Source organism: Balaenoptera physalus, assembly GCF_965194825.1.
Source record: "Balaenoptera physalus genome assembly, chromosome: 12".
Classification (NCBI taxonomy): Eukaryota; Metazoa; Chordata; class Mammalia; order Artiodactyla; family Balaenopteridae; genus Balaenoptera; species Balaenoptera physalus.
In genome coordinates, this window is record NC_138897.1 from 76,061,082 (window position 1) to 76,344,834 (window position 283,753).

General features: G+C 47.3%; 5 protein-coding genes, 1 long non-coding RNA gene and 1 pseudogene across 21 annotated transcripts; 4 read left to right on the forward strand and 3 right to left on the reverse strand.

Annotated features, from left to right (window-relative positions):
* Positions 1–6,143: 6,143 nt before the first annotated feature.
* On the reverse strand, positions 6,144–15,040 carry DUSP18 (dual specificity phosphatase 18). The gene is made up of 2 exons (XM_082417315.1): positions 14,689–15,040; positions 6,144–12,821 (listed from the first exon to the last, which is right to left on the reverse strand). Exon 2 carries the CDS (start codon positions 12,749–12,751, stop codon positions 12,185–12,187), a length of 567 nt encoding a protein of 188 aa, XP_082273441.1. The 5' UTR covers positions 12,752–12,821; positions 14,689–15,040; the 3' UTR covers positions 6,144–12,184.
* Positions 14,645–27,495, forward strand: LOC309639620 (uncharacterized protein C5orf52 homolog; the record flags this gene model as incomplete). Its single annotated transcript, XM_082417027.1, has 5 exons — positions 14,645–14,713; positions 14,818–15,512; positions 17,617–17,725; positions 20,500–20,687; positions 27,069–27,495. 4 exons carry the CDS (start codon positions 14,645–14,647, stop codon positions 20,680–20,682), a joined length of 1,056 nt encoding a protein of 351 aa, XP_082273153.1. The 3' UTR covers positions 20,683–20,687; positions 27,069–27,495.
* Positions 20,573–182,650, forward strand: OSBP2 (oxysterol binding protein 2). 9 transcript variants are annotated; one of them, XM_082417255.1, is made up of 14 exons: positions 29,037–29,713; positions 59,383–59,591; positions 149,711–149,967; positions 163,422–163,614; positions 164,163–164,280; positions 167,257–167,305; positions 167,554–167,700; positions 168,582–168,827; positions 171,215–171,335; positions 171,584–171,687; positions 171,760–171,855; positions 171,941–172,125; positions 180,589–180,815; positions 181,079–182,650. In XM_082417255.1, the coding sequence occupies exons 1-14, from the start codon at positions 29,058–29,060 to the stop codon at positions 181,222–181,224; spliced, it is 2,754 nt and encodes a 917-aa protein (XP_082273381.1). In that variant the 5' UTR covers positions 29,037–29,057; the 3' UTR covers positions 181,225–182,650. The 9 variants fall into 9 exon arrangements, with proteins under 9 accessions (XP_082273385.1, XP_082273383.1, XP_082273380.1 ...); XM_082417256.1 differs by having other exon boundaries at positions 181,082–182,650; XM_082417259.1 differs by lacking the exon at positions 29,037–29,713 and adding an exon at positions 20,573–20,687 and having other exon boundaries at positions 180,589–182,650.
* LOC309639731 lies at positions 172,482–180,576 on the reverse strand. Its single transcript, XR_014251822.1, has 2 exons — positions 178,252–180,576; positions 172,482–172,774 (listed from the first exon to the last, which is right to left on the reverse strand). It is a non-coding gene; the product is annotated as an uncharacterized lncRNA (long non-coding RNA).
* A 13,596-nt stretch (positions 182,651–196,246) lies between the features above and the next one.
* MORC2 (MORC family CW-type zinc finger 2) lies at positions 196,247–236,177 on the reverse strand. 7 transcript variants are annotated; one of them, XM_082417263.1, is made up of 28 exons: positions 234,605–236,177; positions 226,155–226,208; positions 223,903–223,937; positions 221,266–221,436; positions 218,120–218,188; positions 217,515–217,605; positions 214,237–214,345; positions 210,724–210,883; positions 210,508–210,619; positions 209,933–210,058; positions 209,312–209,391; positions 208,617–208,699; positions 207,985–208,070; positions 206,682–206,822; positions 206,433–206,587; positions 206,211–206,339; positions 205,604–205,709; positions 205,177–205,309; positions 204,035–204,109; positions 203,569–203,949; positions 202,885–203,016; positions 202,404–202,458; positions 201,865–202,006; positions 201,533–201,760; positions 201,348–201,441; positions 197,774–197,962; positions 197,588–197,650; positions 196,247–196,492 (listed from the first exon to the last, which is right to left on the reverse strand). In XM_082417263.1, exons 1-28 carry the CDS (start codon positions 234,670–234,672, stop codon positions 196,424–196,426), a joined length of 3,336 nt encoding a protein of 1,111 aa, XP_082273389.1. In that variant the 5' UTR covers positions 234,673–236,177; the 3' UTR covers positions 196,247–196,423. The 7 variants fall into 7 exon arrangements, with proteins under 7 accessions (XP_082273389.1, XP_082273388.1, XP_082273391.1 ...); XM_082417262.1 differs by having other exon boundaries at positions 197,588–197,680; XM_082417265.1 differs by lacking the exon at positions 197,588–197,650 and having other exon boundaries at positions 197,783–197,962.
* LOC309639725 (small ribosomal subunit protein eS27 pseudogene) lies at positions 226,215–234,258 on the forward strand (annotated as a pseudogene). The gene has a single exon. The product of its transcript is annotated as a small ribosomal subunit protein eS27 pseudogene (transcript).
* Positions 235,214–245,851, forward strand: TUG1 (taurine up-regulated 1; the record flags this gene model as incomplete). The annotated part of the gene is made up of 5 exons (XM_082417028.1): positions 235,214–235,235; positions 235,452–235,737; positions 235,838–235,965; positions 236,174–238,566; positions 239,720–245,851. The coding sequence occupies 4 exons, from the start codon at positions 235,214–235,216 to the stop codon at positions 236,632–236,634; spliced, it is 897 nt and encodes a 298-aa protein (XP_082273154.1). The 3' UTR covers positions 236,635–238,566; positions 239,720–245,851.
* Positions 245,852–283,753: the final 37,902 nt, after the last annotated feature.

Consider the following 283,753-nt stretch of genomic DNA (forward strand, 5'->3'; position numbering starts at 1 on the left):
CCCCTGCCAATAGTAGGAGCCTCCTGCAGCGCCCTGTCCCTGGCTCCTGGGCCCCAGGGAATGCTTGGCTTTAGAGTGAGCCTCCCATCCGATCAGAGCCAGCCCCTGGCGGTTGTGGGGGCAGAGTGGGGGGACTTGGAGCTGTGCTTGACCTGGGGGCCACCCAGCATTGAGGTGATTCCCTCAGGGTCAGAGTTAAAGCCCTCCCTACCACCCCTGCCAGCAGTGGGCACAGTGAGCACTGGCCTGGCAGTCAGAAAGCCTGGGTTTGTGTCCTGGCCCCCTTTCTCGCCTGTCTGACCTGTCTGGTCTCTGCCGGCTTCACAGGGATACTCACAGGGAAGGGCTTATCAGGTGATTCCCATTGACAGCCCTCTGGACTCTGCTTCTCGCTTGTTCTGTTTCCTCGGGCGAGACACTTCACCTCCCCAGCCTCCCTCCTTGTACCCAGTCCCTGCTGGGAAGCCATCTCTGGATAACAGATGTCACCTTCCTTCGGGGGCGTGGGGGGGGGTCTCTTCCCTACCCTCACCCCTGCCCTGCCCCATGCCAGGCTGGGTTGAAAGCCACAAAGCTCACCCCAGCTCCCTGCACCTCTCCAGGCAGGGCCCTGAGCACATCCCACTCTCAGAACTGCCTGCTCACCGCTGTCTCCCCAGCACCAGCACAGAGCCTGGCGTGGATGGAGTAGGCGGGAGAGAATACCAGTCAAGAGCAGTGTTTGGACCCTGGTTCAAACCCCAGCCCTGGTGTGTCTGAGCTGTGTGACTTTGGGCGGGAGTCTTCCCCTCCTGTGGCTCTGTGTGTTAAGTGGGGGTAGCGGCAGAGCCTCACCCCGTCTGGCTCTGGGAGGCAGCAGGGGCTAACGTACATGCCCAGTGCTTAGCGACAGTGCCTGAAACTTGTGGATGAAAAATTAACCAGTCGATCTAAGAAAGAAACGGAAATTTTATTCGAGCCAATTTGAGGACGATAACCCAGGATGAGCATCTCAGAAAGCTCTGAGGACTGTTCCGCCCGTTAGCAGTCCAGGCACAGTTATGTAAGTTTTTTTTAAGACAGAGGGCTGTACATCAAATGACATATTATTGACAGTTTACATAATCCAGATCTAAGCATCATCGTGGTGGGTCATGTGACCCCTTACAAGATCAGGAAGGGGTGTTATCTTTTAAGGAGTTGCCTGGATGCTGGAAGAATGTTGCTCTTTATGGTTGAGCGGGTATTCCTGCCGATGGGGGAGGTTTGGTCGATGCATAAATGCAGATACACAATGCACAGTGTGGGGAGAGAGGAGGCCAAAAGGCAGAGAAGAATTTTATATGTTTAGGTTTATCCTGTCTTGCCATTAGACATGAATTTTATTTCACGAACCTAACAGGTCCTCGAGACATGTTAGCGGACTGGCTCACTACAAACGCCTCCCAGTTCCTCTCCCAAGACTTCCCCTGCTGCCCCCACCCCCAGGCTTCCCCTGCACATCGAGGGCCCCAGGGCATGCTCTTGCCCCAGCTCCCACCCCCTCACCCTGCCTTGGAGGAAGCTGGGTCTGTGCTGGGCATCCTGCCATTGTGGATTCAGAACAAAGCTTCTGCCTTGTCTCAGCCCCAGCTGCCTGGGGGCCCCTCCCACCCTCCCCAGGGGAGCCTTGAATTGTCATTCCAGGGGGCCAGGGTAAACAAGGACTCTTGCTCCCAAATCAGCTCAGGGATGCCAGGGACTCCACCATCACACCGTTCCTGCTCAGTTGTAAATACTTCTGAGAAATAACGCAAAATACAGTGGAGAGCCATGGAAGGTTTTGAGCAGACAAGGACCGTGATGGAACAACAAACGTTTTTTGATAACGGCCCTTCAGTTTAGTCTGGATCCTACGTGGAGGAGAAATTGAAGGGGCTTGGGACAAGAGGCAGGGAGACAAGGGAAGAACTATTGTTGTGGTCCATTGAGCAGATGACAGTGGGGCCCGTGTCTTGGGCGTGGTGCAGAGTAGCATCACTTGTACTGATTTGGGGTAACAAGTTATCCCCAAACATTATGGCTGAGAGCAATGAATATAAATTATCTCAGCTTCTGTGGATCAGGCATTTGGGAGTGGTTGAGTGGAATAGTTCTGACTCAGGGTCTCTCATGAGGTTGCAGTCAAATGTCAGCCAGGGCTGCAGTCATATAAAGGCTTGACTGTGGCTGGCAGGTCCACTTCTAAGATGAATCATTCACATGGCTGTCGGCAGGAGACCTCAGTTCCTTGCCATGTGGGCCCTTCCACAGGGCTCCTTGAGTGTACTCATGACACGGTAGTTGGTTTCCACCAGAGTGAGTGATTCAAGAGAGCAAGAAGCCACAATGTCCTTTTTGATCCAATTTCAAAAGTCACACTCATTTCTCTAATATCTTCATTTATTAATTCAAATTATTGTCATTTCTCTGATGTCTTATTGGTTACAAGTCAACCCTATTCAATATGGGCCCTCCCACCTTGACTACATAAGGGCATGCACCAGGAGGAGGGGATCATTGAGGTCAGTTGAGATCATTGAGGTCACCTCTGAGGCTGGCTACCACATCAGCTTGTTGAGTGAGTGAGTGAGGACACAGCCTGGGGCCATGCGGAATGAGTCTGGGAGCTTCCTGCTCCAGGTGGGATCTCATCAGCTACACTTCTGAATCCTTCCTGACACAGTACTATACAATCCTGGCCCACAGCAGGCGCTTGGCAAATGCTTGTCTCTGTGACGGCTGGAGGCTTCTTCCTCTGCTCCCCACTGCAGACAAGGAGAAGGCCTGGGCTCCTGGGTCTGGTAGGTAAAGCTCTGGTTCTCTGATGTTTCCAAGCCCACTCCCCGTGACCTCTCCAGCTATATGAGGCCACCCCTGCTCCCTGTTCCTGATGGAGCCTTCCAGTACCTAGGCCTCCTTCTGCCCCCTCCTGACTGCCACAACCCTCATGTGCCCCCTCCCTCCTTCTCCGAATACTGCCAGCATCCCAGTGGGTAGATTCTGGCTCAGCAGTACCTGCTGCCTGGGCTGGGCACTTCTCTTTATATGTTTAAACTTTCTTTGGTGGAAGAACCCTTGTCCATGCTTCTTATGCTGGAGCCCGATATCAAATAAGCCAAAGCAGAGTTGCCCTAGATGAACCAGGAAACCCGCACACCTCTGCCAAGTTTCCCAGGTGAAAACCACAGATCTTGTTCAACCCTTATACACATAGAAAACTGAAGCCCAAAGAGATGGCCTTGGTCCACTGGGCTGCTACAACAAAATGCCACAGACTGGGTGGCTTATAAACAATGGAAATTTATTGCTCACAGTTTTGGAGGCTGGAAGTCTGAGATCAGGGTGCCAGCATGGTCGGGTGAGGGCCCTCTTCTGGGTCACAGGCTTCATTTATAAGGGCTTCATTTATAAGGGCACTAATCCCATTCTTGAGGGCTCCACTCTCATGACCTCATCACCTAATTACCTCCCAAAGGCCCCACCTCCCAATACTATCACCTTGGGCATTAGGTCTCAACATGTGAATTTTAGGGAGACACCAGCTTTCGGACCATAACAGCGATCTTGCACAAAGAGGGAGCAGCAGGGCGAGGTCGTCATCTCCTGATTCTTGGGATTCTGCCGTTCCTTGCTCCCCACTCTGTTGTGAAGAACAGAGCCAGGGTGTGAGGTTATAGGGGTGTGTGGGGTCTGGCCGAGGTTCACAGGGGGTGTCTGCCGGATATTCCCCAGCTCAGTCAGCAAAACATTTTTTTTCTTCAGGGGAAAGGCATTACAGATATTTTGCCAAGGGAAGTCTAGAAAGATCTGTGGTAAGAGGCTTTTATGTGTATTTAAATCTTTCTGCTTTTGAGTGTCTCTTGGCACCTGTGAGAGGGGGAGTAGGATGGTGTATTAGTCCAGGTCCTCTGAGAAGTAAGCACCAAGATGGGATTAAAAGTGCAAGGATTTTATGAGGGCAAACATTTGTGAGAGAAAATGGTAAGGGGGCTGGGAAGGCTAGGAGAGCCCATCAGACTGTGATGCAAGTGGAGGAGAGAGGGAAGGAAGTTTGGCGGGAAGCGTTCTTGACCACACAGCTGACAGCAAGGAAGCCAGTCAGAAGAATCCATGTCTCCCAGGACCGGGCCTGCCTTAGTATCTCTGCTATACTGGGGCATTGGCTAGAGGGAGCCTGAGGGAAGTCTAGTCTCAGCATAAACATGGCGATGGATTTCAGAGTGTCATGGCGGGGCCCTTGTTCGGTATTGCATCCTGTAATCGGAGCCCTGTGGGACACGTTCTTATGGCCACCCCAGATGGCATGGTGACTCCCATTTTACAGGCAGAATTCCAGAAAAATTCCAGGGTCTGCCTGAAGTCACAAAGCAGAATGAGAATCCTCACCTCTCGACTCTCATCCCAAGCTCCTTCCTGTGTGACGTAAGTCCTCAGTCCAGAGGTGGTTGATGGATTCTTAGTGCATCTGGACTTAGCATCCCAGGTAGGTAAGCAGGGCTGTGTGCTTCAGGGTCAAGAGCTACCTGTCCCTAGATTTGTAATGAGATCACCACCTCAACAGAGGCTGTTCAGGAAAATCCTCAGGGCCACCGTTTATCTGGCGGGGTATTATGAACTTCACAGAAACGTCTCACACCAAATTTAATTGACTTTAATTCATCATAAAGAAAGAAAGTGATTCTGTACTTTTGGAGTAGGAAAGTTAAAAGTTCATGAAATCAGAGGCTTGGAATCTCTGCTCCAAGCCAGGCTGTTGGGCTGTGAGGGACATTTCATTCTCCCCTCTTACAGGATTGCGTTAAAACTCCAACATGACAGGAATTCCAATGGTCAGGACTCCGTGCTCCCACTGCAGGGGGGCACAGGTTTGATCCCTGGTCGGGTAACTAAGATCCAGCCTCTCTACTCTGAATCCAGAGGAACAGAGTAGACTGTTTGCAAAAAAGGACTTGGACCCTCTCAAGAGCTTTCAACCTCAACTTCTTCCACTTGGGATGTGAAATGCTGGTCCTGCCATATCCAAATCTGAATATTGAAAGAATAATTTAAAAAAGAGGATCCAAAATTATATTTTCTCAACTATGAACAAAAAAAAATGCATAGAAAGAAGGAAATATATCACAATACCTAAGTGTTGACTTGGTTACTGCTTGAGGATAGTATTGTAGATGGACCGTATTTATTTTCCTTTTTCCACAAATGAGTATGTAGTTTTAAAAATACATTTATTAGGGTTCCAGTTCTGACTAAGATGGAGTAAACATAGTCTGTCCTTCCACTGAATGCAAATAAAAACCCTGGACAGAATGCAGGAAGCAGCTCTCTGAGGACTCTGAAAAAGAAATGGTAGCAGGTGGACTGGGAAAGGGAACCAGAACTTGGAGTATAAACAATCTGGTGGCGGTCTCCTGTTTTGCTTTTTGCTCCTGTATCTGCTGGCCTGGTCTCAGAGGCAGAGTGAATCCTGGAACTGTGCAGTAGACATGGAAAGAAAGAATTCCAAGAGCAGCCCTGTCTTTCTGGTCTGAGGAGTAGGAAGGAAGGCCTCTTCAGGACATAAAGAGTGAGGGAAATCTCTTTTTTTGTTGTTCTTTTCTCATATAGTCCTGTCCCCGGGCAAGCCTCATATTGAAGTTGAAACTGGGCAGCAGAAGTAGCAGTAACAGTGGAAGCCGGGAAAGCACCTAAAACTCGGAGGGGAATCCTTTTGTCTGACCGAAAGAACTGTGGCTTGAAAGGTGTGTGTCCTGGGGAGGAATCCCCTTGCTTTTTTCTCTCTGTTCGTCCTGTCACCTGTCCCAGAGCAGAACCGGTCACAGAATGTATGCAGGAGAGCAGGGAGACTAAAAGCCCTGATTTCTAGCTGGAGGACCAGGGAAAGGGTGGTCTTGAAACCTGGGGAGTGTGGGAGAAACTGTGGAGAGGAGGAAGCTTGAGAAATGGATCCCATAGGCTCACATGTATGGATCTGACCCTAAACAGTATTCCAATGACTTTGAGAATGAAACTACTATGCAGACCACCCAGGTTTCAGACTGGGCCCTGGGTGGCACAAGCTTAGGGCAGATCTGACTTACGTTGCAAAAGTTTTGAAAACTGATAATTGAACTATGGCCCTGTTAAAAAAACAAAATTCAACTGCGTAAATTTTAAAAATCTTATTGGCTTTATTCAGTGATTCATGAATTGGGAAGTATCCAATCTAGCAAACAGAAAGAGCTCTGAGGAGCCGTACAAAATGAAAGACTTTTATAGGCAAAAGGGAGCAGAAACGAGGACGTTATTCTAGGCAGAAAATCGCATTGGTTATTGCAAAGTTACTTTCCTTTAGGGGATGGCAGGGGTCTATCAGGCAGATTACCTAACTAGTGCTGATCAGGTGATTCCTGTTTGACTGGTTTAATATTCCATTTCTGGGATAGCTGAAACTGTAGTTAAGTCTCAGTTTGGTGATGTGGGGCTTAGCATAAGTGACTCCATTTGGGGCCTGTTGTCTTGTTTTTAACAGACCACAGGAGGCAGACCAGAACTGATCCTAAATGGATCAAATGCCTCCTAAAACAAAGACTCAACATTTTCCATAGGATTTAACCAAGACCTAGAGTCTTACAATATAATATTCAAAATGACCAGGATACAATCCAAAATTACTCTGCATACAAAGAACCAAGAAAGTCTAAACACTGAGATGACCCAAATGTTGGACTTATCAGAAAAAGACCTTAGAAATGAAAATATAGAAAGTCTCAACAGAGAAATAGAAGATATAGAAAATAACCAAATAAAAAATTTTAAACTAAGAAAATACATTAATCAAAATCTGAAAATATATCAGATGGCCTTAGTAGCAGAATGGCAGAGGAAATTCAGCAAACTTGAAGTCAGATCCATAGAAATTATCTGTAATAAGCAGAACATCCACCTCTGCCAAATGCCCTGGTCCCTGGAACATGTGAACGTTACTTTACATGATAAAAGAGAGTTTGCAGATGTAACTGAGGTTATGGACTTTAAAATCCAGACTATCTAGATTATTGGGTGGGCCTAGTCTAATCACATGAATCCTTAAGAGCAGAGATTTTTCTCTGGCTGGATTCGGAGGTGCAGCAGAAGGAAAAGTCAGAGGTATTCAAAGCATGAGAGGGACTCAACCCACTATTTTTGGAGGGGCCACATGGAAAGCATTAAAAGGACTGTGGGCAGCTTCTAGGAGAACAGAGCAGCCCCCAGCTGATAGTTAGTAAGGAAGTGAGGTCTTTTTCAACTACAAGGAACTGAATTCAGTCAACAATCTCAATAAGCTTGGAAGCAGAATCTTCCCCAGAGCCTCCAGTAAAAAACACACATGATTTCAGCCTTAGGAAATGCCTTGATTTTGGCCTTGTGAGACCCTAAGCAGAAGACTCAGTCAAGCCCAGCCAGACTTCTGACCTATAGAAATTGTGAAGTAATAAAAAGGTGCTGTTTTAAGCCACTAAGTTTGTGGTAATTTGTCATAGCAGCAAGAGAAAACTAATACATTTCCCAATATGACTAGCAGTGAGAAGTAGTAAGATATTAATTTAAGTGGATTATGAAAAGTTATATGTATATTATAATCTCTAGTGCAACCTTTAAAAAAAACTATACAAAATTAAAGTGGAATACTTAAAAATATTAATAATTCAAAAGAAGGCAGGAAAAGGGAAATAAAGGGATGAAAAACAGAAAGGACAAATAGAAAACAATAAAATGGTAGACTTAAATCCAAATATCAATATTTTGGGCATAAACACACCAATTAAGAGACAAATTGGATATATTAAAAAAGACCCATCTACATGCTGTCTACAGGAAACACACTTTAGGTTAAAAGTAAATGGATATAAAAAGACGTATCACTCAAACACTACTTAAAACAAAACTGGAGTGGTTATGTTAATGTCAGACAAAATAGACTTCAAAAAATTAAGAAGGATAAAGAGGCAGTGCATATTGATAAAAGGGTCAATTCACCATGAAGACATAACAATCCTAGGTACGTATGCACCTAAAAACAAAGCTTCAAAATACATGAAACAAAAATTAATAGAATTGCAAGGAGATGTACACAAATCCACAATTTTAGTTGGATACCTCAACATTCCTCTCTTAGTAATCAATAGAACAAGTAAAAAGAAAACCAGGAAGAGTGTAAAAGAATTGAAACCACCATCAATCAACTGGTCCTAACTGACATTTATTGAACACTCTATCCACAATAATCTTTTTTCCCCCAAGTGCGTATGAAACATTCACTAAGACAGACCATATCCTACATCATTAAGTAAACATCAACAAATTTAGAAGAAATGAAATCATACAACATATGTTCTCTGACGTTGATGGAATTAAACTAGAAACCAATAACAAAGAGATGGTTGTAAAATTTCCAAATACTTAGAAGTTAAATTACACATTTCTAAATAATACATGGGTTAAGGAGGATATTACAAGGCAAATTAGAAAATGTTTTGAAATGGACAAAAATGAAAATGCAGTATACAAAACTTTGTGGGATGCAGGTATCAAATCAATAATCTAAGTTTCCACCTTAGGAAATTAGAAAAAAGAGCAAAATAAACTCAAAGCAAGCAGAACTATGGAAATAGTAAAGAGCAGAAATCAATGAAATAGAAAAGGGAAGAACAATAGAGAAAATTAAAGACACAAGGTAGGTAATTTTTTAAAAAGATTTTTTAAATTGATAAACCTCTAGCCAGACTAACAAAGAAATAGAGAAGACAAATAATCAGTGTGGAGAATGGAAATGTGATGTCACTATAGACCCTGCAGTTAATAAGGATATTAAGGGAATACTATAAACAATTCCACATGCATAAATTTGACAATTAGATGAAATGGACCTATTCCTTGAAAATCACAAACTACCAAAACTCACCAAAGATGAAATAGATAATTTGATTAATCCTTTAACTATTAATGGAATTGAATTCTTTGTTAAATCCTTCTGAAAAAGAAATCTACAGACCCAAATAGTTTCACTGCTGAAGTCTACCAAACATTCAAAGAAGAAATAACACCAATTCACATATCTCTTCCAGAAAATAGAATAGAAAATACTTTCCAACTCTTCCTTAACCTAATAAAGGGCAACTACAAAAAGACCTATAGCTAACATCATAGTTAATGGTAAAAGACTGAACACCTTCTAAGATTAGGTATACGGTAAGACTTACTATAAAAGCTACAGTAATCAAGATAGTGTGGTATCGGTAAAGAGAAAGACACGTATCAAACAGAATGAAGAGTATGCAAAGGTGCAAAGGCAGCTCAATGCACAAAGGACAGCCTTCAACGAACGGAGTTGAAACTATTAGACATCCACATGAAAAAATATGAACCTCAAACTAAACCTCACACCTTACACAAAAGGATCATGGAAATAAGTGAAAATTTTAAACTCTCAAACATTAGAGAAAATCTTTGTGATATTAGGTTAGGCAAAGTGTTCTCAGACGTGACATCAAAACAACGATCCATAAAAGGAAAAACGGGTAAGTAGCACTTCATCAAAATTTAAAACTTTTGCTCTGCAAAATACACTTTTAAGAGAAATGAAAAGACAAGCTAGACTGAGGAAAAATATTTACAAATCCATATCTGATAAAGGACTTGTATCCAGAATATACAAAGAATTCTCAATATTCAATAGTGAGAAAACAACTCAATTTAAAAACAGGTAAAAAAGTTGAATAGACACTTCACCAAAGAGGGAATGTGGAAGGCAATTAAACACACAAAAAAATGCTTAACATCATTAGGGAAATGCAAATTAAAACCACAATACGCTAATACCACACACCTATCAGAATGGCTGAAATAAAAAATATTGGCAGTTCCAAATACTGGTGAGAAATTGGATCTCTCATAGTGGAAGGCAAAATGGTATTGCCACTCGGGAAATCTGGTAGTTTCTAAAAGTTAAACATAACCTTTACCATACAACTGAGCAATCCCACTCATAAACTTATGTTCACATAAAAACCTATACACAAATATTTGTAGCAGTTTTATTCAAAATCGCCCCAAACTGGAAACAATCCAAATATCCTTCAACGGGTAAAGGTAAAACAAACTGTAGCGCATCCAACAATGGAATACCACTTAGCCATAAAAAGCAACATGTGTGAATCTCAAAGACAGACAGAAAGTAGCCAGTCTCTAGGTGTGACATTCTCTATGATTCTATGTATGTGACAATGTGGAAAAGACAAATCTATAGGGAATGGAGAACAGATAGGTGTTTGCCAGAGGTTGGTGTGGGGCAAAGGTGTGACTGCCAAGGGGCAGTGTAGGGAATTCTTTGGTTGATGGAACTGCCCTGTGTCCTGATTGTGGAGGTAGTTACACGAATGTGTTAAAAAACAGAGAACTTTACACAGGAGAAAGTTAATTTTATGGTGTGTTAATTAAAAATTTTAAAAAACTGAAACAAAAGATATTCAAATAAATTTCTCTTTAAAAATGTTTTCAAAGACATTTTCCACCTGGGTTTCTTCCTGATGGGTTTCTTCAGCTTTGGGGGGGCTCTGCCACACCAGCCCTGGTGTTTGTGGTTCTGTTTATTCATCTGTAAAATGAGATCAGTCTCGAGTAGCGATTTTCCTTCTCCCCCGACCATAAAATTACACCCCTGGGCAGGCCCTTTGCGGAAGTGAGGGTGGGGCAGGTTTGGAGAGAAGGAGCATTTGGCCTCCAGTGGGCTCTGACCCACAGAGCGGTTGTGCTCTTGACTGGCCCATGTACTGTTTGTCTGAAAATCTCTGGATTAGAATTGCTGCTCCTGACCCAGATCCACACACACCTGGGGGGTTTGAACAATCCTGGATTTTAGGGCCCACTCATTTATCCCTTTGGCACATACCCCACTGGACCCCAGCGGTCAGCCAGACCAGGGCACTGGCTCTAATGATCAGCAATCTAAACAAGGCCCTTTGGGGGAAGCTGGAAGTGTGCTCCTCGTTCTAGGAGTCCCAGATTGCGCATGGATTAAACATTGTGCTTAATCCAACAGGAAGTCTGAAAAGGCTTCGAGGTCTAGGCCTCCTTAAAGGCAGGGTCTGAAAGGACTGAAACCATTTTTCTCCCACACAGGATGACTTTTTGGAAGAGCACTTTCTAAGCAATAAAGGGCTGTGCGCAGATCGGGGAGCTGCTGTTGTGAAGACGACTTGCTGGCCCGGGGCCAGCAGGGCCAGAGTATCATTCTTGATGAGAGCTGCTGGTTACACCGAGCACCAAGCACCTACCATGTGCCAGACACCGTGCTAAGGAAGCACTGAATCTTCACGACAACCCTGTGAGGAAAGGGCTGTCATCGCCTGGACGAGGAAACTGAGGCTCCAAGAGGCCCCAGATCACACAGGCAGGAGGTGACAAGGCTGGGTTCTGGTCCCCAGCTCCAGCCTTCTGAGCCGAGGCCTGTGAGAGGAACCTCTGAGCCTGATGTCAGGCCTGCTCTCCACACGTGCCCCGAGATGGAGACCAATACCACCTTTCATCAAAGGCTGGTAGGGGATCTTGCCACGTACAACAGCGCTCAAAAAGAAATGTTTTTAAAGAAATTTTATACAATGGAATGCTTCCTTTGAAAACTATCTTATGCGTAAATCCAGTCTAGAAAACCAGAGTTGAAGGTGGAAGCAGGGTTGGCTTGGGGCCCCCAGGGCTCCTGGAGTACCGCTTGAAGGCTACTTATCCAGTAGGTTGGCACTTACTGTGAGAAGCATGGGAGGTGCCATGATGCTTAAGGCTGGCTTCGTGTTCAAAAGAATGAGGCGGGATTGTGGCAGACTCATTCCTGGGTTGGTCGGTCGCGGGGAGGGCTGCAGAATACCAAGCTTGCCATATGCATTGGGTGCTGGTCCATTTGGTTCACTCTCCCCTCTGGTCAGCAGCTATGAGTTGTCACTCGCAGGGTAGGAAACTTATCTTCACCATCTTACATTTAATAAGCTGAATCTTTAAAGATATGAGTTATAAGATTAAGAGCTGCAGTACCCTTCCTTTTTTCTTGCCCTTAAAAAAGGCATCATCTGGTTTTTCTGTATCAGTGAAAGTAGAATGTTTTAAGTACAGATCTTGGTGTAGGATCAATGGCAGATCTGTACCTCTGACCTGGGGCAGGGGCTGGTGGAATGGCTCACAGGGGAATCATCAGACGGACCTCCTTCTCATAGATGTCGGGGATCACTCCCATGGGGGAGCTGACCATGTGCACAGTGTTCTTGCCAAACAGCTGGAACTCATAGTGGATGAGCTGCTCCCAAAAGCCACTGTTGGGCCGGATGATGGGCCGGCATGACTTGGTCCATGTGTGGGCATCCAGCAGGGACATGGCGTGGTACTTCATGAGATAGGCAAGGCAGAGGGCGGCCGAGCGGCTCACGCCGGCGGCACAGTGCAACAGGGTGCGGCCCTGCTTCACCTCCACGCTGTGGATGTGGTCTGCAATGGGGTCGAAGAAGTCACAGAGACGCGACATGGGTGTGTCAGCCACAGGCACCTGCACGTAGTGGATGTCCTCGTATAAGGTGTTCACCACCTCCACTGAGACGTTGATGACCGTGGTGATGTGGTTGCTGGAGAGCATGAGCTTGTTGTTGGCGGCTACCCCGTTGCTGATATACAGGCTGCTGGTGATCTGTGAGAGGCCGCTGACCGAGGGCTGCCGGAACTGAACTGGGAAGGCACACGGAGATGCTGTCATTGGGCCGGTGGGTCAGCGGCCAGTGAGACATGGACACTGCACCTTCCTGCTAGGCTGTGTCCGTAGAAAACTGCAAGGAGGGAGAAGGGACAAATGAGGAGCCAAAGTTCTGTCCCCCCACTTAACATAATTCAGTGGCTGCCCACTGTCACGATGAGATGGAGCCCCTAAGCTTGGCTGTCAAGGCCATTTGTGGCCCAGCTCCTGCCCATCTCTTCAGCCTCCTGTTAACCTTTCCCGCGTCCTGAAGGGCTCGGCTGGGCTGAGCCACTTACAGTTCCGTATGGACACTGGTCCTTTCTGGCCCAGGGCCTTTCCTGCTCTCATCCTAGAACCCCCTTTCCTTACAAGCCTGTCAGGTCCTAATCTGTTCCATTCAGCAGAGGACTGTTGAGCATTGGGATCTTAGCCAAGGGTCACTTCCTGAGGGAAACCTTCCAGAACTACACCCCTCACCCATATATGATCAAGTCCCAGCTCCAGGCAGGCCCTATGTGCCCTGCTTCCTAACATTTCCTGAAGAAGTGCTTTTGCCGTGATCTATCTGTGAGTTCTCTTGGGATATCACTGTGTCTATCTTCACTCCTACTATATCACCAGTGCCCAGTTGCGTGTCCCCACAAGTAGGTGCTTAAAAATATTTGCTGAATGAAGAAATGACTCCAACAACCACAACTCTGCCTCCTGAGAGGTTTTCTGGAAAAGATGAGGTCTCTGGCCATGTTTCTCTAGAATTTTGGGGAGGAGCTGGGTGGAGGTGAGGGTGGTTCTTAGGCTGCTGGAGAGGAAGGCCAAAGGCTGCATAGACAAATCCTACCTGCCAGTACCCCAGAGTCCAATGCAATAGGCTTACCCCAGGTAGGGCAGATGGGGCTCGTTTGTTCTAAAAGTCTTGTGAGGGTAGGGGAAAAGCCCCACCCCCAACCTCACCCAGTTGGAAGCCTAAATGCTAAGGAATGTTCCGGATCCTCATCATCTGAAAACCTAGAGAGAAATGGACTGAGGGCCCCCAAAACTAGTACCCAGTGGGCAACAGGAATAGAGGAGACTGCTGTTCATCACAGGGACAAAAAGTGTGCAGAGGAGATACTGCTCTGCAAGGTGAGGGTAGTAATGAGAGGAAAGTCATTTTCATGCTAGTCAAGAAATATTTATCAGGCACTGTAGTAGGTACTGGGGATACTGAAATGTACAAGTCAGCCATGCCCCCCCCCCCCCAGAACTCAAAGTCTAGTGGGAGAGACAGACATTAAGTAGGCAATTATGGGCGCAACAGAGTTGGAAAATAGGGATAACAGTGCCTACCTTGTAAGAATCTTCTGAGGATTACATGAGGTAACCCGGGTAAAGTGTTTAACAACAGGGCCTGGCACATTTATCTACAAATGATAACTACTGTTGCTGTTGTTAGGGAAGTTAAAATGCAGGGCATTATGGGAATGAAGAATAATGGTATTTATTTCAGGCTGGGGCTACGGAGTTGCGAAGATCGCCTGAAGAAATGACACAAAGATCTGAAGAACGTTTAGCGTGAGGGGGAGGGAGAGGGAGAAAGAGCGACTCGGCAGCATCTCAGTTTCACCATTTTATAGCGTACAAAGCCTTTGGTTCGATCTCCAAAACAGCATAACGAGCCGGTGTCTGGAGTTAATATCTCCATTTTACACACGGGGAAGGTGAGGCAGAGTGGGGAAAAGGACCTGTCTAGGGTCACAAAGCAAGGTTCAAAAGCCGGTCTTTCTGGCCTCATTATGTGTGGGAAAAGTGGGCAAACACCTCGGAGTTTTCGTTAATACTGGGTTATAAACGTGGAACAAAGTCCAAGGGTTGACGGGAGAAAGGGGCCGCTTCCAGGGCTGAGTCAGGTAGGTTTCCTGGGGAGTTGGCGTTGGAATGGGCTTCTTCGCCCGCTCAGTGTCAAGACCTCGGTGTCTTACCTCTCTCTCGCGGGCGGGAGGGCAGGTTAGTTCAGGAAACAACCTTGGGCGAGGGTCTCCAGGTGAGAGAAGACCGGTCACGACCCAGGAGCCACAATCCCCGCCGGCCCGGTGCTCCGGTTTCCATAGCAATGGTCCCTCGTCGCGGGGAGGAATGGGCCGTGCTGGGTCTCCGGAGAAACCCAGGCCTCGTCTCCCCGTCCCGGAGCTGCCCCGCCCGGATTCACCCGGTTACCCGCCCTGCGATCACGCGGGGACCACAGCAGTCCTAGTCAAGAAGTAGGGTCTGCTCTGCGCGCTGCAACCAGCAGCTTGTCACCCAGCCAGTCTCCATGGCAACACGCCGGGCCGCACCACGGCAGCCGCCGAGGGACAATCCTGCCGCGTCCGCAGCCTTCCGGGCTTTGCGCACAAGGCCCGCCCACCCCACCCCCCAATCCTCCACCCTGGTCCCGCCTTCCTCTCGCGTCTCCCGGGCAACGCGCGGTGTATGGCGCCTCGCGTCTGCGCAGAGGCTCGCTCCGCGTCTGCGCCAGCCTACAGAGCTTGGGTACCGACCTGGCTCCCGTTCTCCAGTCGCTCCCAAAGGTGGAAGAAGAGAATCCTGCAGTTAGCCAGCAGCCCAGGCCCTCCGTCACATGGAACCTAGGCTCGCCCATTGCCTGTGCGGTGGCCCCCCAGGCGACCACCAGTTCTGGCACCAGCCCGGCCTCGGCCTTCTTCCGGCGCAGTAGGCTTGGCAGCCTCCCCGACATTCACGTACGGACCAAGCCGCAGATCTGCTTCCTGCGGCCGCGGACCGCTCAGCCGCCGGTGCTCTTCAGGTGCGGCCCGGGGGCCCAGAGCGTTCATCAGAGCCCGGGCCGCCCGGGGGAGCCGAACTCCCTCAGACCCCTGCTCCCTAAGCCGGCCGCGGGGACCTTGGCCCTGGCTCTCCAGAGCCTCGGGCCCTTCAGAGCCCGGCCCTTTCTTAGACCCCAGGAGAGTCTGAATTTCCCAGCCCAGCGCCTCGCCCGCCGTGGAGCCCGAACGCCCTCAGTCCAGACTCCAGGGGAGTCTGGAATTCCCACCTCCAACCCACATATCCTCCGAATCGCCGCGGGCCCGGCCCTCTAGTCTACCAGGTTTGACGTCGTGTATCCCGAGGGTCCCTAGCGCCCTCTGGGCCGAGCCTTGAACTTCCTTAGAGCCTGATGAGGCGCAGGTCCCCTCAGGCCTGACACTCCCCTCCTCAGCCTCTAGTTTCCGCAGTGGCCCAGGGAAAGCCCCCAGTTCCCTCAGCCGGGCCCCAATCCCCACAGACCCCAGTTTCCCCTCCCCTCCTCCATTTCACAGCCCCCTCACAGCATCCTCCAGCCTCCCACAGAGGCCTTGCTTTGGAAAGCAATTTGGTTCAAAATGATCATTATTTATTACTTGAAAGGGAATATTTCCATAAAACTGCCTTTTTCCCCCCTTCCCAGGAAGTAATGGTAAATTTGGTGCACCACTGAGTGGGTGAAGACTGTTTCATGTGTCTTTAAGTATTTTAGGTCTTTTTTTTGTTTTTCTAATGGAATTTGGGAGACTTGTTTTGTGAGCATCTTGATCTCTAAACTAGCCTTTTCCAACCCCTCATGTCTTTGCTGTCAGAAAAAGCATAAATGGGAGATAACGGGTGTTTGTTTCTACTAGTTTTTAAATGTAAAAACATTCATAAAACCACAGTTCCAAACTGGCTGAAAATGAATTAGGAAAAACAAATTTTAATCCTTCAAAATGTTTTATCCTTTAAAAATTGTCCTAGTTTTTGTCCTATCAAAATAATATACACTTATCATAGAAAAATCAGGCAAGGAAAATGAATGGCTAGAGACAATCACTGTTACCATTTTGGTGTATATTATTCCAGATCTATTCATATATATGTACTGCAACATGCTTACACATTTTTTTTGTGGGGGGGTGGGGGGGGTATATGTCACAAAAAAGTTTACTATTTTGTAATCTTTTTTCCCCCACCCAATACACTTTGGATGTCTGTTTTATTCATAACTGCATAATATTTTATTGTATGACCTAACCACAATTTATTCATTTGCTTCCCTATCGTATATTTAGGTAGTTTCCACATTTTAGAAAGAAAATATTATGAGTAATTATTTTTAAGTGGGCAAAAATATGTATGTAGTTGCAAAACCACTTCACGGTGTCACCAAATTATCAAAAAGTGAAAACTCAAGGCCTGGTATTATCCATTTTTGACCAATTCCTCATTTTGACCAAATTGTTATCTCTAGTTTGTCCTGGAGCACCTGGCTCCATTCCATCACCCCCATCCCAACTTCTGCCTCTCCCTCTCCAGAGTCTCCTCAAGTCCTTGTCCACCCCAAACTTCCTTCACTTTTCTAGACTTTTCCCAAACCCTTTTCCCTTAGAATTCCCCCATCAACCAACCTAACCTCTGTCCAAACACTTTATTCTCTTTTTTCCTGTTTCCTCTGACCTCCCCCACCCAGATCCCCCTTAGACCTAGGCTTGAGCAGTGCCCCCCCATCTCAACCCCCCTCAGATTCATCCCTCTGACTTTGCTTCTTTCATCTAAGACCCTCGCCTCCCATTTCAAACTGCGTTTTCTTAAGATGACTGCTCCTGTGGACAGTTCTGAATCCCTGTTGACACTTCTCTTGTGGATTACTTTGACCTTTCTACATCCTTCTCAGGATGGTTTTCCCTCTCAGCATCCAAGAAACACCCATTTAGCGCACATTTCCTACAAGAAGAAACCTAGGCCTACTCCCTTGCTCCTCTGACAACTATGACAGGGTGATGCCTCTCCCAAGAAACTTGGGGAAGCCTCAGCCACTACCCCAGGATCCCATCAGATCAGGTCCTGTCCTAGCCCTGGCCTAGCCATCAAGCCTGTACCACCTTCTCCTCCCTCTCCAGCTTAATGAATTCCAGTGAAGCAGCAGTGAAAAAATTTTTACCCAAGAGCCACTTATCTCGGGTGATTATTCGTGACAACCTCAGTGCACAACGAATCTATGAGATGGAGGTAAAGTTGTCACAAGCTTTTGCATTAGAGGGTGTTAGTGGCTTGATCCATGTTCATTTCATTCTCCCCAAAACCTTGCGGGGAGATCACAGATCTTAGAGGTGATAGGAAGCCATCAAAATACTCTAATACAAGCCCATTTTACAGAGGAGGCAGTTGAGACTCAGGGTTACTGATTTGCCCAAGGCGTCACAGCTGTTCCTGGGCTGAGGGAACCAAGGAGGACTCCATGTCTCTTGGCTCCGGTGGCATTTTTTTCCCTCAAAGTACATTAGCTTTCTATTTAGGGACTCCCTGAATGGATTCCTACTATCTCCCATAAAAAGAAGTCTTGGCACTTGAAGTGGCATTGACACCATTTGGTCATTTTTTTCCTTCAGGGATTATCCCCCACTTTCCACATGAGAACTGAGGCTCTTCTACTTTTTGTTTATGGACAAGAAGGGTTTGACCTGCTTACCCAGAAGCCCTCAGAAGAAGAGGGAAACCGCAGCATCATCATCCCACAGACCCTGATTAATTCATTAAATACATCTTTGGGGCCTGCTTGGGACAGGCACTGTTTTGGGCACTAGGAAGAGGCTAGTGAACACGATGGACTCTGAGAATGTACTTGTTTCTTCCAGCAGAGCAGGCAGCCCAGAGTTGAGCTGCTGTCCCCTTCTTGACTCTGTTGAACCTCCCTCCATGTTCCAGGACCAAATCTGGATGGGCGCATGGGATTCTGACATTGAAAACAGTGGGAAAGATGTAAGAGATGGTGTCAGATCCTCTTAAGGGTCACAGAGACCAAAAGAAGACTGGAGGCCTGGATGTTTCTCCCTCTGCTAAACTTCCAGTGGCGTGGTGTAGTGGAAATAGGGTGGACTTGGACATGGGCAGGCCAGCTTTGTGTGAACTTGGGGAGTCACTTTTCCTCCAGGACTCTTTTCTCATTTGTAAAATAGGATCTGTTGGGATCCTCTCAGTTGCAGGTGACACAAACTGAACTTGAACTCGTTCAAGCAAAATAGAGAATGATGAATTTACATAATCGAGGGTAGATAGGGCAGGGTCACCAATGTTTGGGATGAGAGATGGCAGGGGCTCCAATGCCATTGGATGTGTCTTCCACTCTCCCTATCAGCTCCCCTTCTGCTTCTTTCTGCATGTTGGCATCGTCATCAGGCTGGCTGTCCCTGGGGAGCATGGCCACAGGAAACCCTGGCTTGTAGCCCAGAAAGGAAATGGAGTGCTTCCACTGTTGGTCAAGTTAGACAAATCCTGGAGAAGGACTCCAGTTGGCCCAAGTTGGGTCACGGGCCCATCCATGCCCCAGTCACTGTGGTAAGGTAGTGTAGGCTACTCTGACTGGCCCAGGATGGGTTGGGGGCCAACCCCTATAACCAGTGGATTTGGAGATATTGCACCTCTGGTAGGTGGGGTGAGGATCTGTGAGATATAACTGGAAACTCTCTTGAGTTGGCTTTATATGTGCCATCCTCCAGCCATCCAGAAGGTCTCCTTTTGAAGCCGTATTGAGCCCTTACATGTTTTGGGTACACAATGTCCATTATGTATTATTATCCCATTTAATAGTTCAGCAAACTGAGGCTCAGAGATGGAGTAACTTCACTAAGGGCTGTCATTGTGGACTTGCAAACCCAGGTCTGACTGACCATGGTGCAGGATGTTCTCCCTAAGGACAGGGACTGTCTTCTCTGTAGACCCAGTGACTTGCTGAGGGCCCAGCTTGTAGGAACTCAGTAGATTTGAGAGGCTTGAGTGGCAGCGTGGCAGTCTTTCTCTCTCTGCTGCAAAGTGCTCCCAGCTTTGGCTAGCCACTGGCTTCTCAGGGCCTCCAGGAGGGCAGCTAAGAGCTAGTGTCTTGGGAATCCTCTGAGCAACGCTCTGAGAACAGTGGATGATGGCTGGTATCCCTTTATCTATGGCCACAGTTCTCAACCAGGACAGCTTTGCTCCTCAGGGACTCTGGCGCTGTCTGGAGGCCTTTTTGGTAGCACAAGTGAGAGTGGGATGGTGCTACTGGCATTTAGTAGGTGGAGGCCAGGGATGCTAATGCTGCTGAATATCTTACAATGCACAGGCCAGCCCCCCGCCACAAAGAATTGCCTGGCCCCGTGTCAGTAGTACCAAGGTCAAGAGACCCTGATCCATAGTAAAAGTGCAATCACTCTGTGCCTTGCTTAGAAATATCTGGGCATGTGTCCCACCTTCCTGACTACGTTGTAGTTGCTGTGAAGACCTGCAGCTGATTTTTCATAGTATCCTCTCCACAGCTACCTCATTGGAATAAGTAAATGAATAAGACAAAGGATATGCCTTCCCAAAGCTAGCAGTCTTGTTAGGGACAGGGTAGAAATGGTAGAATAGAATAAATAAGTAGAGTTCAGTGTGACATAGGGGGTGTCACCAACAATATATGGGGGGCATCAAGTGAGTAATAGGGACTGGGTGATAGGAGTTAAGGAAGGGGGTTTACAAGATGCACCCTTTCTCCTCCTCCCCTCCCCTCTCTTTCTCACCACTCTTCAAATAGAGATGTTAGGTCAAAATCAGGCTCTGAGGCTGCAGACTGTCAGAAGGTACCATAGGAGTTACCTAGCTCAATGCCCTCACTTTAAAATAGGGAAACTGAGGCTCCCTGTGAGCCAAGTTGTTGATGAAATATTGGGTCCAGCTGGCTCCTTTTCCACCCTCATATCCGGAGCACAGATACCTCTCTTACTGTGAAGTAGCTTCTTCATCCTAACCTCATCTCTGTTTTTTGTAAGACAAGAGCTTCAGACAAGACCAAGAAAAAGATGGGCCACTTGTATGACCACCTGAAAAAAAAATTCATGACAGACCAGCTCAGAAAGCTGGGGCGCTGGCGACGGGAATCCATGAATGTCCGGCAGTACCTGGATAGCATCCGAGTGTACAAGGAGCCTAAGAAGAAAGACCAGCCACCCTAGTCAAGGTAGAGTGATCTGCCCTGGGGCCATGACGACACTAGGTGGACGGGAGAAGAGCTGGAAGGGAGCCAGTCTACACCGTTGTAGAACAACAATAAATGAGACCAGTGGACAATGGAGCACAAAACCCCTTAGCAATTCTAATATTTCTTGCCCTGTCCTATCCCCTCTTTTCTGGTGAAGGTGATTCTGATAGTCCTGTAGCTGCCCAAGTGGAAACGGCTGAATCGAACCGGCTTCCAAGGTTAAGGCATGACCTTTGGTACCCACATATCTGTTACAATGCCAGGCCAGGTGCGCTGGGACAGTGGTACCTTGGATGGGAAGGGCTGGGTAATGCTGCTGCCTGGCATTCCAGTGGTAAGGAGTCAGGGTGGGGCATCAGGCAGACCTGGGTTAAGGTCTATTTCTGCCATCCATCAGCTGTGTGACTTTGTAACCTCTCTGAGCTTCTGTTTCCTTATCCTAAAGAATGGGGAAGTAGTGCGGAACCTACCTCCAAGAACTGGCATGAGGATGTGGAGCGCTTGGCCCGGGGCCTGTCATTCTCAGTGGCTCTCATCACGATGCCTGCAGTTAGCTTCCAGCCTTGTCAGTCCCCACCTCCTGGCCTGCCTGCTATCCTAGCTACGCCCTGACTGCCCATGACATGCCTTTACTTGCTCAGGCTCCTCATCTAGAATGCCTCTTCAGCTCCCCAGGGCTCTCAGGAAGCTCTCTGCATCCTTCAAGCCTTATCTCAATGCTATACCCCCCACCCCACAAGCTTCTCTGACCGTCTTCTGCCTCCTGCCTGCCCCTCCCCCACCCTGCCCAAGCCACATGGGTTCCCCTCCACTCTGAACTTGGCTTACCTGGGGTGGCTTCACTCTGCCTTCCGTGGTGGATGTTTGGGTATTTGTCCCAGCCCTTGATTAGACTGTACAGTCTTTGACAGCGGGGGCCAAGGATCCCCCAAGATTTAGTTCAGGCCTCTTCCGTGCCATTTCCCCCGCCCAGCCCCACCAGAAAAGGCTGCTTCTTCCTGTGCCAACACATCTGTCTGCACTGAGCATGCGGTTGGCCATTTCTTGTTGCTCCCTGTCTCCCTGACCACGTTGTGAATGTCTTGATGGCCAGGATGCTGACTCGTTCATCTCTGCAGCCACAATGCCCAGTAACATTGAGTAGTCACTCTATGTTTTTTGAATAAATGATCATTCCTTTGTTTAATTACAGCTTCAGCACAGTGCACAGAGTAAGGGCCTAGTACATATTTTTTTAAGTTAACTGAGTCCTCTCACTTTACAGATGAGGAAACTGAGGCCCAGAGAGGTGACCTGACTTGCCTAAGGTCATGCAGCAAGTTAGTGGCAGAAAACTAGAAGCAGGTTTCCCGACTGCTGTGGAGTGGTCATTCTGCATCACCACAGTTGCTAGGTAAGGACCTCAGTCCTCTTGGTGGCTTTCAGAAGCCTTCTTCATTCACCCTCGTCCTCATCCTCATCCAGTTGTGGGGAACCAGATGTCCATGATGCTTTTACTTTCCCTTTTTTTTTTTTTTTTGGCCACACTGCGCGGCATGTGGGATCTTATTAGTTCCCCAACCAGGGATCAAACCCACACCCCCCTGCAGTGGAAGTGCCAGATTCTTAACCACTGGACCGCCGGGGAAGTCCCCAATTTTCTCTTTTAATGGTCTTCTTTTGAAAACATGCTACTTTTCAGTGGGAGCCCAAACAGATTTTTCTAGGTTTTTGTCTGTTTTCTTGGCTGAGCACAACTGATTAGAATAATTGACTTTAAATATTAAAATTTTATTATGCAAGCAATATGACCACATTTGCCCAAAACAAAAATTCTTCTATTAGATCAACCACTGCTAGCATTTTGATTTGTTTCTTATATTTTGTATATTCATTTCATTTCAACAACAGTCTTTTTCCTTGGCACTGTACCTAGAGAAGGGGAAAGCGAGGCTTTGGGGATCCTGGTGTCTTCAGAGGGCCCACAGAGCAGCCCCAGCCCCTCTTTTCTCCAGAGTATCCCCAGGAATTCTCCACCTACTAGATCTTCCCTAATGCAGCCTCTCTGAGCTGCACCCCAGTCTAGCCCCTGGCCACATGCACCCTTCTTCCCTAGACGGCTGGCCTTGGCAGAGGGTCTTTGCATCCTCATGCTGTGGCCCAACGGACTGGGGGACCCCTGGGGGTGGGGCGGGTGGGGGAGTTGGGATGTGAACCTAATAAGTCAATTTATAAGCCACTAACTCATCTCAGACTGTGTGGACTTAGTCTTCCCATTTTTGCATGAAAAAACCAGAGGATGTTGCATTTAAGTAAGGAACAAGAAGTGATGAAATTCTGGAGAAGCCGCCTAATTGTTGAGAGAAAAAAAAAATAAAAGGGAAGGAAAATCAGTGAAGGAAGAATGGAGGAGTGTTGAATGGGAAGATATTATTTGAGAAAAAGAATCTTGAAGCTAAGGAGGGCCTTAGGGATTCTTTAGTCCAGAGGACACACACACACACGGAACTCTTTTTTTTTTTTTTTTTAACATCTTTATTGAAGTATAATTGCCTTACAATGGTGTGTTAGCTTCTGCTTTATAACAAAGTGAATCAGTTATACATATACAATATGTTCCCATTTCTCTTCCCTCTTGCATCTCCCTCCCTCCCACCCTCCCCATCCCATCCCTCTAGGTGGTCACAAAGCACCGAGCTGATCTCCCACACACGGAACTCTTAGTTCAAATGAAGTCTCACCTGGAAGCCCATTCCAGTAAAACCACTGACATATTCACATTTATTGAGCACTCATATTCCAGGCACAAGGCTCAGCTCTTTTCAAACATGAGTCATTGATTCCTCCCAACAACAAAGTAAGTAATTTTCTTAGCCCTGTTTTATAGATGAGAAACTGAGGCTCAGAGAGCAAGAATCCCGCCTAAGATTGGGCAGCTAGTAAGTGACAAAGCCCACCTCAAGCCTGTCTCATCCAAAGACCATCTCCTAAGTGCCATGTGATAAGCTCCCAATCTTTATCACTCTAGTTGGAAGTAGAGGCTGGGGACCCTGAGCCCTCGGGAGCATGAGTTCACAGACGGTGATGTGGCGCCTCAGCTGTGTCGTCAGCTACCTGAGGTTGGCTGTTTCACAGACAGCTGGACTAAACTCCAGGTCCCCCTTCTACCAGGTAGCTAAGGGGAACTTGTCACCCATTCCGGGATGGACAGACTGTTAGGGAGAGTTAGGCTACGTTAGCTGTGGACGAGGCACATGCCCACCCAGGAAGTGGAAGAACAGAGCACAGGAGTCCTGACCATTGCCCATTAGCTATGTAAAGATGTTTTCAGTTTTGTCCTCAGGAAACCTTTGTGGAATATCCTTTGTGTCTGAAGAACCATGCTGATGGCAAGGGGCAGATGAATGATACTCTTTTAATGGGATTGAGTGTTTTGGATGTACCTTTAGTTCTTGCTGAAGACACATTTCCTTCCCTCCTCCCCTTTCACCACATGCACGTCACTCCTTTAGGGTACTTGAAAAGCCTTCCCAGTTTAAAAATCTTGCTAGGTGCACAGTGAACCTAGTTCCTTCTCCAGAGTTTCTCCATAACCTGGAACAAAAGGAGGGAACTTCTGTTTACCAAGCACCTGTTACACGCAAGGCATTTTATATCCTACCTCACTGAGTCCTCACAACTGTACTCTTCAGGTATCACGCCCACTTTTAAGGTGAGGAAACCAAGGCACAGAGAGGCTAAGGAACTTGCTTGGAGTCGCTAGGTTTGAACCAGGGTGTGAGACGCATAAGGCGTGCTCTTTCCACGCCACCCGGCCGCCCCAGTGATGCTCGGCTTCATTGCATGCACCGCCCTCAATTTCAGCCATTGTCAGCTGCAGGAACTGCTCTGTGAGGGATGCCCATTCATGGCCCTGGACCCTGACTTTCCTCCTAGGCTACCACTGTTGGCCATGTGGTCAGTGACACGGCAGGGAGGAATTCTTGGGTGAGGACTTGTTCTCTTCATGGCATGTCCCAGCTCCAGGCTGTCAGGCAGGGGCAGTGGCTTCAGATCCCAGCAGGTGGATGTGGAGCAGCCTACCAAGGGGCTAGGCAGCTAGAATTATAGGGGCAGTTAGGGAGCAGGGGAGGCAGTTGCAGCTAAGAGTGATCCCAAATTTCTTACATATCCACCCCATCCATCTATCCACATACCCATCCACCCATCCACTCACTTATCCATCTGTCCATGTGGCACTTCACCCCACAATCAGAACACAAAGGTGGAGAAACTGATTTTCTTGTTTGCTGTGACACCTCTCACTTCTCCCAATCATTGTGGGGAAGCGGGGTGACCTGCCAACTGGTAGTGCCTCTGCCCTGATTCACTCCAACCTTGGGCAAGTCACATCTCCGCGCTGAGAGTTTGGGGAGCTGGAAAAACCTCAGAGCTGCCTGATGCAGGCCATTTCTCTTATTTCATCAACGGGTGACAGAGGCAGAGAGTGGGGAACTGACTGGCCAAGGTCAGATAAGGAATTAGTGTTGGATTTGGGACTGGATGCCAGGGTGCTGCCACTCATTTGTAAAGTGGGAATGGGAATCCTGGCTCTCCTCACTTCCTGGGATTGTAGGGAGGACCCCACAAGATAAGTGGTGGGAAAGCGCTTTGAGAAGTGAGGTCACCAGGGCAGAAAGTCCCAGAGATGCAACCAAGGCCCCAACTGCTGGGCCAGCACAGATCCCACAATGACCACAAGGGGTCAGCAGACGCATGTGCACTCAGCTGGGATCTGCTGGAAGGCACATACCTGTGAGCCAGGGCCTGGGAGGGAGACCAAATCATTTAATTCCTGGCGACCCCTAGCACAAACAAGAGGATGGATGCATCCCAGCCCAGCCCATTGTTGAATTGGGAAGTGTTACTCGGGTATTACAATTCAGAGCCTCGTCCAGCCACTGACTCGGGAACTCTGCAGGGCTTTGAGGGCTGAGCCAGGAGCAGGCCTTGACTGGGACGCCCTGTCTCCCCCAGTAACCTTTCTCTGGGCTTCAGCTCTCTCACCTGCAACTGTTCCAAGGGGGGTGGTGCTGGTGGCTGATGTCTGCACTTCCTTCTGTTCTCAAGCCTGGGATGTGGCACAGAGCTTTGCACACATAATGCTCCATAAATGTCTGCTGAGTAATGTTTACTCAGGAGCAACTCCTGCCCCGAGCAAAGCCAGAAAAATCCAGGTCAGCTTGTGGCCACAGATACAAATGTAGATGCTGGTTTGTGTCTCCTTTACCTAGGAAAAGAGATGCACAAGCTAAGAGGGAGGCAGGGCTGCATGTAGCTAAGAGCACAAATTTGGAAGGAAGGCCTCAGTTCAAATCCCAGGTCAGCTGCTTTGCAGCTCTATGCCCCTGAACAAGTGCCCTGTAAAATAAGTCGGTGTAGATTTCCTCTGGTGTTATGCAATTAGATCTGGCTTACCTCTTGTCCCTTTGCCGAATGAGAATATCTGGCTGGAAGCTCTGCGTAGGGCAGAATGTGAAATAGCAGAGTCAGGAGGGTTGTGTTCTGTGGTGCCGACATCCACTCTGCCACCCCTTGCTGACCTCAGGTGTTTCATTCAGTTTCTTTAGAGAAGAGACATACTGTTTTCCGCCTGGGAGAAATGTTACCTGCACATTGCAAACTTCAATGTAGAGAGGGGTAGGGCAGTGGGTTGGAGCAGTTATCCTCCCACCAACCCCGCCCCCACCCCCCCCCGCCGTGCCTGCTCCAGGTTGTACGTGAGTCTATGTTTATTATACACTGAGCAGATATAAAAGGATATTGGAAAATATGTGTACAGCATACAAATAATACAAGAGACCCATGGGCTCACAAACCTGTTTGAGGAATAAAATCCCCCATTTTAGTTCCCTGTTCTTGCTCCTACCCTCTGTCATAACCTGTTGACTTTGAGCCCAAAGCCTCCCTGGATTCTCTCAAGCCAGCTGGCTCCTACCTCCCCTTTAGCTGGCTTAGACAGTGTTCTCAGCTGCTGCTTCCACCTGTTTTGCTCATAAGAGCTCTCATCCTCTTTCCATATTCTAAGCACTTGTTGAAATCTCTCATTCATCAGTGATCCATCTTTCTTTCTACCTTTCTTTCTTTTTTTTTTTTTGGCCATGCCACACAGCATGCGGGATCTTAGTTCCCCGATCAGGAATCAAACCCGTGCTCCCCGCAGTGGAAGCTCGGAGTCCTAACCACTGGGCTGCCAGGGAATTCCCTCAGTGATCCATCTTTATTTAAAATTGAAACACCCCCAACATGGCCTTCCCAAGCCCTCTTAACTGTTCTCTTTTTCTCCATGGCATGTCACCTTCTAAATGATTTATTTGGTATATTTCTGTCTCTTCTTACTAGAATGTAAGCTCCAGGATGGCAGGAATTTTTGTCAGATTTCTTTCACTGCTCATTCATCAGGGCCTAGAAGAAGACTTGGCATATGATATGAATTCAATGAACATTTGTTAAATAAAGTCTTCTTTCTATCTCTATTGCTGTTGAATGCTTAGTACTTCTGGAATTTTTTATACTTTTGTTTCAGTGGGGTCTCTTTGGGTCTCAAGAAAGATGGAAGGCAAACATGGGTTCTTGTTAGATACCATGAGCTAAAAGTCTCAGTGTCAGTGGTCCTTAATGTGGAGGGATCATGGACCCCTTTAAGATTATGATGAAACCTACCACAAATCGGCACTTACACTTAAAATTTACATATAATTTATGAAAACCATACACTTCATCTTAAGGACCTGTTCTCTTAGAACATTTCTGGAAAGATGTGTAGAAACTATCAATACACTAGCCCCAGAGAGGGGGAAGAGGGGAGTTCTTCTTTCATTATGTATCCTGTATACTTCAGTTTTATATAGTGCAAGCATTACAATTTCAAAGTTTTAGAAACCAGTTAAATATTTTGAAGAAACCTATGTTCTAACCCCTTGAGGTGATCACAAGCTCACATGTGTTCAGGGGCCAGGGAGGTCAGTGCACGTGGCTTTAGGACAATAGGCAGAGGTGGGAGCTGTGGCTAAATGGAGCTTGCACACCCCACCCCAAGATGCTTAAATGCAATGGCATGAAAAACATGGTGTTGATCAAACTTTTCTGGCCTGTTCTTTTTTTAAAATATATTTATTTATTTTTATTTTTGCCTGCGTTGGGTCTTCATTGCTGCCTGCGGGCTTTCTCTAGTTGTGGCGAGCGGGGGCTACTCTTTGTTGCTGTGCACGGGCTTCTCATTGAGGTGGCTTCTCTTGTTGCAGAGCACCGGCTCTAGGCGCGCGGGCTTCAGTAGTTGTGGCACACAGGCTCCAGAGTAGTTGTGGCGCACAGGCTTAGTTGCTCTGCAACATGTGGGATCTTCCCAGACCAGGGCTCTAACCCGTGTTCCCTGTATTGGCAGGTGGATTCTTAACCACTGCACCACCAGGGAAGCCCGGGATAGATTCTTTAAAATCAGTGATGTTAACCTTTCTGGGATCACAGACTCCTTTGGGAATCCCATGGAAACTAGGGACCTTCCCCCTAGGAAAATGCACAGACAGGTAAAACTCCATAGGCTACTGCAGCATCTTCACAGACCGCCAGCTAAGATTACCCAGGGATGTCCAGGAGCTCCAAGAACTTCACTTTCGGATGCGTTCCTTGTACTAAAACGCTCAGCTTACTAAACTCTTTCTCTATTCCTTTAGAGAGCCTGAACTATGTTGCCACTTGCGGCTAAGTGCCCTGGCCGAAGCAGAGGCCAGCTGGCCCAGGCGGTGGTGGGGCGGTGGCTTCGGGCCCCTGAGCCTGGTGGCAGCGGGAGGGACCCATAGACAGGTAATGGCTGCCATGGGGGGCGGTGGGCGTCCTCCTCAGCTTTTAGCATCATCCGGCTGGGCCCCTGCGCTTCGGGCGCATGTTCTGGGTTTTGGGGAGCGAACCTGCCCGGGTCAGAGGCGGGGAGCTCCGGCGTGGGGCCCGCGAACAGAGCTGCGCTGGGAGCCGGCGGGCTCCGCATTCATCATTGTTCCCACAGCGCCTGGCACGGGTTGGGGCGCAGGCAGGGATGGTGGTTCGAAGCGCGCCGTCCCTTCCGCGTCGCCCGCTCGCCAAGCTCTCGCCCCACAAGCGTTTCCTGGGCGCCTTCCAAGGGCCAGCCCCGGAGCCGGGAGCTGGCGACGCAAGGGAGGGACGAGGGTCCAAGTCCAGCCCGCTGACGAAGACGACGCGGGGCGCACGGGCAGCAGAGGGACCCGCGCGCGCCCCCGCCGCGCGCTCGTGACTGCGCCCCCGGCCCCGCCCCAGGCCTCCGCCTCTCGCTTCCCCCCTCCCCCCGGCTCGGCCGCGCTCCGGTCGGCGGGCTCCATGGGGAAAGCGGCCGCTCTGTGCCGAGGCGGTGGCTGTAGCGGCCGCTCCCGCGGGCTCTCGTCGTTCTTCACGGTTGTCCCCTGCCTGTCCTGCCACACGGCGGCGCCGAGCATGAGCGCTTCCACGCCCGGCTCCGAGCCGGAGCCCAAGCCTCGGCACCAGCCGGTGCCCCAGCCCAAACGGGATCTGGTGTCAGAACAGGAGTCGGAGCCAGTTTTTGAGACGGTGCCAGGATCGGAGCCTGAGTCCAGGAAGATGTCTGAGCCAAGGCCAGGGTTCAAACAGGAATTGGAACTGCTGCAGGGGTTGGGGACCGGGTCAGGGCCCCGGGAAGAGTTGGGCTCAAGCCTGGGGGCTGGGCCCTTCACCAAGACCCCATCCGAGCAGGTGCTGACGCTGGGGCCAGTAGTGGGGAGCGTGCCCTTGACCAAACTCGAGTCCGGGTTGTTGCCGGCATCAAAGGGCCCGCGACCAGGGCAGGTGAAGACACATCTTGGGGCTCCAGTGCCAGGGAGTGGCACACCCTCCGCTCTCCCGATGGTCTCACTTCCTCTGGACAGCTTCAAGGGCTGGCTTCTCAAGTGGACCAACTACCTGAAGGGCTACCAGCGCCGCTGGTTCGTGCTCAGCAACGGCCTCCTGTCTTACTACAGGTATGGAAGTGTCAGGGTGGGTTGGCTGAGTTGGGAGGGTGGTGATGCTGCAGCCATGGTGACAGAGGGCATCCAGAGTTGGAGGGCACTGCCATTGGCCTAGGGATGTTTGGGAACGCACACTCCAGCAGGAGAAATAATGCCTCTGGCCAACCTTCAAGGGCTGGGGCCCTGACCTCAGGCAGGGGAGCCCCTGTGGACATGACCTCTGGCAAGCTTGGGTCTAGGGAGTGAGCAGTGACGTTGGAGTGAGGGAGTGATTTGGGACCTCGGGACCCCTCTGGTCCTGTTAGTTGTGGGACCTGGGGCAGCCAGCCAGAGTCAGCCCCCAATGTCCTTGATTCAGGAGCTTTCTGGTTCAGGAGCTAAGATCACTGTATTAGGGACTGAGGGGGACAGTAACCTTGTTCAGTCCTTGGGACCCACTCACGGGAAGGGCTCCTGCTCCCTCCTCAGTTGGTCAGACTATTTCCCACTTTTCCTGGTGCCTGCTGGTTGCTGGACCTTGGCCTGGGGGCACAGCAGACTCACAGACGCATCAGACGTGGCTTCTGCCCTTCAGGAGCCCATCTTGGCATTCAGTGGAGAACCAGGAAGCGTCCCACCGTGGCCTTTCTTATTCTAGAAGCAATGTGGGATTCAACAGTGAAGTCCAGTGGTGAGATAGCTAACACTGTGTTCCACTGAAATGGATTGAAAGGGGGAAAGATCCTGAAGGCCGTCTAGGTATATTTCCTGGGGATGGTCGGTTTAAACTTTGAGATCTCTGATCACTCTATACTATCAATTCTCAAACCTGAGCGAGCACTGGAATTCCCTGAAGGGCTTATTGAAATATCAAGTGCTCAGCCCCGCTGCTGAGTTTCTGCTGCAGTGGGTGTAGGAGGGGCCTGAGATTCAGCTTTTCTAACAAGTTCCCAGGTGATGCTGCTCTGGGCCACAGTTTGAGAAGCACAGCTCCATTGTCATTGCAGACAGGAGGGCCCTGCCATTCTGTTTGCTGAAGCTCGGGTCACTTTGCTCACTTCACTCGGCTGGGCAGTATCTCTTCAGGTCAACCACCAGAGCATTTATATGGTCTTTCCTCGCCTTTTTGGAACACAGCTTCTAGAGGATAGTTGAGTCTGTGATGCCACTGAGAATTTGGGAGCTCCACTGAACTTAAGTGATGGTTCCCACTCAAAGTGGGGATCACTGTCTTTAATTCCTGGCAGGGGAGAAAGCTGACCTGTGTTTCTATAAATTTATTTATTTTATTTATTTTATTTTTGTGTTGAGTCTTCATTGCTGCACGCAGGCTTTCCCTAGTTGCGGCGAGCGGGGGCTACTCTTTGTTGCGGTGTGCGGGCTTCTCATTGCAGTGGCTTCCCTTGTTTCGGAGCACAGGCTCTAGGCGCGAGGGCTTCAGTAGTTGCAGCACGAGGGCTCAATAGTTGTGGCTCGCGGGCTCTAGAGCACAGGCTCAGTAGTTGTGGCGCACGGGCTTAGTTGCTCCGCGGCATGTGGGATCTTCCCGGACCAGGGCTCGAACCCATGTCCCCTGCATTGGCAGGTGGATTCCTAACCACTGCGCCACCAGGGAAGCCCTGACCTGTGTTTCTAATGTGTTCATCTCGTGTGGTGTCATTGGTGCCCCTCGGCCCACTTGGCTGCACCATACAGATCACAGGACAGAGTGTTCTTAGAATTTGGCAACTGAGCAAAAAGAGATCCTTTTCCAAATGGTGTTTTTATCCCACTTCCCATACTCCGTCAGGTGTGTAAACATTTTACCAAGGCATACAATGATAGGGATCATCAGTGATTTGCTATAAATGTCACTCTGTCTTCTTATAGGCAAGGGCCATAACACATAGGGCACGTCGACTGTGGACCACACTCTCTGTTTTATGTTATGTTCCATTTATTTCATCATTGAAATCACGCTGTGAGGTGGGTTCCAGGATTGTACAAATGAGGAGTTCTGAGGTTTGCCAGAGGGATGTGGCTTGTCCAAAGTCACTGGGCAGGGTAGGCAGTAGAGAGAGATTCTGACCCAGGCCCTTTGCACTCCAAAGTCTGTGCCTGTCCCAGATGTGTGTCCTAATGCCTATTCATCCTTGAGTTCAGCATTTCTGAATTATGTGCATTTTACCAGGTACTACTAGGGGTCAGTATTTGAGGTCAAGGTAATGTTTATGAGTCTAGGGTCCCACAGTGGCAGGAAGGCCTAGTTCTAGTGGAAGTAACATCTGACCTTATGTATTTTTATTTTATTTTAATTGGAAGAGCAAAAATGTCCCTCTTTTTTTCTTAAGATAACTATGTATAGACAGCATTTCAAGATTATCTCAAAAGTACAGATTCTCTGGGTAATTAAGAAAAATTCTTCTTGCTTGCTGATAAGGTTGTGGGGACAAATGCTGGTTTTGGGGTGAGAAGGGGGTGGGGACAAGTTTTCTTGTTGTGTGCTTGCACAGTCCAGCTCTGTAGTTTCATTTGTGGACACTTCTAGATTCCAAGGTGGGCAGAATTGTTGCTCGACTCACTTGGGTAGGATGAATGATCCCTGACATTTGTACAGCCCTCTCCCTCCTTTAGCCCCACGTGAGGCCGGCCACGAAGGTGCCTTCATTCCCATTTTAGAGGAAGGGAAACTGAGGCCGAAGGAGCAAACTTTAGTGGTGTATCCTGAGGCACCCAGCTTGCGGGCTGTGCCTCCAGTGCCACAGGAGATGAGTCAGTCTCCAAGTACAGAAAAGGCCCGTCCGAGGTGGAGCTGGAATCACCACTTCTCCCTGCACCCAGTTCTGCCTTCTGGAAAACGGCTTTGGTCTGCTCTTCCTCGGGCCTCGCAGCACTTCAGATGTTTGACACCACTCTCCTGTCCCTGCTTCTGGTCTGAATCCTGCCTTCCAGACCAGGCCTGGCTGTCGTGCCTGCTGGGCTCAAGGACTGAGCGCCCTTTGGGCCTGCCGCTCACAGTCCTGACAGCACAGGTTATCCAGGGCTCCATTTGCACCCAGCACCGGGCATGGGTCACCTCCTCCAACCTGCCCCAGAACCCCAGTTCTCAGTAGTTCTCCAAGTGTGTGTGCTTGGAATAGAGGCAAATTCAAGTGCTCAGAGCTGCAAACAGAATGAGAGAACTTTTATTCATGATCTCCTTTCCTTAGGGGTCAGGTAGAGTCGGCTTTAGTCCTGGGATGACAGCTGGGGAAGGAATCAGAGCTGCTTCTCTTGCTAGCTTCCCTTTTGGAAAGACCACTCTCTAATTTTTTTCTTTTAATTAAGCGAAGCCTGGTGTTTGGAGAAAATGCGGGCACGTGTCTTGTCCTCCCTCCCTGATCCCATCTTCCAGCCTTCCCCCCTCCAAGATAACCATCATCCAAATCCTGGTCACCGTCCACTTTCTTTTCTTTTTATTTAGTTTTATTTAACCTATATGCAATTTTTTTAAAAAAACACATTTTTCATTTCAACCATTTGAAACTTTATAAAAAAGCATATTGTACAGCATATGATTTTGGGGGACTAGTATTTTTTTTTTAATTTATTTATTTTATTATTATCATTATTTTTAAGCTGGTGGTTTTTTGTTTTTTTTTAAAATTTATTTATTTATTTATTTATGGCTGTGTTGGGTCTTCGTTTCTGTGCGAGGGCTTTCTCTAGTTGCGGCAAGTGGGGGCCACTCTTCATCGCGGTGCGCAGGCCTCTCACTGTCATGGCCTCTCTTGTTGCGGAGCACAAGCTCCAGACGCGCAGGCTCAGTAGTTGTGGCTCACGGGCCTAGTTGCTCCGCGGCATGTGGGATCTTCCCAGACCAGGGCTCAAACCCGTGTCCCCTGCATTGGCACGCAGATTCTCAACCACTGCGCCACCAGGGAAGCCCTGGGGGACTAATTTTGACTGCTTTATAACAGCCCAGGATGTGAGCGCACTTTTTACTTATTCATGCTCCTCTTGATGGGTGACTACAAAAATGCTTGTACACGTGCGGGCGTTCCTCTTGGGTGAAATCACTGGGTTGTGGAGAATGTGAACGCCAAACTCTTTTCCAAAGCAGTTGTGTCAATTTATAGTCCCACTGGCAAGAAATAAAGAGATTTTTGTGGATCTCTATCCTTTGCTGAACTTGGTATTGTCAGCATTGATTTTGCCAATTAAATGGTTATTGCACTGTAGTCTTGACCTGCATTTCAATCCCCATTATTTTTACTTGAAAATCAGTGGGGGTTTGGATTAGAATTTCTCCATTAAGTATCGCTTCCTCGAGTGCTTCTGCCCTAGATTTTGCTGGAAAAGCTCATTCGATTGCTTAAGTTTATTCTAAGGGAGAAAGTACATAGTGCCAACAGCTGGGCTTAGTAAATTTATATTATCAAGAATAAAAAGATGCTCTTTGTAAATAGTGTCACATATAGAAAGTATTTCTGGGAGGTCTGGGTAATTGTTGGCAGGTTTTTACTTCTTTCCAACAATGTGCTAGGAATATAAATACAGGAGACGAGGTTCTTATTCCATTGCCTGGCACTCTTAATCCCATATCTATTTGAATATTCGAATATCAATAAGGGGAATATGGTTTTGCCCTCTTTTTTTTTTTTTTCTTTTTTGGTTGTTAGTTCCCATTTAAAAAATTTCATCCCCAGTTCTCATCTCCCAGGGAACATGGAAGAATTCATAAATGATGCAGAATTTTCAAAGGTATTAGCCCCAGCAAGTCCTTACGGAAAGAGTGTTTTGAACATAAGTTTTATTCACATTAATGACAAAATTGATTTGATTAAACAAAATTCTGTTTTGTTGTATACAAGTTGCCTGTTTGGTGACATTATAAATGACATCTGTTTCCCAGGAAATGATTTCAAACAAAATATGAAACAAAAATGTTGTGTTTTAATTTATTATTGTTCAGACTGATGTATGGGTAGGAATGGCAAAGCCAGTTAGCAAGGAAGGGCTCAAAGAAATTAGTCTGGGTCTATAAGAAAGAAGGCTACAGTCAAGTGAAAGTAAGTTTTGAAAGTCCTCTGGCTGAGGAAGCCCACTGAACATATGGTGAGCTGGGCCCACTTTGGGGTGGTGGCCAAGACATCTTTGCCTCTAGGATGGATCAAGTACTCCTTCCTCCAGTGGGGCCAACTCTCAAAGGCAAACTCTCATGGAGACTATTTTTTTTTAAATAAAGTTTTATTGGAACACAGTCATGCCCATTCATTTTGTCTGTGGCTGCTTTTTTTTTTTTGGCCGCGTGGCTTGTGGGATCTTAGTTCCCTAACCAGGGATCGAACCTGGACCCCCAGCAGTGAAAGCGCAGCGTCTTAACCAGTTGACCACCAGGGTGTATTTTTAATATCAGTTTAGGTGATGCTTGAAGGATGGAGATGGAAAAGACTATCCAGTTGCAAAGTGTCCCTGAAAACATGAAGTTGAAGGTGCAAGTCTTCAGGTTAAGCCGCTGGGGTTTCCACCTCAGAAGGCGGCCTTATTATATTGGATTCAGCCTTAATTTGAAACATCATCCAGTGTTTCATACTATGAGGCCAGGTAGGAGGCTGAAAAGGAATGCCCAAGTTGATAATGTGTAAACATTGGTTTGAAGTCCGTTTCTTTAACGTTTAGCACGAGGGTGTTGCAAAGAGCCTGCGAGTGGACTGGCAGAGTGTTTTGGAGAAGCACAGTGCATTCTTAGCAAGGTCTAGTGACACGAATTATGATTTCCTCCCACAACCCGCTCCCCTTCCTGACCTTTCTCTTTCTATGAATAGCTGAAAACCTCTGAGTCACGCTTGCTGCCTCCTACCTGCCTCACCCCACATCAGATGGAACTGCTGAGCCCTACCTGTCTCCTTCCTTTCATCCATCCTTCCTCCCCATTCCTAGCACCACATCCTGGCTCAGGTCTGCCTTCTGCTGAGCTGGTGCCCCAGCCCCCAGCTGTTGCCCTGGACAGGGTCCCCGGTGTGGTGCCACCTCCCTCCCCGAGGGCCCTGGATTTGCCTGTCTTCTCCAGGCATCTCTTTCAACAGTTCCAACCCCTGGGTTAGCAGTCCCCCACTTTGGGTTTTTCCCATTTGAAATATCCATAGTAGCCCCAGACTGACCTAAGGACCACATCTTCCTCCTTTGGGAGTTTACAGAGTTTGTGTATGGGCATCTCTGCAGACAGCTTTGTGCCAAAGGAACACCGTGGCCAAGTTTGGCATCTTCTTCGTGTTCTACATGAAGCCTAGCACGGTACTTTGCCACTGATACGCCCTCAGTAGCTTGGTTAATCTGAATGGATGAGTGAGTGAATGAATGAGAATTGCCTGCAATTTTATGGGGTTTCAGAAAGCAAGTATGTTAGTGCCAAACTTGGACTTTTCTTAATTTGTTTTCAAATTTGAAAACTTGTTTGCTGAAATAAGATTGGGAAGATGAATTGGAGGTTGCCGGCTTAGCCAGGAGTGCTGGAAAAGTGATAGTTATGAACTGCAGATTATTTGGATATGTTATGTTGACAGATTTGAATGTGTTGAAATAGGCTCCTCCATGAACCAACAGCCTTGTATCTGTGGTCCTCATTTGTATTTCCATAGGGTTACAAGGGTTTGTGCATGTTGTCTCTGTGTCCCTAGGGTGATTTGTCACTTCATAAAGTGTGGCAGTGACTGGATGAGTGGCGAGTAAAGATAAAGCTTTTAAAAGGGCTTTTCACAATCCCAGAGCTCTTTAAACTAGTTTCATGTGCACCTGACGGTTTGCTTTGCATGTGTTATATGTGCAGGACCCTGTGGGAAGCAGGCTGTGTGTCAGAGGTGAGGCCTCTGCCCTAAGATGTTAGATCTAACTGGATAACAGGCCCTCACAAACATGGGGTTCTCTGTGGTGTCAGAGCGATTTCCAGTTCACGCTTGCGGTGAGGAGTGCAGCCTCTTCCTTACTGTCCTGTTAAATGGGGGAAGAAGTGGGAACTCGTGGGCAGCACCAGCCTGCTGACTCAGCCGGTGCTAAGGCGCCCACCCACCTCACATCGGGGAGACTCCTTGCTGGGGTGCCATGTTGGGGTCTCCAAGACTAACCCAGATTCAATGACCCACTGGGAGGACTCCCAGCACTCGGCTCGAGGTGTGCTCGCAGCCTGCTTTATTACAGTGAAGGGAAGCAAAGCACGAGCAGAAAGCGAAGAGGGGCATGGGATGAAATCTGGGGAAGCGAGGCACAGGCTTCCAGGGCTCCTTTCCCAGTGGAGTCATGCAGGACATGCTAATTCCTTCAGCAGCTGGTTGTGACACACATGTGAAAGGTTGCCAAGCAGGGATGTTCGGTAAAGACTCAGCGCTCAGGGATTTTATGGGGGGTCTGGTCACGTGGGTACCCTCTGCCTGGCACGGTCCCAGAGTCCAGGCTCCCAGAAGGAAAGCAGGTGTGCAGCACGGACCACACATTGTTTGCACAAGCAGTTTGGGTGTAGTCAGTCACGCTTACCAGTTAGGGGAACCCCGAGGTGTTGCAGGAGCTCGCCAAATCCAGACGCTTAGGGCCAGCTTTGGATGCAGGCCTTTCAAAGGATGAGCAGTCTCGGGCTCACCTCCTTCCTCCCTGCAGACTTCAGTGATGTCAGTCAGGTCAGGACCGGCGCTCTCTGGTTCAAGGAGAGCAAGTGCTTACACTTGGCTCTGAGTGGAGAGGGGCTTCTTGTTTCCTGCCAGGCTTGCAGGGTGTCTCACACAACTCGTGGTCCGCTGCTCTGTGTGCTGAGGGCCTTCTCTTTGGGACCTCCGCCCACGTGGTTGGCCCTTGATTGCTTCTCAGGCACTTTTCTGACCTAGACCTCCCCTGAGGCCCTTTGGTGGCTCAGGTTTGCAAGTGACAAGGGTGCACTTGCCACATGGACCTCCTTCCTCCGCAGGACCTTCCCTTTTGTGCCTTTGGTGGAGTGTCTGGTGTGAGTTCTTCAGCTCCTGCTGACCCTTTTACCTTCTTCAGGGAGGGTCTGTTATTCTAAGATTGGGGCCGGCGAGCAGTCTAGAACATTGTGACCGCAAGCGTGCAGCTTTGGTTGTATCAGTCATTGAGGGCCACAAGGCAGCGTGGGAGACAAGCACATGTACTGTCATCAACCCACTGGGTGGAGGAGGAGGAGGAGGAGGAGGAGGAGGAGGAGGAGGAGGGAGGCCTGCATGCATCTTGGCCAGTCAGTAAGAGCCAGCGGGTTCAGGCGCAGTGCCGTGGGGCCTCCCAGTGGGCTTTATATTCAAGCCTGCGGCTTTTACACCTCCTGTAATCTTCTGGGATGCAGTTGGCAAATGATGTCAATAAAGAAAGACAGGCCTGTGAAAAGGATGTGAGGTTCCTTAAACCAAGATCAATATCTCCTTATCCCAGGGGGAAAGAGATACGGAGGAAATGGGCCTGTTTCCTGGAAGACTACTCTGGATACTGACATGTGGAGAGGAGGAGATGGTAGGAAACACCCCTGAACTAAATTGAAATTGGCAGCTTCATGTGCGGTGAGTCATGTGCCAGGTGTCACCACACAGATGTGGCTTTAGGAGGCTCATCACACACATGAAGCAAACTGTCGTTGAGTTTTAGGGTCATGCTGGGTGCTGTATGCTTTTCTTCTTTTACGAGCGACTCTTTCCCGCGTCCGTTTCCGTTTTTAAGTGTTCTCGGAGGTCTGATCACTTAGCTTCACTCCTCTCAGCACCTCGTCATGTGCTTAGCCACAGCTCTGCACCTCAAATGCTGACTTAACAATCTTGACTCACACCATTTGATCTACATTGCTGGGCCGTTGCCTAAACCAAGAAGAGGGCAGGTAGCATTGCTGTGCTTGCATCGGAACCTGCCAGATTGTGTGGTCCTTTGAAGCAGCAGTAGGTGCTGTCTTCCTAAAGTATAAATTATAGTTTGTGGCTTCCCTGGGCTCACCACTCACTGCCCTTCCCAGTTGGGTCCCCCCACCCTCCTTCTTCTAGCCTTGACTCTTCATCTGCCCAACTCGCCTTATTCCCCCTCTGCAAACCACATGCCTTTCACTCTCTCCTCCAGATCCCTGCACCTGCCACCCCCTGCAGCAAGGAGAACCCTCCTCATTGCTGCAGACATCCTAGCCGAGCAGTCTGATTCCAGGTCATCTCAGCCTGGACCTGCCTGGATTCCCCTGCCGTGAGCTGGGCTGGAAGAACCATCCTTCCTCTGATCCCCCTTTGTGTGTTGTGTCATTTGGCCGTGTACCCCTGTTAGCTGAATGTTGGTCTGTCTCCTCCCCACCAGAGCATAGGGCTGTGTCTTCCCACTGTAGTGTCGCCTGGGGGGCTGGGCATAGTGCCTTGTACTTGTAGATTCTCAAATTTCAGTGAAGTTTTTTTTTTCCATGGAAGACACTTTGTAATTTTAATCTTTCTGCATGTTATAAAGACCATGAACATGCAGCCTGGACTATAGCAGTAGCTCAGGTGGTGTCACTGAATTGCCAGGAAAATGGAGTGACCACTGGGGGCTACACATGGCCCAGCTTTTCAGCTCCTTTCTGAGGTTTATCCTGATGTAATGACATTGAGAGCTCACTGTTTTCATTTACATTTAAAACTCTGTTATAAAGAATTTAAAACATATATAAGAGTAGCCAATAGTATAATGAACCCCCGTGCACCCATTATCCAGTTTCAACAATTATTAACTTCCTGGCCAATCTTGCTTCATCTCAGTGCCCCCACCCCACACCATTTTGAAGTGAACCGCAAATATCACACATCACCTGTAAATATTTCAGTATGTATCTCTAAAGGATGAGGATTTTAAAAAACATATCCACAACACCGTTGTTACAACTAAAACAAATTAGCAATAATTCCTTATTATAATCAAATATCCAGTTAGTGTTCAAAGTTTCAATGGTCTCAATTGTCATAACTTTTTAAAAAATGTTTTATTTTATATTGGAGTACAGTTGATTAACAATGTTGTGTTAGTTTCAGGTGTACAGCAAAGTGATTCAGTTATACATATACAAGTATCTATTCTTTTTCAGATTCCTTTCCCATTTAGGTTATTACAGAATATTGAGCAGAGTTCCCTGTGCTATACAGTAGGTCCTTGTTGGTTATCTATTTTAGATATAGTAGTGTGTACAGTACATGTCAATCTCAAACTCCCAGTCTATCCCTCCCTCCACCATAAATGGTTTTTTGATACATTTGTTTGTATCAGGACCTAAATAAGGTCTACCTATAGAATGTCCCACAGTCTAGGTTTTGCTGATTGCATCCTCCTGGTGTAGGTTAACGTGTTCCTGTGTCCTCTGTAGTTCCTTAATTTGGTAGATAGATCTAGAAACTTGATCAGGTGGTGATGTGTTCTTCCATCAGGAGCTCATAATGTCTGGTGACTTCTAGGTCTATGACATTAGCAGGTGGTAACAATCAGTCTTAGATTAACCTAATTCTATCATTCTTCCTCATTTATTAGAAGGAATACTTCTATAACGAGAAACTTACCCTCATCTACTACTCATTGGTTACTCAGGGATACAGTTCACACAGGAAAGGCAGGACAAATACCATTTAGCCCTTAATGATGCTCGTATCATCCTGCCTTAACTTTGCTTAGTGGGGGCGTCTTCAGTTGGCTCTGGAGTCCTCTGGAAAGGACCCTGATGGTATTGCTAGCTTCCCATGTCCCGCTTGAAAAGATGTTCTAGGCTCTTCTTGAACTTGTCTTGGCTCAGCCCTGGAGTCAGCCATTTCTGACTATAGTCTGACTGGGAGGCTGGCTGGTGCTAGGATGAAGCATATGGAAACAGGAATTGGCCTTGACACCAGCCTCCTTTGACTTGCAGGAATCTTTGAAAAGAGGGGAGACAGAGGTATGAAACCTCGCTGTTCTGTTTGCCCCATGTCCTCATGAGCTGGGCAGAGGCTGTTCTATCTGTATTTAAGGTCTTTGGTTCAACAAAGAAAAATTCAATGCATGAGATGAAAATGGTGATGGAGACCATACCCTGTATTTTTTCTCTGTTCTATCTTAGATTCTAATAATGACCACATTTGAACACTGCTTAATGGTGTATAAGGTGCTTATGCGTGTGTCATCCCACTTGATGACAACCCAGGGAGAAAGGTAGTTATTATGTCCTGATGACAACTGAGAAAGCCAGGGTTTGTCCCACTGCAGTGGCATCGCTTAGTGGGTGGCCTAACTGAGATCTGAATCCAGCACTTTCTGGAATTCCACACCACCGGAGCCTGTCCTCTTAGTGTCAGAAGCTCTGACTGTCTTCCCACCCAAACAAGCCATCCCTCCAGCTCTCCCTGGGGTAGATATGTCCCTGGTCCACTTGGAGACCTGTGAGTGGGCAGCCTCCCTCAAGAAGGGATGGTTGGGGGGGCCTTTGCCCCCTCTTGGTTCCCCACCTGTTACCTTCATTCAGGAGATACCCTGTCTGGCTCGCCTGTCTTCAGGATTGGGCCCTGCATGTGACCACACAGCAGGAGTGCTGGCTCTGGAGGCCTCATGAAAAGCTAGTCTCGTCCCATTGTGATCAGGTACTTACTAAACAGTGAAACTGTTGGCAAGGACAGCTGCGCCTGTGCACTAGGCTTATCTGTTATCTATTGCTGCATAACTTGGAGGCTTAAAACAACAACAATGGTTTTATTATCACTCACAGTTTCTCTCAGTTGGGAATTCAGAAGGGGCTTGGCTGTACCATTCTGGCTTGGGCCCTCTCATGGGGCTGCAGTCAGCTGGTGGCTGGGTTGGAATGGCAGGTTCTGGAGCATCTGGAGGCTGGCCGGGCATCTCTCTCAATCCATGGAGTCTCAGGGCTTCTCCTTGTGCTCTGTCCACATGGCTGGTTTGGGCTTCCTTACTGCATGGTGACTTCAGAGCAGCCAGACTGCTTCCCTGGAGGCTGGCTTGCCTCAGAGGGAGTGTCCCAAGAAAACGGGGCAGACATGCACGGACCAGACCTGATCCAGAGACTACATTTTCAGCAGTACCGCTTTGATCACTGGACCCAGAATTGAGGTCAAAGTGGCTTCCTAGTAATTTTTACCTTTCAAATCAATAACATGGGACATATTGAGCCTAGGAATTAAGTCTACAATTGTCTTGATTTCTTAGGCTTTTTGATTGCAAGTAGCAAAAGCTTTCCAGAGCAACTAGAGCGATGTATGTGTGTGTCTAAAAAAGGCTTTCTTGTGAGACCACAGAATGGTTTTACAAAGGCTGCCTGGCAGTTTGCACACTTTTCTCATTTCTGATGTCTGATTTACTTCTTATTTTCCTCCCTGTAGTCCAGTCTGTTTTGTTTTTTTGCTCCTTGGGCCACGTGGCAGAAGGTGGCTGCTGCCTACAGCTCCTGAGTTCATGAGTTACAGGCATAACCGTCAATACAGCAGAGGCTGTCAAACTACCTTAACCCAATTTCTATGAAGGAAAACTGGATTGGTTCCATTTTAGTCAAGTTTAATCAAGTGGAGTCTGGGAACAGGTCTGGGTCAAAAATGACTGCTCAGGCCACCTGGGAGTGGGGCTGGGGCAAAGTTCCAAGTAGGTTTGTCAGATTTAGCAAATAAAAATATAGAATACCCAGTTAAATATGAATTTCAGATAAATTTCAAATTTCAGAATAAATAAATAAAATTTCAGTATAGGTATATCTCATGCAATATTTGGGATATACTTATACTAAAAATTATTTGTTGTTTATTTAAAATTCAAATTTAACTGGGCCTCCCATGTTTTTTTAATTGTACTATGTATTTTAGCTTAGGACTTTGTTTTTTTCATCCTATATTTTATCTGGCAACCCTATTCTTTCTTTTTTTTTAAAATTAATTTATTTATTTTTGGTTATGTTGGGTCTTCCTTGCTCCGTGCGGGCTCTCTCTAGTTGCGGCGAGTGGGGGCTACTCTTCGTTGCGGTGTGCAGGCTTCTTATTGCAGTGGCGTCTCTTGCTGCAGAGCACGGACTCTAGGCGCGTGGGCTTCAGTAGTTGTGGCGCACAGGCTTAGTTGCTCCGCGGCATGTGGGATCTTCGTGGACGAGGGCTCGAACCCATGTCCACTGCATTGGCAGGTGGATTCTTACCCACTGCGCCACCAGGGAAGTCCCTGGCAACCCTATTCTAAGGAGGACAAGGGAAATGCCACATAGTGTCTGCTACAGCCCTTCCTTGCCTGTTCAGAAGCTGTCAACAGTGTAATCTTAAATATGTATCCTTAGAGGGCTTTATTTCTCATAATAACATTTGTCATATTTAATATGTGTCAGGCCCTGTGCTAAGCACTCTGCATGGATTATTTCATTTTATCCTTTGAACGAGCCTAGGGGTTGTTGGTTCTATTATTATTGTCCATGTTTTACAGATGGAGAAATGAGTCTAGAGAGGTTGAAAAGACTTGAAGATTTCACGACTAGTAAGTTGCATAGCCAGATTCAAGTCCAGGCCAAGCTAAGTCCAGAGCAATTGTTCTTAGTTACTACACTGTCCTGATCCCCTTTTTCCCCAAAAGTTTTGAAAATAGATGTGTTTGAATTAGAGGTCCATGTAGTTTACCCTTTGTCTGTTCTAAGGATCCAGTTGTCTAGCTGCTGGATAGAAAGTGAGAGGAAACACATGAAAGACCTACTAGGACTCCTCCTGGGTCCCAGGAGTTCTCTCAGTCCCAAATTGTCCAATTCTTAAGTATTGTGTTAAAATATTTCCATCAGATCATGTATGGAACCACATCTTTCATAATCAGGGTCTAGCCATTGTTAGATTTGATAATCTATAGGCTGTAAAGACAGTGGGAAATCAAGCTCATCCCCAGTCCTGCTGCCTTTTTTGGTCATTAATTAGCAGTGTAATTTTTAAAATTATGGTAAAAACACATAACATAAAATTTACTATCTTCACCAATTTTAAGTATACGGTTCAATAGTGTTAAGTATATTCACATTGTTGTGAAACAGATCATCAGAGCTTTTTCATCTTGTAAAAATGAAACTCTTTACCTGTTAAACAACTCCCCTTTTCCCCTTCTCCCTAGCCCCTTGTAACCACTATTCTACTTTCTGTTTCTATGAATTTGACTACTTTAGATTCCTCATAAAAGTGGAATAATCACAGTATTTGTTGTTTTGTGACTGGCTTAATTCACTTAGCATAATTTCCTCAAGGTTCATCTATGCTGTATTATGTGACAGGATTTCCTTGCTTTTTAAGGAAATATTCCATTGTATGTATAGACCACATTTTGCTTATCCATTCATCTGTCAATGGACATTTGGGTTGCTTCTACCTCTTGGCTATTGTGAATAGAACATGGGTGTGCATCTCTTTGAGACCCTGCTTTCAAGTCTTTTGGATATATCCCCAGAAGTGGGATTGCTGGATCATATGGCAGTTCTATTTTTAATTTTTGAGGAACCTCCATACTGTTTTCCATCGTGGTTGCACCATTTTACAGTCCTACCAACAATGCACAAAAGTTCCAATGTCTTCATATCCTTGCCAACACTTTGTGTTTTTTTTAATATTTATTTATTTTATTTATTTATTTTATTTATTTCTTGGCTGCGTTGGGTCTTTGTTGCGGTGCGCGGGCTTTTCTCTAGTTGTGGCGTGCAGGCTCCAGAGCGCGTGGGCTCTCTCGTTGAGGCACTGGAGCTCAGTAGTTGGAGCATGCGGACTTAGTTGCCCTGTGGCATGTGGGATCTTAGTTCCCCAACCAAGGATCGAACCCAGGTCCCCTGCATTAGAAGGCGGATTCTTTACCACTGGACCACCAGGGAAGTCCCTGTTTTTTGTTTTGTTTGTTTTTTTAATAATGGCCATCCTAATGGGTGTGAATTGATATCTCCTTGTAGTTTTGATTTGCATTTCTCTGATGATTAGTGATGTTGAGCGCATTTTCATGTGCTTGTTGGCCATTTGTATATTATCTTTGGAGAAATGTCTATTCAAGTCATTTGTCCATTTTTTAATCTACTTGATTTTTTTGTTGTTGAATTGTAGGAACTCTCCATATATTCTCATTATTAATCCTTTATCAAATATATGATTTGGAAATATTTTTCTCTCATTCCATAGGTTGCCTTTTTACTCTTTTGATTGTGTCATTTTATGTACAAACATTTAAAATTTGACGTAGTCCCAATTGCCAAGTCCAGGGTCATGAAGGTTTTCCCCTGTTTTCTTCTAGGAGTTGTATACTTTTAGGTCTTAACGTTGAGGTCTTTAATCTATTTTGAGTTAATTTTTGTATACAGTGTAAGTTAAGGATCTGATTTCATTCATTTGCACGCAGATATCGAGTTTTCCCAGCACCATTTGTTGAAGAGAACTGTCCTTTCCCCATTGAGTGGTCTTGGCACCCCTCTCAAAGATCATTTGACCATATATGTGAAGGTGAAAACCAAACCCTTTTGAAAAACACGGACACTCATTGAATATGACAGCGTGTCATCTTCAAGGTCCAGCTGCAACTCTGTCATCTGGGACCATGGGAAGTTAAATCTAAGAAGGCAGACCGCTAAGGTCCCTTCTCACATCTCTAGGCTTCTGTGACTAGCTACAGAGTCCTCTACTCACAGAAAGAGTGTTTGCCATAGCCTAAGAGGAGGTGGGTGGAGATCAAGAGCAGACACTTAGGTTGCCAAACAGGACTGCTGACAGCCCTCTGCGTTTCGACACTGGAGTCTCCTTTTCCACCTTCCCTTCATCCCATACCCATACAGCCCACCCACCTTCAGGACCAGCCTCATCTCTGCCTCTCCAGGATCATCTCACCTCTTCCTCCACGGTCACACTCTGATGACAGTGGGCTCTGTGACCATCCTGACAGGAGAGGGAGTTAGAACTGGGTCCTCAGCTCACTCTCCTCCTGGATCAGGCAGCTCCAAAACAAATCACCCCCAAACCCAGAGGTTTAAAGCAAGGGGGGGTTTATTCTTGCTTGCACATCCGCAGGTGGCCGGGACAGCTCTGCCTCAGGCAGTGGCACCTGGGACCCTCCTCCACTTTGAACAAGTGGGCTGAGTGATATGTCATCTGTGGGCATGTGCAGCTGCTTGAGGGCAGGACCAGTAGATCATATTTCAGTTGTTTCCTCCTAGAAGGCCCATTGCATGTTAGATCAGTGTTCAGTAACTCTTAGCTGGCCACACACTGGACAGACCTGTCATCGGTGCCTGGGAAGCTAGTGGTGGGAGAATGTCTAGGTAGGAAAGGAACTTAAAGGTCATCTGGTCCAACCATCTGTCTGTTCATTGACTTCTTCCTATAGCATTTCTGGCCCCTCAGCACGAGCCTTGGGCAAACCTCTCAGGTGACAGAGAATAAACCTTTATCTCCAAAACAAACTGGTATTCCTGAGATAATTCTGAATGTTAGAAAATTCTTCCTCTGTTGAGCTGAGGTGGGTTTCCAGGCAGCATTTGTCCTCATTGGGGTGTTCTTCTGTCCTGCACAGCTGGACTTATCCCTTCCATGTGGCCATACTCTTCATCTTCAGAGAGGCTGGCTCGGTGTCCCTGTGTATTATCTATTGCTGCATGACAAATCACCCAACATTTAGTGGCTTAAAACAATAATAACCATCTCACCGTTCCTGTGCATCAAGAATTCATGAGTGAGGGACTTCCCTGGTGGTCCAGTGGTTATGACTCCACGCTCCCAATGCAGGGGGCCCAGGTTCGTTCCCTGGTCAGGCAACTAGATCCGCATGCTGCAACTAAAGATCCCGCATGTCGCAATGAAGATCCTGTGTGCCGCAACTAGACCCAGCGCAGCCAAATAAATAAATAAATATTAATGAAAAAAAAAGAATTCTTGAGCAGGTGGAGTTGGAGGGCTTCTGGCTGGGGATGATTTCATGAGGGCGACACTCATCTGAAGGCTTGACTGGGCCTGGAGGCTCCACTTCTAAGGCAGGCAGCTCCCTCACTTGCCTGGCCAAGTGGTGCTGGCTGTTGACCGGAGGCCTCCGTTCCTAGCTCTGTGGACCTGTCCAAAGTGTCCTCACAATATGGCAGCTGGCTTTCCCCAGGGGGAGTGATCCAAGAGAGAGCAGACAGGAACCACAATGCCTTTTCTGACCTACCCTTGAAGTCACACTCTGTCATTTCCACTGTGTCCTCTTAGTTATACAAGTCAGCTCTGCCCAGTGGGGGAGGAAGGCTCCAAACCTTTGTGACCTTCACTTTCCTCATCCGTAAACGGCCCTACTTGGCTGTCTGAAATAAACCGTGAAGAAGCACTTGGTAAACTCTTTCGTAAGTGAAGGGGATGTTCTGAATGTCAGGGTTTTTCTAACAGTGAATGCATAACAAGTGAAAACCTCCTGTTGAACCCCACACTCCTGTTTAACCGGTCCAGTCAAGGAAAGCAGGGCTGTATTTGCCAGAGGATGAAGAAGACATACTTGAGGTCTCTTTCGGGGGTAGTCATGCTGGGGACTATCTTTCTAGAGTTGAGGAACCGTGTTGGGGGGAGACCCCTCTCTGCTGACAGGGCCCTTCCCTTGTTCAGTCCAAATGTTGGAGGGGAGACAGAAGGCACACTCTTGCTGGATGCTGTGAGGGCCCAGGAGATAGACTATCCCACAGAGGCCCCGACCTCATCTGTCTTGCTCACTGATCTGACCCCAGGGCCTGCCCTGCCATGTTGACTGAACGAAAGAATGAACGTGCCCCGCAGGGGTGATGGTTGTTTTAAACTCAGCCTCCGTTTGGGAGTCTGTGCCTGTGCTGTGGGGACTTTGGTTTTGCAGACTGCTGTCACGGTTTGACAGGAGCTGAGCTGCTGTTTCTGCTTCCATTGAAGCTTGGTGGGAGTCACTTTTACGTAAGATTATTTCATCTAATATTAACGTCAATGCCTATAATACCGGAGCCCATGAAGGGAAGAAGTAGAATTCCTGAATAAATTAAGTCTCACCATCAGCTCTATAAACTCATATAGTAATATGTGCATTTAAATTTGTAATTGTCCTTAGTGTGTTAAATTTCGACTTCATTGTCTCCTTAATTGACTTCTAATCCCTGGCATTTCAGTCTTTCTCTTGTCATGGTAACTGATTTTCTTTTTTAGAGCCTCCTTTGCTTGGTGTAACATTTTTAGGGGGTATGTTTTAGTGCTGCTGAACATTTAAGCTCACAGATCACTTGTAAAAGGAAGACTCTAGGTTGCTGGGACACCCTGTAGATTGTGGCTGCAGCTACAGAGATTGTGTGCTGATTTAAAAAAATCAAATCCGTTCAAGTATCCTGAATGTGTAGGCGCAGGACTGTGCTCAAAATAGATCCCGCCCTGTGCCCTAGGGACCCGTCATCGCGTTCCTTGATTCCCGAGACACTCAGCGCATAGCCTTGTGCGCTGGCTCACGGGGGCTCGTCACCAAAGTCCTTCATCGCTGCTGTTGGCCGTTGCTGTACACAGGGAAGAATTTAAAATGCGGTAGATTTTAGATGGATTTTATTTTTTACTATGGAAATTTTCAAATGCATAAAAGTAGATGATGGCCCATCACCCAGTGTTAGCAAGTCTCACTGTAAGGTCAGTCTATGGCCTCCCCACCCTCAGTTAACTTCAAGTAAGTCACAAACATCTTTTACTTAATTCTAAGAATTAAGTTAAAAAATAATTTTAATGATAATGAATATTTGTAAATATTTCATTATGTATCTCTTTAGAGATGAAAGTTTCTTTAAAAATTAACCTAAATGGCATTAACATGCCTAAAAATTTAACAATAATTCCTTAATATTATCAAATATCCAGTCAATATTAAAATTTCTCCATTGATTTCTCTTTAATTAAAAAAAATTTTGTAGGCATTCAATAGATATTTATTGAATGAAAGTTTCTTTAAATTCTATAGTGCTTCGCAATTTTCAAAATTTTTACATGCATGATTCCATATAATCCTGTAATAAAGTTTCCCCATTAGTTTAAAATTTTTTTAGAGTTTCCAGAAATCAGGATCCAAATAGAGTCCATTCATTGCAATTGTTGGTATTTCTCCTCAGATTTTAAAAAATATTTTGTTTTGAAATAATTTCAAACTTAAAGGAAAGTTATGAAAGAACTCCAATGTACCCACCCCTCAGGTCCTCCGATTGTTAATATACTACGTTTACCTTATGATTCTCTCTATATATTATATTTATACATATTATTTTTAATTCTTTTTTTTTAAGATTTTTTTTTTTTGATGTGGATCATCTTTAAAGTCTTTATTGAATTTGTTACAATATTGCTTCTGTTTTGGTTTTTTGGCTGCGAGACATGTGGTATCTTAGCTCCCCGACCAGGATGGAATCTGCACCCCCTGTATTGGAAGGCGAAGTCTTAACCACTGGACCGCCAAGGAGGTCCCTTTTAACTCTTTAAGAGTAAGTTTCAGACATGATGCCAGGGATCACTTAATATGTCAGCGTGTATTCCTAAAACAAGGACATTCTCCTATATATTCACAGTGTAAACACTGATACAAAGCTACCATCCAATCTGTGGACCCTGTTCATATTTTGCCAGTTGTCCCAATAATGTCCTTTCAAGGTAGAGGATCCACTCCAGGATCATAGATTGCATTTGGTTGTTGTGTCTTGTCACTTTAGTTTCAGTCTGGAACAGTCTTCCATCTTCCCTTGTCTTTCATGACCTAAACGTTTTTGATAAATTCAGGCCAGTTACTTTGTAGAATCTGCCTCAATTTGGGGTTGCCCGGTGTTCCCTTATGTTTAGATTCAAGTTCTGCATTTGTGGCAGAAATACCACAGGATGCATACTGTGTCCTTCACAGTGCATCATATCAGGAGGCACACGATGTTGATTTGTCCTACCGCTAGTGATCATCATTTGGTTAAGATGGTGTTTGCCAGGTTTCTCCACTGTAAAGTTAATTTTATAATTACTAATTAATGACTAATTAGAAAGTATTTTTATGGGGAGACACCTTAAGGCTATGTAAAACCCTGTTTGTCAACAAATCTCCCCACTGATTTTTTAAAAAATATTTATTTATTTATTTGCTTGCACTGGGTCTTAGTTGCTGCAGGCAGGCTCCTTAGTTGTGGCGTGCATATGGGATCTAGTTTCCTGACCAGGGATCGAACCCGGGCCCCCTGCATTGGGAGCTCGGAGTCTTATCCACTGCACCACCAGGGAAGTCCCTTCCAACTGATTTTTAACACCCTTTGGTGATTCTTGCCTGAATCCGTTATTACTTTGTTGGTTGCCAATTGGTGATGGTTGCCAATTGGTGATTTTCTAATAACATCATTCCTTCCATATTTATTAGTAGGCATTGTACTATAAAGAAGAGCTTTTAATTTATCCATTTATTTATATCAGTGTGAACCCATGGATTTCTAGATTATCCAATGGGTTGTTATCTGTAATTATCATTTATTTTGACACTCAGATTGTCCTGGTTTTGGGTAAGAGGAGTCCTTTTAAACTGGCTCCTGTGTCCTTTTGACATTCCCTATTTGAACACCTCCTTCCTTTTTTTGTACAACAGAATGATCCTGGTTCTTCTGTACTGGAATCTGCCATTTCTCCACTGAGCCCTGGTTCCTTTTAGTGGAAAATGGTATCTAGAAGCCAAACACTGGGTGCTAGGTGTGCTCATTGTCATTGGGACGTTATTGCTTCTAGGCTCTCTTTGTGGATATAGTTTTTTCTTACCTTTCTCTTCCATGTTTCCAACTTCAGACTCTGACAGTAAGAGATCTGGCTCCCATTATCCTCAATATATTTACTTATTTGCTCAGTCCCTTGTATGAAAACACCCTCCTGGTCACGCTGGCCAAATCTCCTCTGTTCCTGCTCAACCAGTCATGCTGGCTGAGTTATCTCGATGCTGGTATTGCTGATCTTGGTGGCGGTCTTGGCCAAACCCCTCTGCCATAGGGCCTGGCTGCACTGTCTGAATCCCCACAGCTTAGTTTCTCCTGGGAAAGGGGAAGGGGCTCCCCAGTCTCTCTTGATTTATGGGTTCTTCTTCTCTCTTTCTCTTTTTCCCCTTGCAATTTATTTGTTGAAGAAACGGGGTCATTTATTCTGTAGTTTCACACAAACTGGATTTTGCTGATTGCATCTCCATAATGTTATTTATCATACTCTTCATTTCCTGTAAACTGATAGCTAGGGATTCCATCAGAGTAAGATTAAATTATACTGGCAGAATGATTCATGGGTATATTGAAAAGGGGCATGTATTGGCTGGTTCTTTCTTTCTTTCCCCCTTCCTTCTTTCCTTCCTCCCTCCCTTCCTTTCTTTCCCTCCCCTTCCCTGTCTCCCTCCTTCTCTCTCTCTCTCTCTCTTTCACACACACATATGCACACAAATATCAGAGGCCATTGTTGACAATTTTCTAGACCCATTAGTTTATTACAGTTTGCAAAATGCTGATATTCTATTATTGCCTTTTTCAGTTATTAGAGGCAATAGTTCTATAAAGAGAAACTTCCCCTCATCAACCATTAGGTTACCCAATGGTTTAGTTAATATGGAAATGGTAGGAAAATGCCCCATGCTTTCTTTTATTCACCAATTATCACACAAATAAATGGGTCCCTAGCATCCCTCCAAGGTTACTGATGACTTACTTTTTCAGCTTCATTATGAACTCCTTGACTTGATGTCTTTTAATGTATTACAGCTGTTATTCTTGTTCTAATCTTTGAGAGATAATTGACATACCATGCAAATAATCCATTTAAAGTGTACAACTTAATGGCTTTTTATATATTCACAGATATGTACAACTGTCACTAAAGTCAATTTTAGAATGTCTTCATCATCTTCAAAAGAAACCCCATACCCTTTAGCTACCACTCCCGTGTGCCCCCAGCCATCTGCTCCCAGCCCTAAACAACCACTCAAATCCTTTCTGTCTCTCTGTATTTCCCTATTCTGGACTTTAATATGGATGGAATCATACAATATGTGGAATTTTGTGCCTGGCTTCTTTCACTTAGCATAATGTTCAAGGTTCAACCAAGTTGGACCCCATTGTATGAATCTTTTTTTGTCCATTCATTCATTGATGGTATTGTTTCTACCTTTTAGCTGTTATGCATAATGCTATTATAAATGTTTGTGTACAAGTTTTTGTGTGGGCATATGTTTTCATTTCTCTTGGGTGTATACCTCAGAGTGGAATTGTTGGGTCATGTGGTCACCCTATGTTTAGTCATTCTTTAGTGTTTTTGCGTATGTCTCTTTGGATAACTTTTTTAATGGTTCTTCTATTTATTACATTATATATACATGACTTATCACAGTCTACTGATGTCATTTTACCAGTTTTAGTGAAGTATAGAAACCTTACCTCCTCGTAAGTTCCTTTACACTCCCCCATTTACAGTATAATTGTCTTAAATATTTCCTCTACACACATGTAGAACCACATCAGACAGTGTTTTAATTTTTGCTTCAGCCATTAAAACATTCATCCATTTTCTACTTGACAAGACCATTTTAGTCTAAATTTGAGATCTAAAGCATTTGCGTAATATTCTGTGACAGGCTTTCCACTTAATAATCTGAAGAACCACCTTAGGTGTCACTGAGTAGTTCATGATATTCTGATATTTTGATGGAACCACAAAAAGCATCTAATGGATTTTCAGTCAGTGATGTTGACGGAGTGAGGTGGTGTTACCCCCATTACTCCACCTTTAGCATGTGAGGTCGGCAGAACTTCCGGTGTGGGCCGAGCCTGGATCATCTCCCTGGGTTTGTTCCTCTGCATGTAACATGCATGCATTAATTCACTCTGCCAGCCCAACATCTCTGAACTCCCACCATGTGTCACGTGTGTAGGGACAAGACAGGCCAGGTCTGTGGCTCGCGGAACTTAATGTTCTAGCTTGTAAGAGGCAAATACAATGACCAGGTAAAGCAGAACATTTTTTCTGGATGGAAACCCCAGTTTTCTCCTTGAGAAGAGCCCTGTGCTGGTGGCAGAGAAACTGAGTTCTGGTGCTGGCTTTGTTGTTTACCAGCTCTATGGATGGGGGCACATGATTTACCTTTTCCTGGCCTCCTCTCCTTTCTTGGATATAAAATGAGGCTAATTTCCTCCTACAGGTGCCTGCCATATAGAATATACTTGATAAATATTTGCTGAACAAATCAATGTCTGCTTTGCCCACTTTCTGGGCCCTTGCAAGGATCAAAAGACTCACGTTTGTGACAGACGCTTACAGAAAGTGAGGTACTACCTGGATATAAGTTGTCTTGATAAGTGTGCTGTCTTTTAGAAATTACTGTCATCCTCCATTTGTGTAAAAATGTAGCCTCGTGAATTTCAGCAACTGGAGGATGGATCCTGAGTCTCCTTTTTAGTTTTTATTCTAAAAATTACATTAGAAATATCCTTCCTGTAGAACTTGTAGCAGTATTTATTTAACATTTCTCAAGGGAAACTCTAAATGGCGAAGAATGAGGCCAGAAGCAAAATGAAATGGGGTCAGGTCTCGTAGTGATGGTCTCATCTCTGGAAGCAAACACGGCACTGTAGATGCTTCTGTTTGATGGGCCACGTCTGACACTTGCCATGTCGAGCATTTTCTAAATAGAGCCATCCCACCAGCTTCGGTGACTTTTGAGAGCACACATGAAGCCTGGCGGACAAGTCTGTGAGGCCCTGTGGGTAAGAGGCAGGGCTGTGGGTGGGTGGGCCTCGCTCTAGTGGCGCAGTCCCCTTTGGGAGCTCCACTGAGCTGCCCACATCTCCGAGGCTCACCCTCCGCATCTGGAACAGAGAGGTGACATTCCTGCCTTTCTTGTCACATCTTAAATGGCTAACCTGTGTGAGACACTTCTAAGTTAATCCCTCGGGATGGGGTAGTTAGAACAAACAGCTGAGCTTCATTACTTAGACCTGGAAGGGTCCTAACAGCATCCCCTTGGCCCGAGAGACAGAAGAACCGAACTCTGCTGTTTTCTCCTGCCCGCATCTCTTACAACCTTCCTCACTGCCCTCCCCACCTTCCGACATCCCTTCTGTGGCTGCTGCTCACGTGTACCAGCAGGTTCTTAGTTGAGAATAACAGTAAACCAGCTCTGGATATGTTAAACCAAAAAAAAAAAAGTATTTACTGGAAGGATCTTCAGTTGCTCACAGGATCCCTGGAAAGGCAGAACAGAGATCTCAGAGGAGAGGTGAGAAGAAGGCAGGCTGGGCAGCCGGATCCAGGCTTAAAGTCGTGTCACAGAACCATCCCGGCAAGGACATTGCCACCGGGGCCCTGCTACCTCTACTGCCGCTGAGAACCAATTGTTGCTGCTGCCACCACTGCCAGCAGAGAATTCTCCCCATTTCTGTTCTTTTTTTTTGGCCACACGACTTACGGGATCTTAGTTCCCAGACCACGGACTGAACCCGGGCCTTCGGCAGTGAGAGCACGGAGTCCTAACCACTGGACTGCCAGGGAATTCCCCCCATCCCTGTACTTTTTTTTTTTTTTTTGATTACAGTTTTATTGTAAAGAATACAAATCAGAACCAGCCAAAAGGAGAGATACATAGGGCAAAGTCTGGGAGGATCCCAAATGCAAAGCTTCCCTTTTCCTCTCTCCGTGGAGGTAGGATGTGTTCCCTGTACTTTTAAATGTAAACTTTTAATAAAGTACAATATACAGAAAGGAAAGTGGGCAAATCACAAAATGAACACACTGAATAAGCTCTGCCCCGCTGAAGAAATAAAACATGACCAGCCCTCCAGGAGTCCCCCCATGTCCCCTTCCAGTCACTGCTCCCCCAAGGGTAACTGCCATCTGGACTTCTCACCTCAGAGCTTTCTTTTGCCTGTTACTGTACTTTTTATCAGTGGAATCACACAATACGTCCTCTTGGTGTCTGACTCTGCTCAACATTATGTTTGTGAGGTTCTTGCAGGTTGTAATGTGCAGTTCTAATGCTTTTATTCTCATTGCTATATAATAATACACCACCATCGGATAAACCACCAAACAAATAAACCACCATTTGTTTATCCGGTCTAGTGTGGACAGATGTGTGTGTTGTTTTCAGTTCTCGGTTATTAGGAAGATGCTGTGGAAGTTCTGGAACATGTACACGTGTGCACATCCCGAGTGGGGAGTTCTGTAGGAGCAGAATTGCTGGATCGTGGGGCATGTGTATATTTACTGATAACTGATGACATTGAGCACTGCTTTGTACGTTCATGAGCCGTTTGGATATCCTCTTTTGGGAAGTGCCTGCTTAAATCTTTTGCCCATTTTTAAATTGGATTGCTGGCCTCTTTATTACTGATTTTAGGAGTTCTTTATATTTTCTTGACGCAAGTTCTTTGTTGGATACGTTTATTGCGAATAACTCTCCCAATCAGTGGCTTGCATTTTCCGAGTGTACGTTTTGCATCTCTAGATCCAGATTTTAAAACCTCTGCAAACACACAGGATTCGCCTGGTTGCTAGGCATCCCAGACAGCAAACATCACACCTTGTTTGCAGTCACAGGATTGCATTCCAAGATGATGTAGCCTCTGGGGAGGTGCCTGGGTCAGGACTCAGCCACGCACAGCAGACATGACTCTGGCTAGTGCGAGCAGAAGGCTGTGCGGCCAGGGGCGGGGTCACTTCCCACTCGCTGGGAGGGCTGGAGGAACGGGCTGGAAGGAGTCAGGAGCAGTCTGGGCCCCCAGACTCTCACCACCTCTGCTGTGACGGGGCGAACCGCTGACACCACTGCAGGGAGCCCTGGAATCTGGGGCTGCCAGAGCACACGCCCTCTGTCGCAGTTCCTGCCACCACGATGGATGCCTTTCCTCTTGCTCACTTCCACATTTAGGTTTTGTGTGAATGCATGTCGTTGGTGGAAACTGATTCCTTGGAATCTTTGATGCAGGTCGTTTTTGGCTGTCTAGCCACTATGGTGTCGGAAGAGGGGAAAGCTCGAGCGGGACGGGCAGCTTTGGGGCAGGGCTGCTCCAGTAAGGAGAGGAGCCGTGTGGGTGCCGTGGTGCTGAGTATTCTCGGCGGGAGCTGTGTGGAGGGCGAGGTGCAGCCCTGTGGTTGGTGTGCTCAGCTGATGAACAGGCTCAGCTGCATGTGAGGTTCCAGAAGGTCATTCCTCCACCCATCTGTTCAGCCACTGTGTTTAGTGTCCTAGGCTGCCGTGATAAAGCACGAAAAACTGGGTGGCTTAAAACAAAGGAAATGTAGAGTCTCACACTTGTGGAGGCTAGAAGTCCAAAGTGCAGGTGTCAGCAGGGCTGTGCTCTCTCTGAAGGCCCTGGAGGAGAGTCTGTCCCAGGCCCGCCTGGCCTCTGATGTTGGCTGGTGATCCTTGGCATTCCTTGGCTTGTAGATGCATCACTCCCATCTCTGCCTCCCTCCTGTTTCTGTGTCTGTTCCTCCTCTTATAAGGACACCAGTCTTATTGGACTAGGGCCCACCCTAATGACCTCATCTTAACTTGATTATATCTTCAAAAACCATATTTCCAAATAAGGCCACATTCACAGGTGCTGGGGGTTAGGACTTCAATAAATCTCCCTGGGGGACACAGTTTAGTTCACTTTTATGCCCATCATCAACTCGGGCCTTGGCTGGACCCTCTCCTTCGGCTGCTCCCGCATGCCGCTGCTCTGGGTTAGCCTGACCCTCCTCCTAGTCTGTGCTTGGGCAGAGTCCCTCACTGTTTGAGACACTGCTCCAGTGTACGCCTTGACCCCTCTAGGACAAGAAAGGGTCATTCTGTTTCCTGAGATCCAACCACCGGCAGTTTATCCTTTCATTTTTGATTTTAAAGCCAACTTTTAACTGACAACTGATATGTATGTAGCATGCAATATATTGTATGTGTGTAACAGATACATAGAAAAATAGGTAAATTACAAGAGTGTAACTCAATGAATTTTTATAAAGTGAACACCCCCTTTGTTTTGAGTTTATTTCCCTCTGCTTATTAAATAGTACCTTGCAATTTATGGGCCTGTCTCTTTCACAAAGCGGAATGTTCTTTGAGGCCAGAAAATGTGTCTTATTTACCTTTATACCTACCACCTCTCCAGTTTCTAGCACAATTCCTGTATATGGTAACCCATAGGAAGTACTTGCCAAATTAGAATTTAGAAGATCGGAGGGGAATTTACCAAGTGAATCAGAGTCAGCTTGAGCAAGCGTTAAACAGAAGTCTCATACAAGGCTGAGTGCTTTGCTCCACATTAGTAGCCTTTGTCTTTCTGTGTCTGAGTTAAAACTTGTTACCTGTCAATTTTTTTTCTTGCCTGTGGACATTTTTGTGTGTGTGTGAAGGTCCTCCAGAACACATAGCCCAAGGCAGGGATTAAAGAGTTGACACTTTCCATCGACAGATGAATGGGTAAAGAAGATGTGGCACATATATACAATGGAATATTACTCAGCCATAAAAAGAAACAAAATTGAGTTATTTGTAGTGAGGTGGTTGGACCTAGAGTCTATCATACAGAGTGAATTAAGTCAGAAAGAGAAAAACAAATACCGTATGCTAACACATACATATGGAATCTTAAAAAAAAATAAAAGTGGTTCTGAAGAACCTAGGGGCAGGACAGGAATAAGGACACAGATGTAGAGAATGGACTTGAGGACACAAGGAGGGGGAAGGGTAGGCTGGGATGAAGTGAGAGAGTGGCATGGACTTATATACACTACCAAATGTAAAATAGATAGCTCGTGGGAAGCAGCCGCATAGCACAGGGAGATCAGCTCGGTGCTTTGTGACCACCTAGGGGGTGGGATAGGGAGGGTGGGAGGGAGACGCAAGAGGGAGGAGATATGGGGATATATGTATATGTATAGCTGATTCACTTTGTTATAAAGCAGAAACTAACACACCATTGTAAAGCAATTATACTCCAATAAAGATGTTAAAAAAAAAAAAGAGTTGACACTTTGAGAGATGCAGTCGAAGGGCAGTGAAGCAGAAATGGGGAGTGGGAAGATGGAAGTGACAATGATGCATTGTGTTTCCTTTGCTGGATGTCGCTTCACAGCGAGCGGCAGAGACACAGCGGGCCTGGCCCACATACTCCTCCAGAAGACACACGAGGAGAAAACACACCACTCAGCAGTCCGCAGAGGCGCAAGTGGAGGGAGAATGTATCTGCCCCATTCACTCCCATCTCCCGTTTCCCACTGTCATTTTACGAGAGTCCAGAAGTGGAGGGACAGTTGGGCAAGGAGGAGGCACCGACTGAGAGACAGAGGAGGCGGTCGAGGGAATCTGGGGAGGTGCACAAGGTTTGTGTCCAGCACGCTCCACACCTTGCGCTACTCAGGTCCGCGCATGCCTTCATTGGTATCTGCTCTCCCACTGCAATGGGGGGACCACCACCCTCCGAGAGAACAAAGATACGTTGACCCCTTCCCTGGGAGGGGACGTGGCAAGTCCAGTCAGCGACAGGGTCCCCTTCCTGGTGGCCAGCTGGGGTCGCCTGGAAGACTGAAGCAAGAAGGTTGTGAAACAGGCTCCTTCGGTGCTGCTGTGGCTGGTCCTGATGCTGTGGTCGACATTCATCCTCTTCTTCCTCCACCACCCCTTCTGAACCCTCTTCACTCTCTGCTAGCACCATGCAGATTTTCAACTGCACAGGGGGTTGGGTGCTTCTAACCCCTGATGTTGTTCAAGGGTCAGCTGCATATCATCTTCCCTAAGGAATGTAACCAAAGCAGGAGAGAATCAGAAACAGTAGTTCAAATGAAAGATAAATGTCTTACTGAGTGTCAAGTCATCTGACTTTGGAACTGGTAGAAGAGTCAAGGAAGTAACAGATGATGAACAGCCAGGGAGTGTAAGTGAGCATTAAAGAGCAGCAGGAGTGCCACATGAGCTCCGGCACTGGCAGGGTCACGTGCTGACCAGTTGCTCTTCCTTTTCCCACATCCTCTGTGGAAAGAGCTTTGGTACGTCAGGGGGGAGGCGGGGGAAGAGTGGTGTCTGAATTTCCTTTGAGTGTCTAAAGGAGTGAGTTAAGTAGATCCAGTCATGATAGTTGGATCTCACTTTTCAGACACTGGTCACAGTTGGAAATGGCCCACACTTTAGTCACCTCCGCTTCCCCTTACTTTGGTACCATTAGCTCCATGACCTTGTAACCAGCCAAGGGTCAGTCCCTTGTCGCAAGGGGTACTGTGTCAGCCCAGCCATTGCCTTCATCTCCTGGGGCCAGAGGAGAATGGTGGCATCCTTGCTCTGCAGATCTCAGTTCCCAGGTCACTCCTGGCGGTGTGGTGCGGGGGGCCTCCAAGTCTACCCCCTGGGGTTCCGGGTCTCTAGTCTCAGTTTGAGTGGCAGGTGCCCACCCTGCTCCATCTCTGTGGTTCTGAGACTTGGTGGAAAGAGCCTGGGATGGAGTCAGGGGTCTGTGCTGCCTAGTAGGACGCTGGCAGTCACCCCTCTCCATTTCCTGGTGTCTGCAAGGGCTCAGACCACAGCAGGCATGCCCTGTATGTGGCACTGACACAGGCCCTCCTCCCTCTGCCACTCTTCCCACTGAGACCCCCCCCCACACACACACAAGCCAAATCCCTACCAGTCAATCCCGAGAGGCCTTATTTCCCATCGCCCGTGCCAGCTCCAAGGGTCTGAGATTCCAAGGATGTGCCTTGAGGCTTTTTTTCAGTCTAGGACTATTGAGTTTGGGAGCCTCACCCCATCCCTTCTCTTGCATCCCACAGAAATCAGGGTGAAATGGCCCACACCTGCCGTGGCACCATCAACCTGTTCACTGCGCACTTTGACACGGAGGACTCTTGCGGTATCGTGCTGACCAGTGGGGGCAGGACCTACCACCTCAAGGCCGGCTCAGAGGTGGAGCGGCAGCAGTGGATCGCCGCCCTGGAGCTGGCCAAGGCCAAGGCTGTCCGCTTGATGGGCAGCCAGTCAGGTAGCGAGTGCTTGGTGCGGCGGGAGTACGTGCAGTGTCGTGGGTCTGGAGAGAGTGGGAACTGAAAGTGTTTGGAGGCCAGTGGTGACCAGGCTAGTTCAGACCAACCTCGGAAGGTCAGGGTGCCTGTTTGCCCTTCCCGCTCAGCTCCGTGCGTCCTCAACAGTGGGATGTTAGGTGGTCAGGGTGGCTGGCAGTTCTCGGGATGGAAATGTTGAGGTGGGCAGGGCTGTGTGTGTCTTTCTTTGGACAAGTCTGGCTCCTGGGCTTCAGCAGAACTTTCGGATGCTGCAGTGGGTCAGTTCCAGAAGCAGAGTCGGGGTGGGAGACCAGGATGGTGCACTTGTGCCTCAGGCCAAACTTTTTTCGAGGTCCATTTTGGAGATTGAAAACCATTTAGCCAGAGACGCTGTCTTTGCCAAGATGGAGGGTCGACTCAGAAGTCCTGAGCAAGACATTTTACTTTTTACTTTAATACATTTTTAAAAATATGTATTGTCTTTATAAGATTCATAAACCAGTGGTTTCAAAGCATGTGCAGTGCAGTCTGCCCTTGACTCTTATCCCCAGCTACCCACCCTGTTCTCCCATCCAGGGGCAACCAGAGCTATCAGTATCTTATGTCTTTACATGTGTATTCAAATAAGTACTTATTTTATAGTAAATTCAGTCCCCCATCTTGCTTTTTTTCCATTTAGCAATAGTGTATCTTGGAATTTTTTCCTATAAATACATAAAAAGCTTCCTCCTTGTTTTTACAACAGTACAGTACTTCATTGTACGAATGTACCCTAGTTTATGTAACCTGTAGCCTGTTGATGAACATTTAGGTTGTTTCTTTAATTTGCTATGACCCGCCACGCTGCAGTGAGTAACCTTGCATTTCATTTCATGTGTGTACAAGAATAAATGAAACGTATGTCTCAGGAAGGGGGGTTGCTGGGTCGGTGGGACTGTGCATTTGTAATTCTGAGACACTGTCACGCTGCCTCCCACCTGGGTCGTACCAGGAGATGCCTGCAGCCCTGTGTAAGAATGCTGGCCTTAGAGCCTTGCCCGCCCAGAGCAATAGCAGGTTTCTGATGGGTGAAAACTGGGTCCACACATAGGGAGGGGAGGACTGGGAAGCTGTGATCTTTTTGAAGTTATAAGCACAAGGTGTGTGTTTATATAGACCTGTGTGGTTTTTTTTTAATATAAATTTATTTATTTTATATATTTATTTTTGGCTGTGTTAGGTCTTCATTGCACGCGGGCTTTCTCTAGTTGCGGCGAGCGGGGGCTGCTCTTCGTTGCGGTGCGCGGGCTTCTCATTGCGGTGGCTTTTTGTTGCAGAGCATGGGCTCTAGGCGCTCGGGCTTCAGTACTTGTGGCACGTGGGCTCAGTAGTTGTGGCGCGTGGGCTTAGTTGCTCCGCGGCATGTGGGATCTTCCTGGACCAGGGATTGAACCCGTGTCCCCTGCATTGTCAGGCAGACTCTTAACCACTGTGCCACCAGGGAAGTCCCATAGCAGCATTATTTTTAATAGCAAAGTACTGGAAACTTCTCAGATGTCCTTCAGTGGATTGAACAAACCCTGGTACATCCATTGAATGGAATGCTACTTGGCAGTCACAATGAATGAACTATTGATGCGTACAATAACTTGGATGGATCTCAGAGGCATTATGCTGAGTGAAAGAAGCCATTCTCAAAAAGTTGTATGATTCCATTTATATGACATTCTGGAAAAGGCAGAAACTAGAGATGTAGAGCAGGTCAGTGGTTGCCAAGGGTGAGGGGTGAAGGGAGGGAGTGATACAAAGTTGTAGTATGAGGAAGTGTTTTGGGGGTGATGGAATTGTTCTGTGTCCTATCGTGAAGCTGTGTCATGAATCTATACATGTGTTAAAATGCATAGAACTGGGGAATTCCCTGGCGGTCCAGTGGTTAGGACTCGGTGCTTTCACTGCCCTGACCTGAGTTCAATCCCTGGTCGGAAAACTAAGATCCCAAAAGACGAGAAAAAAAAAAAAAAAAAAAAAAAGCATAGAACTGTGCAGCAACAAAAAAATTGCTGTGTGTTCATTTGAAAATAAAATGCAGTTTTGACTTCTGTCTCTTCTTGGTTCTCCCCGCCCTACAGACCTGTCCAGCTTCCCCTCTCCTCATTGGCACACCGTCTTGCTGCCAGGCCGGCTTGCAAGCTGAGCCTCCTGCTTACAAACCCTCTTCGTTAGCACCCAGCCCCTTCCCACACCCTGCTTCCCCTTAGGTCTGCTTCCCCTTCAAGGAGAGGCCATTCTGGAAACCCTCCCTGAGCTGGCCCCCTGCATGGGCTAGATGCTTGCTCTCTGCCACCGGGCTCAGCCCCATGCGCATGCACAGTGGCGTGCTGGTTAGTGTGAGCATGAGTTCCCGGAGCCTCAGATTCCCTGTCGGTCGGTCAGTCCACCAGAGGCTTTGACTGGGTGCCTCCCAACGTCCTTCCAATTCAAAGATTTCTAAGTCAGTGGGAGCCACCTTTCCTGGGTTCAGACCATGGCTTAGTAACTGTGTGACCTTGGGTGAGGTGCTTGCTGTCTGTTGCCTCTTTCTGTCCTCTGTAAAGCAGGCTTAGTCATAGAACCACCCCTTAGAGGTGCTGTGAGGACTGTCTTAGACAGTGCATGAAACGAACTTAGCACATTGCTTGTCAAATGCTCAAGAAAAGTCAGCAGTATTGATAATAGTCACCTTGGCAGCTTTAAAATAATACAGGTTCCCAGGTCCCCCTGCAGGGATAAATCTGAATGAATGAGAGCATTGGGGACGGCGGGGTGGGGGGCGGGGGGCGGGCCCCGGGGCGGGCCCCTGCATTAAAAAAAACTCTTCCTGGATAGGATTGCCAGATTTAGCAAATAAAAGGTCAGGTCACCAACTTTCATTTGAACTTCAAACATACACAGATGTTTTAGTGTAAATGTGTCCCATGCAATAGTTGGGACATACTTACACTGAAATTCATTTATTGTAATTCAGTGTAAAGGGCGTCCTACATTTCATCTACCTGCATTTAGCCGCATCCTGGGGGACTTTGATGCTCAGCCCACTTGGGTGGGTGTGGCCCAAAGTGGAACTTCTCAGTCAGAAAATAGAGAGTATCCTTTCACTTGACACAGGGGGGAGCTAGAGGGTAGTTTGTTTGCTTTCCTTGCTCCTAAATCAGTGCGTAAGGAAGCACCAGAAGTTCGGCTGGCTTGCAACCTACCTCTCAGAATCATTTTCATATCTTCAGGTCCGCCTCCCAGTGGGGGCTCCAGGAGGCTGTGAGCAGTGAACCCAGAGCCGGACACCTCTCTCTCTTGGGCCTTACCTCCAGGGGAGCTAATCCAGCCCCTCAGGGGCTCTCTCTCTCTCCTGCCCTGCTCCCCCAGGCTGACCTGCCCCCACCTTGATGTCATAGCCCTATTCTGATATCAACAGCCCAGCACTTGGAATTATCCCAGGCAGCCCAGATTCTGCCCTTAGGGCAACCAGGGCGGCGTTTGAGCAGGGGGTGAGGGGGCCGTTTGTGGGTGGTGGCCCTAGGGGCTGACCCTAAAGAACATCTGGGCACCCTGCCATCCTATTGCTTCAAGATGAAAATCCTCTAAAAGTTAGGACTTGGAAGGCTTTCCTGCTGTCCCTATTGGCCATGGTCCCCCAAGGTAGAAATAAGTCCCTGGGGAGTGGTGGTGGGGGGGTAATCTGGCTCTGGATCAGCTCCTGGAAAACCTTCTGCCTTTGTGCCTCGGCAGGCAAGTGGCCTGGAGAAATGGTGGTCTCGCCTTGGTCCACTCAGCACTGTTCCCATTCGAAGGAATGGCTTCCTAAACTGGGGGTTTCTGACTTGTTGGGGAGAGCTGTTCCTTAGTGCTCAGAAAATCCCTGCAAGCATGGAGCCATGGCTTCTCCCGTGGCCACCCCCAGAGGCTGGGTGGGGACAGGGGTGTGCTTGTCTCAGGACAAAGGGAAAACATAGCCACATTCAAGCTATTAACCCTTGGACCCCTTAGTCCCAAGGAAGAGGAGCCCCATCCACTTAGCTGGGCAGAAGGTGTAATGAGGTCTCTTGTGAGCTCATTAAGTTAGTAAAATATTGAGTGGCATGGATTAAACAACACACACACACATGCACACACAAACCCTGAAAAACTTCTCTCTAACTTTGGTGGGCACAAAGGCTGCTGGGGTGAGTGCATTAAAATTCTTAGGGGAGGACCACCAAGATTCTGATGAGATGATCAGATGGTGCCCAGGAACCCCCATTTTTAATATGCATTCCATGCAGCGCTCCTGCTGGCCCCCCATGGATCTCATTTTGAGAAACACGGTCTGCTCAGACTCCTGGATGGCTTGCTGCAGCTGCCTTGCTTCCCGCATTTCCAAATTCTGTGTTTTCCATGGAGTGGGTTTTTAAAAATTTTTTTATTGAAATATAGTTTACATTTACAATGTTGTTTTAGTTGGAATGGGGGTTTAATTCTGTTTTACTACCATGTATTTTTTTGGCTGCTTTGGGTCTTCATTGCTGCACATGGGCTTTTTCTCTAGTTGTGGCAAGCGGGAGCTACTCTTTGTTACAATGCGTGAGCTTCTCATCGTGGTGGCTTCTCTTGTTGCGGAGCACGGGCTCTAGGCGCGTAGGCTTCAGTAGTTGTGGCTCGCGGGGTCTAGAGCACAGACTCAGTAGTTGTGGCGCACGGGCTTAGTTGCTCCCTGGCATGTGGGATCTTCCCGGACCAGGGCTTGAACCCGTGTCCCCTGCGTTGGCAGGCAGATTCTTAACCACTGCGCCACCAAGGAAGTCCCTACCACGTATTTTTTTTTTAATTCACTGGAACCACAGAGACAAAGGGGATGGTGTGGAGCGTTCACCAGGTGCACTTGTATCTGAATTCTTGTCCCCTTTCTTCTAGGTGTAGGTGCAGCCTTTTTCTCCACCTAAGAAGAGGGATTATGTCCGTATTGGGAGTACTATACCCTTCACTCATCAGAGACTCTCTCTTCATCGTCCTCACCTTGACTGAGAGAGTGGGACAGTGGGTGTGAACTGTTGGTCATTGAAACTGATAGTGGTGAAGGGTGTTGCTGACCAGAGGGGTTGGCTTTTGTTTCTGTGGTGGCCCCGGGATGAACATTTAACGGTACCCCAGGAGGGGAGCCATTGCTCATTGATGGGTCAGCAGCTCAAGGTGGGAATTCCCTGCTTGCTTTGGCTGTGAATTCGGGGCTCCAAGAGCATGAATGCCACACAGCCCTCTGAACAGATAAACAGATCTATGTCTAGTTTGGAGGGGAAGTCGGTTTCTGGTTTCGAGTCCTTTGGATTAGGCAGGGTCCAGCCTTCAGGTGTTCAGGCCTGGAGCCCCTTGTGATCTCAGCACTTCCCTCCAAGCTTCTGGCCCAGGTGGGAGGCATGACGTGTCCTGGCCCTTGGTCCTTGGCTCTCAGGTTGCAGGACAGAGGGGTTGACCTCACCCTACCCCTCCAAAACATGGATGGGTCAGCCTCTCTTCCCCTCAAACTCTTCTCTGCCTTGACTCACACCTGGGCCACCTCATCCAGACCAAGGGAGGAATGAGGGGCAGTTAAGATTTCCCCTCAGCGATGCCAGGAGAGGAAGCTGAGCTCACTCCATTCCACATGCCCACCCTGGTGTTTGGAGAGAGAAAAACCTGTGCCCAATTTGAGAAATGAGGCCTTGGGGATTTTGTCAAAATAGAGGACCAGCCTCTGCATCCCGAGAGCTTGTTGCAGGCAGGCCAGTGGCTTTTACTTTGCAGCTTCAGCAGCACCTTGTGTGGAGTTGTTGCTCACTAAATGTGTCAGTTGAAAGAGGTCCAGGTAAAATCCTCAGGTAGGACAGTTGGACTCAGGGATGCTGCAGAACCCCAGGGATGGGATTTTTTAAAATCCTTTTGTTGTTATGGAAAATTTATGACATAAACAGAAGCGGACAGAAGTCTCAGGAACCGGCACATACTTGTCACCAGCTATCAACTCAGTCTTGTTTCTGTGCCTCTACCCTCTTCCCTAATCCCGTGTCATTTTGAATATTTGTCAATATTTCAAGATGCATCTTTAAAAGATGATTCCTTTTTTAAACATTTAATATTTAATTCAAGGTACTGTTATCACATCTGCAAAATTAACAATGCAGTGGACTGAAGTTTGTTTAAAGGAACCTTTACTCTCCCCGGTGACTTCGAGGGTGTGAGGGAACTAGAAAAGGGGGTGCAGTGCCTGAGAAAGGGGGACACACATGTGCTTCCAGCAGAGAAGACTGGGCTTTATTCAGAGTCTGAAGGAACCCAGGGGAAAGTTAGCGTCCCTCAGCTGGGAGAGAATTCTGGCCCTTCCCGAAGAAGCGGGGCTTGGCACAGAGCAGGAGGTCCTGGAAGGATGGAGACCTCTGATGGCTTGGCCTTGCCAGGGAGCCTGCAGGGTGGGGGGGGTGGGGTATGAGTTGGAGTCAATTCTCAAGAGTCCACATTAGCAAAGGCAAGAGCCACCAGAAAGGAACTTAGCAAAAGGATGGTATTTTGTTGTGCAAGAGGTGTTGACAGTTTGGATTTAGATGTGATCCTGTGACCCATACAGATGGCAACGGCTACCCCCGAGGGACTCGTGTAAATCAGTGCTAGCTGAAGAGGCTCAGGGTAACTGGGTCACCAGCGAGTTCAAATGTATGTGCACAATTCGAGCAGACTGATGCTCAGTTCTCAGAGAAACAGAGTTGGATTTTTGCAGCGAGGGCATTGTTTGTTCTGACCTCGCCTCTTCCCACAGGGCCCTCTGCCGGCCATCCCAGAGGTGGCCCCCCTATTTCAGTAGAAAAATAGGCATTCTGAAATGTTTGTATTGGAGGTGGTCTTCATAAGAGGATTTAGTAGGTCAGAGTCATTTGACCAAAAAAGTAGACAAAAAAGTCACTTGTCTACATTTGATACATTCTTACCATTAAGATGCTTTAAGCAAGAGGGAGGAGATAGGGATATATGTATATGTATAGCTGATTCACTTTGTTATAAAGCAGAAACTAACACACCATTGTAAAGGAATTATACTCCAATAAAGATGTTAAAAAAAAAAAATGCTTGAAGCATCATTTTCCTGCCAGGGCAATTATCCTGATTACTAACTGCTTCCTTTGTAACTAACCTTTGTAACTATAGCAGTTGCCTTTGTAATTACCAGATTCAGAAGGCTTATGCTTTGTTGCCATTTAGATGTTAACCTGCTGGAGGATCTGTGGGCATGAGCGCCAAACCTCTGATGCAGGTGGGGCTGGCAGCTCATTGCGTCACTGGTTCCAAAATACAGCATGTGTCCTGAACCCAAGGTGAGCAGGGCTAGGATATCTTCCTGGGATCCTCCTGCACTTTACTTTGCTAGCTTGAGCTTTGATTTGGAGGTAAACTTTGAAAGGTCAAGGCTAGGTATTCTGGGCTATGGAACTGGAAGGCGGGGCTCTGTTCCCCTCCCCCCCACAACCCTGCTGCCCTGGGCAGTTGCTGAGTCTCATTTGCATGATGGTGTGAAGGGGCGTGGCTTAGTAAAAGCAGTGCAAAATTTGGGATCCTGGCTTTGCTTTGAGTCACTGTGTAACTTTTTAAAAAAATGTTTTTATTGAAGTATAGTTGATTTACAATGTTGTGTTAGTTTCAGGTGTACAGCAAAGTGATTCAGTTATATATATGTATCTATCTATATATATCTGTATATATATAGACGTATATGTTCTATTTCAGATTCTTTTCCATTAGATATTATTATAAGATATTGAATGTAGTTCCCTGTCTTGTACAGTAGGCCCTTATTATTTATCTATTTTATATACAGTAGTGTGTATCCGCTAATCCCAGACTCCGAATTTATCCCTCTCCCCCCCATTTGCCCTTTGGTAACCATAATATTGTTTTCTATGTCTATTTCTGTTTTGTAAATAAATTCATTTATATCTTTTTTTTAGATTACACAAATAAGTGATATCATATGATATTTGTCTTTTTCCATCTGACTTACTTCACTTAGTATGATAATCTCTAGCTAGGTCCATGCATGTTGCTGCAAATGGCATTATTTCACTTCTTCATGGCTGAGTAATATTCCATTGCATATGTATTCCACATCTTCTTTATCCATTCCTCTGTCAGTGGACACTTAGGTTGCTTCCATGTCTTGGCTATTGTAAACAGTGCTGCTGTGAACATTGGGGTGCATGCATCTTTTTGAATTAGAGTTTTTGTCTTTTCCATTGTGTGACTTCGGACGAGGCCCTCAACTGCTCTAAGCCTTAATTTCTTTGCTTCTCAAAGGGAGGAATAATGCCTATATCCTGAGATGGTGGTGAGGGTAAATAATAACAGCAACAACAACAATAATATAATAAAAAAACCCAGACCCTGTCTCCACCCCCCACCCACACCTGAAGGGACCGGGGCAGGGCTGGCTACCTGCTCCAAGCTGCTCTGGGAGAGGGACTGTGCGGCACAGCTGACCGATACCAGTCGTTATTACCACCCACCGACCCTGGCTCTTCAGCTGGCTCCTTAGTCCAGTACTGGTCAGTGGCCTGTTAGGAACCGGGCGGTGAGCGGCGGGCGGGCGAGCGAGCGAAGCTTCATCTGTATTTATAGCTGCTCCCCATCGCTCGCATTACTGCCTGAGCTCTGCCTCCTGTCAGATCAGCGGTGGCATTAGATTCTAATAGGAGCGCAAACCCTACTGTGAACTACGCATGGCGAGAGATCTAGCTTGCATGCTCCTTGCGAGAATCTAGTGCCTGATGATCTGAGGTGGAGCTGAGGCGGTGATGCTAGCGCTGGGGAGCAGCTGCAAATACAGATTATCATCAGCAGAGAGGTTTCACTGCACAGAGACCATAATAAATCAATTGCCTGCAGACTCATATCAAAACCCTATCAGTGAGTGGCAAGTGAAAACAAGCTCAGGGCTCCCACTGATTCTGCATTATGGTGAGTTGTATGATTATTTCATTATATATTACAATGTAATAATAATAGAAATAAAGTGCACAATAAATGTAATGCACTTGAATCATCCCGAAACCATCCCCCCACCCCCACCCCGGCCCGTGGAAAAATTGTTTTCCATGAAACCGGTCCCTGATGCCAAAAAGGTTGGGGACTGCTGCCTTAGTCGACAGTAGGTCTGCATGCAGTGGTATCATGCCTGTGGGGATGTCGCCTCACTGCGCTGGGAACACCTTTATAGACAGGGACCTGTTTACTAATTCTTTTCTTTTTTTCATGGTCTTCTATTCAGGGTCAGTTGGTGGCAGGGAACAAAAACCCACTCAGAGTGTCCTCAGTAAAAGTAGGGCTTATGCAGCACCCTACAGGGACTCTCCCATGTCCCCTCTGTTTCCTTTCCTTCTATGGACTGGCTTCTTTGTTCCTCTATATCTTCGTTCTCCCGGGAGCTCTGACCTGCCCTGGCCGAGCTCGGCCTCGTGGCTGCTGTCTCTGTGCCCCAGATTCAAATTCTTGGGCAAGGGAACCCGGAGCAGCTTGGAGCAGGTCCCCAGCCCTGCTCACATCAGGTGCAGCTCAGGGTGGGGGTCATGGCCACACCTGAGGGACGACCTGAACGTGTTTAATGAGGGAGTGTGAAATCCTGCCAACTCTTCTGGGTCCCCCTGAGATGTGACCTCTTCCCTGAGCACCTCCAGCCTCCGTGGAGTGGTCCCTCACTTCCACCCCCAGGAGCTGGCTCAGGAGGGAGAAGGTGAGGGCACGCAGCAGCTGGACGGGCTGTTCGTGCTCCGCGTGCTCTGTGACTGCCCTCTCCCGTGCCCAGCCCAGGCCAGGGAGCTGTGGAGAGCCAGGACCCAGCTCTGAGGGAGGTCAGGCGGGCAGGCTGGTGTAACAGCCACAGATTGTGGAAGGGAATCCTTGGGGGATAAGACACGTCCCCCGGAGGCAGGGGCAGGAAGCACAGAAGCTTCAGAGGCCCCTCACAGGTAGGCGGGGTTGCCAGGGAGGCCCTGTGAGCATAGGAAGAGCTGGGCCCAATGGAGGCTGGTGCCCCGTCCACACACAGCACACCGGGCACAGAGCACCAGCCACGCAGGGCCTCGGTGTGATGCCTGCACCTGGGGCCAGGCGAGCTGCCACCCTGCTCAGGAGAGGGTGCCGGTGGGTTGGGCTCCGGGCTGGCCTCCTCCCACCGTGTCTGCCCCGGTAGCTTCCCTTGTCCTGTGTCTGCTGGTCTCTTTCAAATAGGTTTGTAGAGAAACCTGTACAAAATGTTTGAAAACCATTGGTGCAGAGCTTTCACCTGAGATCGGGATTGGCTTTGAAATGGAGGCTGACCTGAGGGTGGCAAGGGCTCGGGCCAAGGCGAGGGTCAGGGCCTGGCCCTTTTTACGATCTCCCTGCCTCCCCCCACCCCCACCCCCCAGACACACACACAAAAGGAAGCCAGTGGGGACAGCTCCCTGGAAGGCTTCCCAGACCTCAGCCTGGGTTTGCACTTGACCGTGTTTAGCTGGCATTGCTCTCCAGGGGCCACCACATCCTGGGTCCCTTCTCCTCCCACGGAAAGGACTGAGGCTGTGCCCGTGCACAGGCCCTCTGTGCCTGGAGGCAGAAGGAATATTCCGTCCAGTCCCCACATGTTTGGTGTGCACAGAGCCACACACTTGTGAGCCACCTCAGTCCAGGTGAGAGCGGGTTAGAGCAAAGCTGGGCCAGCAGGTAGTCACATGCCGAGAGAGCTGGACCCAATGCAGCCGCCCAGGCAGGAGTCGGCCTTGGACACCGGCCTCTAGAGCAGGAGGAAATGGTTGTAATGGGTTTGTGCGGGACCAGGGCGGAGACTGCAAGCTGGGCTTCCAGTGGGCGAGTTCTGGTTTTAGGTGAAAGTGGTGGGTTTTTCTCTCCCACTGGCACCCACCTTACATTTCTCTTTTCTCTGGAAGACAGTCGGAAACACTGGGTTGCTCGGAGATGAGGTAGCCTCTCCTGAGGAATGGAATTTCCATTTTAATGAGGCCCCTGAGTCAGGGCCCTCTGCCTGCCTGGGGAGAAGTGCCACTACTGTGAGCCCATGTTTCCTCATCTCCGTTAAAACACCAGGAGTGGGGAGGTCACAGTGGCCCACGGGACGTCTTGTCACTGATGAGGCAGCTGTGTTCGCAGAGAACTCCTCTTCATAGAGGTTTTGTGAGCGCAGCCAGAAGCCAGAATCCTTACCTTCAGGACTTGGCCACAGAAACCCTCGAGCCCAGACATCCCGGAGGCAGCCCTGCCGGCTCCGGGCACACCTGTGACTGGTTAGGCCTGGCTTTGAGGCCGTTGTGAGGTCTGGCTCTCCCTGTCTTCGGCTGAGTGACATCCTCTCCGGCCTCAGGTTCCTGTCTGCAGAGGGGAAACGACAAGAGCCTCTGGGCAGGTGGACAGCGGCGTGAGCTCTGTGCACTGTGGGGTCTCCCACACTCGATGGCTGTTCTTATGTCATGAAGGCTTTTCTCCAGGACCCCCTCCTGACTCCCCAGCCCAGGTCTGCTTCCCACCCGCCGTGGGTGCCCTCCTGGCCCCTGGTGCCTCTCCTTTGAGCATTCACCATCGTGTGGGTATTATTCATGGTGCTCTCATCTGTTTAACGTCTGACTTCCCTGGTCATCCCGCTGCCCAGGCCGGGCTCATCTCAAAGTAGACGCACAGAACTGTTGGGTGGATGAAGGAAGGGATGGAGGGAGGGAGGGAGGGAGAATGAGTGAGAGAATGAGTGTGAGGAGTGGGTGCCTGGTGCTTTGGGCAGGCCTGGTGGCTCCTTTGGTCCGTATGCTCTGGGTGCAGGTAAATTGTGGGGGTCCTCGCAGAGCCAAGTTTGAAGAGCGTCCTTCCAAAGGGCATTACCAGGAGCGTGAGAGGTCAGGAGGGACTTCGTGTGACTCCAGGCAGCTCAGCCAGAGACACCACAGCGGGAGCAGCTGTGTCCTTCGCAGTGGGCTGTCCAGCAGCAGTCACTGTAGTTATCCCTCCTCCGGCTGATGTTCACGCGATCTGGGTGGGGGCTGGAGACGTTTGGCTGTGTGTGATAATGCAGGGGTCTGAGTTGCACCTGTGCAAGATCATGTGTAGTGGTCTTCATCTCCCGAGTGGAGGGCCAGCCCCAGGCCCCAGCGCCTGGGTCCTGACCCCCAACAAGGGGTGGCTCCTGGGAGAAGGAAGGGTCCCCTGGGGCTGGTCCTGCCTCGGCTGCTCAGCTGTGTGGTGTAGGCAGCCCCCCGGCTTTCACTTCCTCGTCTGTGAAGTAGGGACGGTCCCAGTCCTGGCCCAGGCGACTTCACAGGGTGGCTGAGAGAGGCTGGATGAACCTGTGCAGGAGAAAGAGTTGCAGGTGTCATTGTTGGGGTTGTCATCATTGACAGGGGTGTCCAGCTGTGAAGGTGGGCCCTCCTCAGCCCCCGCATGGGGAGATGTCCACTGCGGAGGGCGTTGCCACTGATCAAGTACCCAGGCGTCAAGCTAGCCAGGTGGCTTTTGTTAGGAATCTGCCATTTTCCAGGACCATTCTGTGAGAATGCTGGAGGTAAAAAGGGTGTTCTTAAACATTTCTGCCTTTTAAGAAAAAAATCTTTATTGTTTTGTAAAAAGACTGAATGGAAAAAGAAAAGTGCAAACCATACTGGAAAATGGACCAAAGGGAGAAAAATCTCAAATCTACTAACCTAGAAATGATCATTGTTAAACCTTTACTGAACAGCATTCCAAACATTTCTTTATGCGTATGTATGCGTTTGGATCTAGATATGTAATTTCACACCACTGGGAAAATTCCCAATATGCAGTTTTGTAACTGGCTCATTAAATTCAACATGTTGTGGACATTCCATGCTAATAAATATGCATCTGTGGCATCACTTTTTATTATGGAAACTTTCTAATGAGCTACATACATGTGTATATAACATACTTGTACACATGTAGAGTCCCATGTTCTTATCACTTGCCTGTCAACAATTATCAATTTATGGCCAATCTTATTTCATCCCACTCCGTCATCTGGTTCCCCCATTATTATTTTTTTATTGTGGTAAATACACATAACATAAATTCACCATTAGTGACATTTAGCACATTCATAATGTTGTGCAACCATCTCCTCTATCTAGTTCTAGAACATTTTCATCACCCCAAAGGAAACCCCATGCCCATTAGCAACTACTCCCTATTCCCCCCTCCCCTCTGCTCCTGGCGACCACTAATCTGCTTCCCCCCGCCATTATTTTAAACCAAACCCCATCTGCAAACATTTTATGCGTATCTCTAAAAAACAAGGACTCTTTTAAAAGCATCAATTTGAGACCACTATCACACCTGAAATAATAATTCTTTAATGTTATCACCTGTTTGAATATCTAATTATAATGTCATTTTTAATGGTGCATGACATTCCATCAAATGGATATAGCATAATTTAATGAAACATTTTTTAGCCATTCAGGTTGCTTGCAGTGTTTCCCTATTATCTAAAAAAGCACTGGACAAGCATTTCTGTGCTCATTTTTTTCTTTCTTCTTCTTCTCCTCTTCCCCCTTCTCCTCCTCCTCCTCCTCCTTCCTCTTCTTCCTTTTTTTTTTTGCCCTGGTGTGATTATTTCCTAACAGTAAATTCTTAGAGTAAGGATAACTGGGTCAAGTGCATGCTTTCCATTTTGATACTGTTGGCGAGTTATAAAGGTTGTTCCAGTTAACACTCCCTTAGCAGAAAATGCACGGCATGGTTAAGGTACGCCCACAAATACTCTCCTGTGAGCCTTCACCATAACTTATCCAGAAGTGCTGCTGCTCTTCCATTTCTGCAGAAATGCCCCCGTTGCATTGGGCTCAGGGTCTCCCAGATGCGATCACAGCTCAAGGCCATCAACTGATAACTGAATTCGGGAGAAAAACGCCGTGGCACCTACAGTGAGAGCCCACGTGGCCCTTCTGCTGAAGGAGGGCGTGGAGCTGTCGGGGAGAGTGATGACCACAGCCTCGTGAGCAGGAAGACGGAAGGCCCCGTCAGTGGAGCCAGGCTGGTTCGCAGACACACTCATCAGTCTGGAACTGGGGAAGCTGTGGGAGGAGATCCATACTGTCTCTCGGAGGAGAGGGAGGAAGAGGGAACCGGTGAGAAAAATCATCCGCCGCTCTTACTTAAACTTGACTTTCTATGCTATTAAAACATTACAGCGATAGCAAAGGCAATTTAAAAGAAGAAATGAAAACATTGCCATGATCCAGCCATTGCCATTCCTTCCCCGTTCACACCGCACACACCCACACACAGCGGAGAGCTCACCTTCCACTCGGCTTTACAGCATCAGTATTCCGGATGAATGTTCTGCAGCCTCGCTTGTCACTTTTTATGCTTGGCTTCTGTTCTGTGGAGAGCCTGTGGCCCCAGTTTTCTTACCCTGTCGTCCTTTGGCTGGACGCTCGGGCAGCTTCCAGTTGTGGCCTGTTACAAATGTAACGCCCCATGGACCATGTCATGCATGTAGCTCCCTCTCTTCTCTAGTACCTTCCTAGGAAAAGTTGCATTGGGTAGGGGTGCGATGGTGTTGTGGCTCTTGATTCCACTCTCCTCTAGCCTTGTTGTTTCCAAGAAGGGGATGAGTGCCGCCCCCTCACCCGGAGGGCACATGATCATAAAGCATAAGTCAAGTAGCAGTAGCACAGCATGTGTATAATCTAGAAATAATTATTCGTATACTGTGGGCGCATGATCAAACATTTTTTCACATGGGGTGCATGATCATAACCGCTTGGTGGTCTGGCTTGTGGGTTCTTTGAAGGCCAGCATGACCTTCTACTCACTCTCTGTGCCCACCACCAGCACATCCCACAGACGTTTGACAGATGCTTCCAAAAGGTGGTCCCAGACAGCTCTGCCACCTTCCTGCCTCAGCCGCCTGGGCCTCCCTGCGCTTCCAGGGCTGCACTTGTTGCTGTGGGAGCTGGACAAATGTGACTCCAAGTAACGGGAGCGCACATACTGCCCTTTCCTGGGAGAGCTGCGGAAAGACAGGCAGCACTTTTTTTTAAAATGCGTATCCAGTTTCCTTCCAGAATGAAGTAGCAGTAGAGCCGAGGGGACAGAGGAGGGTTCAGTCTTGTGCTTGGGCGTTGGGGGCCCTAAGGCAGAAGGACTGCGGCCCCGTTGGTGGTCGGGTGCCCTGCCCCGGCCCCCCTGCGCAGTCCTGCCCTTTGCTCCTGATCCACCTCGCATTCCCGCCCAGCTCTGTTACGCAGACACCAGCTCGTCCCCACGCTTCAGATGTGCCTCTTGCTCTTCAGTATCCCTTGGTTCATTATTTTTCCTCTTACGTGTGTATTTCACGTGTGCCAGTCAGATTCTCATTTAATACGAAGCAAAAACCCTTAATCTATGTGCAGTCTATTTAAAACCAAATGAAGGTGCCTGAACTGAATGATGGCTCAGGCTGAGCACTCAGTCCTTATGGGGCTCATGGCCACTCACGGTGAGCAGAAAGGTGCGGTTATTTAGTGTTATTTAAAAACTGCGAGTCGCCCAGTATCAGTTTTTCTGGATTCCAGTGCCACTGCTTTGGCAGTAAACATGCCTCAATGATCTGTCTCCTCTCAGAAAATGACCAAGTGATTATCCATTAACTGGTCCTGGGGACACATTCAGTCACCAGTGGGTGGCATAGCTGCTGAAACTCTCATCAGTGCGTTTTCCTCAGCTCAGCCCCTACCGCGTAACGACCCCATCACTTGTGAGATGGGGAAAAATGCCACAGGGTTGTGACTGCCATTTTCCACATTCCGCTGCAGTGCACCCAGGCCACTAAAATACCGTTAAACCCTTTTAATTTAATCCCTTTGGTATTTATGGATCTAACTTCTGTCACATCACCACGTTTCAAGCAACCGCAAAGTAAATGCCATGTACCAATTTTATTTTAATATTAAAAATGGATTTTTTTTGTCCCACTAATACATACACATAGGAAAGGAGGAGTGAAAATAGTGCTAATAATGGAAAACAGTGCCCCACTCTCCCTCACCCCCCACCCCCTGCCTTCCATGGTCCTGTGTTTAGTTAATGCCGTGGTCCCTACCACACACTGAGTCATTTGTCCTTGGGCTCAGACCCCAACTTGAGTTGTGGGTGTGGAGAGGTGGGTCCTGGGGGGTCTCTCGGCCAGGGTACCCACCGTCCACCTCCCCACTGGAGCCTGCACTTTCCAGACACATGCTAACTCTTGGTTTCTTTGTGTAAGATGACTGACTGCAAGTGGGTTGAAGCATTCTGACTGGGCCCACTTGGAGGGAAGGAGACCCATTAAGGAACAGACCCCATTTCCTTTCCCCGCACCCAGCTGCTGAGGATGACCCTGGGCGGTCTGGGTCCGGTGCAGGCATGGCTAAGGCACCGGCTCAATGAGTTGTGAACAGTCCGCTGAGAGGAAGGCACGGACACAGGGGCAACCTCGGCGCCTTGCCCGAGATCACTGTTAGGAAGTGGTGATGCTTTGATCAACATCTGTCCGTTCAACTAGACTGTCGGCTCCGAGCAGCGTGCAGAGTGCAGGGCCTGCCACACAGTAGGTGCTCAGGAAATGAATGAGTGAATGAATAGCGGAGCCGAAATTCAAATGTAGACTTTTGCAGCTTCAAAGCTGTGCCTTGCTGCATCCCCTGGATGAGAACACAGTGAAGAGCAAAAACAGGCAAGGATCGTTTTGTTTGTTATCTGGTGGGGGCATCCAGGAACAGGGAGCTTTGCTTAGAATCTGACCCTGGAGCATGAAAGATTTATTGCAGCTTCCCCAGAGCCCAGGCACGGGCCTGCCTTCTTAGAACAGCCTCGGTTTTACTGCGTTGAACCTCAGGGAGCGGGAGATAGAGCATGTGAGTGGGATTTTTATTGGCTGTAGTGCTGGTGTCTCTTTGCCTAAAAGCAGCTAAAGAAGATAATCTGCAATCACAAATTGAATTCTGTCTAAAGAACACCTCTGCCTCACGCAACGTTCAGTCCTGGCTGGTTGGGGTGGGGATTCCCTGGGGAACGTGAATGTTGGCCATGTGTGGCCGTGACCAACGTGGCTGGTACACTGGCCTTGTGTGGGCTGACGGGGGGGGCAGGGTCTGCCCAGTGAGGGAAGGTGGGGCCCAGGGGACAGCTGGGCCTTCAGCAGTGGCATGTGGGAGGTCTGACCACACGGAGGTGACAGGTCTCGTGGCCTTGGTGGCTTGCAGTAGCTGCCCCACCTGGAGGGTGTGGAGCACAGGGTTTCTCAATGGACAGCCTCTCTCTCTCTCTCTCTCTCTTTTTTTTAATATTTATTTATTTATTCATTCATTTATTTGGCTGCGCCACATCTTAGTTACGGCATGCTGGATCTTCGTTGCGGCGTGAGGGATCTTTAGCTGCAGCATGCGAACTCTTAGTTGCGTCATGTGGGATCTAGCTCCCTGACCAGGGATCGAACGCGGGCCCTCTGCATTGGGAGCGCAGGGTCTTAGCCACTGGACCACCAGGGAAGTCCCTCACTTTTTTAAAATTAGCTTTCCTTTTTAAAAATTGAGATATAATTAACATATAACATTGTGTAAGTTTAAGATGTACAATGTATTGATTTGACACATTCATTTATTTTATTTTTTCTTCTAGTTTTATTGAGATATCATTGACATACAGCACTGTATAAGTTTAAGGTGTACAGCATCACGGTTTGACCGACAACCGTTCTTTATTGTCTTCAGTGTGTGTGTGTGTGTGTTTTTTTTTTTTGAACATTGTTACTGAGCATAATTGACATGCAGTAAACTGCCTATATTTAAAGTGTACAAATTGATAAGGGTTGGCATATGTATGTACCTGTGAAACCACCACCACAGTCAAGATTAAGGACAGTATCCATCATCCCCGTGCCTTTTTGTAAATCCTCTTGAGCTCTTCCCACCTCTACCTCCCCAGGCCACACTAACCTGCTTTCAGGCACAACAGAGTTTGCATTTTCTGGAATTGTACACAAGTGGACTTGTCTAGTGTATTTCCTTTCCATTTGACTTCTTTCACCCAGTATAACTGTTTTGAAATCCCCTCATGCTGTGCACACATCACTAGTTTTTTCCTTTCATGGTATTCTATCATGGGATGTGCCACAGTTTATCCGTTGCCTGTTGATGGACATTTGGGGTGTTGCCGGGTTTTGGCTATTGCAGATAGAGCTGCTATGAACATTTACATCCAAGCGTTTGCATAGACATGTGCTTTCTTTTCTCATGGGTAAATAGCTAGGGGTGGAATGCCTGGGTCATAGGGTAGATGGATGTTTAACTTTTTAAATTAAAAAATTTTTTTAATTTATTTTATTTTTTTGGCTGCGTCAGGTCTTAGTTGAGGCATGCGGGATTTTTCACTGCGGCACAGGCTTCTCTCTAGTTGTGGCGTGCGGGTTTTTTTTCCTCTCTCCAGTCGTGGCGCAAGGGCTCCAGGGTGCGTGGACTCTGTAGTTTGTGGCATGCGGGCTCTCTGGTTGAGGCACGCGGGCTCAGTAGTTGCGGCAGGCTTAGTTGCCCTGCGGCATGTGGGATCTTAGTTCCCTGACCAGGGATCAAGCCCGCGTTCCCTGCATTGGAAGGCGAATTCTTTACCACTGGACCACCAGGGAAGTCCCAATGTTTAACTTTTTAAGCAACTGCCAAATTGTCTTCTAAAGCGATTGCACCATTTTATACCACCACAAGGAGTGTGAGAGAGTCCAGGCTCGGAGAGGCTGAGTCAGCCACCCAGGACAACCTGAGGAAGTGTTGCACACAGGTTTTCTTGGTGAACACACTCATTTTGCATTTTAAAAATGATTGCGTGTTTTCTCAGGCATTACAGCGTCTTATATGTCCTCTTTGCTTTAAAGAACAGGGGACCTGTGTACAGGTCGTATTCATCAGTACCCCTGGCATGGGGGGTGGACCACTGAAGGCAGCTCACTGTAGATACAGGTTCTGCCTCTTTTCATTCCCCCGGGGCCTGAAATACCACATCTCAGTGGCAGGGAGGCTTGTTCAGAGATCATATTTCCATCTAAAGGTAAACAAATAACTCTGCAGTACTGCTAATACTGTAGCTCCCAAAATATGACTGATCATGTAAAATCTTTGCCTTTGGGAATGTTTGGAAAAGAATGCAATTTATGGAGATTCGTTATTTTTGGAAATATATAGAAAAAACGTGGCACCTTGATGCAAAATGTGCCTTTTCTCAACCTGGTGTTCCTTGCCAACATCGCTCCTGGGGCCCAGAAGCTTCCCAGAGCCCTGCCTACTTGGGTCAGCCAGGCAGTGATAGAGCGGAAAGCTCTGTCTGAGAAATGACCACCATAATCACTCAGGACTGCATTAATTGAAAGTGATCCTCAGAGTGTGAGATCTGCAGAATGACTCTATCCTCCCATGAAGCTGCCTCAGAAGCAGGGACAGCATTTTTAGAATTTGGGTCTGTGGTTGCTTATTTAAATGCTGTAGGTGAAAAGCCTTGGTTTTCATTCTAAAAACCGGAATGCTGTCTCCAGAAATAGATTTATGTACCTATGGGAATTCACTTAGTGATAAAGGTGCCATTCGAATCACTTGGAAAAGAAGAGACTGTTAGCAAGCGTGTTTTAAATTATATCCTCTGGAATTTGTTTTTGTGCAAGGTGTGAGGTAGGCATCTAATTTTGTTTTCCAAAAGTATAGCTAATGTTCTCAATAGAATTTATTCTGTTTCTGAACACTCTGGTCTCCACTGATATCTTTGTCAATTCCTGCACCTGTATCCCACAGTTTACTCCCTGTAGCTTTATAGTCTAGTTTGACAGCTGATAGGATAAATCCTTCCTCGTTGTTCTTTAATTTCAAAAATTTATTGGGATTTTCCCCTTCTATGTAAATTTTAGAATCAGCTTAAGTTTTTTTTTTAATGTTTTATTTATTTATTTTTGTCTGCGTTGGGTCTTCGTTGCTGCACACAGGCTTTCTCTAGTTGTGGCGAGCGGGGGCTACTCTTCATTGCGGTGCGCGGGCTTCTCATTGCTGTGGCTTCTCTTGTTGCGGAGCACGGGCTCTAGGCGCACGGCTTCAGTAGTTGTGGCACGCAGGCTCAGTAGTTGTGGCTCGCGGGCTCTAGAGCGCAGGCTCAGTAGTTGTGATGCACGGGCTTGGTTGCTCCGCGGTATGTGGGATCTTCCTGGACCAGGGCTCGAACCCTTGTCCCCTGCATTGACAGGCAGATTCTTAACCACTGCACCACCAGGGAAGCCCTAGAATCAGCTTAAGTTTTATTTAAAATATTCCATTGGGATCTTGTTTGGGGTTGCATTTAATTTACAGATTAATTTTTCCTCTCTTTGTAATGTGTGGACCATGTTTGTCCTGTGAATGTTTTTTTTTTAAATTTAGTTTTGGCTGCATTGGGTCTTCATTGCTGCATGCGGGCTTTCTTTAGTTGCGGCAAGTGGGGGCTACTCTTTGTTGTGGTGCGAGGGCTTCTCATTGCGGTGGCTTCTCTTGTTGGGGAGCACAGGCTCTAGGCGCACAGGCTTCAGTACTTGTAGTACGTGGGCTCAGTAGTTGTGGCTTGCGGGCTCTAGAGTGCAGGCTCAGTAGTTGTGGCGCACGGGCTTAATTGCTCCGCGGCTTGTGGGATCTTCCCGGACCAGGGATCGAACCTGTGTCCCCTGCCTTGGCGGGCAGATTCTTAACCACTGCACCACTAGGGAAGTCCCTTTGAATAGTTTTAATCATAGATCTGGAGCAGCCAGTGCCTTCCACATATTAGTGCTTAATATTTCTGAGTTAGAAAACTTGCTTTCGTGCTAAATTTTTTGGAGGTTATTATATTTTATTATACAGTAAATCCTTACTGCACATCTCTCTGTGCCAGACAGTGTTAGGAGATAAAGATACAGTGGAGGGGCTTCCCTGGTGACGCAGTGGTTAAAAATCTGCCTGCCAACGCAGGGGACACAGGTTCCAGCCCTGGTCCAAGAAGATCCCACATGCCGCGGAGCAACTAAGCCCGTGCATCACAACTACTGAGCCTGTGCCGTAGAGCCCGTGAACCACAACTACTGAGCCACGTGCCACAACTACTGAAGCCCGCATGCCTAGAGCCCCTGCTCCGCAACAAGAGAAGCCACCGCAGTGAGAAGGCTGCACACCGCAACGAAGAGGAGCCCCCGCTCGGCGCAACGAAGACCCAACACAGCCAAAAATAAGTTTATTAAAAAAAAGAAAAAAAGATTCAGTGGAAAACAAAACGAGTCTCTGCAGCCAGGGACATCACTACCTGCTGGGGGGAGGCAGACACATCCACAGAAAATCATGGTGTATTGTGTCTGATGCTTCACCCTGGCAAAGGAAGCATGAGGAGGGGAACCTAACCCAGTCTGGATGGTCAGGGAAGACTCCCTGGAGGAGGTGATACATAAGCCGAGACCCAAAGGGCAAGGAGGAATTATCCTGGTGAAGGTGAGTGGAGTACAGTGAAAGTGAGGCCCAGAGGTGGAGGAGAGCGTGGCCGTCCTGAGCTGAAGACAGTTCTCAGGTGGCAGGAGCAGGGAGGGGTGGTGGCGGGAAGGGACATCCCAAGATGAGACTGGAGAGACCAGCAGGGACCAGATCATGGATCGTGAAAGGCCTTCCCAGCCGGAATCCCGGCTGGGTCCCAAGGGCTGCCGGCTGGAGTCTGGCACTCTGAGCTCTGTTCCTCTGGCTGCAGGGTGGAGAATGTGTCAGAGCGACGCTGGACGGTGGCAGAGGGGCCAGCGGATCCAGGTGGCAGGTGGTGCTGGCTAGAGGTGGTGGCAGTGGGGAAGGAGAGAAGTACTGGGATCTGAGAGAGCTTCAGGGGGCAGAGCCAGGCTCTGGGTCCTGTTTGTTCCTCATGGTGTCTGTAGTACTAGAACCCAACCGAGCTGGGTTCCCAGCCATGTCACTTTCTAGCCACATGACCTGGGACAAATGATCTAACCCAACCCCCCTTCCCACTCAGCCCGTTCCTTTATTTGAAGAATTGGGCTGTTGTGAGGCTGTGTACAGTGTCAGCACTGTGTGTGGCCCGTGTGGCACCAATACAGGTGACAGTGGTGATGGTGATAGTGGGGACAGTTTGATCAGCCGCAAAGTGTCCTGCGGGTTAGGAAAGGGGAGGGAAAGGAGTGACGCTGGCCCCTTCGATCCTCTGTTTCCCCAGTGCCTCGTCAATCCCTCTGAAATTGCTGCCAAGGCACAAGGTGCAGAATCCCACCCAGTTCCCAGGGAGCCTTTTCCTCCAAGGACTACCTTCAGTAGGGAGCCCCCAGCCCTCTGCAGCATGGTGAGCAGGTGGTGGATGGTGTGCTCAGAGCCGGGCCCTGGCCTCTAGGCCACATTCTGCCCCTTTCACTTGGGGGGCCCTCCGTCCGAAGGCTGAATGTGCTCTGGGGTGGCTGACAAACCAGCCAAGGCCTTTGGTATGATTGACTCTGACAGACTCAAAGGGGAGCATGAAATGACTTTGCTGTGGCTCAGACTTGCAGAGCTCCTGCAATTACACGTACCCTTTCATGTAAAATTAGATTAGCACTGCAGCTCCAGTATAATGAGTCTCTAATGCCAGGGACCATGGTAATTAATAAGTTGTAAATGTTGACTTTTGATTCGAGGCTTCTTGGGGGGTGAGTAATTAATTTTTAATGGCTTTGGATGAATCTACATGCAATATCATGAAAGGGCGAAAAAATGGCTTGGCCTCAGCCCATTTATGGGTATGGAACTGTCTGCTGGCCATCTCTGAGTCTGCACCATAAAGGAAAAGTGAATGTGAAGGGTGTGCTCCTGGTGTTGAGTGGTGACACATCAGCTTCTGATTGTTGCAGCCTCTTGAAAGAGCTGCATTGTTTTTAAACATGAAAGGAGGCTCTTGGAGGGTTTACTGTGCCATCTCTGAGATGCATCCTGGAGGTTGCAGGGAGAGGTTCTGGAAGGAAGCCCAACCCTGACCAGAGTGGGCGGGCCTGAGTCTGGCAAGCAGGTGGGGACCACATCCTCTGCAGACGCAAAAGCCTGGATTTCTGGGCAGTGAGGTCGGCCCTCTCTTAGAAATGATCTGGCCCATCCTCTTTCCAGATTGCACATCTTCCACTGTTTCCGGGGGCCAGTAGCTAACACAGGTGAATGAGGTTTCCTTTCCATTGACCCAACCAACTCAGCTTAGATAATTGCAGAGAGGAAAAAATCAGTCTACAGAGTACGCAAAAGTCAGGAAAAAATGTTGAAAGAGCCCTGGGACAACCCAGTGCCGCTCCGGGGGATTCACCACATAGAACAGGCATTTGCTTGGGCTCCTGAGTCCATTGGAGACCCTAAGGGGAGAGAAATGGTGTGAATGGAGGTGGTTTGGGTGCAGCCCTTCCGGGAGGCAGCCCCAAGGACCGGAAGGTGGGACAGACCTCAGTTCTGGCCCCAAGAGCCCAAGGCAGAGTGAAATTTTCTCTCCTTGAGATTCTTTCTCTGTAACAGCTTTGCCTCCTCCTCCAGTGGAAACTGTGTTCCCATTTTAGACTGTAGCTTAATTTGCTTTTGTGCCATGTTGCTTGGGGGTAGGAGGGGTGTGAATTTCGGTGAGAATGCGTGTTTCTTGTACACCTCTCCATACATGGCGACACTGGCTGTCATCCGAAAGAAACAGAGGTGGCGAGGGTGACTCTGTCTCCCTGTTCCCAGGCGATCGGGCCCCTGGGGTTGACAGACATGTAGTTTTGTTGTAGCCAATGTTGTTTTTGTCCATTGGCTGTGGGTTCCTTGGGCTGGAAGCAGAGGTTGGCTGGGTGACACCCAGGGCTTGTTCTCAAGTTTCAGCCTCAGCCTGCAGGCATTCCTGGATCAGGAAAGACTTTGGTTATGTAGCCCCACATGACACTGTTGTTGACCCCCGCCGCCCCCTCTTTTTAGGGAGGGAGAAAAAGAAGGGATAGAAAAGATTTGACAACTTGAAATGGTGTCACCCACTTTTTAGAGGTTTTGGCTGCTTGTCTTGTTTGCACACACACGTGATCCGTGTGGATGGATTTGGAGGGAGACAGGAAAGAACAAAGCCAGAGGCCCCCTGTTAGTCCTGAGAATTCAAGATCTCAGTTTGGGAGCTGGATTTGGAGTGTGTGTGTGTGTGTGTGTGTGTGTGTGTGTGTTTCCTTCAGTTTCCACTGCTGCTTGTTCTCATAACCTGTGTGCCTGTAGCTTTCAGGCAATATAAAATAGCAAGATTCCAGGCGAAATGCAAAAAGCAACCCTGAAGGGATGCAGCAAAGTGCATTTTTACCAAAGAGAGAATTGGGGGAAGACTTGATAGGTTAAACTTTTTGTTTGTTTGTTTTTGTTTGTTTGAGATGTGGTAATTTTCTGAGAATCCACTGGCAAATGTGGTTAAGGGTCTTTTCAAGACCGATAAACTTTTGGATAAGCCATTTAAAAATCAGTTAAGGGGTGTTTCTTCTGTTATCTCTGTGCTTGCCTTATTGCATCACATGGCTACCCTGAAACTAAAGGGAATAGGATCTGATAGTTGGTTTTTAAATTCCATTGCTTGGAAGGACTTTGACGGTCAAGGCCAGTATGATCCCTGTTCCAAATACTGCCCTTACCCGTGTTGCGAGAGCTTACATATATTGGGGGATTCTACGTACAATCAGTCCTGTGTCTTTACGATATCTGTTCCAAAGTCTTGTGAAATATGTTGTCAATTTTAATTCTACTTTGTGGATAGAGAAAAATGTATGGAATGGCAGAGGGCCTTAGCTAGCCCAGAACAGCGAGACGGAGAGGGTCACAGTCATCTCCCAGGGCTGGTTGCAGGTCAGTGGGGATTTCAGGAGCCTTTGCAGTAAATGGTTCAATTCAGAACCCAGCTAGCCTCCTACTCTGTCCCCAAGTCAATGGGTATATAGATAGATATCGCCAAAGTACAGCAAAAGAGTCAGAGGGCTGATGATTAAAAAAATCCATAAGCATTTATCAAAACAGCAAGAAATTAAGTGTTTAAGAACCATGTACAGAAGCTTCAATCACCATGGTTTGCATGATAAGAAATAGTTTATGAATACAAGTATTTTTTTCATCCACCATCTGCAGTATCGTTTACTGAAGAAACTGAGGTTATAAACCTTCCTGCAATTGCTTCCTGCCGACATCTACTTGCAAGCTCAGGGATAAAAAAGTTTGCATTTGTATTTTTTTTTTTTTTTGCATTTGTATTTTTTAATGAATAGTCTCTCTGGGATTTAATTAGTCATTGTGTCTATGCATGAATCATTCATAATCTGGGTTTGTCACTAGCACATGCAGTTAAAGTCAGATGAATAGAAACAGTATTTTCAAGCAAAATGTAAAATACTCTTTGGCCGTTTATGATTGGTTGACAACATGTTTTATAGAGATAAAAGTTGATTGGTAGCTGTTATAAGTTTTGGTTTGTCTTCTTGTCTGTTGGGGAGAAAACCAATACATAAACCTCAAGGATCTTCTTCACGGCACTTTGAGGACCCAGAGTCTCTAATGCTCCCCAGCCCACCTGACATCAGAGAGACACCCCGAGCTCGTGAGAGTAACGTTAATAATTGCTGCCATGTTCGCCTGCTGTGTGCTTGGCATTTCTACATCCTTTATGTGTAATCCTCCAAGTAACTTGCCCACACTAGTGGGCACTGAGCTAGTACGTGGCAGAGCCTGGCTTTTGGACCCAGGTCTAGCTGATTGCAGACTTTCTGCTCCATCCTGTCTACCATGTTGTCTGAAAGCTGAAGGTAAAAGAGTGATTGAGATTGTATTTCAGCTAAAAGGATGATTTAAAAAGTGATTAAAGTTGTACACCAGTATTCGCAGAAGCGTTATTCACAATCACCAAAAGGTGGAAGCAATCCTTGTGTCCATCAACGATGAGTGGATAAACAAAATGTGATATAGTCACACAGTGGAATATTATTCAGTCTTAAAAAAGAAAGAAATTCTTTTTCTTTTTTTTTGGCTGAGCCACATGGCATGCAGGATCTTAGTTCCCCAACCAGGGGTCAAACCCCTGCCCCCTGCATTGGGAGTGCAGAGTCTTTAACCACTGGACCACCAGGGAAGTCCCAAAAGGAAGGACACATGCTACAACACAGATGGTCCTTCTCTCTCATTTAAAAATTCTTAATCAAGCATTTTTTAATGATTTCATTCTTTCCTCTCATTCTTATTTGTACCTTTTTTCATTCTTTTAATAAAAGAGATTATAATATGAATCTTTGACGTATTATAGTCTACTTTATTTTTTATTTATTTATTTTTTTAAATTTATTTATTTATTTATTTTTGGCTGTGTTGGGTCTTCGTTTCTGTGCGAGGGCTTTCTCTAGTTGTGGCAAGCTGGGGCCACTCTTCATCGCGGTGTGCGGGCCTCTCACTATCGCAGCCTCTCTTGTTGCGGAGCACAGGCTCCAGACGCGCAGGCTCAGTAATTGTGGCTCACGGGCCCAGTTGCTCCGCAGCATGTGGGATCTTCCCAGACCAGGGCTCGAACCCGTGTCCCCTGCATTGGTAGGCAGATTCTCAACCACTGCGCCACCAGGGAAGCCCCTATAGTCTACTTTAAATTAGTACATTTACCACTTCCCAAACAATTTAAGAACCTCACAAGTTAAATTCCATTTATCCACTCCCACGCCTCATATTCTTGTTTTTTTTTCAATATACAGACATGTTTATTGACAAAGCAGTAATTCCTTTAAATAATTTGTCAACATAAATATGTCAAATGGGTTTTAAAATCATTTCTCTCTCTGTTCCCCAACAAGAATTACTCTACTGATATGATATTGCTGTTCACTTACTGCTAAACCTAAACTAGTGAAATGATAATGGGTAACTGTTATATGGCACATGACAACTAATTTGAGTGGTAATAATGAATGTTTAATGATCCTCCTTTCAGGCATGAACATAAAACTTTTCATGTATACCTTAACAAAATTATAACCATTAGCCTAAAAATTATAGTTGCAACTGAAATAGTAGCCAGGAATTATAGATTATAGCCAAGTCAGAATATTGCATAAATATTCCATATGAACACAGATACAGGGGGCACATAGGAAGCACCAGCGTCCTGTTTTCATTCAATCCAAATCCTTGTTTTGAAATTTATGAAAGTTGTGATTAGTAGAGAAGATATTTGAATCCAGATATTAAAAGGCTGTTATTTCTATCAAATAAGTACAATAGTCAAGGTCATTTTCACTTTTCACTAGCTCACAATTTCTAAACACAAATAACATGTATATAAAAATGTGTCCCCTATATGGGTAATATTTTTAGAATACTCTATTTAGATCAAGGAAAGAGTGAACATAAAATTTATCAGAATTGCAGAATTTTTATACCTTAAATTTCATTTTTTATATGTAGATGATTTTCCAGTTGTGTCCCTCTATCAGACTATAAATGTGACGTTGGGAAAAGGAAGAAAGATCTGAAAAATGAATAAAGTGTTTTAAAATGGTCTTTTTTCACTGACGGAAAATATCTTTGGTTACATTTCCAAGTTACATCATTCTTGGTATTCAATTAAGAGCCTCATTTCATATGCCTGCGATGTTGCAAAGAAACACCTCTGCCTCCTTTCAGGTTGGGTTTGCTTTCCTTGTTACAGGGTAGTTGAAAACCAGTGCCACTGCAGTCACAAATATGCAATTTTACATCAAATCCCAGGGCTCTCTATTATTATTATTATTTTTTTTTAATTTTATTTATTTATTTATTTATTTTTGGCTGCACTGGGTCTTTGTTGCTGCGCACAGGCTTTCTCTAGTTGCGGCGAGCGGGGGCTGCTCTTCATTGCGGTGCACGGGCTTCTCATTGCGGTGGCTTCTTTTGTTGCGGAGCACAGGCTCTAGGCCTGCGGGCTTCAGTAGTTGTGGCACGCGGGCTCAGTAGTTGTGGCTCGCGGGCTCTAGAGCACAGGCTCAGTAGTTGTGGCGCATGTGCTTAGCTGCTCCACGGCATGTGGGATCTTCCCGGACCAGGGCTCGAACCCGTGTCCCCTGCATTGGCAGGCGGATTCTTAACCACTGCGCCACCAGGGAAGTCCCTCTCTATTATTTTTTAATTGTTTTAAAAGACACATTGTGCTTATAAAATTCAAGAGAGAAAAAACCCTAATAACATAAAAAAGAGTAGCCAGTAAAATCTGCAGTTTTTCCCAGTTATGATCCTGTTTATCAGAAATTAATGTCCAGTTGAATGGTGCATCATACTGGCACCAGCTCATCAATATGATTCTGCCTCTTTAAAACTCCCGTTTACAGGCCAAGGTGGCATGTGTTGGGTCACATTCTCCAGCTGTGTACATACTCACTGAACACATTTCTAACTGAGCAGGCATTCCTGACTAAAGCCAAGGCAAGATCAAATGAGAAAAGGAATTCCAAACGTCCTTTGTAAACTATAAAGTGCTTCAGAAATATAAGATGGCAGAGTCCCTCTCATCAGGAAACTTGCACAAACCTCTTAGATAGCCTCATCCACCAGAGGGCAGACAGCAGAAGCAAGAACTACAATCCTGCAGCCTGTGGAACAAAAACCACATTCACAGAAAGATAGACAAGATGAAAAGGCAGAGGGCTATGTACCAGATGAAGGAACAAGATAAAGCCCCAGAAAAACAACTAAATGAAGTGGAGATAGGCAACCTTCCAGAAAAAGAATTCAGAATAATGATAGTGAAGATGATCCAGGACCTCGGAAAAAGAATGGAAGCAAAGATCGAGAAGATGCAAGAAATGTTTAACAGAGACCTAGAAGAATTAAAGAACAAACAAACAGAGATGAACAATACAGTAACTGAAATGAAAAATACGCTAGAAGGAATCAATAGCAGAATAACTGAGGCAGAAGAACGGATAAGTGACCTGGAAGACAGAATGGTGGAATTCACTGCTGCAGAACAGAATAAAGAAAAAAGAATGAAAAGAAATGAAGACAGCCTAAGAGACCTCTGGGACAACATTAAATGCAGCAACATTCGCATTATAGGGGTCCCAGAAGGAGAAGAGAGAGAGAAAGAACCCGAGAAAATATTTGAAGAGATTATAGTCAAAAACTTCCCTAACATGGGAAAGGAAATAGCCACTCAAGTCCAGGAAGCACAGAGAGTCCCATACAGGATAAACCCAAGGAGAAACATGCCGAGACACATAGTAATCAAATTGGCAAAAATTAAAGACAAAGAAAAACTATTGAAAGAAACAAGGGAAAAAAGACAAATAACATACAAGGGAACTCCCATGAGGTTAACAGCTGATTTCTCAGCAGAAGCTCTACAAGCCAGAAGGGAGTGGCATGACATATTTAAAGTAATGAAAGGGAAGAACCTACAACCAAGATTACTCTAGCCGGCAAGGATCTCATTCAGATTCGATGGAGAAATCAAAAGCTTTACAGACAAGCAAAAGCTAAGAGAATACAGCACCACCAAACCAGCTCTACAACAAATGCTAAAGGAACTTCTCTAAGTGGGAAACACAAGAGAAGAAAAGGACCTACAAAAACAAACCCAAAACAATTAAGAAAATGGTCATAGGAACATACATATCGATAATTACCTTAAACGAGAATGGATTAAATGCTCCAACCAAAAGACACAGGCTTGCTGAATGGATACAAAAACAAGACCCATATATATGCTGTCTACAAGAGACCTACTTCAGTCCTAGGGACACATACAGACTGAAAGTGAGGGGATGGAAAAAGATATTCCATGCAAATGGAAAACAAAAGAAAGCTGGAGTAACAATACTCATATCAGATAAAATAGACTTTAAAATAAAGAATGTTACAAGAGACAAGGAAGGACACTACATAATGATCAAGGGATCAATCCAAGAAGAAGATATAACAATTATAAATTTACATGCACCCAACATAGGAGCACCTCAATACATAAGGCAACTGCTAACAGCTATAAAAGAGGAAATCAACAGTAACACAATAATAGTGGGGGACTTTAACACCTCACTTACACCAATGGACAGATCATCCAAAATGAAAATAAATAAGGAAACAGAAGCTTTAAATGACACAATAGACCAGATAGATTTAATTGATATTTATAGGACATTCCATCCAAAAACAGCAGATTACACTTTCTTCTCAAGTGCGCACGGAACATTCTCCAGGATAGATCACATCTTGGGTCACAAATCAAGCCTCAGTAAATTTAAGAAAATTGAAATCATATCAAGCATCTTTCCTGACCACAACACTATGAGATTAGAAATGAATTACAGGGAAAAAAAATGTAAAAAACAAAAACACATGGAGGCTAAACAATACATTACTAAATAACCAAGAGATCACTGAAGAAATCAAAGAGGAAATAAAAAAATACCTAGAGACAAATGACAATGAAAACACGATGATCCAAAACCTGTAATGAAAGTTACAGTAATGAAATTGAAACGTGATTAAAAATCTTCCAACAAACAAAAGTCCAGGATCAGATGGCTTCACAGGTGAATTCTATCAAACATGTAGAGAAGAGCTAACACCCATCCTTCTCAAACTCTTCCAAAAAATTGCAGAGGAAGGAACACTCCCAAACTCATTCTGTGAGGCCACCATCACCCTGATACCAAAACCAGACAAAGATACTACAAAAAAAGAAAATTACAGACCAATATCACTGATGAATATAGATGCAAAAATCCTCAACAAAATACTAGCAGACAGAATCCAACAACACATTAAAAGGATCATACACCATGATCAAGTGGGATTTATCCCAGGGATGCAAGGATTCTTCCATATACGCAAATCAATCAATGTGATACACCCTATTAATAAATTGAAGAAGAAAAACCATATGATCATCTCAATAGATGCAGAAAAAGCTTTTGACAAAATTCAACACCCATTTATGATAAAAACTCTCTAGAAAGTGGGCATAGAGGGAACCTACCTCAACGTAATAAAGGCCATATACGACAAACCCACAGCAAACATCATTCTCAGTGGTGAAAAACTGAAAGCGTTTTCCTCTAAGATCAGGAACAAGACAAGGATGTCCACTTTCGCCACTATTATTCAACATAGTTTTGGAAGTCCTAGCCACGGCAATCAGAGAAGAAAAAGAAATAAAAGGAATACAAATTGGAAAAGAAGAAGTAAAACTGTCACTGTTTGCAGATGACATGATACTATACATAGAGAATCCTAAAGGTGCCACCAGAAAACTACTAGAGCTAATCAATGAATTTGGTAAAGTTGCAGGATACAAAATTAATGTGCAGAAATCTCTTACATTCCTATACACTAATGATGAAAGATCTGAAAGAGAAATTAAGGAAACACTCCCATTTACCACTGCAACAAAAAGAATTAAATGCCTAGGAATAAACCTACCTAGGGAGACAAAAGACCTGTATGCAGAAAACTATAAGACATTGATGAAAGAAATTAAAGATGATACAAATAGATGGAGAGATATACCATGTTCTTGGACTAGAAGAATCAATATTGTGAAAATGACTATATTACCCAAAGCAATCTACAGATTCAATGCAATCCCTATCAAATTACCAATGCCATTTTTTACAGAACTAGAACAAAAAATCTTAAACTTTGTAAGGAGACCCAAAAGACCCTGAATAGCCAAAGTGGTCTTGAGGGAAAAAAACGGAGCTGGAGGAATCAGACTCCCTGACTCCAGACTATACCACAAAGCTACAGTAATCAAGACAATATGGTACTGGCACAAAAACAGAAATATAGATCAATGGAACAGGATAGAAAGCCCAGAGATAAACCCACGCACCTATGGTCAACTAATCTATGACAAAGGAGGCAAGGATATACAATGGAGAAAAGACAGTCTCTTCAATAAGTGGTGCTGGGAAAACTGGACAGCTACATGTAAAAGAATGAAATTAGAACACTCCCTAACACCATACACAAAAGTAAACTCAAAATGGATTAGAGACCTAAATGTAAGACCAGACACTATAAACCTCTTAGAGGAAAACATAGGAAGAGCACTCTTTGACATAAATCACAGCAAGATCTTTTTTCTGATTCACCTCCTGGAGTAATGGAAATAAAAACAAAAATAAACAAATGGGACCTAATGAAACTTAAAAGCTTTTGCACAGCAAAGGAAACTACAAATAAGACGAAAAGACAACCCTCGGAATGGGAGAAAATATTTGCAAACGAATCAACGGACAAAGGATTAATCTCCAAAATATATAAACAGCTCATGCAGCTCAATATTAAAAAAACAAATAACCCAATGCAAAAATGGGCAGAAGACCTAAATAGACATTTCCCCAAAGAAGACATACAGATGGCCAAGAAGCACATGAAAACCTGCTCAACATCACTAATTATTAGAGAAATGCAAATCAAAACTACAATGAGGTATCACCTCACACCAGTTAGAATGGGCATCATCAGAAAATCTACAAACAACAAATGCTGGAGAGGGTGTGGAGAAAAGGAAACCCTCTTGCACTGTTGGTGGGAATGTAAATTGATACAGCCACTATGGAGAACAGTATGGAGGTTCCTTAAAAACCTAAAAATAGAATTACCATATGACCCAGCAATCCCACTACTGGGCATATACCCAAAGAAAACCATAATTCAAAAAGACATGCACCCCAATGTTCTTGCAGCACTATTTACAATAGCCAAGACATGGAAGCAACCTAAATGCCCATCAACAGATGAATGGATAAAGAAGATGTGGTACATATATACAGTGGAATATTACTCATCCATAAAAAGGAACGAAATTGGGTCATTTGTAGAGATGTGGATGGATCTAGAGACTGTCATACAGAGTGAAGTAAGTCAGACAGAGAAAAAAAAATATCGTATATTAACGCATATATGTGGAACCTAGAAAAACAGTTCAGATGAACCGGTTTGGAGGGCAGAAATTGAGACACAGATGTAGAGAACAAACGTATGGACACCAAGGGGGGAAGGTGGCGTGGGGGTGGGGTGGTGGTGGTGTGATGAATTGGGAGATTGGGATTGACATATATACACTAATATGTATAAAATGGATAACTAATAAACACCTGCTGTATAAAAAAATAAGTAAAAGAAAATTTAAAAATAATAATAGAAGAAATATAAGATGGCAGCATTCTTAGGTAATACTACAGAAGGATACTAAACTCCTGATGAAGCTCCGTTTGTTCACCTCATTGACCTTGCTGTTGCCCCTACACAGACATGGCATTTAGTCAATAAAGTCTTTGTCTCTCCTGGGTTATTTCTAGCCTTCCATTCTAGGTTTCTTCTGATGGAGAAGAATTCCTATTAAAGCATGTACACCAACTAATTATATTTTACCAGGCTTATTTTGCTATGCACATATACATTGACACTACATACAGTATGTTAAAGAACATGTTAAGAAATATCTGGAAGTTTATGTATCTTTTTCATTTACCCTGTGTTTTATGGCCTTGTTTATCACCTCCTTGTACCAGCTCACCAAACTTCCCTGGAGGAGCTGCAGACCAAATTCCTTAGCACCCAGTGGCTCTGAGCAGACATAGAATATAGTAGCAAGATGCAAAAGTAATGAGACAGACCAAAGGCACACATCAGAGGAACAATTTGTGAGTGGGGAAAGGGTTTTTTTTTTGTTTGTTTTGCTTTTTGTGGGACAGGGAAACACCTACTTTGGACAGTGGGAGAGAAAAAAGCTGCAATTGGTCTTTTTAACACACACAGAACAGGTTACTATTGTGCTAAAAATATGTTTATGTGTTAGGTTGGTTGAATAATGTGAAGGGTGGGCACCCAGAAGGAAGACATGGAACCTAATGGGCTCAAATATCCTCTCTTATTGTTTGAAAAGTTGTCTGGAAAGCAGTGCAAAGCCTCTTCTTCCTCTCGGGCCTGACGGGTCTGCTGCCATGCTGTCCCCAGCAACGCCATGGGGTGGTGACTAATTGCCCCTGTAAGTCACCACACCACTGTGCTACTCCGTTTATTTTTCTGACAGTAATTTAGTGTTTGCTCTTTCCCACACTTGTCATTCCATGTTTTCCCTCACATTAGAAGCCCAGGGCACTTCTGTGAGGGCAGGCAAATAGCAGGTAAGGGAAAGGAGATACAACACTGGGCCTGGCCGCACCGCTCAGGGACCTCGCCGGGAAGGACGCGTGGGCTCGCGCCGGGGAGGGAGCCCCATCAAGTAGCACCCGCCTCATATTATTGTTTATATATTTTACTCACATACGTTATAAATTCCACAGAGCATTGTAATTGTTATTATTGTTTTTTAAATTAATTTATTTTTGGCTGTGTTGGGTTTTTGTTGCTGCGCGCGGGCTCTCTCTAGTTGCGGCAAGCGGGGGCTACTCTTTGTTGCGGTGCGCAGGCTTCTCATTGCGGTGGCTTCTCTTGTTGCAGAGCACGGGCTCTAGGCACATGGGCTTCGGTAGTTGCAGCATTCAGGCTCAGTAGTTGCAGCACACAGGCCCTAGAGTGCGCGGGCTTCAGTAGTTGTGGCACACGGGCTCAGTAGTTGTGGCGCACGGGCTTAGTTACTCCGAGGCATGTGGGATCTTCCCGGACCAGAGCTCGAACCTGTGTCCCCTGCATTGGCAGGTGGATTCTTAACCACTGCGCCGCGAGGGAAGTCCTGTTATTGTTGTTTTAAACAATATTTGTTCATAAATAAGTACATTTTAAAAAACAGTTCTGATGTTCTTTATGCCTTTCTGCATTTCTTTGCTTCCATCTGGGACCATTTTCTTCAATCTAAAGAACTCCTTTAGTATTTCTTGTGATGAATGTCGGCTGGTGGAGAATTCTTTGCTTTTTGTTTTTTATTTTTCCTGAAAACATCTTTATCTCATCTTAATTTTTGAAGGATCTTTTCACTGGGCATAGAATTCTAGATTCTTTCCTTCCCTCCTTCCTTCCTTGCTTCCTTCCATCCTTCCCTCCTCCCTCCCTCCCACTTTTTTTAAGCTTTAAAGATCCTATTGTCTTCTTTCTTCTATGTTTTAGAGTAAAAAGACAACAATCAGTCTTATTGCTCCTTTGAAAATAATATATCTTTTTTCCTCTAGCTGCTTTTTTTTTTTTTTTTTTTTTTGGCGCGTTTTTTATTTTTTGGCCACACAGCACAGCACGTGGGATCTTAGTTCCATGACCAGGGATCAAACTCATGTCCCCTGCACTGGAAGCGCAGAGTCTTAACCACTGGACCACCAGGGAAGTCCCTTCTGTAGCTGCTTTTAAGGTTTTTCTCTGTATCTGATTTTCAGAACTGCCTATGATGTGCCTGGGTAAGGTTTGGTTTAGATTATTTCTCCTTCTTGGGGCTCACTGAGCTTCTTGAATCTGTGGGTCTTTCGCCAGATTTGGGAAAATTCATGGCCAGTATTTCTTCCCTGACTGCTTCTGACCTATTCTCTCTTCTCTTCCTTTTGTGGGACTTGAATTACATGTATTGGGTTGGCCAAAAAGTTCGTACAGAAAAACCCAAATGAACTTTTTGGCCAACCCAATATTTTAGACCTTTTGGCCATCTCCCACATGTCTTTTATGCTCTGTTCTGTCTTTTCCATCTTTATTCTCTCTGGATATTTTCGATTAACCAGGCTTTGGGTTCATTAATTCTACTTTCTGCTTTACCCATTCTGCTGTGGAACCTAGTCAATGAATTCTTAATTTCAGGTATTATATTTTTAAATCCTAGAATATCCATTAGATTATTTTTATAGATTTCCAATTCTGTTGAAATTCTCCATCTATGTATCTGTCTTGTCCTTTTCTCTTTTTTTGACTTATTAATCATAGTTATTTTGAAGTTAGCTTCTTTCCAGTCAAGCTGCGTATTAGGGCACAGTAGACATGCAAAGTGGCTCTTCTCACTGGCTCTTGACATTTCAGCCATTTGTATTTTTTGAAAGTCTACATTTCTCTTCTGTAGCATTTTCTTTGGTTTCCCTAACTGCCCATGGGCTTCATGCAGGGAGAACACTAAGTCTTTGAGAACTTCCCAGGGGTTGTGAGGACACAAATCCCCACATTTATGGAGGTTAGCTGCTTGGTGACGGCTGAGGGAAATGCTGGTCCCCTGGGCTTGGAGCCACCTAACTGAGAGCCCGTTGGTCAGTCAAGGCTACAAGGATGGTATTCAGGGTTGAATTTATTTGTTGTTCCTGTTTTACTCCTTGTATATCACAAGTTTTTAAACATTATAAACATATTTACAAGGGAAATAACTGATATTAAGCTCAACTACCTACCTAATGTTTTTTTAAATTCTCTTCCATTCTTTGTTAATATATATATTTCAGATAAGATATACACACACCCAAAACATATGCACACACACATATACACATATTAGGTTGGCCAAAATGTTCATTTGGTTAATGAATACATTGTTCAATAAAGTTCTTCGTGAACATGAAAAATGTCTTTAATTTTTACTTAAAACCGAACAAGCTTTTTGGCCAACCCGACATATACCCACATATATATTTGGGGGTTAAAATTGTTTATTGTGGTAAAAATATCCGTAACAAAATATACAGTCTTAACCATTTTTAAGTGTACAATTCAGGGATATGAAGTACATTCATATTGTTGTGCAACCATCAGTGCCATCCATTTTACAACTCCGTCTTGCAAAACTGAAATGCTATACCCATTAAACAATAACTCTATTCGCCCCTCGCCTCAGCCCCTGATAACCACCAAATACTTTCTATGATTTTGACTGCTCTAAGTACCTCGTATAAGTGGAATCATACAGTGTATGTCCTTTTGTGACTGGCTTAGTTCACTTAGCATATGCCCTCAAGGTTCATCCATATTGCAGCATGTGTCAGAATTTCCTTCCTTTTTAAGACTGAATAATAGTCCATTGTCTGTATAAACCACATTTAATTCTCCATTCATCTGTCAATGCACACTTGGGTTGCTTCCACCTTTGGGCTATTGTAAATAATGCTGCTATGAACATGGGTATACAAATATCTCTTTGAGACCCCACTTTACATTCTTTTAAGTGTATACCCAGAAGTGGAATTGCTGGACCATATGATAATTCTGTTTTTAATTTTTTGAAGAACTTCCATACTGTTTTCCATAGCGACTGAACCATATTACATTCCCACCAACAGTTTTTCCACATCTCCTCCAACACTTGTTATTGTCTGTTGTTTTTTCTTTAAATATTAGCCATCCTAATGGGTATGAGGCGATTTCTCACATGTTGATTTGTATTTCTCTAATGATTAGAGATATTGAGCATCTTTTTATGTTGTTATTGGCCATTTGTATATCTTCTTTGGAGAGATGTCTACTCAAGTCTATTGTCAATTTAAAAAATTTTTTTATTTTTAAAAAAAAATATTTATTTAGGCTGCGCCGGGTCTTAGTTGCAGCGCACAAGATCTTTGTTGCAGCATGTGGACTTCTTAGTTGTGACATGCATGCCAGATCTAGTTCCCTGACCAGGATTCGAGCCCGGGCCTCTTGCATTGGGAGCTCGGAGTCTTACCCACTGGGCCACCAGGGAAGTCCCTACTGTCAATTTTTAAATCAGGATTTTTTGAGTGGTCTTGGCACCCTTATCAAAATACCTTTGACTATACATGCAAGGATTTATTTCTGAAAAGCCATTGGGTTTCTAGTGCTAAAAATTGTTCTGTGGATTCTCTGGCAGCCTAGAGCCTCTTTCTCCCCTGCCTGCCATCCCAAGGTCGTCTTGACAGGATGTGGCTTGGGGGTGAAGAAGGAGGTGGCGGCGGAGTGGGGGAGAGAGGGAGGGAAAATGTATATGTATTAGCTCAACTTCTAAAGCACATGTAAAATTATGCCATTCTTGGTATTACCTGTGATGGGTTTGCTCATTCAAGAACTATTGAGCACCTCTCAAGAGTATATGAACATTGTGCTAGAAACTGACAGGCTCCCACAAAAACAGAAGACAAAGACTCTTGTAGGCTGCCTGGAGAGGAAGGATACCTGGGCTTGGAGCGGGAGGTGGCAGTGTAGGTGGTTGGAATGATTAAGTGTCTGGTGCATGGTACTGGTAGGGAGTGCTCTGGAGGCTCAAGGAGGTGGAGGCAGAGGCCACGGTGCGGAGCCATGCCCCAGGACAGTAGGCTTCTGCTTCTCATGCACCAGATCCAGCACTGGCCACTGAAGCACTTGGGAGCACTTCTGGATTAAGGGCTCTGCAGCTGCAGTGGGTGGGCAGGGAACCTGGATTCCAGGTGAGGGATAGTGGAGCAGAGGCTCAGAGTTGACAAGGGACAGTCAAGGTCATGAGGCAAAGACTTGAGATATCATGGCCAGAGAACAGAGCTATCACTAGAGGGGCCTGGGAGTTGAGATAAAGAGCGGGTATCTGCCTGGGACCTACAGGGTTAGGCTTGGAAGTTGAACCTTACTTGGTCAGAAGCAGGGCAGTGGCATTTCAGGTTCATAACAGGGGCAGTGACAGTCCGTACTGGGTGTCTTTGGAAGAGTCATGTGGCCAGAGAGGAGGCAGGGCCCGGGCAGGAGGCTGCTGTGGTGGACTGGGGACAGAGGAGGAGGGCTAGGACCGGGTCCCTAGTAGGGTCAGAAGGAAGGAATGGGCCAAGGGCTGGAGGAGCTGGGGCAGGCTGGTCGTGGGCGAGGAGGAGGGGATGAACCATGGAAGTGCTTGTGTTTTCAACGCACAACGGAGGGAGCAGAGCACAGCTGGGCTAGGAGGGCAGAGGGTGGCTCTGGTTGGGATTTAGCAGCAACATCAGTAGTAACGGTGGCATTCCAGGCAGGTCAGGGGTGGTTTACTAGTCACAAGCAACAGTGGCAGTCATAGTTTGCCCACCAGGATGAGAGTGTGTAGTGAGAAGGTCAAAGAGCGAGGCCTGAGCCATGGGGCAGAGGGAGGAAGAAGATCTGGGGCAGAAGTGTCTTCCTGCCTTTGTGGATGAGCATCAATGGAATGTGTTCCAGTTTTTAGGCTTTTCCAGAACCTGAATAGAAAGTTAAAATCTTGCTGTATGGCTTGGATTGTTTCTGTTAGTTCCAAATCCTGAATCTTTTGGGGTCTTCAGTATAAATAAATGTGGGCATGTCATGTCAGTAGAAATTCTGGGCTTTGTGCTAGTGTGTGTGTGTGTGTGTGTGTGTGTGTGTGTAGAAATGGCCTTCCCTAGGTATCCTTCACTGGCCTCCCAGAAGGTGAGGATGCAGACATGCTGGTGATTGCTGAATGTGCCATAAGTTAGACAAAGGAATTAAATGGAAGGAATCATTTGTCACAAATTGCTCAAGAAATTCCATTCCAAACAAGGAAATGTACAAAGACTTGAGACTCTCCTCATAAGTGTCAACATGTCCACTTGGCAAATGTTGGGTGTTTGGAAGGCAGCTGGGCACCCCATCCCCCTCATCTGTTGCCTGTGACCATCGCAGCAGGAAGCCCACACAACCCAGTGCTCCTGGAGCCTGACCTGTTTCTTATCTTTGGATTCTGATGGTATGCTACCTTAAGAAAACAACAAACAAAAAAAAGCTCTTGGAAGTAATTTTCAAAGGAGAAAAAAAGATGTTAAAAGACTGTATAGGTAGTGGTTTTGCTTATTTTTTTAAGGCACCACATGTGGATTGTGATTCTTCTTCCTTGATGTGAAAACGGAAGGAGCCCCTCTCCGCCCTCACCCCCTTTCCTGAATGGCGGATGTCCACTCCTGTTCCCACCGTGCCCTTTGTGAATGTGTCAGCTCCGTGCTGTCTGTGTAGCAGCCATGGTCCATGTATGTTTGAGCAAAGTCCCTCATGCCTGCTTGGACAGCATTTGTTAACCGTGACTTGAACTCATTCCATTTGGTTTTCCCCCTTTAAACTGGGGTCTCAACCAAATAGTAAAAATGAAGTTCTCTTTGGACTTGAATTAATGCGACATAAAAAGTTGTTGTTCTAAAAAGAATTAAGGGGCTTCCCTGGTGGCACAGTGGTTAAGAATCTGCCTGCCAATGCAGGGGACACGAGTTCGAGCCCTGGTCCGGGAAGATCCCACATGCCGTGGAGCAACTAAGCCCGTGCGCCACAACTACTGAGCCTGTGCTCTAGAACCTGTGAGCCACAACTACTGAGCCCGTGTGCCACAACTACTGAAGCCCGTGTGCCACAACTACTGAAGCCCACGTGCCTAGAGCCCGTGCTCCGCAACAAGAGAAGCCACCGCAGTGAGAAGCCCGCCCACCGCAATGAATAGTCCCTGCTCACCGCAACTAGAGAAAGCCCGTGCGCAACAAAAGACCTAACGCAGCTAAAATAAATAAATAATAAAATAAATAAATTTATATATTAAAAAAAAGAAACCCCTAGCAAAATAATAATAAAATAAAAAGAATTAAGGCAGGAGTTGCCAGTTTCGTCCAGTGAAGAAAAGGGTCGCCTCATCTTGGACTCCAGAAAGGCCTGAGGGAGGCCATGAAGTGGGCAGGGCCTGGGGTGACTGTCCAATCTGTGGCGTCCCCTCTGCTTGGCCAGACAGGCGCAGTTATCTCAGACTTGGAACCAGAAGGAACCCCACCCCACCCCCACGTCCCATAGGGAAGCTGAGGCTCACTGAGGGCAGAGGGGAGGGTGGCCGCATGGTGGTGATGTTTCTGGTCTGCGGCAGAGGCAAAGTCAGAACCAGGACTCCTCCATCGAAGTCTGGGACTTTCCTGGCTGGGGGCGAGGAGCAGTGGGAGGGATTTGAACAGAAATGAAAAAACGTGGAAGCGGCTCTGTGTGATGTCACCAGGCTCCAAGCAGCCCCATCTGTTGGTTGATTGACATTCTGGCACCAAGGATGTGGGGGAGGGAATTGAATTCCAGGTGGGATGGGACCCCAACAGCCCTCCCTCCCCAGGTTCTGAAACAGGCTCTAATTGGTTAACTCCTTGCAACCCCAGGGTATATGACAGTGGAGAAATGAGGGCTTGAGCCAAGGCTCCCCCGCCCCACCCCCCGGGCCCGGTGAAGGGCCAGCCTTCTTTGGCCTCGATCGGACCCAGATAGCGCCCTCAGTGCCGGCTCGGGTTCCGGGCCATGTGCTCGCGCATTTTAAGAGGCTGAGCTGCGCTTTCCGCCGCCCGCCCGCGTCCCGCCACGGAGAGCTAGCCTTTGTCTAGACTGCTGGGCTGGAGGAGAGCTAATCCCTGCTCGGGACGGGGCTGGAAGAGGCGCGTCCAGTCCTCCGGGGACTGGCGGGTGGCCTCGCGGGGCGCCCTTCGCTCTTGGAGCGGGGCCTGGGGTGGCAGAGGTGGCCTCCTAAGGCTGGTGGGGAGGAGGCTGGAGGAATGAGGACGCGCCGCGCCGCTCCCCTGCTGCGCTCAGGCTGACCGACCGGCGGGCGGAGCGGGGTCTCGGCTTGACTGCGCTCGGAACGCGCGGGCTGGCCGCTGTCCGCGGTGCTGAAGAGGCGGCCGCGACGGGGAGGTGGGCCCGGGGCCGCCGGGCAGCATACGCCCAACCCGGGGACCGCCCTCCTTCTCCCGTTCTTGGCGCGGCGGTAGAAGCCGGCACTGCACCGAGATGGACTGAGAGCGTGGCAACGGAAAAGCGGCGGCGGCGGCAGCAGCTGCAAGAGCCCCCGCAGCCTCGGGGCCAGACCCACTTCCACACCCAGGAGCCCCTCCCTGGGGTGAGTTGGGGCAGACAGAGCAGGGATGGGGCGGATGGGTCCTGGGGGCATGGGAATCTCTTGGGCTTTAAAATTTTCCTTCCCCGCTGTAAATTTCTTCCAGCCCTGATCTTGAGTAGCTACAGGGCTGAGGGCTCAGATCTCTGCCCTGGTACTCCCCCAGTCCTGGGATAGAGGGCAGGGACGTCTGCCCTCACAAGCCAGGGGACAAAGGGTTCATCCAGAAGTCTAAGGACAGTCACAAGGCATGTCCTCCTCCCAACCCTGGGTGCAGCTCACTGCATGGCACTGGGAAGGGCTGTTTGTCCAGGCTATTGTCAGAGGAACAACACCTTCCCCTCCCTCTCTGTGCAGGGGGCTGGGTCTGGGCAGCCTGGCCACTGGAATTCAGCCCAGACAGAGGCCAGCCATCTTTTAGCAGGGAAGACAGGCTTGAGCCTTCACTGGGGCTACAAGTGAGAGGTAAAGTCCTTTCCCTGCCTTCCTCCAGTCTCCTTAGGCACCTGAGCTGCCATGACCAGGGCTTCAGGGGCCAGTGTCACAGTGCACCTGGCTGTTGTGAGTGAACTGGACTCAGGCAGAGGCGCTCTGGAGTGGATACTGGGCAGCACTTCCTGCTAGAGTGTGTGTGTGTGTTTTCCCAGCACACGAAGGGGATTTTAAACTCTGGTGGTGCCTGTCACAGGAAAAGCCCTTCTCCAGCTGGCCTGTGCCTCTGAGTAAGCAGTCTGAGGTCACGCTGGGCAACTACCTAGTCAGAGGAGCCCTGGGCTTCCTCCATCGCTAAAGCTGCCCCCCTCCTGCCTCAGCCATCTGCTGAAGGGGGAGATGTGCTTAAACTTGATGGGTCACCTCTGCCTTCGATCCCACCAGCATTCGGTTCCCATCTCCATCACCTGGCAAGGTCAGACAGATAGACCTCTTGATTCCTAAAACCTGATGGGCGGGCTGTTGGGGGGCTTTATGGCCTCAACAAAGGACTTTTGGTGTGTTGGGGAGGTGAGGGGCTGGAAGGAAGGGGACCATGTAGAAGTCTAGTTGTGCTGGATTCCAAGCTGTGTGAGGTGCCTGTTCTAACCTGGTGGATGTAAATGAAGCTTCTAAATCTCGACAGACTCATGCTGGAGTACTGAGGTCTGTGTTTTGTTCCGTCCGTCTAGCCTAAGCTGTGGGCATCAGAAATGACTCTGGTGGGCAGCTTCCTTGGACCATCAGGTGCCTCACAGTGCCGATGAAATGAAAGAGAGGTGAAAAAGATGTGTGAGATGATGTGCTGATTTTAGGGTCACTGTGAGCTGCAGTGGTGCTGCAGTGCTGATGGAAATGCATGCCAAGGAGGTGCTAGCATTACTTGCGTAAGGCAGACCACCCAAGTAACATTTGTCTCTGGCCAGCGTTCTGTAGAGAGGAAAGGTCATAAGGGGGAAAGTATGGTAACTGCACATCTGACATATACTCGACTTACATTATTCTTGATCGCTTTTTTCCACCCAGAAGCATTTTTGTTTTGGGTAGCTAGGTTTTTTCCTATCATGTAAACACTTTGTATTTTGGCCAGATGAATAAACCTTGGTAGAGTGTAATTGTCTGGAAGGATGGCTGACTCATAACTGTACTTTGACATCCTTGTTGACATCCTTGTTTCATTGAAATATGAAGTACAAAACATAATGGCAGGCCAGCTAAGCAGCAGACCATTGCTTCTGTTTTGGGAAAACAGTGTATTTGAGCTTTGCATGTTGTTTGTTTTGAAAATACAGTTATAGCCCCAAAGTTTTCCGTAACTAGATCAAGTTGGGGTGTATGTATATTTTTAGCATGCTCCACACCTGTAATGCAATCAGGCTACCTATTTTTATTCATAGTTTGAACAACTTAAAACCTCTTCAATAATTAAGGTGGCCTCAAGTTCTCTGTAACTGAAGAAGATAACATTTGAGGGTTGACTGGATGATGCACAGTCCTAGATTCAGCTCACAGTCTCTGCTCAGAAGTCCTGCACTTGGTTGAACACGTGCAAGCCTGCATCTATGCACAATTGTAAAGTGGGCATGAAAAGTAGGAACCAAACCTTTCTGACTGGATTTCTCAAGGTCAAGGCAGAAAGTAAAGATATAGTGATGAATATTTAGCAATAGATCAAATTTTATTTTGTTGAAAGCAGTCGATCTCGGTTTCCAGGTAAAATGGTGTTAGGGATGGTGTAAGAGCTGTGTTGGGTAAAGAAGTGAAAAGAGTCCCAGCTTTGTAGATTAAGAGACCTGGGTTCAAATTCCCATTTTCCCTCTTATTAACTGTATGCCATGATGTGGTCTCTCTGAGCCTCAGTTCTATTATTCGTGAAATAGAGAAAGTAACAGCTCCCTGGTATGTAAACTTAGCACGGGACTATAGGTGCTCCGTGTTATCCTGAACATCTCTTGCCGTAGTCTGCCACCACCGGTTATTAGGAGAATGTGAGTGTGTTGAGACAAAATCTCCACACAGTGGTGTTCAGTCTCAAACCATGAGGGCCATGAAAGGACTCAGTAGTTTGCCTTGGGGTAGCCTGGTCCTGCTGGAGGTGGTGTTCCCAAGGTGGGGACTGTCCCTGGGTCTGCTGTCATCCAGGGACATTGGCTGGGCGGTGGTGGAGCTTGGGCAAAAGGAGTGTTCTCTCCTGGAGGAATGGAGCCTAAATGCCAAAGTCCATGAGGGCTCTCTGTTCAGAAAAACCCCTTCCAGGAAAGGGTTTGTGGTTGCTGCTGTTCCCCCCGAGGTTCTCTCTATCTGAGACGCGGTTTTCCTCCAACAACGTGTGTCTTCTCCTCCTGCGTCTGTGCCCCAGGCCCCGTGGTTATAGCAGCTAACACTGGGTGGGAGCTCACTCCAGGCCAGGCTTTCCTGTCCATCCTCCATCCTCATGACAGCCCTGTGAGGTATGAACCATTACCACGCCTGTGATACAGATGAGGAAACCGAGGCCAGGAAAGGTTAGATCACAGGTGCCCAGGGTCTGACTGTGTGGCCCCTGTCTCTCCAGCAGGAGGAGAGGGCCGCGGGTGAGCTGATGGCACAGAAAGGGCAGTCACCCTGATCTCCAGGCTCACAATCCAGTGCTCCCTCCTCACACTGTGGCGACAGCACCCATTGCTGGGCAGCAGGAGGAGGAATGATGAGCAGGGGTTAGGGTCAGCCGGACAGAGTCCCAGCAGGGAGGGGTTAGTGTCCGAGACTTCCCTTCCAGGCCTGCCAGGTTGGCTCATCCTCACACGGAGGCGGGGCTTGGGATCTGGCAACAGGGACAGCAGCAGACCTCGGCTGTGAGCAGAGCTGGAAGGTGAAGGGTCCTTGGAAATCAACAAGGCTGAGGCCGACCTGTTAGGTTATGAAGAGCCTGAGGCCCTGAGAGGGAATGACTCATCCATGGGTGTGTGTGTGTGTGTGTGTGTGTGTGTGTGTGTGTGTGTGTGTGTGTGTGTGTGTGTGTGTGTGTGTGTGTGTGTGTGTGTGTGTGTGTGTGTGTGTGTGTGTGTGTGTGTGTGTGTGTGTGTGTGTGTGTGTGTGTGTGTGTCTTTATTCCATTTCCCAGGGCAAGGGCCCCCCCTAATGGACCGCTCCAGCACTGCTTCTCTGGGGAGCCTGGGATTTGCTGGTGGCTCTGTCAGAAAGGGCATCCTAAGACCAGGGACCTCTCCGATCCCAGAGATGACCCTGAAGTGGGCAGCTCCCTTGGCCCCTGGCTCCCCTGACCGGGAAGCAGCTCCATCTGGCCTCTGCTGGCACATGGGTGCATTTGCAGACTGCACTGATTTCCATTTCCTCGGGTGATGAGGTAATTTAAAGGTTATTCAGTTGAGTTTCTAGTTCCCTTGGCTTGAGGCCTTTCTCTAAAAACACCTGCTGCTAACAGCCTGGGCACCAGGCATTGATATAAAAAGACATGCTTGTCGCCCATAAACTTGAATTATTTAACGAAGCGCGTGGGTCTCTTATAGCTGCTTTGCACACATGCCCCGTCTCAGTGGTTTCTTAATGAGTGTACCTGTGAGCTTGCTTTTTTAATTGAACGGCACTTCTTGAGGCTAAACCGATCGCAGCCCCTGCGAGCACGCTGCTCTTCCTAGGCTGCCATTTGCAGTCACTGGCCCCCAACCTCTTAAGTCTTCCACCTTGAACCTCAGCCCCCATGAGCCTTGACTCCTTCCTCTCCTTGCCGTCTCAGGCCATTCTCTGTCTGTTCTTCTACCACACTTTCTCTGGATTCTGTCCCTTCCCTCCGGCCATGCTGCCACCGCTCTGATTCAGTTCCTCATTATCCGCTGACTTTTTGCCAGGTCCTTTGACCAGCTGCTTCCCTGCTTCAGGCAGCCCCTTTTAGACTTGCCCCAGTGTGCTTCAGGCAGATTAACCTTTCAGGAACTGGTTCTGCTCTTATCATTGCTCTCCTGACAAACTTGCCCTGGCCACTTCCTGCCTCCGGCATGAGGGCAGATGCCTCAGCTCGGCCTCAGGCTGACCCAGCTCCCTGCACTGCGAGCGCAGAGCCAAGGCCTCTTGTGCAGCCCGGCCCTCCCTCCTCTCCTGGGCAGTGCTCCTCCCAACGCCTGGACATGTCCCTTCACTCTCCCACCTCCTCCAGGCCCAGCTTCAGAGCTGCCCTCCTCCAAGATGCCCTCCCGCTCAGACTTTTCCTCCCCTGCCTGGACCCAGAGCACACTGGCTCAGTCATCCATTCACAGGGGTCGGCAGAGCCTTGCCGCAGGTGAGGTTCAGCACTGGGCACCAGGAATGCCAAAGTGAGTGGGCTGTGGGTTGTATTGTGTCCCCCCGCCCCAAAAGATATGTTGAAGTCCTAACCCCCAATACCTGTGAATGTGACTTTATTTGGAAATAGGGTCTTTGCAGATGTCATCAAGATGAGGTCAAGAGGGTGGTCCCTAATCCAATGTGACTAGTGTCCTTACAAAAAGAGGAAAATGTGGACACACACACACACACACACACACACACACAGAGAAGGTCATGTGAAGGCAGACACACAGGGAAAGGCCATGTAAATATGGAGTTATGCTGCCACAAGCCAAAGAACACCCGAAGAGACAAGGGGCTCCCAGAAGCCAGAAGAGACAAGGAAGGAACCTTCCCTACAGCCTTCGGAGGGGCATGGCTCTACCAACACCTTGGTTGTGGACTTCTAGCCTCCAGAATTGTGAGACAATACATTTCTGTTGTTTGAAGCCTCCCAGTAGAAAAATAATACAGTGAGAATAAGCCCTTCCTGGCCCTAGAGGTGCTGACCATCTGCAGGGAGACAGACAAGATCCTTCTGAGTCAGTGTGATGAGTGCACAAGAGAGGTGCGCGGATGTGATGGGAACCCTGAGGAAGGGCCCTCCCCCAAGCAGCCTTCCATCTCCTCTCTGGGGTGACAGTAGTCAGTAAGGTTCCCTTAGGGGGGCCCACACCCCAGTGTCCAGAGATGACGGGAGCCAGTCAAGGTGGGGGACAGGCAGGGCATCCCGGGCCAGGCGAGCAAAAGCATGGGAGGGGAGAGCAGCTGGTGGAGCCGAGGAGTGGGAAGTAGGGGGCTGCTGAGGCCTGCAAGGCTTCGCTCCTGGTGGGCTGTGGTTTGCCGAGGAGTTTGAACTTAAACTTGCTGCTGTGGGTATCAGGGAGCCATGGAAAGGAGGTGACAGGGAGCAGATGGTGTTTTCAGTAAATGGTTTCATGGCGGCATGAAGGATGGATCCGAAGGGGTAAAAGAAAAAGCTGAGGCCTTGGAAGTGAGCCAAGGCGTGGAGAAGAGGGTATGGATTTGCAAATTAAGCTGAATTTAACATCATCAGGACCTGGGGGCCCTTTGGATGTAGGGACTCAAGGAGAGGGAGAGATCCCAGGAGCTGACCCTCAGGTCTCTAGCCTGGTGCCTGAGGGCAGAAAGAAATGTCTGGAGAGGGAAAGGTTGTCATGAGGGAGCAAAGGAGAGATGCTGGGCTCAGCTGGGGACAGGTTAAGTGTGGGGGACATCCAGGTGGCCATGGAGGTCTGGAGCTTGGAGGGGAGGCCTATTCTGATGGTACAGATGGGGAAACATGAACAGGGAGATGGGACACGGCACCCTGGCCATGGACACCATCACCTGGGCCCCAGCATGGAGCGGGAAGAAGATAGGGGTGAGGACTGACTCCTGCCTGGGAGCTGGGACAGAGGAGGCTAGAGGATAACGGGTGTGTGGCAGCAGGACCAGGAAGCAGGGGGCGGTTGGTGTGACTGGGACCTGCCGCAGTAAGGGCCCCAGGAAGGCCTCAGACAGGGCTGCTGTGTTCAGGGATGACTCTTCTGAGCAGCAGTGCATCCGTCACTTCTTGCCTTCCCTGCATCTTCTGTCTACACTGCCTACCACATCCCTCTCCCAGAGCAGGCCTGGCGAGGTGAGCGCAGGTGGGTGCCTGGACACCTACCTGGTGGCCTCTTCTGGGCCTCATCCCTGAGCCACAGCTGGTGTCTGTGGCAGCCTGGTAGCTGGGGTGGGGGGGCGAGGCCTGCAGCCTGGCTGGATGACGGGAGCCTGAGCCCCCTGCCCCCCCACGCCTGGTTGCAGCTGTGTCCGTTCTTTGCAGGGCCCGTCACCATGGGCGGCTCTGCTCCTCCGCCTCATGCGGATCATGCCACGGGTGCGGCAAATGCTCCAGCCCCTCTCTGATTGCTGCCTGCCAGGTTGGTCTGTGTGCACTGATGTGGTGGTTTCTCTGATGTGACTTCTGGGCCCTCCTGCCCCCAGGAGGTACCTCCTTCGTGCCTGACCTTCCACCATTAGAGAGTCTTCTGTAGGGTCCCATAAGTTTCGACATGAGCAGGAGTTGATTCTGGTGTACTGTTTCCAATGGTAATTTGTTGAGAGATTACTTTAGGTTAGGAAACACAAAATTGTAAAACATTTAAATGATTCTAAAATATATGACAAAATGTAGTCATCTTTCATTACCTCCCTCCATCTCACGCCCTGCTAGAGATACACACACCCATCTGTTAACAGTGGTTCTTTCCCAGATTTCCCCATGCATTTACAAAGCCATGTAAGTCCACAGGCACCCATGCATATATACTTACATGTATATGTGAGATCATTTCATGCATATTGATAAGCAGCTTGCTTTTTCCCTTACCAATATATTTTGGAGATCTTTACATGTCAGTACAAATAAGCGTATCTCATTTCTAAAATAACAGCATGGAATTCTGTAGTGTATCATACTATGTTCAGTCATTTTCCTCTTCATGGATAGTTTCTTTACCTTTTATTACTATTTCAGGGATGCTATAGTGAACCTTTTGGCATATGTATCTTTGTGAATGTGTGTAAATTTTTCCAAAGCATAGATTGCTAGGAGTGGAATTGCTAAGTTACAAGGGCATGACCATGATAAATATCAACAGACACTATCAAATTGTCAGCCCAAAAAAATGCATAGATTTACATCTCCCAACAGTGTGGGTTGTCAACAAAGGCTACCCTATCATTCTTTTTACTCTTTGTTACTCTGATGGGTGAATGAAAAGGCATTTCCTTGCTCTGTTTTGCATTTCCCTTATTACCAATGAGACTGAGTATACTTTTTTCTGTTTATTGACCAATCATACACATTTTGTGACTTGTATATTCATATTCTTTGCCATTTTACTGTTTTGATGTGTGTATTTTTTTATGCTGATATGTAGGAGCTCATTTTAAGTTATGGTTATCTCTCCTTTGTTGGTTATATATTTTGCAAGTATTTTCTCTTTGTTGCTTATCTGTTTATGGTGCCTGTGGTGCTATGGAATTTCTAAACGTTTATGTTGTAACATCTGTCAATCAGAGGCTTGTTTTTTAGTAGTGGGGAAAAAGGAGCTTGGAGGTTTAAAATGTTGCCTTCTTGACCCTTCTCTGGTCTGTGCTTGCTCTTTGACTTTGAACAAAACCCCTTACCTTCACTAAACTTCCATTTTGCCAGCTGTGTCCCAGTGCTGTCTGTCCTGCCTGACCTCACCCCAGCTGCTGTGAGGATCATGGGAGAAGCTGTCTTCAGGGCTTCACAGCCATTCTGAACTTCAGTTAAACCAATTCATTGATGGACACTGAGAGCCAGTCTTCTGACACAGGCCTCATCTGGGTCAGAGGTTTTCAGGGTGCCAGGACCCTGCCTCTGACTTTTCCCAGGTGTTTTTTGAGTGCCTGCCCTACGTTGGTGATGTCACCCTCATGACTCTGCAGAGGGAAGTGTATTCGTTTGCTCAGGCTGCCATAACCAAATACCACAGACTGGGGGGCTTAAACCACAGAAATGAATTTTCTCACCATTCTGGAGGCCAGAGTCCAAGGTCAGGGTGTCAGCAGGGTTGGTTTCATCCTGAGGCCTCTCTCCTTGGCTGTCTTCTCATTGTCTCCTCACGTGGTCATCCCTTGATCTGTGTCCTAATCTCTTCTTCTTTTAAGGACACTGGTCATATTGGATCAGGGCCCAATGTGTGACCTTATTGTACCTTAATCACCTCTTTAAAGGCCCTGTCTCCAAACATACTCACATTCTGAGGTACTGAAGGTTTGAGCTTCAACGTATGAATCTGGGGGCACAATTCAGCCCCCAACAGGAAGACAGCCCCGTGTCTGGATGAGAATCGTGGAGGTGAGGCTCGGAGAGGCTCCTGTACTTGTTTGCAGTCACCCAGTGAGCCAGTTGCAGATCCGAACTCAGGCCCATGAATTAGACCCCTAAGCCCACGCCTCCCCAGGCAGCTTGACTGATGTTAGGACTGTTTTGGCTTTCACTGCCTTGACTTCCTGCCCACTGGTCACTGGCCTGTGTCCCCGCCATCCTGTGGCCTCAAAACTCATGCTCCCTGGGCAGGACACCTACTCCCAGCCGACTCTTCTGCACCGCCTTTGTCCCCTCAGGAAAGGGTTTCAAATAATAATTACAATTTTTGAATATAGCTTGTTCAGTTTTTGTTGTTGTTGTGGGAAAGATCGCACAGTGAGATAAAGAGCATTTGGAATACAGGAAACTCCCCAGTAACCTCACACCCTCACAAAACTGTTTTTGATTTTTGCACTTTCCCTTCCCTTCCCCTCTCTGCACATACAGTTGTATTTCACAGCTTTGGTATCACATTAAAGAGGGCCCTTCATGCTCTGCTCTTTTCACCCCACATTATCGCTAACAGTTTCCCTGTCTAAAGCGATCACTTTAATGGCTGTGTAATATTCCATTGAGTTGAGGTACTCTAATGATTTGAATCATCCTCCAATTGTTGAGCGTTTGAGTTTCCCATTTGCACTATTATAGATAACAATGCAATGAATGTCTTTGTACTGAAAGCTTTTTGCTTCTCTTGAATTGTTTCCTGAGGGAAATTCCCAGGAGTTGGATTACCGAGTTAAGGGCAGCTGTATCATCATGGCGCGTTGAAGAGCTAGAATGTCTCTTTCTGCAAGGAGCCTACGATGCTCCACGCCACCAACACCGAGTGAGCACGCCAGCTTCACTGTACTCTCGCTGGCATTAGGCGTTAATTAAATTCATTTCTGACCATTTTAATATACTTAAAAGAGTACCTATCTCAAGGCGGCTTTAATTTGTACTCCTTAAATAATCAACAAAGAAGGAGGAACATTCTGCAATGGATTTGTATTTTCAATTCTTTTTGTTGTCACTTTCTTTTTCTTTTTTTTTTTTAAAGGAATAATTGGAGACTAAACAAATGGATATTAATCCCTTGGGAATCCCAGCTCTTCTGTGGTTGTCTTGAGGAATTTGTTGGTAAAAGTAGTATTTAGACTTTGACAAGCAAAAGGCCTTTTGGTCAATAATGGACATTAGCAATGGAGTGGGGCCAGATGGGCTGGCCGCTCCAGGGAGCAGAAGGGTCTGAGAAGAGGCCACGTCCTCAGAGCGACCTGGTGGGACCTGACCCTAATTCTCTGGCTGGTCCGAGGGCAGGCCGCCCCTTCCTAGCACATGTGCAAGGATGCAGCATACCCCTTCGCTTGCCCCAGGGCAAAGCCCGGCAGGCTCAGCTCCCAGAGAGGGCCCCCATCTCTTCGGCTGCCCCTCGCAGCAGAGGGCACGTGTGGGCAGAGTCAGGCCGAGGCAACATACCTGGTGGAGTCTGTCTCATCTTTACCTTCTTTCAAACTGACTTGAGTGGTGCACTCTCCCGCATTCCCTTTTTCTGATCTAAAATAATCAGTGATAAATTGAAAAATTTTTTCCCCTCGAAAGTTTATTTTAATTGCCTAGCAACACATTATCATAAATTTCTCTCAAATTAATTCTTTGACTTCATTGCAGGATCATTTATTAATGATGATGGCAGTCAGCATCTATGCATGGCTATTCTTAGAACACTGCTGTCTTAAAGGGCTTCATTCATAAGACATCCCCACAAGGAATGTGTGTGCTAGACTGACCCTTGGAGAACTTGATCCTCCAGACAACACAGAGAAGGTCAGCACCTCTCTTCTGTGGGCCCGAGCCCCTCATCAGTGGTGAGCCTGAGGCCCAGAAGGGGAACCAGAGGTCCACGTTGGTTTAAAGCAGTGGCCAACTCATGTCAGGTCAGATTTTACCCCTGCAGGACTCCCAAGCCTGTGCTCACCTCTGCGAGGTCCATTCAAGGTCCAGACAAGGGCAGAGGTGCAGAGGGGAAGGGGCTGCATGGTGTTGTGCATTAGAAATGCCCTGTGTGGGGTCAGGGAGCGGGGTCAGCGGTGGAAGGCTTGGGAGGCCAGAAGATGGTGTGGGTGTGTAGATTGAGCCAAATAGGGCTTCCTATGAGTGATAAAGTTGCTTTCATCGATTGATTCATTGATCAGTTGATTGATCTGTTTATTCCTGGGCTCACTCATTCAGTGCACGTCTACTATGTGCTGAGCCCTGCTGGAAGCTGAGAATAGTGAGAAAAGACCACAGTCTTTGCCCTCAGGAGTTCACAGTCTGGTGCAGGAAATAGACAAATAAACAGGAACCCACAGCAGAGCATGCTAGGTCCTGGGAAGGAAAGAAGCAGCCCTGGGCATTCTGGGAGCCCAGACTTGAGAAAATTCCCTGTGATCATATTATTTTAACGTTTCCGTATATGCCTAGCTTTCACACAATTATTAACTATATTGCATGGTTTGCCTTTTTCCTCTCAGCATTTTGTGTTTAAGCACAGTTTCTTATTTCTGCAAAGTCATCACCCACATACTATGTGGTTCCAAATGGTTCCGTGATATTCCATGAAGTTGATGAATTAAGCATTCACCTGCCGTTAGGCTCCTTGGCTGCTTCTAGGGTTTTGCAATAAATGGCATTGGATGCAGAGCCTTGTACTCCTTTCCCCTTGTTCTGTTCACACTGGGTGGGAGGTGTAGACGTGCTTATGGTTCTTATAGACCATGGCCACGTGCCCCTCCCCTCCAGTGCCTCACGCCAGTTTCCGGGCGCCTGTTCCTCTATTGCCTTCAGTACTGGGATGAGCAACAGTTGCACCCACCCACCAACACACACGGATACGTGTGTATGGATTTTAGTTGAGTGGGTGTGCGCACCATATCATTGAGCAAAGGAGGAAACATGTTGGAACTAGAGTCTGATGAACAGTGTTCTGGTAGCAAGTGGAAGAGGGGAGGCCGGCTTCTACAGGGAGACTTGCTGCAGCTGCCACCCAGGCGGGATGTGACGAGGTAAGTGGTCACCACCAACGTGAGAGCAAACCAAACACTTTATTTATTTATTTTTTAAATATTTATTTATTTGGCTGCACCGGGTCTTAGTTGCGGCAGGCAGGATCTTCGTTGCAGCATGCGGGATCTTTTAGTTGCAGCATGCGGGATCTAGTTCCCTGACCAGGTATAGAACCCGGGCCCCCTGCACTGGGAGCGTGGAGTTTTAACCACTGGATCACCAGGGAAGTCCCAAACCAAAGTCTTTAAAGTGACCAAATCAACTGGTCTTGATGTGGGGTCGGATAGAGCTTAGAGGGAAGGTTGCAGCTGCCTCCAAGGGTTGCCAGAACAGGGTATTTGGGGTGAGCGGACCTCAGGAAGGTCACAGAGTTAGTGGCTTGGTTTTAGAAGGTCACATTTAGAGTGTTGGGGACCATACACCTGGAGCTGTTCAGGAGATGCCCTCAATGGATGAAGTGCAGAGCTGGGGTTCAGCCTCACCTGCACGTGGTCAGGAGGGAAACTTGTATGGGGCCCAGGGCAGCCAGCAGAATGTATGGAATTACCCACCGGTCATCGTTTGCTTGGTCTCTTGGCCTTCTCACTCCTGGGTCAACTAAGACTTTTCAGCTCATGTATTTCCTTCTTTAAGGACAATTTGGCACCCTCTGAGTACTTGTGAAGCTAGGCTGTAGATTTTTAAGTATTTTACATGAGCAGAATCTGGTCATTGTTGGATGTGACTTATAGTGTAAAAGAACTATGTAGAAAGGAGAAATAGCGCGTGTGTTTGCCTTAGTAGGAGTGCATGATTTTCTTCTGTATTTTCCTTTACTATTTTAGTTTCCTCCCCGGGTATGCTTTGTTCCCTGTTTTCTCCTGTCGGCCAGGTGTGGCTTTAGGTGAAGGTGGGCGGACAAAGCAAACAGGGTCACTGACCCCAGTGCTCACTCGCTGTGAAGGCAACGCGAGGCCCACAGCCACTCTGCCTCCTCCTTTCTCAGCTCTGAGACAGAGGGCACGGCTCTGCATTCAAAAGATTCTTCCAGCTTCCAGAGTTCATGACACTGTGTCTGGTTCAATATCCTGGGTTTACTGCACATGCCCATCCTGTAAAAGTCACCTGTATGTTCATGATGCTCCTGTCTCACCTCATCTTTCCTCATGAGGCCCCTGGGGACCAGGAGCAGCATTCTGCTTAAGGGACCCCGCAGAGCACAGTTCAGGGTGTGGCCTCCAAGGTCAGCCAGAACAGGTCGGCTCCCAGCATGTTGATCCTGCACAAGTCATGGTACGTCAGAGCCTTAGTTTCCGCATCTGTAAAAAGGGTGTTTGAGGAACCTATCCTTGGGGTTAAATGCAGAAACTCAGGGAATGCAGGTAAAGCTCACAGCCCGGCGCTTGGCACTGGTCAGCACTCCGTCACAGGTGGCCATTTGCACCATTGTTATGCTCTTCATTTTGTAGCCAAAAAACCAAGGCCCAGAGTGATTTAGCCACTCCCCAGGCCTTATCCTCCCCAGGCCAGTGAATCTGACACAATCGCTAAGGATTCATTCTTTAGGTGGAAGAAGTACCAGTTGCTTCAAAGGTCCAGAAGGGAAGTGTAATGACCCCGCACCACCTTCCCTGAGTCTATTACATGTTATAACAGGAACTTTGTCGTATATTTGAAAACCTTTAAATTGGTGAAAATTGATTGATTTGGTTTCAGTAAATTACACTTGATAAATTCCATGGACTGAGTTCCCAAGAGGTGGCAGTGTTGAGGAGGGCTTGGTTGGGGGCGGGGGAAAATGGTTAGAACGCAGTCCTAGGGCTCAGTCCAGTGGGAGAAACAAGACGTAGGGCACAGTGAGGTTGGGGCAGAGGCCAACGAGTGGGGCTGGTCCCAGCTTGGACTGCTTTACTGTGTGTTCAAGCCAAGATGTCAGTGTGGCCAGAGCAGAGGGAGGGAGGGGAACAGGATGGGCCTGCTTGGGGACTTGGAGACCTCTGAGGGGAAGAGTGACAGAGTCTGACATATATTGGAACAGGTGTTCTTGGGATGTTACGCTGAGCATAGACGGTGGAGGCCAGAGTGGAAGTGGGAGACCCTCTGGGAGGCTCTGGAAGAGTTCACAGGCAGGATGAGGGTAAGTTAGGCCCAGGTGGCAGCAGCGCGGTGGTGAGAAGGGACAGGATCCTGGCTGTTATCTAAGGGCAGAGTTGTGGGGATGTGCTGACCACGGGGAGGTGGGTCTAAGGTACAGAAGAGTCAAGGATGACTCCAGGGTGTCTGTCCAGAGCAACTAGGAGGATGGTGCTGCCACTAGCTGAGGTGGGGAGATGGGGAAGGGTGGGGGCACAGGTCTAGGGGTGCCATGGGGAGCTCAGATTTGGACAATTAGGTTTATGATGCCCATCAGACATCCCATGGAGAGGTCCTGCAGGCAGCTGGACAGGCGAGTTGTGTTCAGAGAGGTCTGGGTGGAGACAGACATTTGTCCCCAGATACCCATAGCCCTGTGGTAGTAGCGCCAAGGGGGCCGGGCTCCCTGGGGCCCAGCCTGTTGCGTTCCTCCCTGACACTAGACAGGTGGCTGCAGGTGGCGGGATACAGGTGCGCCAGCCTCCACAGCAGGTCTTAGAGGTGACCCCGATTTCCTGGAATCACCATCAGGCCCTGGGCGGGTCATCCCCATTTCCCACTTGCCCCTTGTCTCTCAAGGGCATCTTTACCTTTGAAATAAAGCAACGCCGAGCCTGCTGCTGCAGGGGGCGGCACCTTCGCTCGGGTTTTTGTATTAGACGTTTAAATGGGGGGCCTGCCCTGGCGCCTAGGTCCCAGGTGTCCTGGGACGGTCGCACGGGCGAGCAGGCGGCGTGCGGGCGGAGACCGCGCTCCCGGGGGAGGAGAAGGGGCGGGCGGCCCCCGCACTGCTCGCGCTGTGCCCGGCTCCCGCGGCGCCGACGGGGTTAACGGGCTCAACGGGCTCGTGCACCGGGCGGCGGTCGGGCGGCAGTGGTGCATTGTGGTAACGCGGAGCCGGGACCCGCGAGCGTCCGCCGCCTCCGCCGGGCGGCCCGCCGAGCTGTGCGCGCGTCCCTGCGAGCCCCCAGGGCGCGGCGCCATGTAGCGCCCGGCTGCTCGGAGGCCGCCCTGCCGCGGGGATGAAGGGACGCGGCTGCTGGGAGACGGCCTCCGTGCGCTCCTTCTGCAGCTCCGGCTGCCTGAATAAACTTAAGAAGGGTTAGTGCTGCCCGGCTTCCGCCCGGAGGCCCGGCTCCCCGCTCACGCCCGCCGGGCGCCCGGCTTGCTGCATGATCAGTCCACGCGAGCCTCTGATGTCACTCCCTCGCGGCGTGGGGAGCGCGGGGAACTTCGGGGAACCCTAGTCCCCGTACCCCGCCGGCGTGAGCTCCGAACTCGCTTTACGCGCGGGGTATTTTGAAGACGGGGCTTCGGCTAGAGACCTATCCGTCTGATTAACCTCTGCAAAAACGAACCAAAATATAATCCAGAGCTTTCTGGAAAGAAGGGGGAAGTGGCGGCCTTGTTTAATCCACCCACCTACGTCTCCTGCTCCAGGGTCGGCTTGGGGCCCGCATGCCCTGGCGCCTAGGTAGAATTGCTGCTTTGCCCGCAAGGGCTTCTTCCCTTCCCGGGGCCACCCTGGGTGTTGGCTGTGCTCAGTGCATGACCCAACCCCCCTCCCCTTTGCCCTCTGAGCAAGCTGCAACAGATCAGGAGAGTCACTGTAAGTGGCCACCTGGGTTTGAGCAAGCACCAGCCCTGAAGCTGCTGCCCCCAGGGATGGTGGTCCTGAATGACAGCTCCAGGCTGTGCAGGCGCAACCGCCTGAGAGCCCTTTGTCAGCAGTGGGGGAAAAAATCTTAGCTGTCTTATAGGCTAAAGCCTTGCAAACTCTTTAAGCTCCTTTGTGCAATTTCTGATGCTTGAACATCATTTTTGGAGATTTTGCATGAGTGAAACTTGCTGCGTTTTCCTTAATGAATGTTTATGTTATAATTTGAAACTGGAGAAAAATTAGGATTTTTTGTCCCTGTAGACCTGAAAGACACAGAGGGAGTTAATTTCACTTAACACCAATTTATTAGAAACTGGCTCCTTTTAGGAATTAACACCCTCTGATCTGTAATAAACCTTGTCATTAACTTTGCCTGCTGACTGGTCCCACTAATGGCTTCCGAAGGCCCTGGCCCAGCACCGACTCCAAGTCTCAGTGCCCGAGCCACATTTAACATTGCAGGCTCACCTGAAAACAGCATCAAAGTCTTTGTACACGTTTTAAATTTATTTCATGGGGAACTGATACTACAGCTCTGTCTTAAGAATTCTTTAAAGACACTTGCAAGTGAATTTTGTCCAAAATATGTCTTCTGGTTTTAGAAGATTGGTCTTAATTTCCAGTTTTTATTTTGGATATAGTGTCATTTCTAATGCAATTATGTTCTTTATGCAAAGTTTAAATGATGTTCCTGTTATCAATTTGGATGGATTTATTCTGAGGGTGAATTTTGGAGTTAGGAAAAAAAAAGAAAAGTTAGGTGTTAAAATTGAATTTCGTCTACCGGCCTGCCTGATGACCTTCTTGGTTGCTGTTCTCCAGAAGATTTGCTGCTAACAGGAACACTGGGCCTGGTATCCACTTGCTTTTTGCTTGGTTGTAGGAGGGATGTTCACCTTTGTCTGGAAGGTCAGGTGACCAGAGCAGCTGTACTTCGAGAGTGGTGACAAGGTAGCCTCTTTGGTTGCCAGAGCCCTGCAGGCCAGGCCTTCCTACTCCTCCTGTCAGTGATCCACTCTGCACGGTGGGTCTGGGGACGAGGAACTCAGCAGGTACAGTGTGGTACAGTGTGGTACAGTGCTTAGAACAGAGCCTGGAGCGGGACTCGCTGTGCTGGCCGGAGGAGGCCCAGGAGCCCGCACAGCATGCAAGAGCAGCCAGGACTCAGCTCAGCGTCAGAGGCCCCACGGGCAGACTGCAGAGTGTCTCCCTTGGGCGCCCTGTGCGAAGGTGGGCCTAGGAAGGCCAGAATGGAGTTTTCAGGAGAAACTGGATATCTCTCAGTTTTTAAATGTTGGCCAAAAACCATTTTTTACATACTCTTCAAAGCCAAACAGTATTTCTGTAGGCAGGAAAATGCCTATGAACCTTGCTGGCTAAAGAGAGAGGAGCAAGAGAGGCAGAGATGGGGGCATTGGGAGGCCTGCTTAGCTGTCAGCCCTGGGAGGTGGGAGCCTCCTGGCCCCTCACACCGTGGGCATGGCAGACATGGACAGAGGCCCCTCGTCCCCAGCTTGCAGACAGGGTGAGACTGGTCTCGCGCCTCCTTTCAGACACATTGAAGGATACTGAAATGAGAAGTCGCTTCAGACAAATTTCCACTAGAAAAGGGTTCCAGTGAAATTGCATCCCTCCCCTGAGCCCATCTTTGTGCAAGCTGAAGGGGAGCTGGGCTTGCTGCCTGCCCCGGGGAACTAGGGACTGAGGTCCAGGCAATGATCATTTCAGTGGCAGGACAGCGTCTGGGCTCATGGAGGTTTTTCACATGGGTTGTTGTTCTAGGGGTCCCACAGCGTAGCCGGGGGGCCAGGGGACCTGGGTTATTGTCCTGACTCTGCTGCTGGGCTTTGTGACCACAGGCAAGTGCCTGCCCCTCTGTGAGCCTCAGTTGTCCCCACCCCTGTCAATGACAGCAGGAGTGGGTTGACAAGGGCCTGGGCGTGGGAGGAGGAGCCCGAGAGTCCGTTGACAGGAGGCTGCTCGTCAGCAGGCAGTGTCGTGTTCAAACCCCATCACTTGCCTGACCTTCAACTAGCTTCTGAGCCGTTTTGATTCTCAATTTCTTCATCTAAAGGATGGCATTAAACCGACTTACCTGGCAAGGTGGCTGGGAGGTTGAAATGAGATAATATGTGTCTATACCTACTAATCGGTCAGTCTGTCTATTTATCTGTGTCCCTCTCTCTGTGCTTCAGACAGAGCCAGGTGCCTCAAATGCGGAAATGCCCTTTCAGGATCTCTCGTAACCTCTGAATTCAGCCCTTGGCGGCTTACTCCTTCACCTTTGTGTGTGTACGTGTCTGTGTGCAGATGTGTGTAGGATTTCTGCATCTCTTCTGGTCGGAACGCAAAGCTCTGACATTGCAGAAAACAGGGACCCCTCGCCCTGGCAAGGTAGACTTAGCAGAGGTCAGGGCCAGGTGGCCTTGTGCGGCCCTGCTCATGACACTGCTGAGGGGGCCCCACTTTCTCATTTGGGACCTCAGGGAGCCCCTGGGTGCCCACCAGCCAGCCTCCATCTTCTGATTGGCTGCACTTTTTGCAGAAAGCTGAACTGAGCTTGGCAAAGACTGGCTGATGTGTCAGGGAAACAGGAAGGGATCGGGGATGAGTGCCAGATACTAGATGGAGAATCTGGACTCCCCAGGAGCCTGGCCTGAGTGGAGGCTGCAGTGGGTGGGGCTGGGGGCTCAATTTCTGGGGCAGAACCCGGTGATTGTAGAATGTGGTGATTTGGGGGGATTCCTTCTTGAAAGAGGCTAAATGCCAGGGGCAAGTTCCAAATGTGTGGTTGCTTTTGAGTCAGAGTGAAGAGCAGTAAATGGTAAGAGAAGACAGAAGCATTTGTCTTTTCTGTTTAGCAGAAAATCTGGCCAGTCTTTCACTCTGTGCGAAGAAATAGCCCAGCAGCTGTGCAGGAGCCACAGTGTCCACAGCCAGGCGACAGGAGTTGAGCCCGGAGGGGCCGGGCGTGCTGGAACCCAGCCAGCGTCCTTCTGATCCCTCACACCCGTGCCTCCCCGGGAAGGGACAGACGGTGGGGGACAGCCCTGGCTGGCCAAACTCAGCACAGGAGGAGGCGGAAGGCCGTGTAGAGGAGATCTGAGCATATTCACACAGGCTGAGGCACACAGGAGTCCTTGGGCTCCGAGGGAAGGTGCTGTTGGGGGCAGAGAGGTGGGCAGGGCACCCAGCACAGAAGGCCCTCTGTGGGCAGGTAGCTAAGGGGTGGGCTGCATGCAGGCTGGCCCCGGGTGGAGGGAGCATAAGTGTTTGATTCTCTCCTGTTTGGGGGAGAATCAAATACTTGTGCATGTGGGTGTCACTGTGTTGCGGGGGCAGGCGGACAGGTACGGAGGGTGGAGAGCTACGGGCAGGGGGAGGGGAGGAGAGGAGGGAAGGGTAGGGAAGGCTATGCCGGGCTGTGAGTGCTCTAGAGGAAAGAGGGCCGCGATCAGGAGTGACCTCTGCCTTGGGGAGGCAGAGAGTAGGAGCTGGTCGTCCACTTGCGGCCGTTCCCTCGGGTAGCAGGCTGCCAGCGAGGAGGACATTGGCAGCGTGGGGGTGACGAGTCTGTGACAGGCCCCAGGCTGCCCCGGCCAGGGTTCTGTTGCCATAGGTGGCCCCATGGAATCTGGGGGATGACGTTGTCTCTCTGGGGAGCTGGTTCGTTTGTCGTTCATGGGTGGGTGTGCAGGGCTGTGATGGCCCACTTGGCGCCCATCTTTAGAAAAAGGCACCCTTTTTTCCTCAAGACCCTTTGCTTCCATGTATCCTGAGATATGTGGAAGAATCAGAATATGTTGTCATATTCTGATTTGTCAGAGCAATACTCTTTTCTTTAATTTGCTGGATGTGTGTTATAATAAAAACCAATTCCCAGTGTCTGTGGTGAATGGTGCCTCCTAGAGTTGTGCAGTGCACAACCTGCTCAACCATATGCAACAGCTCTGTTTATATAAACATATATTAGGAGCAATGTTTGGCTGGTTCTGAGGATAACACAGTGACCTTTGTCGCCTCCAGGCGAAAAGAGAATGAATGGGCTGCCCGGGTGCCAGGCCAAGCCAGGTGACCCTGCATGAGGCCTGGAGGAGGCCAAAGTGGGAGCCAGACTCAGAGTGGCCCTCGGAAGCTGAGTGGGGAGCAAAATGGCGAGAGGGGCCTCCAAGCCACTGTGGAGAGAGGGGCAGCCTGAGACTGGCCGCACGGGGTCAGGCTTGAGCCCCAAGGCCCCTCCTGCCCAAGATTGAGAGGTCTGCTGTGGGTACATCGTCCTCTGACCTCATCCAGGAGCGTCCTAAATCTTGCAGCACTGCCCTCTGTGGACACGAGTCAGTCCCCCGACACCTGGTTTTCCTGTAAAGTGCCAGTCAGCTTAGACCGGCAGCTGCATCTGATCAAATAGATGAGCAATATGAATAAAGAGGAAGTTATGGGCCTCGGGCTGCCAAAGATAAATTTCCTTTTTTGTCCTGTTTCCCTCTGACGTGTGTGTTGATTTACGCCTGACGCACATCTTCAGGAATAGTAGTTGCTCGGGCTAGGCGGTGTGGCAAGGCCGGAGGATGGAACCCCACCTGGGCAGCCCTCTGCGTCCTGGCCTGGCGTGCCCTGCATCCTTGTGGCCATAGGTGGGAGCTGGTTAGAGGACAAATGTTTTTCCTGAGAGGGCAGAACTAACAGCCGGCCAAGCCCCCGGGTACATTCCTCTGCCTGGGATATTTTTACATTAGAAGCAGCACAGTTCCTACGGGGTGGGGTCCCTGGAGCTCGGCTCTTAGCTCGTTAACCATTTGGCAGCTGCTCAGCTGCTTCATGAAATCCCCTCCCCAACCTCGCCTCCCCCACCCCCAACACACACACACTTTGTTCTTGGCCAAACTCTGAGTTTCCTCTGGGCCAGTCCTCTGCATCCTGTACATTCAGTGTTTTTAAGGGTTATTTACCATTAAGGCAGCAATTCCAGATATTCAAGATCATGGTGTTTCCATAACTTCATTACCCCTCATGTCACTGTTTTTAGGTCTCTATTTTTAGTCAGTGTTTTTCCTTTATGTGAACATCCTTTTTCCATCATTGAGATAAAAAAACATCACCGTTGTCACATGGCTGTACATCATAAGCTCTTTCCCATGTTTTCACAGACTTAATGTGTATCCGCTGAATGGCTGTGGAAAGCCTTTTCCTTCTGTTAGACATTTCGGTTCTTCCCAGATTGTCACCAGAGCCAAACTGCCGCCTGAGCATCTTGCGGCATGTAAAAATTTTCTCTGCTGTTTCTTTCCGGGACACACACCCAGGAGTGCGATCGCTGAGTCAAAGGGTGTGACTGCTTCCCTCTGGCACCCCATCACCTCGGCCAAAGTGTTCTGATCCATGATGCTCTCAGGGCTGGGTGTGGAGATCTGCTTCTCTCCACCTCCCCTGCATTCGTATTTTTCTGAGAGTATTTTTTGACCAGGCATAAAATTGTGCCTTGTTAGTCTTTCAGCTTGCAATGGACTAACCAAAAAAGGATGAATTTTCCCCATAAGTTTGGTTATTATTTGTGTCTACCCCTCTGCAGCTTGCCAGCTGCATCTTCTCCTGCCCTTGTGTGGAAACCCAAAGGGAAGCATTGTAAATCTTGTTGGTTTATGTCGGATATGGCTGGAACCCAAGCCAGACAGGACTTCTTGGGACCCTGGCACTGCTCTGCTTTCTTTGGTGGGTGGGATTCAGAAAAATGGTCCCTGGAACTGTCATCCCCTAGCAGGCTCTGCTGTGTAAGCAATGGGGCCCCCTGTTCAAAAATTATTAAGTTTCAAGACAGAGAAAGCTGAGCATTAAACCAAGGGAGGGACCCTTCTGACTTGGGGCCTTATTGTGACTGCATAGGTCATATGCCTGTGACGGCTACCCTGCCCCATGCTCTGGAGTCATCTAGTTGGAAGTGGACAGAGTTTGGAAGTGGCTTGCTTGACTGAGCTGAATCCACCTGTTAGGTTTCCCAAGGGCCACTCCAGACGCAGATCCAGGTATGGGTGGGCTTCTGACATGGGGCCACTTGTGGCCACCTGCAGCCCCTGCTCCTGACCGACACTGGCCATGCACCACCCCCCCAACCCCTGGCCCCATCCTGGTCTACTTAGCCCTGGAGTTAGTTGTCCTTTTCTCAGTGGTCATTTTTTTTTTAATTAATTTATTTATTTGGCTGCATTGGATCTTCATTGCTGCGCGCGGGCTTTCTCTAGTTGCGGCGAGCGGGAGCTACTCTTTGTTGCAGTGCGTGGGCTTCTCATTGCGGTGGCTTCTCTTGTTGCGGAGCACGGGCTCTAGGGCGCACAGGCTTCAGTAGTTGTGGCATGTGGGCTTCAGTAGTTGTGGTTCACGGGCTCTAGAGCGCAGGCTCGGTAGTTGTGGTGCATGGGCTTAGTTGCTCCAGAGCATGTGGGATCTTCCCGTACCAGGGCTCGAACCTCTGTCCCCCACATTGGTAGGCAGATTCCCAGCCACTGTGCCACCAGAAAAGCCCCCGGTGGTCATTTTTGTGCCCACTTTCACCTCACCCTGACCCCTGGTGGCTCTTTCTGGTGGAGAGCTGGCCCTTCTGCTCATCTTTGCCTGCTTTGGTCATCTCACTGCCCTGAATATTTAACATTTCGTGCTGTTTTTCCAGCTAGAGCTTTCACTTCTGCCTTACCCACTTCTCTCTTACCTTACCTCCGGAGTCTTCTCCTTGCCAGCCTGGGGCTAGGAGGAGCTGCTGCTTATATAGTGAGAAACTGGTAATCCCTGTGGCTGCAGATAACTGCTGATAATCACTGAGGCTGGTTGCACTTGCTGTTAATTGGAAATGCCAGGCTGTCCCCCAGGTCACAGTCCTCATGCTCCCGCCCAGAGAGCAGCAGTTCCTCGGTGGGTGTTAACTCTGCAGGGGACGCTGGGTCTCCATAGGAGGGGAAATGATCCTGTGGGTCATCTGGGAAGTGGCATTCCTTGGGCGACGGGCACCTGGGGCTGGCTGCCCAGCCGGCTGCAACAGCAGAAGTATCACTCCAGGAGTTACTCCGCCATGAATTGCATAGAGTTTGGAGCTTTCTTTTTTTTTTTTATTTTAAATAAATTTATTTATTTATTTATTTTGGAGCTTTCTTAAATGGCCCTTGGCTTGATTTAGCTCTTACTCTCGTGGGAAATGTGGCCTTATACTTGTGGGGTTTTTCCACATTTTTCAATGATTGAATCAGGAAGGTGTCGATGTGAGAGTTCTCACATTGAGCTGAGAAACATTCAGTTACCCACACAAAGGAAAATCATGTAGCCATAGAATCCCCGACTGTCACAGTTGGATGAGATTATTGCCATTTGGTGGTTAAAATAATTTTTGACATTTTTTCCAGATTACAAAGATAATTCATCCTCATTGCAGAAAATTTAGTAAAGAAAAAGCATTTAGAAGAAAATTAAAAGTGCCTGTAATTCCATTGCACAAAAATAACCCCAAATGACAACCACGGCACATAGAGATCCTGTGCCATACGCCCACGTGTCTGGGTGATCTTCTCTGTCAGTCTCTTTGGTCTCTTTCACCCAGAGCCCCAGGTGGCTTGAGATCCCCCCCGACCCCAGTTTTGCAAGTGTGAGAGCTGAGACACAGAGACAGACAGAATTTGCCTGGTCACACAGCCTTAGTAAATACTCAATCCCAGCGCTCGTCTCACCACACACCCGCATCAGCATTTAATAGCATTTTGAAACCAGCTGAGAGTTGGAAATGGCATCTCATTCTTTAATGGGCATCTCTTTGATTTCTAAGGGGGTTGAATCTTTTTCATCAATTTATTAGCCTCTTGCAAGTCAGTGACTTCTTTGTCATGTGCTAGTTTTGTCTAGTGTTGCATCTGAACCACATTGATATGATTATTGTAGTTGGAAAGTATGTTTCCTGTGGTAGGTCGAGTCTTCCCTTATCAGTGTTTCCCCCCACCAACACTTTATTATGAAAAATGGCAAACATAGAGGAAGGTTGAAAGAACTGTGTAGTCAACACCTATATTCCCACTACCTAGATTCTACCATTAACATTCTATTATATTTACTTTATCACCTATGTATCCTTCTGTCCATCCCTCTATCCATCAGCCCATCTTAATTTTTAAAATGCTTTTCAAAGTAAATTGCAGACATCAGTACTCTTTCCCCTCCCAAACACTTAAGCATGTATATCATTAACCAGAGTTCAAGATTTCATATCGTGGATTTCACTAATCATCGTTTGAGTTCTGATAAGTGTGTGCACGCACCTTTGCGACCCAGACCCTGTCAAGATACAGGACATGTCCGTCACCCCAGGGTTTCCTCAGGCCCCTTCCCAGGCAGTCCACACCCCACTCCCAGAAGTACTGCTGCTCTGATTTATTTTACCACGGATTCATTTGGCCTGTCTTAGAACTTCACATAAATTGAATTATGCAATATGTACTCTTCTATGCAAGGCTTCTTTCACTCAGCTTAATGTTTTTGAGGTTCATCCATGTTGTCATGTGCATCATAAGTTTGCTCTTTTTCATTGCTTAGTATTTATTTTACTGTATGAATATACCATAGTTGATCCATACTCCCGTTGATGGCCACTTGAGCTTTTTCCAGTTTGTGAGCTGTTACAAACATCTCTTAACACTAGAACTTGTCACCATCCCTCATGTGACACCAAGCTGTCCAGTTTAGACAGTCCCAGGAACAGCCTCATGCAGAGCCAGAGCACTCAGTGTGGTCCTCAGTTGTGGCACAAGGGGACTGAAAGGTTAAATGTGCCTCTCTTCCAACTTGTATTCCAGTGTTAGGGGTCCCTGGGGGTGTGATCATAAAACACTGAATTCCCTGAGAATAAGAATTAGGTCTGACTCACATCTACAGAATAATTGAAAAATACAGCAAAACATGAGGAAATAAAAATGCATAAACCCACAAATATACATTTTGATGTACATTAAGTGTAAGTTTTTTGCAGATCTCTTATCATGTTGGGGAAATTCCCTTTTATTCCTAGTTTGCTGAGAAATTTTATGATGAATGGATGTTGAATTCTGTCAAATACTTTTCCTGCATCTGTTGAAATTATTATCGCATGGATTTTTTTTCAGTCTGTTAATATGATGAATTATATTGGTTTTTTATATTTTGGCCCTCCCCCCAGATTCTTCTGATTCAGTAGGTCCGGGGTAGGGCTTGAAGATTTGCATTTCTAACAAGTTCTCAGATGTTGTAGCATGTATCAGTACTTTATTCCTTTTTGTTGCCAAATAATAATTCCATTGCATGCATATATGGACATTTGGGTTATTTTCACTTTGGGGCCACTAGGAATAATGCTGCTGTGCTATGAACATTCATGTGCAAGTTTTTGTATGGACATATGTTTTCATTTTTCTTGGGTATATACCCAGGATGGGATTGCTGGGTTATATAATAACTGCCGAACTGTTTTCTAAAGCAGCTGTATCATTTTTTATTACCATCAGTAGGAAGGTTCCAGTTTTTCTGCATCCTTACCAACATATTATTTTCTGCTTTTTTTTTTTGGCTGCATTGGGTCTTAGTTGAGGCACGCAGGATCTTCGTTGCAGCGCGCGGGCTTCTCTCTAGTTGTGGCATGAGGGTTTTTCTCTAGTTGCGGCATGCAGGCTCCAGAGCTTGTGGGCTCTGTAGTTTGTGGCACGTGGGCTCTCTAGTTGAGGTGCAGTCTCAGTAGTTGTGGTGCACGGGCTCAGTAGTTGTGGTGCGTGGGCTTAGTTGCCCTGCGGCATGTGGAATCTTAGTTCCTCGACCAGGGATCGAACCTGCGTCCTCTGCGTTGGAAGGTGGATTCTTTATCACTGGATCACCGGGGAAGTCCCTATTTTCTGCTTTTTAATGGCTAGTTATACTAAGCATTTTTTCATGTGCTTATTGGCCATGTGTATATCTTCTTTGGAGGAATGTCTATTCAAATCCCATTTTTTAATTGGGTTGTCTTTCACTGATTGATATTTAAATGTTGAGCCAACCTTGCATTTCTGGGATAAACTTCACTTAATCAAGATGTATTACCCTTTTTATGTACTGCTGGATTATATTAATACTTTTCTGAGGATTTTTATGTCTCTGTTCATGAAGGATATTGGTCTATAGTTTTTGTTGTTGTTTAGTTTTCGTTTTTTTGTAATGTCCTTGTCTGGTTCTGTTATCAAATAATACTGGCCTCATAAAATGAATTGGAAAGTATTCCCTCCTCTTTAATTTTCTGACAGAGTCTATGTAGGATCGGTATTGCTTCTTCTTTAAATGTTCAGTAGAATTTGTCAGCAGAGCTGCTTTTTTTTTTTTAATTGAAGTATAGCTGATTTACAATGTTGTATTAGTTTCTGGTGTACAGCAAAGTGATTCAGTTATACACACACACGTATATTCTTTTTCATTTTCTTTTCCATTATAGGTTATTACAAGATACTGAATATAGTTCCCTGCGCTATGCAGTAGGACCTTGTTGTTTATTTTATATATAGTAGTTTGTATCTGCTAATCCCAAACTGCTAATTTATCCTCCCCCCACCACTTCCCCCTTTGGTAACCATAAGTTTGTTTTCTACATCTGTGAGTCTGTTTCTGTTTTGTGAATAAGTTCATTTGTATCATATTTTAGATTCCACATATAAGTGATATCATATGATAATTGTCTTTCTCTGTCTGACTTACTTCACTTAATATGATAATCTCTAAATCCATCCATATTGCTGCAAATGGCATTCTTTCATTCATTTTTATGGCTGTATTTTTATGGTAATATTCCATTGTATACATACACCACATCTTTATCGATTTATCTGTCAATGGACACATTTAGGTTGCTTCCATGTCTTGGCTGTTGTAAATAGTTGTCAGCAGAGCTTCTGAGCCCTAAGTTTTCTTCTTTGTGAGATTTTTAACTAAAAAAATCAATTTTTTAATAGACTACTCAGGTTATTTTTGTTCACTGAATGAGTTGTGGTAGTTTTGTATTTCAAGAATTTATTTCATCTAAGTTATCAAATTTGTGAGCACAAAGTTTTTAGTGATATTTTCTTATTATCCTTTAACGTCTGTAAGATCTGTAGTGATGTCCCCTCTTTCATTGATGTTATTGGCTATTGATCATATTGATATTTTCAAAGAATAAGATTTTGGTTTTATTGGTTTTATCTACTGTTTTTCTTATCTGCTCTTTAAAAACATATGTAATATAGATATCCTTCAAAAGGCAAATTGAATCATACTGTACATACAGTCTACACCTCGATCTTTTTCATTGACTGTGTCTTAAATTTTTTTTCATATCACACAAGTCACATACCTGCGTGTCAGTAGGATACATTACTAGAACTGAATCAGTAGATGGTTATCCTCTTTTTTCTTTTAAATCAACTTTATGTATAATTTTAATTTGATAAAATGAACTGATTTTAACTGTTCTGTGAGTTTTTACAAATGTATACACCTGTATATCCACCAATCCAAATAAGATATAGAACATTTTTATCATCCCCAAAAGTTTCATCATGCCCCTTTTCAGTCACTGCCCCCCATACCTAGCCCCAGACAACCACTGATCTCCTTTTGGCACTATAGTTTTAATTGTTCTAGAATTTCATATAATGAAATCAAACAGTAGTATGTGTGGCTTTTTCATTCAGTATAATGTTTTCAAGGTTCCTTCTGTGTGAATACATAATTTGTTCCTTTTTATTGCTGACTTTTTTCCATAGTGTGAATATGCCACAAGTATTCATTCACTTGTTAATGGACATTTGGGCAGTTTCCAGTTTGGGGCTACTATGAGCTGTGAAGCTGCTATGAGCATTTAAAATTAATGTATTTTTGTGGACATAAGTTTTTATTTCTCTTAGGTATACCTAGAAGTGGAATTGTAGGTCGTGTCGTGTTGTAAGTGTATGCTTATCTTTATAAGAAACTGCCAAACTGTTTTCCAGAGTGGCTTTACCATACTACGTCCCACCAGCAATGTTTGAGAGTTCATTGCCCCACATCCTGTCAACCCTTGCTATTGTTAGCCTTTTAAAATTCCCCTATTCTTCTGGGCATGTAATAGTATCTCACTGTAGTTTTAATTTATACTTTTCTAAATACTAATGATGTTGAGCATCTTTTCATGTACTTATTAGCCATTTGTATATATTCTTTTGTAAAGTGCCTTTTCAAATCCTTGTCCTATTTGGTGTAGGGGTAGAGGTGTATTGTTTACCTTATTAATGAGTTTCAAGTGTTCTTTATATATTCTGAATACAAGTTCTTTTTCAAGAATATGTATTGAGAAAAAATTCTCCTAATCTGTGGTTTACCTTTTCATTTTTAATGGTATCTTTTTAAGAGCATATAATTTTAATTTCAATTAGATCTCTTATTAAGTTCTTCTATGATTAGTGTTTTCTGTGTTCTAAGACATTTTTGGCCACCTCAGGATAGTGCTGATTTCTTCTAGATGTTTTATAGTTTTAGCTTTTACATTTAGATTTAAGATCCATTTTCAGTTAATTTTGTGTATGGTGTGAGGTAGTTGTCAAGGTTATTTTTTTCCTCCATGTGGATATTCAGTTGTTTAAGCACCATTTTCTTAAAAAAATAAAGTTTTTCCCTTATTGACTTACCTTGACACCTTTGTTGAAAATCAGTTGATCATACATGTCAGGTCTGTTTCTGAACTCTCTATTATGTTTCATTATAAATCTATACTTATGCCAACACTATACTCTCTTGATTATTATAGCTATATGGTAGATCATGATAACAGGTTGTATAAATCCTCCAGCTTTATTCTTCTTTTCCAGAACTGTTTGGCTTGCTTTTCCATATAAAATTTAGAATTGGTTTGTCAGTTCCTACAAAAATGTCTGCTGGGATATTGGTAGGATTGCATTGACTCTATAGATCGATTTGTGGAGAATTGATAGCTTAACAGTATTGAAGTTTCCAGTCCATGAATATGGTTATTTATTTTTGTTTTCTTTAATTTCTCTTAGCTATGTGTTTTCATGCACATATTTTACTAAGTTTACCTGACAATATTTACTGGTTTTGATGCTATTTTAAATGGTATTATTTGTTAAAATTTTTATTTTCTAGTTGTTCATTGCTAATATTATAGAAATACAGTTGATTGTTGTATACAACCTTTTATCTTGATATATTCACTTGCTAGTTCTAGTGGCTTTTCTTTAGATTCCTTAGGATTTTCTGTGTTTGCTATCATGTTGTCTATAAATAAAGGCTTTTTCCTTCTTCCTTTTAACTTGTGTGCTTTTGATTTCTTTTTCTTGCCTTGTTGCACTGGCTAGGACCTCCAGTATAATAATGAATAGAAGTGGTGAGAGCAGACATGCCTTCTTCCTGATATTAGGGCAAAAAGTTCAACTTTTCATTGTTAAGTATGAAGATAGCTGTAGGATTTTTTTGGCTGCATTGGGTCTTTGTTGCTGTGCACGGGCTTTCTCTAGTTGCAGCGAGCAGGGGCTACTCTTTGTTGCGGTGCGTGGGCTTCTCATTGCGGTGGCTTCTCTTGTTGTGGAGCACAGGCTCTAGGCACGCGGGCTTCAGTAGTTGCAGCATGTGGGGTCAGTAGTTGCGGCATGTGGGCTCTAGAGTGCGTGGGCTTCAATAGTTGTGGCATGCAGGCTCTAGAGCGCAGGCTCAGTAGTTGTGGTGCATGGGCTTAGTTGCTCTGCAGAATGTGCGATCTTCCTGGACCAGGGATCAAACCTGTGTCCCCTGCATTGGCAGGCAGATTCTTAGCCACTGAACCACCAGGGAAGTCCCTAGGATTTTTATAGATGCATTTTATAATAACAAGAAAGTTCCTTTTCTTCCACGTTTTCTGAGTTTTTATCTTGAATGGGTGTTTTGTCAAATGCTTTTTCAGTACTTATTGAGTTGATTATGTTTTTTCTTTATACTGTTAATATGAATTGTATTAATTTCAAATGTTAAACCTTGCATTCCTGAGATAAACGCCACTTGTTCATGATGTATTATCCTTTTTAGCTGAATTTTATTGGCTAATATTTTGTCAAGGAATTTTGCATCTATATTTATGAGTGATCTTGGACTATAGTTTTGTTTTCTTGTAATGTCTTTGCCTGCTTTTGTTATCAGTGTAATACTGGTACCTCTTATGATGAGATAATACTGCCTCATAAGATGATTGTGAATTGTTTCCCCTTCTTCTATTTTTTGACAAAGTTTGTATAAGAATTGTGTTATTTCTTCCCTAAATATTTGGTAGAATTCACCAGTGCAGACATTTTGACCTGACCATTTTATTTGAGGAAAAGGTCTTTAATTTTAAATTCACTTTCATTATAAAGGACTTTTATTTTTTTCTTGTGTAATTTTTGGTCATTTGTTCTTTCAAGGAGTGTTCTAGTTCATCAAAGTTGTCAAACTTATTGGCATAACATTGTACATAATATTTTTTAAATATCCCTTTAATGTCAATAGAGCTGTATGATGTTTCTTTCATTCCTATTATTGGTAATTTGTATTTTCTTTATTTCTTGATTATTCTAGCTAGAGGCTTAAATTTCATTGATCTTTTCAAAGAAAATCTTTTCAAAGCTTTTACTTTAATTTTCCCATTGTTACTGTTCTCGATTTCATTGGTTTTTGCTCTTTTTTTAAACCATTTTATTCCTTCTACTCACTTTGATTATAATTTGCTCTTCTTTTTCTATTTTCTTAATGTGGAAGCTTAGATCACTCATTTTAAACCTCTCTTCTTTTTCATAATAAGCTTTAAAGCTATGCATTTCCCTCCAAGCACTGCTTTAGCTGCATCCTATAAATTTTTGATATGTTGTACTTTATCATTCATTTAAAAATATTTTCTAATTTTCCTTGTGGTTTTTATTTGACCCATTAGTTATTTTAAAGTGTGTAGTTTAATTTTCATGTATTTGGGTATTTTCCAGGTACCTTTTTGTTATTGCTTTCTAATTTAATTCTGTAGTAGCCAGAGAACATATGCTTTATCATTTTAAATTTGAGACTTGTTTTATGGCTTAGCATTGCTCTGTCTTGGTGAATACTTCATGTACTGTTTTAAAGAATGCGTATTCTACCATTGTAGGATGTGGTGTTCTATAAATGTCATTTAGGTCAAGTTGATTGATAAAGGGTACTTGAAGATTCACATCTTCTAAATCTTTGTTTTGTCTCTACCTTCTAGCAATTGCTAAGACAGTAGTATTGAAATCTCTAACTATAATTGTACATTCCATTTCTGGCTTTGCTTCATATACTTTCAAGCTCTCTCATTAGGTACATGCACAATCAGGAGTTTGTATCTTCTTAATGAATTGACTTCTTTTGTTGTTATGAAATTTCCCTCTTTATCTCTGTCCTCAAGCCTCTTTTCAGATGTTTTTAAGGCCATACAGTTTTCTTGTAATTGCTGTTTGCCTGGTGTTTCTTTTTCTAGTATCTTACTTTTAGCCCATCAATGTCTTTATATTTAAAGTGCGTTTCTTATAGAAAGCATATGGTTGGTTATTTTATCTATGGTTTTATATTTAAAGGGGTTTTATATAGATAGCATATAATGAGTCTTGCTTTTTTATCCAGTCTGATAAAGCCTCTGACTTTTAGAGTGTTAAGACCGTTTTAATTTAATGTAGTTATTGATATGGTTGGGCTTAAATCTACTATTTTGCTGTTTGTTTGGTCTCATCTATTTTGTTCTTTTTTTCTCTTTTCCTGCCATCTGTGGTATTATTTTTAGTATTCATTTTTTTCCTTTTATTAGCTCACAACTGTACATCTCTCTTCTCAGTGGCCGCTCTAGGGTTTACATTGTGCACCTTTAACTTATCACAGTCTTCCTTCAAATCATATACCATTTCAGCTATAAGTAAGAACCTTGCAACAATATATTTACTTCCATGAGCCCCACCCTTTCTGCTGTGTCCTATTTTACTTTTGAAGATACACTTTTTTTACTTGCTCTATACAGTTATCTTTAAATGAAATTTAAAAATGAGAAAACCACCATCTTTTATGTTCACTCACATATTTATTTTTTCTGTTACCAAACTGAACTTGGGTCCGCTCACCCACCACACAGCAAAGCCAATCTACTGACACTGGTTTGTGGTGAAGGAAAGTTTGGTGCTTATTTGCAGGGCACCAAGCAAGGAGAACAGTGGCTTATGCTCAAAGACCCAAACAAGAGACAGATGGCTTTCAGGGAATGATTTTAATTTAAAGGCAACACTTGGGGTGAGGGCTGCAGGGTGCATGACCTTCTTCGGATTGGTTGGTGGTGAGGTAACAAGGTGATGTTTCCAGAACCTTAATCATCAACCTCCTGGTTCCAGCCATTCTGGGGTCTGCATCCTTGTGCTCAGCATATAGCTACCATCCTCCACCTGGGTGAGGGTCACCATCCTGCAGAACTCAAAGATATGTGTCAGATTGTTATGTATATCCCTTGAGGAGGAACTAGGACTCTGTTTTTTTTTCTTTTTCCTTAAATCTATTTATTTATTTATTTTTATATTTGGCTGCGTTGGGTCTTCGTTGCTGCGCGCAGGCTTTCTCTAGTTGCAGTGAGTGGGGGCCACTCCTCGCGGTGGTGCTCGGGCTTCTCATTGCGGTGGCTTCTCTTGTTGCGGAGCATGGGCTCTAGGTGCACAGGCTTCAGTAGTTGTGGCATGTGGGCTCAGTAGTTGTGGCTCATGGGCTCTAGAGCGCAGGCTCAGTAGTTGTGGCGCATGGGCTTAGTTGCTCCACGGCATGTGGGATCTTCCCAGACCAGGGCTCGAACCCGTGTCCCCTGCATTGGCAGGCAGATTCTTAACCACTGCACCACGAGGGAAGTCCCAGGGCTCTGTTTTATGCTGAATATTGTCATTACTTTTCTTGCTTAACTGCTTTTCCTTTGTTTTTACATTCCCCCACCTCCCTAACTAGTAAATGCTTGTGCCTGCTCTTTGGAACTTAGGGAAGGTCTGGGGGACTAAAGCCTTTTTCCTACAAACAAGACTCGGAGGGGCTTTTGTACCTGGAAGTCCCCGCAGGGTCCTGCCCGGTGTCATTTCTAGCCGTCTTCACTCCCTTGTCTGGATCTGAGTTTCCATTTGGTATCATTTCCTCTCAGCTTGAAGAATTTCCTTTAACATTTATTGTAGGTCAGGGAGCCACAAATTCTCTCAGGTTTTATTTGTCTGAACATATCTTTACTTCATCTTTATTTTTGGAGGACATTTTTATAAACTATAAAATTCTAGTTTTTTTTTTTTCTCTCTCAGCTCTGTAAGGAGCTGTTCCTTCTTTGTCTTCTGGCTCATGTGCCCACTGCCCTGGCACATCCCCGTTCATGGCCCCAGCATCCAAATCCCAGAATCAAGCTGCCCCTCAGATGACTGGGGGCAGCACCTCGTCTCACAGATCCCCAGCACCCCTGGCACTTAAGGAGGCCAGAAGTAGAGCCCACAGCACAGGGGTGTGGTGACCTGCGAAGTGCATGACCTTGGAAACATCTGGATGTGCATGTCTGGAAGTGCATGTCTGGAAACATCACCTTGTTACCTCACCACCAACCAATCCGAAGAAGGTCATGCACTGCGGAGTGACTTTGTGTTGCCAGCAAGCAGTGACCCTCTGTTGTTGCCTGGGTCTCTGCCTCAGGCTCACCTGCTCCAGAAAAGGGGCCTTTTGTAGGACACAGCCATTCCATGGCCCCAAGTCCTCCGGCCCTAAACGGCCTGAATATTCCTCAGCTCAGCATAGCCCAAAGGCCTCATGGCCCCCCACTACCTGTTCCATCAGTCCCTCCCCCTTCCAGCCAGGGTGGGCCTAGGACAAGGACACCAGAAAGTTGTCAGCCACAGTGACCTATTTAAGGGGAGCCCTGCCAGGCCAACGTGGAGCCAATGGAGATGGGTCTCGGGTGGAAACTTGGCCCAAAGATGTTGGATCTCTGCAGACCGTCTGGTTGTAATTCAAGCCCGCCTGGCTGTGGGGTTTCAGATTGTGCAGGACTGTGTTCTGATGCCCTTGCTGACTGCATGGTACCTTTGGGTGGGTCCAGGTTTCTCCCTCAGCCCCGTGGCCTAAGTGAGAAGCCCCTGGGCTCTGCAGTTGAGGGGAAGGTCTCAGCCAGGCTCTGGGGACCTTGCGTTGCCCGGGCTGTGAGGAGCCTCCCTGCAGGCTCAGGCAGCAGCTGCTGAGCAGGGGTCCCCAGGACTCAGGTAGAGAGCCCGCCGGCACAGCCCCAGGTGGGCAGGTGGCCCTCCTCTAGGGCTTTGCTCTGAGACAAGGTTCTTCCTTCCCCGCTCCCTCCCCCTCTTCCCTTGTCTCTGCTGGCTTTTCCCTCCCCTGGCCTCACAGTGGCTGTCACTTCCACCATGTCACCCTCCCCACAGTTCCCTGTGGCAGTATTCCCTGCCCAGGCACCAGCTCCTAGTCACTAAGACTTGGCAGTTGGAAACAGCCCCCTTCTATTTTTAGGGACAATCACTTGCAGTTTTCTTCGCAAATACCATCACACGTTGGAATTTCTAATTTCCATTTCTTTTAGAAAACAGAAAACCAATTTCTTGATTTACAGTAAGCAATGTATCAGCCAAGAGCCTGAGAATGATGCTTGCTGGCCCGGCAGAAAATAGTTCTCCCCTGACAGAGGCTGGGCGAGCAGATGGTCAGAGCCAGGGGCCGCTGGGGAGGTGGGGGCCATGCCTTCATCCCTGTCCTCAGGAGCAAACAGCCAGCGAAATCCCACCTCGTTAGTCTTTGGCCAAGCTCCTCGCAAGCAGGTTCCTTCCCGAATGTGGACTTTTCTGGAGCCTCACTATTTTCAGATTGATTTTCCTCTTTAGCAATCACTGCTCAAGTAGCTTTTCCCCCTGAGCCAAGCCTTGGAAGCCACCTGCCCACAGTGGTGTCTGCACGGTCCTGCTGGTAGGGCCCCTCGGAGCTGTGAGGGGTGGCTGCCCTCCTCGTCCAGCAGGTGCGGGGACGGGGCTGGGGAGGCGACGGTGGACCTGGGCAGGGGCACAGCTGACTAATGGAGGAACGAGCCGTGCAGAGGGCAGGGGCGCTGGTGACTGACGCCCTCGAACCTTTTCCACTGCAGGCCTTTCCTCAGCCCTGTTTCCTTCCCCCACCTCTGGGTCTGAGCCCCGCTTCTGACTCCCAGATCTGGGCTCTGCCTGCCTGGCTGGGATGCAGTTACTCTCACAATCAGCATTCTGCTCCATCTCACGGTGGCAGGGCCTCCATGGATCCGGGCCTCTGGCCTGGCTCCCAAGGCTTCTTCATAAATGACCAGTTCTGCTGAATCATCAAATCCGGGGTGGAGTTGGGGTAGCTTGCTTGGTCACACGGTTGTTTCTTCCCCCTCCCCCTCCCAGAGCACAGCTAGCAGAGAAGCCCCCAGGCCCAGGGTCAAGTGCACGTCCGCATTAAGGCCTGCATTAACCGTAGCTGGTGGACCTTCTCCGCAGAGCAGTGGGTCTGCCCGGTAGAGGCCCTTCCTTACAGGAGCAAACACTGGGGCCCAGAGAAGGGAGAGACCTGCTCAAAGTCACACAGTCTGTTGGTGGCCGAACCAACACTCAAGCTGAGGACCTGCCCACCCAGCAGTCTCCCTAGCGACCTGGGAACATAGGAAACACAAAACAGAAGGCTAGACTGGGAACTGGAAAGCCTTGATGTCTTCCGGGTGCAGGAATGCCTTCTTCGGCCGCACTGACCGTCATCCCCAGCCTCCCCCTGTCAGTTCTGGGTCGGGGCTCCCAAGGATGTGGGTCACGAAGAGGACTGTCCACTGCCCTCCGTGTCCTCCAGGAGGAGTGTTCAGATGCCTGCGAACACAGGGCCTGTGCCAGGCTCCTAGCTGCATGGACAGTGACCCAGAACTAGGAGAGGAACAAAAGGGCCTTTGGAGGAGCCAGACAGCCTCCAAAAATATCCCTACCTCCTGCCCCTTTCTCTCGGCCTCACTCTGAGCCGGGTCACTTTAAACACATTCTGCCAAGTGTACTCTTCTGGTGTTGCCATCAGAGACTGGCGGCCTTCCCTTCAGGTGACCCTTCAGGTGGCCGCCTCTGCCCACCTGGACCTCAGACCGGCAGGGAGCAGGCAGTCATGGTAACCTGGCTCCAGGTGTGCCTGGATCGCGGGGCACACGCCTTTCAAGTGACGAGAGTTCCCATCCACCCTCCTGGCCCCTGAGAGGTCCCTTGCTTGGGTGTTCTTGGTCGCCGGCAGTCATGGAATTGGAACAAGGGACAGTCCCCGTTATGGGTAGCATGTGGGAGCGGGCGGGAAGAGATGCCACTGGCATCAGACAGGTTGATGAGGTTATCTTGAGGAGGATTGCTGGTGATTGTTTCTTTGCTACTTTATGCTTTTCTCTACAGGGCTTTTTGACTTTTCTACCTTCAGCATGGCTCTTTTTTATAGCCAGGTAATAATGGCTGATGTTCGTGGCCTCACTGTGGCAGACACTGTGTTAAGCACGTTACAGGCATTGACCCATTTTACAGATGAGGAACTGAAGGTAAAGAAGTTAAGTAGCTGCAAGGTCTCAGGGGTGATAAACAGCAAACTGGGACTTGCAGGTCTGCTTGACTCTAAAGGGGAGAGCGTCTTACGTGGGCATTTAAATGAAAGGGGTGGCTCTGTCCCCTTTCTGTTTAAGATACAACTTGGCCTGTCCACCCTGCATAGAGCGGACTATGAGACTCCACCACCCAGGCAGGGCCTGTGGGTCTCCTCCTCACCCTCCCCACAGAGCTTGGCCCAGGGCCAAGCCCCCACTCACCACCCACAGCCAGAAGAAGCAGGAGGACACTCTGAGGTCTGCAGGGCGGGAAAGAGGAACTTTGCAGGGACTGGGCAGCTAAGGGGGGTGGGTCATAGGGTGAGCGGGTTGTGATTGCTGCGTTCTCTCAAGAGCCAGGGGAAAACCCTGTACCCGTCACCGCTCACCTGCACACTGCCCTGGGGTTCACAAAACGCTTCCCACCATCGTCCCTTGTGGCATCCGTTCATTCAACAGGTTTCTGTTTGGCACCTCCTGCATGCAGGCCCAGGAGGTGGAGATCAGCCAGGCAGACACAGCCCCTGCCCCTCCAGGGCCCGTCGGGGTCCTAGGTGGCGGGACCCCTCTCCCAGCCCTGGCCACCCCCCTCCCCCGCCTCCTCCCCGACCCAGTCACTCTCTGTCATTGATGCCTAGAGGCGGCCGCACATGGAAAGCTCTTTAGCGTGATTACGTGGGCGTCCGATGATTTCCAAGGATAAGCAGCTGTGGCTGTCTTCGGGCCAGGAAAATGTAATCTGGCAGTTTCCAGTGAGCGGCTCAACTATGCTGGCGCAGTTGGGGGTGGATCAGTGGGTTCTTGTGTGGGTCGGCAGACCTTGCTTCAGTTCAGTCCCACTTGCTTTGGCTGTGAGACAGGTGTTTGTGCTGAGCAAGATTAAACACTCTCACAGGTGGGGCTCCTTGTTGTTCATTAAAGGATCCTTCTCATTGGTCAGGGATCGCTGGACCCACAACAGGAAGCGGAGGGGGTGGGACCGGGGGGGTGGGCGCCCTTCTCTGGTGGGGAGAAGTGTGAGGTGGGCTCAGTGGCCTCTGAGGAGTTGTGCTCACGGTTGGGCCAAGGGCAGTGCTTCCCCCCTGCCTGCGAGGGCAGAAAGAAGCCGTTCCGTGGTGTTCCCGCCATGGCCCCAGCAGCTGGCGCCACGGGGAGGCCACAGCTCGTAACCTGATGGGATCTGGGGCAGCTGCTAACAAGTAACGACGTCGTGGAGAAACAGGACCAGAGGTGAGACAGCAACACCCAAACTGAAATTGTGTTATGTGGACAAAGGCTGGATTTCAACAGGGAAACAAGGACGTTGTTTAATTTCCTGAGCTGGCAAGCCGAGAGGACTTTTTTCCTTTTCTTTGGTTACCCAGAAGGCAGTGTAGGGCCCTGGAGAGAGGGGAGCCCCAGGAGCCAGGTGCCTGGAGGCTACGTGAGCCCCTCGGCCTTGGTTCCCCGATCTGCAGAGCTGGGAGGCAGCACCTGGAGGTGGGGTGCAGGGTGCGGGGGACAGATATGGGGCACTGAGGAAACGTGTGGCTGGAGCCTCGGATTATGAGGTGTTAAAGCTGGTGAGGCCTCGCCAGCATCTAACCCAGCAGTTCTCACCCGGCTGCGGTGTGAAATCTCCTGGAGAAACTTTAAAAAAAAACTGATGCCCTTCCCGCCACCAAGGCACCAGGCGGTCCCCCTGACCTGGAGGCCGGGCCTGCAGGGGGCTTTCTGTGAGCCAGGAGTGAGCAGACAGGTGGGATGGAGTTTAGAGGCTTGCAGTGGAGGCTGGAGGGAGCACGGCAGCCCCCCGAGGAGGCTCACTGTTGTCTGGGTGGGGCGGGCGCCTGGGGGAGGAGCCACCGTGCTGAAACGCAGGTGGGTTCCTGTCTCGACATCAGCTGGGTGGAGGAAGAGGAGCGTCTGTGCTCCAGCTGCCCCTCTCTTGCCCCTTAAAGAAGGGCTCAGGTGAGAGCAGCAGCGCCTCGCCCCCAGTCAGCTGGCACCGGCAGGGGGTGGGCTGCAGTGTCTCCGCCCAAACCCAGCTGGCGTGGGGTCCGGCCCTCACTCACCTGCCTCAGGTTGGCTGAGGGGCAGCCCACCTCTGCACCTTGGGACCTTGGGGTGAGACTCAAACCAGGACGGGGCAGATGAGTGAGTCTGGAGCGGGGTGGTGGGTAGGACACCAGCTCTCTGCAGTGCTGGATCTGGGACGGCCCCCCGTTCCTTTAGGAGACCCCGTGGAAACCCTGGTTCAGGTGGAAGCTCTGGGTGGGCTGGGCACTCTGCGGGCCGGAGGGGGCTGTGGGTGGCAGGTTGGCTTCAGCATCTCAGAAGATGCCATAATTGGAGCCTGTGCCTCTGTTTTTAGGCTCCATCTCTGCACCAGTGTTTATTTCCCTGGAGGTGGGCCCTGCTCCCAGAGCCGTCCATCATCCTGAGGATGCTGTGTGGCCCCAGGTCACAGCCCTCTGCTGAGGAGGAAGGCACCTGGTTCTGTGGGCGTCCTAGCCGTCACTTGCATACACTTATTTTTCACCCATCGTTGTGGCTCATGGCTCTGACCCTGTGCCCTAGCCCCCTCCGGTGAGAGGAAAGGGGGTTTGTTTCTTTGCTCTCTGAGATTTTTGCCCAGCCTTCCGCTGCTTGCTGGCCTCTACAGCCAGCCCAGGGGTCCCTGGGGGTGTTTTCCCCTGGGAAGATCAGAGATTCAGTCACCACAGATACTGGCCTGCAGCTTCGTGTTTGTGGGTGAGGTTCCTGCCCCTGCATCCCCGGTGCACTGGAAGCAAAGCCTGACTTTTGTGCCAGCCCGGGGCACCCATCCCTGGGGCCTCACCCCAGCCTTGTTGATAGCTGTCCAGGTTGGGGTGCCACCCCTGCACCCCTCTCCAGTGGAAGCTGCTGGAGAGCCTGAATGTGGTCTCACCCTGTTCCTGGTGCCCTCAACACACCCCATGCTGATCACCGGTGGGGGGGGGAGATGGGCCACAGAGGGCCCACAAAGGTCATATGATGCCGATGCTCTGGCTTGTGTTTTCCATCTGCCTACCAGGGTTTCACGATTTATTATTTATTATTATCTGATTTTTCCATCAGATTAGATCCCTACATGCCTTCCGGTATCCTCAAGGCCAGGCTTCTCAGAGCTTTCAGTCACCTACCTCCTTGGCTGGGAGGGACGTCATTCATCCTATTTTTGGAAGTTTTTTTTTTTTTTTTTTTTAAATCACTGGTTCCTTTTTCTGCAGAAGCCCCTGCAGGACTAGTGTCCCACAGAATCTACTTTGGGAAAGACAGACCTGCTTTCCTTCTGGATTTCCCAGTCAGGAAGGACTGGCAGTACCTTGGTGGGGGGGCACTCCCGTTCCCAGGGGCCCCCAGTGGCTCCCTGTCTCGTCTGACCTGGTTCCCGTGCCTCACTCTGCAGCGCGGAGGCCTCCGACCTGCCTCAGGGACTGCACCTCAGAGGTGCTCATCCTCAGGGCTCCGGCCCGTCCCACCACCAGCCCGGTGCCCCTGCTCCCTCATCTCCCGGGAGCAGCACCCTCCTCCTGTGTCACTCTCCTGCAGGGTGCGCCTGTAAGGCAGCTGCCTCCTCCCACGGCCTCTTGGGACCCCACCCCGGGGCTCCTGTCTGAGCCCTTCTCTGTCAAGACTAAGAGACCTCTCAGCCTCCCTCTCCCCATTGCCTGAGTGGGACCCTCCTCCAGGGCAAAGGACCACAGGAGCAGCGTCACCCCAGGCAGGGCTCACCTCCCCACTCGCCCGGTCCAGGCCAGGTGGAGGTCACTGGCCAGCGCAGGCTTCACCTCGGGCTGGGTGGAGTGAGCTGCTGCAGTCTCTCAGCCTCAGGGCCATGGGGGTGGCAGGTGCCATCAGACTCTTTGTAAAGACCACTCTGCCAGTCCCAGCTCCACCACTCAGGAGCCTTGGGGTCTTGGGCACAGTCCATAACTCTCCACGCCACCCATTCCTCTCCTGGGTGTGGTTCGTGCAGCAGACTGTGTCATAACGTGGCGAAGTCATGACCCAAGGAAGCACAGGATAGGCTGTCACTGAGCAACAGGGCTGTAGGGTCTCAGACCCACCAAAGTCACTTGACCTCGTGGACCTGCCTCAAGGCCTGTTTCTGTTGTCAGCATCCAGCTGATTGGATTCTGCAATTGAATTTGGGCAGCTTAACAAACCTCCGGAAATCTAAATAACCGTCAGCAAACCTGCTGTAATTGAATTTTTGAGATGCTAACACTGCAAATTGGAAATGGCTGTTCTCTGCTGAGAGTGCAGGGCCCCGCGGTTCTCACTTGAAACCAACGTCCGCTGGCTGTGCTTGTCTCCTCAGAGGCCCTGCGGTGGGGTCTCTGCACAGCCAGACTGCAGGAAAGTTCTTAGTGTTCAGGCGAGATGAAAGCCCCCCATGGGGTCCTGGGGGCCCCAGGTAGGTGTGGCCACTCAGGGTCCCAGAAGGACCCTGCAGGGCTGGAAGGCTGCAGGGCTCGGGGGTTAGGCCTTGTCCCCTCCCTGTCGTGCGGAGAGGGAGGGGAGCAGCGCCTGTCCCCATTAATCCATTAACCATGCTGCTGGGTCAGGGAGCACCGCTGGGTTAGGGCATGATGTCAGCATCGTCAGCTGCCGTTCTAAGTTGGGTCTCAGGCCACGGGCACAGCGGGGCCCACGCTGCACTGATGCAGGCTCCCTGTCACGGTGCAGCAGGGAGCAGGGATCCTTCCCCACCCTCCCTGTGCCCTCTCTTCAGTGGAGTGGCAGGGGGCTGGGATGGGGCCAGCCTGGGATGAGCAGGTACTCAGACAGCATGTGTCCTGTCCCCCCGCCCCTTCCCCACACCAGCCAGTGGCACTCCTTGGCTGTCTGCTGGCCTCCACCTGCCTTGCGCCACCCACCCATGGATGGCTGTGGGTCCCCTTGTGTGGCTGCCTCCTCCCGTGACTCCTGGCCAATGGGACAAGGCTTCTCTCTTATCTCCCTGACCCCTCTGGGCCCTGCCCGGTTAGTGGCCTAGTGCCTGGCTAGCAAGTTTTGTACCTTGTCATCCAAGAAGCCATCACCTTCTTTTTACATTTTTGGATGTTACTCCCATCAGCCGGAGGCAGGTCCAGGGGCAAGTGCTGGGGAGCCCGAGGGAGGGAGCCCGAGGGCTCAGGGCAGTGCTCAGGTGAAGCGATGGGTACTGGGCCTTGGGGAGCAGCCATCTTTTTTAAAAAATAAATTTATTTTATTTATTTATTATTTTTGGCTGTGTTGGGTCTTCGTTGCTGCGTGTGAGCTTTCTCTAGTTACGGCGAGTGGGAGCTACTCTTCGTTGCAGTGTGCGGGCTTCTCATTGCAGTGGTTTCTCTTGTTGTGGAGCACAGGCTCTAGGTGCGCGGGCTTCAGTAGTTGTGGCGCGCGGGCTCTAGAGCGCAGGCTCGGTAGTTGTGACGCATGGGCTTAGTTGCTCCGCGGCATGTGGGATCTTCCCGGATCAGGGCTCGAACCCGTGTCCCCTGCATTGGCAGGCGGATTCTTAACCACTGGGCCACCAGGGAAGCCCCGGGAGCAGCCATCTGCAGACGGAGGAGAGGAGGAAAGAAATCCGGGGAGTGGCAAGGAGGTGAGAAAGCCACGGGGTCTCCCTGGCACTGGATGGGCTGAAGAGCCAAGAGGAAGCAAGGGCGTGGAGCGCAGGCAGAGCATGGCCTGGCTGGGCGAGGGCAGGGGTCCCTGGCTTCCTGGCACCTAGAGGTGGATGAGCCATCTGAATGTCCCTCCCTGTTCAGAACCCTGCTGGTGTCCCTGGACTTGTCTTGCCACCTCCATCGGCCTGTCCCCTTCCACAGCAGTCCTGTCCCTCTGCCAGGACCCATCTAAGCACCACCTCCCCCCGAACCTTGTCCTGCCCAGCGCTGGGTGGAGGTGCAGAGGGAGGCGTGAGTGCTGGGCTTCCCCAGCCTTCACCTCACCTGTCCTGAGGCCCCTCCTCAGCCAGGGCTGCTGTCACTCATCTCCAGCCACAGTGTGTGAGGGGAGGGGGCCCTGGTCATCCTGTGCCTTGACCCCGAGGAGCTTGTGGGCAGGCAAGGGCAAAGCCAGATTCCCCAGAGAAACAAGCAAGAGACAGTGCAAAATGGGGCAGCCACAGGGCCCCTGGCTCCCACGTCCCCACCATGTCACCTCCCCCACCTTCCAGACCAATCTGTGCAGCCTTTTGGTTTCTTGGTTTCAAAAAGCTGCCTCCCCACCCAGAAACTTGATACATTTTCCTCAAGATGGGGAAAAAAAGCTCCACTTCTAAAAATAGCCCACCTGGCTCTGCTCTGCTGGCTGTTTCCATAGCAACCCACTCCTTCCCAGGAGTTCCAGGTGAAAGAGGGTCCCGGGCCCTGGTACGGGTGCCCAGTGGCTCCTCAGCTGCAGCCGGCTACTGAAGGGTTCAAGGAGACCCCCGAGTAGGGGTGGGGGCACAGCAGAAACACCGGGGCTCCCTCTGGCTCCAAGCCTCTATGATTTGAAGTAAACTCAAGACTGGTTATGTGCAAAAAGTGAGCTGTGCTGATGAGGGTGACAGGGATATTGGCGGGTGGGGGGCCAGGAAGTCCCAGCTCTGCCCTGGCTGCACGCTGGGGACTTAAATCCTTTTCCAGAGGAGGTATGAATATCCCCAGAGTACGGACGAGCACCGTTAGCCAAGGCCACGTGGGGTTGAAGCAGGACTGCTTGCCTCAGAACCGGGCTCCTCCGCTGTCCTAGGCCACCTCCCTGAGCAGTCAGGGAGGCATGTGTGCCAGGCTTGAGGGGAGAACAGAGAGACCTGTGAGGTCTCTGTGCCCAGGTGGGAGTCTCAGTGCTTATCTAGGGAGCATCCAGGGACCACCCCTCAGGGCAGTAAGTCAGAGTACTGATCAGCTTCTGGTGTTGCTGGCAATCCTTGGCTTGCAGATGCTTCACTCCAGTCTCTGTGTCATCACGAGTGTTTCTGTGTCTTTGCTCCTCTTCCTATAAGGAGGTCAGTCATATTAGATCAAGGACCCGCCCTATTCCAATATGACCTCATCTTAACTAGTTATACCTGCATCAGCCCAAATAAGGTCACATTCTGAAGTTCCAGGAAGGGCATGATTTTAGGGGGACACTAGCCAACCCGGGATAGCCCCTAAGGGTTGGAAGCTCATGCACTTGGGAAGCTTGCCATGGATGGGAGGCCACTGCCGTACTCTGCTGGCCTGGCCGGGATGGACTGAGAAGTTGTGACTGCTGCCTTGTAAACACGTTGGTAACCCGAGTTTTATGGATTTATTCTCATCTAACAAAAAGGAGAATTCATTCTCGCATTTAGCTGGTGAAAATCAGTGGGTATTTCAGGAGTCGGTGCTTTTCTAGAAATGGTCGTGTCTGAGAACAGGCTGGAGCCCTTTATTCCACGGTCATCTGCTGCACGTGATCCCGCCATCCCCAGAGCTGCCTTCACCTTACCTAGAACCCCGCCCCTGGCTTGGAGGCTGGATTGGTTGTTCTTTCCATGTTCCACAGTCTGGAGCTGCTGTTTGCTTTTGTCACTTTAGCCAGGGAGGCTCGGGGTGCCACTGGCTGAGGAATGTCAGGCCTGAGTTCCCCAGGAAGTCTTTCTCATTAGAAGGTGCAGGCTCGTTGGCACAGAGTTGCCTGGGGAAGAAGAGCAGAGTCACCTTCCCCATCTGCCAGGCCCGCTTCCTGGTCTCAGAAGCCACAGCCTTTGCAGCTGGTGGAGCAACTCACTGGGCTCCTGCTGAGTCGCTTTTCTGTGAAGGTTTGATCTGAACGTTAGAAGCACACCCGGAGCAGCAGCGTAAGACAGGCAGGCAGAGCAAGGCCTGGGGAAGCAGGGGTTCAGCACGATGGCCCTGGCAGCTGGGGCCGGGAGGATGGGAGGGCAGAAGCCCCTGCCGCCTGCCCCCTGCCTGGGCCTCCCCTTTGCCCCCTCCAGCTCTCCAGTCCTTCCTCTGTCACAGACCCTCCAGTTTGGCTCCCTGGGGTCACTGTCCTTGGAGGCTGGCCGTGCAGGGATGTGGGCTCCTGTTCTCTGGCTGCTGGTGGTCTTGGCCAGATGCTTCCTGCCCTGAACCTCAGCCCTCCCGCTGAGATGAGGGTGTGGGTGGCAGGGTCTGCAGTCCCCCCGCCACCCCCAGGGCAGACATTCTGGCTCTGTCCTCTTCCTGGTGAGGCTGACAGTCTCGGGAGGGGTGGGGGAGGAGGGTGAGATGATGTAGGCTAGCAGGGAGAGGGCAGGGCGAGATGCTCCCGTTAGTGACCCCCTCAGTGTGGCCTGTGCTGAGAGACCGGGGGAGGGACCCCAGCCCCACCACTTACTCTCCGTAGGACCCGTTCTGCTCTGAGCCTCTGCTTTCTCACCTGTAAAATGAGGATGCTAAGGGTGCAAAGATTGAGTTATTTGTCCAGTGCTTTAAGGAGTGCCGGCACCTTGTGTATGCCCTGGCCAGTACTGCCACTGTCCATTGCTGCCACCGTCCATTGCTGTGGCTGTTTGCTGCCGGATGCCGCCTTCCCACCCAGCCCTTCATGGCTGAGCAGTAGGAAGCTGCCTCTTCCAGAGCTTGTTTCCCGAGCTGCTGAGACTGGGCTGGGTCTGAGTGCAACTCATGCAGCATTTCCCGGGGCGCACCAGCTGGTGCAGAGCCAGCCAGAGGCCAGCATGAGTGGAGCAAGGCAACTGACCGCAGGGAGCTCGGTGGGGGCGGGTGAGGGGCCCTGCAGGCCAGCGTGTCCCGGGGAGAGCGGGAGAGACGGGCCTCGGGCGCAGGGGTTGAGATTCGGTGTGGAGGATGGCAAACGATTCTCGCCAGGCAGAGGGCAGGTGCCATGTGCACTTTGGGCTCCCCTAACCGGCCCCTTGCTCACACCCACTGCCCAGTGAAGGGGGTCTCCTGTTCAGTCCTGCCCCCTCCACCCTCGGCCCCGTGCTGGTACCTGAGCAGACCTGAGTGTCCCTCCCCACCGCGCAGGGACAGCAGGCTCCTCATGTCAGCGGCTGGGGCAGACGTGTGAGCGCCCCTGCCTGGCGAGGTGCCCCGGATCTCAAGCTTCTGCTCTCCGACCACCTCATTTTTCCTACACTGGGGGCAGCCTGGAAGCTCCTCCTCATAGCTGCTCTGTGCTGAGTCCTGGCCTTCACGTGAGCTTTGAGGCAGGCCAGGGCTCCCCCGTGGGTGGATGTGTGGCTTCGATGTGGTCCTAGATTCCAGTTGCTGCTATTCTTGTATTGATATAGTTGCAGAATTCCTGTAGGATTTTAAGTCCGTGGATAGTTCAGTGTCTGCTGTGTTGTTGAGATGTGGATTGTTACTTTGTTCCTCTCAGATGCTCACTGTGCCTGAGTTTTATTCCCAGTGGGAGTGGGGACAGTGAAGATGTGTGGGGTCAGAAAAGCCTGAGAACCCCCAAGGCCACAAGCTTGAGAACCACAGCCTAAGCGACTTTGCACGTGTGAGTGTTTTCCTTCCTTGGACGACATGCCCCACCAGCAGAGCTCCCGTCCGGGGGGCAGGTGGGGGTGTGGGGGGCAGTGGAAGCCGAGGAGCCCTTTTCATGGCTCTTGATGGGTAACTGCCAGTTCATCCTTCAGAAAGCACAAGATGAGTTAATGCCATCTATTCTTTTTGCTACTTTGAGGAATGTCACATTGAGCGGTTTCATTTGCATCTCTGATGTTGAGCTTCATCTGTGTGTCCCACATGGATTTACTCCTTGCAAAGACCCCTGACCCTGAACTGAGACCTGGGACTCAGCCTGGCCACAGTTCACCATTTGGGGGCCAGGGTCCCCTTCATTGTTCAGCTCTGCCCTTCAGTCTGTCACCAGCCTCCTCTTATCCATGGACCTCTGCTCAAATGCCCACATACTCCGTTTTGCCAAGGGATGAAGGCCCAGGCTCCTTAGCTGTGCCCTCTACCCTCTCCAGCTAGCTCCTCTATGCCCCAACCCTACTGCTCACATCCTTCTCCAGACCCTGCCCTTCTGTGTGTGACCTGCCGCTTCCATACAGGCCTCCTGGGATGCACCCAAGATCATTCATCCAGTCACTCCTCCTCTCGCCCCTCCCCCCCATCCTCCCTCATTCTGATCACACTGTCCCTCTGAGAGGTACTCTGCCTGCGCATCCCCATAGAACAGACTTTGCTGGTCAGGTGTCTTCCCATCCCTCCCCCAGCAACACAGCCAGCAACTTGGGAGCAGAACAAGCACTTTCCTGTGTCCCTGGCAGCTGGACCTGAACTCGGACCCTAAGAGCTGCTTGCTAAGGTGCGATTACCCACCCTCTGCCCGTCCCACAGGAAGATGCTCCGAGTTAGGTTGGTCAGTTCTTTCTCAGAGCACAGGGGGTCACTTTCAGGCTGACCCGCAGTCAGCATGCCCCCGTGCGCCCCTCCCAGTGCCCAGCGGCAGCCGTGCTGACTGGTTGGTGGCCATTCTGGTTGTTTGACACATTGAACCTGGAAAGTGAGAGGAGGTTGTGTTGTAACTAAGAGCCTAGGCTCTGAAGCCGGATAGGCCTGGAGGCTCCAGAATTTCCCCGCCTGTGGCCCTGGGCAATTTCAAAGCACCTTTCTGCCCCTCAAACCTACCTCACTGGGTCATCAACGTGCATTAACCAAGGCAGCGCCTTGCCCAGTGCCTGGAACCCAGGAAGGCAAGATACGCATCAGCCGTCGGAGCCTTTCTAAGGTGATCCAGAGAGAGGAAACACCCCTGTGCAGACCCCCCTGGGTTCAGATCCAGCACTGCCCCCTTGATAGCAGGGCCCTAAACCGGTGGCTTAGTGTCTCGAAGCTGCGTTTTCGTGCCTGCAGAGTGGGAACAGCTGCTGTCTGCCGGCCACTGAGGCTCAGCGTTCACGCTGGTCAAGTGAGTGGCCCAGGGCCTGGCCTGGCACGTGTGGTCTCCAGACACTGGGTCATTTCGGGGCTGCAGTTGGGCTGGATGGGGTGGGCGAGCCCTGCCCCCAGCCTGGATGCTGCCCCCTGCCGCCTCCTTGCTCCGGGCACCCCTCCGAGGCTGGCCAGGCCCCTGCCCCCAGCTCAGGGCGTGTGCGGAGCAGTGTCTCAGCTGTGGCCACCCCCATGCACCCTGTCTGCCATGGGAGGAAATCTGTTCTCTCACAATGCGTCCTCTTTTCAAAAATTTCTATCTTGGGTTATAGATTTCCTTCACCAAAAAAAAAAAAAAAAAAGTTTCTTGCTGATTATTTCTGAATCAAGGCATCTCAGACACCGCTTGGCAATTACAGCCTCTGGTACTCACAGGCCAGTGTCAAAGTAGCAGCAGGGCCCGGGCCAGCTCCCCACCCCACCCCACTCGCCGCAGAGCACCCCGGAGGCTCCCACAGCCCTGTGCCCCTTTGGACACAAGCTGGGCTGGCAGTGGGCCAGGCTGCAAGGTACCTCAGACTCCCAGGATGGGGTGCCGAGGGCACCTGGAGTCGAGTAAGCAGGGAGGGGGTGGGGCGTGAGCACCTGCCTGGCCCCTCATGGAGGCCCCCAGGCGTGAAGAGGGTGGCTCTGGAGGCAGACAGACTAGCCAGGGGGCCTGGGCCAGGGCTTCACCTACCTGAGCCTCATCACCTGTCTGTCCCCTGGGAGTGGTACAGTCCCTACCCTGACAAGGCCATTGAGAGGCCACAGCCAGTGTCTCCACACAAAAGACACCCATAGGTGAGCGTGGCCTTGCTCCTCAGGGGAGACCTGCAGGAGGGGGTCACCGCTCAGCAGCGGGGAGGGAGCTGTGACTGCGGCCTGGGGGGGTCTTCAGGCCGCCTCTGAAGATGGGGCGGCATTGGGCTGGGCAGGGGTGAGACCTCTGAGGAGCTGGGGGTGGTGAGGAGGTTCCAGGCAGTGGGGACACAGTGGGGACACAGAGGGAAAGGCCCGAAGTACGAGCGCTCGTTGTTTGCAGGGACCGGGGGTGGGCGGACAGCGGAGGGCAAGGTCAGGTTGGCGGGGGAAGCATGGGTCAGCCCGGGCTGGGCCTGTGACGCGGGGACAGTGTCCGGGCTTCATTCAGGGTCTGCGGGGTCTGGGATGGGAGCCGCTCCCGCACAGCCATCTCCACCTCTTCACCCAGACAGCCCACCCCTGCCTGCACATCAGCTTAGGGGGTGCTGGTGCCCCCTGCAAAGTACAGCCCAGACCCTGTCATTCAAGCTGGGCCCCTCTTCCATCCCCCCCTCTGACTCCAGAGGGGCTGTGCAGACACCTCACCCTGGCCAGGAGCCGGGAGCAGGAGCCCGCACCGCCTGGGCCTCTGGGTGTGTGTTGCTCCGTAAGAACCACGGCGACGCCGCGTGTCTCCACAGATGACTCTGGGGACGACGAGGACGGGACTGCCTCCCCAGCTGACAAGAGCGAGCTACACGACACCATCAAGAAGCTCTCCCTGAAGCTGGACGACCTCAGCACGTGCAATGAGCTCGTGGCCAAGCACGGCGTGGCACTGCAGCGCTCCCTGAGCGAGCTGGACGGCCTCAGGATCCCCTGCGAGAGCGGCGAGAAGCTGAAGGCGGTCAACGAGCGGGCCACCCTCTTCCGCATCACTTCAAATGCTATGATCAACGTGAGTGCCCGCCTGCCCGCCAGCGCGGCCCAGGGCCCCAAGGGGGAGGTGGCTCCCCGGTCCCCGGGTGGGTGGCCAGGGTGAGGGACAGGCCAGGGCTCCCTCTTGCTCCCGTCATCCTCCGTGTCATCTCATCCACGCGCCGTCACGGGGTGAGGACACTGGTTTTCATTGTTGGGTGGAGCTCGGAGTTGGGTGTGAGATCCGGCTGAGCCCGCAGGTGGTTCAGGCCTGGGCGAGGAAGGCAGCGCCCAACCTGAGCAGCCGGCTCAGCACACACAGTAGGGATGCGGCTGCCGCATTTTTCCGCAACAGCTGCTGCTGCTCTTTCCCCCAGTACGTGGCCCAGATGCAGCAGGATTGGGACCTGTAACCATGGGGGGCTTGCATGTGTGGTGGGGGTCCCTCAGTCAGAAGAGCTTTCGAGTTGAGGCCACCACAGTCGTGCCAACCTGATAGTAAGTAGCTGAATGAGGACCCACGTCTGTGGACTGAGGGGTTCAGCCCCAGGAGTTTCCCCTTTTCCACGGGTTCTGGGAGCCACACAGCTGTGACCGCGAACAGGGAGGGTCTCTCCGTGGTGGCAGAGAATACAAGGCTGAACCGAGCTTCTGGGCCCTTCCTTTTTCTGCCTGATGAGTGTTCCCCAGAGGTGCATGTGCTCCCTCTGGACACAGGTCTGATGGCCACAGCCTCCTCCCAAGGACAGCCCCCAGGATGAGCACATCCCAGCCAGGATGGCACCGTGGGAGCTGGGGGCCAGAGCACAGAGGTGTGGGGAGATGGAGGCCGCCGCAGAGGAGGTGGGTCCAGAGAACACGGTTCAGGCAGGCCGGTCAGGCTGGCCGCAGAGACAGTGGGCAGTACCAGTGCCCAGGTGAGCCCCAGGTGGGGGACTCAGCCTCCAAAGCAGGGGGGTCAAAGCGGAGACTAGGCTTTCCGTCCAACACCAGGAAACCTGAGGGCAGGGTGGGAAGGTGGAGCCTGGAGCCCACTGCAGGCCAAGATCCTGTCCCCTCTTCCCAGACTCCAGGGAAACACGCACAGGTGCCCGCAGGTGTGGACTTTGTCCATGGCACTCAGGGGTGCAGTGGCGCCCATGTGCCGAGAGGCTGCTGGACCGCAGCTCTGTGGCTGCCCTGCTGTTTGGCCCTGTCGCTGGTCTTCCCTCTCCTTTTCCCATGTCCACCCTCTCGGCCCTCTGGCCTCCTTACAGCCCCCAGATTCTAGGGGCCTGGGTCACTGTACTTCTTCCGGTGACAGGCACCGATATCGAGCATTTAAGGCATAATGATGCATTTGTGTTTCCCCACGGTTTCCCTGGCATGGCCTCCCCACATGCGGAGACTAAAGCCACATCGTCTTGAGTAAGCGGTTTTGGTTTTTCCCAGATAATGCGCTGCTCAGCTGGCGTCTCTAGCGAAAGTATTTTATCAGGCATCAGAGGCTCATCTGTGTTTATGAAGCCATAAAAACAGCTCGCCACCTAAGTGCATAATGAATTGTTTGATGGGAAGCTCAGGGGTTGATTAGGAAGCCTGTTAGTAGTTCTGGCACCAGGGGAGCCGGACCCAAGTGACGGAGCCTGCACCCTGGGCCAGGATCTGCGCCCCCCGCAAACATGAACCTGACGTGAGGGCCTCTCCCCATCCACCTCCACTGTGGGGGCACAGAAGTGAGGTGCTGGGAGGCCAGGCTAGTGCAGAGTGCCGCGTTTCTTCCAGGGACGCTTCCTGACAGCTGCTCCTCACCCGGCAAGAGCCGGCTCAGTTCTGGGAGGCTGTCAGACCCTGAACGCCCAAACCCCCGCTGTGTGCAGAGGGGTCACCTAGGTAAAGCGTCCCCACTCCTGGCCAGGCCTTGGCCTCCACCCCTGTTACTAGGAGGGGTTTGGACCAGGGAGCTGTAACTAAGGCATCCATGTGGCTCCCACCCCCGAGCCCCAAGGGGAGCCCACTCCCGCCCAGGACCACTTACCCCTCCCCACAGCCTCGCTAGTACCACTAATATCCACGTGGAGACAGAGGCGCAGAGAACTCCCTGAGCTGCCCAGGGTCACCAGCTGCTAAGTGGCCAAACTGGACGCAAACCCAAGTCTGTGTAGCGTGCTGCTGGAGTCACGGCCCTCATGACGGTGAGGGTAAGACCCTCAAGGGCTGCAGAGGCCCCCTTCCACTCTGAGGTCAGCACATGGAGGGTGGCCTCGCATCCACCTGGGGCAAACCCCCATTCTCAGGGACCTGAGTCCCTGGTGTGCCTTTTACCTTTAGGCTGTAGCCCTACCAGGGTCTTTCCTGGGAAGGTGGGGACCCAGGATGGGTGGAAGCCACCCCCAGCTGTCCCCAGAAGGCACAAATCCTCATCCCTCAGATCCCCCCAGATCTCACTGTAGGAAGAGGAAGCTGCTTCCCCAACACTGGCTTCCTACTGCCTCTCCACCATCCCCTCCCTGCCCCTGGCCCTGACTGACGGGAGCCCCTCCTGGGGAACTCAGAGAATCTCTCCTCCCACCCGCCGCACAGCCAGGGCAGCTCCCTCCTGTGGATGGTGAATGGCTCTGGGTTTTCCAACTCGTGGGCGCCGATTAAGCCTGGGTCATGGAAGTGGAGCAGAAAATGGGGGACGGCAGGCCACACAAAGTCCGCAGGCAAACACATCCTGTGGAGGGCCCTGGGCAGGCTGCACTCTCCCCACACAGGGAGATGGACTGCTGCTTCTTCACTTTTCCCCAAGACGGCCAAGAGTCTGAGGTTGTTCAGCCTTCAGGAGAGAAGTAGAGGGAGATTTCTAAACCTCCTTCAGATTCAGGAGAAGGCATCATTATCATTAGCCTTTAGATCCTGAGCTCCCAGCAGGACAGGGAGGGAGGCTCTCTGGACAGTTTCCAAGATCCCAGGAACCGTGGCTACTGAGGCAGGCCTGTCCCTGTGGCCCTGCTCCCCAAGGGGGCATCTGGCCCTCCCCTTGAGGATGGCCCCTTTTGTGCGTGTTCGAGGGAACAGGATGTCTGGGGGAGGTTCTGGATCAGGAATATTGAACTGTATTGCCCTTGCCTGTGCTGTACCCTCTAGAATACCCCTTCCCCACCCTTCAGATGCCTGGCAGATCCCTTTTTATCCTTCAGAACCCCACGTGGACGTCACCACGGCCGGGAGGCTCTCCGAGTTCCCCATCAGGAAGCCGTTCCTCCTGGTTAGATCCCCCAGTGGTCCCAGCCCACTGAGCAGTGTTTAGCCCATTATTTCAATGTCTGATCCCCCACCAGGCTTTGTGCCCCTTGAGGTCAAGCTCAGGTCTTACTCACCTGTGGCCCCAACAGTAGTCCAGTGGGAGTGCCCGATACACTCTCTCTCAATCAAAGTGGGTCTTGTATCTCAGGGAAAAAAGTTCTAACTGGCCCACATCTCACTTACCTGCTAAGTGACCATTTACAAAGCCATTCTAGCCCCGTTTGCTCACCTGGACAAGGTCAGTGAGAAAGTGCAGGCTCTGAGCAGGGTGCAGAGCTGCTGGTCACCACCCCTCGCCACCCTGGTCACCTGGCCTTGCAGAGAAATGACCCAGCCTGGTTGCTGAGACATAGGAACAGAGCTTTATGAAATCAAGTCATAAACGTGTTTTTTTCCACGGGAACGTCATACTGAGGCCCGGCCTCCTTCCCTCCTTTTGTGGTTTTGGTTGGCAGGGTTCTTTCTAGCAGGCCTGGGAGGGTGGTGCCTGGTGGACCTTCAGGAGGCCTCGGGGGGCAGCAGCTGAGCAGGTCAGTGGCCCCATAGTGAACTTGGGGCTCATGCAGTTAGGAAGGTCCTGCCTGATGGGATTTGAACCCAGACCTGAGTGGCTTCCCACTGAGCCTGCCCCGGGCCTGTGCCAGGTAAGGACTCGGCGAGGACCAGGCAGACCCGTCCGGCCCCTGAGCCCATGGTCCAGGGATCTTCCTTGTGATGCTGAGTCTCACGTGGGCTCAGCAGTACAGCCTTTGGGAGGAGTAGCTAAGCAGGGCAGCAGCTCACACACCCACCGGTGAAGGCCAAGTGTGTAGAGGGCCGTGGAAGGGCTGGGGAGCGACCCTCGGTGCCAGCGCGGGGCCTGCAGAGGGAGAGGTAGTGGCCACAGAGTGGGGCCAGAAAGGGTCATGAGGATTTCTCCCAGGCAGGGAAGGAAAACACTAGCACTGGCCACTTGCTGTGCGCAGGGGGTGCCGAGCTTTTTACACATGGTTCCCTGTAAGCGTTGCACTGGGACGGCACCCACGCCATCAGGCTCTAAAGCTCCCCCACCCTTTTACCCTTCCTGGGCCTCTGCGGACCGTTCCCCAGTCGTGGTGGCCCCTTGGGCAGGACCTGGTCTTTGGGTGAAGCTCGCTGGCTGTGTGGATGATGGCCTTACCACCCGCTGCCCTGGAAATGAGAGCAGACACATCCCTTCCCACCTGGGAGGAACAGGTGTGGGGTTCACATGACCCCTGACCGTCCCCGGGGGCCCAGCAGCCCCTCCCAGCCTCCTCTCCCACCTGTTCCCCGTCTGCCTCCCGTCCCCTGCCAGCATTGGCCACTCACCTAACCTGAGGAGGCCACAGCCTCTCAGCCCCTCCCCACCTATCGCCCCTCAGAAGTACATTACCTCTTCTGGGAAGCCCACCCGCAAGCCCACGGCTACTCCCAGGGCCCATCTCCCAGTCCACCTGGCTGGGTTGGCCCTGGGTGCCAGGGGCTGGTGGGGCCCTGGCCAGCAGGGAGCCAGGACAGGAGAGAGAATCAACTACCCATGGTCACGTCGCCTGCAAGGCGTTCTGCATGCACAATCTCCCCCCACCCACTCAGCCACTTATAGTAGGGAAACTGAGGCAGCTGCTAAGGATAAGAGCCCAGGTCTTCAGGCTCCAGAGCCTTCCGCCTCGTAGGAGGGAAATAAACCCATCCCTCCCTTGAGCGGGGGCAGGAGGGTCAGGACCCCCTCCTCTGCCCACCTTTACCCCACTCCCAGCTCCGCATCCCTGCCCCACTCTGCTGACCGTCGCCCTGTCTGCGGGTCCATGAGTCTCGTGGGCTTTTCTTTCTTTCTTTTTTAAATAACTTATTTGTTTAATTGAAGTATAGTTGACTTACAATGTTGTGTTAATTTCTGCTGTACAGCAGAGTGACTCAGTCACTCTGTATACTCACTGTATACAGTGACATGTATACATTACTTTTTATATTCTTTTCCATTATGGTTTATCCCAGGATGTTGAATATAGTTCCTTGTGCTATACAGTAGGACCTTGTTGTTTCATGGGCTTTTCTACTGCAGCAGTGTGCAGAGACAGGACACGGTCTCCCTGGTGATGCTGGGAGCCCTGGAGCTTCCACGCCTGGCACAGTGTCCAGCATATGGGAGCCTCAGTGAATGAGAGAGAGAGAGTTGGTTGTGAAAGAATGTGGGAGTGACTGAGTGAATTGCTTAGTGTCTGGCAAAATTCCCTAGTGGGTGATTTTGTGAGTCTGATCAAAGGCAGTGCAGCAGGTCCATGCTTGGTTCACCGTCTGGGTAACTGCGTTTGCTGCCATTTAGAAGGAACTTCACAGCACAGTGAACAGCCGTGGTTCAGAGACTGAGCCTCGAAGCACTGCACGTGTGCAGGGCTCCCCCGGCCTAGGTGTGGGGACCGCAAGCGGCACCTCCCTCCCCGAGAACCAGGGTGCATGCGGTGTTACAGCATTGGCTCCATCACGAGGTTTGAGGTAGAGAATGGCAGAATTAATACATGTTACCAGCTCAGGCTTTGGGTATTTGTTTCCATAACGTGAAAAGAACGAACTCCCATTTTCTTCTTTTTTCCCGCAAGTTTGTCTTTGTGGGAAAGCAGAGCGCCCTGGTTTGGAGGCAGGCCTCTGGGATGGTGGCAGTGTGATAGCAGGCGCCCGCCCCAGTTTCTTCCCGTTACTTTGTTTGCTCCTCACAACGGCCACGTGAGGTTGGTGTCATTACAGCTTCCTTGTCATCGTTGTCGTTTGTATTATTCACGTGCCACCCCCGAGGCCCAGAGCGGTCATTTTGCCCAAGGGTGGCGGGCCCGGCGGCTGCATGAGCAGAGAGGGTCACAGCTGTTGGCCCTGGGCTGTCCCCACTGCTGGCGTGGGGCTCTTTGCAGAGGGCCAGGGCTGTGTCATCTGTCACTAGGCCCAGCACACCTGGGCTCCCCTGTGGGTTGGCCTTGGGCCCCTGCCCTGGGCAGAAGAGCCCCACAGTAGTGCCACGGTCATTCTGGGGCGAGCCTGCCCTGGGCTGGTGGGGTGCACGCTCCCCTCCCTGTGGTGGAAGCAGGGTCTGTCCGCAGGCCAGGGCAGTGGAGCCTGGCAGGGAGAGAGCCGCTTCTGTGACTATCAGGCAGGCCCAGAGGCAGCCACAGTCCCAGCGTGAAGGCCAACAGAGGGTGGTGCCCACCAGGCCCCCCTCCGAGGGCCCAGTGGGACGGACCCGGCATGCTTTTACCAAGGAAGGTAGTGGCCCACGAGGGACGCACGCTGGTGCCCGCAGTAGAGCCGGCCGGGTGGGATGGGGCGCAGATCCTGACGGCAGGGGCACGGGGAAGTGGTGGAGGACGCATGCCCAGCACAGCTGGGCCTGGAGGGAGGGGGCTTCAGCTCCAGTTGGAGGAGCTGTGAGAGCACGATGAGGGGGGAGCAGAGGCACTGGGGGCTGGGGGAGGCGGCCGGTGGGAGTGGGAACAGGGACGCAGATGAGGATAGGTGGGGGAGGTGGGAGGTACATAGACACAAAGGCAGCAACTCAGGGCACTTGGCCAGGACCTTGGATTTGGGGCATCATAGAAACCGACCAGATCAGAAGGGGCTGTTTACCGCTGGAAATGCTCTGAGGCTTCGCTGAGCCCTGTTTGGAGATCACGAGGGGCTCCTCGCACCCACCCAAGCAGAGTGGTGGTGAGAGGCCCCAGAGCTGCCCTCCTCGTCCTTCCGGGGCCCATGGGCAGGTTCCCGTCCAGCGGACCTCTGTTCTGCTCCTGACAGCTTGCTGACTTGGGGCTTGGGGAGATGAGTAAAAATAGATTCCAGGACGGTCTAAAATCGGTTGGCAAACTGGCAGCCAGATGGTGCTGGTTCCTGTGCACGAGGGGTAAACTATTTTGAATGTGGAAAGGGCTATTTTAAAGTTTGAACTGAAGTGAGAAGCTGACTCCCCAGTGCTGTGAGTGAGTCACATTAAGGAGAAGCCGTGACCATCCCCTCCGCGTCCGAGAAGGGCTGGCCCCTGTATGCGGGGCAGCCCGAGCCGAGGGCCATGTGAGAAGGGGGTCCGGCCCTGGGAGCCGCCCAGCCTCCAGAGGCCGGGAAGGTGGTGGATGCGGAGCATGGCGGCGTGGCTGAGCCTGAGCCAGAGGGACCCCCGGGAGAGCCTGGCACCCCCATCGCAGCTCCTGGGGGACCCGCTCTTGGTCTTGGAGCCTGAAATGGCTGTGCTTCGTCCGGCATGGCTGCCTCCGAGCCACAGTCCCAGCCTGAATCTCAGCCCTTTCCCACCGTCGGGAGGTAATGTGCTGAGGCCAGCCTGTTGCTCCTCAGTGGGAGGGGAAGGAGAGACTCTGTTGACCCTGATGTGTCCCTAGTGTGAGCTGCTGGCCATGCAGAGGGGCCCAGGGAACCCGTGATTCTGCACATTTTTCTCCTGTTCGCCACCTTTATTATTACTACAGACCATTGAGAGGCGGGTCCATAGTGACACTGGCCGTGTGAGGATCAATGTGGTGGGGTAGATGGTGGGGCAGCCTCGGCCCTGGCCACCCACTGACCTGGGAGCCCTGCGCCTGAGAGCCACGGCAGGCCAGTCACGCGGCTGTCAGCCACAGGGCAGGTCCTGGCTGGCTGCAGGTGGAAACGTGGCCCTTTCTCCCTTCCTCCCTGCGAGCAGGGTGACCGGAACCTGCTGTGTGCCGACAGCTGGGGACAGTCACCAAGCTGGCCCTGTCGGCCCAGGGCACCCGCCCAGCCTGGTACCACCAGGCATTTGGCCCTTGTCCCCACCTCCTCTGTGGCTCCAAGGGCCGCCCACCCGACATCCAGCGACTCTCCGGCACCCTCCTCATGGCCCAGCTAGGATGGCAGTGACCGTGCAGGAGACTGATGGTTTCCACGCGGCCACTGAAGGCTGGGCCCGAGCGGGGTCCCGGCTCTGCAGACCCTCTTAGGGCTTGAGAGGCTCCTCGGGCCATACACAGGGCGGGCATGAGACCCAGGCCACTGCCCACATGCCCTGCTCGCCCGCCTGCATTTGAGGAGCAGCGAGGTTGTGGTCGGGATTAGGATTAGGAACAGCAAAAGCGATTAGTGTTCGTCCTTCTTCCTCCTGGGCACAGCTGGGCAAGGTTTCCGGCTCAGACACTCTGCATCTGTCCTGCGCAACACCTGTCGGGGTGACCGGTAGCCACTCCCCTTGGGCCCCGACATGCTTCCCCGGGCAGGCAGCCCTCACAACCCCCTTCACAGGCCCGGCTTCTGGGAAGGGAGAGTCCCCGGTGGGTGCCTCCGTGCAGGGCCATGGGGGAGGTGCCGCCATTTCCTTTCTGGGCTTTTGGTTCTCACTTTGCTTTGGGCATGTCCCTCCCCACAGAGGTAGAATCGCATTGCCCACAGGACCCTGCACCTCTTCATCTCAGGGACCCTCTCGACGGCCGTGGGGGTGGGAGGAAGGGGCAGGCCTGGGAGACTGGAACCCAGTTCCCGTCCAGAGGACGATCTCCCCAGTGGGTCACAGAATCAGGGACTCTGCAGGGGTCCTGGGGTTCAGCCCTCTGTTCACGAGAACACTGAGGTCCAGGAAGTTATGGGCCTGCCCCAGAGTAGGCAGCGAGGCGATGCCGTGAGGGGCCTGGATGCTGGCCCAGTGTGTGTGAGTCGGGGGCTTTGGCGTGGCCTGTGGCTCTGCTCCTGGTCAGGGCAGCGCGTGAGCTCTGAGAGTTGTGGCGGGGCCTCAGGGGAAGTGTGACCGTGTTCAGGGCCAGGGTCAGCCAGGCCCTTCCTGGGCCCCTGGGAGCCACCCCCAGCCGCCCGCCCATCACCGGGCCCCAGGCCTAATCCAGCTTAGCGAGCACACGGCGCACAGCCCAGCTCAGCATTTCAGGGTGGCGGGGCCAGACCAGCACCTGCCTCCGTTCGCGGCTGGCTGGGATGGGGCCTGGAGAAGGTCAGCAGCATCAGAGGAAACCTGCGCAGTTGGGGATGGACACCAGGTAGGCACCTCAGGGCAGAGGGGGCAGGCAGGCTCTCCACAGCCCGCAGGGTGACCAGGGCAGCTCATCAGCTGCAGATGACCCCTGCACCCCGGAGTCAGTGGAAAAGGCCCTGGTCCAGCCACATGAGCCCCTTGATATTGGGGTACAGCAGCCTCCACCGTGCCCCCCTCTTCAGGCAACCCTGACATGCTCTGATCTTCATCGCCCAGCCCAGCTGCATGTGGCCCCCATGAGGCCCCCGCTGTCCTGGGCATCTGACTTCCTGTCTCTCTGCTGCTCCACATCAGCCTGTCCTGCAGGGGCAGCAAGGTGGAGGGCACCCCGGTTCTCAGCCGGCAGCCCTGGCTGTGTGGGCAGCAGCCTCCGCTGCAGGGACCAGGCAGGGCTGGGTCCTGTTGCTTGAACAGGGTTATTCCCCGACATCCTTGTTAGCGAGCATCTTCAGGAGCCCAACCCCACTCCGGGAAGGCCCTGGGACCCCACATCGCCTCAAGGGGCATCCGGATGGGGGTAAGGATCCAGCTTGACAAAATAAACAGCGACAGCGCTGGTTCCACGCCCTGGGAGACTTGGACCCTGGTCCTACACGCATGGCCTGTGGCCTTGAGCAAGTCCCTTGGTCTCCCTGAGCCTCTCTGTCTTCCTCGGTCACGCTGTTAAAACGGCCACCTCAGTGCTTGTGAGAGTGCGCCACCCCTCCCGGCACCGACAGCCCTGACCCACAGCGGGTGGGGGCTCTGAGGGAGATGGGGCTGGAGAAGGGGAGGAAGGCACGTGGTCACACAGGAGGGAGCGCGTGGGGCAGGACGGGGCCCCAGGAGCTGAGTGTGGAGAGGGTCTGGGACCAGGTCTGTGAGAGGCTGTTGGCTGTCTCAGAAAATGAAACCAACACTCTGTTTTCCCTTCCATATCATTCCTATAGTATTGAGAGCTTCACGAACATCAAGGGCAGGAGGAAGGGAACCTAATTCATCTTTGCAGCACGATCCTCTTTCCCTCTTTGCTTTTTTAAATTTAATTTTTTATTGAAGTTGATTTACAATGTTGTGTTAGTTTCAGGTGTACAGCAAAGTGATTCAGTTATTTATTTATTCTTCAGATTCTTTTTCCTTATAGGTTATTACAAGATACTGAGTATAGTTCCCTGTGCTATACAGGGAACTATAAACTTGTTGGTTATCTTTCCTTCTTTGCTTTTGCTGCTAGGAAGGTCAGAGGCCATGTAGAGCTCTCTGACATGAGTTTGTAGGAATTATTTACCATGACATTTGGCTATTTTATACTGTTATTTGTGGCTTTTTTATAAGCCTTGTTTTATTTTTTTTTTATAAACTAATTTATTTATTTTTGGCTGCATTGGTCTTTGTTGCTGCGTGCGGGCTTTCTCTAGTTGCGGCGAGCGGGGACTACTCTTCATTGCGGTGCGCGGGCTTCTCATTGCGGTGGCTTCTCTTGTTGCAGAGCATGGGCTCTAGGTGCGTGGGCTTCAGTAGTTGCGGCTCATGGCCTGTAGAGCGCAGGCTCAGTAGTTGTGGCTCACGGGTTTAGTTGTTCCACAGAATGTGAGATCTTCCCAGACCAGGGATTGAACCTGTGTCCCCTGCATTGGCAGGCGGATTCTTAACCACTGTGCCAACAGGGAAGTCCAATAAGCGTTGTTTTAAATGCTGTGAATTATATGAAAAGAAAGTGTCCGTGTTAAAACTCAGAGAGATGATTGCAGGAGCTGTAGAGGGTTGGCGGGGAGTGACAGCGGCAGGTACGACGAAGCAGCGCTAAGGAAAGGCGAGGGCAGAGTCCAGAGGCCCTTGTGCAGCTGCCAAGCTAGTCTGATGGGGCAGGCAACCTGCCACCGGGCAGGGCATCCACAGACCCTAAGAACCAGAAAACATGAAGCACCCATCGTGTGTCTCACCTCTAACAAGGCTCCGTGCATGACACAGCCCGGGCCCCTGCACCTTCTCCCCAAGACAGCCAGGCAAGGGGACTGTGCCTTGTGTGGCCTGGGGTCCTGTCCTGTTTGCCCATTGTTGACCTGGGCAGCCCCTCCTCCCTGGGCCTCAGTCTCAGGGGGACAGGAGGATCCAGCAGGGGGCTTAGCGGTGGGCCCGGCGCTGCCCAGGGAGACAAGGGCACCCCCGCCAGAGCCAGGCCTCTGGGGTGCATTTCTGACAGCACCGCACACCTGGCTTGGTGGTCTGAGAGCTGCCGGGGCAGCGGCAGAGTGACGGCGCCCCTGCAGTTAGGACTCCTTCCTTGGTCAGCAAACGGGTGGCTGGAGCCCAGACTAACCTGACTGGGCAGTGGGGCCGAGCTTAGGGTCAGGGGAAGCAAGGACAAAGTGGACACAGGCCACTCAGGAGCCCAGCTTGGGGGTCCCCCAATTGCATGGTAGTCAGTGACTGCAGCTCTACACCAGTGGGCGAGCCTTATAGACCCAGAATAGCCCCAGACCTGCAACAGCCCTGGATGCAGCTCTCTCACCTCCAGAGCCTGCTAAGTGCATAAGGAGATTTCTTTCCTTCCCCACTAAAGTCTCCCTCCCCCTAACCTGTGCCAGGACACCTGTCAGCACAAATCCCTGCCCCTTCTGGAGAAGCGGGTTACAGTGGCATGTGGCTGGGCAGTGATCAGACCTGCCAGGGAGGGCGGGAGGCCCTTGAAGTGCCCCCTCCCCAGAGCCTTGCTGGGGAGCTGCTGGGAACTGAGCCTCAGTTTCCTCATCTGTCAAATAGGGACGATCCCTCTCCTCGCACCTCAAGGATTTTGCTGGGTGAGCTGAGACCGGGGGGTGGGGTGTGCTGCGAATGCAGGGTCTGTGGGGCTTTACCATTGTGGCTCATGGACAGGACGTGGGCTCAGTGGGGTTGAGTGACCCATGCGGGAACTGGGCCTTCCCAGTCCTGATCATGCGACCTCTTCCACTACACTTTGCTGGTTGCCTTGGGCCTCCGTTTCCACATCTTCAGAAAGGTGGGGTGGGGGAGCCCCTGCCCTGCCCACTCTGCATGGTGCTGGGGGTGAGGTGAGATGGGATGACGGAAGGAAGGTGCCCAGGGAGGGCTTGTTAAGGAGTGACGTGCGGGGCCAGATGAGTGGCCAGCCTTCTGGAGCCCCAGGCTGGGGCCCTTTCCACCAGCCAGGCCGCCACTGGGGCTTCGCTCCCTACGGGGCGGGAGAGCCAGCCGAGCCCAGGCAGGGTGAAGGCATGTGCTCGGGCGCCAGCCGTGATGAAGGGGGTGTCCATTGAGTGCCCCTTGGCCCCGAGCTCCGCGTCACCTCCCTGGCTCCTCCCGACAGCCCTTCAGGTAGTGCTGTGCGGTCCCTGTCACACAGGAGGGGCACCGTGTCTCTCTCCCTCCAGGAATCAAGTCTCTAACCCTCAGTGTCAGACCTCATGTGATGTGCGTGGAGCCCAGTGGCCGGTGGGAAGGGGGTGGTGGGGAGTGGCGGCCTGAGATCACTGACGCAGGTTGGGCCGGGAACCATGTCCCTTCCGACCACGTTAGAGGAGTCCAGAAAGGGCAAGTCCAGCGGTGCCCTCCAGGGACAGCTGAGGCCCAGACCCTCTTCTCTACTGTGATGACAGGGGCAGAACAACCATCCTGTTTCCTAAGAGTGTGCTGGAACCACCTATGGACCTGGGAAGCTGAAAAGAATCTGGATGTCATAGTAGGCCACAAGTTTGAAGGGGGAACCTTAAAAGCAGAGTTTATGTGATACAGACTTTGAGGTAACTTGGTAGAAAGTTCGAGTCCCAGTTCCTCTGTCAGACAAGACCCTTTAGCTCTGAGCCAGGCGGTGTAGCAGAAAGGTGGCTTTCCTTCCTTCTGTGCCAAAGCCAGGGTCTGGCCTGAGCTGCTGTGTTGGTTCCAGTGGGGACAGGGGTTGTGACAAACCTAGGCCCAGCCCACAGTGAGGATGCAGCAGCTGAGACCTGGGGCCCCTGCCACCAGGAACACCCAGCACCCCAGCTGATACTGGCGAGGCAGCATGACCAGCAACACCGGGTTTAGTGCTCTCGAATGGCATCTTGACTGTGGGGCACCGACCAGGGCAGATGCCAGGCTGGTTCTGAGAAAGCCGGGGTCCCCATGACCCCACGGAAGCCACAAGGGGCAGCAAAGGTGTTTCTGACCCACCTGTGAAGGGAGGGGGAGGGGCCACGGCACCCCCGGGCCTTCCTCTCTGCCCTGCCTGGCTCACAGGCCACGCCCCCTCGCAGGCCTGCAGGGACTTCCTGGAACTAGCGGAGACGCACAGCCGGAAATGGCAGCGGGCTCTGCAGTATGAGCAGGAGCAGCGCGTCCATCTGGAGGAGACCATCGAGCAGCTGGCCAAGCAGCACAACAGCCTCGAACGCGCTTTCCGCAGCGCCCCCGGCCGGGCCGCCAACCCCACCAAGAGCTTCAGCGAGGGTGAACGGGCGTCTGTCCATCCATCCGGTCCACCCTCAATGTCCCCTCTGTCAGCTGGCTCGGCTTACACAGCCCCCCCAGGACACGTACCCCTCAACGCGCCTACGTCTGGGCCCGCTTGGCCGACGTGCCCGTGTGCCTCTGTATCCCCCACGCCCTCACAGTGGGCACAGTCTCCCCATGTCTAGCCTCCCAATCTCCAGAGAAGAGCTCAGTGAGCCCAACTGTCCCCTCTGTGGCAGGGCTGCCTGGGTGCCAGGTGGCTGCCCACCTAACCTGGGGCTCAGGGTCACGGGTGCCCTGGGAAGGGGGTCCATCAGAAAGGGAGGCTGGGCCACAGAGAGACTGACCAGCATGTTTAGAGATCAGGGAAAGCTTCCGGAAGGAGGGAGGCTCTGAGCAAGAGGGTGAAAGTGCGTTCCAGGAAAGGGAGCGCAGGCACCACAGCTGGGTGACAGAGGTGGGGAGGGGCCGAGGGCTCTAGACCTCCCTGAGCAGGCACGACTGTTGAAGTCGCAAACTGAGGCAGTGGCTCTGTGTGTCTCTAGGAAGCCTCTTAACCACCAAAGGCGAGGAGAGTGAAGAAGATGAAGATACCGAGTACTTCGACGCCATGGAAGACTCCACGTCCTTCATCACAGTGATCACTGAGCCCAAGGAGGACAGGTGGGCCCGGGGCTGGGCGGCCACCTGGAAGGAACCTCTCCCGGCTCAGCCGCGCCGGCCTGTTCTCGTGCTCCACCTGTTCTTCGCACTTGGGGTTTTCTTTAAGTCTTGCTCCAGATGGTATTTTTGCTTAGATTGGTTCTGTTCTTCCTTAAATCAAAAATACCCAAATAGAGTTTGTATTGGGATTTCATTTTAAATGGACAACAGGGTATTGGCTGCATCCAGTTCCTGCCCCAGAGCCGCACAAGGTCCCAGTCACTCCACCCACTGTGTCAGCATTCCAGAGCAGACTGGAGACACAGAAAGCCTCTTTTATTTTCTATTTCAAAGCCTTTGTTTCATTTTTCGTAAGAGCTTGCTCTTTCAGGATCTTTCTAAATACACACTAATAGTAAATGAGACAGTTACTAGCACTGAAAGCCACGTTGCCACACTCCCTGGGACCCTCGGGAAGCGCCTGTGCTTGTGGACCGAGCTGGCAGGACATGTGCGGAGGGAAGCGCGTGAGCTGGGTGGGAGGCAGGGCTGTGGTCAGGGGAGCATGCGGGGCTTGAGCACAGATTTTAATATGATTCGGGGTTCAGTCCTCACCAGGGTTGCTATTCTCGTCAGGTTGCCTTAGGTCCTGACCCTAGAAGGGTTGGTGGGTATGGCAGCGTTCGGGGACACAGAAGTGGCCGACGAGCCCCACAGGAGAAAGAACTGACCGCAGCCCGTGCTGCCCACTGACACCCTCACCACAGGTGTGTCAGGACCACGTGCTCCACTGCTCGCCCTCAGGAACTGCAGACTTCCCAGCGGCCTCACTCTTACATATGTGCTGTTGCCTGCCCACCCCATGCTGCCTTCCCTGACCCCCCTGAAGCCAAGCCCGGCCGGGAGGAGGCCGGTGAAAACCTGTGGCTGCTCCTTTTTTGCCTCTGTGGACCAGCGTGTTTCACCACTTCCCTGTCCTGGTTTCTTCCAGGGAAAAGGCATGGTTTGGATTCCTCTTACGCCTCAGGGAGTTTCTGGTCCTATCAGTGGTATATTTCCATTTCCCAATCATATTTTTTATACATATATTTATTTTATTTATTTATTATCATCATCATTTTTGGCTGCGTTGCGTCGAGCAAGGGCTACTCTTTGTTGTGGAGCACAGGCTTCTCATAGCGGTGGCTTCTCGTTGCGGAGCACGGGCTCTAGGTGTGCGGGCTTCAGTAGTTGTGGCACGCGGGCTCAGTAGTTGTTGCTTGCAGGCTCTAGAGCACAGGCTCAGTAGTTGTGGCGCACGGGCTTAGCTGCTCCGCGGCATGTGGGATCTTCCCAGACTAGGGATCGAACCCATGTCCCCTGCACTCGCAGGCGGATTCTTAACCACTGCACCACCAGGGAAGTCCCCCCAATAATATTCTAAAAAATTTTTTAATTGAAGTTACTGGGTTGGCCAAAAGGTTCGTTCAGCTTTTTCTGTAACATCTTTTTGGCCAACCCAATACATATATTCTTTTCCATTATGGTTTACTACAGGATATTGAATATAGTTCCGTGTGCTATACAGTAGGACCTTGTTGTTTATCTGTTTTATATATAGTAGTTTCTATCTGCTAATCCAAAACTGCTAATTTATCCCTCTTCCCCCTTTCATAACCATAAGTTTGTCTCCTATGTCTGTGAGTCTGTTTCATAAACAAGTTCATTTGTGTCATGTTTTAGATTCCACATATAAGTGATATCATATGATACTTGTCTTTCTCTGTCTGACTTACTTCACTTAGTATGATAATATCTAGGTCCATCCACGTTGCTGCAAATGGCAATATTTCATTCTTTTTCATGGCTGAGTAATATTCCATTGTATATATGTACCACATCTTCTTTATCCATTCCTGTCAGTGGACATTTAGGTTGCTTCCATGTCTTGGCTATTGTAAATAGTGCTGCTATGAACGCTGCATTTCCCAATAATATTTAAAAATCGCTTATATTGCTCTCAAAATTAGCACAGCTTAGCTGTTCTGAAATTCCATTATCGCCTGGTAGTGTCACCCTTCGGGCTGTGAGGCCAGGGGGGTCCTGCTCAGGTTCCCTCTGGCTCCCAGTCCACTCCCCTATTATACCTGGAGCCCCCAGGGCCTGGGCTTGCCTCCTGCATGCCCCGCCTTGGCCTCCTGCCATACCTCAGCAACAGCCCAGGCCCCTCTGCTCCCACCCGACCAGCAAGCAGGTGACCCTGTGCTCAGTACTCTTCATCGGCTCCCCTGGCTCCTGGCACAGCCCCCAGTGCTCACGCAGCCCCCCAACTCGTGCTGCAGCTGCACTGGGCAGTGGGCAGATCCTCTGCCGGGTGCCACCGTGTCTGCAGTGCTTTCCCCCTCTCCCCAGGGACCTGGGTGGGTTCTTCCCATCCGAGGCCCTAACTGCCTAGTGCCCATCCCCTGACAGGGCTGGCCTAGGTCACCCCTCCTGGGAGCTCCCTCAGAGCCTGGGCCCCTCAGCCAGAGTGTCCCCTGCTGCTCTGGCCACCATCTCACCACAAGTATTCCTGGGCACAGAGATCCATCCGACCCACTTCCTTCCCTTCCTGAATCCAAGTCGAATGCGGGAATCAGACCAGCACAGTGAGGACACAGTGGGGTCTGTACATGCCAGAGGGGACCCACGGGGCTCCCGGGGGCTCTCCCAGAGGTGCCCACCCCTTGGCTTCTCTAGGTCCTGGTCAGCCAGTCCCCAGGAGGGGCCTGTGTGCAGGGACCCCTGGTGAGAACTTGGCTGGGCGGCGCTGCCACAGGGCACCAGTGGGTGGGAGCCCCTCCAAACTGCTGCCCCAGGTCCCTCAGCCCCACCTGAGTCCTGAACTGGAGACACTCCCATTGGAGATGCAGGCTGCCCCTCGGACCTCACTGAGGGGACTGGATAGAAGGGGGGCCGGGTCCCCAGGAGGCCTCAGGATTTGTAAATAACTTGCCTTCCCTTTTGTGTTTCCTGCAGAAAAGCTGAGAGTGGGACTACAGGCTCCGTGGAATGGACCTCAGACAATGTGAGTGAGGTGGGACCCCGAAGGGGGGGTGAAGTGGGGAGGCCAGCACTTTGAACTCGGGCCCCCCAGGGGCGGGCCCTGTGCCTGGTGCCTTCATCTGAGCTCAGGCAGAGCCTTCCCCTCCCGCCAGCAATGTCCCAGTGCGGGCCTGGTCCTCAGACCGCCCTGGGCCAGAAGCGAGGGCGAGGCCTGGGGGCAGAGGAGGCGACCTGGCCTCTGCTGACGGGCGCACTCTGCTTCTCTGGTAGGTGCTAGACAGCACCTCGCTTGTGCCCCAGGGCCCCCCCAAAGTCAAGAGGCGTGTCCGCATCCCCGACAAGCCCAGCTACAGCCTTAATCTTTGGAGCATCATGAAGAACTGCATCGGCCGGGAGCTCTCCAAGATCCCCATGCCGGTAGGGGCCGGGCAGGGCGGCCAGGGGGGCCCTGGGGGCTGTTTTCTTGTGCGGGGACGGGAAGTAATGGCCTTTGGAAGTATACGCAGCCCTGGGTGTCATTTTCTTAATGAAACTTGAGGAGCATGTAACGTGTTATTGAATCGTGTTCCATCCGCACTGCTGAAATTCCCCCAGGGCAGAGGTCTCATGCTTGGAGGTAAGGAGCCAGGAAGGGGCTCTGCATTGATCAGACAGGGGGCCCTCAAAGTGCCTCCCACCCTGGTGGATGGGGAGTGGCAACATTGGGCTGTGTATGGGGCTGGGTGGACCCTCCTCCTCCATGCTGGGCTGCCCCTGGTCCCCACCACAGCGAGGTCACCAGCAGGCCAAGGGCAGGGCTGGCGTCCTTGTGCTGCCAGACCACAGTGGCATCTCCATGGAGCGGGAGCTGGGGGCTCCAGGCCAGACTTGGTTTCACTGTGTGACCCAGGACAGAAGACTTGCATAATAGCTCAGAATACGAGGTAGACCCACTTCATCCATTCATTCACCTATTCATTCATTCACTCATTCACTGATTCCTATGATTCACTGCCCTGGCATTTACATCCTAGGAGGGGAGACTGACAGTAAATGTAACAGAATTCTGCCAGATGCAGCGGGTCAGAACGTGGTGAGGGCTGTGGAGAAAACTGAGGCAGGAGGGGTAGGGAGGCAGGCCAGTGAGTGGGGCTGTGGCTTTAGACAGGTCCTCAGGTGAGCCTCTCTGTGAAGGTGGTCTGAGCAGTGATGTCCCTGAACATCTGAGAAAAGCAAGGCTGCTGTGCCGACAACCCCAGGTCTGTGCTGGGAGCGGTGGACGGTCTGTGCAGACCCCCGACCTGACACCCCGCCCGCAGGTCAACTTTAACGAGCCCCTGTCCATGCTCCAGCGGCTGACGGAGGACCTGGAGTACCACCACCTGCTGGACAAGGCAGTGCACTGCACCAGCTCCGTGGAGCAGATGTGCCTGGTGGCGGCCTTCTCCGTGTCCTCCTACTCCACCACCGTGCACCGCATCGCCAAGCCCTTCAACCCCATGCTGGGCGAGACCTTCGAGCTGGACCGTCTCGATGACATGGGCCTGCGCTCCCTCTGCGAGCAGGTGAGGCCCGCGCATGCTTCAGCCAGGCCTGGGGGTCAGAGCCAGACAAACAGGACGTGGCCTCTGACCGAAGGGGCCATCAAGCCAAGGTCCGGTCAGGCAGCTGGGCCTCATGCGGCGGGGGCAGGTCAGGGGCGCCCCACGGAGCAGGCCTCATGGGGACAGTGTGGGCCGCGTGGGAGGAGAGCTGGGTGAGGACAGTCGGGTCTGGTGGGGGAGGGGAGGACGCCTCTCTCGGCCAGAAGGCATGGAGCAGTGGGGGAGGGGTGTTTGCTGGACGCCATCAGGGATTCGGGTGGGCTAGAGCATGGGGTCACCACTGAGCTGAAAAGGAGCAGCCTGCGCCCCACGGGGCCGCAGTCAGCGATGGTAGAGGCCGTGAGTGTGAGGAGCCCAGGACCTGTCCTGGGCCAGGGCTCAGCTCACCTCCATCCTCTCCATCCCTTCTCCAGGCCTTCCCCGCAGGTACTGGTGTCCCCAAGGGGCGGAACCAAAACTGGGCCCCTTGGGCACCTCAGCCCAGCTCTGGCATCCTTGTCTGAAGGGGGCCAATTCTGTTGGTGCTTCACTGGGTGCCAGGAGGACCCAGGCAGGGGCTACATGAAGGCGCCCAGGATAGATTCGGGTCGGGCTGCCACTGAGTGTCTACCATGCGCCAGCTGCTGCTGTGGGCCCAGGGGTTGAGCTCAGAAAGCAGACAGTTTGCAATCCGGTGGCTGGTTTCAAAGGCTTGCTCTGCCTGCTGTGCGGGCCTGTAGGAGGCCAGACCAGGGGAGGTAGGAGGTTGAGCACAGTCACCTTTAAAAAGAAGAGCTAGGGGTTTGCCTTGGATATGGGTAGGGAGGCTGGGGAAGGCGGCAAGGATGACCCAGGGTTCCTGGCCTGAACTACTGCTGAGTACATTTCTTCGTTGAACACAGCTGATCAAGTAACACCCTCAGGAGTTGAGGGTGCAGCCAGCTGGGAAGTGGCCTGTTCTCGTGGGCAGGGGGGTGGGGAGCAGGTACTGTGGATGTGGATGGTTCCGGCTCTTTTAGGAAGGCCCGAGAGCAGTTTGGCAACACAGAGTGAGGGAGAGAGAAGGAGCCGAGGTCAGAGAGAAGGGGGCAGGCGGCAGAAGGCTCTTTGTGTGGGAAGAGTCACAGGAGGGCAGAGGAGGCAGTTTTATGAGGAACCGCCCCCCTCACCGGCTGCTGTGGGGAGAGTACAGCGCAGGGATAAGGGTGGAGCAGGGAGGCTGGGGAGGCTGGAGGCGGGGTGGGGGAAGGGCAGATTCTGGATGCTGTTTTGAAGAAAGAACAGCCAGGATTTGCTAAGGATTTAGACGGGGAGCATGAGAAAATGGGGCCAGCCACGACCCCAGAGCATTTGGTGTGAGCAGCTGGACCGACTGGATCATCTGCCCGAGAAGGTGGTGCTGACACTGAGCTCCAGGGCCAGGTCGCTGGGGTCACGTCCCTGAATTTGCTGGTGGGTGGGCTTCAGTGGGGGCCCTGGCCACAGGCATCGGGCAGGCTTGGGGACGGCTCACTCATCACCCAGTTGCTGGCAAGTTTGGCCGGTGCTTCCGAGACGTAGGAAGGATGGGGGTGCCTCCTATGGGGACTGTCAGGAGCTCTGGGCCGTCTGCACGGAGGGGTGCAGGGAGGCTGGAGCCCACGGCTGCAGTTCCGGGGCGAGGCTGGGAGACGGGAGGCTGGGAGAGGCTTTGCCCTAACCCTGTGACCAAAGGAGCCACAGAAATGAGGAGGGACAGATGAGGAAAAGATGGCAGTGTCCTGGTGGTGAAACCGTAGTCAGGGTGCCCAGTGCTGGAGGGTGCTGGAGAGGACGGGGTGGAGGCACCGGGTGGGCAGAGGAGGCTGCACTGCCATCCGGGCCGGGGACAGGACACCAGCTGGACTCCAGCTCTGGAGCCGGGCTGGCCGGGAGGCTTCCCATCCTGGGCCTCCTCAGAGCAATACAGCACGGCAGACAGCCTCTGCAGGCGATGGGCAGGTTAACTAGAAAGTGGGCCTGAAGCCCCTGGTAGAGCCTAACGCCCTCACTTTATTCACCCTCAGCACAGCCTGTCACAGTGTCATCACCCTCATTCCACAGCCCAAGTCAGGCGTGAAAACGCCCCGGCCACCAGCTCAGGCCCACAGTGGTTGGGGCGCCCCGGCCCTGCCCCCCTCCAGCGCCACCCAGGCTGCTCCCCCGGGCATGCCCTTGCTTTCCCACTGGAGCACTGTCCTTCCTGGGGGGCCTAGGCCCTGCCATGTGTCCTGGTTCCCAGGGCCACAGAGCCGTTCATACTGGGCACGGGGCAGGCTGTCCCCCGGCCGGTTGGGGGCAGGCCCGGGCCACGTCCAGCAGACGCTCACGGCCTGTGGGTCTGGTCTCAGGTGAGCCACCACCCGCCATCGGCTGCACACTATGTGTTCTCCAAACACGGCTGGAGCCTCTGGCAGGAGATCACCATCTCCAGCAAGTTCCGGGGGAAATACCTCTCCATCATGCCGCTAGGTGAGCGGGGGCAGAAGGACACTGGATGAGGGGGAGGGTTTGCCAACCCAGAAGCCAGCTTGGTGCCTCCAGGGGTGACGTTAGTCCCCCCGTAGACTTCCTGGATGTCCCCCTGACCTGTACCCTATCCCCAGTCTGCACAAATACTGCTTCTGGTTCTCAGGACCCTGGGACCTTGGGCGGTGGGTCAGGCTGGCTGGGACCCAGCATGGCAGGCCATGACCTCTGACCCTATATCTGGCCTCCAGGTGCCATCCACTTAGAATTCCAGGCCAGCGGGAATCACTACGTGTGGAGGAAAAGCACCTCGACTGTGCATAACATCATCGTGGGCAAGCTCTGGATCGACCAGGTCAGGGGATGCCCTCGGGGAGGGGCCGTGTGGCCCAGGGATCGGCCGCTGACCACTCCCCTCCCTTACCAGACAGGGGACGTCGAGATTGTGAACCACAAGACAAAGGACCGGTGCCAGCTAAAGTTCTTACCCTACAGCTATTTCTCCAAAGAGGTGGCCCGGAAGGTAAGCAAGGCCACCTCTCGGAGCCTGTCAGGGGGGAACCCCAGAGAGGGGCGTGTGCCTACGCTGGCCCTGCCAATGTCCCCAGGTGACAGGAGTGGTGAGTGACAGCCAGGGCAAGGCCCACTACGTGCTGTCAGGCTCGTGGGATGAACAGATGGAGTGCGCCAAGATCGTGCAAAGCAGCCCCAGCAGCCCCAGCTTGGACGGGAAACAGAAAACGGTGTACCAGACGCTACCGGCCAAGCTGATGTGGAAGAAGTATCCGCTGCCGTGAGTGGGGCTGCGGGGGGAAGAGCAGGCAGGGAGCAGGGAGGGGACAAGGAGGTGAGTGGGCAGTGGACAAGTAGGCGTCCCCGCCCGGCCAGCCAGGAAGCAAGCGGCGGGCACGGGAGGGTTCAGGCCACGCATGAGGGGAGCCAGACACCCGACTGTAAATAAGCGTGACACCACCAGGTGGCAGCACGTCCTATGCAGAGACTTTAAACAGGCTGATTGATAGGACAAGTCCCCATAGTCCAAGGAATGAAAACCAAACATGAAAATAAGTGCAGGAAACTATAAAAAAGTGGCGCAGCTGATTCCAAAGAGAATGAAACAGAAATTCTACAAAGGAAACATAAAGTAACTGAAATTGAGAACTCCATGGGAAGGTTTAATAGAGAGAACCCATTGACCGAATATAGGTCAGAAAAAATAATCAAAATCTTCAGATAGACAAAACCTGGAAAAGCCAAACACCTAGAAAGAGAAGGCTGGCCACCTGGTGACCCAGGGTGAGTCCCTGGAGCAGCCCCACAGGCTTCCCCGGAGCCTGGGAGGGTGCAGCGTCAGGACGCGTAGGGCACGTTGAGTTTGAGAGCAGGGTCCAGCAGGCTTCTGGTCAGAGTCCAGAAGCAAGAGACCATCTCACGAGTCTTATCTGAGGAGAAAACAGCAGAGATTTTCCACACCTAAATCTATACAGTGAAACTGTTGAATCTAGATCAGAGAAAATATTAAGCAGCCAGATTTTTAAAAAGATGTACTTTCTGAGGAACGGCAGACGGACAGCCATCTCCTCATCAGCAATAACGGGAGCCTGAAGACAGTCAAATGAAATCTTACACGTGCAGAAAGACTCACTGCCAGGTGAGAATTAATTACACACCCAGCAAGAACATCTTTACAGAGTAAAGTTGAAATAGACATTTTCAAGCCACTCATTTTGCCACCAGCAGACCAGCACTAAGGATAGAGCTCCCAGATAGAAGAACCAAGATGTGTGAAATGAGGAACAAAACCTATGTGAACAGTGAATAAATAAGAACAATAATGTCTCGTGGGGTTTAAAATCTAAATATTAAGTGCAACTGCACAATCAGGTAAGTCAGAAAACTGGAAACTTTTCAAAGGCCCTTGTGCTACCCAAGAGGAGGGTCAAGATGCACACTAATTTCTGACTATGTGAACTATGCATATTGTAATTCCTAGAGTAGCTACTAAATTAATATGTTTAATTGGAATCCCAGAAGGAAAGGAAAGGAAAGAAAAAATAGAAAGGAGAGAGAAATAGTTAAAGAAATGATGGAAATAAATTTCCCCAAATAAAAATAAACAGATGAAAGACCTTGGGTTGAAAGGGCCTGCTGCAGTTCCAGAGACAAGAAACAAAGAAAAACTTCTGCCTAGACCACAATATACTGAAAATTAAGGACACCAAGGAGAAAATTCTAATAGCTTCCAGAGAGAAAAGATTTCAGTAGAGAATGAAGAATCAGATTGACATCAGATTTTCGGAGTAATATTTCAAAGTAATGAAGAAAATGAAATTAGAAGGTAAAAGTTTCTGTCCAGCTGAGCTATCATTCAAATATGAGGCTGTGATAAAAAAACAAAATGGTCTCAGGTGAACAGCCTCAGAAGGTTTGCCACACAAAAACCCACAATGAAAACAGTAGTTTAAAAGGGGGAGGGAAAAAATCCAGAAGGTGCTACAGTAGGTATATGAAATAAAAGGTTGTGTGCGGGAGGGATTTTTAAAATAATTACTAAGACCAAAGAAAAACAGAAAATGTTCCCACAATAGTCCAGAATTAAAAGTGTAGATGATGTTAACACAGTGGAGTCTAGGGAGACAGAGGACACCAAGGGATGTGAAGGTAGAGACCAACAGAAGATTTTTAAATCAGTAAAAAATATTAAAAAGACAAATAATAACAGCAAGTTAACACAGTAGAAATAAGTCCAGGCATAATAATATAAATAGATGAAACTCACTAGTTAAAAAAGCAAAATATTGGGTTGGCCCAAAAGTTTGTTCGGGTTTTCCCTACCATTTATGGAAAAACCTGAACGATCTTTTTGGCCAACCCAATACTAACTGACTGGATTTTAAAAATCCAGATGCATGCACCTTCTAAGAAAGATCCAAAGCCTAAAGATGGGCAAAGGTTGAACGTAAAAGATAGACATATCATGAAAATACTAACCAAAAAGCTATAACAGCTATATTAATATAAGGTAAAAACAGACTTTAAGACAAAAGCATTATTAGGAATGGAAGAGTTGCTACATGACAAAATGTTGAGTTCTTTGATAAGATATGAACAGTATGCATGATACAAACATTATGCATGTAGTGAAAGAGCCTCAAAAATACACAAAGCACATATGGAGAGTAAAGGGAGAAATGGATAAATCCATCACCACACTGGAAGACTGAGAGATTTCAACACACCCTTCTCACTTGTTGAGAGTCAAATGGGGAAAAGCAACCCAGCAAGATGGAGAGCGAAAAAACACAGGATATACATATACTTATGGCTGCAACAGAGAACATGCTTTTTCTCAAGTATACGTGGAATTTATGCAAAAATCAATCGTGTACTAAACCCTAAAGAAAGCCTCAACAAATGTACAGAGGGTAGCACACAGACCACAGCCTATGATAAGACAAATTAGAAGTTATGAACAAGATGTCAAAAAGTCCCCACATATTTGGAAAAAAATTTAAGTTGCTAAATAGTTCATGGACAAAATAATAAATTAGAATGGAAATTTTAAAATGCCTAGAACTGAATGAGAAGAAAAAGATATCAAAACTGGCTGGATATACCAAAGGCAAAGTCTCAAAGGAAATGTATTGCCTTAAATAGGTATATAAGCTTATTAAAGCTTTTTCATTCTAAGAAATTAGAGAAAGTGCAACATACAAACTGAAAGAAAGAAGAAAATATACCTTAAAAATAAAAGCAGGGCTTCCCTGGTGGCGCAGTAGTTGACAGTCTGCCTGCCAATGCAGGGGACACGGGTTCGAGCCCTGGTCTGGGAAGATCCCACATGCCACGGAGCAACTAAGCCTGTGAGCCACAATTGCTGAGCCCGCGCGTCTGGAGCTTGTGCTCCGCAACAAGAGAGGCCGCGATAGTGAGAGGCCCGCGCACCGCGATGAAGAGTGGCCCCCACTTGCCGTAACTAGAGAAAGCCCTCGCACAGAAACGAAGACACAACACAGCCATAAATAAATAAATAAATGGATCATCACATTAAAAATAAACAAACAAAATAAATAAATAAATAAAAGCAGAGGGACTTCCCTAGTGGCACAGTGGTTAAGAATCCACCTGCCAATGCAGGGGACACGGGTTCGAGCCCTGGTCCGGGAAGATCCCACATGCCGCGGAGCAACTAAGCCCGTGCACCACAACTACTGAGCCTGCGCTCTAGAGCCCGCGAGCCACAACTATTGGGCCCGCGTGCCACAAGTACTGAAGCCCGTGCGCCTAGAGGCCGTGCTCCGCAGCAAGAGAAGCCACTGCAATGAGAAGCCCATGCACTGCAATGAAGAGTAGCCCCCACTCGCCACATCTAGAGAAAGCCCATGCACAGCAACGAAGACCCAACGCAGCCAAAAATAAATAAATAAATGTATTTAAAAAAAAAAAAGTTTAAAAAGTCAGAAGTTGATCTTTGAGGGAAAAAAACAGAAAACTACTGGCAAGACTGATCAAGAGAGAATATAGAAATAAATATTATTAATGTTTTCATTATGTTTATCATATTTAAAGTATAAAGAGATTATTAAAATTCTGATTGGAAGGACAAATTTTTAGAAAAATATAAACAAGAACTGAGTCTAGAAGAAAAAAAAAAAAGCATGACTAGTCCTATAATTAAAGACACTGAAGCAGTAGTTTAAAAATTTCCACAGGGAAAACACAAAGCCCAGGTAGTTTTATAGGTGAATTCTACCAAGTTTTCAAGAAACATATATCCCAATTTTATAGAAAATCTTCCAGACCACAGAAAAAGAAATACTTTCCTTTCTTATACTGTGAGGCCAGTATAAGATACCTGATACCAAACCAGGCTAAAAGAGTAGTAGGAAAGTAAAAGTTCTACCCTCTTTCACTCATGGATAAGCACAATTCCAAAACAAGACATCAGAAAATCCAACAGTATATAAAAAAGATAACATTCTTCAGTCATGTTGAGTTTATCCTGGGTACACAAGGATGAGTCTGTACTAGAAAATCCATAAATTTGTTACATTAACAGATCTGAACAAAAGGCATCTTAGGTGCCTCAATATAAGATTAATATGCAAAAGTCAGTTGCATTTCTATACACTAAAAGAAAACAACTAGAAAATACAGTTTAAGAGAAGACACCAATTATCATATCAGAGAATATCAAGGACCTTGTAATAAATCTTATCATATATGTAAGACCTCTACAGAGAAAATTATAAAACTTTGCTGAGATATCAAGGAAGAGCTAAATGAATGGAGAAAGATACCACGTTCGTGGGTAGAAAGGCTAAGTACTATTAATATGTCATGATCTAAAGAGTCGGTAAATCAAACAAAATCCCAATAGTGATTTTCATGGAACTTGATATTATGATTTCTTAATTTATATTGAAGAATAAAGGGCCAGGATATTTCTAAAAAAAAGAGGACTTGCCCTATTAGATACTTATTTTGAAGCTATAGTGAAATAGAATAGTAAGCCTGGAAACTATGCCCTGGATGTGTATATATCTTTGGTATATAACAAAGGTGCCGTATCATATCACATGGAAAGATGGCACCATCCACTAAAAGGATCTGGGGAAAATGGTTACCCATATAGAAAAAGATTAAGTGAATCTTTCCCTTACATTATAACAAAAATCAACTCCAAATAAAGGTCTTACAGTAAGTATTAAGTTTGACTTACTGTTAAACACTAAGTTAAACTCTAAGTAGAGGGACTTCCCTGGTGGCGCAGTGGTTAAGAATCCACTTGCCAACGCAGGGGACAGGGGTTCAATCCTTGGTCCGGGGAGATCCCACATGCTGCAGAGCAACTAAGCCCGTGCGCCACAACTACTGAGCCTGCGCTCTAGAGCCCACAAGCCACAACTACTGAAGCCCGTGCGCCTAGAGCCCGTGCTCTGCAACCAGAGAAGCCACCACGATGAGAAGCCCGTGCACTGCAATGAAGAGTAGCCCCCACTTGCCGCTACTAGAGAAAGCCCACACGCAGCAACAAAGACCCAATGCAGCCAAAAAATAAATAAATAAATAAATGTTCCTTTAAAAAATAAATAAATAAAAAATAAATTCTAGTCTTTCTGTATCCATATACTATTAAAAAAACCCAAAAAAACCCTAAGTAGAAAATATAGATGAGTATCATCTAGAACTTAAGGAAATATATCTTAAATAAGACAAAAACACTGATGTATTCAATTATATTAAAATGCTTCTGTTCATTAAAAGAAATTTTGCTGGGGCTTCCCTCGTGGCTCAGTGGTTAAGAATCCACCTGCCAATGCAGGGGACATGGCTTCAATCCCTGGTCTGGGAAGATCCCACATACTGCAGAGCATCTAAGCCCGTGCGCCACAACTACTGAGCCCCCGTGCCACAACTACTGAAGCCCGGGTGCCTAGAGCCTGTGCTGTGCAACAAGAGAAGCCACCACAATGAGAAGAATGAGAAGCCCATGCAACTGCAACGAAGAGTAGCCCCTGCTCGCTGCAACTAGATAAAGCCTGTGCACAGCAATGAAGACACAACGCAGCCAAAAATAGATAAATAAATAAATAGGAACAAAAAGAATACATACAGACCTTCTAATGAATAAATAAAGCAAAAACAATCCAATGGGAAAGTGCAATTCATGAACAAGAATTTCACACAAGAAGAAATATATGGCCAATCACCATATGAAAATGATAACATCATTGGTAATCAGGGAAATGCAAATCAGAACCACAATAAGATGCAGTTTTACCTTCATTTGATTTGAAAAAATGAACAGTCTGGTAATATCAAATGTTGAAGAAGATATGGATCCACAGTATCCCTTATACATCACTGGTGGGAATGTGAGCTGGTATGACCATGCTGGAAAGCAGTGTGGCCTTACCTCCTAAAGAAGAACATCACAGACTCTGCAGCCCAGTAATCCCACTTCTAGGTGTATACTCAAAAGAGAAATTCCTATAAACGTACAACAGGAAACATGAATAAGATTACTCAAAGCAAAACTTGGAAACAACTCAAACTTATTAGATGAATAACTAGTATATTCACACAAGGCAATATTTACAGTAGTTGAGACAAATGAACCACAGCAACATACAATACAGATAAATCTTAGTAATATAATATTAAGTTAAAAAAAAGCAAATCCCAGAAGATTACATACATCATGATATTCTTTTTACACAGTTAAAAACAAGTATCTAAAATATATGTATATGAACACACACACAGACATACACACACACTTAAGACTACTTAAAGATGCAATAAAATTATATTAAAAGGAAAGCAAAGGACTGATGAACCCAGGAGTCCTGCCAGTGGCTACCTGAGAGGAGGATGGATTGGTGAGTTTTCCCTATGGTTAGATGTAGATTTTGTCAGGATTCTACCTTTTGTTTAGGTGGCAAGGTCGCATTAATACAAGCAGGCTGGGGCTTCCTTCGTGGCGCAGTGGTTAAGAATCCACCTGCCAATGCAGGGGACATGGGTTCGAGCCCTGGTCCAGGAAGATCCCACATGCCGCGGAGCAACTAAGCCCATGCACCACAACTACTGAGCCTGCGCTCTAGAGCCTGCGAGCCACAATTACTGAAGCCTGTGTGCCACAACTACTGAAGCCCACGCACCTAGAGCCAGCGCTCCGCAACAAGAGAAGCCACTGCAATGAGAAGCCCACGCACGGCAACGAAGAGTAGCCCCTGCTCCCTGCAACTAAGGAAAGCCCGTGCGTAGCAACAAAGGCCCAATGCAGCCAGAAATAATTAATTAATTAATTAATTGAAAAAAAAATACAAGCAGGCCATGTAAGGACCAACGTACCAAGTATTATGACTAATTCAAAACTTTCACAGTATCAAAGCAGTATAAAAAGAAAAAAACGAAATAAGATAGATTTAAATCCAACATATTAGTAATTACATTAAGTGTTCCCATAAGCTTTCACACAAATTTTTAAAAATCAAACTTTATGTGGTTTACAAAAAATACATCTAAATAAAATAAAGACTGGAATAAAAGGATGGAAAAAGATATGTATACATAGAAATACTAACCAAACAAAAGCTGCCTTCAGCTATAGTAATATCACAAAACAGACATTAAAACAAAAGACCAAAGAGTGACAAAATGATAAAGGTTCAATTTGCCAGGAAGATTTTAAATTTGAATATACCCTGTACCTAATAACAGCCCCAAAATATACACAGCAAAAGTTGATAAAAATATAAGGAGAAATGGACTAGTTTACAACCAGAGTGGGAGATTTTAACATACTTCTTTTAGTAATGGATAGCAGAAGAAAAAGTCTGGAGGACAAGTTTGAACAATAGAACCTTCAGGACAGCTGTAGAACACTGCACTCAACAACTGTGGGAAACGCAATTTCTTTGATTACATGTGGAACGTTTGCAAAAAGTGACCATATACTGGGCCATAAAACAAATTTCAAAGAGATGAAAGTATACGAAGTATACTGTTTGACTCCAAAGCAAGTGTGCTAGAAATAAAGATGACTAGAAAAATTACCATATATTCATAAACTTAAGAAATGTACTGCCAACTAATCCATAGGACAAAGAAAGTATAATGAAAATTAGAAAATATAACTGCATTATAATGAAAATAATACATAACAAAAATGGTAGAATGCAGCTAGAGCAGTAGTTGGAGTGAAATGTGTAGCCTTGAAATGCACATATTAGAAAAGAAGAGACATGGGAAAATATCGAGCTAAGCATCCATCCCAGGAAGTTAGAAAAGGAGCAGCAAAAGAAACCCCAACAAAGTAGAAGGAAGACTATACAAGCAAAATCAGTAAAGCAGAAAAACCTAAAATAGGATCAACAAAGTTTCATCTTCCACCAACGAAGAAAACGGACAAATCTCTGACATGACTGGGTAGAGAGAAGGTGCATAGCACCAACATTACAGATGCGAAAGAGGACACTGCTGTCACACACATTAAAGGAATAATAATGAGGACATTATGAAACACTTCGGGCTGATATATATGAAAAATTGGACAAGATGGGCAAGTTCCCAGAGAAATACAATGTGGCAAAACAGATGCAGGTCGGTGGAGCCTGCAAGGTGTAGGGAGGAAAGGGCGAGGTGGACGCAAGGCCAGGTTGGGGGGGTTCATGGGGTGGACATGCAGGAGAGGAAGCAGAGGGGGGGCCGAGTGTGTCCCGGCAGCTCACCCCATGGGGCCCCTCAGGGACAACGCAGAGAACATGTACTACTTCTCGGAGCTGGCCCTGACCCTCAACGAGCACGAGGAGGGCGTGGCACCCACCGACAGCCGCTTGCGGCCCGACCAGCGGCTGATGGAGAAGGGCCACTGGGATGAGGCCAACACGGAGAAGCAGCGGCTGGAGGAGAAGCAGCGCGTGAATCGGCGCCGGAGGCTGGAGGCCTGCTCGCGGGGCTGCGGTGCAGAGGAAGGTGAGGCCGGTGGGGAGGGGGACCCCCGGGAGCGAGGCCAGCGGGAGAGGGGACGGGGGTCTCCCAGGAACTGGGAGGAGATGAGGGGACTGGAAGAAGCTGAGGGGGAGAGAGGGGGTTCCCTGGGGGCAGGGAGGGGTACTGGAGAAGGCGGGCACCCCAGGGGCGAGGAGGAGGGCCAGCAGGAGAGGGGACAGGGAGTGGTTTCCTGGGGCACTGGGAGGAGGCAGGCTGCCCGCCCGCCTGCCCACTGTGCCGCCCAGCAGAGAAGGAGGCTGAAGTGTACGTGCCGCTGTGGTTTGAGAAGAGGCTGGACCCGGTGACTGGGGAGACGGCCTGCGTGTACAAGGGTGGCTACTGGGAGGCCAAGGAGAAGCAGGACTGGCACATGTGCCCCAACATCTTCTGAGCGCCACCCCCCTCCTGCAAATACAGGCGGCTGCACAGCCTGGTCCACCTTCTATTTAATGCACTCAATTTAGTACTCAACTGCCCTCCCCACCTTTTCCTTCTTCTGTTTTTTAATAACACTTTTTTTGGGCTCCCACCTTGGAAGGAGGAAGTGCTGACCCGGGTTCTCTCCAGCCTCCAGGTGCCCCGGGTCTCCTATGACCCTTCATCATGGACTTGAGCCCCATCAGGACCCCCAGCTCCAGTTTCCACACCTCAGGCAGGTTGGCCCGGGCCCTGGGCTGCTCCAGTCACTAGCCCCCCAGGGAGGAACTGGCCCCCTCCCAGGGAGCCGCTTTTGACTTTTTTAGAAAAAAAATGATCTCCATTTCTTTCCAGCCAAGATATTTAGTAAATATTTTTAGTACAGCACTTGGTGGACAACTTTCTAAGTGTGCTTTCTTGCCACAGAAGTGTCCTGGCAAGAGCCCCTTCTTTTTAAGACATTGGGAAGCCAGACGGACCCCTTTGAGTCGGGAGCATTTTGTAGCTCAAACAGCAAGGCCGTCTGTATGTGAGCTGCCCGCCCCCCAGGAGCCCAGGACCCCCCAGAGAAGGGAACCAAGGGCCGCCAGGCCCAGGAGAGCACAAGTCAGTTGTCTCTGGAGCTAGAGCCCCACGCATGGTGGGGAAGGGGGCACTGAGGGGCCGCCATGTGGATTTGAGGGCAACAGCCCCTGCCTAGCCCTGACCATGCTGGGGCTGCTCCCCAGCCCCACAGAGGCCGGGCCTGCGGCACTCCTGCCACAGAACCCGGCCCCAAATCAGCAATAAGAACCAACCCTCGGCTCAGCCTGGGTTGGTATCCTGGGCACCAGAGAACCCAGAGTCCCGTCTCTGCGGTGCCCCATCTCAGCACCCCTGAACTCTTTATTTGCTTGATATATATATATATATATATATATATATATGATATATAAATATATATAAAATAGCTATTTTGCTTAAATTTTTATGGTATGTAGAAGTGAGAAAATGATGACGACAGGGTGCTCCTGTCTGAGTTTGGCCCTCCTGTCAGCTGTGCCCTGCCCTCTCCTCAGATTCCCTTCTAGTGGCTTCTGCCAACTGTGGGGGGGCCTGGGCCACTGTGGCCACTGTCCCAGCCCCTCAGAACTCCTACTCAACCTTTCACACTTCAATTTGGTCCTGAAAGTTCATCACAAAGTTTTACTTTCTACTCCAGGACTGGTTTTGTTTTTATAAAAAAAAAAAAGTGAAAACACCAACGTGTGAAATGCCTTAGGGTGCCCACTGGAGGGCGGGTGGGCAGGCAGGCAGCCCCATGAGGCCTGCGGCAGAACTGTTCAATGTTCTTTTTCTCAGAACTGTGAGTGAGCACCTTCTGACCAGTAATAAAAATCTTGGAGTTTTCCACGGCCCCATCCCTGAGTCTGTCTGTGACTGGGAGGAGCGGGGCTGACACGGGAGAGCACGTGACAGCCCACAGGTGGCATGGGGGAGGAGAGTGGGGCTCTGTTCTGCTCAGCGCCAGAAGCAGGCAGTGGGAGGTTGGTCTGGATGGGGAGGGCCGGGGATGGAAGACCTGGTGGGACAGGGTCTGGGCCAGGAAGGCTGCAGAGGGCTGAGGTGGCACCTACTGGAGGGTCACAGTTTGGCCTGGGGCCAGGCCAAGGCCCTCACCACTCTCCACAGAGAACACTGGCCCTGGTGAGGTCTAGGGTTGCTCAGTGACCATGACCTGACCTCAAGCAACTTGGATCACTAGCTCCCGGGACCCGAAAAAGGGTGGCTGGTCTGGCCCAGTGGGTCCTCCTCCCACTGCCAGCACTTCCAGGTGACAGGATGGAGTGGGGCAGGGCACCACAGGGGCATCAGAGCCAGGCTCCAGCCACCTGTCCCAACACCCCAATGCTGTGGGATCCAAGGCTGGTACCGTACAACTCCTTCCTTTCCAGGGCCTTAACATTCCCATCTGGGGGGAGGCAGGCACCGGTGAGTCCCTGCCGAGGTGCTGGAGGGGCCGCCCTCACTGGAGAGAAGGGCATGCGGTGAGGCAACCCCAGGATAGCCCTGACCCAGGAGGCAGTGGAGGATCTGCCAGGGGAGGGAATGGAATATAAGAATAGAATTTTCATATATCCAAATATGACAACAGCAAATAGAATCCAGCCACATACAAAAAACTGATACCCCAAATTGGTAAACATATTCCCAAGCTGGTTTTACACAGTAATGCAAGAATGGGTCAAAATTGGGAAGCTTTTAGTTGTAAATCATTCATTGTACCAACTAGTTCAAGAGGGACTTCTGCTTCTGGATGGTAGACTAAATGCCTGGATTATCCTTCTTTGTGGAAAACTAGACATGTTGGATAAAATTTTAAAACACCTTAAATGCATCCATGAGCTGGAATGGATATAAGGAATCCTCAGGCCAAAAATTAAGTGGGTGTGGAAATCTGGGGAGATAAGAGCTCTGAAGCACTGGCAAAAGCACTGGCATTTACTGAGCCCACTGAGCCTAACTAAGTTTTCACTGCCTCAAATGACCTGCCTGATATAGGGCATCCAGTTTGAGATAATCTCCCTCAAGCTGGGCCCCCCAAGGGCTATACCTTCAATATAATGGTGAATCAAGAATAATAAAATACAAGGAAAATTGCTTGTCTTAAAGGTTAGTCATAAGCAGAGCAGAAAAAAAAATCCCCTAAGAATCTGTTATCAGGAGCAGACCCTCACTTGGCTTCACAGCCCAAATACATGCTATCAGGATGATCCAATAAAACCTCTAGTAGAGAATACAGCATGGTCCCAAATTGGCAATGTCCCCAGTCACATGAGAGAAACAAATCCTCTCTAGAGGTTCTCCCCTTCATTCCAGACCTTATGGAACCCCAGATGTGAAGGTGAAAGGAAAACGAGCAGCTCACAGTATAACATCTCCAAACACACAAGGAAATACAACACACATTGGCATAAGCAATGGCCGACAGAAATAACAGCAGAATCAGACGTAACAAAACTACTCAATATAGCAAAATTAACAGACACAATATAAAATAAGCATGTTTAATATATTACTAGAAACAGAAAGGTGGCTTGAAAATGAGTAAAAAGCATTCAAAAATACTAAAGAACTTGCAGAAATTGAAAAAAATCACTAAAAACAATGAATAATTTTATAGCAGATTACACCTGAAGAGAGTATTGGTGACATGGAAGTGAGATCTGTGGAAATTTTCCAGAAAGCAACACAGACACACAAAGAGGTGAGAAGTGTAAAAAAGAAATTAAGAGACATGGAGGATAAAGTGAGAAGATCCCACGTGTGTCTAATCAAAATGGAACAGAAGCAATCTTTGACGAGTTAATGACTAAAAAATTAACTTTTGAAAGGAAACACCAATATACAAAGTCAATTCCAACAAATCCTAATCAGGGTAAATAAAAAGACATCCACAGCTAAATACAATATAGTGAGATCGCAAGACCTTTAAAACAACAAAATTTTAAAAGGAGCCAAACTTGGGTGGGGGATACCTTGAAAGAGCATTGATTAGAGAGTTCACTGTCTTCTGACCACCAAAGAAAGTCAGAAGACAATGAAGCGATATCTCCAAAGTAGAAGAGAAAATGTTAGTGTTCCTAGTGAAAATATCTTTCAGGGACCAAAGGAAAATACATTAACAAAATGTCTTATTAAAACAATACTGGGACTTGCCTGGTGGTCCAATGGCTAAGACTCCATGCTCCCAATGCAGTGGGCCTGGGTTTGATCCCTGGGCAGGGATCTAGATCCCACATGCATGCCACAACTAAGAGTCCACAGGCCGCAACTAAGAGACCACATGCTGCAACCAAAAGATCCCACATGCCGCAACGAAGATCCTGCACACGGCAACGAAGATCCCACGTGAAGCAACTAAGACCTGGCACAGCCAAACAAATAAATAAATATTAAAAAAAAAAATTAAATGGCTCATGGAGTTAGACTTTGATGAGTTAAGTATTGGACTGGCCAAAAAGTTCATTCGGATTTTTCCACACCATCTTACTGAAAAACCCAAACGAACTTTTTGGCCAACCCAATATTATGTAAAACATATAGAAGAATAGGAATACTAAATTTCCAAAACAGAGGAAAAACACTGTATGTGGGGGAGAAATTTTCAGTCAATCTAAAAGAAAGCAGGAAAGGAGAGGAAAAAGGAATGCAGATAAGCTGGAATAAAAATTAAAAAAGAAGAAGATGGAAATAACCAATATATCAATAATTACACAAAATTTAAATAAGTTAAATGCTTTGGGTAAGAACAAAAAATATCAAATAAAAACAAAATCCCACTATACGCTAGTTACAAGAAAACACCTAAGACATAAGTAAACAGACAAGACACACTTTGAGGCAAAAAATATTACTAGATGTCAACTTTCAGAAAATAAAAAAAGCAATCACTTCTTGGCCTTTTGGCTAAGATCAAGTGTAGAAAATATAAAAAGCCACTTTATAATGATAAAAAGTAAAATTCATAGAGTTCTAAAACTCACAGGCACCTAGTAATATCTCAAAATAAAGTAAAATGGACACAATCAGAAGGAGAAATAGATAAATCCACAATCATAATGGAAGATGTTAACATCTCTCTCCCAGTAATGAGAGCTCAGACAGACCAAAAACATCAGCAAGGGTTCAAACAACACAATTAACACCTGGTAACAGGCACATACAGGGAATTACACATAACTGCAAAATACATATTTTTGAAATGCACACAGGACATTTATGAATATTAGCCACATACTTGGGCTGGTTGTCAAGCCTCAGCAAATTTCAAAGGACTGGCATACAGACCACATTCTCAGATCACAATGAAGACAGTTCAAAATCAGTAACGAAAAGGTAATTAGAAAAAGCAACCATGTTTGAACATTAAGAAATATGCTTTTAAAATAACTCATGGATCAAAGAAGAAATCAAAAATCAGAAAATACAATTAAAAATTAAAATATTATATACCTAAACTTATAGGACATAGATAAAGCTGTACTTAGAGGGAAATTTATAGCCTAAAAGCTCATGTTGTAAAAGAATAAAGGCTAAATAATGAGCTAAACATCCAATTTGAGTAGGAAAATGAACATGAGGATAAACCCAAAGGACACATAAGGAAATGAAGATCAGAAATTAATGAAAGCGAAAACAAACATAATAGAAAAAGAACCAAGAAAGCTGAGGTTGATTCGTAGAAAAACTAAAACTGACAAACTTTAATGATAAGGAAAATGGAAGGAGAAAATGGATGAACCCAAAAAACAATATTTGGAATGAAAAGAGGACATAGATAGAGATGCTACAGATATTTTAAGGGTATTGTGAATAACTCTGTAACAACATCTTTGAAAACTGAGATAAAATTCTAGAAAAGTAAAACTTAAAACTGACTCAAAAATTAGAAAAACGTGAATAGTATTATAACCTTTTAAAAATTCAATCAGTTAAAAAATCTCCCCACACATATACACACAAAACTCCAGACACAGCTGACCAAGGACTAACCAACCTTACAGAAACTATCCCAAGAGGGATACTCCCCAACTCATTTCTTGAGGCTAGTATAACCTGGTCACCAAAACCTAACAAGGACAGTACAAGAAAGGAAAATCACAAACTAGTGTCACTCACATGCTGGTACAATTCAAAACAAAATATTAACAAATCTAGCAATATAGAAAAATTATAATCACTCCAGAAGTGCAAGGTTTAGCCTATGAAAAACTAACCAATGTAATTCACCATGTTAACAAATTAAAGGAGAACACTGAACGGTCATCTCAATGGATGCAGAAAACACTTGAGAAAAAATTCAACATGCATCAATGATATTTAAAAGGAAAAAAAACGCTTAAAAATAGGAATAGAAAGAAACTTCCTTAATCTGATGAATGATATCTACCAAAGGGGAAAAAAGCTTTCTCTCTGAGATGGGGAACAAAAGGTACCCATTTTACCCTTTACATTCAACACTGTATTGGCAGTCCTAGCCAATGCAACAAGGCAAGAAAAATACATGAGGTATGAGAATTGGCAAAATTATCATTGCTCCCAGATGATGTATCATAGAAAATCCAAAAGAATCTAAAGATAAAATAGAATCATCAATATATAAAAATCAATTACACTTTTATTTACTAGCAACAAACTGTCAGGAAATAAAGTTTTAAAAAATATTATTTACAGTAGCATCAAAAATCATCAGATACCTAGGATACATAGGTACATACATAGTAACAAAGGACATACAAGACTTCTAAAGGGAAAATCACAATACTTTCTTGAAAAACACTAAAGAAAGATCTAAATTAATGGAGAGTTATACCATCTTCATGGTTTGGAAGGCTTATAAAGATATCAATTCTTCTCAAACTGATGACATACAATCAATTCCAATGAAACCCCTATAGCTTTTCTCATGGAGCTTGATAAAATGATTCTAAAATTTATATGGAAATGCAAAGGACCAAGAATAGTCAAGACACTCTTGAAGCAGAAGAAGTGGCAAGACCAGCTCTACTAGACATCAAAACTTATTGTAAAACTATAATAAATAAATCAGTGTGGTACTGGCATAGAGAAACAACAAATGTAACTGAATAAAAATCCAGAAACAGATTCATACATATATGAACATTCGATATACAAGAGAGGTTGCGCTGTAGATTAATGAGAAAGGTAAGACTCTTCAATAAGGGGTGTAAGGACAATCAGGAAGAAGGAAGGAACTGGAGCTCTACCTCATACCATACACAAAAGGCAATTTCAGGTGGATTAAAGGTCTATATGTGAAAGACAAAACTATAAACACTTTAGAAGACAATACAAAACAGTATCTTCATGACCTCAGGATAGGGAAGGATTTCTTAAATAAGTTACAAAAAATGCAAACAGTAAAAGAAAAGACTGATAAATCAGTCTATATTAAAATTAAGAGGGACTTCCCTGGTGGCACAGTGGGTAAGACTCTGTGCTCTGGGGGCCCGGGTTCGATCCCTGCTCAGAGAACTAGATCCCACATGCATGCTGAAACTAAGAGTTCGCATGCCACAACTAAGGAGCCAGCGAGCCTCAACTAAGGAGCCCACGTGTCACAACTAAGGAGCCCACAAGCTGCAACTAAGGAGCTCACCTGCCACAACTAAGACCTCATTCAAGAAAATTTAAAAAAAAAATTAAGAACGTCTCATCAAAAGACTATAAAAAGAGAGTTAAAAAAAAGTATGCCAAAGAGTGGAAGATTTTTGCAACACAGATAACTTATAAAGAACCTGTATCTAGAATATACAAAAATACAAATCAATAAAAAGAAGACAAAAGAATAGAAAAATGGGAAAAAGTCTTGAGCAAACACTTTATCAAAGAAGAAATTCAAATAGTCAATAGACATGAAAAGATGCTCAAACACATTAGACATCAGGTAAATGCAAATTAAACCATAATGAGATAACACTACACACCCTTCAGACTGGCAAAAAACAAATCAAGTCTAGCAATATCAAGTGTAGGTGAGGAAGTAGAGGAATGAAGCACTTAGTGCCAATGGGCATGTAAATTGATACAACTGCTTCTGAAAAGAATTTGGCATTATCTAGTAAAGTTGAAATGGGCATGGCCTATGATGCAGCAAGTCTCCAAGGATTATGCATGCAACAGGAGACATAAACATGAATGTCCACAGATGTACTGTAATAGCAAAAAGCTAGAAACAACCCAAATGCCAGTCATAGAGACATGGATTTTTAAAACTGTGTTATGTTCCATTGTAGGTGTAATTTGTTTTTATTACTGTATAATATTCAGCACTATGATACAGTAGTGAAGATGAATAAATTACAGCTACACTCAACAACATGTGTAAATTTCTGGAACATAATATTGAAAAGAAAACAAATTGCAGAATAGTAAATAAAATGTTATGTCCGGGACTTCCCGGTGGCACAGTGGTAACGAATCCGCCTGCCAATGCAGGGGACACGGGTTGGAGCCCTGGTCCAGGAAAATCCCACATGCCGCGGAGCAACTAAGCCCGTGCGCCACAACTTCTGAACCTGTGCTCTAGAGCTCACGAGCCACAACTACTGAGCCCCCGCGTGCCACAACTATTGAAGCCTGCGTGCCTAGAGCCTGTGCTCCACAACAAAGACAAGCCATCGCCATGAGAAGCCCGCTCACTGCAACTAGAGAAAGCCCGCGTGCAACAACAAAGATGCAATGCAGCCAAAACTAAATAAATAAATGTATTTTTTTAAAAAAGTTATGTCCATTTAAGTTCAAAAACAGGCAAAACAAAGCAATTATTTAGAAATACAAGCCAACATGGTAAAAGTATAAGAAGAGCAAAGAAAAGATAAACACAGAATTCAGGTTTGTGGTTACCGCTGAGCAAGGAAGAAAGGGGAAAGGACCCAGGAGGGGCACACAGGGATTATAAAGTAATAACAATGTGTGTTTTCTTAAACCAGGTGATGGATGTACACTGCATATTCTTCTTACCTTATAAATATTTTATACAGTATTCTTTTGTAGCTGCTCAATGTCTAATAAGAATAATCGCTAAAACAGTAGCTTAAAGGAGAAAAACCCCATACAATTTTATCAATAGATGCTGAAAAGGCATTTGACAATGGGGGATGGGGATGGGGGCCTCACAACCCACATTTCATTCTGTGTAACTGGTGCCCCCTGGTGCTCAACTCAGACAAGATTGGCAGCCACGGCTTCGTCCCAGAAGCCCCAAATTTAAAAAACAAGACAACAGCATCAACAAAAACAGAAAAAACTCTTTCCACACTTTAAAGACCAGTCACCAAAACCAAGACAATATTCTGCTCAACCCTAACATGTGGATTTCCATCCTCATCAGAAAAAAGACTGGATAATTAATTATTCAACACTGTTTCAGAGGTTCGGCAATTAAAACTGGCATACTGGCAAATTTGCACATTTTATCTAAAAATACAAGTTTATTTTGAAAACTACCAGAGTTTATAAGATAGAAAATAAATTATATTAAACAATTTGCTTTTCTATATATTAATAATCAGGAATAGAGATGGGGGAAAATTCCATTCACAATAGTGACGAATACCATAAAACAGGAATAAAATGAGAACGTTACACAACCCATATGAAGAAATAAAATCTTATTGGAAGATCTAAAAGGAGTCAAACAAATGTAAAACCATTTCGTATCGTCTAGGGAGATTTAAAATCATAAAAATGTCAACTCTCCCATAACTTACATCTAAATTTAATGCAATTATAATTTAAATCCCAATGGAACTTGTTGCGGGGGCGGGCAGGGACGGGAGAGAACTGGATTACGTGATTTTAAATTTCATGAGAGAAGAAATTCTAAGAATAGCCTGGAAAACTATTTTAATAAGAAAAACAGCGAGGGAGAGTGATCCATCTAGATGCTAATGACGCCCCCAAAGCTAGTTTCAGCTAGGACCTCACCCCTCTCGTCGGAATCGCCTGTCCAGCTGGTAACAGGCTGTCTCCATTGACATATGTAAGGGTCAACTCAAGCCCAACAGGTCCAAAACCAAATAGAATGAATATAAATAATGACCTAGGTGGTTCGTTTAATAAATGGGGGTGGCATAAGGGAATTTCCATCTGGAAAAACCAAAACCAAAGTCTGACTCCTGCCTAACCGCAGATACTAAAATATTTCCCACAGGGAGTGGAGGTTGACACAAAAAACTTTAATACAGTGCAACAAAATGCAGAAGAATGTTTGCGGGTGGGTAGAGGGGGAAGGACTTTCTTAAACATGATAGGAAACCCCAAAACCTTTCAAGAAACACCATAAACCAGGCCAAGGACAGACAAACCAGCAGAAAAGAAAGTTGTGAGCCGAGGTCGTGAAACCCAAGAGGCCTCAGGTCCCGAGCGTCAGCGAGCTGGACCTTCAGGGGAAATTACCTGGAAAGGGTATTTCAAAATGTAAAACATGCAGCTTCCTTCCCAGGTCCTCTGTCTTGCAGACGTAAAAGCACCACACCATCAAGGACATTTATACCAAAAAGTTTTCTGTAGTGACCACAAAAAGTTGGAAAACAACCGGGTAAAACGTTTCACCTGTGCCCGGGCTTAATACGCAGACTCCAGCGGAAAAAATTACCCATTTCTCTGCTTGGGGTCTGAGCCGGACACTGGATCCCCAAGGCCTTCCTTCCGCTGGCCCTAGTATGTGGGACCCTCGAGGCCTCCACCCCCAAGCTGGGCCCTGGGCGGGCCTTGTACACCCGGATTTGCTCACGACGCCCTACTCTCACCCCGTCTGAGGCTCGGACGCCCGCCCACACGGGCTCGGGCACGTAGGCGGGCTCGCGACGTTCCCAGGGCGCATGCGCTGGGCACAGACCACGAGCCAGGCCGCCGCACCGCGCAGGCGCCGTTGCGCGCCTGCCTTGAGGGTCTGGAGGAGGTTGGGATGGGCGACCTGGGAGAAGGCAGGCGCCCGGATGGGACTGAGCATTGGACACCCCCAAAGCCTCTGGAGAGAGATGGCCGAGGGCCGGGTCCTGGACGTGTCCTCTGGGCCAAGTGAGAGTTTGCAGCCAGTCCCCGGGCTTGTGCTGTGTTATGGTAGCTGATGATTTAGCGTGAGGAACTCAAAACTCTTCCTTCTGACAACTAGGGGTTCTCCTCGCATCGCAGCACCCCCAAACCCAGCTAGTGCCAGACTGGCTTAAATGGTGGGGAAATGGGGAGGGGAGTGAGAACCCAGAGCTTCAACAGAGTAAGAAGTGGGGAAGAAAGGACCGTAAATTCAAAGTTGTGGGTTAGAGCCGCCCACAGCTTCCCGAGAACCGCAGTTGCTCGGGCAGGAAGTGGCCCCAGAGAGTCCCATGGAAGCATCTCAGCAGAGTCCAGAGGGGACAAGAAAGGAGGGATGTGTCCGTCAGACCCTCCCCCTGTCCCTGGTCCAGGCTGGCCTCAGTGGCATGGGCTCCCCTATCTCCAGGCCCTGACTGGAAGCTGCTGAGAAAGCCCGAGCCCCGGGAAGTAGCAGGGGCAACCTGCTTTGTGGACCGAAGGCAGCTGGATGGAAGACCCGCCCTCCTCACCTCGGAATACTGAAGTGGGCCGACGGTTAGAAGGCCAGAAGGCCATAGGGTAACACCCCACGAGGGCCAATGAGTAGGCCGTGGAAGGCCTACAGGTAGCAGGTGGGGCCAGTGAATCTTGGAAGCAAAGATAAGGGGTCAGGGCAGCAAGGGCTTTGGGGCCCCATTCCAACCGTCGGTATGGGCCTCTGGATAAATTTCTGGTGGAGAACTACGACTTACTAAGCCAGAAAACCTCTACTGTCATCCAATGCCTTTATTTTAGAGGAGGAAAAGGGGACCCAGGATAGGCAGTGATTTGTCTGAGGCCTTGTGAGCTGAAAGAAGGAAATTTCTGCAGGATCCACCAGGGGTCCTAGTTGGGCCTGGCACATTCCAAGTTACTGCCATGAAAACTGCCAGACTAAAAAACAGGCTTGGCAACATTTGGGCTCATTGCTGAGTGGGATTGTCCCTCGCCAGGCCCTTCCTCTGTCCAGTCTGTGTCTTGCTCACTATGGAGAGGGTGCCCCCAGCAGTGCTGAGGACAGTTGGAGGCCTCAAACATGGCAGCAGAGAACGCATGTTCTTTTGTAGCTCTGCCTCCTGTGGCCAAGCTGGCTGTCCACCTGCTCAGGAACCAAGAGCAATGTGGCCGTTCCAAAGGAAGCCTCAGAGGTTCCATCTCCAGCAAAGGGCAGAATCCTCCAGTGGAATTTTGAGGATGTTTCAGGCATCTAGGCAACTGCCAACAGGTCCCTTACAGCCTGGCCCAGATGCAGGACAGCCTTACATCGGGGACGAGTAGCCAGTGGAGGCACGGCCCGCTCAGCCCAAATCTTGTGTTCTGTGTAAAAGGGAAAGAAGTTTGAGCTCTATCAGTCTTAACACGGATTGGTCTGTAGAGCTGTGGATGCTTGCCCAGGGCTGCTTGAACCACGGGTCTAAAAGACAGTCATGTCTTTCAAGGGGAACTGGACCTAACAAGAGGAGCCAAAAAGCAGTGCCACTCACACAGGAGGAACCAGAGAAGTTTCTCTCAGCCTATTAACCTATGCCTTCCTTTGGTAAACAATGTCAAACCCTTGTCCTGACGTAGTAATACAGTATTGATGTGGGGTTTGTAATGCTAAATCCATGGGACACTTAGGGGCTGAGGGGTGATATAAGCTGAACATTTCCCTGAGGACTTGCCCCTTGTTTTTCATCTGACTTACAAAGTCCCTACCCCAAGACTCAGAACTACAGCTGTGTCCCAGAGAGAAACACAACCGGCCAACAAAGATGTTCTATCTCACGTAAATTAACTCAAACCAACTCAAAAATCCGTCACTTTTCACCTTTCAGATTAGTAAACAGTTCAGATGGAACAGACTACAGACAGGCAAGTGGGGGTGAGGGGCAAGGTAAATACTGTTGGTGGGAGTTGAAAGTGGGAAGTCTTTTCTGGAATGTATCTTAGAATTTTTAATGCATCCACCGTCCGACAGCCATTTCTCTCTTTGGAACTTAACCCTGTATAAACCCAGATCTGAGTTAACGATTAAGTACACATGTATACACACACACACACTCATCACAGCACTTTTCGTAAACCTTAAAAACCAAAATCTCTATAAATGGGACCACTAAATGACAGTACATCCAAGACGATGAAATGCTATGTGGTTGTTCAGAAGAATAAAGTAGATCCATGTGTGAGCTCTTCAGAAACAAGTCCCAAGATCTACTAAGTGAGAAACAGGCAGAAACAGAACAGTAGATGTGTAGTTGTGTGCTCAGGACGGATACTCTTTCCAGGGAGAATGAGCATTGGGGGGCGGGGGGGTGGGGAGGAGGGAGCCTTCCTTTTCATGGTCCAGTCTTTCGTACTGTTTGAATTTTTACCATGTGCATGTGTCACTTGAAAAAAAACAAAAAGCACCAAAGTCCCCATCCCTCCCACTCCTTAAAAACAAGGGTCGCTGCACTCATTCACCTTCTTGCCGCCTTGAACTCAGGACCTTCCTGCCACAGACCCGCCAGACCATCTTCTTCTCCCAAGTTTTAGACAATTCCAAGCAGGTTAGTTATCCAGGACAAGGAAGGGGGAGGAACCCCTGCATCTTATCTTCCCACCCAGAATGGAAGGAGCTCTGCCTAGAAGCAGGCTGCATTCAGCACCGCTGTGGTTGGTTGGATTTAAACAGCAAAGTGGGAACGCCCAGAAGTTGAAACTAAAATGTTTAAGAAATTCAGTATTTCAGTTTCTATGGGTGTCCAGGAGGGTGAAGACATAAGACAAGATGGTGGAGATGAGGAAGAATCTGAAGACAGTTTAAAGCCACAGTGGTGGAAAGAATGAAGAGGAGGAAGGTGCTGGATTTTACTAAGAGAAGAAAACAGACTGAGTTCAGGAGTCTCACCAGTGAAAGTTTATAGTATTGCATTTTGATTACAGGTATGTAAATAAAAAACTTCAGTATTACCCTCTGGTAAAAATGCAGAACCAGCTTGCACTTAGATTAAAACAGCAGGTTTGGGGACAAAAATGGACCGTATGCTGCCTGTGATGAAGAGAGCGAGCTGGACAGGAGAGGAACCACCAGCTCAAGAAGCCCTAAGACTCTTAGCAAATCTTCCAGAGGAAGAGGTCAGGGCCTCTCTGACTGGTATTTCCCCCAAAGAGCCCTTGCCCAGGGATGTGGTTTGGAGAAGTCCCAAACCCACAAGTCACAGGTGCTTCTGGCCACGTGCACAAGTGGGTAAAGACCTCCGATTCCCATGGGGCCTGCCTCCCTCGCCAGCGCTTCCCAGCCTACTGGAGTCTTCACGGGGCAGCACGTGGCCACTGCTGACCAGAGGTGGGTAGATGCTGGAAACACACCGAGAGGTCTGAATCGCAGACCAGTGGCACAAGACCATAGTTCTTGTGCCTTCACAAAACCCAAAGTCCCCAAATAAAGGGGGAAGAAGAGAGTCGGGAGAAATCAAACCAGAATTTTTCCAATGGCCCTTAAAGAGAAAATTCAGCAACTCTTGCCTTTGTCTTTGACCCTGAGAAGTTGAGAGACACAGCTGTTATGAGGCTGTGACCAGGCGGGAAGGAAGGCATGGTGTGCTTCCTACAGAGCCACCTCTGGAGTCCCTGTGGCTCAGTGACCCCCTCCTCCCATCTGCCCCAAAGCAGGGACCTTGACTGGGCCTGGTGGGGCCAGACAGGGGGGACGCAGTAAGAGAAAAGCAGTGCCAGGCTCTCCAGATGGCCGGGACCATTGAGGAAGATGCGCTCCCTAGGACCCTGCCACACCCACAGACGAGGCTGCCACCAACCAGCACAGGGGCTCCTTCACACACATGGTCCTTTCCTAAAGGGAATCCTTTGGAATTCAAACATTCAGTGTGTTACCCAGGTCAGCAGTCTGACCAGAGTCGGATCTGTCCACGCCACAACCTGGACTCAAGTGTTTGAGGCAGGAAACCTCACTGTCCACTGTGAGTTCTCCAGCAGGGAGAACTTAGGTGGTGAATGGGGAAGTTGAACAGGAGGATCTTTCTTCCCCAAGCTGTCTGGACGGTGCCACAGCCAAGACCGACCACTTGGGCCACCACTCACATCCCCGACCTGAGGCAGGAGCCACGAGACAGGGAGCTGCTCAGCGCCGAGCCTCCTCCTGACCGTGGCCCTGTGGGGATCCCCTGGATTGGAGCTCCTGGGGGAGCACTAGCCTGGGGGGCCCTGTCCCTCCCCCAGCCCTGCCCCTGGAGCCTCCCCAACTTCCAAACGGCACTGGATTCACCACACCTTGAGGAGACAGGAGCCAAGAGAAGCAGCTCAGACTTGGCGTCCTGCTTCTGTCCTCTGCGCAAGAGTCACCAAAAGAATGTATGGTCTCACAGCAGGCAGAGCATCTTGTTTCTTTTAAAAAATAAATATTTATAAACTTAGAGAGGACGATTCAAAGAATCAGTCTCTTTCCCTCCAAAAGCACAAATATCCCATGTGAGTCAAACCAAGGTAAGTCCATCAACCCATAAATGAAACTCCACCCCCAGGAGCTCTGCCTTGAGGGGCAGGGGAGCTGATCTCTGGCTCCAGGCCTCTTAGTCCCCCTTGGTGATCAGGTCCTCGATGTAGGCATCCAGCTCGTCATCTGTGTTAATGTCTATGTCCTGGAACAGAGCAGGGCAGGGTCAGCCGGGGTCCACAAGGTGGTGGGGGGCCCGCCTCCCCCCGCTTCTTGCAGCCCGTGCCCCTTCCTCTCGCTCCTCCACCCTGGCTATCAGGCCTGTCCCTTCTTGATCATCCACCCCCTCCCTCCTCGGTGCACAGATGACGCCCAGATTTCTTGCTCCTGCCCTGCCTCTACCCCAAGTTCCCAGCTTGCCTTAGCCATGCTGCAGGCTTCTCAGACTCAAAACATCCAACAGCTCAACGGCACCACCCACCCCGAGTTGCTCCATCTTGGTACAGGCCACCACCGCCTGCCCTCCACCCAGGGGCTCAGACAAACCAGAACCATCACCCTTGTTTCCTCCCCTTCCCTCAAAGACATTACAACAAATCTGCCCACTTCTCTCCCTCCTCACTGTCACCATCCAAGGTTCAGGCTGCAAGAATCTCTCACCCAGACAACTGTGGGAACCTCCTCACTGGAGTCCCGGATTCTAACCTCCGCCCCCTCCAGGCCCTCCTACAACCAACCAGAGTAAATGTCTTAGATTGCAAACATCTTAGAGCCACACCCTCCAGGGACTTCCCACCTGGTACAGGGCCCTGCTTCTTCTATCGCCCACATCTCCCTGCCTTAGGCCTCGGGCCCTGCTCTTCCCTCTCCCCAGAGCTCTCACATCCCACTCCTGCGTGACTGGGTTCTGCCCTCAGCTCAAGTACCTCCTCAGAGAGGCTTCGCCTGAACACCCTAGTAAAGTGGCATCCCTGTTTTCTGTCTCTCTCGTATTTACTTCACAGCACTTCCCGCCAACAGTAGTTCTGTCTCCTCCACTTGTTGGGCTATGAGAGCAGGACCCCTATCTTGCCTGTCTGCTTCACCAAGAGTCCACAGGACAGGCACAGAGCAGTTGTCCTCAATGTTTACTGCCTGGATAAAGGGCTGAGACCCTACAGGGCGCTCCCTGCTTCTGGGCTACCTAATCCCATCTGGGCGTCATCTGGAAAAGTGAGAATGTCTTTCTGTTTTATGACTTGGAGGGTTCTCAAACCAGGTTGTATATCAGAATGTCTAAACAAGGGCAAAAGTCTGATACCGTGGGTCTGGCTGGGATGAGGCCCAGGCAGCCGCACCACCTCCAGCCCTCCTGGTCAGGATGCTGTGCAGCCAGGGGTGGAACCACAGATTCCTGTGAGTGGGGAGAAGGGAGCAGGAGGTGCCCAAGCCCCCCCTCCCTGAGACACCAGGTGGTCCGCTACAATGAGAGGGCTGCCTGGCTCACCTCCTGCACCTTTTGCAGGAGCGCTACGATGTTGGTCCTCAGCTTCTGCAGCTTCTCCTCTGTCTCGCGGAGCTTTCTCTCGGAGGTACGCAGGCTCTCCTCGGAAGCCTTGGCCCGCGAGTCGGCGCGGCTCTGGTAGGAATGGCACAGGTTCTGGAGCCCCACTTCATACTGCTTGAAGTACTCTTTCTGTTGGGAGAGGAGCTGGAGGGTGAGTGCATGAGCTCACGAGGGTCCCCAGTGCCCTTCTAGATGGGCACTGGTGTCCCCAACTGGCTCAGCACGAGGAAGCTCAGTCTGAAGGGATGCCGGACCCAGAAGCAAGTGATCTCTCTAGCTCCAGAGAAGAAAGACCTCGACATCCACCTCACAGGGCTGCCACGAGGATGAAGACGGGATCACACATGAAGCACGTACCAAAGTGCTCTGGCAGACTGCCAGCCGTGAGTAAATGTGAGGGATGATTCTCACCATTCACCTTTCTAAGTGCACAACAGCACTTTGAGCAAACCACTTCCAAGTCACAACCAACAATGTCAAGATCAAAAGTTCTCTTCCACAAGTATTTATCAAGCACCTATCAACAACAGATTCCTCCAGGTTTGTGTAGTATGTTTATACAGCATCAGAGCTTTTCACCATCTTCCCTGAGTACCTGAAACTTCCCGGGGGTGGGGCAGTAATGTTAACTAGCACTTTCTCTAGACATGGGGCTTTATCAAACTTTTAGAAAGTAGCAGAACACTTGTTTCAAATGAAAGTTACATGGAATCTCAGTATAAAAAACAATTTGGGTAATAACTCTTTATGTTTAATTTCAAAGTTATAACATTATGATTTACTCATAAATCACCAACGTGAATGATGAGGCCATTCTGATGAACACAAACCCATGACCAGCAGGTCCTGGCTGACAACTGCAGTCTCGCCAACTCTAGCATTTATTTACTTCTGTGAAGATGTATGAACTACCTAGCACTGAACAGCTAAAAACTGTTTTTAAAACGTGTTAGAACTATTTAATTGTTTACAATCTAGAATACTATCCCAGTAAATCAAGATGGCAACAGAAACTTCAAATTCTGCACAAAAAATAATTATCACTTGGCAGTGCAAAAATAAATGTTCAAGCAGGTGCCAAAATGTAATACACAATGTCTTAAGCCTAACTATGATTTGTATTCATTTTAATTTTTTTTCCATTAAAGATTCACATGCAGTTATGTTACTTTTAAAGTGTATATATATATATATATATATATATATATATATATATATATATATATATATATTTGAATCTAGTATTTGCAGGACCCCTGACGGTCTGGAACTCCTAGTCCAGCATGATGAGCAAAAGGACGGTCATTTACAAACTGACAAGGATACAATGAACATTAGACTCTTGTTGTGTCCCTAACGTTAAAAAAATTAAAGTTTGAGTTATTTTATGCATTTCACTCAGGTGGCTATTAAATTGATGCATTAGTGGTACACCTCCCTTTACAAGCATAAGCCAACAGACTATTTTAGGCTCAGATGCTCCTACTGACTATGCTTTGGTCTGAGCGGTCAGGCCCACTGCAGAGATCCCACTGCACCCAGGCTTTGCTCTGAATTTGGCAACAACTTTAAGCCAAAAGCAACGAACATGCCAGGCCGACCTAGCTGGCCTATCAGCTGTTTGTTCCTGGGATCTGCAGAGGATGCCTGCAGCCTGAACAAGGGTAAGCGTTGAGGTGTAGCAGCTTTCTGTGAAGCCACCATGAGTTCTGCACCTTCTAGCTTCCCCAGCGTGCAGTGCCCCCTCATCTCGCAAGGGAGCAAGACCCTTGTCCTAACAAGTTGTTCTGGGTTCAAATCTGGACTCTATTAAGACAAACTGTTCACCTCTCTGCCCCTGAGTTTCTTCAGCTCCTAGCCTCATTTCCCTTTTTTAAAGTAGAATGAAGACAAAACTCCATGTTTTCCTCTCTGGCAAACTTTATCAAGCACACAGCTGCCCCACGAGGGCCTGCCATCTTAAACATATTAACCCTGCAGTTTCGATTCCAGTTGTCCTCTCCAGAAACTCCTCCCTAGAAAACTTAAGTTATTCCTACAGCAGAAACATCCTCTTGATGTGGATGACTCCCAATCCCCATCTCCAGCCCTGGCCTTCCCGCCCCTCCCAAGTGCCAGCCCCAATCTCCAGTGTCCTGTCCACTGGACATCACCAGAAATGAAGTGCTGGTACTTCCAGCCCAAGTCAAATCACAACTCATCTTCCTCACCCTCACCCTGTTTCTCTCCCAGTTAACAACTTTGTCATCAACCTCCAATTCCCACAGGTCTGAGAGACAGGGAAGCACGTGACCTCTGCCTCCTCTGCATCATCTGCCTTCAGTCAAAGAAGGACCCCTGACACGGCCCCTTCACCTGTCAGAGCTCCCATCCCCACTCCCTAACCTATCACCATTAGACCAGCTTCCCTGTCCCTGCGTCTCCCATCCACCCTCCTACCCAGAACCAGAGTTACCCTCTTAGGGGCAGGGTCAGCAGACTACTCACTGTCTGTGACCAAATCAGCCTGCCACCTGTTTTTGTAAACAAAGCATTACTAGACCTCAGCCACATCCATTCCTTTGCATATGGTCTTATGGCAGCTTCCACACTGTAACGGCAGAGCTGAATAGTTGCCACAGAGACCATACAGCCCATAAAGCTGAAAATATTTGCTAACTGGCCTCTACAGAAAAAGCCTCTTGACCCCTACCCCGGACATGGTTCAAGTCGACAATTCCATCCACTCAAACCTTTAGCTGGGCCTCCATTTCATACAAAGTTTAAGCCACTGCACCTCAGAGGGGTGCCCCCGATGCCTCCTATCCTGGCTCTGAGGGCCCTTCTCCCTGAGTGCTCACCACAGAGACTGCTGCCCTGGCCCCCACCTGCCCTTGCATCCCTGAGCCTTTGTTCACAACACAGTCCCTCTGCCTCAAACACTTCCCGTCACTTCTACAAACAGTCGCCCAAACCCACGTTTTCTTTAGCCCTGGTCGCTCTCTCCCCCTCCCAGAGGCTGCCCCAGCCCTCCCACCCACCTTGCAGAGCACTTACTGCTCTCAGCCTCATGTCTAGGTACCTGCTAAAAATTCAGTCTCTACTGACCCTTAAGCCACTTGGAGGCTCCAGCACTGAGGCACTGCATCTGCATTTGCTAAATAAGATCCCATGCTTATCTCCACACACCACGAGCTTCCCTATACCTCCCAGAGTCACGTTTTCGGCACTTTGAACCTAAGCTCTTTACTGTTTCCTGCCTTGGCAGAGGAAAAGGGACGTACTCCACACAAGTCACACCGGGCCTGTCCCTAAGCGAGGATTCCACTCCACCCCAGCACCTCACCAGCTGCACACCAGTTATCCAGCTGAGCAGCTTCTTTTTCCACAATGTAAAGTCCCCTCTTCCCTTCCCTCAACAGATGAAAGGGAAGCTGGCCAAGCGGGGAAGGGGGCACACAGCTGAGAGCTGACAATCACAACAAGCACCAAGGGGGGCGTGCACAGTCAAAAACCAAAGGCTGGGCAGACTCACCAGAGGAAACGATATTAGCTCATCTGAATTCATAGCACTCAGCTCCTTCTTAGAGATGGGGAAACTCGGAGGCAGGAAGTACCGTAAACAATTCCTAAACAAGAAAGAAAGTGGAGACTGGAAATCAGAACGGCACAGAGCTAGTGGAGAACCAGCGCTGACCCCGGAGCAGGACGACAACGCACCGAAGGATCTGGACGAGGAGGTCAATGGTCTCATGGTTGGTGCTCGGGGCGGTGGTGTCGGGCTCAATGCGAACGCAGTCCGAGGTGGAGGGTTCGGCCATGGCTACAGCCTGCTGAGCCACCGCCGCCTCCTCCTCCTCCTCCCCGCCCTCCTGCTGCGTGTCCGGGCTCTGATACTCCGGGGAAGGGGGCTTCATCAACCGCACATCCTCACTGCCTTTCTCCACCCTAGGGAGGACCCAGTGTTGGTGTCACATGTGACCCAGGCTCCCAGGATGGGCTGCCTGCCCCTGCCCAACTCTGTCAACCCAGCCTCCTAGAAGGGGCATTACCAGCGGTCTCTTGGTGTCGTGTCCGTGGGCACATAGTCAAATTTCACCTTCCACCGCACCACGTTCTTGCCCAACTCCACGGCTGTGACACGGCCTGTGTACCACTCCCTGTTCACACGCACCTCCACGTGCAGCCCTTTATCTGAGAGTGGGGATGGAGTTAGAAAACTAGACTAGAGCCCCCCACCCAGCCAGGGCCACCGCGAGAAAGGTCATCCCAGGTTCACAGGGACACGAACCCCTAGGAGCTTGACGCCACTCTGCCAGGGACATGGAGCCCAGCCACCCTGGTCTCCCTCCCCATCTGTCATGAGGGTGCCACAGAGCAGCATGATAACTGCCAGAGGTGAACACCAAGGAACTGATGCTAAAAATAAACACGAGGGCGTGCCAGCCTCAGCATTCTTCTCGGAATTAGACCATTGTTGCTTGAGACCCTGGAGCCAGGAAAGCCTCCGTAAGCCTTCGGAATACGGTGCTGCTGGCAAGGGGCCCCCTTCCCACTTCCCCACAGGCTCTGGGCACCTCCCTGAACTCACCTTTCTGAGCGCTCTTGAGGTCAGCTGGGTCCTCTTCCCCAGCACTGTCTGAGAGCTGCAAGAACAGAGTCTGTGAGAGGCACCGCCAGTGCCCCTGAAGAACAGACTGTCCGCCCAGGGTCATAAGCCATCACCTCATGTCGTCTCGTGTGGCCGTTTAAATCCCCAGGCCTCACTGAGAGCCACTCTCGCAACCATTATCTCAGTATCTACACACCTGCCTCCAAAAACTTCAGTAAACAAGAGAGTAGGCATAGGGGTAGAATGTCACAGACACGGAAGCAGATCTGCATCGGTGTCACCTCAAGCCTGTGAGTAGAGCCACAAGCCAGTCTCACTCAAGATCCTACCAGGCACCGTGTTTCTAGTCATCTGTGTGACCGAGTGTCCTTCAGAGATGGACTAGGCTTCTGAAAGGCTCGTGTCACAGACTGCAGGTGGCGGATGGAGACCCTGGGGAGGGAGAATGCTGAGAACCTACCTCATTCAAGTCCTTTTTTTCCTCCTTCACGGCAAATTTGCCCCGCTTGGACCTCTCTTTCCTCCTCTCAGCCTCTTCCTCGGCTTCTTCCTCATCAGAGACCCCAAGACTCCGCTTCCGACCAGGAACGGCCTACAGCAAGAGGAGTGGGAACATGAGGGACCCTGGCAGCCCCTCAGGTGCTGGAAGATCCCATCTGGCCTAAAGGAGCCATTCAGAGAGGGGTCTGTGGGTCTCAGTCCCCGCCAGGGCTGGGCTCCCAACAGTACTAGGGACACAGCAACCCCTGGCCTCTACGCCCACGAGGACCTTTGCTCAAAGTTGTCACAGGGGAGCCTCTCAGTTCACTCCCCACTGAGCCACGCCAACCACTGCTGTAGCCCACCAAGGCTGTCACCAGGCTGCAACCTCTGCCCACCACGTGAGAAGCCAGTGAAGGCGACTCAAGTCTGTGCAGGACCAAACCTTGGAGGGGGCACCAAAGAGCTCCCTGGACAGGGAACCAGCAAGCTCTGTGCCCCCCACGAGTGCCTTCAGCTATCAGACTCCTCCTCTGCAGGGGCAGCACGGAAGGTTGATCTCCACTGAGGCTTCTCCACCCCCCACCGCCCCCCATGCAGTCAACACTGCCCCCTCCATTCCTACACCACTGTAGGCAGGGCTGGAGAAGGAGGAGCATCTCACCAGGGAGAGTTTACTGGGCGGCTCCGGCTTCTTGACCACTGGAGTCTTGATGGCTCGGGGGGCGGGGACCTCCCGAGGGCTCTTGGAGTTGGGCAGCAGAGATGGTGACGGTGGCTGCATGGGAGGGGCGGGCCGGGACGCAGTCTTGACTGGAGTGTTGGCAGGCTTTCGGGGCACCTCAGGAGGCTGGAGCAGCCTGGAAGTACTGGCCTCTTCCCGCGCTGTCGGGGCAGGAGGCTTTGGGACGCTGCCGATGACAGGAGCCTTCCGGAGCTGGCTGGCTGGTCTGGGAGCCTGCAGGGAAGGGGGTCTGCTCGGGGCATTCTTGATCACAGCAGGTAAAGGAGGTGACCGAGGACGCTGAGGTCTACGTGCAGGTTCCTGAAAGAGGCCCAGAGAGAGTGACAACATGGATCTCAGCACGAGACACCTGAGGAAAAGCCCCGCCCCTATCCCTGGGCTTTACCTCAGTGGAAGGTCTGGTGGTCACTTCCAAGGGCAATTTCTTCAGGTCAGCTTGGGAGCGGATGGGTGTGGTTTTCTGCAGGGTAAACATGATGAGGAGGTCGTTTGCGTATCTGGTACATTCAAGCAAACTCTTTTTGGAGCCCCACTGTCTGGGACATTGGGCAAATAAAAAAGAACACCTGGGCCACAGTCCTACTATTACAAGCCTCCCATTCTCACTGAGAAGACAAAAATTCACAGACACTCAACTACCAGCGACTGAGAGACTAAATTCCTATTAAAACAAGCCAAAAAGTTGGAGATCCCTAAAGGCCAAAGCTGGAAAGGACAGGTGGGATTTGGCAGACAGGGAGGTATGCACACAATGAGAGCATCTGTCTGTGCAGAAGTCAGATAGGGAAAGGCTTTTGCAATAAATACGATAAACGGTTGATACCACACATATATCTAAAAAACATGACTAGTCAATTAAAGAAAAAATTTAAAACAACAGTAATATAAGAGAACAATAAGCAGTTCTAAAAGAAACACACAAAAAAATTGTTCAATTTTAGAAATATGAAATTCAAATTTAAGATGTATATCTTCGCTTATCAAATTTGCAAAAACATTTAAAAATAAATGCACTGCTGGTAAAAAACAAAACATAATACATCTTCTGGAGAATAATCTGGAAATAGTTATTTAAAGCAAACATAGAATTTTTAAAATCCTTTTACTCTTTCAAATTCACTTTTGGAAAACTACCCCAAGAAAATAATTATGCACTAATAAAAAAAAGTATGTGTGTGTGATATGACACAAGTAAGTTGTGATCTCTATTTCTAATAAAAAATATATGTATTTATGTGTGTGTAGAGGTCATAAAAAGTTGGAAGGATATGCAGTTAATGGTGGTTACCTCTAAGACAGGATATGTACTTTCTGGAGTTTCACAACATTCTAAATGAATCGGACCTCTTTGTAATATATAAACAAAATTGTTTTTTTTTAAAGAATGATCAAGGCATATTGGAGAACCAGTGTGCCTGGAGGTTGGGGTTGGGAAGCTTGGGCAGCACTCATGGGTGACAGAAGGGTGAAACTGAGCCTGAAGGAACAGAGGAGCCACTGAGGGGTCCTGCCCATGTGCCCACACACCTGCAGGGCCTCCAGCTTCTCCTGCTGCTGGCGAATTTTCTCTGTCAGTTGCTTCTGCTTCTCTTCCTGTGTCTTCAGATCCTTTCTGAACATCCCCAGGGGAACCTTCTGCTTCTGTTCAGAAGCCTCACACCTGTAGAGAGAAACTGCTAGGAAGGGTGTGGCAAGATAGCTCCAGGTAGGGCAGGGTCCTTCCTCCTCAGCCAACCCATGCTCTCTCTCACCAGAGCAACCTCAGACTTCCCAAATACACAGAATTAATACTCATTGCAGGACACACTTCTATTATTTCCAGGCACTTATTATACACAGCAAGACAGAGATGTAAGGATATGAGCACTGACCTCAAGAAGCATAGTGGAAGAGTGGAAAAAGCACGGGGGGAGGTGGGGATGCCCACAAACTCCTTGTTAGAAAAAGTGCTCACCGGTCCTGCTCAGGATCAGGGTTCATGGAGCAAACCCAGGTGTCAGGGTAATCTTTTTCCACAGAACTCAGCTGGAAGGGGAGGGTCCGCCACTTCAGACACAAATCTGTGACACAGAACATACCCCCACAAAACATCAGCCATGCCCGCCAACAATAACCAGGCTCCTCCCAGCCAGGCCCAAGGCAGAGATGCCCCCGACTTTCCATGCGAAGATCCTCAGTCTGGCTCCAACTCTGCCTTCGTTACAGAACAGTCACTCTTCTCAGGGACAGTGATTCCAGCAAGGATGGAAACATTATACCACAGACCCTCAGCAGCCCCAACCCCTCTCCCTCCTCCAGCAGAATCCTGCCTCAGTCATCACTCACACTTCTACCGATGTGGTACCAAACCTTGTGAGACCCGGCAGGGTAGACGACCTCCTGCCTCATTTAGAAGGGACAGGTGGGCACAGCACAGCCCCAAGACTGAGCTCCCAGGGCCATCACCAAACAGACTCGTATCCCTAGTGGGACATGCATCCCTGAATGTCACTGAAGTCAGGAGGCCAGCACGGCGACTATGATGGAAAGGAGTCAGGAGGAGGTGCTGACCCCCAACTCACCACACTGGATGGTGGTTGGGATTTCCATAGCTCTCCGCCGTTTGTAACGCAGCTCACTGGACGGAGGCTGGTTCCAGTTGGCAGAGAGGTAGCCGAACTCATCCCAGAACTTGATGATTCCCCGCTGGGCTGGAAGACAAGCACCCACACATCGCGTGAGGAGTCAGCCCCCTGAGGCAGCGAGAGGATCTCAAGGCTGGAGGTGAAGCGAAAGGGCATTACCAATGGCGATGTCCTTCCAGTACTGCGCCAGGTGCTCCCCCATCGCCCGCAGCAGGTGCCGGTACTCCTTGGCATCAGCAAAGTCCTGCTTGTTGTGTGTAGGCTCCAGGACCAGGTAGGGCACATCTACAACCCCAACGACCCCGCCACATGCCCTGCAGGAGGAGGTAGACACGGCTCTGTCACGCCACTGACCAAATCTCTCCCGCCAACCATCCTGGGCTGAAGCTCTCCTCAGGCAGCACTCACATGCCCCCTTCCAGCTGTGGGCCCACTTTCTCATACATCTTGATCAGGCGGCTACAGTTGTAGATGAACATGCCGTCCAGGTCCCGGTGTTCGATGTTGACCCCAAAAACAAAGTTCAGTTCCTTGGGTTCTTTAAGCGCTCTGAGAAGACAAAAGATAAATTCAAGCAGATCAACCCATTAACACACAAACACCATGGTGTTTAAGATGCATTAAGCTTAAGCTGAAACTTGAGACACTTAAGTTTTGCCTTTGCATTCAATATGCAACCTGTAGACTTGACAGGGACACTCACTGTGCAGTCACTCTAAGCTCCCTAATTAAAAGCATGACTTTAGCTTTTGGCATCAAACAGGGATGTATTTAAGTATGAATGGGATTCTGTGAAGCTGTTGCAAATCTCTGCAAAGATGCTTATTTAGTGGAATAAACACAAGGTCATCTGCATAACCATTCCACTAATGTGACAGTAATTAATTTTAAAAAGACAAAAATTCACAAGAACAATAAACATGTGAGAGAAGAAATGATCATGGGATAAACGTCAACAAAATCGTGGAAACTGAAAAGCATATGGATGATCAGTGGACAGACTCACGGCGCAGATACCCAAAACCTAGGCCTGTGGTGAGGAGGCCAAGAAGTAAGCAGGGACTCAGGCCCAGAGCCTGCAGAGGCTCCAGACGTGGAGGGGGACACGGAGATCATGTAATGAGCCAGGACAAATGCCCAGTCTAGATAAAAAGGAACAAACTCAATCTATAGCATTATTCCACACTTGTAACCAGGGATACAAAATTAAGAGTACATATCACCAGGTGGGAGAAGTATAAGGGAGTTCACAACTTATTTCTTAAACATTCTGTATTTTACAAGTTGTATACAACGAGCATTTTATACATCCTTTAAATGAAAAGAAAAAAAAAAGGAAAAGGGAAAGGAAGAGGGAAAGGATGGGCAAGGTGGGGAGAGAACGGAGGAAAGAGAAAAGGGGACAAAGGAAGGGAGGGAGGGGGGAGGGAAGGTGAGAGAGCTGCCAGTGAGGATAGGCTGGTATTCAACTCAAGGTGCTGGCTCTGCCCACCTTGTCCTGGCTCAGGGGAGAACTGAGCTGGGGAACCTCTCCTGCGGTGGCCATGTGACAAACATCTGGGAATCACAACATTAATGGCTTTCTCAAAGCAATCTGCATGTGACAGAATGGCAACCTTGTGGGGTGGAGAGGGATTCCTCAAGCTCTTTGTCAATAATCCATACAAAAGCTACATAATTTTAAAAGACCCAAGGCCAGCTGGGCACTCACCGCTGCTTGGCCTCCTTGATGCGCTTCTTGACATCAGCTTCTCTGCGAAGGGTAATGGCCATGTTCTGGACCTGTCGCAACATCACCTGGAAACACACGCCAGCACCAAGTAAGGAGAGGAAGTGCTCTGGGCCACAGCCGGTAATATCATTAACAACACATCTGAAACTTCTCATTTTAAATCACATGGACACAAAACCAGACCTGGAAATTTACTTCCTTTCCACAGAAAAGGGCCCTCACTAGGGACAAACATAAAAGCTGTGCTTCACTTGACCAGACTTGCTGACATGGAGGAGGAAATACCCCCATCCGAAACAACAGTCTGCAGAGGTATGTGTCGCAGGGGAGGGGTGGAGAACTGCTCTGACCCTTATTGCTGTGTGTGACCTGCAGCAAGTGACCCTCTTCCATTTCTTTCTATAAACTGAGGATACTAACAGTGTCCACCTCACAAGGTTGCCAAGATCCTGCCATACAGTGTGTTCAATAGTGACTACGGAAACATCATCACATCCCATTTTGCAGCTCTAGGGCAAGGGATTCATGACTGGCGGGAGACAGAGCCAGGCCAGCTCTGGGATCCTAAGGGCAGCAACACTGGAGAAGAGCTGCTGGGTCTGGGGCCTCACCCTGGAGTCCCGAGTGAGGTCTCCGCCCAGGCGCACTTCTAATGTCCGAGCTTTGCTCTCCGCCTCCCTTGCCTTCTCTTCAGCTGAAACCCAGAAGAAACCATGATAAGAATTCAAAAGGTCAAAACTCTTAGCTATCCCTCCTAGACCCCATAGTGCAGTCCCCGCCGTATGAGACGTTCACACACTGTCAGGGAACAGGTGAGCTGGGAGAGCAGCCTCCTTGCTTGGAAAGTCAAGGAGGCCCCAAGGAAAACAGACACCTTTTCCAACTTTACAAATGAATCAGAACAGGTCAAGCACTGCCCAAGGCAACCAGAGTTAAACCCTCAGCAGGAGCTGGAAGTTACCAACAGTCCTCAGCCAATCACTCTCCTTGAGCAGCCAAGAAGCTTTGTCAGCAAGAGAGACCTTGAGATTTTTGCCCTGGAATCAAGAAAACCAATTTCACAAGTATTTGTGCCAGAGGACAGTGTGGGACTCTTCACTCTGGGCAGGTAAGCATTAGGTAACAGCCTGTAAATGGCTGAAGGAGTAGCCTGGAAAGAAAAACTGTTGAGGGAGAGATGGGAGAGAAACTGGACCAGTGGTTCATGAAAGCCCACCCCTGGGTGTTGCATGGAGCTTTTGCCTGGATCCTGCTTTTGCCACAAGCAACGTCCCCCAGATGACCCTCCTGCCCAGGGGGTCATTACCAATCCGTGCCACGTGCTCAGCTTTCTTCACCTCCTGCTCCGCGCGGGTCTTGAACCGGCTTGATGTGTACTTGTACATCCTGGGGGGGTGGGGGGGAGTAACCAGAGGGCCTGAGCACCAGAGGTGCAGGGCAGCAACTATCTTGGCCCCCTGATGAGTCAAAGCCAAGCTTATTTTAGCAAAAAGACTCAATTCCCTACTCCACTTGCCCCTTGCCATCCTGCTCCATCTTTGAAAAGCAACCTCACTACTCTCCGAGTGTGTCATTAATCCCACAGCAGAAACCAACCTCAGCAACCAGCAGGGCCTCTGCTTCCCTGTGTACTGTCTAAAGGGCCATCGGCCCTGCAAGCAAGAGGCTCAGACAGCTCACCGTGTCAGGCTGAACACCCTCCACCTCACAGAAGGCACACTCAACAAGCCTCACCAGCCACCTCTGCCCCTCCCTCAGGACCCAGTAGTTTGTCTGCAGTTAATCACAAGCAGCTTAAAGACCCAAACACAGTCAACACTGTCAGAGCCGCTCATCCACCATCACTCCAAAGATGCCCCAGAGACACGTGGCCAGGCCCCATCCTTGGCCCAAAGGAAACAGCAGGCCAGGGTGGGCAGGCCCCTACCTGGGCTTGTAGAGGCAGCAGGAGAGCCTCTTGGTCTGCACCTTGTGCCCGTGGATGAAGATCCGCATCCGGGGATCAATGTAGAGCACGGCAGCATAGGCGCGGAAGGAGCGGCGCTCTGGCTTCCTGGAGGTGGCGGAATGGAGGGTGCTGTCACCCTCCCACCACCAGCCCAACCGAAGGCCTGGGCGGACAGCCTCTCTGCAGGCTCTCCACCTCCCGTCTCAGCTTCTCTTGCTGCCCTGAGGGGTGCTTCCTCTTGTGGGCACCACATCCCACCTCCTCTCACGTCCCTGGCACAGACACCTAAACTGGTCCCACCACCCCACCATGGACCTGGCAATTCCTCTCCCCTCTCTAGGCCTTGGTCTCTTCCTCATTCAAGTTAAGGAGCTGGGGCAAGGATCTGGATTAGCTGAGGACCTGCTGTCCTTCTATTCATCCCTTCTGCCTTGTGGCAGGAAGACATTGAGTTCTCAGCTTTACCAACTCTAAAACTGGGGAATTCAAGGAACAAGCTCACCCCTCTCTCCCTCAAGTCACCTCCCTTTTCCTCCCTACCCAGCCACACTCACGTGCCCTCCGGGGAAGTCTCTGCCATCTGGATATCTCTTGGATTTGAGATTATGTCCAGCTCCGGCTCTCCGTTATCCATAAGTTTGAGATTAAAGATGATCACCAGCGTTCCTAGGGAATAGAAATCCTGTGGTTCTACCAGGCACCGCCAGCCAATCCCCATACTGCTCCTGGCTCTGGAGCTCCCTGATGCTAGAGGCCACAGGCCTACTTACCACTGTCCCCAGGAATCTTCATGAACTGGGTCATCACTTCCTCTTCATTGCGGAAGGGAGAATACTTATAGATGAGTTCCGTCTCGATGGCAAACTTCTCCACGTTGTCTGTGACAGGTTCCCGGGTCCGAGCATTCCAGGTGGGCAATGGGACTATCACCTTTGGAGGAAGCACAAGCAGACGCTTGAAGGAAGCCCCGGAACAGCCTTCCCCCCGCAAATGTGCGTCCACCTTGTCCCTCCCCACAGTAGCTCCACACTGCCCCAAGGTGAGGCCCAAGCCCCCGAGCCTGGCACCAGTGGCTCTAGCTTCTGCCCCTTCCCAAGACTCTGCCTCACACTGCTAGGTTCTCTGGGGTATGCTGGCTTATGGCCTGGGGGCCTCTGCATGAGCAGTTCCCTGCTTGGGATGTCCCTGGTCATTTTCCCTATTTGGTAATAAGTCTATTATTTCCACTAAGCAAAACATATTTGCAATGATCTAGTGAATCTAAAGACACACACAAACATAACTTATAACTCAGCAATTCTACTCCCAGGTATATATCCTAGGAGAAATAAAATATAAAAACAAAACCCTACAGTATGAGTCCATTTATATAAAATTCATAAATAGGCAAAAAATAAACTATTATTCAAGAATACATACACAGGTGACAAAATTATAAAGAAAAACAAGGAAATGACTGATCATCACCAAGGCAGTTCCTTAAGAGGTGCGATAAGGAATATGATTGGTGAGGGGCACGTGGGGACTTCCAGCATCAGTCTATGGTGGTGGCTACGTGGGTATTTGCTTTTTAATTACTCTCAACTGTAGGTAGGTTATTTTTTTAAATTTTATTGAAGTCTAGTTGATTTACAATGTTGTGTTAATTTCTGCTGTACAGCAAAGTGATTCAGTTATACAAATATATACATAGATTTTAATACACTCTTCCATAGGTATAAAATTTAATCTTACATCTACATAATCTTCTAGAAAATCCGACCCTTGTCAATTATACCTGAATAAAGCTGGGAGAAAAATCCTACTCATTCTTCAAAAACCCTACCTCAAACGCCACTTCCCCAGAGGCATCAACGTGCACCTCTCCCTCCCGACCCCTCTCCCAGGTGCCGGGGAGTCCTGTAGCCTGGGATTCCCTCTGCAGAGCAAACCACTCCAGGCACCTCAGAGGTTCAAAACAGATGGCCCACCCTGCGGAAAAGGGGATTCTGAATTTTAACTAGCTCTGTGGTGATTAACTGTTAAGAGTTCTGAGGCACTTTACTGGTTTCTAAGAAGCTATAGTATTCAGCCCTGGGGCTGGTCTGGACACATTCCCACCCAGCTAAAAGTGATCTTATTTTGAAATCTTGGCTGAGTTCACACTAGGGTACAATCCAAAACAGTGATGACCTTCTAGCACCAAGTAAGGAAAAAATTTCAACCTAGCTTTTTCACCAGGGGAATTGAGTTCCATTTGTGTTCTGTGAATTGGTGCCTCCTTTACACCTCCCAATCTTCACAGCAGTCCCAGGTGACAACGGCATTACTTTAACCTCTGGGCAATCACCTCATTTGACACCCACCCACCATCGGAATATTCCTCCCTTACTTTCAGGGTCACCACTCCCCTGGCTTTCCTCCTACCCCTCTGGCCGCTCCTGCCTCCTTTGCTGCTTTCCCCTTCTCCCTGGCCTTTACATGTGGGCGGGCACGCCTAAGACCCCAGGCCCTCTTCTCCACACGCTCTTTTAGGTGAGCCCGTTCACTACGAAGATTCCCGGGAGTCTAAGCCTCCCCGAGCTCCAGACCCAGACTTAACTTTGCGTGTCCAGGACAAAAGGTACACGTTTTCCCTCCCAACTGCCCCTCCTCCATCCTTCCCCAGCTCCAGACAGCCCACCCCCCAAGTGCGACACCAGGACCTCAGCCAACTACAACCCCTGCTTCCCATTTCCCCTTTCCAACTGATTAAACACCAAATCTGCGGCCACTCCTACTTCTCTCACCTCCCTGCTGGAGTCCTATAGACAGCCAGGGCCTCTGACACCAACACCCCAATCTTTCCAATCCAGCCACCACACAATAACCAAACTGATCTTTTCAAAGAGGATCTAATACGTTGCTTAGATTCCCTTTCGTGGCTGCTTTTAATAAAGTCCCACACACTCCCCAAGGCCCAGAGGTCAGGCCCGACCTGCCCTCTCTGCTCTCCAGAGGCCACCACCTCTCGTCAGGTGGCCCCTCTGCCCTTCCCACAGCCCCCACCAGCTCTCAGGCCAGGAACAGACTGTTTCTATTGACGCGCAGCCCCTGCTCGCACCACCCTCAGTCCAGCAGGAAGCAGTCCTGAAAAGCCCAGCTGGGGCCAAATCCTCCTGCCCCACCTTTCCCGGGAGTGCTTGCCAGCTGCAGCACTTCTCTCACTCACCAAAAAGGCAAACAAACCCAGTGGCTCACGAAGTAAAGACGGCAGAAAAAGAGCCTTTCGTTCCCAGCATGAACTGATTTGCTATGATTTAGGCTCACATCTAAACAAGGCCAGTACCAATTTACTCACAGCCAACCAACACAGATGAGTTAGATTGACACTTTGACCGCATTTCACCTGTTTAAGTGACAGGAATGGATTTCTCTCTGCAGACCCTCTTGGCCCCCTCTCAAGCTCTGGCCTCCATTTCTCACACAGGAAAGGAGTTAAGAGTCCAGTCTGAGGCTAGGCACACCAAGGCCTTCCCTGATCCTCCCATGAGCGGGCGCAGACCTCACCAAACCAGCTCTGCAGATATGAGCCACCAGGCCCAAAGAGAATCAGCTGTGCATGTGTTTAACTTACACAGTTAATTACCAAAAGGTTTCAAAATCAGAATATTCTAGAGTCATTAGGCCTTCCTTCCAGCATAACAATAATCAGCTGAGGCTGAGTGTCAGCTGCCACTTACTGAAAAACTTAAATGATTTTCCATGTGTTCACCTGCTTCACTACCTGCCCAGGCCCTGCAGGTATCAGACTTGTAGCTTCTGATATAAATGGTTAGAGCAACACATTTCCTCGAAAGGAAAATGCTCTCACAGCACATTCCACAAAATCACCATCGTATGGGAAAGACAGTGCTGTTCCTATTATTATCACCAGCTGTGGTCTCCACCCATAGTTAGGGAAGCCCCAAATACTCCCCCTGATAAAACAGCTCTCCCAGTGACACCCCCCACCCCAGGACTGAATTCAAGCTGCAGATCTAGGAGACCTACAAATCCAACTCTTGGTTCCTGACACTTGATGGCCTCATTCTCAGAACCGGGACAACTCTTCTCTGAAGTTGTGAGATTTTACTTCCTCTCACATTAAGACACCTGCCTTAATCCCTCAACCAATTCATCCAACCAACCAGCTAATCCCATAATAGGGGATGTGGCTACAATCCTGCAACCCCAATAAGCCCAGCATGCAAATGACCTATGAAAACAGCCTGGGCAGAACTAGGAAGTGGAATAGTGACTGGGAGCACGAGGATAGGACCTACTTCATCAATGCCTTCCTCCTCGTGAAAGGTACGCGACAGGAAGAGGCAGGTCATGGTCTCTTCCTTCTTGGTGAAGAGGATAAAATCCTTCCCAATGCGCATCGAGCCCCTGAAAGGGAAGCAGAAATGGGTTATTCTCCTAGGGATTCAAAAGCTCATCTGAGGAAAGAGCAAATCCCCCCTCTGGACGTGATGAAACTGCCTTCGGAGGGCTCCCCTAAAGGCCTCCCTGGGACCCAGGACCCTGAGCTGAGCTCCACAGCCCTCGCTCCCTCTCCTCCCCGACCCCCACTCCCGACACTCCTCCTCCTGCTCTTCCGTGGGCCTCAGTTTCTTCTCATCACCTTCTCGACCACATCTACCCAGCACGCAGGATTCTCTCACCACCAAGCATCAGCCCCGGGGGAGTCTCACCCCAGCCTGTCACTGCCTGTGCTCTGGTTTCTTCCCAGCCACACAGGGCTGCTGTGGCCTGACTGTGAGCCACCAGGTTTCACTCCAGTAACACCTCCAACACACACATCATCTTCCACACTGAACACATCCAGGTCTCACCCTGTCCTTCCTTCAATGAACCAAACTCCCCTCCCATCCACTCATCAAACAGCAGCACCATCAAGGGAACAGCCTACTGCCTATGCTCACAAGTCCTCAAAAAACCAGGATGACCCCAAGGCTCAGCCAAACACAGGGCTAACCAAAGTATCGCTGTTGAACACAGTTCCAAGGAGGCCTACAATTGGCTCATGTCCTGTAACCACAACCATCTTGTGTCTTGAATTGTTTTGCCACTTCAACTCATTAAGCCACAGGTCCCTGCTTTAGGAAGCAACTGGTTTCTGAAAAATGTGCCTCCAGGCTGACTTCCACAGGGCAAAAGTCTGAACGGAATCAACTGCTCCTTCCTCTATTTGGCTGAGTTAATCCTTCTGAGGAGCAGGCAAGGACAGGCCTTTCCGGGAAACACTGAACAGGGCAAAAGCGTGAAGCACCAATGAGAGCAGGACCCACTGACCTGTCTTCTGAGCAGCTTCTGGCTTTATGGCTATTACCTCATTAGTCCTCCTAATACCCCAGGGAGGTGACGGCGGCGGGAAGCCTTATTACTCCCTTCTATGTAAATACAAATACAAACTGGGCCAGTGTGCCAAGTACGCAAATGAACGCCATGCCCCATTTCCCCAAATGTTCAGGAAAACTCCAGGACACTATCCAGAGACGCCCTGGTGGCTGCCAAGTTGTTTTTCTCCTCCTCCAGTTCCCGAGGTGCTGGCAATGCTCCCTCCCCAGACAATCTCACAGTCCTCCTCGTGCCTCTCTGAAACTTACTGGTGGCACAACGAGGCACATTAGCTTGCCTTCTGCCAAAGCTTGCTCTTACCCCAATTTGACAAAACCTCTCACTTTGTGCCTCTTCCGTGTCTTTGATCCTGACCTTGGAGGGTAAATAGCAACAACCCAGAAATGCCACTTCTCTGTTGGCTTCTCTGCTTCACAGCCCTATTCTCACCACAAATCACTTCCTCCTGAAACTCTTTCAACTTCTACACTGGTTTCAAAATGAATTCACTCTGAACACTAGATGGCTCCATCTCAATGGCGCCTTCTCAAAAGTCGTTCTACCAAAATACGCTGATGACAACACTCTCAACTTCGGTATGCTTTCCTTCCTGGTCTTCTAAGCACTTCCAGAATCACATTTCATTTGCTCCTGAAACTTCCTCAGTAAGGAAGAATGTCAGAGTTTAGAAGCCCATTTTCTACAGTAGGAAACAGATACTCAGAGAAGGTGAAATGGCTTGTCTTAAGTCACAGAGCTGATAAAACCAGAAGGGGGTTTTATCTATAATCCAGAAGGGAAGTCAGGGTTTCTTACATCTGACTCTAGGAGACCTCAGTTGTTGGAAACTTAGATCACCACACCAGAATCACCTGGGCCCTACCCCAGACCCACCAAATCAGGCCAAAAATCTACCATGGAAAGATCAAAGGAGAGATACAGTAAGAAGGGAGAAACTAGGCTAGGGCTCTCACAGTAATGATAGCATTTAATTCTTAACCTACTCATATGTGTTACAATCTCAATTTACAAAGGAGGAGGCTGAGGCTCACAGAAGCAATTAAGCGGCTGATGTCAGATTTGAACTTTGGTTTGACTGAAGTGAGATGGACAGCAGCTCCGGCCTTGCAGTCAGAAAGACGTGGTGCATATCTCACCTCTACACCTGGGCATTTTCACACCTTTGGGCAAGTCACTTCACCCCTATAAACCTCAATTTTCTCATCTGAAGATGAGAATCATAGTACCTATACCTCACAGGGCTATGGTGAGGATTAAACGAAATCATCCAAGTAAAGTTTTTAGCACAGTGGCCAGCACATGGTAAGTGCTTGTTATTGAGAGACAAGTGGGAGATCCAGGTACCAGGTCCTTGCCATCATGGGAAGCACCCTCTCTCTTCCCCATACACCCAAGCCGGCTGCGTGGAGGGACAACTGATGCTGCTGCCCAACCAAACACTCAAATAAAACAACACATTTCCACAGCAAGACTAGAAACGTGACTCAGAATTCCATTTGTACAAACTCCAATCCCACTAAATCGTATTCCATCCAAAGGTATGTACAGCTGCAAGTGAGCATTTCAGAAATAGAAATCTTTCTCTTGGGGCTTCACTCAAAACCAGAACACCACATTCCAAATGCCAAACAAGTGGGAACCAAGGGCTGAGAAAGAAGTCCCAAGGGACAGGGAGACATTAGGTAGGCCCTTGCTACAGGGTCTGGCAGGACATGTGAGTAGCAACCAGGTCCTTTGGTGGTGGGGGGGGTTTCGGGTCTCTCACTCACTCACCCTGGATCCCCAGTGCCTGGCACAAAGCGTGACAGGTGCTCAGGGGACACGCTGCACCACGGAGTGACCCCCTCACCATCTCATAACCAACCCAAGCACACAAAACAGCCACTTGCATCTTCAACCACAGGGTAAAAATAAGAATTTTCAGTAGGAGGAGAGGTGCTGTTCCAGAGCACAGTGCCAAGAGAAACCTACAACTTCTCCCACCTCAATGATTTTGGATGTCCATACTCATTGATCTGTGATGTAGGCTGGACATCAGCTGCTAAGTCCCCAAACCACAACTCTTTCCCGACTCTCCTCCTGTTCCAGAATTACAGTGATGGAGGGACAAGGACGAGGAACATTTTCATTGGACAGAAGGAGGAGGGAATTGCTCGATTTTGTTTCAAGTCCTGGGACAGGCTTCTAGTATACTTACGATTTTAACCCATTCCCGTACTGCCCAATCTGGGTGGACTCAGGCGTTCGCTTGGCTGACTTCCCAAACTGGATCACACTGGCAGCATCACCTGAAGTGGCGGACACAAGAGAAAATGAAAAGTTTGTTCTTCTTTCCCAGACTCTCAAAAATCAAAGGTCTGAGCCTTGTTAAATCCAAGCAGGGCTGTCTGTCTACTGAAAGCCTCTGTCCAAGGAAATTCACAACCATGAGGCAAATGGAGGAAACCTCTGACTGGCCTGTCAGTACCGCCATCACTAGGCCCTTGTTCTGTTACCAGAACGTGGTAATAAGGCTGGGGGAGGCCACCACAGTTCCAGCTCCAGGATGTTACACAAGCTGATAAATACAATGTCAAGAGACAGGTAATCTGACGGACTTCAGGCTGCCATTCAGATCCTATCTCCCATGCTAGAACAAGACCCAGCAAATCCATGAGTGGAACTAAGCCTGAGATGTTGCAAGAGACCTCCCTCTCCCTTCTAGTCACAAGAGTGAGCAAACAGAAAAACAAGTTAACACAATAAGCATTTTGTAAAAATGGTTACATCCTCCCCAAAAGAGGCAATCAGCCCAACACTTACTTGGATCCATTCCTGCTCCATCATCCAAAAAACAAAGCATAAATCCTCCACGAAGGTCCTCTCGCCTTTCTGTAAAAGAAGGAGCTGCCATTACTGGGCAGTTACCCACCAGAGGGCGGCAACTTGTGTGTGATCGGAAGGTGGATCAATGTGAAGCTTAGTCCAAAAACGCCTTCTCCTTCTAACAGTCCTAGCTAGTGTGAGTTAAATGTCAGGGCCCTTGATGGTAGGAATTTCCATCAAAGGCTCTCCAATGCATTCTAGTTCACGACAAAGCATGAGAGAATCTATAAGGAGGGGACAGAGAATACCTAGTCCAGCATCTAGCCACAGCCAGGGCCACTGAACATGCACGGATTTCATACACACCTTAACCATCCTTCTGCCTCTCTGCACCTGGATTTTTTCCACCTCTGCCTCCTGCTGTGGATACTAAAGTACTCCAACTACTACATGCTGTACCTCATCAACAGTGCTCAAATTCAACAGGGCACCTCGTTTGTGGGTTAAGTTTGGGGTAGCCTTCAGATAAAGTGATCGAGCCAGACAGGCTACGGACACAGTGGTGGCAGCTGCTATCTAGAAGGTGAATTACTGAGTCAGTATGTGACTATCCCCAGGCCAACCATAGTTTCTGAGCCATCAGTATTCATCGTCACATCCCCTCCTTGCTATGGGTCCTTCAAATAGCTCCCCATCCCAGAAGTGAGATGGCACAGAGTGTAGTGAGAGCTGCCTGGTTTCCAACTGGACCTGCTCGACTGGAGGGAGGAACAGTCCTTCGACAGAAAGAGACAGAGCAGCTGTGTGTGGCAGGGTGTCCTGGCCGACAGGAAGGAAATGCATGAGACTAAGGGTGCCATTCCAGTGGCTAGAAGAACCCCTTCCTTCAGCAGCTGTCTCTACAGCAGCAAGTGGTCACTCAGAGCAGTCTGGGTCCAAGCACGTCAGAAACACTGGAGAAGAGATTCCCAAACAGGGAAGGGGACCAAACTAGAGTTTCCAAGGTGACTTTTGACCCCAGTGATGAGGACTAGGCAGGCAAAGGAGGAAGAGCACAGGCCTTGGAATCAGGAGAACGTTTGTACTAAAAAGGAAGACGGTCAGTTTAAGGTACTATAGGGATAAGCCCAAGGCTGCCTTGGAGTCTATTCCCTAATTGAGGACATTTTTGTCTCCCCCAGGCTGCAGTTCACCAACTTCACCCAACTACCTAAGCAGTGGAACCTCAGTTTAAAATGCTCTTTGTCCTCCCCTCAAGCTAAATATTCAAGTAAGTCATAACCTCCTCTGTTAAATGGACCAATCCGTGCCAAATTAGTTAATGTAATTTAAATTAGTTAATGTAATTTAAAATGCTATTTCAGAAGTACTATAAGCCACAGAGATTTTCAAGTATCATTCAATGTTCAGGAAGCTGAACTTTGCTGAAACATTAATCACAGGTGCTTCCTGAAAGTTCGAGAATAAGGACCTTCTTGGAAGTACTACTGGTAGATAAGAAAATTTTTCCCATGGCAGTGCCTTTTATCAGTCTGGAGAACCCAAATAAGATCTAGTAAGCAGAAGCAAGTGCAAAAAAGGTGCAAAAATTCCTCAAAGTTTTCTTCTGGAGGAAGCAAAGTGTCATATGGAGACTCAAACTGGGTCAGGAACAGAGCATGGTAAAGGAAGTGTTCTAAATCTAGCCAAGAGCCATTTGCTGTATGCTTTAGCCATAAAACGTACATGAAGACTCTGCTTTGGAATCTAGAAATTGGTTCAAGCCAAGTGTATCTGAAAAATCTCCAAGGATTGATTACTGGCATTTCTTGAACACTACCTAGGAATTACTTCTAGGTCCTTATGTTTGGTAGAACAGGACTCACGGGCTGTTTTTCTTTTTTTTTAATTTTGATGCTTTTTTTTTTTTAATTTATTCACGTCTGGCTGTGTTGGGTCTTCGTTGCTGCGCGCGGGCCTTCTCTAGTTGCAGCAAGCGGGGGCTACTCTTCGCTGCGGTGTGCAGGCTTCTCATTGCAGTGGCTTCTCTTGTTGTGGAGCATAGGCTCAAGGCGCACAGGCTTCAGTAGTTGTGGCACATGGGCTCGGTAGTTGTGGCTCGCAGGCTCTAGAGCGCAGGCTCAGTAGTTGTGGTGCACGGGCTCAGTTGCTCCACGGCATGTGGGATCTTCCCAGACCAGAGCTTGAACCCGTGTGCCCTGCATTGGCAGGCGGATTCTTAACCACTGTGCCACCAGGGAAGTCCACACAGGCTGTTTTAACACACAATCATCACTTAACAGTGGGTCTGAGAACCCTTTCATGCCCAAGGACTTCATTTTAAAGCTTTTTCATGTTTATGAGAGTAAGAGACCCACCTATGGAGGGTCCTCCTGGCCACACAGTGACCAACAGCCTGTAAGCAGCTAGCAGTGATCAGGTCCACGGTCATGAGTGGCACTGCCTCAGGGCCAAAACAGACTAGCTGACACAGCAGTAACTCCTTCAACTCTGTAAGGAGGCAGTATGGCATCTTCACTTGGCTAAAATGCTTATCCCAATCACTCAGTTATTCGGATGTGCCTGGCTCTGTGATGAAGATAATAGCCAAGAACAATGTGGATGTGATCACTGCCTTCAGGGAGCTTACAGTCCATAGGATGCTACTCCCTGTAGCAGATCAGTAAGCAGGAGGGTTTAAGCAGAAGGAGACTGAGTGTCAGCTAGAGCAAAGGCAGTGTGCATAAGGATCACCTGAAGAGCCTGTTAAAATACAGATTCGGGGCTCCACCCTGCAGAGTCTAGTAGTGTGGGTCGGAGGTGGTACCTGAGAATTTGCATTTCTAACAAGCTCCCAGGTGATGCCAATACTGTCCACCACTGGACCACTCTTTTAGAAGCAGAGAGCTAGAGCTAGCAAGAACTAGAAGGCCTCTCTGCTCGAACCTATCTCCCCAGACATTCCAGCAGTTAGAGATGCATTCCTAACACATTCTATTCACTTTAGTCAGTCAATTGAGTGCTATCTAAAGCCTCTAAGCAAAGGATTTTTATGAAGATGGGGGAGTTCTGGACAGAGGGGAGTCTAGGCAGCTGAAGGTTGTCTGCCTCCCCGTCCCAGCATGCATCTCAGAAGCAAGACAAGGAGGGCAAAGCCAAACTACCTTCTTTGCAGTTGTGCTTCAGGCCCTGGTAGCAGCTATGTACAATCACAGACCCAGTGTGGAAGGCTGCACATCTAAGTTTCCCCCAACATGACCAAGTCTGGCTTCTCCAAGTTAGCCCAACGTTCCACCATCCAACTCCCATTGGGGAGAACAGGAAAAAGAAAGAAGCTGGAAAGGAGATGTGAGATGGAGCTATAAGTCAAAAGTCAGAGGTGATAAAATGATGTTGTCCTCAGCAGAGGCTGTAACAGAACGACACTCAAGTTCCTCGTACTTTGTAATGTGTTTGAGCAGTATTCGTTTCAGCTCCATTTGCTCTAATTTTCTATTTACTAACCATTGACCTGGCATCATAAAAGGGATCTTTCTTTGAGGCATGGCAGTCCCTATCCAAGAAGTCTAGAAAATCAATAAAAACACAGTCTACTTCTGACAGGCACGTTATGGTCTGGCCCCATCTAACAGGAATGCTTTGGGTACGGGAGTCTGGTTCCTTTCTCACCCTTCTTTAAATTACAATGTGAATGTGTGACGAATTCAAACTACATCTGATGTCTGGGGAGATTTCCGAGTTCAGTTATCAATCTAGTTTCAGAATGGGAGAGGGGAAGATACTTTCCCCAATATAGTAAGAACAAAAACTTTATATTACTAATTCTATTATTCTACTTGTAAAATGAGGTTGCTTTTATTCCTCCTGTTGAATGTGTTAATATGGCACTGAGGTAGAAAAGTGTGAAGTTAGGGGCACCTCAGTCAAGATTCCCAATCTCAAGGTACTTGAGAGTAAATCAAGTCTTTTTCCAAAATGCTATAGTGCTTAGTGCTTCTATCACACCATTTAATCCTTAACTACCTTGACAGTTCCCTCAAGATCAAGTTATTGTTCTCTAATCATCTGTAGAGTGCTAACTGTCTCTCCAATTAGCGACTAAGTTCTCTAATGACAATTTAGCAAAGGCCCCATCTCATGCTCTCTGGACTCCTCCCAAAACACAACAGCAGTAACACTGAGCACAGAATAAATGCACACTGGGCCCTTTTCATTTAAATTGAAATCCATCTGTTTGTTCTGCTGCATTCTAAGTGTAAAGCACTAAATTTCCTTGCTGAAATTCACCCACCAAAGGTGGTAAGAAGGAGCAGGGATGATCTCTTTTAAAAAGCTTCTTCCAGTAATTCCCTGGTGGTCCAGTGGTTAGGCGCTCTCACTGCTGGGGCCTCCGATTCGATCCCTGGTCTGGGAACTAAACTCCCATAGGCTGCGTGGCTCGGCCAAAATAAAAAAAAGCTTCTTCCAGATAGATTTGGCTATGATGATTTGTCCCTTCAACATCACTTGGAGTGGAGGCCCATTCTCTGCTTTGCCATCTGTGCAATGATTAAAACAGCCACCATTTCTTTCAGAGGTAGTGGTTACTACTCCTCACTAAAGCACACTGGGATGTAAGACATACTGTGGCTTGGGAATGATGCCTCCATCTGGCCTGAGGGTTTAGTAACCATCTTCTAACATTCTGCTGCTATGCCCCCTTTTCCTGTTATTTTCTTCTAAAAATAAAAGTAGTCTTATTTTCACCACTTTGGCAGAGCCTTCTGAACAGAAGGCTTTTAGAATTTAAGCAGTATAGCTGACTTCTGAGCTGTTCTGAATATTTTCTTTGCTCCAAAGAAAGGCATAAGAAATTCATATCTGGGGAGATTCTTTATAATTATATGGCATTGGAAATTCTAAGAATTACTTCCTATTGTGTGATTATCCCCATTTATCAAACAGGTCTGTGAAGAAAAAGAGGGATTATTTGATAACCATATATTCCCATAAAAACACTCAAGTTTTCTCAAAGGCTAGACAATGCTACCCAAATTGGATTTAAAAGCTGTCTTCCTCTGTTCCACTTCCAAATTTTTAGCACTCAAATGACCAAAAAATGTGCTGGTACAAACACTGAACAGGCAAAAAGCAAGCTACTTATCAAATAATAAATACATAAATAATAATGACTAAGATTTCTTCCACTGTTGTACCCACTCCATTAAAAAAAAAAGGATCTTACTGCCGAAGAGCAGAGCCAATTAGGCAAAAATAGTAGACGCTGTCAATATCTTTAAATTCGAAGCAAAGCAGCCCTTCTTCCTACATGACTTCTCTGCCTGAGAACATCTCTGCAGACCTCAGTGTCAACCTGGTTACACAACTGTTTTATACAACTAACACCAGCAACTCTCCAAGTTGGGACTTGTCCTCACCAAGGCTGCAGAGGGAGAAGATGGCCTTCAACAAGATCCCTCTTTGGCTGCAGGAACCACAAACCTGGTCACCTGCTAACTCCAATCAGGACAATCAGTGGTACTTGGTCATTTCACTCCCCATCACCCCCATAAATCTCCTAGTGGATTTATTTAAATAGATCAATAGATCTGGGCACCCCGTGTTAGTTCCTTTACGCCAATATTCTTGATTTCTATTACATGCCTGACCAGGGCTGCCCTGTTTCTCCCTAAGACCTGGAGTAATCAGGCTGTCTACCCACGCTCCAAAAACCAGTTTTTTCCCACTCATTTCTTCTTAGGCACAGCAATAAATGCTTTCGGGAACTGGGCATTAGAAGAAAGGACTGATGTCTGTCTTACCTGCATAAATATCGATTCTGGTGGCATCAGCATCTCTGCAAAGTTAAAAGAAAAAAAAAATCAAGATTCAAATGAGAATATGAAAATATCAACCATCAAGATGCACAATATTTTGAGGGGGATACATACTATTTTGAATCTATCTTCAGGAAGTCATAAAGAAATTCTATATACATTAAAGATATACTTTTACATTTGGTAACACAATTTTCCTTACATGTCTATGAAACACTTCTGGAGCTCCAAATTATTTAAAATAATCACAGGATACATAGGACCTAGACACACTTTTTTAATAAAAATTTCACAGTGAAAACATCTAAAAAGAACATTTTTTAGATGTTTAAAAACATCTAAAAAATGTTTTATCCTTTTTTAGAGGATAAAAAAGAACATTTCTTTTACACACTAGGAAATGACTCCAATCACTCATTTGATTGCAATCATAAACAATGTTCCAATAACTTGTCCATTTTTTCTTCTCACCAAGATTTGAGGAAAAAAGAAAACAATAACCTGCCACAAAGCCTAAGAAAAATCAGGTCTCATGGTATACACACTATAGTCAGCAGACTGATTCATGAGCCCGTAATCTTATCCTCCCTAAACTTGAAAGGAAGTTGGGACAGCCCACTAGACTCCAGCCATCAGCTGAAATAAAAGTTCAGTCATCAATGAAGTCTTCCATAAAGGCCTGAAAGTAATCTAGTCCAATTCTGCCAACTGTAGACAAGGAAAATGAGGCACAGAGTTTCATTGGTTTTAAATGTGAAAAATCCACTCAAATCCATATAACTCTACATGTGCCTATTCTCAAAGACATAAAAACATTTTCAAAAATAAAAGAGATTGGCAAAATGTGTGCATGAGCAGGAACATACACTCCCAGACAATCTCCAGTTCACCGTATGATATACAAAAAAGCAGTCTGACAAAACACACTACAGTCTCACTAAACTAACAAGTGAGAAATTCAAACACAGTTCCATTAAGCTACAACATTTTTTAATTGAATATAAAAATTATAAGTCAACCAGGATTAAAATAATTGAAAACACTGAAAATGGGAGCTTTCTAGTTAAACAACTTGTTAACCAGCACACTTCCATGAGCAGTCCAGTGAATAATAACAATAAAAGTAATAATAGTATAGGTTTATAGCATGGACATAGGCAGACATAATTATCATTATGTCATTAACTGGAGGTCTGTTCAGAAAGTACTTCTGTCCACTCTTATCCTCTTCTTCCTTCATTAGTCATCAACACTTGGTCAATAAACGCCGTGTCTGAATTTTATGTTTGCATTCAGAAACAAGACTGAGATAATATTTTAGTGATATAATTATAAACAGACTTTTGATTTGGACTTTGCTATTTATCTCTGAACCAACCCAAACTTTTCAGTCTTGCTCAGTAACATTTATAGGCTTCTATCACTAACAGTTCAGTATAACACAGTGCTAAAGAATGATTTCTTCTAAGCACAGTTGCTAACAATGGAAGATGCTTTGATCAACCTGAGTCATCTGACAATAAAATACAGTCACTCCACAGTATCTGCAGGGGATTGGTTCCAGGACCACCCAGGAATACCAAAATCTGCAGATGCTCAACTCCCTTATATAAAATAGTATAGTACTTGCATATAACCTATGCACATCCTCACGTCTACTTAAAATCATCTCTAGGCTACTTATGATAACTAATACAATGTAAATGCTATGTAAATAGTTGCCAGCATGCAACAAATTCAAGTTTTGCTTTTTTGGAACTTTCTGGAACTTTCAAATACTTTCGATCATGGTTCATTGAATCACAGATGCAGAACTTGCAGATACAGAGAGCTGATTATACATTTTGGGAAGACACAGAACTCTGACATAATTTTAAAGACATTAGACAGTGTACTGTCCTGGTAGCACAAATTAAAACAGAGCTTGTCTGTCCTAGTAATTAGATAACTAATTTTTTATCTTAATTCCCTGTGTTTCACTACAATTATCTTGCTCTAATACACAAGGGAAGGTAGCTTTGGAGGTCATAAATTCACTATTTTTAGGCTGGAGCACAGCAATGAATGAATTAAGGTATCAACTAATGTGCTATTAAAAATACTTTTTGGGTAAGAGGCTTCTTAGGAATGAGTCGCGCTTGCAACAGAATTTGCCTTTCTCCCAAGTCTTCAGAGAGCAAAGGTCACACGACCCAAAAAGTTTTCAAGCAGAGACTGTATGCCTGAAGACTACATACCTTGCATTATCAACTAGTTCAGCAAGAGCACCAAACAAGAATTCATGAGTGGTTCTGAAATGATAAATATTGAGAGTCAGGAAAAGAATTATGGAATTAAACTATGATTCCTAATAAAAAGTCAAGGTTATAAAATATTTAAAAGTTTTTGGAAAAAAAACACCTAAAATTGTCATTTGCATCATCAATTTACATTATTGAAGTTTAAATTTCCCCACAATTCAAGTCTTTCCAGAGCTCACTAGTAGTCCTCAAGTGTTAACCTGTCAAGTCCTGCTATCTACTCAAAAATGTTTATTCTTACTATTTTGAGTAGGGGAACCCACTCTAAAACATTCAAAGATTCCTATGTGTACTACTGCTAAAACAGTGTTTTTCACTATTCGTATTCTACCCTGAAAAATGCCTGTATTTCATTTTTCATTGCCTTAACCAGCTGTCAGTTTCTGCATATCTTTTAAGAATTCTCAATGGACAAATTGCTAGCATTCAGCTTTACCAATACCTTTGTGTGATTTACTGGTGAAAACCCATTCAGTTTTGTGCAATTTATAAGCAAAAATACTCCATTTGAAAGTGGGGAGAAAGAAAATAATCCATTTCTTGACATTCCCTGATTTTGGCCAAAAACAAAACTTTCTCCACATTAAAGAAAGGAATCCAAGACCCTCTTAAACAATTCCTCCTTATCCTAAGAGGATAAGGGCTTGGTGTGGTCTCCTAGGGCCCTTGTTCAAGTTAGCCCTTTCAAGGAGGGTAGTCAATGGTCATCTCCTCCTCTAGGAGGCTGCTCAAAATGTGAGTGGGATAAATTCACAATTACCATGTTATTCAGAACTCAATAAAGATGATATTTATGTGTAAGATGTCTCCTTACATTTCTTCCTCCATTTACACCTTCTTTAATTTGTGCTATTTCCCATAATAGTCCTCGTTAGATATAAAAGTAGATGTGTCTACCTAGAACCACCTAGAAACTCTGACATTTTTTTTCTTTGGCCGCACCTTGTGGCATGTGGAACCCTAGTTCCTTGACCAGGGATGGAACCTGTGCCCCCTGCAGTGGAAGTGCAGAGACTTAACCACTGGACCGCCAGGGGAGTCCTGAAACTCTGACTTTTGATTAAAGAAAATATAAAAGCATTAACCCACATATTACCATCATCAATTTTTCAAAAATAACCATGTTATTCCAGTTGATTTTTTTGTATGTAAAGTTTCAGCCAATAGATAAAGTGAAAATTTCTAAAAATTGAGAATGAAATATACCAATACTAAATAAGCAGTGTCTAGGATCTATGAGCACTTACTACATTGTTCAAAACAAATTGTAAAACGCTTGTTTATAAAATAAATACCCAAATTTCAAGTGTCCAGGAACACTGGTTTTTTCTCAAGTAAATCTTCAAATTTTTACAAATGCAAATTTTTAATTAAAACTACCAGTTCTTGGAATTTTAGGAAGAACTTTTTCCCATGATTTCAGTGAATATATCTGTTGCTGATCCAAAGGCAGTACCATGATGTATTAACAAAATGTAGAAATTTTATCTCCAAGTCCCCTAACAGAGCTCAAATTCTTCTGACTAAAATCCAATTCTTAATTATTTTACATGAAAAAAAAACCCCACAATTTTGCAAGGAAAAGTGTACACCTGCAAGAAACATCCATATCTTTATTTATTTTAAAAATTTGTCTCCAAGGGCTTCTCTGGTGGCGCAGTGGTTAAGAATCCACCTGCCAGAACACTCTATGACATAAATCACAGCAAGATCCTTTTTGACCCACCTCCTACAGAAATGGAAATAAAAACAAAAATAAACAAATGGGACCTAATGAAACTCAAAAGCTTTTGCACAGCAAAGGAAACCATAAACAAGACGAAAAGACAACCCTCAGAATGGGAGAAAATATTTGCAAATGAAGCAACTGACAAAGGATTAATCTCCAAAATTTACAAGCAGCTCATGCAGCTCAATATCAAAAAAACAAACAACCCAATCCAAAAATGGGCAGAAGACCTAAATAGACATTTCTCCAAAGAAGATATACAGATTACCAACAAACACATGAAGGGATGCTCAACATCATTAATCATTAGAGAAATGCAAATCAAAATTACAATGAGGTATCACCTCACACCAGTGAGAATGGCCGTCATCCAAAAATCTACAAACAATAAATGCTGGAGAGGGTGTGGAGAAAAGGGAACCCTCTTGCACTGTTGGTGGGAATGTAAATTGATACAGTCACTACGGAGAACAGTATGGAGGTTCCTTAAAAAACTAAAAATAGAACCACCATACGACCCAGCAATCCCACTACTGGGCATATACCCTGAGAAAACCATAATTCAAAAAGAGTCATGTACCACAATGTTCACTGCAGCTCTATTTACAACAGCCAGGACACGGAAGCAACCTAAGTGTCCATCGACAGATGAATGGATAAAGAAGATGTGGCACATACATACAGTGGAATATTACTCAGCCATAAAAAGAAATAAAACTGAGTTATTTGTAGTGAGGTGGATGGACCTGAAGTCTGTCGTACAGAGTGAAGTCAGTCAGAAAGAGAAAAACAAATACCGTATGCTAACACATATATATAGAATCTAAAAAAAAAAAAAAAAAAAAGGTCATGAAGAACCTAGGGGCAGGACGGGACTAAAGACACAGACCTACAGAGAATGGACTTGAACACGGGGAGGGGGAAGGGTAAGCTGGGACAAACTGAGAGAGTGGCATGGACATATATACACTACCAAATGTAAAACCAATAGCTGGCAGGAAGCAGCCGCATAGCGCAGGGAGATCAGCTCCGTGCTTTGTGACCACCTAGAGGGATGGGATAGGGAGGGTGGGAGGGAGGGAGACACAAGAGGGAAGAGATATGGGGATATATATATATGTATAGCTGATTCACTTTGTTATACAGCAGAAACTAACACACCATTATAAAGCAATTATACTCCAATAAAGATGTTAAAAAATAAATAAATAAAATTTAAAATAATTTTTAAAATATTAAAAAAAAAAAGAATCCACCTGCCAATGCAGGGGACACAGGTTTGAGCCCTGGTCCAGGAAGATCCCACATCGCAAATAAGCCCATGCGCCACAACTACTGAGCCTGCACTCTAGAGCCCGCAAGCCACAACTACTGAAACCCACGTGCCTAGAATCCATGCTCCACAACAAGAGAAGCCACTACAATGAGAAACCCGCACACCACAACCAGGAGTAACCACCGCTCGCCACAACTAGAGAAAGCCTGTGCGCAGCAACAAAGACCCAACGCAGCCAAAAATAAATAAATTAATTTAAATAAATAAATAAAAGACCAAACTCATTAAAAAAAAATTTGTCTCCAAAATCATCACCTTAAATTCTTCAAATTATCAATTGAAGAAACAAAAATATATTCTGCTTATTACTTCAACTAATTACATAGGGGAAAATAAGCTGGAAAATTAAAGTGATTTGATGATGGTAATATAAGTTAAAAGTAAATCTTTGTTCTCAAGGTTTCAAGCAATCGTTTTCCTGTCTAAGAAACTTATAAAGTGAATTAGTTTTCTATACTCTAAATTTTCTTTTTAATTTTGAAGGCTAAAATGTAAAGTAACAAATTCTACTGCAATATTTCTCATTTCAAAAAGAATTTGTACTTGAAGTCAAGGAATATCAGAAATACAGCTCCTGGAAAAAAAAACAAGAGTACAATCTTAGTAAGAATGAGACTACAATTTGTATGCAGAAATCTTTGGGATTATCTGGCCTTTGGTAGTGACAATGGTGAATATCAATAATCTGGAAAACTAATTCTGATACCTTTGCCATCAGGGCAAAGAAATCACAAACAGAAACAGCAATTGCTTCTCACCAATACATATTTCTGATTGTTTCACATGAAAATTAAAGACATTTAGAATTCAATAAGCTCTCGAAAGGGCAAGCACAAAGAGCACTTCTGGCTAAGTTTTTACTGCTTTCTACACAATGTTTAGAAAAGTGTCTTGTACATTTAGAATCTAAAGAAAACATTCCAAATGTCTTCGTTGTTCCACACAGTATCAATGCTGTTCCACAATACATATTTCAGATAAGTTAACAGATACTTTAAAATGTAGCTAAGGGGTGCTTTTTGATGTGTGCTGACACATCATAAAAGGAGCCTTTTGCGACAACTGTTGGTAAGGTCAGAGACAACACTCGGATTCTTCTCCAAACCTCCAAGTGAATAACTGATCCTACTAACAAATGCTAAAGCCAAATTTCTAAGTATCTCTTAAATTCATAAGAACCTAAAACGTACCAACTGTGTAAGCTCTCCCCTTTTTTTCAAATAACATTCAAAGAGGTGCACTCATTGCTAGCTGGCAGTTGAGATAGAGATATCTGTATAAATATCAAAGGAAATTATTTTCTTCACAGACCTAAAGATTCTTTGCATGTGATCCAAGAAAGATCAACCATCTGGAAAAAGACAAAGATTTTTAACAACTTCTTTCACTTTCAACTGATTGTGGCTTTTATACCATTTGTGCTACGATCAAAATAGCTTTGCAGCTCAGCATTTCCAGTGACAAATTCAAGTGTAAATCTACTCATTATGTAAGGAAAATGGTCTATTTATATTCAGCCTGAATTTAAAGCCATAGATTATCCATAACCCCATCACACAGTGATAGCTTCTGCTTAGTTCTTGGATATGCTGTCAAGAGTTAATTGCCTTAACTGCTAGAAAATAAAGCTAAAAATTCTAGGGCAACCATTCTACATTCTAATGGCTTTAATATAGTTAGAGTGTGAACCCACATTTCAACAGGATTATAAATCATAAGATATATGGTCTCTAGAGTTGAAAGGTTCCTTGACATTCACTTCACATACCAATAAAACAACCCAAAAATATCATATGCTCAAGATAATAAGTTATTAAATGTGCAGACAGGAAGAGACATAGAAAGCAGGCATCTTATACTTAAGCACCCTGCTCTATCAGAGCACTTAGCAATACTGCATACAGAGTGATTTAAGATATGCCCCTTATGCCAAAGGAACATCACTACCATCGCTACATCTGGTATCTGGCCCTTGACTACTTGTGAACATTTTAGTACCAGTCACAAAATCTACCACCAAAGAGCAGTAAGAGCATAAAACTACTTTTATTTAAAAATCCTAACTTCAATCATTTCATATGAGCAACATGCAATATTAAAACAAATTAACCTAAGACCTTCATGTTAGAATTTCCCAGGCCTGCTTCAAACCTTAATGCTGATATAATCAAGAGAAAAACCATCAGCAGTTACTGTAGACCTAACACACACACACAAAAAAAATTTAAGGCAGGGGTTTATCATCTCCAACAGATGCTCCAGAATTTATTAAAAATTCATCTGCCTAATGACTACCACCAAACAGCAAGTTGCTACCACACTGACCAACTTTTGGTTTATATGAGGTAATATTATAAATAAAACAAATAATTGTCACCATCTATTCAATATTTACTGTGAACCATGTGTGATCTAATTACCTTATAAACATTATTTTACATAATTCTCATAAACATTGTCAGATTAGCCCCATTTTGTAGATGAAAAAACTGAGGCTCAGATAAGTTGACCTACCCAAGGCCACAGCCAGGAAGCAGTCAAACATAAGCTTGGCTGGCTCCCAAGCCCATGCTCTTTACTGCACCACACTGATTTCTACTCTTCTATCCTGGACTCTGCTAAATGGGAGATAAAGGGTCACTTCTTTCACAATTCAATATGGCAGTATTGTAGATGTCAGACACCTTAAAATGGTCTTGTTTTTTTTTTTTTAATTAGAACAAAGCAGAAGGCAAATCCTCCCTTCTCCAAAGGTAACACTGCACCATTTAACCCAGAGGAGATGTATCTACCACCATTACGATTAACAAGTCACATTTTATGAAAATTAAAAATTTGTTTCCTCTAGAAATGAACTTCCAGTCGAGTCACAATAAAGAAAGGTCCTGAAATTGGCTACAAACCAAAAACTTATCTAGGTGTTCTGGGGTTCATATTTTCTTCTGGCAGGACTGGACACATTCAGACGTAAACAACTTCTAAGGTGTGATCCAGGTAATAAATTCCAGAGCTTCCAAAATGATACATTCAACCCTCAAAATGCTTATGCAAGCAAGTGGTTCCAATTCAACACGGTAAGTCAAATTCCCAGAAAACTCTCCAATTTCAAACAAGTGGCTCAACTGAGGTTCAATTCTTTGCCTTTGCTCTGTTCTCCTATTAAAAAACCATAAAATAGCAAAAGAAATAGAAATATCCCAGAATCCTCAAATAAAAGGTTCATCGAGATAAACTAAAATTGAAAACTTTTAAAGTGGTAAGTAAACCCTCTGCTGTATAGACAAGGAAACAAGATAAAACTGACTACAGTAGGAGGTCTTGCCTAATGGTTAAAAGCACTAACCACGTGGCCAGATAAATCTTACTGCCTTCAGTCTTGGTGCCTTACATCTGCCACTTAGCAGCTGTGTAACCTTTCGCATGTAACTTAATCTCTTTGAGCCTCAGTCTCCTCAAATGCAAGATAGGAATAACCCTTATTCCAGTAGGGCTGCTATAAAGATTACTTTAGACCATGTTTAAAAGTGACTGGCATGAAGCAATTAACTGTTGTTACTATCATTTCATTATCAAATAAATTCTTTGGGGAAGCTGGAACAAGAACCCAGTTTCTGAACTCTCGTTATGGTCTTCCAAGAATATCAGTCTGTTTTGGCCCCTCATTCCAAAATTCCGAACTGAATTTAACAAACACAATCATCTGTGAACATCTAAGTGGCCTTCGACTGCTTGTTCTTAACGTGGCAGTTCAAATATACAAAAGGATACTAAAGGATACTACTGCCCTTGGCTATGCTATGAGCTAGATGGGTATAACCTTTGATCAGAGACCTTATCTACCTGGATTTCAGATTCATTATCCACAGCTTGAGAATTCACCTAGGTGACTCTGCAATACCTACTTAAACACTCTAGTTCAGTAAGAATCTTCCTAAACAAAACAAAACCAGGTTCTCATTTGGCAATTCACTTCACTACTCAGAAAATTTTTATTTCCTTGATAGGAAAAACAGCAAACAAAAAAATTACAGACGTCCTTTCCAACAGTGATGGCCTCCCCACAAGATCATGCCTCTCACAAAGGATCTCCTTCATCCCTCTCCAGAAGAGGAAAGACAAGCAGCAGCACCTGGTGCAGAGCCCCAATTCCTATTTCATGGATGTGAAATGCCCAGGATGCTATAAAATCACCACCATCTTTAGCCATGCACAAACAGTAGTTTTGTGTGTTGGCTGCTCTACTGTCCTCTGCCAGCCTACAGGAGGAAAAGCAAGGCTTACGGAAGAATGCTCCTTCAGACGGAAGCGGCACTAAAAGCCCCCAGGATCAAGATGAATGGGAAACCATCCCAATAAACATATTCTGGATTAAAAAAAAAAAAATTACAGACGTTATCAAAAATATATGGTTCTTTCCTGTAAAAGGCTAAGTTATTGCACTATTGCTAGATAACTGAAGTCTATGTTCTCAACCCTGAAAGTGGTTCTTCTGAACTCTGGGCCATTCATTTAACTGCTCGCCACCTCTCCAGGTACCAAAATGAGAAAATACTTACCTTCATCTGAAAAGTGCCAAATGAATGTACTAAAGAACTAAATAGTTATACCCCCACTGCATCACTTCCAAAAGAGTGGGCATAAGGTTTAACCCTAAAACATTCCAGACCAATGTGGAGTGATGGTAATCTCCTCACAAACTCAAGAACTATGAACACAGTATGTGTTCAATGATTTGCATACATTTTGGGGAAAGGCTATTTAAATCACGGGTTTAACCAAGTTATCACTTTCTGCTTAGCATATAAAAACTATATTGGATGAGGATGAATTTCCCAGAAAAATAAAACCAACTGTTTTCTGGGGAAAAAATTTCTTCTCACAAGTTGCCATTTAGACGTCTTCATTTGTTTTTTTTTTTCTTTTTTCCTTCTTAGAAAGAAAAGACTTGTTATAACCCAACTGTTTTGGCTGTTGTCACCAAAGAGAAGGAGTTGATACTAGAATAGTCCAACTTTTGGCGATCCAAAGAACAGTACTTGTTGGATTCCTATTAAACACTTGAATGAAACAACTCAATATACTGACTTCAAAGAACTAGCTTGCATTTGACCAAATAAATTTTGATCCAATAAAGGAAGATCATATTCTTCTGGATTAGCAACAAACATTTCACTGATCTCAGTTCTTCCATACAGAGCTCAAGACTCATCCAGTGACACATCCCAAAAAGTAAAAATGCAAAATTTTCTGGGAAAAGGATTTCCATATTAGTATCAAGCAACGAGTTATCAGTGACCTCAGTAGCACCTATAGGATACTTACGAATTTGTGTGTAGATAGTCAAAGGTTAGCTGAGCTCGATTCAGACTGCTGTAATTTGTGAAAGCCATGAGTGCAGTGAGGTCTCCAGTTCTTTACCCACTAACTGGGAACTATAAGCTTACAATGGAACAGATTTTTCAGGATTCCTTCCAGTAAAGGTTTCGTAAATCTGTGCTCCTTAGTTAAACAAGGTTATCTAGTATCTAACCAAGATATATTCAAAAAGATGTCTAAAACAAAACTCAATTTCTCCTTTCATTTTTTTTTAATCTTCTCAATGACTATGATGTAATATTTTGGAAGGAACTACGTCATAAACGTGTAGTCTTAAGGAGCTTCAGCGTTAATTTGCGACAGTTCACGGAGTGAAATGTGGTTGGTCCTAGAGTAGATGATACTGGAGTTGGCGATTTAATTACTGCTCCATCTTCATGATCTTCGAGCCTTTTTTGTTGTTATTCCTCTAAATTTCCTGTGAGGAAATTTACCAATCCGGAAACTTACCAATCCGGAAATTTAGCAACTTCAGTCATAAAACTGGACAACCACCCATCTCTTCGCCATCAATGATCCCAGGATCCTTAAATTAGCCCCAGACTGGTGACCACGATGTTGATGAAGTGCATATGGCGTTAGTTCCGGCTTCACCACCTCCCAACTGAAAGATCTCCTAAGCGCTGAAGACCGATTTCTGTTTTCAAAGCCCGGACCAAACCTAGCTTGCTGTGTGCCCCAATTTCGTCAGGGTAGTGGGTCAAATTACCTCACAATGACCCACTAAGTAGCCAGAGAATTGACCCGCCCAAATTAACTCAGGCGGGCCGCGCCCCTCCCCCACTTCCCTCAGACACCGGCCTCAGCCTCTCAGGCCCTGACTGGGCCTCGGTCCCGTGGTCTCCTCCTCACGAAGAGGAGTTAGTCCCAGCTTTCAAGGCCCGGATCGAGGACAGTGGCAAGCGCACCACCCGACCGGGCGTTGCCCGGCGCTCACAGCTGCCTTTGTCCCTCCCCACGGAATTGGAACCCAACGACCGCAGCGCGCTCTTGGAACCATGTGCTGCCGCCGCCTCCGCCTCCGCCGCTGCCGCCGCCGCCGCGAGACCAGCCGCCCGCGCGCCGCGCTGGATGAGATGGTGACCGGACTCAGCACCACAAACTTCGGCGTTTAGGGCTCCTCCGCCGCCACTGCCGCTGCCGCCACTGCCACCTCAGCCACCGCTTTGTCTCCGCCAGTGCACACAAGCCAGGCCGCCTCGCGCACTCCCCGACGCCCCAAGCCCCCGAGGCCTCCGCGGCGCACTCGGCCAATCACAGAGCCGCCCCTCCTCCCGCCCCCGCCCTGATGCGAAGCCTCCTGATTGGTGGGTAGCGTGCCTCCACGTGACCGGATTTTGTTAGCCGGGCACTCCCCTGTCACGTGAGTGCGCGCGCCTCTCTTCCTGCTTTCTTGACCCTCTCCGCCATTTAAAGAAACAGTACCGGGGGCGGGCCGAGCGACGCAGCCGGGACGGCAGCAGCGGCACGGACCGGAGGAGCCATCTTGTCTCGTCGCCGGGGAGTCAGGCCCCTAACTCGAAGAAGCCCTGGCGCGCCCTCCCCCCCTCCCCGGTCTGGTAGGGCGAAGGAGCGGGCGCGCGGTCGATCGAGCGATCGGTTGGCGGCTCTTTCTCCTGCTCTGGCATCCAGCTCTTGGGGCGCAGGCCCGGCCGCCGCGGCGCGCGCCCGGTGGCCGTTGGCGCTCGCGCCGCGTCTTTCTTCTCGTACGCAGAACTCGGGCGGCGGCCTATGCGTTTGCGATTCGACGAGGAGTCGTCCGGGTGGTCGGCGGCGGCGGGCAGCTGCTCCGCCCCGCTCCCGGGGAGGCGGCGGGATTTGGCGCGGCCGGGGAAGCTGGGGTGGCCGGGGCCGGCCTGGAGGCCTGGCGCCACCCTTCGGGGCCTGCAAGGACCCAGTTGGGCGGGCAGGAGGGGGCTGGGGGATGGTTGGTGGTGGGCTTCCTACTTTGTCTTTTTCTTCTTATGCCGCCCTAGTGAGGGGCGGGATCTCTGGCGGCAGCTCCGGGGTGGAGAGACAAGCTCCGGAGTCGGAAGAGCTGGGTTTGCTTCCGGGCCTAGCCACCAGTTGGCCGAGTGACCTTAGACAAGTCACTTGGTAATTTGTCTGCGCCTCAGTTTCCTCCTCTATCAACGTTTGTGGGATTGAAAGCGCTTTGTAAACTATAAAGCGTCGGTGAATGTAAGGGATGATTATTGTTCGTAATGGTTGGCTTTATTTTTTTTTTTTTTTGAGTTGTAAGAAAACTTATCAATTGTCCAATCCTTGGATTTTGAACCTGGGAACCTTGGATTGGAGTTGGATATTCCCAAATTCCCTGAAATTGTGTGCAAAAATTAGTGGGAATATGCATTTTAGGGGAATGAGGATCCATCGCCATTAAGTTTTCAGAGGGGGCTGTGACCCAGAAGAGTTAAGAACCACAATTCCTTTGCCACAAGGAGGAAACTGAGGCCTAGATGTCATTTGGGACCCGTCACAACCAATTTGAAGCCCCTGTTGAATCCCTGGGATATGTGAGCTGTTCTATGCATAGTGGGTATTCGGGGTAACAACACTCCACTGCTTGGCTTCTATTCTGAGTCTTTTCACCATGGGTTGCCTGAAAGGTGGCTGACGCATATGGTACAGTGGCACCCAATATAAAGCAGCTAAAAGTAGGAGTGGATGTGTTCTCTAGTATCAAGAAGCCTGTTTAATCTTTGGCTCAACAACTTTTTATTTTCTGGTGCCTGACTACTTTTCTGTTTCATTGACCATTTTCCATGACCATGGCTGCCATCCGTTACTTGCTTCTATTTTATATTCTTAGTTTGTGTGATTGGTAGTGAGCAGGCTTATTTTTAAATGGTGCTGCCAAGTCCAGCTAATTAATGGTGCAGGTGAATTTTTAGCAAGCTGGCTGACTGGAACAAACTGAACCAGGCATGGAATTCCTGAAGATGTTTGGGGGTTTGTCTTTATTAATTGAAGGTTAACATTCTCTGAAAAGTTTTGTTAGAACGTCTACTGAACCTCAAAATCAGTAGACTGCAAGTGTTTCAAACCTTAACTTTCCACCCCCCCCCCACCACCGGCCTGCTTTGTATTCTCTTTGCTTGCAAGTGTGTTACTAAAATGGCCAAAATGCCAGTTTTTGCTTCTTTGTTAATTGTCAGCTGCTTTTATCAAATTCCAGGCCATTATCCAGCAAACACTATAGAAATGTTTGAACACTTGGATTTCAAACATTTTCAATTTGTGGAGTGGTGCTTACCAGTGGTACAGTTCTAAGCAAGCAAACACAAACCCACTTAAGTGTTTTGTTTGTTAGGTGTTAGCCGGTTCTGCTATTTCATACAAACATCTGGGAAAAATCAATTGACTATTCCCTTTACCTAGAGGGCAGAGACAAAGGATCTCAATTCCAGAGAAGTGACTGTTTTGGAGAAAGATGTGTTGGTCTTTTAGCTCTTTTGTAATTAAATCTGGATGTACCTCAAAAAGAATCTTAAGACTGTGGTGATAAGATGCTTTCCTCAGGAGAAAGGAGGAAAAAAACAACTGGAACTCAAAGCTTGAAATTCTGTGACAAAACATGAGCTGTCCGGGATAGGAGGTTGAAAGTGTTTCACTACAGCGTTCTGCTCTCCAGATGTCCTTCAGTGTAGTCACGGCGTGGACTCCAGATTTCCAGATTTTCAAGAACTGGATCTGGGACCTGGAAGAGATTATCAAGATGTGACAGGAACTTGGGAGCTGGATTTTTTTTTGTTTTTGAATTTGGGGACTGTTTTCCTTGCTTTGAGAAAAGAGACAATGACTGAGCAAACACTGCCACCAGCGCTATTACTGGGAATTCGGAGACCTGAATTTTCGCCACACTCTCAGTGCAAACTCTGGCGATGCTCCACCCACAGTGAACTACGGTACTTGCCATTTTCCAAAATGCCTTATTCTTTACCATCTCTGCACTTTTGTTTGTGCTCTCTTCTCTACCCTGGAATGCCTTCCTCTGCTTCTTCACCTATCAAAACTGCCATTTACTCAATACCCAACTCAGATGCTCTTTCCTTCATGAATTTCCTAACTTTAGCCAGAAATTATCTTTTTTAAGTTTTATAATGTGTTGTTATATATCTTTTATCTATCTTTGTATACAAATAGCTTGTAAAGTCCTTCTTTGCATGCATTAGCTCTTTCCAGATAGCAAGCCCCATGAAAGCAAGGGCTTTGTCTTGGGAATCTTTGCCGAGACATATTACCACATATGAAGCATTAGTAGAAAGAAGGAATTTAGAGAACAGGCGATCTCAGAATAAGCACTCAATAAATGTTTGCTTAGTTGCTGTGTGATAACCTAATTACTCCTGATTAGGGAAAAAGTCACTAGTTTTGGGCCATGTCTCTTTCTTTATTTCATGCTTTATTATTTTTTAATTCTAACTTTAAAAAGATTTAGGGAGCCCTCAAGTATAAAGAGAAACTGCTCTGCTGCATAGGGTATTACAGAGGGTTGCAAGGGCCAGGGCCTTATTCCCTGCGTACCTTATTCTCTCGCACTCAAGATGGAATCTTATGAAAATGTAATTAAGGATAGCTTTTACAAGTACAAGACCATAAGACAATTTGTGAAAGGCATTGGAAAAGGAAGAACAACAGTATCTCCTTTGCTTTGCTTTGGTGTTGGTATATAAAATTAAATCCAGTTCTCATACCACCTTTGGAGCCACTTCTTTCTCCACCAACCAGTGCCCAGCAACCTGAATATAATCAAATTACTCCCCCAAAGTATGAGACTTGGGGCAGTTCCTATTTGCTGCTTCCCTAAGACAGTTTGTCCTCAAGAGTCAGGAAACAGTCTTTACCAGAGAACTCTTTCTGTTCTTATCATCACTGATCATTAATCATAAGGCTTTTTTCCCCCATTTATTATCTGTCAGCTTCTAAACCATGCTTGTCAAGAATTAGTATCCGTCAAGCAGCTCATGTGCTGGCAGCAGCCCCACCCCAGTGTTAGAGTCCTTTGTTTGTAATTCCAAGCATTTGTTATCTTATATGTTTTGTCCCTCTCCCCTCCAGTCCTGTGCCTCCTGGTTGCCAAGTGTTCACCTGGACCGTCTGACCACCTTTGTGCTATTCCATCAGCCTACAGATCTGGTACCTGGATTTTTGCCCATGGTGATTCTACCACCTTACTACTGAAGAAGACATCATTCCAGTGGACCACTGTGACCCAGGAGGCATCCAGCGAATCATCATGATGTGGCCTTCACCTCCACTCCTGTACTGTTCTACCGAGATTCAACACAGCCTTTTGTAGTGAAGTCAAACTCCTCAAGCCAAATAGCTGAAGCTATTTTATCACAACAAAGGCTGTTTGTTCCATGAGTGTGCATTTCGTTTCTTCAGTTAAAGCCTTCAGAGACACGTAATAAATTTGGACCAGGGGATTTTTAGTTATCAGCACTGTCTGAAGAATGGCAACATCTTTTTGAGAACCACATTGGACCATGCCCCACTATCTTAAATGATTGAAATTCAGGAAGTATCTAATCTGGACCCCATTCTTTTTCCATGTCAAATCTGTAGTAACCTACTGAATGATCAAGCAGATATTCTGACCCATTGGGATTAAAACAAAGGCACAGTGAACTCTCAGCATCTTCTTTGGGATTACTCAGGAACCAGAACTTTTCACACAAATGTAAGAAATTCTACCAAGGAATCCCTTTACCTAACAGCATCTCACAAAGCTCCAATCAGATTCCAGAAAAGGCCTCTTGATACATCCAGGTAGAACCTATATGGTAATCCCTTATGTTTATATAGCACTTTACAGTTTCAAAGCACTTTTACATGCATTAATCTCAATTATCAAATAACACAAATTATAATCCCTTTTTGCAAATGACGAAATGGAAATTTAAAAGGTTATCCGAGGTGACACAGCTACAAAGTGGTAGAGGCCAGGCCTTCTGACTCCTAGTCCAGTTCTCTCCTTGGAATTAACTTAGCCTCTATTTTACCCAGTGTTAAAATAACTGGAGAGTGGGAACCCCAGAAAAGTTTCCAACTTCCTGATCTGGTGCCCTCGATCAGTCAGGATGTCATACATGTAATCTTGTGATAGCTGTACCTAGACCAGAATTCCATTACAGCATCTCTGACATTTAGGAGTAGACTGTCCAGTCAACAAAACAAATGTTCATTTGACAGCAAGATTACCCATTATGAAACACAAAGCTGCTTTTAGATCTTTCATGTATCTTCATGGTCTTCCCAAAGATGGCCTAGTTGATTGGAGATCCCTGTTCATATCATGTCTTTTTTTTTTTTTTTCTTTTAATTCTTACTAATATTCCTGGACACCAAGATCTACCTGTGGTCCTCTATCCCCAAACTAATATTTACATAGAATGAGCCATCAATTTTTTTAGAACAGTATTGTTCATATATATGTGTGTGTGTATGTATATATTTGATATACACATATAATATATATCATAGAACTTCTGTAGTCCAGTAAGGTGGTAAAATACTGTAAATGTGTCCCCTTCCCTGATTCATAATGCAGTGTAGTGTATTAAAGGATCTCAGAAGGCTTGCAGTAAAGAGCCTCATTTAGCTGTTTGGTCCAGTGTGTCCTAAGTTTAATCAAGCACAGAAAGTTATTTTTGCAGCATTCCTTTTAATGGAATGGGAAAACTGCTCTAAAGCAGTATAGCCAGTGCTTCCTGGTTGCCAACAGATTACCCTGGAGACCCAGGAATAAACAGCATCTTTGAAACCCCCCCTTTTTTTTACCTTGTCAATAACTACTTGAATTAGTATGTCTTCCTCATCTGAGAGCCCCACATCTTGACAGTTACCTTTGTTTTCTGTCAAAGAAACCTCTAGAAGATTTGTGGGGATACATGGGATGGGGATGGGGGGAGTTAATTCTGCCACAAAATTAGATGAATTCCATGACATTTAGCAATATACTTTTCTGTCCGTAGAATTGTGCTGTAAATCTAGTTTAAGGGAATTGCATCTCAGGTGGGTGAGGAGACTGGGAAGGGAAGGGAGGAGAATAGAGAAGAGGGGGAGGAGGGGTGAGAAGGAGATATTTTCTTAGGATTTGAGTTGTGGCCCACTGAGATCTTATTAATACTTGAAGAGAAGTCATCCAGCCAGGGAATTTTTGAAATAATATTAACAAAGAAATGAATGCATTTTGCAGCTGTATGCTGACTGCAAAAACCCCAGCACTATTGTCACTTAAAACCAATAGCCTTGTTCTCTGATAGTCACTTACAAGCCCAATTTCAGGCAATCTGAATTTGTAGCAGACTTGAATGTTAACTTCATCATTTTGTAATGTGGCCCACATTAGGGAAAGAATAAATAGGAAAACACCTTGGCTTACCACAGGCTTTGCTCACACAGTTTCTGGTTTCTGTGACCTATTTTTTGTATTTCAGCATTTTGTGAACAACTTATTCTTAGATCATTGGTTTTCCAAAGTCTTTGTGGCCATGAAGCCCTTTGAATGAAAACTTTATGGAAGCCCAGAGTAAAAGTGAAGCTGCTCTGGAGGAAGCAGAAGTGGGGGGCCTGAAACCTGCCACAAGCATCTTACTTTACCACCATGGTGACACCTAAGGAGACTTCTTTACAACAACTAGAACTCTTCAGAACACAGTTTGAAAACCACTGCCCTAGACAACAGTATGTTCGACCTGAATGGCATCCTGTTCTGTACCTCTACCCAACACCATCCATGTTCAGATGATGCCGAATGTTCTTAGGAATACTTACTGTGGGCAAACTCAGAAAAGTACAAGAAGATGGGCATATCTTTGCCCCCCAGAGTAGTCATATGGGCCGAAAGTGGTATCAAATGGACCTAGAGTAATAGCCCTCTACCTACAGATGGACTTCCAGTGATTCCTGGATTTGATATAGCCAGAGAGCAATTCATACATACTCTACACTGACAAACCCCCTTACCCAGCTTCTTTCACAAACACCAGATGCTCTAGTGGTACTTGAAATACATGACCTTGAAGTCTTGATCCTCCTTGGATACATGAATCGCCAGGTATTGAAGCTGATGCTGAAGTTGATGTCTCATTGAGGCCATATTAGAGCAACTGTACATTGGACCACCCATTCTCAGCCATGGTACTCTACTTTGTGTGCAAGGGATAACTATAAACTGAAAGCAGAATTCAAAGACTGGCAACATTATCTAAAAGGGTACCTGGTTATTATTCATATTCTCAGACTATGTCACTATCACTCAACCAGTGGCAGTTACACTACTTCTTGGTTTTTATTCAGTTTAACTGCTGTTTCCAGGATAAATGAGCTAATAACCTTTGAAAAATCGCTAAAACAATTCCTCAGTCACTGGCACATCTGCCTAGTCTCCAAAATTATGAATACTCGGCTCTAACTGCATGTAATACCTGATCCACAAGAGACAGTCTCTGAACATCCTTTCTCGTCTGTGTGATTTAAAATGTGACCATTTCGAAAATTTTCTTCCAGCCAAGAGAGATTTTAAGATGGGTGTTTTGATGTCTGGTACCATCAGCTGTTGATGTTAATGATGTTTGGAGGTAGGCCTTTTGACCAGGCCATGATAGCTTACTTGGTGGGCATCTCAAATTGCATATCATCTACCTTTTTGCTGGAAATGTAGACTGACTGGAAATCTACAAAGCCTGCAGCTAAAGATTTTATCAGTAGACTCAAGAGCTTCCTGCTGCTTCTTCCTAATGTCACAAGACCACAGTCCCCTGTCCTTGTGGATGTTTTCATGGAATTTCATCTGTCTCAGTACTATTGTTTTACACTGAATCAGAGTGGCTGACTTCATTCCTTGTCATGAAATACTCTCAGGCATTAAGACAACTTACCTGTTCAGGAGGGATTTGATTCATGAACTCCTCCCAGACCAGATCATGTAGAACAAGTAGACTTTGATTTGTGCCATGAGAAAAGTCTCATTTCTTCAGAGTCAACTTAAGGGCCCGCTGTCCTCAGCTACTTTAACGAATGCACTGGTTAAATGTTGGAAATGTTTCTTTATATCTTTTGTCTCTTATCCTCTAGACTAATTGTGATTTTATGAGTCAGTCTACAAATCATCAAACAAGGCCTAAGTCTGGTTACTCTATACTGCTCACCCTCAACAAATAAAATCTGATGACTGGCCTGCTTGTATGTACAACTGTTATTTGTAAAGAAGAAATTATCTACAAGCTTAGTTTTTCTATTGCCTTCAAAATGTCAGCTCAATTTTCTTTTTCTCCTGTACTTGACCGAAAAAGACATTGATCTACACTGGCAGTCATTCCCTTTAATCCTGTCAAAATGAGGGACTAAAGGTAAAGATGATCATCTGTTCAAGAGTCTGATGTACACTGTGTATAAGAACTGATGGTGGAAAAAGCATAAAACTCAAACCTAGTATCTTACTATCTCCATGCCTCAGATCTCATCTTTCAGTAGTACCATTCAACCAATCTGAGGCCTTGACTTGTTGATAAGATGATTCTCAGAGATGGGCTGAGTTACAGAAGATGGAGACTTGATTACCAAAGAAAGTAGGGCCAACCTTGATGAACCTGGCTCTCCCAACCCTATCACTCCCAGATGTAGCATAGACTCCTAAACAGAACCTCAAGTCTGGATTAAGGAGATAGCCTTCTCCTGAGCTGAAAGTTCTTGGGCAGATGAGCAGGAAAATGAAAGTTGCTGTACCTGACTGGCCCTTTAAGATCAGAAAATTTTATCCAGAATAAATGCTGTGGATTAACCCTGGAGTACTCAGGGTTAAAACTAATGTACAGAGTTTCGATATTAAACTGCCTGTTCTTCTAGATCATAGCCTGGCTATTGATATGGCTGGCCCTGCTGAAAGTACCTTACTTACTTGCCTATTTACCTGACACAGCCCTTGCCTGCTTTTTTGACATATTGCTGCAATCAGACTGGCTGTCCTTGAGAAGACTATAGCTGATCTTGGTCTATCTTATACCCAGTACCACCAAGGGGTTTTGAACAGAAGCAGCCTGCACCTCACCCACCAGGACTTAATGTTCACAACAGGAAGGACCGTGCTGTATACTCCTTGACCAGCAGCTTTTTTTTTTTTTAACTGCAGAGTAAGCCTCTATGCCTATATATATTAGCTCATTTTCAGCACTTGGGACCCTTTCTACCAGATCTGAAGGAGCAGAGCAGATTGAAGTCACTGTCCATTCCTCTGTTCTACGGTAATACAGAGATGAATCTGATTTGCCAGTACTCAACAGAAATGTACCAGTTCAACCTGGCAAAAGACTTAAAGGAACATAAGAAAACTTTTCCACTGAGCTTAAAATTTACCACTGACTTGATGAGCGTCACAGAACTATTTGCCAGTGGGAGGCTGGTTGTCCTGCTTCATGTCAGCAAGACAGTTGGGCTCTCAAACTCACGACCACTGAGTTTACTTACATTGAAACTCTGTTGTATCATCCAGAGTATGCTATTGGACATGATTATTCCATTCAAATGGATTACAAGCCTCCTGAGTAGAAGACAAACTTACTCCTCATGATTTTTTCCAGAATACATTTATTGTCAAGGAAGGAACAATGCCAGCTGTTACCATTCAACTTTATGAGCAGAGATTAAACTTTTTCAATATCTGGTCTCACCACTGACATCAGTTGTTTTTGATTGACCAGCATCAATTCCATCCCTTTGCAACAACTCCCTGATGTTTCTTGGAACCTCCTCTCCTTCTTTTCAGTCCATGTGGTTCAATCTGACCTAATCTTAGGTTTCATGGGTGGACATGTAATTCAGACCTGATCAATCAGCACAGTCCATCTCCTTGACCATAGTGATTGGTTCAGGAATGGTCATGTGATTCAAGCTGGTCCAGTGATACCCAACCCTAAGAGTTTAGTGAACTGTGGAGGAGAAGCTCAGAAGCTCTACTGAGGTTGCTTAGCTCTGTAGGATGAAAAGCTCAGACCAACAGGGCCCACCATATCAAATGAGCCAGTCAAAGAATGAAGCCAGTACAAAGGAAAGCAGAGCCAAATGTTGGAGAGACTTGAGTCCTGATGACAATGTTTGTGCCCCTGGATCCAACCGTGCCTGAAGCTAGTATATCCCCTGGACTTTTCAGTTATGTGAACCAATAAATACCCTTCTTTGCTTAAGTTACTTTGAGTTGGGTTTCTATTACTTGAAATTGAGTCCTAATATTACTATCTACCAATAGCAAAACTTGACAGATCCAAATACTAAACTAGAGGTCAGGACCACACTGAAATTATTTTCCAATCCAGAATATAAAATGGAACAGGAACTGACAATGTTTAGGTTATTACAGAAGCATAAAAATTAATTACATGGTAGAAAAATATACCAAAAAAACCCTAAATATTTATCAGCAAAGAATTGGTTACATAATACATGGTTCAGCCATATAAGAAAATCTACATGTCTGTTAAAATGAATAAAATACATTTATTGTGTATGGGCATGGAAAAATGGCCATGATTATTAAATGAAACAAACCATTGCTAGAAAAATGTGTACTATGAACTCATTTAAAAATTTATGTGTTTATGTTCATAATGCATAGAAAAATCTATTAATGGGTTTCTTTGAACAGTGTAGATTACATGAGACTTTCAACTTTATACATTTCTGTATTTGAATATTTTACACTACTCACATTAAACTTTATTTTAAACTTTAAACTTTTTTTTAAAATAAAGAGTTTTTAAAATTAAATTTAGTGCTTACTGTTTGACCTTGGCAAGTTACTCAACACTGAGCCTGTTTTGTTAAATAATTTTAAAGACCTGCCTTTATATTTGTGAATATTTAGATAAATATATTCATCCATTACTCAAACTGATAGACTGTTGCATCTTTCAGAGCTCAGTAATTTTTCCTTACTTTTTAATGTCTGAGCATATTTAGCTTATGAACTTTATAGTTTCAGTGTGCATGAAAGATTATTCCAGTTCTCTACCAACATTAATCTCTTTAAGACCTCTACTGCAGGTTCACACTAGGCAGAGAGAAGGAAAACGTCTCATTTTCTTCAAAATCTTTGAGTATTCTGATCTCGCTGCAGTCAAGGTCAATAATGGCCTTTTATTGTTAAGTCCATTACATAAACATCATATCTGAACTTTCAGCAGCACAAACAACTGCCACCAGCATCTTGGCATACTCTTCAAGTGTCATTTTCTTCCTACCTTCCTGGCTGTTGCTCCATTGTAGGGTTTAGTTCTTCTCGTCATTTAAATATTGGCATAGCAGACATCCATTCATTTTTGTCTCCCCCCCAAAATCATTTCCCCATTTTTTAGTGATCTTCACTTTTCCTTTGGAATGCTACTCCTTCCCATTCTGTGGGAATACCGTAAATGACAGTATTCTTGCATCATGCTCCCTGGCTGACTGAGGTTGGATTGTGTGATCCAAGCTTGTACAGTCTAAATTCCCCTCCCACCAGGACTTTGAGTCTTGAGAGAGGTGACACAAAATTATAGGAGCTGAGTCCTTCTGATAGTAGTGTCCCAAGGAAACCATATAAGAGTTCATCCGATGACATCCCCAAAGGTGCCCTGGTTTCTGTTGTCAAGGCCTAGCTATCCAGATTTTCCTTTGTTTCTCAGACCACCATATATCTTCGTTGTGTTCCCTTTTTATTTGTCAGCCAAAGTGGGTTTCTCTTGCTTGCCACCAAATGACTGGTTTCTGTTGCTTTAACAGTTAAATAGTAGGCTTCAAACCCTCAGGAACATGGGGGATCTGGAATTGATTACTGCACTGAGACTGAAAGGCAGCAGGAACACTTCCTCTGTGTGTGCTGCAGTGGGGGTAGGAGGACAATGAGCAATTTGCAATGGCAAAACAGCTAGTAAAGATGCTCCCCCTTGTCATTTGGAATCATGTACCTATTGAGGCAACGTTTGGATAACCAGTTAGCTGTTGACAGTAGGACAATTTGAAGTGGATAAGGAAGGCCAAAACCATTGAGTTAGGAGTGTATAATTGTAAATTATTGCAATAGAACTTGGAGATTGATTCCACAAGTTGCAGAATTATGATGCTGATTGAATTTGCTGCATTGGTAAGATCTTTTGTGAAAATTAAGGCAATCAGAAAAGAAACTGACTTATGGAGTTCTGGTATCTGGGAAGATTCAAAAGACTTGGAAAATTTCAACCCCCAAATACCTTAGGAATAAAAGTTTGGGTGTTCCCATTAGTCAAAAACCTTTGGCTAAAGAAAACAGAAGAGTGTATAGTGAAGGAGGAAGAGATAAGCACAGTCGGCTCTCCATAACCACAGGTTCTGCACCTGGATTCAACCAACGTGGGTCAAAATCCACAGCTGAATCTGGGGATGTGGAACCCACAGATACAGGGGGCCAACTGTAGTATGCCATTGTATATAAGGGACTTCAGCATCCGCAGATTTTGGTATCCACTGGGGTCCTAGAGCCAGTCCCCCATGCATACCAAGGGACAACTACCAGCTCCAGCCCCATGACTTGTGGAAATAAGATCTATATAGCCTCTACCCATATTTCCTAGCTTACCTTTTTATCCCTCTCCTCTCTCTCCATTTCAGTACTTTGCCTCTCATATTTCCTGGCTGAAGTTTGAGCATGATCCAAGTTAGCCCAGTCAGACTTCCCCTCCATTGGAACTGAGCTATTCTGCTGGCAGTGTCCCCAGACTAATATATATGGGTGTGTTGGTAAATCCAACAGTAAATCCATAAGTTGTAGATTGTCAAGACAGGGTTAAGATCTAGAGAAGAATGACTATCACCCAGAAATCTAGACTTGACACTGGGTGTGATAACTGGAAATTATTTTAGGTTATCTCGCCTGGGGAGAAGAAGAATTCATTTTCTACAGTATGTTGAATGGAGTCATTTATAAAATTGTTCCTAAAGAATGCATGTACTGGGCAGCCAAGGGATAGAACAGCAGACAGCTGCATTTGCCTACTCTGTAGTTTTCCCCCTTTTTTGAGAATAGCACCCCACCTTTCCTTCGGGAAGCTAGCCCTCTCCCATGCTACCAGAAGGTAATACGTAAGAGGCATGTAAGTTCCTGTTACTGAGATTTCCTCAGTTGCCCAGGTTCCTGATTTTCTTGAATGTTAAGATTCTCTAATTTTTGTGAGCTTCCTCATATCCTTCCAGTAAATTACTTATGGCTGCACAAGGTATCCCCTGTACAACCATATGCAGAGGCCCAGTAGCCAGAGTTGATTTTTTTTGCTTACAGTCAGAGTACCCCAACTGAATCAGTGTCCCTCCTATGTCTTAGGCCTTCTTGCCCTATAGACGCTCTAAAAAATCTCATCCAGTTCCATGGCTTTGTGGTTTCCAACTGTATGTTGATAACTTCCAGATTCCTATCTTAAGCCCAGGCATATATCCTGAGCTCCAGATCTGAATGACCACCTGTCATCTGGATATTCCCCCACTTAATTAACACACAGATAACACTAACCCCACCATTTTCCCCTCAAAATCTGCTCTTCTTCCACTGTTTCCTTTTCTTGATAAATGGCACTATCCTCCACCCTGTTTCTCAAACCAGAACATGGGCGTTATTCTTGACACTTCCCGCTCTTCTTTCTCACCCCAGACATCTCTATTAATCATTAAATTCTCTTAGTGTGTCATGTAAATATACCCCAAAACCATCTCCATTTCCGTCACCCTTGTCCAAGGGAACAGTATCTGTTGCTAGGACTTGTGTGATGCCCTTCTAGTGGTGTTTCTGCCTCCGCTGTTGTCATACTTCAGTCCATTCTTTGCAGAGCTGATTGTGTCACTCCTCTGTCTAAAATCTTTTAATCGTTCCCCCCATTATTTCAGAATAAAATCTAAACTTTTATTATAAAACTTTATCCTTATTTACAAGGCTCTTCATTATCTTACGCCTCAACTTTGTTATCTTTCACCATGTCTAACAGTAATAGCCAATTTTGTATGTTGGAGTTTCCTGTAATATTTCATGTGAAAAATGAAGGGGAAGAGTCCATTAAGAGAAAAAAATCAAAACTCATTAATATTCAGAACTACCCAGTTACTTACTGCTATAAATACTATATTTTCTTCCAAATTTCTCTTTTCATGAAGTTTCTAAATTAAATCTGACGTGTAACTACTACATAAATAGAGCTCCAGTAAGGTGCATAGAGAACAATCAAATCCCTACCTCACATCATACACACACACACACACACACAGACACACACACACACACACACACACACACACAGAAAATACCAGAAGGACTACAAATTTAAATGTTAAAATGAAATACTGGAAGAATTTTTAGGAGACCATTTTTATAATCTTATGATGGGAGATCATAAGCAAAACAGGAAACCTATAAACTCTAAAGGAAATTACAGACATATTTGACTACATAAACAGAAATTTTGGGAAAACAAATCTTGTATCTATAAAAGACACATGATAGACTGGGGAAATATTTCCAACATAAGTGACAGATTGAGATTAATATGGATAATATACAAAGAGTTCCCACAAACTGATCACTACAAAACAATCACACCAGTAGAGAACACCCAATAGGTAAGAAATCTAAAAGGTCAACAGTAATAGTCACTAACCATTTATTTAGTACTTGCTATGTGCTGGATAGAGTTTCAGGTACTTTACAAGTACTATGTCTTTTAATCCTCACAACTTACTTACCTTATGAAATAGATAATATCCTGTTTTTCAGCTAAGGAAACAGGCTCAGAGGAATGAAGTAACTTGCCCAAGTCATACAATAGGTCGTCACACATCTTGAGCCAGGACACAAACTCAGGTGGAATGACTCCAGAGTCTTTAAACCATTATGGTTTTCTGCTTTTCAATAAGCATATGAAAGAAGATCACGTGTACATGTGGTCAGTAAGATGTAAATCAAAGCAACAAGATACCATTGGTCAACTGTCAATCAGACAGCAATGACATATCAATCAGAAGAGTAATGACCTTTGGTACTGGCAAGAATTAGGGTAAATGAAAACTTTCATACATTGTGGGTGGGAATGTGGATTGTTCCAATCTTTTTTAGAAGGTAATCTGGCCATATCGATTACAAATTTTAAATGTACCTTTTAACCCAACAGTCCTGCTTCAAAGACCCCATCTCAAAGAACTAAGAGCACTGAGATATAAGGACATCAGTACAAGAGGTTTACTGCAACATGGCCTGTGGTCACAGAAAAATGGAAATGACTTGAAAGCCCATCAAAGGGAATGGTTGAGGGCTTCCCTGGTGGCGCAGTGGTTGAGAATCTGCCTGCCGGTGCCGGGAACATGGGTTCGAGCCCTGGTCTGGGAAAGATCCCACATGCCGCGGAGCAACTGGGCCCGTGAGCCACAACTACTGAGCCTGCGCGTCTGGGGCCTGTGCTCCGCAACAACAGAGGCCACGATAGTGAGAGGCCCGCGCACCGCGATGAAGATTGGCCCCCGCTTGCCGCAACTAGAGAAAGCCCTCGCACAGAAACAAAGACCCAACACAGCCAAAAATAAATAAATAAATAAAAAGAGGGCAACAAAGATTAACAGTTGCTTACGTCTTAGATATTTAGGGTTGCCTTTGGAAGATGCTTGGGTTCCAGGTGACTGGTCTTCAACCATTGGTTAGGCCAGTCTGTAGCCTAGAAGGGGCTGTCTGTTAGGGTACCCTTCTGACAAAGACCTGTGCTCTCCCTGTATCTGCTCTTCCCAGAATAAACACATTTCCCAGCCTCCCTTGCAGATAGGTATAACCTGCTGACTAAATTTTTGCCAATGGGGCATGAGCAACTTACGGGATTGTCCTTGAAAGAGTATGTGCCCATCTCCTCCTCCTTCCATTCTGCTGGCTAGAATGTGGGCTCAATGGCTGGAACTTGAACACATCACTTGGACTGTGAAGGAGAAGGAGCTATGTGTGAATGGTGATGGAGCTACAAGTGAGAAGGAGCCTGGGTGCGTGATAAACATGGAGCCACCTTACCAAGCCTGACCTGTTTACCGCTGGGCTTGCTTTACAGGATAAATAAACTCCTGTCCTCTTTATATAATTGGTATTTAAGGCTTTCTCTTCCTTGCAATTGAACCTGTTTGCCCACAAATAGTTTGATGGAAGTATTTCTTGGAAACATGTAATTCCATTTGTTCTAATTTTATACTACTGAAGCAACCTGCCCCTAGCTGGACTTACTGACAAGAGGGCAGTGCCCTAAGTGGGTGTCCAGTTGGGTCATGAACCAGGCATATATTTCCCATCATAAATTAATAAGTTAGCCCCTTGCTTTATTAGCTAAGTGCCCCTTCTTTATGTTCCCAGAACCCCCCACTGCTGCTTTTGTCTCCCCAGTATCCATCCCCACTTTTTTTGATAACTGCGCATCAATTGCCCTCTGGGTTTTCAGCCCTCTTCCACTTCCTGTCCATACGCTAACTACCCGTGGCTCCAGGGTGAGCACATAACCCAGACTGACCTACCAGAGCCCTGTAGCCCCTTGGCCGGGGTATTTGGAAAGGAATGAGTATATGATCCAAGCCAAACCAATCTTATACAAACAGCTAATTTTGAGAGGTTGGTGGGCGAAGGGTGTTTAAACAACAGAGAAAGGCATTTCCTTCTGTTTTTAATCCTCTGAATTTAGATCTGTAAGGTTGCAAGGCTGGCACTGTTGGCAACCATCTTGTCACCACAGGATTGCCCATCTGAGAATGGAACCTACACAGGGAACTAAGAAAGAGAATCTCAAAGACATTTTTGTCTGCTGGATCCAGCCGTGCCTGAAGCAAAACTAACCCTGAACATTTTTTGCAAGCCAATAAATCCACTTTCTGCCTATTCAGTTTGAGTTGTCATCTCTTCACGAAGTGGACAGAGTCCTGACTAAACCATTCCAATTCAACTTATTACCACCACCTGACACATAGTAAGTGTTTAGGAAATATGAGATCATTTTGTAAGACGCAGGCTAGAACCTGTTAACTCCAGTAGACTGAGCTACAGAAGTTTCTGCATTGGCAAAGCTGAGGACTCTGGCAAGTTACTTAACCTCTCTGAGCCTGCTTCTTTATTCATAAAAAGAGGAGTAGCAACAGTCCCTAACTCAAAGATTGTGAGGATTAGGAGAGATGATGCACACACAGTGCTGAGCACAGTGCCTGGTACCTAGTAAGTTCTCAGTAAATGTTAATGTTATTAAGGCAACAATTCCCTGGAAGCCTCTCGGCTCAGCCAGACAGCCATTCTCTTGCCATCCTTTTAACCTCAACTTGTCAGTGTCCATGAAACACACACACGCTATTATTCAGTCTCTTTTATAAGGAAAATCAATTCCTTATTTGTCCCATCACCCTTGGGAGTGCTGGTGGCAGCAAAACATGTCACATTCCATTCCTCTCGTGGGCTGAGGTCCTTGGATGCCACCTGTGCCAGTTGGCCTGTTAGCAAATGCGGTAGGAAGCCTGAATTAAAGAGGTCCAATTCCCGTTAATAGAAATATGTCCTTCTTCATCTGTATCAGAGAAGACAGCCAGTCTGGAGCCTGAGCACGTTCCAGAGGGTTGATCAGATCAAGGCCTAGGACTCCCCACTGTTCCTTGTGTTAAAAAACAAACAAACAAAATATATATATATATAAATAGGTTTAATATACAGAGTTAAGAACCCTGGTCATTCACATAAACAAAAATAAAAGATATTTTTCTGCTCAAGTCTAATTCTGAATATCCCAGAAGACCTTATGGCTTTATCCCAGGTTGCCATCCTGAACTGCCTTCAAGTCTTAGGGAAAGTAACTGACATCAGACCTAGTTGTTAGGTCTGAGAAATGGGCCAAAGCCAACTGCATCAAATGGCAAGCGCTGAGGGCCTTGGGGAGCCCTGGGCTCATCCTTGTCATTTGCTGAGGCAACAGCAGCGGAACAGAAACACACCAGTCATGTGTGCTTGACTCAATGCCTGGCCTCTTTGGACAGGAGCTCTGACTTCTCAAGTTTGGAAGATGCCTGGGAGACTGTTTTGAGTTGGGGAGAAGACAGCCCAGAGAAAGTATTCAAGTCCAGATGCTGTTTTAGGTGGTCTAGGTCTTCGGAGACATACACAGATCAGGGCTTCAAAGCCTTCAGAGTTGAGGTGGGGATAGGATGGGGGGGAGGGAAGGAGGAACATGATGACCAGTGAGCCCAGACTTTGCTCCAATCACAAAGATTTGCTGACATGCTCAAAAGACAGTGACAACAGTCCTCAAAATGGCATTCAACTTGCGTCCCATCTTCAGAACACATCGTTTGTAGTGCACTATGAATTAACATTTTAAGATAAATTTTCTGCTTCTCTCATGACCAGCACAATTATACTGCAGTATATTCTGTGTATTTTACAATATACGCTGCAAATGTACAGCGTGATCGTTTGCGTTATACCACAAGTTTTGAAGAGTACATGACAAAGCAAGCATGAAATCAGAGTAGTCCAGGGCCACACACACACACACACCACCGCTGAGCTGAGACAGCCCAGGGAGCCAGCCCCAGAGCGGGGGTCTAGCTGGGGTCTCCAAGGAAGGTGGGAGAGGATCAGACCTCCTCAAGGATCCTACAGAGGAACTGCGTAGTTACACAGTTTCTTCCCATCACTTCCTGGCCCAAAACAAGCCCTTCAGCCACTTTGGGTTGTTTCATTATCTCTAACGATGGGAAAACTTGCAATAATCAAAAGTGACTGTGGAAAAGTTTCAGGAAACCTCAAGTCTATAATAACAGGCCTCCTTGGCTTTAGCCGAAAAGCAAATCGATACCAAGTTGTTCTTAGCACTTTGCCAAATAGAATGCACTTTCCTTGTGCCTGGGGCACCCAAAAAGGGAACAAGGGCTCAGGCTGTGTTTATGGCTCTTTGCCTGGATACCTCTCCCAGTTGCCTCTTTTTAGGCAAAGAGCCCTGCTCTAATAGCATTCTGTCCCCCAGAGCCTGGCCTCGCCTGTGTGGACCTGTTTTATGATAACTAGATACCCTTGGCTTTGCTTTCTGTACTTGTCCTTGGGCCTAACAGCCTAAGAAGGAGAAGCAGAACTTGCTCGTTCCCCTCCTTCCTTGCTTCTCCCCCAGTATCTTGCTTCTCTTATTCCATGCTCTGTCTTCCACTTAGAAAATTCGAGTCAAGCCTCCCTGTGCCTCACACATGGGCCTTACAGAAAACCACATGCTATTACACAGCTGCAGGTGCCAGGTCTATACAAAGGGGATCCTCAACACTCTCCCCAGCTCTGGCTCCTTCCCCTTTTTCTAATCCTCAAGTGTCCACCTTCTCCTACCCCTGCCTTCTGAAATTTCATATAGAGGAAGGCACTCAAGATATATCAAGACTCGTACAAGATAAAGAGCTATAAGAACTTTAGAAATTTCACATGCAGATGGCTCCTAAGAACTTAAGTCAAGATGTAGTATGATGGGACCAGCTACATAATTGCGGGGCCCAGTGCAAAATGAAAATACAGGGGCCTTGTTCAAAAAGTATGAAGAATTTCAAAATGGTGACACCAGAGCATTAAACCAAATGCGAGGCCCTCCTGAGCATGGGGCTCTTCAAAGTATGGGGCCCTTGTGACTGCACAGGCCATATACCCAGGAATCTGGCCCTGGTAGTATATTTCACTCAAATATCCTTTGATTCACGGACTAAAACATGTCCCTGCCACCTAGTCTGCCAGCATTTGATATCATTATTACAATACAGGGAAATAACTAACATTTACTAGGTCTAGGAAGGGAGCTAAGCCCTCTGCCTTTATTATATCAGTTAATACTCAGAGTACTCCAGTCACCACAGAGGAGGAAAACGAGGGTCCCTCCGTTTGTAGAGAGCAAAGCCTCATCCTCCAAGCCACAAATCTCTCAGCCTAGAAAACAATAGGACCCATGATGGTGGATAAATAAGAACAAAGGCATTATAGGCATTCAAACTAGGAGATTTTGACATAATAGAAAAATAACTTTTGGTTAGTAAACGCTTAGTATGTACCAGGCACGGGGCTCTGCAATTTACATGCATCCTCTCATTTGACATGTTTCTGGTGTGAATTTTATTTCATAGACCTAGTTCAAGAAGTTTCCCATACTTTATAGGTCACTTAATACTGTCCTGAGTCAACTTGCCCACACACAGCCCTACCCCCTAGCCAAGCACTCTTTGTGATGCCAGAAAACTGAGGCCCCTGCCTGGCAGTCACCACACAGAGGCTGCTCTACCCGCTCGTGCACAGCATGGCCGAAGACTGCTTTTCTTTCTGGGTCCAGTAACACTGGCCCTTATCTGCATCCCCCAGCTGACCTCAGATCTACACCTGGACCCTCACCTTCTCCAGGCCCCCATGGTATATTTCAGCATCCTCCAGAAGGAGCCATAAGGAGAAGCAAGACCCAGGTCACCTCCATGTTTGAACAGCCCCCAAACCCTGTCCCCCTACTGATTTCAAACTTTTCCATGGCCTAGGGGAATGGGGAGAGGGACATGAGGCAATTCCAGGCTCCTTTGCTGGGGCTGGACTGGAAAGAGGAGCTGCTAATACCAGAGGGTGTTTTTGTTTGTTGGTTTGGTTTTTGGTTTTTGGGTTTTATTTTTGTTTTTAATTTATTTTTTTAAATTAAATTAAATTTATTTATTTTTTATACAGCAGGTTCTTATTAGTTATCTATTTTATACATATTAGTGTATGTATGTCAATCCCAACCTCCCAATTCATCCCACCTTTGTTTTTGTTTTTGCTGTGCTGTGCGGCTTACAGGATCTTAGTTCCCCAACCAGGGATCGAACCCAGGCCCACAGCAGTGAAAGTGCCGGGTCCTAACCACGGGACCACGAGGGAATTCCCCAGAGGGTGTTTTTTATTTTCTTTTAATAACTTGTCATGTTTCAGCAGATGAAGAAACATTAGCTGGAAGGAGAAGTGCCTGATCTAAGGTCCTATAGCTAGGAAGTGGCAGGGCTGGAATTTGAAGCTGTTGGACTCTACTCCTCAAACACGGATGACCTGCTCCAACACTGGAATCACCTTGGGAGGACTATTGGAACTTCTCAGGCCCCACACTGGCCTACAGACTGATGATCTCTGGAGAAAATCCGCATTTAAAAAAAATATCCCACATGTTACCTAGAAGCTTCTGGAACTTCTGTGTGGAATTTCTGTTTGGAATTCCAGCCACCCTCACAATGTTAAGTGTGGCAGACAGACTCTAAGGTGCCCCCACCATGATCAGTGCCCCCCGCATTCACACTTGTCCAAGTCAGCTCAGGCTGCCATAACAGAATGCCACAGACTGGATGGCTCAAACAACAAAAATGTATTCTCTCAAAATTTTGGAGGCTAGGACTTCCCTGGTGGTGCAATGGTTGAGAATCTGCCTGCCAATGCAGGGGACAAAGGTTCAATCCCTGGTCCAGGAAGATCCCACATGCCACAGAGCAACTAAGCCCATGCGCCACAACTACTGAGCCTCTGCTCTAGAGCCCGTGAGCCACAACCACTGAAGCCCATGCACCTTAGAGCCCGCACACCGCAACTACTGAGCCCACGTGCCACAACTACTGAAGCCCGCGCACTCTAGGGCCCGCATGCCGCAACTATTGAGCCCACGTGCTGCAGCTATTGAAGCCTGCACGCCTAGAGCCTATGCTTCGCAATAAGAGAAGCCACCGCAGTGAGAAACCCACGCACTGCAACGAAGAGTAGCCCCCGCTCGCTGCAACTACAGAAAGCCTGTGCACAGCAATGAAGACCCAACGCAGCCAAAAAAAACCCAAAAAGTTCTGGAGGCTGGAAGCCCCAGATCAGGGTGACCAGCCAATTTGGTTTCTAGGGAGGCTCTCTTCCTGGCTTACAGGCGGCTACCTTCTCCCTCTGTCCTTCTGTGGCCTTTTCTCAGTGTGTGTGTGAGGCGAGAGAAGTCTCTGGTGCCTCTTCTTACAAGGATACTGATCCTATCAGATCAGGACCCCCACCTTTATAACCTCGTTTAACTTTAATTACTACCTTAGAGGCCCCATCTCCAAATACAACCACACCGGAGGTTAGGTCTTCAACATGAATTCTGGGGGGATGCGAATATTCAGTCCATAACAACACCTTTGTGTCATCCCTTCCCCTCAAGTCAGACATCCCCCTGAGGTGGGACTTGCAATTTGCTGCTAACCAATGGCATGTGGCAAAGGTGATAGGATGTCATTCTGTAACTACATTATATGGTATAAGACATCATCTTACTAGCAAACTTGCTCTAGAGGCCCTTCTTGCTGGTCTGTTGAAGGAAGTGGCCATATTGGGAAAGCCCGTGGGGAAAGAAACTACAGTTAGCCTCTAGGAGCTGAGGGCAGCTTCCAACCAAAGGAAGAGCAAGAAGCTGGGGCCCTCAGTCCTATAGCCACAAGGAACAAAAGTCTGCCAACATCCTGAGTGACCTTGGAAACAGGCTTTCCCCATTCGTGCCTCCAGATGAGAATGCGGCCTGGCTAACACCTTGATTGTTGCCTTGTGGGCCCCAGAGAAGAGGAGTCATTTAAGGCACTCCTGGCCTCCCAACCCACAGAAACCGTGAGATCATAAACGTGTGCTGCTATAAACCACTAACCCAGTGGTCACTTGTTACACAGCAATGGAAAACAAATACATTAGACAATCTGACAATCTCCACTAACAAGGCTGCATGGATGGTTCCTCTTTTTATTCTATCTAGAAGCAAGTTGTGGACTTACCAAGCAGGACAAAGGGCATGTATCAAACTGCCTGGTTTTTAAACAATTTTTTTAAGATTTCTTGATTATGAAAAGTAATAGGGCTTCCCTGGTGGTGCAGTGGTTAAGAATCTGCCTGCCAGTGCAGGGGACATGGGTTCAAGCCCTGGTCCTGGAAGGTCCCACATGCCGCAGATCAACTAAGCCTGTGCACCACAACTACTGAGCCTGCGCTCTAGAGCCTGCGAGCCACAACTACTGAGCCCGCGTGCCACAACTACTGAAGCCTGCGCGCCTAGAGCCCGTGCTCCGCAACAAAAGAAGCCACCACAATGAGAAGCCTGCACACTGCAACAAAGGGTAACCCCTGCTCCCTGCAACTAGAGAAAGTCCGCGTGCAGCAACGAAGACCCAACACAGCCAAAAATAAATAAATAACTTTAAAAAAAAAAAGGAAAGTAATAGATGTTCATTGTAGAAATTTTGGAGGCACACCAAAAAGAAAATAAAAATTACCGGAATAATTTCCTCCCACCCCCTCAGATAACCACAGATAACACATTAGCAAACAGCCTTCCCCAACATGGTTTTATGCAGAGAAACTGAATAAAGTTACAAACAGAGAAAGCTCTGTACGCTCTGTACAGACTGTTCTGTAACTTGCCCTTTCCACAGTGTCAGACCATATTTTCTAAAGAATTTGAAGAATCAGAGGGATGAATTTGTTCCTGGCATTTTGGGATGTTGCCAGATACCAATTTTAATGACCTCAGGTTTTTCCCAGGCTGGGCTTTGGCAAAGGAGACTCATAAAGGAAACTGAGGCCAGGCAAGGAATGACACCCCCGAGGCCAGATAGCCTGTTGTCACCCAGAAATTCCTGCCCCTCCAAACTCCTCATAACATTGTAGTTGAGCTGCTGTATCCCCAAAGCAGTTACCTTTGGGATTATTGTCAGAGTTCAGTTCATGTAAGCCACAGCCTCACCCCTAATGAGAGGGGCTTAGAATAGGGGGAACCCAGTACCCCTCTGCCTGAAACCTGGCCAGCCCACCACCCATGGAGCCTGATTCTCCCCGGGCCCCCATAGCAGCTGAAACTTGATTCCTGGAGCACCATTCTAGAACTTTTAGGGTTTGACCTTCTTTTAAATGTGAGTGGGAAGGTAGTAAGTGAGGAGATGGGAAAAGGAAGCAGGAATCATTCATTCATTCACTCATTCAGTAAACTTTATCAAGCCTCTGGAAGTCCAGGCCCCGTTGTAGGGTACTGGAGCTATGGAGATAAGTACAACAGGGTCTCAACCCTAAACAATACTTCTGTATTTGAATGTGATACAATGAACAGGTGTTACTTTTGCAATGAAAAAAATAATGTTCAGTGAAGATTTTTTTTAAAGAATGCCTGAGTTATTTTAACATTTATAAACCGTGTGATTGTTCCATTGGTCAACAACAAATGTGGAGAAAAGGGAACCCTTCTACACTGTTGGTTGGAATGTAAACTGGTACAGCCACTATGGAAAACAGTATGGAGGTGCCTTAAAAAACTAAAAATAGGGGCTTCCCTGGTGGCACAGTGGTTGAGAATCTGCCTGCCAATGCAGGGGACACAGGTTCGAGCCCTGGTCTGGGAGGATCCCACATGCCGCGGAGCGACTAGGCCCGTGAGCCAAAATTGCTGAGCCTGCGGCGTCTGGAGCCTCTGCTCCACAACAAGAGAGGCCGCCATAGTGAGAGGCCCGCGCACTGCGATGAAGAGCGGCCCCCACTTGCCGCAACTAGAGAAAGCCCTCACACAGAAACGAAGACCCAACACAACCATAAATAAATAAAAATTTTTTAAAAAACAGCTAAAAATAGAGCTACCATATGATCCAGCAATCTCACTCCTGGGCTTATATCCCGAGAAAACCATAATTCGAAAAGATACATACACCCCAATGTTCACTGCAGCACTATTTACAATAGCCAAGACATGGAAGCAACCTAAATGTCCATCCACAGAGGAATGGATAAAGAAGATGTGGTACATATATACAATGGAATATTACTCAGCCATAAAAAAGAACGAAATAATGCCATTTGCAGCAACATGGATGGACCTAGAGATTATAAGTCAGACAGAGAAAGACAAATATCATATGATATCACTTATATGTGGAATCTAAAAAAAAACCAATGCAAATGAACTTATTTCCAAAACAGAAACAGACTCACAGACATAGAAAACAAACTTATGGTTACCAAAAGGGAAAGGGTGGGTGGGAGGGATAAATTAGGAGTATAGCATTAACAGATACAAACTACTATACATTAAATAGATAAGCAACAAGGATTTGCTGTATAGCACAGGGGACTATTTTCAATATTTTGTAATAACCTATAGTGGAAAATAATCTGAAAAAATATATATATATATATATAAAAGAATCACTTTGCTCTAAACTTAAAACTAACACAATATTGTAAATCATCTATATTTCAATTAAAAAAAAAAGATGGAAGCCACAGCGCCTTTTATGATCTAGTCTTCAAAGTCATACACTATTACTTCTGCTTTATTCTATTCATTAGAAGCAGGTCACTGAGTCCAGCCCACACTCAGGGGAAGGGGAACTAAACTCTATCTCTTGAAGAGAGGAGGATCAAAGAATTTGTGGACACATTTTTTTTCAAAAGCACCATCACAGCAACATATTCCAGTTCACATTGGGCATCAGACCCCCTTTCCAGTGCTCTGCTCTCTTGGAACCAGTACAAGCTCCCCATCTTGTCTCATAATGAGAAGTGTAGCTGACTTCCTTTTTCTCCTGGTCTCTCCCACACACTCTTATCCCTTTTTTCTACCCATGAGAGCTTATCAGTATATTTTTCCCACCCCTCACAGTCCCCTTCCTTAAATGAATTCTAGTGTCAGTTGTTAAATAATGAAATGTCTGGGTTTTACATGAAGCTTTTATTTATTTATTTATTTATTTATTTATTTATTTATGGTTGTGTTGGGTCTTCGTTGCTGCACACGGGCTTTCTCTAGTTGTGGCAAGTGGGGTTGTTGTGGTATGAGGGCTTCTCATTGCAGTGACTTCTCTTGTTTCAGAACACAGGCTCTAGGTGTGTGGGCTTCAGTAGTTGTGGCACGCGGCCTCAGTAGTTGTGGTTCACGGGCTCTAGAGCATAGGCTCAGTAGTTGTGGCTCACGGGCTTATTTGCCCTGTGGCATGTGGGATCTTCCAGGACCAGGGCTCGAACCCGTGTCCCCTGCATTGGCAGGCGGATTCTTAACCACTGCGCCACTAGGGAAGTCCCTACATGAAGCTTTGTATGGAGAAAATTATTTCAAATGAAAAGTCCATATCCAGCCATATGAAGAAAAGCAGGGACTCTGAAACTTTCTCTTGTGCACCCTCTCTGCAAAAAATTACTTGAGGATGTACTCCAACAAACTGATAAGGGAGTCCAGGAAAAAGACCTGGGAAACAAGAAACAGTGGAGGGCTTCCCTGGTGGCGCAGTGGTTAAGAATCCGCCTGCCAATGCAGGGGACACGGGTTCGAGCCCTGGTCCTGGAAGATCCCACATGCCGCAGAGCAACTAAGCCATGCGCCACAACTACTGATCCTGCACTCTGGAGCCCACAGGCCACAACTACTGAGGCCCACGCGCCCAGAGCCCGTGCTCCACAACAAGAGAAGCCATCGCAATGAGAAGCCCACGCACTGCAATGAAGAGTAGCCCCCGCTTGCCAGAACTAGAGAAAGCTCACGTGCAGCAATGAAGACCCAAGTCAAGGAAGGGAGGAAGGGAGGAAGAGAGGGAGGGAGGAAGGAAGGGAGGAAGAGAGGGAGGGAGGAAGGGAGGAAGAGAGGGAGGGAGGAAGAGAGGGAGGGAGGAAGAGAGGGAGGGAGGAAGAGAGGGAGGGAGGAAGAAAGGGAGGGAGGAAGAGAGGGAGGGAGGAAGAGAGGGAGGGAGGGAGGGAGGAAGAGAGGGAGGGAGGGAGGGAGGAAGAGAGGGAGGGAGGGAGGGAGGGAGGAAGACAGGGAGGGAGGGAGGAAGAGAGGGAGGGAGGGAGGAAGAGAGGGAGGGAGGGAGGAAGAGAGGGAGGGAGGGAGGAAGGGAGGGAGGGAGGAAAGAAAAAAGAGTGGAAATAAAAGAGAAGTTTTGAAAGAATCCCAATCTGACAGCTATGAAGACAACCTAAAATACAATGTGTCAAAACTAGAATTGGAAGTTACAGGTCTCTGGGACAAAAACTTCAAGAATAAAAATAGATGTCATTGTGCAAATTGAACATGTGAAAATCTAGACATTCTTAAAGATGAAGTGAAGACAAGAGACTCTTTGACTACCAAAAGGGAAGAGTGCAGTTAGAAACTTGGCGGGGGCGGGGGGTGGGGGATGGGGGGTGCGGTATAAGCCTTGCTAGAAATTCACAATCAAGCTAAAATGAACATGATTTGGGACAACTGATAGTGAGTTATCAGTAACCAGTAGGAAACAAAGACGACCAAATAACAGTCATAAACAAAGTTGAATTTATCGCCTTCCTGGCAAGAGAGTCATGTCACTCAAACGCAAGTTCCACAGGGCTCTCTGAGCAAAAATTAAAGTAAATAGATGAGGTGGGGGGGGCGGGGCAAGAGAGGAAGTGCACCAAATAAGGCAAGATTCTGAGTATGGTCTCTAGATGACTCACAGAGCAGACTGTAAAGTCATTTTTGCAAGTGCTCACCTCTAAGTTCTATATCACTGACACTAGGAACCCAGTTTGGAAAAAAAAAATTGAGGGAAGAGTAAGATTAATATTCTGAATTCATGATTAATTTTGTTGGGCTTAGAATAGATAGCAGGTGTAACTGTTTTCCTAAGATGTCTTTTTTTCTTTTCCAACAAGCAATTTGTCACTTTTCTTGAATATTTTCTTGGCAATCAGGCTTTCTCAATTACTGTCTTCTAGAGGGTTCAGGTTTTAAATTTTGTTCCTTTCAATAAAATTTTTAAATTGTATTGTGTGTTTATTATCTATTTAGCCATCATAGTTGTTTTCTGATTTTTATTCCACAAGTGACAAAGTTTTATTACATGGAAATTTAAAGTTATACATACCAAGATAAAGTTTAACCCAACACACAATGTTCCCATTCTCTTACTATTTCACAATCTCTTTTTAAATATAGAGGAATTGGGGGCAGGGAGTGAAGGAAGACTTTGGTTTACTTCAATTCTTTTTATTCTATTAAATTCTAGTAAAATAAATTAAAATATTTTGAGAAACTGAGACTCAGTATCTCATGGTGATGAATTAAGGATGATTTTTAAATTTTCACCTTTATGCATATGCTTTTCTGTAAATTTCTTTAAAAATTTAACCACGCATATGCATTTTTAAAATAAATGTATTGGGGGCTTCTCTGGTGGCGCAGTGGTTGAGAGTCTGCCTGCCAATGCAGGGGACACGGGTTCGAGCCCTGGTCTGGGAGGATCCCACATGCCGCGGAGCAACTAGGCCCGTGAGCCACAACTACTGAGCCTGCGCGTCTGGGGCCTGTGCTCCGCAACAAGAGAGGCCGCGACAGTGGGAGGCCCGCGCACCGCGATGAAGAGTGGCCCCCGCTTGCCGCAATTAGAGAAAGCCCTCGCACAGAAACGAAGACCCAACACAGCCATAAATAAATAAATAAAATAAAAATAAAATAAATTTATTTATCTTTGGCTGCACTGGGTCTTTCTTGCTGCGTGCGGGCTTTCTCTAGTTGCGACGAGTCAGGGCTACTGTTCATTGCAGTGCACAGGCTTCTCCTTGCAGTGGCTTCTCTTGTTGTGGAGCACAGGCTCTAGGCACACAGACTTCAGTAGTTGTGGCACATAGGCTTAGTAGTTGTGGCTCACGGGCTCAGTAGTTGTGGCTTATGGGCTCTAGAGCGCAGGCTCAGTAGTTGTGGCGCACAGGATTAGTTGCTCCGTGGCATGCGGGATCTTCCCGGACCAGGGCTCAAACCCGTGTCCCCTGCATTGACAGGCGGATTCTTAACCACTGTGCCACCAGGGAAGCCCCTGCATTATTTTTAAACCATAAAAAGTTATTTTAGAAAAGAAAGCCAAATATATATGTAAAAGGATATTTATGACAACATTGTTCATTATAAGAAACAATGACAAACAACTAAAATGTCTGTCAACAAGGGAATGGAGTAAATGATAATACCCCCATAAACAATGATGTAGCTATTGAAAAGATTAAGGTAGAGTTATGTGAAGGGACTTGGACAAATATTAAGGAAAGCAAGTGGCAGAAAAATATGTTCTCGGGGACTTCCCTGGTGGTCCAATGGTAAAGAATCCACCTTACAATGCAGGGGACGCGGGTTCAGTCCATGATCAGGGAACTAAGATGCCACGTGCCACAACTACGGAGCTCGCCTGCCTCAACGAGAGCCCATGTGCGCTGGAGCCTGTGCGCCACAACTAGAGAGAGAAAACCCACATGCCGCAACTAGAGAGAAGCCCGCGCGTGGCAACAAAAGATCCCACATGCCTCAGTGAAAGTCCTGCATGCCACAACTAAGACCCAACGCAGCCAAAAATAAATTAAATAAATAACAAATCTTTAAAAAAGAAAAAGAAAAATATGGTCTCATTTTTGTGGGGGGGGTGGGGGGGGTGGGGGGAAAGTGTTTAAATTACCCAAATATAATTCGAAGGGCTTGGAGATAAAAAGAGAGAGAAAGAGTGACATAGAGACAGAGATACATGTGTATGTGTATACGAATGTGTATCTATTTCAACTTGACCCCTAAATGCAAACTGATTCTCAACTGAAAAACAGGGATCTGTTACCTGATGTGAGAAAACTAGGTGGACTTACTAAAGAAAGTATACTGACGATAATAAAATTTTACATTATGAGTTGACTTTAGAAACCATCACCTCACACCCCTTAAGACATTACTTCACTATTTTTGGACCAGAGATTCTAAGAGGATGGAAGCTGTCACCAGCAAAGGCCATTAAAAATTCCCAGGGAAATAAAAACAGGTTCCGGGTAATAAAATAAAGTCTAACCTTCTATTTTTTTTTTCCTTTGTGCTTAGTCTAGTTTCACTCGCTCCTAGAGGGCCGCGTGCAGAGGACCCACATCCGGTGCTTCCGGACAGAGCTCCCGCCGGGTGCGAAATGGCTGCGTCAACACCTCAGCTCAGCAGAAGCGCTGCAAACACCATGCAATTCAAGATGGCGGCAGCAGGCCACGGGCAGAGATGCTGAACCCGGCCCTGCGGTCTGGAGCCCTGAGCAGCACAGCTGTGCGCGACCCATAAGAACTCCGCCCTTCCCCCCACCCCACCCCGCGCGCGCGTGCGTGCGCGCGCACACACACACACACACACACACACACACACACACACACAGGAACCCTATAAAGCAGCCCCACCCACAGCCTGAGAAGGAGGGGGAGTGTGTACTCTAGAGCCCTAGCTCACAACTCTCCGTTCTCTGATTAAAGAATAAAGCTTTCCTTTGCTTCTGAACAGAATTCGGTCTCATTCTATTGGCTCCAGCCACAAGGGCAGAAGGACCTTGCTGGGGACTGACTCAGGAGGGTCAGTAATAAAAGTCCATCAGTTAACAGATGCTGGGGGACAGGCTGTTACTTTTAATGCTTGCCCACATAGTTCCATATTGTTTGAATTTGTTAAGTTTATAAATAATTTATAATATTTTTAATTATAAAGATTTATGTCTTTATATGATGCATATTATCTTTCTATATATATTCACATAACACTTTTTTTTTTTTGGCTGTGCCTCGCCGCTTGTAAGATCTTACTTCCCTGACGAGGGATTGAACCTGGGGCCACTGCAGTGAAAGCACAGAGGCCTAACCACTGGACCGCCAGGGAACTCCCACATAACACTATTTTTTTTTTTTTTTTTACTTTTTAAATTGGTTTATTTAGTCCATTTGCATTTAATGTAATTTTTTTTAACATCTTTATTGGAGTATAATTGCTTTACAATGGTGTGTTAGTTTCTGCTGTATAACAAAGTGAATCAGCTATACATATACATACATCCCCATATCTCCTCACTCTTGCACCTCCCTCCCACCCTCCCTATCCCGCCCCTCTAGGTGCACACAAAGCACCGAGCTGATCTCCCTGTGCTATGTGGCTGCTTCCCACTAGCTATCTGTTTTACATTTGGTAGTGTATGTATATCGATGCTACTCTCTCACTTCGTCCCAGCTTACCCTTCCCCCTCCCCATGTCAAGTATTCTCTATGTCTGCGTCTTTATTCCTGTCCTGCCCCTAGGTTCTTCAGAACCATTTTTTGTTTTTTTTTTAGATTCCATATATATGTGTTCGAATACAGTATTTGTTTTTCTCTTTCTGACTTACTTCACTCTGTATGACAGCCTCTAGGTCCATCCACCTCACTACAAATAACTCAATTTCGTTTCTTTTTATGGCTGAGTAATATTCTATTGTATATATGTGCCACATCTTCTTTATCCATTCATCTGTCGATGGACACTTAGGTTGCTTCCATGTCCTGGCTATTGTAAATAGAGCTGCAATGAACATTGTGGTACATGACTCTTTCTGAATTATGGTTTTCTCAGGGTATATGCCCACTAGTGGGATTGCTGGGTCGTATGGTAGTTCTATTTGTAGTTTTTTAAGGAACCTCCATACTGTTTTCCATAGTGGCTGTATCAATTTACATTCCCACCAACAGTGCAAGAGGGTTCCCTTTTCTCCACACCCTCTCCAGCATTTATTGTTTGTAGATTTTTTTAAAAAATAAATTTATTTATTTAATTAATTTATTTTTTTTGGCTGCATTGGGTCCTCGTTGCTACCGGCGGGCTTCTCATTGCAGTGGCTTCTCTTGTTGTGGAGCATGGGCTCCAGGTGTGCAGGCCTCAGCAGTTGTGGCACACGGGCTCAGTAGTTGTGGTGCACGGGCTTAGTTGCTCCATGGCATGTGGGATCCTCCTGGAGCAGGGATCGAACCCGTGTCCCCTGCATTGGCAGGCAGACCCCTAACCACTGCACCACCAGGGAAGCCCTATTTGTAGATTTTTTGATGATGGCCATTCTGGCCTGTGTGAGGTGATACCTCATTGTAGCTTTGATTTGCATTTCTCTAATGATTAGTGATGTTGAGCATCCTTTCATGTGTTTGTTGGCAATCCGTGTATCTCCTCTGGAGAAATGTCTATTTAGGTCTTCTGCACATTTTTGCATTGGGTTGTTTGTTTTTTTGATATTGAGCTGCATAAGCTGCTTGTATATTTTGGAGATTAATCCTCTGTCACTTGTTTTGTTTGCAAATATTTTCTCCCATTCTCAGGGTCGTCTTTTCGTCTGTTTATGGTTTCCTTTGCTGTGCAAAAGCTTTTAAGTTTCATTAGGTCCCATTTGTTTATTTTTGTTTTTATTTCCATTTCTCTAGGAGGTGGGTCAAAAAGGATCTTGCTGTGATTTATGTCATGGAGTGCTCTGCCTATGTTTTCCTCTAAGAGTTTTATAGTGTCTGGCCTTACATTTAGGGCTTTAATCTATTTTGAGTTTATTTTTGTGTATGGTGTTAGGGAGTGTTCTAATTTCATTCTTTTACATGTAGCTGTCCAGTTTTCCCAGCACCACTTATTGAAAAGGCTGTCTTTTCTCCATTGTATATTCTTGCCTCCTTTATCAAAGATAAGGTGACCATATGTGTGTGGGTTTACCTCTGGGCTTTCTATCCTGTTGCATTGATCTATATTTCTGTTTTTCTGCCAGTATCATACTGTCTTGTTACTGTCGCTTTGTAGTATAGTCTGAAGTCAGGGAGCCTGATTCCTCCAGCTCTGTTTTTCTTTCTCAAGATTGCTTTGGCTATTTGGGGTCTTTTGTGTTTCCATACAAATTGTGAAATTTTTTGTTCTAGTTCTGTGAAAAATGCCACTGGTAGTTTGATAGGGATCGCATTGAATCTGTAGATTGCTTTGGGTAATATAGTCATTTTCAATGTTGATTCTTCCAATCCAAAAACATGGTATATCTCTCCATCTGTTTGAATCATCTTTAATTTCTTTCATCAGTGTCTCATAGTTTTCTGCATACAGGTCTTTTGTCTCCTTAGGTAGGTTTATTCCTGGTTTTTTATTCTTTTTGTTGCAATGGTAAATGGGAGTGTTTTCTTAATTTCTCTTTCAGATTTTTCATCATTAGTGTATAGGAATGCAAGAGATTTCTGTGCATTAATTTTGTATCCTGCTGCTTTACCAAATTCATTGATTAGCTCTAGTAGTTTTCTGGTAGCATCCTTAGGATTCTCTCTATATAGTATCATATCACCTGCAAACAGTGACAGTTTTACTTCTTCTTTTCCAATTTTGATTCCTTTTATTTCTCTTTCTTCTCTGATTGCTGTGGCTAAAACTTCCAAAACTCTGTTGAACAGTAGTGGTGAGAGTGGGCAACCTGTCTTGCTCCTGATCTTACTGGAAATGGTTTCAGTTTTTCACCATTGAGAATGATGTTGGCTGTGGGTTTGTCATATATGGCCTTTATTATGTTGAGGTAAGTTCCCTCTATGCCTACTTTCTGGAGGGTTCTTACCATAAATGGGTGTTGAATATTGTCAAAAGGTTCTTCTGCATCTATTGAGATGATCATATGGTTTTTCTCCTTCAATTTGTTACTATGGTTTATCACGTTGATTGATTTGCGTATATTGAAGAATCCTTGCATTCCTGGGATAAACCCCACTTGATCATGTTGTATGATCCTTTTAATGTGCTGTTGGATTCTGTTTGCTAGTATTTTGTTGAGGATTTTTGCACCTATGTTCATCAGTGATATTAGAATATAGTTTTCTTTTTTTGTGGCATCTTTGTCTGGTTTTGGTATCAATGGTGGCCTCATAGAATGAGTTGGGGAGTGTTCCTCCCTCTGCTATATTTTGGAAGAGTTTGAGGATAGGTGTTAGCTCTTCTCTAAATGTTTGATAGAATTCACCTGTGAAGCTATCTGGCCCTGGGCTTTTGTTTGTTGGAAGATTTTTAATGACAGTTTCAATTACAGTGCTTGTGATTGGTCTGTTTATATTTTCTATTTCTTCCTGGTTCAGTCTCGGAATGTTGTGCTTTTCTAAGAATTTGTCCATTTCTTCCAGGTTGTGCATTTTATTGGCATATAGTTGCTTGTAGTAATCGCTTATGATCCTTTGTATTTCTGCAGTGTCAGTTGTTACTTCTCCTTTTTCATTTCTAATTCTATTGATTTGAGTCTTCTCCCTTTTTTCTTGATGAGTCTGGCTAATGGTTTATCAGTTTTGTTTATCTTCTCAAAGAACCGGCTTTTAGTTTTATTTATCTTTGCTATCGTTTCCTTCATTTCTTTTTCATTTATTTCTGATCTGATCTTTATGATTTCTTTCCTTCTGCTAACTTTGGGGATTTTTTGTTCTTCTTTTTCTAATTGCTTTAGGTTGTTTATTTGAGATGTTTCTTGTTTCTTGAGGTAGGATTTTATTGCTATAAACTTCCCTCTTAGAACTGCTTTTGCTGCATCCCATAGGTTTGGGGTCATTCTGTTTTCATTGTCATTTGTTTCTACGTATTTTTTTATTTCCTCTTTGATTTCTTCAGTGATCTCTTGGTTATTTAGTAGTGTATTGTTTAGCCTCCATGTGTTTGTATTTTTTACAGATTTTTTTCCTGTAATCGATATCTTTTCTTATAGTGTTGCTGTTGGAAAAGATACTTGATATGATTTCAATTTTCTTAAATTTACCAAGGCTTGATTTGTGACCCAAGATATGATCTATCCTGGAGAATGTTCCATGAGCACTTGAGAAGAAAGTGTAATCTGCTGTTTTTGGATGGAATATCCTATAAATATCAATTAAGTCCATCTTGTTTAACATATCATTTAAAGCTTGTGTTTCCTTATTTATTTTCATTTTGGATGATCAGTCCACTGGTGAAAGTGGGGTGTTAAAGTCCCCTACTATTATTGTGTTACTGTCGATTTCCCCTTTTATGGCTGTTAGCATTTGCCTTATGTATTGAGGTGCTCCTCAGTTGGGTGCATAAATATTTACAATTGTTATATCTTCTTCTTGGATTGATCCCTTGATCATTATGTAGTGTCCTTCTCTGTCTCTTGTAATAGTCTTTATTTTAAAGTCTATTTTGTCTGATATGAGAATTGCTACTCCAGCTTTCTTTTGATTTCCATTTGCATGGAATATCTTTTTCCATCCCCTCACTTACAGTCTGTATGTGCCCCTAGGTCTGAAGTGGGTCTCTTGTAGATAGTATATGTACAGGTCTTGTTTTTGTATCCATTCAGCCAGTCTATGTCTTTTGGTTGGAGCATTTAATCCATTTACATTTAAGGTAGTTATCGATATGTATGTTCCTATTACCATTTTCTTAATTGTTTTGGGTTTGTTATTGTGTTTCCTGCCTAGAGAAGTTCCTACAGCATTTGTTGTAGAGCTGGTTTGGTGGTGCTGAATTCTCTTACCTTTTGCTTGTCTGTAAAGGTTTTAATTTCTCTGTCGAATCTGAATGAGATCCTTGCTGGGTAGAGTAATCTTGGTTGTAGGTTTTTCCCTTTCATCACTTTAAATATGTCATGCCACTCCCTTCTGGCTTGCAGAGTTTCTGCTGAAAGATCAGCTGTTAACCTTATGGGGATTCCCTTGTATGTTAACTGTGCTTCTCCCTTGCTGCTTTTAATATTTTTTCTTTGTATTTAATTTTTGATAGATTGATTAATATGTGTCTTGGCATGTTTCTCCTTGGATTTATCCTGTATGGGACTCTCTGCGCTTCCCGGACTTGACTATTTCCTTACCCATGGAAGTTTTCAACTATAATCTCTTCAAGTATTTTCTCAGTCCCTTTTTTTTTTCCTCTTCTTCTTCTGGGACCTCTATAATTCGAATGTTGTTGCGGTTAATGTTGTCCCAAAGGTCTCTGAGATTGTCCTCAATTCTTTTCATTCTTTTTTCTTTATTCTGCTCTGTGGTAGTTATTTCCGCTATTTTATCTTCCAGGTCACTTATCCGTTCTTCTGCCTCAGTTATTCTGCTATTGATTCCTTCTAGAGAATTTTAAATTTCATTTCTTGTGTTGTTATCATTGTTTGTTTACTCTTTAGTTCTTCTAGGTCCTTGTTAAACGTTTCTTGTATTTTCTCCATTCTATTTCCAAGATTTTGGATCATCTTTACTATCATTACTCTGAATTCTTTTTCAGGTAGACTGCCTATTTCCTCTTCATTTGTTTGGTCTGGTGGGTTTTTACCTTGCTCCTTCATCTGCTGCATATTTCTCTGTCTTCTCATTTTGCTTAACTTACTGTGTTTGGGGTCTCCCTTTCGCAGGCTGCATGTTTGTAGTTCCCGTTGTTTTTGGTGTCTGCTCCCAGTGAGTAAGGTTGGTTCAGTGGGTTGCGTAGGCTTCCCGGTGGAGGGGACTGGTGCCTGTGTTCTGGTGGATGAGGCTGGATTTTGTCTTTCTGGCAGGCAGGACCACATCCGGTGGTGTGTTTTGGGGTGTATGCGAACTTATTGTGATTTTAGGCAGCCTCTCTGCTAATGGGTGGGGTTGTGTTCTTGTCTTGCTAGTTGTTTGGCATAGGGTGTCCAGCACTGTAGCTTGCTTGTCGTTGAGTGGAGCTGGGTCTTAGCATTGAGATGGAGAGCTCTGGGAGCACTTTCACCATTTGATACTACGTGGGGCCGGGAGGTCTCTGGTGGACCAATGTCCTGAACTCAGCTCTCCCACCTCAGAGGCTCAGGCCTGACACCTGGCCACAGCACCAAGACCCTGTCAGCCACACGGCTCAGAAGAAAAGGGAGAAAAAGAAAGAAAGAAAGAAAGAAAAAATACATAAATAAAATAAAGTTATTAAAATAGAAAAAAATTATTAAAAATTAAAAAGTAATAAAAAAAGAAAGAGAAAGAAAGAAGAGAGCAACCAAACCAAAAAACAAATCCACCAATGACAACAAGCACTAAAAACTATACCAAAAAAAACCCAAAAAACGGACAGTCAGAACCCTAGGACAAATGGCAAAAGCAAAGCTATACAGACAAAATCACACAAAGAAGCATACACATACACATTCACAAAAAGAGAAAAAGGAAAAAATATACATATTTTTAAAAAAAGGAAGAGAGCAACCAAATCAATAAACAAGTCTACCAATGATAATAAGCTCTAAATACTGAACTAAGATAAACATAAAACCAGAAACAAATTAGATGCAGAAAGCAAACCCCAAGTCTAAAGCTGCTCCCAAAGTCCACCGCCTCAATTTTGGGATGATTTGTTGTCTATTCAGGTATTCCGCAGATGCAGGGTACATCAAGTTGATTGTGGAGATTTAATCCGCTGCTCCTGGGGCTGCTGGGAGAAATTTCCCTTTCTTTTCTTTGTTCGCACAGCTCCCAGGGTTCAGATTTGGATTTGGCCCCGCCTCTGTGTGTAGGTCGCCTGAGGGCATCTTTTGGGAAGTCTGAGGTCTTCTGCCAGCGTTCAGTAAGTGTTCTGTAGGAGTTGTTCCACATGTAGATGTAGTTTTGATGTATTTGTGGGGAGGAAATTGATCTCCACGTCTTACTCCTCCACCATCTTGAAGGCGCCCCATGTATTCAAACAAAACAAGCTGTACAGTGCTGCATGCAGAGATTCACGATGGATTGTATAAAATGGTGCCAGCTCAGGATGACTCAGCAGTGGGAAATGGCTGCCAGACTCACAGGGGTAGGAGATAAGAAATAGTTAAGTGGCTGACTGCTGCATCTTCTCCTCGGCAGAAAGCCCTCATTTTTCAACACTTTAAAGGACTTGCCTCAACTAAAGAGACCTGCATTGCCCAAAGTACAGTCGCCCCTCTGTATCCACAGGCGATTGGTTGCAGGACTCCTGCCCCAGCCCATACCAGAATCCACGGATGCCAAGCCCAGGGATGCTCCATAACACTATCTTTAATGGCTGCATAAAGTTGGACAATTAAGTCTTTTCTAATTTTTTATAATTATAAACATTCTTGTACGTTAACCCTTGTTCATTTTTCCATTTGATTCTTCTATGAATTCATCCTAAGGGAAAAAAAGAGGGGGGAGAGGTATGCATTGTTTAATAATATATTTTTTTAATTAATTAATTTACTTATTTATTTGGTTGCACTGTGTCTTTTTTTGCAGCAGGCAGGCTCCTTAGTTGTGGCTCATGAGCTCCTTAGTTGTGGCTCATGAGCTCCTTAGTTGTGGCATGCGAACTCTTATTTGTGGCATGCATGTGGGATCTTGTTCCCAGACCAGGGATCAAACCCCAGCCCCCTGCACTGGGAGTATGGAGTCTTATCCACTGAGCCACCAGGGAAGTCCCTGTTTGATAATATTTTTGTGAGGATAAAGTAAAATAATATTCGAAAAGAACCTCACTTCTGTAATTCTTCTTTTTGCCACTGGGCTCACACCCAGGTCTGAAAAACCCTGAGGGTTCAAAAGACATATCATTTGCCACAGCCTGGACTGGCTCCTGAATGGGGCATGAACCCTGACCCTGAGCCTGACCTCAGGGAACTCACAGTCTTGAGGGGAAAACAGACACAAATAATTACAAAAAAATGCAACTCACAATGGAAGCGCAGTGTCAGAAGTGGTAGGTAACATTTCTCAAACTTCAACTTGCACATGAATCACCTGTGCGTCTTTTAAAATGCAGATCTGGATTCAGAAGGTCTGAAATAGAACTTGATACTGCATTCCTACTGGTTCCCAGGTGATGTCCAAAGAGTGGTCATTCACAGACCACATTTTTAGTAGCAAGAGCATAAAGAGAAGATAAGCAAAGCTTTCCAGATGCCCAAGCAGAGTTTTGAAAGATAATTATGAATTTCCCAGGAAGTTAATGAGAGGAAGGGTATACTCTGGCAGAGAGAACAGTTTATGTAAAGGTGCAGAGGCATGAAATAGCATGGTCTGTCTGAAGCACCAAGTTCAAAGTGTGGGAGGCAGATGAGGAAGATCCCCCCACCTAAGGAGCAGCAATGGTGATGGAACCAAGGAGGAAGAGAATCCACAGGGTGAATCCACAGGCTGGATAACTGACCAGAAAAGGGGGAAAGCAGAGGAGGACATGCACGGCAAGGGGAAGGGTGCCCCCTCCAAAGGAGTGAATAAAGATCCTAGTGTAGGTTTGAGGGAGAAAGTAATGTGTTCAGTTTGAGGTTCAAGGAGTTGGAGGTGGAGGAGTACGGAGTAGTGGAACATTAGTGGAGCCCTCTGGGGAAAGGTTGGAGCAGGAACGGGCAAGTGGTCAACGTGTTGGGCAGTCAAGACCATGCTCTGGGAATGGAGAAGGAGTCTCCAAGCCAGAAGGATAGTCTCTCTTCAAACCTCAGAACCACCACTATAAAGCTGCAGACCTGTGAATGATGTTTCTCATCTACATTTGAGAATGTTGATCATTAGAGGCAAAAACAGGATCCCAAGGCCCCCTTAAATTATCAACATCATACACAAAAACCTGTATGGAAATGTTTATAGCAGCTTTATTCATAATTACCCCAAACTGAAAGCAACCAAGACGTCTTTCAATAGATGAATGGTAAGCAAACCATGATACACCCATCCAATCAATGGACTATTATACAGCAATATAAAGAAATGAACTATCAAGCTATGAAAAGACATGGAAGAACCTTAAATGCATAATGCAAAGTGAAAGAAGCCTGTATGAAAAGGCTATGTATTATATGGTTCCAAATGGAAAAGACATAACTATAGAGATAGTAAAATAATCAGTGGATGCCAGGTGTGAGATCATGATTTATAATAAGAATTTTATATTTGGTCTTCATCTCTGTTCTGGCACAAAGCTCCTAAAACCCTTGGAATTTCCTGTGATAAGAGCAATAAAGGTGTGTTTTGTTATGTTAATGAGGTGACTTTCGAGAAGCCGCTGGATAACCTTAGGATGGGGGCTGGTTGCCAAGGGAATGAGCCAGCCATGTGATTAGAGGGTTGGAACTTTTAGTCCCTCCCACCCCCACATCCTCTGCTGAGGGAAGAGGAGCTGGAGATTGTGTTCAATCGCCAATGGCCACTGATTTAATCTATCATACCTGTGTAATGAAGCCTCCATAAAACCCCAAAAGGACAGGAGAGCTTCCTTACTGATGAACACACGGAAATTTGGAGAGAGCGGCACACCCAGAGGGCATGGACGCTCTGGGCCTCTTCCCACATACTTTGCCCTATGAATCTCTCCCATCTGGCTGTTCCTGAGTTATATCCTTTTATAATAAACCAGTAGTCTAGTAAGTAAAACATTTCTCTGAGTTCTGTGAGCTGCTCTAGCAAATTAATTGAAATCAAGGATGGGGTCATGGGAACCTCTGATCTATAGCCAGTTCATCAGAAGCACAGGAGAAAACCTAGATTTGAAATTGGTGTATAAGGGTGTGGAGGGCAGTCTTGCAGGACTGAGCCCTTAACCTATGGGCTCTGATGCTATCTCCAGGTAGTTAGTGTCAGAATTGAGTTAATTGCTTGGCGGTGTTGGAAAAAGCACACACACATCAGACCAGGGGTTCAGGGAGAGGGATAAATAATGAAGCAGAGAGGATTTTAAGGCAATAAAATTCTGTATGATACTGTAATGCTAGACACAATTCATTACTGCATTTCTCAAAACTCATAGAACTGTACAGGGGAGGGTGGGAAAAAAGTACTGTACAGCACAGATGGAAACCTAACATATGCAAATGAGAAAAATAATAATTTAGGAGGTTGGAACATCCTAGGAAGGAATGAAGGCTGTGATAAGAGAATTTAACTATATGAATGTATGAATATATGAAATAACTTCACTGAAGGGGATGGAGGTGCTAATCTAAGCAAATCTTTGGACTAAGTGGGGTCTATAAGATTAAAGGCAAAAGGAACTGCACACAAACACTGTACTCTAGTTGATAATGTTGTTTCCTATGTGGTTACAAGTTAACAACTCTGATACTGCTATACGTGGATTAACCAAAACTTCAGAAATGGAGACCTGATTGAAATTAAAAGGTTTGCTAGGACTGCAGCCTGAGAGACACAGGTTCAAGAAGCACTTGAACTGTGTTGCACTGAACTACAAAAGGGCTTATAAAGGCAAAAACCTCAAGGTTACATTTAGTTGCATGACTTGTTTATCAAGAATTATAATTGAAGCTGGCAAGAAGTAAAGGTGCTTCTTAAGTAAGGATTGGTTGGGGTCCAAACTGGTTGCATAGTTACAAGGGGAGAACTTGAGGCCATAAGGTTTCAGCTGGCAGGTGTTCTGAATAAGCCTGGTGGTATCCTTGGGTCTGGTACAATTCAAAGAAAGTTTTTCTCAGTGGTACAGAGAAGTGTCTGAGACCAGATCCTCAGTGACTGCCCCACTCCATTTTTGTACACCTGAACCGTGATCACACCATTACAATTTCAATTTGTCATCACATGTATACTGGAATGGAACAATTAAGTAAATGGATGTCAGCAAGAGTCAGTTTTCTCACTGTTGGAACAGAAGTTTACAGATAAGCAAGGGAAAGAAGCTAGAATGATCCACAAGGTAATGGATTAGAATTGGATACATCAGCATGAGCTCATTTTCAGCTTAATATAGATATAGATGGTTACATATACACAAATTTATATATATATACAAATTTTAATATGTATGTGTTATATAAAATATATATGTGTGTGTTTAATATATATATATATACATATAGTTGTATATATGGAAAACACTTTTTTTTTTGCTCTGTCTGCTGAGAGAGCCTAAAAGAAATGACACCGCAGAAGCCATAAGAATGCCTAATGCCCAGATTTTGGTTTCTGATGCTATTCCCCAAGGAAAGGAACCAGCGCTCCTTAGAGAAATGACTGGTTCTAGGACTGCAGCAGGAAATATACAAGATGAGCCTGGAGCATCTTGTAGGGCCAGAGAGTAAGGAAGTGCTCAAAAAATAATAACAACAACAACAATAATAATAAGACTATGTCACAGGAACCAACTGAAAAAGCTTCTTTTTTTTTTTTAATTTATTTTATTTATTTCTTTATTTGGATGTGTTGAGTCTTCGTTTCTGCGCGAGGGCTTTCTCTAGTTGCGGCGAGCGGGGGCCGCTCTACATCGCGGTGTGCGGGCCTCTCACCGTCACGGCCTCTCTTGTTGCGGAGCACAGGCTTCAGACGCGCAGGCTCAGTAGTTGTGGCTCACGGGCCCAGCTGCTCCGCAGCATGTGGGACCTTCCCAGACCAGGGCTCGAACCCGTGTCCCCTGCATTGGCAGGCAGATTCTCAACCACTGCGCCACCAAGGAAGCCTGAAAGAGCTTCTAATAGCCAAAGCTGAAACAATTTAAGCAAAAAGTTAAAGTAGCATTGGATTATGACTCAAAGTAAAAAAATAAATATCCATTAGTTCATAATGATAAAAATGATTGAATAAATTAGTGAAGGGCAGAGAAGAGACAAATGTCTCACGCTGGATGGAGTGGGCTGAAGAGCGTGCCCCCAAAACTCGGGTCCACTGGAAACTCTGAATGTGACTTTATTCAAAAATAGGGTCTTTGCAAATGTAACTAGTTAAGGACCTCAAGATATCATACTGGGGTGGGGGTGGTGGTGGTGGGATGAATTGGGAGATTGGGATTGACATATGTACACTAATATGTATAAAATAGATAACTAATAAGAACCTGCTGTATAAAATAAATTAATTAATTAAATTAAAAGAAAAAAAAGATATCATGCTGGATTCAGAGTGAGCCCTTAATCCAATGATTGGTGTCCTTATAAGAAGGAAATACAGATACACAGAGAAGAAGGCCAGGTGAAGGTGGAGGCAGAGATTAGAGTCATCCTGCCACAAGCCAAGTAATGCTTGTGGCCACCAGAAGCAGGAAGAGGCAAGGAACAATTCTTCCCCAGACCCCTCAGAGGGAATACGGCCCTGCTGACACCTTGACTTCAGGCTTCTAGCCTCCAGAACTCTGAGAGAATAAATGTCTGTTGTTTTAAGCCATCTAGTCCGTGGTAATTTATTATGACAGCTTTAGGAAACTAATACACAAAAGAATTCCAAATAATTCATGTATAGATACTCTACCCTCAAGGAGGGGGAGCATAACTCTCCCCTTATTAGGCACAGGCCGTACATAGCAACTTCCTTCCAAAACGTACATTATGGAAAGAAGAACAAAGAGTAACTTGACAGTGGAAAAACCTAAAAAACACTACGTCAGCCAGGTGATCAAGGCCAACATCAACAGTCATCAATCACGTTGATAGCGTGTCTGCTTGATATGATGTAATGGAAATGGAGAGCTCTGTGGTCTCCTTCCCCATAACCCGGTCTTATGAGAAAAACATTGGACAAATCCAATAGTGGAGCAGCCTACAAAATATTTGACCGCTTCTTCTCAAAACTATCAAGGTCGGGGATTCCCTGGCGATCCAGTGGTTAGGACTCCACGTTCTCACTGCCGACGGCCTGGGTTCGATCCCTGGTCAGGGAAGTAAGATCCCACAAGCTGCATGGAGCAACAAAAAAATAATAATAAAGAAAGAGAGAGAGAGAGAGAGAAAGGAAGGAAGGGAGGAAGGGAGGGAGGGAGGGAGGAAGGAAGGAAGGAAGGAGAAAGAAAGGAAGGAAGAAAGAAAGAAATTCTTGCACCTAGCAACAGTATTTTAAAATAAAAATAATGATAGCTTGCATCTACTAGTTCCTAGTTGGATTACAGTAACCAGGCTTAGCATTTGACATACTCTGTCCCATTTAATCCTTTAATGGCCCCATGAATTAAGAACTGATACCCATGAAGAAACCAAGGCTCTCAGAGAGTTTGAGTATCTAGCCCAAAGTTAAATACTGTTTAACTTGAGAGCTGAGTTTTGAATCCAGGTCTGTCTAATTCCAGGGTCCACTCTTTTGAGCACTTGATACAGACCTTTCAAAACAACTCGTGGGTTATGGAGGAAGAGAGAAAGAACACATGCAAACTCTTTGCCTCAGTTTCCTCATGTGTAAAAAAAAAAATTCCTCGTAAACAATAGCTACCTCAAGATGACTAAGTGAAATACAACCTATAAAATGCCTTCATAGTGTTTGACATATACTAGGCACTTAAGAAACCCGTATTCTCAGTGTTATTTGAGGATCAGATCCAAACAGCACACACACACACACACACACACACACACACACACACACGCTGTTGCCATGTTCTTGCTTCAAAAAGTCACACAAGTATTTAAGATTTTTGAATTAGTTACAAAAATATCAAATTCATAAGATGGCACAGAAAAATGTGGATTCCCAGTTTCTTTTGACAAATCAGAAGCCCTGGCATCCCCGGGTGCATATTCCACAGTGCCACAATCACAGGAGCTTTAGACAGAGCGTGTGCCTTCTGTAGGCATGTGCCACAATCTCCACCACTCCCCAGTGTCCCCTAACCTGGAGGCCACTGAGTTGACCTGCAATATTTTTTTTAACATTTTATTATGAAAAATTTCAACCATACAGAAAAGTAGAAGTGATAGTGTAATGAACCCTGTATTCATTTCTTAGGGCTGCCATAACAAATTACCACAGATTGGAAGGTTTAAAATAGAAATTTATTCTCTCAGTGTTTTCCCCAGCTTTATTGAGGTATTTATACCATAAAATTCATCAATGATAAACATATAGTAATTCAATGATTCTTAATAACTTTATAGAGTTATGCAACCATCACCACAATTATTTCAGAATATTGCCATTGGGACTTCCCTGGTGGCGCAGTAGTTAAGAATCCGCCTGCCAATGCAGGGGACTCAGGTCTGATCCCTGGTCAGGGAAGATCCCACATACTGCGGAGCAACCAGGCCCATGTGCCACAACTACTGAGCCCGCACGCCACAACGAAGAGTAGCCCCCACTCGCCGCAACTAGAGAAAGCCCACACGCAGCAATGCAGACCCAACACAGCCAAAAATAAATAAATAAATTTATTTAAAAAAAAAAAAGAATATTGCCATTACCCTACCAAGTTCACCTGTGATCATCCACAGTCATCTCAACTCCCAACCTCAGCCGTGGGCAAACATTGACCTGCTTTCTGTTTCTATAAATATGCCTTTTCAGGGCATTCTGTATAAGTGGAATCATACAATATGTGACCATTTATGTCTGACTACTTTCACTTAGCATAATGTTTTCGAGGTTTATCCATGTTGTATCAGTACTTCATTACTTTTTAAATTGCTGAATAATATTCTATTGTTACCATATTCTGCTTATCATTCACCAATTGATGGACATTTGAATTGTTCACAGTTTGGGGCTATTAGGTATAATGCTGTTATGAACATTCATGTACAAGTTTTTATGTGGACATATGTTTTCATTTCTGTTGGGTAGATACCTAGGAGTGTAATTTCTGGGTATGTGGTAATTCTGTGTTTAGTGTCTACTGTTTTCCAAAGGGGCACATTCTTTTACATTCCTATCAGCAGTGTATAAGGGTTCTGATTTCTTCACATCCTCACCAACACTTGTTTTTATTTGAATTTTTTTTTTTTTTTTTTTGGCCATGCCACACAACTTGAAGGATCTTAGTTCCCTGACCAGGGAATGAACCCAGGACTACGGCAGTGAGAGCGCCGAGTCCTAACCACTGGACCGCCAGGGGATTCCCTTATAGCTGTAGTTCTTAAATTTATATCTGTGATCCATTTTCAGTTTATTTTTCTGTATTGTGTGAGGAAGGATATAAATTCATCCTTTTGTATATTGATATCCAATTGTCCCAGAACTATTTGTTGAAAAAACTACCTTTTCCTTATCAAATTGCCTTGATGCTTTGCTGAAAATCAATTGACCACAAATGTAAGGGTCTATTTCTGGACTCTTGATTCTGTTCCATTGATCTATGTTCAGCCTTTTGCCAGTTAAGTTTGAACTTAGGAAGTACAAGTCCTCCAACTGTTCTTCATTTTACAAATTCTTTTGACTATTTTATGTCCTTGCATTTCCAAATGAATTTTAGGATCATGTTAAATGATCCTGTTAGCATGCTAAATCCTGTTAGTATTTTGTAGAGATTATATGGAATCTAGAGACCAATTTGGGAACAACTGTCATCTTAATTGAGTCCATGAACATGAATCTCTCTCCATATATTTAGATATTCTTAAATTCCTCTCATCAATGTTTTATAATTTTCCATGTACAAGTCTTGCACTCCTTTTGATAGATTTATTCCTGAGTATTTTTTTTAATGCTACAGTGAATGGAGTTAGTTTCCTAATTTCTTTTTGCTGTTGTTGTTTGTTGCTAGTGTGGAGAAGTACAATTGACGTTTTTCATTATATTGACCTTGCATCCTGTGACTTTACTGAACTTATTTATTAGTTCTAGTAGCTTTTGTTCATGGTAGGAGGGGAGGTCTTTAGGATTTTTTACATACATGATCATGTTATCTGTAAATAAAGAGTTTTACCTCTTTTCTTCCCAAATAGGTGCCTTTATTTTCATTTTTATCTTGTTGCCTGTCCAGAGCCTATAGTACAATGTTGAATACAAGTGGCAAAAGTGGACAGCCTTGGCTTGTTTTTGATCTTAGTTCCCCGACCAGGGATCGAACACGCCCCTCGGCAGTGAAAGCTCAGAGTCCTAACCACTGGAACACCAGGGAATTCCCTAGATAGTATACAGTTGGATCATAATTTTTTAACCATTCTGCCAGTCTTCTGTCTTTTATTTGGTATATTTACACCACTTACATTTAAAGTAACTATTGATATGTTAAGGCTTAAGTCTGCCATTTTATTATGTATTTCTATCTTTTCCTTCTATTTCTCATCCTCTGTTGCTTTTTACTGCCTTCATGTGGATTACCTAAGCACTTAGGTAATATTTTTAGAGTTCCAATTTGATTTATTTGTAATATTTTTGAGTATATTGCTTTGTATAGTAAATGTACATGTAAATATATATATTTACATTTATATACACATGTATGTATAAATAGATAGTTTTTTTCTAGTACTTGTTCTAGGTATTACTGTGTAATTATGTAATTCATCACAGCCCACTGATGTCAACATTTACCACATTGAGTGAAATGTAGAAACCATACTTTCCATTTAGATCCCTTTACCTTCCCACTTTTTCAATATAATTGTCTTAAGTATTTCTTCTACATACATTGTCCACCTGTGTGGCAGAACCACACTGACTCCATTTTGTCAGCTCCATCGTAGACCCACATTTTGTCATCTCACCTTTCCGTGTGACTGAGCTTTAGCCTAACTCACCAAGGAATGTGCCCAAACCAGAAGAGTTCTCCATCAACTTTTACCCTTGCTTTCATCTGACATGAAACCTGGGAGAATGCCTTTCGTTGACACAGACGGTTAATGGTCATGAGCCCCCCGAGGGTAGGAAAAACCCCTTGGTTCCCATTGGTGTGGACGTGCTTCTCCCTAGTAGTCATATTCTATTTTTAGCTTTAGCCCCTTCAAATTCCCCTGTACCCCTTCAGTGGCATGCAATACAGCTGCAAACGCCTCTGGATCATCCATTTGCCCAATCCTTCCTGCCTCTACGCAAGTTACCCACAATAAACTTCATAATTGCACTTTACGCGGTTGCCCGCTTCATTTTTTGGTCTCAAAGTTCCTTCTCAGTTTGGAGGATACTATTCAATATCTCTGCCTCCCAATACCACCTCATCAGATGGTATTATAAATTTTTTTCAATCATAAAATATGATTTAAAATCATGAGGTGAAGGATAGGTTACTTCTATTTTTACCCATTCCACTGTTCTTTCATTTCTAATGGCTTCAGGCTTCTTCTGTGATTATTTTCTTTCTGATGAGAGAACATTCTTTAGTAGCAAGTCTACTAGCAAAAAATTCTCTTAGTTTCCATTCATCTGAGAATATCTTTATTTTTCCCTTCACTCCTGAAAGATAGTTTCACCGGGTACTGTTCATTTTCTTGCAGCACTGGAAAAATGTTGTGCCACTTCCTGCCTGCCTCCATGGTTTCAGATGAGAAATCTGCTGTGATCCAAGGTGGTATTCCTTTATAAGTATGTGTCATTTCTCTCTGCTGCTTTTATTTATTTATTTTTTTTACAAGTTTTCTTTTTTGAATTAATTTATTTTTGGCTGCATTGGGTCTTCGTTGCTGCGCACAGGCTTTCTCTAGTTGCGGCGAGCAGGGGCTACTCTTTGTTTTGGTGCATGGGCTTCTCATTGCGGTGGCTTCTCTTGT

Bases quoted from the DNA above. Each gene is read 5' to 3' on its own strand.
- MORC2 (XM_082417262.1), bottom strand. From the start codon at position 234,672: ATGGCTTTCACAAATTACAGCAGTCTGAATCGAGCTCAGCTAACCTTT. The intron at 209,392-209,932 runs GTAGGGGCCTGC...CCACCCCCCCAG, and splicing joins TGCTGCCTCTACAAGCCCAG to GATGTACAAGTACACATCAA. The intron at 196,493-197,587 runs GTATCAGACTTT...GCTCTGTTCCAG, and splicing joins TCATCCCAGCCAGACCCACG to GACATAGACATTAACACAGA.
- DUSP18 (XM_082417315.1), bottom strand. From the start codon at position 12,751: ATGACAGCATCTCCGTGTGCCTTCCCAGTTCAGTTCCGGCAGCCCTCG.
- OSBP2 (XM_082417253.1), top strand. From the start codon at position 29,058: ATGGGGAAAGCGGCCGCTCTGTGCCGAGGCGGTGGCTGTAGCGGCCGC. The intron at 171,688-171,759 runs GTCAGGGGATGC...CTCCCTTACCAG, and splicing joins GCAAGCTCTGGATCGACCAG to ACAGGGGACGTCGAGATTGT. The intron at 171,856-171,940 runs GTAAGCAAGGCC...CAATGTCCCCAG, and splicing joins CCAAAGAGGTGGCCCGGAAG to GTGACAGGAGTGGTGAGTGA.